The 283,854-nt window shown below is 39.8% G+C and overlaps 1 protein-coding gene across 22 annotated transcripts; it reads left to right on the top strand.

The window, feature by feature from the left end:
* Window positions 1-41,578: 41,578 nt before the first annotated feature.
* On the top strand, window positions 41,579-238,715 carry ARPP21 (cAMP regulated phosphoprotein 21). 22 transcript variants are annotated; one of them, XM_085051484.1, is made up of 23 exons: window positions 41,579-41,739; window positions 96,413-96,574; window positions 134,405-134,573; window positions 136,225-136,424; window positions 136,833-136,874; window positions 137,275-137,310; window positions 138,215-138,304; window positions 142,382-142,526; window positions 143,762-143,840; window positions 145,170-145,229; window positions 146,131-146,271; window positions 161,753-161,861; window positions 163,637-163,738; window positions 170,126-170,163; window positions 172,245-172,304; window positions 174,586-174,818; window positions 185,435-185,665; window positions 189,982-190,151; window positions 191,655-191,759; window positions 193,980-194,243; window positions 201,859-201,985; window positions 236,574-236,725; window positions 237,890-238,715. In XM_085051484.1, the coding sequence occupies exons 4-23, from the start codon at window positions 136,263-136,265 to the stop codon at window positions 238,145-238,147; spliced, it is 2,604 nt and encodes an 867-aa protein (XP_084907610.1). In that variant the 5' UTR covers window positions 41,579-41,739; window positions 96,413-96,574; window positions 134,405-134,573; window positions 136,225-136,262; the 3' UTR covers window positions 238,148-238,715. The 22 variants fall into 22 exon arrangements, with proteins under 22 accessions (XP_084907610.1, XP_084907614.1, XP_084907631.1 ...); XM_085051488.1 differs by lacking the exon at window positions 96,413-96,574; XM_085051490.1 differs by lacking the exons at window positions 41,579-41,739; window positions 96,413-96,574 and adding an exon at window positions 98,527-99,036 and having other exon boundaries at window positions 136,262-136,424.
* The last annotated feature ends 45,139 nt before the right edge of the window (window positions 238,716-283,854 follow it).

The raw sequence follows: 283,854 nt of genomic DNA, 5'->3' as shown, positions 1-283,854 counted from the left end.
TTCAGCAATGGTACCATGTAATTTTAAGTGTGCCTGAATTCTCCTTGCCCTTCATGTTTAATGTAAGTATTCCCAGGCCCTGGATGTCACCAAGCACTGATTTGGGATGTCCTGCCAGGTTGGAGGATCATAGGGAGCTTGATGGGGGAGGTAGCTCCTGAGTGCATAACTAGTTAAAGCTGGTTCTGCAACTCAGCTGGAGCTGTGTGTGTACAGATGATCTTCTACAAGAAAGGAGGAGCTGGAGGATACCTCTTGACTGAAAGCCAGGAAACCCTACAGGAATGTGAGCACCTACTCTGTGAACCTGGCAGCCAGGTAAATCCCAGGCAAAGATGCTGTACTATAACTTATTAATACATAAATATAGAGCTTAAAACTTAAAGCCTGATTAAGGTACTTGTTTCTGTTCTTCCCTGTGCTTGCCTCTTTTTGGGTGGGGTACTACTTAAAATCTGTATATGCAGTTTATGTAGTTTGAATCTTATTCTTAGATATCTAATTCAGTATGTGTGGTGAGCAAGAAGGTGGGAGAGAGCGAAAATCAAGAGTGTAAATGTAGGTGGGTTCATGGACTATCTGAAGATACCTAAAATAATGCTTTACTTAAAGTATCTTGCCTAGTACAGGTCACCTTTTATATCTACTAACTATGTATGGGTGGCCCACAATGCCTAGGGATATCTAAAATGGAGGCAGATCCTGAAATATAGACATATGGATCCCACTCTGGAGGTTTTTATCTCTGTTCTGGATTTCACTTCAACGTTCTAAAGTAACTCACTGTGGGATTGGTGAGCAACTCTGCATGCCTTTCTTCGATATCCAAGAAAGCCATTAGTGGCAAGTATTACTTCTCCTAATAAGGATAGAATATCCCTCAAGTTCATCAGGTATACTCCAGAGAAGCCCCTGTTGCTAGGAGTGATGACATTGCTCATTAAATAAAAATATACAAAAGCAGCCAACAAAGAAAAATCTGATTTCAATGTCCTGCACTACTGCCTCCAGCAGCTACTTGCTTCGTGATCTCATTTGCATCTCTAACCAACTCTCCGTATTAGAACTATTTCTGTCATGAGTTTCTAGGAGAAAAAAGGTGGTTTGGGTTTTTTCCCCATGGGAATCTTTGACCCATTAGGGCCTGATGAGTTAGGAAGAGGAATTTCTAAAAACTACCATGAGAAACACAATGACTAAGCAAGGAAAAATGCTCAACATGCTAGAGAAAGCAAAGAGAGTTCATACAAACTTCAAACTTAATAAAAAATTGGGGGATGTGATTAACTTTTATGGCTTTTTTACTTCCATATATGTCAGTATGATTTATTCAAAATTTGTTCCCTCAAACAGTTTTTTTAAAGGGTGTGTGAGTAACAAGTAAATTAGTGATGCTTATTCAAGTGAAAGTTTGTAAAGCTGCTTTATTGTGTAAATACTGCTGCATCTAAGCATTACTTTTCAATTTCATTTTAGTATAAATTAACTTATCTTCTTTCAAGTGCCTTTAAAGCTAATAATCCTAAAAGAATTAAGATTAGAAAGTAATGCTATCAGTGACAAAGCTCGTTAATGGCTTTTTATCACTGCAAACTGGTGAACCATAGCCAGGATAATTGGAGTACATGGAATATGCCTATTCTTCAGCCAGGTATCCTTTACTCTACTTTACATTAATTACTTCAAGGTTTTGTTCTGGTCAAATAAAATTTGGGTGGCTTGTCTGCTTCTTTTCTGAAAGGCTGAGCAAATGTCAGGTATGCTGCTTTGAGCAGTCAGAAAGGGTAAATCTGCAGCAGTCAAGATAAAGACAGGCAGAACAGGTAAATACAGAGACTAGAACAGTTGCCACTGATCATTTTTAGGTGGTTCAAGGGAGATTCAGGCAGGACATTTCCACAGAAAAGGGGACTTAGCTTTCTGGAAGAAAAATATGATGCTCATTTTTGAAATTATGCTCATATTTTACTAGTGGATAGCTCAGGTTTATTGGGGGAATGCAGTTGTTTTTTAGGCTTTTTAACTCTTTGTAAGAAATGTGTTACTATTTTAAAGTTGCTTTAAAGTTCTGGTCTGATCCTGACTTCTCTGAGAATGCACCTGCACAAAACAGATGCTGTTTTGATTATGGACCTTAACAATCCTTTCAAGAGGAACAGCCTTCCCTAGTAATTCCACATTCAGAAATTAAAGTCTAACATGTATCAACACGCTTTACTCCCCTTATTAAAGCCCTTCAGAGCCCCTCTCACTGGCCTGTAAGCTCTAGCTAAAGACACCTGACCTAAAGAAAAAGGAACATTCATTCAAGTAGGAGATCTCTGGTCTGTCTCTGCTGGAAAACACTGGTTTACAACCCAAAGATAGAAGCAGATTTCTGGACTGCACCCCCTGTTTTCCTGCCAGCTTCTGCTCCGTTACAGCTCAGAGAGCAGCAAACTTACATCCTGTAACAGCTGCTGCATTGTCTTTCCTTATGCTATCCATCTTCATGAGGTACAAAGAAATCATCCCTTTTCTCCAGTTAGTTGAAATGTTTGTTGTTGATATCTGGAAAACAGGGTTGCATTCAAAAGAGAGCAAATCAAAGTGTTAGAGCAACCTGTTCTTCCCTCCTCTGCCTCTCCAGTCTGGATTAGTTAAGGAAAACCACTGCCGCGTGATTTTGTGCCGCATAAGACTAGCAGGAAAGTGCTCTGGGGTTTAGGTTTTGAAGGCATGAGAATAAATGTACTTCTGCTCTCTGGCAAAAAGTAGGAGAAAGGAAATTTGAACAGTTTGAGATGCTGGTACAATGCGCTTTTCCCCCCCCGTTCCTTTTGATCCTGTACAAAAGAAAAGAAAAAATTAAGCTGTGTGAGACAGAAGGGGAAGTTCTGACAAAATTCTTCTCAAACTTAGCACAAACATCTCCTCTCTTCTTCTTCTGTTCTTCCACAGTTTATATAGGAAAAAAACCCATTTTCTGTGGCAATGGCATAGTACATTTACCTGAGTTCAGCCAGCTTTTACTTTGTGGCATTTCTGGTGGAAAGTAACTCAAAGGGTCCATTTCTTCCCTGTCCTACACCTCATTTACTGAGCAGATACTTTATCTGGCAGACAAGTCAATTGTAAAACAACATATTTTAGGGACATTTGGCGCCATGATCTGTGCATTTTTCAGCAATTGAAATGGAATTGGTTCTTTTACCTGTCCTAAAAGTTTGCTGCATTAGTACAGTTCCTCAGCCAGTACTTAGGACGTGTGCTACTAAATGGAGTGAAATAGGTACTTGAGGATTCATATAATGTATTAACCATTTTTATAACTTAATTCAGGACATGATATATACAGCTGACATCAAAAGCCTTTCATAGTGTTCTTTAATTTCAGTTTCAGTAATGAATATAGATCCAATTAGAAGGGAGCTGATACATGTTGAAAAGAATTAACAATACCCCTAATTTCCATGTTGAAGTAATGACTGCTATTATAGACTTCTTGATTTTAATCAGATATTCTCAAAAATGACAGTGGATGTGGATTCATAATGCTCAGCTGATGCTACAAGTCACACTCTCTCACGTTCTCTCTCTGTGTTAAAAAATTTACAAGTATTGAACAGAACCTCCTTCAATGCCCCTACATATCTTTTGGGGCACATGAATGTTTACCCAAGAAGCATATCACAAACAGCATGTCAGTAGTAGTGGAGGTCTGCAGTGGCTTACCCTGAGCACCAGCTATATGAGACAAACGTTAAATCAGGCTCATTGTGAGTCTGGTATGGTTTTTGAGGGCTGTGTGGCACTATCTTCAGATCAGACCTGAGGCTCTTGGATCAAAGCATTTTGTTTTCATGGTATAGAAACGAATGTAGGAGCAGCTGTCAAAACTTAATGTCATGATGATTTGTACAGTTTTATGTCACAATCTACACAGACTGTGGGGGAAAATGCCCCTTTGAATGGTCTCTTTCAGCAAGTTGGTAATGTCCCTCTGTCAGAAATACATGGTGAGTTAAACTGGATTAGGGTCTGCCAGTGATACAGAATTACTTTGTGTCCTCTATGTGAAGCTTTGTGTTAAACTTCTCTGTCTTCAGGATTGCTCTATATTCTATTGCTTGTGCCATTTTAAGAGGGAAGAAGGAAATTTGTGTACATGCAATACCCAGGGAATTAATCTATTTATGCAGGCTTTCATCTCATCCATCTATCCTAATGGTAAGATATGAGTATGCTTTTGATAATGCCTGCACTGACTGTGCTTTACCTGTGCCTTTACATAACCAGTAGGATTTGGTACTGCAGGGAAGCCACAGGAAGAATTGCATGTGTACTTCTTTTTATATGGGCAGAGTCTCAGGCAGTGATGTGAGATCTCTTCACTTTGACTTGCTTTCTTGATATTTCTGTTAGTCTGTACATCAGGCTTCAGTATGCATGGGAGCAGGTGGGATACACAGTATCTTTTGTAGAGACACTGGAGAATATTACATTTTCTGAAGCAATAAAGCCACGGAGTTTTACCAGGCAAATAAACCTATTTAGAGAAATTGAAAGTGTACTGGTTTGTTGTCACTGAAGAAAAATTCCCCAAACAGTCTCACCTTTTAATAAGAGCTTGACTGATGCATAAGCTCAAAATGGGAGCTATTGCTAGTGTCTGGCAACAACATCTATAACGCAATATAGGATAAATCTGTCCAAATCTGCTTTGAAGGATACCTTGCATGGAGTTGAGCTGCTAATCTAAGCATGTATTAGTCATAGAATTTTAATCAAGTAGCTTGAATTAGAAAATTTCATCACCAGGGACACAATCCTTAAATTGAAAGAGAAATTGCATGCTTCTGAATGGATGTATTTTTTGTGTTCAGATTTGGCTCCATTTGCAAATAGCTTTGTGATGTGCTGTGTTTATTCCAGTTATGAAGCATAACGGGGTTCTTTCTGGAATGTGCTTCCTTCCTCTCAGCAGGTGTTGTACCTTATAATTAAGACTGCCTAGCCCATTGTTAGTATTCTTGCTTTTTTCTGTTTCTGTGCTGTTGCTGGATAAACTTAGATAAAGAAGCCTCTGTTTATTATCTGAGATAGTGGAGAGATGGCCTGGCATGTGTCTTTGTCAAGAACCAGCCCTGAAACTATCTTACATGAGTAGAACAGAGGGTAGGGGACACGTGTGGATGTAGTGTCAGAAAACAAAGTTGGGAAGTGGCAGCTGCATTCTGAAGGAGTGTTAGGAAAGGAAGTATTAAAACTATCTTTCTGCTTAGTAATATTAATGCACCTCTGGTACTTAGCAGCAATGACATTTCTATATGCAATGTGTTTGCATATAGACTGTCTTGGTTTGAAAACAAACCAGTGGGAGATCACAAGTCAAGATTGAAATTAAAAAAATAAGTGAAATAATACAAGGAAAAGCACTGACAAAGTCAGATACAACCTAACACCCTGTTAGGGTGGTGGAAGCAGTCCAACTGAAGTAGTCCAGTTGAAGTGGTGATCCTGTGAAGGTCTAGTCTCCAGCTGAAGATCTAGTGGTAGCTCTGGTCCTCTGGGAACCCAGTAGACAGGGCTAGCTCAGGCAGTTCCAGAGCCAGGTTATATCCAGGTGGGAACACTTGGCTCCTCCCTCCTCGGCAGAGCATCTCACAATGGGATGAGATAAGTCCATGAGTCACACGGTGGGTCCCTGATGGCCCATTGCCTGTCATGCGGGGTGGGTCATTAGCAGCTGGTAACAGCTAACGGATGGCCCATTGCCTGTCATCCGGAGTGGGTGATAGCAGCTAATGGCCCACAGCTGGTGGTAATAGAATACTTAACTACATCAATATTGCAATCTAGGACATTATCCACCCCTTATTCTATTACCATCTACACAGTTCTCAGTTAAGATAAGGTCTCCTTGTGGGACACAATGGGTTTCTCCATCTGCCTGCATCACCCACCAAGTATAACCAGGTCCTTGGGCAAAAACCACTCTATGGATGGGTTTGCCTTTGCTTGAGGTGGGACTAATCCAAACAGTCTTTCTTAAGAAACCTCTTACGTGTATCACAGGGACTTTATCTCCATCTACTGTGTGCAAAGGTTCGGATTCGGCAGGACCGGCTCGATTGATAGAACCCCTTGTGTTAACCATCCAGGTGGCCTTTGCTAAGTTCAGTTCTCAATTTTTGAAGGTTCCCCCGCCAAGTGCCTTCAAAGTTGTCTTAAGTAGTCCATTGCATCGTTCAACTTTCCCGGCAGCTGGTGCATGATAGGGTATGTGGTATATCCATTTAATTCTATGCTCTCTAGCCCAGGTGCTTATGAGGCCATTCTTGAAATGGGTTCCATTGTCAGACTCGATTCTCTCAGGGGTACCATGTCTCCACAGGACTTGCTTTTCCAGACCCAAGATGGTGTTCCGGGCAGTAGCATGAGGCACAGGGTAGGTCTCTAACCATCCCGTGTTTGCTTCCACCATGGTCAACACGTAGCGCTTTCCTTGGCGGGTTTGGGGAAGTGTGATGTAGTCAACTTGCCATACTTCCCCATACCTGTACTTTGACCATCGTCCACCATACCACAGAGGCTTCACCCGCTTGGCCTGTTTGATTGCAGCGCAAGTCTCACAGTTGTGGATGATTTGTGAGATGTTGTCCATGGTCAAGTCCACCCCTCGGTCACGAGCCCACCTGTATGTCGCATCTCTCCCTTGATGACCAGAGGCATCATGGGCCCAACGAGCTAGAAATAATTCTCCTTTGTGCTGCTAGTCTAGATCCACCTGTGACACTTCCACCTTGGCAGCTCGGTCTACTTGCTCGTTGTTACGATGCTCTTCATTAGCCCGACTCTTAGGTACATGTGCATCCACGTGTCGAACTTTCACGGTCAGCTTTTCTGCCCGGGCGGCGATGTCCTGCCAAATCTCAGCGGCCCAGATGGGTTTTCCTCTGCGCTGCCAGTTAGCCTTTCTCCAGCGTTCTAACCATCCCCATAGTGCATTGGCTACCATCCAGGAGTCAGTGTAGAGATAGAGCCTTGGCCATTTTTCTCATTCGGCAATATCTAAAGCCAGTTGGATGGCTTTAAGCTCTGCGACTTGACTCGATCCACCTTGTCCCTCAGTAGCCTGTACAGCTTGTCGTGTGGGGCTCCATACTGCAGCTTTCCATTTCCGATCTGCGCCTACAATTCGGCAGGACCCATCGGTGAAGAGGGCATAGCGTCTTTCACTCTCCGGCAGCTCGTTATACGGGGGTGCTTCCTTGGCACGTGCTACTTTCTCCTCTGCTTCTTCTGAAGATAATTTAAAAGTCTCACCTTCAGGCCAGTTTGTTATGATTTCCAGAATCCCAGGGCGATTCGGGTTTCCAATACGGGCGCGCTGTGTGATGAGGGCAATCCATTTGCTCCATGTGGCATCAGTGGCATGGTGGGTAGAGGGAACCCTTCCCTTGAACATCCACCCCAGCACTGGCAGTCGGGGTGCAAGGAGAAGTTGTGTTTCTGTGCCAATCACCTCTGAGGCAGCTTGGACTCCTTTGTAAGCTGCCAAGATTTCTTTCTCGGTGGGAGTGTAGTTGACTTCAGACTCTCTGTAACTTCGACTCCAGAATCCCAGTGGTCGACCTCGGGTCTCACCAGGCACTTTCTGCCAAAGGCTCCAGGACAGACTATGGCTCCCGGCTGCAGAGTAAAGCACATTCTTTACCTCTGGTCCTGTCCTGACTGGGTCAAGGGCTACCGCATGAGCAATCTCCTGTTTGATCTGGGTGAAGGCTTGCTGCTGTTCAGGGCCCCAGTGGAAATCGTTCTTCTTGCGGGTTATGAGGTAGAGAGGACTCACGATCTGGCTGTACTCGGGGATGTGCATTCTCCAAAAGCCTATGGCGCCTAGGAAGGCTTGTGTCTCCTTCTTGTTGGTTGGTGGAGACATTGCGATGATCTTATTGATGACCTCAGAAGGAATCTGACGCCGTCTATCTTGCCACTTTACTCCCAGGAACTGGATCTCTCGGGCGGGTCCCTTGACTTTGCTCTTCTTGATGGCGAAACTGGCTTCCAGGAGAATTTTGATGATTTTCTCTCCTTTCTCAAATACTTCCGTTGCTGTGTCTCCCCACACAATGATGTCATCAATATACTGCAGATGTTCTGGAGCCTCACCCTTTTCTAATGCAGCCTGGATCAGTCCATGGCAGATGGTGGGACTGTGTTTCCACCCCTGGGGCAGTCGGTTCTATGTGTACTGCACACCTCTCCAGGTGAAAGCAAACTGAGGCCTGCACTCTGCTGCCAGAGGAATGGAGAAAAAGGCATTGGCAATATCAATGGTCGCATACCACTTTGCTGCCTTGGATTCCAGCTCATACTGAAGTTCCAACATGTCCGGTACAGCAGCACTCAGTGGTGGTGTGACTTCATTCAGGCCACGGTAATCCACCGTCAGTCTCCATTCTTTACTGGACTTACGCACCGGCCATATAGGGCTGTTAAAGGGTGAGTGAGCCTTGCTGACCACCCCTTGGCTCTCCAGATCCTGAATCATCTTATGGATGGGGGCCACAGAGTCTCTGTCAGTGCGGTATTGCCGGCGATGCACTGTTGCTGTAGCAATTGGTACCCGCTGTTCTTTAATTCTCAGTACTCCTACAGCAGATGGGTTGTCTGAGAGACCGGGCAGGGTATTCAGTTGTCTTATGTCTTTTGTCTCTACAGCTGCAATCTCAAAAGCCCAGCGATGTCCCTTCGGGTCCTTGAAATATCCACTCTTGAGATAATCTATGCCGAGGATGCATGGGGCGTCTGGACCAGTCACAATGGGGTGTTTCTGCCACTCATTCCCAGTTAAACTCACTTCAGCTTCCAGTACAGTCAGCTGCTGGGATCCTCCTGTCACCCCAGAAATAGAAATGGATTCGGTCCCCACATACCTGGATGGCATCAGGGTGCACTGAGCGCCGGTGTCAACCAAAGCCATGTATCTTTGTGGGTCAGACGTGCCAGGCCATCGGATTCACACAGTCCAATAGATCCGGTTGTCCCTTTCCTCTACCTGGCTAGAGGCAGGGTTCCTCTAATCCTGTTTTTGGTGCGTGGTGCTCTTCTCCCGTAAATGTGTTCTTGAGGTTCCTTCAAGAGAATCAGTCATATTATCCTTTCCATTCTGTTGGGGGTTCTGTCCACAAGAGACTGGGGCAGTGTTGTACCTAGATGAGCCTCCTGAAGTGGATGTTTCTGTTTTCAATTCACGTACCCGGGCTGCTAAGGAGGAGGTGGGTTTCCTATCCCACTTTCTCATGTCTTCCCCATGCTCCTGAAGGAAAAACCAGAGGTCACGTCGCGGGGTTTGTCTTCTTTCCCTGGCTGGGGGACGTCTGCTCCTGATGGCAGAGACTCTGGTTGGTTTCGGTGTGACATGGAAAAATCTTTCTTTGAACTCTTTCCTTAGTTTCTGGAGGCTCTCTTCAATCAAGCTCCGGACTTGCTCAGCCAGGTTTGTTTCCACTGATGAGACCTAGGTACGTAGTGGAGCGGTGACAGTGTCCTCGTAAATTCTCAGTTTGTTTGCTAACACGCCCACCTGGTCTTCGCCTTCCCTCCACTGCAGTGTTGCTAGGTAACGAGAGTATATCTCTGGTTTGAGCCGCGCGAATCTTAGCCACATTTGTGAAGTGCACTGGACATTATCTGGGCTCTTGGGGAATCTCTCGTTGTCCGAGAAAATGATCTCTAGTACGGCCAATTCCCTCAGGCATCGGATACCTTGTTCTATTGTGTTTCATTTTCTCTGGTGCATCTGGAGGTCTTCTTTGCACAGGTATCTGTCCCGTACACTCGCCAGCAATCTCCGCCAGAGGCTGAGAGTTTCCTGGGTTTTCCCAATCCCCTGGTCAATAACCACATCCTGGGACAGGGATTCCAGTTGTCTGGCCTCACTTCCGTCCAGAATGGTGTCATTAGCAGCGGCATCCCAGATGCGGAGCAGCCAGGTTAAGATGGACTCGTTTGCCTGCCGGGTGAATTCCCTCCGTAGGTCACGCAGCTCCCCCAGGGACAGAGAGTGAGTGATGATCTCCGGCTCTGTGTCTTCTGCTGGGTGAGATGGTCCTGCTGCATCCTCATCAGTCGCTATGCGGACTGATTTGCTCTTTGATTTCTTTTTCTGGACAGGGGCAACTGCTATGGGCTTCGGCTGTTTTGATTTGCTTTGTTTTTCCTCCGCAAGAAGACAAAATATTTTTCTGATTTGCAGCATGAGGTACACGGTGCTGGTCAAAGAAAACAGAACTAACAAAAAGATTATGCCATCCCTAGCATCCAGAGAGAACTCAATATCCTCAAAAACGGCTGTGCCTGACCTGAAATGTTGGAAGAAACCGCTCTCGCTTCCTAGCCCCAGAGGGTGGGTGCGATTGCTGAGGAGGTCCCAGACGAAACAGCTCAGGTTAGGCCAGGCAGACAAAGTCGAGTATATATAACGAATGGTGTTCATTGCCTCACAGGTAACCATGCCATAGGCATAATAAACTAATAGAGCAATTCTCATGCCATTCCCTGGTCGCAACAGGAGCAATATGACGGGCAGATAGTATCCCATTTGAGGAAAAATATAGAGAGCGAGATACAGTACCCATATAGATAAGCTGAACATCATGGTGATAGGATTTCTGAGTTTCCCCAGGTCGTGCCCCACATTGGGCGCCAAAATATGTCTTGGTTTGAAAACAAACCAGTGGGAGATCACAAGTCAAGATTGAAATTAAAAAAATAAGTGAAATAATACAAGGAAAAGCACTGACAAAGTCAGATACAACCTAACACCCTGTTAGGGTGGTGGAAGCAGTCCAACTGAAGTAGTCCAGTTGAAGTGGTGATCCTGTGAAGGTCTAGTCTCCAGCTGAAGATCCAGTGGTAGCTCTGGTCCTCTGGGAACCCAGTAGACAGGGCTAGCTCAGGCAGTTCCAGAGCCAGGTTATATCCAGGTGGGAACACTTGGCTCCTCCCTCCTCGGCAGAGCATCTCACAATGGGATGAGATAAGTCCATGAGTCACACGGTGGGTCCCTGATGGCCCATTGCCTGTCATGCAGGGTGGGTCATTAGCAAGTGATAATAGCTAACGGATGGCCCATTGCCTGTCATCCGGAGTGGGTGATAGCAGCTAATGGCCCACAGCTGGTGGTAATAGAATACTTAACTACATCAATATTGCAACCTAGGACATAGACTTACATAACTTGATCATCTACTGTTACCTGAAATATGTATGGGAGAGAAAATATTAAGCTAAGTATTTTTGAAGAAGGGTTTAGTTGGTTTTCTTTTTCTTCTTCTTTTTTCTTTTTTTTTCATGCTAAGCAGTGTGAATATGTTTGAAAGCAAAATTTCTGAAGGAAGATAAATCCTTGATATGTGCTGATATGAGCCTGTAATGGAAACTCTTAATTCCTTAATATGCTTCCTTCCTCTCTGGCCCTTATTTCATGCTGCATTGTGCACAGCATCAATTCAACTGCATTTCAGTAAATTTCTACTTAACCACTTCTCAGCTGTTATGAATTCAAAATTTCCTCTTTTTTTCCAGGAGCTGCTCTCTAATTCAAAACTGTTTCATTGTTAGTTAAACCATTTGCCTAGAATATATGAAAATTAAATTCAGGTTGTTGAGGTTTTTTTGTCCCTAAATTCTTTGAACAAAGAATGTTTGAGTATTAATATCAATATCTTTGAGGGTTTTATCTGGCTTGCCAGCAAATTCTTTTAATTTATATTTTGCTACTCATTTTAAAACGTAAAAATCAGTGCTGGTTTCAAGATACTAAACAAATATTTGGAAGGGGTTAATAAATATTAATTCATTTTTAGATGTATGAAAATTTAATTAATTGTTGCTGTTAAAGGTCTTGTTTATAGCATGATTTATAAATGTACGTTTACCTTGTGCATTTGTGATTTGTCCCTCCTGATATTGTGGCTGTAAGGTGTGGGCAGGTCATCTATTACAACTGTACCAACTATTTAAAAACTTTCCTTCCGTGTAAGGAGAAACTCCTTAGCCATCAAGTTTTAGCAATTGTTCCTGTTCAGTACTGGTCTTTCCATCCTCACCATAATAATCTATTCAGTAACCCAAGACTGCAGGAGAAAAAAGGAGTGAATGAAAACCCCGACACCAGAGATGAAAAAGCAGCATTAAAATCTTAGCTTAGATATGAAGGCTGGGGAAGACAGACAAGCCTGGCTGTGGAACTACCAAATTGGTATATGGATAGAATTTTGAAACATTAATATCTGTTGCCAATCCATTTCATACCTAAACCTCTGGCCATTCCTTTCTTAGGCACCTCTGATAGTGTTGGGCTATGATAGGCATTGCCTGTGCATTCTGTTTCATAGTCACTGTATCTCTTGAAACAGCACTTCCTAAATTTGAGGGCCAGAACTTGTGGCCATTTCCATCAGCCTCCCTGTGGTTGCTGTCCCTGAGATACTGGCTGGGGCACAGACCCCTACAATCAGGCTTGCCAAGAGCCCAGTCCAGCACCCAGGCTTCCCAGCTGAGCCCAAGTGTCATGTCACCTGAAGCACCACCAAGGGCACAGTGTACATGGACAGAATGATTGTATTCAGCCTGCTCTTTAAGTTCACGTGGGGCAAACCCTCTTCTTGAAATAACGAGCAGAAGGAATTTTCTCAAAAAAAAAAAAAAAAAACCCACAAAAAACCCCCAAAACAAAACAACAACAAAACCCCCCAAAAAACCCCAAACAAACAAAAAAACCAGCCAATCAACCAAACAAAAAACCACCAAACCATAAAACCCAAACCCCAGATTTGGAGTAGATATAAGTAGTTAGTAATATAGGTGCACAGATTTAAATCATTGTGCTGGAAACCAGAGTTTAGAAGCTGCAAGTAGCCATTGTATGTACACAAATACTGTGATTCAGGTTAATTTTAGGGGTTTACCTTCAGGACTCATGTAAGAAGGCTCATTGGCCTGGTCTCCCTCAAAAGAAAGTGAACTGAGACAAAACAGCATGAGTGTGGACCTATCAGTTCTATTAAGTCAATCTATCCTGACCTTTTCAACTTGCAAGTATCCTGATCATTGGACTGTTAATATTTGTGCAATTTTTCTGGTGATAATGTCTTCTTTTCTTCTCAGCCAGAGAGAAAAGCAAGACCTTTGTCAGAGGAGTTTTCTGCTTTTTTTTTTTTTTTTTTTCTTTTCTCTCCTCTGCTCAGCAAATAGAGTGGAGACGGTAGATGGTATTTGTTTCAGATGTGTGCTTTCGAAATGGTGATACATGGTTTAATTTCAGTATTATGCAGTCTCATTGAATCCTGAAGAAATTACTCATGGTAGGGAAGTGCAGGCCAATAAATGCTTGCAGGATCAGGGGCTGTCTGTTCTTTAGTCTGAAGTGTTGTCATTACATTGTGTGTTACTGATAATTGGTCTGCCTCCAAAGATTTTTTTCTTTTGCTTTTTATGTATCATACTTTTATACAGGACCTATTGCTGTGCTTTTCTCTGCTGATGCATGGGAGTCCAGAACATTATGTTGTGCTAAATTAGATACTCTAACCAAGCAAATCTGCATTCTGATGGTGTTGCACAATAAGCAATTAAGCTTTGCTGCTGGGCCCAAGCAGGCAGTTCAATTCAAACTTAGCAGGTTTTGTAGTTTCCTGGATCAAGGGTTCCTTGTGAATGCTCTGGTGCGAGTTCCCCTCTTCTACCTGCTGGACTAACTATATTATTCATTAATCACTCTCAGCAGCTTTCTTGGTCTTTGGCATGTGTATTTTATCTACACATCCCATCTCTCTTGGACAGAATCACACAAGCATCTTCCGGGGGGGGGATGTTGTTCCCAAGTGGAAGCCTGTTCTCCCTTCTCAATGAAGAGATAGGAGGGTTGGCTTAATATGAGTATTAAAATGTACTTTCTCTGATTTAGTGCTGTCTTAAAAGGCAATGAAGGAAGATACGATCGGATGGTTTCTAAAGAGGGGAAATGCTGAAACTGCCAGTAGGCAAATGATGTCAAATGATGATAAGCAGCAGACTGGGAGGTAAAATGACTGATTTCTTTTGGGTATAGTAATATTAGGCATTACAGCAGCAATAAGATTTTTTTTTTCATCAAGTAATCTTAGTCTGAAATTCATTCCCTCTCTAAGTCAGCTGTGTGTAGCTGCAGATTTACTGCTTCAACACAGATCACAATAATGAGAATGCAGTTATACTGTTCTTTGTGTATTTACTTGTACTTTTGAGGGGTAAAATACTTCAGGCAACAACTAGTTCAGAGCTCTTGGATTTGGATGACTTTGTGGTTGGTTGGTTGGTTTGGGGTTTTGTAGTAGATTAGCTTTGGAATCTGCTTCCCTTACTATTAGTGGTGCTGTAACTAACAGATATATGGCACAATTATTGAAATCTCATATAGATAAAACAGAATAATTTCACAGAGCCTGGAAAGCAGTAATTGTTTATGCCGACAAATTGCGAGCTAAGAATTTATGAGTATTTTCAATTTTTAATGTCATGTAAATTATTCCTACACTAACATAAACAGGAAAGCAGGCTATGATTTTCAGAGCCTTTTGAGTAACATTTGTTCACATTTCTTTCATTCATTCTGCATTTTTATTGTACCACCCAATAACGGCTTCCCTCCCTTTCCCACCCTATTCATCCATTAACACTCAGATAATGACCTCATTGCGTTTCTGCGAAATACACTTATCGCCGGGATTCATTATTGTGTCATGACAAGGCTATTTTTAGCCCAGACTCCAGCTGGCAACTGAGAAGAAACACAGGACAGGAAATTGCCTCAGGTGATATTAGTGTTATCTAGTTGCCTGTAGTGTCTACAGTTTAATGTGAAATGTCCTGGAGTGCATGGCTCCAAAATTAATTTTTTGTTATTTCTTTAGCCTAAGAAGCAATATTCCAGTCTGTGGGGAAAGAAAATAAAAAAAGATAAAATATAAGATTGAAATGAATACGTGGCTTTGAGGGGGAGCACTTCAAAGCTGATCAATAAGGGAAGGTAGAAAACGATATAGCAGCCAGCGTTATTATGAAATTTGTTCCTTTTGCATCATTCACCTTGAGCCTTAGTTGTGCTGGGCAGAAGATCATCTCATATTGGCATGTCCAGAAGGCTCTGGATATTCATCTGGAGACTTGTGCTTGGAAGTGACAGATAAATAATATATTTTCACTTTTGCATAGCACAAAATCTTTGGGGGTTGAAGAACAAAACAAAACAAAAACAAAAAAACCAAAACCAAAAAAATATTTCTGGAGGTTTTCCTGCTGGTTTCACTGAGTTGCTAGTAATTTTAATATGCGGCCGTATTTGTGGAAAAGAGTTTGGAGAAATTTTCCAACTCCCCTGTCTCTCTAGATGTAAGGTTTCAAATGAGCCCACTGAATGTACTGTTTGCCTAACAAAAGATTTCAAGAGGTACTAACTCTTGGAGTAGAAAGCTTGAGAAGAGAGTGAAACTTGCTGTTCTATGCCTGGCAGCGTTGCCTTGGGGAATGGGAGTTTAAGGCAACAGTCCAGCTCACAGTGCACAGATTTATGCATCAAAATTTAGCAGTTTTGATATAGAAGCTAAATGAGTGTGAAACATGAATTGCACTGGAGAGATATCCCTTGGATTTAAGCAAATATTTTGGAGTGTGGATGGTCTTTCATTGCTCCAGCACCTAAATTGGCTCACCACTGTCCAGAATTCCTTCTCCTATGTGAACAGACTTGCATATTGAAGGTTTTTATTCTGATTCCATACATTGTTAAAAAGATTGATAAAATTGATTTTGAGACAAATTCAAAATCTCCATTAGAAGAAGTACCTTATTTTCCACACATCAATCTGTGTGGAAATCACAGTATCTCTGTAAAATACGAAAAATCATTCTTTTTCTACAGTCCAAATACCCTTTATAAAAGCATGCTTGAAGTGAAAAATATGTGGGTTGGAAGCCTTCATAGTAAGACTGTGCCTATCAAAAATAATCTCCCTTTTAGCCTCACTAGAGCTTGAGGTGTAACAACCCCACCCTGATCTTCCTTGATACCAGACTGAGATAGTGAGTACTCCCCTTGAAAACCCATAAAAGTGCAGTAAGTCTTCATGGAAAGAAAACTGTTTGATTAGCTGTTTAGCTGTTTGATTCTGGATGAAATTCACCTCTAGATCTTTTCTTTTAGCATTAACAGCTATTGTGCCTCTGTGATCCACATGACTAACTCAATAGATGCGGCTACAACCTGTGATGGGAGTTACATGCCTCTGGGAACTTTGTGCTAACATGAAATGATCTCAAGGCATGCTGTTTAATAAAGGAGAAAGATAAGCTCTTACAAAATGCAACTTTATGCTGCTGAGAGGCATGGCACCCAAGAAATTAAAAACTATAGCTACTGGGTTGGAGGGGAGAAGAAGGGAACAGCAAGTTATTTCTGAAAACTGGGAGAGCAATGGGGTCCATTTTTAATGGCCATTGCCAACACTTCTATGTTTAGCTGAGTTAAACAGAACTCCATGCTTGGCCTCAGGCATCATTACTTCCAAATGATTCTAAAATGACTATAATATTCTCCATTATATCCTTAATTAAGCGTCACAGGACAAAGAAGCTTTGCAAACAAAGAACGTTTCTGTGCGAATTGTTGTGAGGAGGGAATTGTTGTGCATGGCATCTCTTCATTGTTCTGGTAAAGCATGATGGAAAAAAACCCTTTTGTAATTTTTGTAATATGTTTAATCAAATTATGTGTTATGAACCTGTGACTGGATAATGGCTTTACAGTGACTGTTGAATGCTAACGTGATAATGAAAATAAGTTTAAGGAGATAAATATAAAGCAACTACTATATGTGTAAATCTATTATCATTGTTCTAGGAATACTAAATAATTGGATTTAAACAATAGACAGTAAAGTACTGCTGAAACAACAACCCTTTTCTGGATTTTAAAGCCAAATCTCATTTAGCAGCAGTTGAAGTGGGGGACAAACGAATTTTAAAATTTAGAACATTTAAGAATCACAAAATATTAACTCAGCAAAGAAAGCATGAATTAACATGATGAATAGAAATAGTCTGACTGGCTTGGAAAATAATCCTTTTCTTTCAGACACTTGGAAACTAGCATATTCAGTTAACAAAAAAATCCAATTAAACTAAAAATACATTGGTTTCTAAGTAGCTGAAATGCCACCGAATCTCTGTGCCCTTAAAAAGTTCTCCTATAAATGACTGGCTGCACTTCTGCATCCATGTCCATTTGGGTGGTGTCCATGGCAGTAACACCTAGAGATGCCAGCTGAGTTGATTCTTTGGAATCAGGCAAGAGGTTCATGCCTGAAATGTGAGGCCACCTGTGCTGAAGAGCTTGTGGAGTAATGGGAGAGGAGAGGCAAAGGACTGAGAAACATGTATGAATGTATAAGAGAGCACAAAGGTAAAGAGGAAATAACAGCAGTTATCAACCTGGAATGGATGAAACTCCTCTGAAAATGGAAAAAAAATCTCACTTTGCAGCTGTAATCATGTGGTCCAAAGGACTCTTGACATGGGGTGTTTCTAGAGTGACTCACGAGCTGGCTAAAGAAATAGAAGCAGCTAAAAACCAGCAGAAATTCAGCAAACCCCACAGCAATTACTCCTTCATTTGGAGTTCAAATATTTTTTAGAAACTTAAATAGGAGGGAGAAAAACAGCTGCACTGTGCTTCAGGGATTAAATGCTAGTCATTAAGAAAAAATTCAGTGGCCTTTGCTAATTCAGAGCAGAGTTCTACTATTGCAAAAACATGACAGCCACTCCCGCCACACACAGTTGCAGCTAATAAGCACATTTACCTAGTAGATTTTTACTAGATGAGTGGAATATTACCAATGAAAACCCAACATTTCCAAGTGCTTTGTTTTTCTGAAGGAGGGTTAGAGATGCTCTACGCTATGTCTTTGGTTTAAAGCAGGTGAATGGAGGTATTTGAAGACTGTGTGCATGTAAACACTTGAGGTGAAGGCTGTGTAGCCTTGGGGAACAGCTGGTGAGAGGGCTGTGGTGCAGGGTACCTGTATTCATCCCAGGCTGCAGAACGACTTAAGGGCTCTTCTAAGACCTTGATGGAGGGAAAAACAAGTTGGTTTAATTCATGAAAACTGTGAAGAGTTTAAGCTATGTATGTATATTGCAAAGTCCAGTCTCATTGCAGATACTGAGATGGAATTAATGATACAAGATCAATTTTCACTGACTATACCTTCCTGTTTTGATCCAAGAATTAAATTGGGAATGGCTGTAGCTCACTGATGGTTTTCTAGCTCATTTTTGCATGGCTTTACAATTAGGATGATTTTTTTTTTCTGAAACGCTTTTTAATTTTCACTACATTTAATAAATATATCAATGTCTCAAAAATATAGTTTCCTATGTATTGATGCTTCCTATTTCTTGATGCTAAGAAAAGAGAAGAGGTCTTATTAATGCCTAAAAAAAGGGAAAAAAACCCTAAACCATTATGTCTGCCATACACAAGCAAAGTCTGAATCTGTTCGTATCATTATATATTGAAGCATAATCATTAGCTGAGTGATGTAGGAGAGATCTGGGGAGCAACACAGGGTGTAGATGACATGCAGGAGGGAAAGGAGGAATGGATAGCCATGGAGCCGGAGACATGGAAGACAGGTTTCAACTGTTAAAGTAAGTACAGAGCAGCATCTCAAATACATGGCACAAACCTGTAAGAAAATAAGCAGCCTTAATTCTGAGGTGTGTGGAATAACTTGTCCTGCATCTCATTTCTAGTGTTAGCAGCTGGTATCTTTATGGCAAAGGAGGTCTTTCACACTGCAATAATCTGCAATTTATATTATGTTGGTTGCCTCTGACTGGACTTGTGCATCATGTGTTGTTTTTTCTGTCTCAAAATGGATGAAAATAACTGTGACTGTTTGTGAGCTTGTCCCAGAATGAGTTTCCTGTGGTGCCTGCTTAAATGCATCCCATTTGAGTTTTCCTTAGTGTTTGTTTGTTTAAAATGATTAGCTAGCAAGTTTTAAGAATTAATATATCTTCCGGCATCACTGAGAAAAATGAATGCAACATGCAGTTTGAATAAACTGCCTCTCTTACTTCAGTGACTGCTCTGTGCATACATATTTTTTTCCAAATATTCAGGGTGCATAATGTAGCTATTGTGGTTGTTTAATTTCATCACCTAGCAGTTTGTACAGCATGATAATATATCAGGAAACCAGTAACTCGCATCACAAAGAATAAATATAATTTTTTTCTTGCTCCATTTTTCAGTTTCCTCCAGTTGATTGAAAATACCCTGTATGTGAATCTCCCTGGTTCTTCCTCATTGCAGCACACATCAGATGAGCAAATAATTGTCTGGTTTTCTTTCCTGGCATTTCTAGAATTTCCTTCCTTTCCTCTGTTCTGAATGATATCCTGAGGTGTTACAACTGAATTTTTAATATCTAATAATTTGCTTTGAAAAGTTGTCCACAGCAACCTTTATTGATTTTGGCATATATTTAGGCCATTATATTTGAGGGCAGGCTAGGACTAGGGCGTCAGAGTGGAGCAAAAGTCATGCTGCAGAGAGATCTTGTAATTTCAAATAATTTGCAGTATACTTCAGTGTAGTTCAGAAGTCTTCTCCCCTTAATAAACCTTATGCTCTTTTTTTTTTTTTTTTTTAAATCTTTCCATTGCTTTTCAAATTTGCCTGAATTGAAATGCTGATGCAGCATTTACTGGAGGGGTGGGATTTTTTTATGTTTTGGGGTTGTGGTTTTTTGGTTTTTTTGGGTTTTTTTTCTTAAAGGGTTATCATATTTGAAAGTACTACCAAAAATAAAATAATTTTTAAAAAAGAAAGAAAATACGTATCCTCATATTATTAAATTTTGCAAATTTTAGTGATAAGTAAGGTTACTTATTGTTGTATGTGACTGTGGGATGAGAAGAACTGTCATATCAGTGCCTAATGTACTGAATAATGGGCCTTCTGCATAAAGTGCATTTGCTTTGTTCCTATAGTGACAGATGCAAGGAATTAATTGCTCTTAGCAAGAAATGTTCATTGAAGATAAGGCCTGAAATGAACACTGACACACAACTGTGAAACACCCTGAAACTCTTTCCTGGTGACAAATTACTGCTGAGGTATATAGACCCTTCCACAAAAGTGACACCTATTGAATTTATTAGACAGATTATATAGAGAGGACTGAATCATTTTTTGTCCTGTTTGTAGAGCTGACATTTACCAGCTTCTTCTAATGAATTGGCGGTAGGCTACTGAAAACAAAAGTCAGATGGTTATGAAATCTCTTGCACTGACTGCCATGGATCATGCAGCCACCGACAATGTTCGTGCAGTAGCATTTTTTGTGTGGAGGTGGACAGACCCTGAGCTTCAGGCTTAGGCAATTCTTCTTTTCCTGGGAAATTGTGCAAGAGTTGCAATCAGAGCTGTGAAGCCTCAATGAACACAGTGAGGCAGGCAAACAGTTTGTACATTGCACAGACTAACGCTGGATGTGATGATCAGCTTGTGGCAAAGAAGGAACCTGAAGGGCTGAAAGTCATGCAGTGGAACTAGTGTCAAAAATCAAATTTCGCAAGTGAAGGAGCCGTGCAGTCAGTGAGGTGTAAGCAAGCATTTCAAAGTCAGCTTTTTGTAGGGGAATATATGCTGCAGTAAATTTATTTTGTGGATATTTATCTTTGGAGACTTTTGTTAAAATACTGTATTAGGTCACCAATCAGCCTGAATATGGGCTAATCTTAAATTGTATTTCTTATTTACATGTAGCCAGAGAAGATTTTACATGGCATTTCTTATCTGTATTTTGCAAGATAAATTAATATCATAAGTTGTGATTTACAGAGAGTGAAACAGAGATGCAGCAAAGTGACTGAGTTAGTAATTGCCCATACTCCCCAACCTATTGACAGAACCAGTAACAAAACCAAATCTGCTGATCACAACCCCGTGTTGCTTTCTGCAGTCCAGCTGACGTAACTACAGGTCATTTTAGTCCCCTAATTTTGTTATTTTGGGTTTTGAGTCCAGGTTGCTGTAGTATGGGGAGCAAAGGCATTACCTCCTGTATCAGCAGGTCATCAGTCACTCAAGAATCCAGGAGTGTGGTAGTCCATGGGGCTCAGTGTGCAAAGGCACCAGTTCACTGAGTTGGTGTGCATTTAATCCTGTACTTAAAATGCAAGTGATGTAATTAAATGCAAGCTTGTAATTAAAGGCTTCTTTATAATTTGCAAAAGCAGAACCGTAAAGAATTTCCCTGTTGCACCTCCATCCAAATTATTATCAATGATCTCTTAAGAGCTAAACAGAGAAGTAATCCTTCCTCAAGGTATTCTGGAGGAGAAGAGAATAAAGTATTCTTCAGCAGCTTAGGATCAAAGCATCCATGAGACAACTTTGGAAAAATAGGCCATGCTACTGAACATTTACTACAGGTGAGCATCACATGACAAGGCTCATGGTAGTAGTTTCACAAGGGTTAAATCAACCCTTGCCCAGAATGCTGTATAAACACAATGCACTGCTTTGATCCTGCTCTCTTCCCTGGTTTGCTGGATGCCAATCCACGGCTGACTTTGCCCTAACACAGCACACAAAAATACAGTGAAAAAACATTACAAAGAAGTATAAACCAGCACTTTCTTTCCTTTTACCCACTGTAGGGCTACCTCTGCAAATAAATGATCCACTGACTTTAGTTCAGCTTTCAAGCATGGAAAGTTTTGTCTCACTTTCAGGCTTCTTAATGAGTTCTCTACAAATGTGTGAATGGAGAAAATATATTTGAGTAGCAGATCCTGGCTCTGTTTGCCCTGATGTATGTGAAGACAATCCAAGGCTATTCTGTTTCTGTGGAGAAACGTTAAAAGAAATTCTCCATCATGTTAGCCAAAAAAAGGAAACAAAAAGGAAAATTCCCATCCTTGTTTTATTCCCTTCAATCCTCCCTTCTCTAAAATCAGGGCTCAGCTAGATATTTAACTCTCTGCTAGTCTTTTCTTTCTTTTTGCCAACTCCAAAATATCACCTGCATCAGGGAGCAGCAGAAGTCTTTCTCTTTCTCCATACAACTTTAAAGCTTTCTGAACCCCAGGCCTCTCTATCTCAGAGGAGCTATGGGGCTGCTCTAGCCAATGAATTCTGCACCATTGCCCTTGAGCAAGACTGTGCACATACAAAGTGATGTGAAAAAGGGAATTTCAGCCTAGCAATGACAGCCCATAAGTGCTTTGGATCTTGGGAAAGATTGTTTTGATATTCTGCTATATGTGTAATTTTAGTATTTTTTTTCCCCAGTGATTTAAATTAATTTGAATCAAATCATTAGGTCCCAGACTGGTACTGAGCATAATGAGTCATCCCTAAATTAATATTGTCTATCCTGAAGAACGCCTGTCTAAATGACTGGAAGATTCATGCTCCTCACAAACCCAGCTACGTTCAAATGAATTCTGCAACAATTCATTAGATAATGGTGTAATTTATATGTCTGGATCAGCAAGTGTTTTCTGCTTTGACTTAAAATGGACAAAGAGCAAGTAACTAAACAGGTGTTCTGCAAATTTTTTCTATTTCTCTGAGTGGGGAAAAAGAGGTGCAAAAAAAAAAAAGAATAGCAAGAAGAGCTTGAACCAGGACAAAATGCAATGTACACTGCAGCAGGTATTTCCAGTTCTAGCCTCACTTCTTCCTTGTGCAGAGTGGCATTATAAAATAAACCTGCCTGCCTTTCAACAAATTCTGTTCTAAATTATGTGCTTGACACCAACACTTGAAAGGTTCAATGCTAAAGGGATCTGTTAGTATGAAGAATAAATGCACATAATTAGTCTGAGTTCAGTGGTAGGTGAAACCTCTGTATAACTGAAGTCAGTCATTCCAGATGCTTGCTGTATGTTGTACCTCCTGCCTCACTGCATCACCATGCCAAGTACTGTATTTCAGTCTTGGGAGGAGAGACTGGCAACAGCACAGCAAGAGCCTCCTACAAATGCTTTTCTGTGGCTGCAGAGCCCACATGCTAAATGATCTGCAAGCTATATGTAAGGCAATTTATCTTCTGAAGGACTTAAATAGCATAGTCTCAATGAAACAAATGGAGAATTATTATTATTAACTTTTTATCAACCGAGCACCAAACCTTGGCTGTTGGTTTTTGTGTTGTTTTTTTTACTGATTATCAACTTTGGGCAGTGACTATTTTCATGTATTACCCAGCCTGCCAGTAAATGAGCTTCTTTCCTATACACCTGTGTTGACAGGGTATGGCATTTCAGATTTAGGTAATCTTGGCCTCCTTAGGGGAAGAATCTGTCAGTTGTTCTCTGCAATGAATGATGGGTTTATGGTATGAGGCACTGCCTGTAGTATTAGTGGCAAAGAGTGCCTGCTGTCCTAGATTGTATAGTGCTGGTTTCTGGTTATGGTAGCTGCAGTAATGAATGGCTAAATGATATGAGTTGACAACTGCTCTGCTTTATAAAACATAACACTATTTTTGCTTAATTTCTGTTACCATGAACAGCAAGAACTCCATATTTTCCTCCCACAAATAAGAGAGAAGAAGTTGTGATAGAAAACGAAATAATTATTTCCTTCTCTCTTCCCTTTGCTGGCACAAGGTGATTATCTAGCTATTGAATCCTTTAGCATGAGTCTCTTTCAAAGCAATCTTGTGGTGAATTTATATGACTGACCTTGCTGGCGTCAGTTAGTTTTGTAACCTGAATACTCTGGATGCAGCACATTTATTTCATTGTGTTGTTGGGCTCAGAGGAAGTGAAGGAATAATGCTAAAAATGAGTGACCGAGCTCACAGAAATGACATTTGAGACGGAAGTTTGGAGGGGCTTGGAAAAATTCAAGTATAATGGGTGTGAATCATACCCATATCAGCAGATTTGATATCTGGAAGGCAGTTTACCGAAACTCTTTATCGAGTTGTGTCTCTGTAGCTTCTGGGTTGTTGGTGATTGCTCAGTCCCCAGGGTGTCTGGGGATGAGCTTACAGACTGCTTTTCATCTGGCTGCTCCGCTCTAACTGCTTGCCATCAGTCGTCCCATCTTGCTGCCATTCTTTTCAGGGAATCGAAGCTTAGAAATTTCTGCTGTACCAAGGCACAGTCCTGGGGCTATTAGTAACAGTCATTTTTATAATAGGTGGAATCTGTAAGGATCCCAAATCCTTCAAAAATATTCAAAGTAGTTTTTACACTTTCCGTTCTGCTTTTTGCTAAGGTTCCTAAATTTCCTTCTTGTGTCTGGTCTTGTGCTTGTATTTTTTTTTTTTTCCCAGAACAAATGTATTATAGAACTCAAAACTATCAGGAAAAAAGTTAAAATAACATTTTAAAATATGCAGGAAAAGGTTACTTTGTGTATTAGGCCTAGAAAGTGAACAATTATTACTTTCTTCCATTTGTTTTTAACAGGAATTCCTAAACTATACGTGGTTGGACAAATAGTTTGGTATAGCACAATAAAGTCAACAATTAAATTTTAAAGCAAAACACTGAACAAATTCATTAGTTAAATATTTAACTTTGATTCTATAAAAGCTGTTGTTCAATCGTGTAATTTTCTCCTTTGGCAGATTTTCAAAGTTTTCAAAATATCGATTGTTCCATAATTTTAGTCCCCACAGCTGTGGCATAGACTTAATTTCCTTACTAGAGAAGCCAATCTGCATAATCAAGATCTGAAACAATGGTATGTTTTCTGCTTTTCCTGCTGAGTGTTTGCCTAAAGTAATTCTTGTCCTGTCGTAAACTACTTTCAGGGATACAGAGCATAATATGTAACACAGAAGTTTCACATAAAAAATAATGCAGCAAATGATTTAATGTTCCTGCAAGCTGATTGTACACATAAATGTATGTACTTCTAGTGCCATTGGAAGAATAGTTTCTAGCCTTCTCACTTCCTGGAGCATTGCTCTTTTCACATACACTTCTCTTCTGCTTGAAAACCCATGCACCCTTCATTTCCCACAGATGGCCCCGGGAAGACTCCCATTTTCCCAGAGGTGTGAAAGAATTATATTTATCCAGATGCCCACATAAAGTCTCTCTTAGAACATGTCAAAACAATGACAGGTTAGAGGGCTGACAGGTGCATGCTGCAGTGAGCCTCTGAGAGGTCTCAAACACTTCAGCTGATGAAAGAAAAGTAGTAACAGGGCGAGAAAAAGCAGGGGCAATAAAAGAACTTGGATAATAAATATTCCTGCACGTGTGAGTTGCTGTGCAACATCAGCGGAGACTAGAAAGATGCAAGGGGTTGAAAAATAAGAGTGAGTTTCCGCAGTGCTGCTGATTGCTGGGCAGTCTCTTGCAACATAGGTCCAGGCTTCTCATGCTTAAATCAGTGTGTTTTGCAGACTTAAACATTTCATGCTGAAGCTGTTGTTCTGTTGCAGGCACCCAGTCAGCTCCATCCAAGGAGATCACCACCAGTTCAGGGTAGATTCCTTCCCAGGGTGAAGAGAGAGGATACTGTACAGATTGACCTTTTGTTTGCCACTTACCTCGTGGTTGAAATTGAGATCTGTGCCTGTGAGAGGCATTGAACTTGGGACCATTTTAAGACATCTCTTATGCCTTAAAAAATAGACGACTAAGCTTTGTCTGGACTATGTGTCTGTCTACTGTCACACACCCAACGACATGTGCAAGGATGATGGGAGTTCCTCAGCTGTGTTCTCAATCACCGCTTTAAACAACTTCTCTGTTTTGCCTTTAACCAGAGATACCAGAGAGCATTGCAAGTTGTGATAAGCCATGTGACGGAGCTGCATTTTGATTCCTCAACAAGCTGCAGCAGTCAAACCACTGTGTTCAAAACTGTGGTTTAGAGGAGTAAAATGAATTTAATTTGCACTGCACATGGAAAGCTAAACATACAAAGCAGAAGAGGACCAAAGCACTGATATTTACAAGGGAAAGACACTGGCTCTTTCAGTGGGAAGAAAAAAAATTGGTTGAAAAATATGAGTAATCTCTGTTCAAGAAATATGAGTTGGAGGGAGCTTGCACACTGATTACCTGAGCAGAGGGTGCTTGCAAACTGAATGGAAGCTCACACTTCTCTTTCAGAGTCCAGTTCTGTACACTTCCACACACCTACAGCTTCCACTTTGGATACCAGAAGCTATTTGGGTTTAGAAAGTGCTGAGCTTGACATTAAAATATGCCTTTGTAAGCCTGAACACTTTACAGAATCAAAGTTCTATCTTTCCTACTGTACAGCTGGGGAAACTGAGTCACAATGACTGTGTCCTATTTAAGGTCTGATGGAGAGTGTGTGATAAAACCAAGAGCACAATTCAGTTCCTGCCTTATCATGATCGAGGGTCTATAGCACAAGTCTGGTGAGGAGTGGCTGAGTGAGCTGGGGTTGTTTATTCTGGAGAAAAGGAGGTTGAAGTGGGACCTTGTCGCTCTGTACAGCTTCCTCAAAGGAGGTTGTAGTGAGGTGGGGGTTGTTCTCCCAGGTAACAAGTGAACGAATGAGAGGAAATGGCCTTAAGTTATTTCAGGGAAGGTTTGGATTAGATATTAGGAAAATTTTCCTCACTGAAAGAGTGGTCAAACATTGGAACAAGTTACCCAGGGAAGTGGTGGAATAGTAATCCCTGGAAGTGTTCAAAAGGTGTGTGGATGCAGAATTTGGGGATATAGTTTAGTGGCGAACAGGGTGCTGCTGGGTTAATGGTTGGACTCAATGATCTTGGAGATCTTTTCCAATCTTCAGGATTCTATGTTTCTGTGATGCTTTACACTCTGGATTATTGCTTCTTCCCAAAATGCCTCTGGTTCAGAGTCACCCTGAAACCCCAGCCTAGTTTTTTCTATTTGTTATTAATTGTTGAGTTATTTTAACTAGGGGACAGTCTTGTTTCAATTTGGCTTTTCTTTCGCAAGGATTGAGACATGTTTATTTAATTGAAGAAACCAAGCAAAACAGCCTTCTAACTATTGTTGCCTTTTTAAATAGGCATTAAATCCAAGGATCTCTTTTCAGGTTTTAACTGTTTGTGTTTTCCTTAGTTTAACTTCATGACTGAATGTTCTATTTACTTTTATCTTTTGCTTGATGAAGGTATGAAGCTGTGCTGCTTGTCTTTCAAGTTATTTTAATATATTATTTTAATTGCCCTAAATAATTAAACTGTTTTGCACACAGAAATACCATTTAATTGGTTAATTTCTGTGCAGATTTTGGGAAAATTTCTGTGATAACTAAGATGCAGACAAAACAGTGTTAGTTACAGATGATAAAAGTCAAAGTCTGTATCTTTTTTCCAAGCCTAATGTGGTTTGAGCATTACTCATTAATGTCAGATTTCTGATGAATTTAAATATTGAGTGTCATTATTTTAACCATGTCTCCTGCTGCTCTCTGCTGTTTCATTTCTTGAGCAACAGGGATCAGATAGTGCCACTATCTTCAGGGACAAAATGTATTTCAGCCAAGTGAGACACCTTAGCTGTTCCTGTGAACAAACAAGCAAACTAATATAGCTAAACGACTTGGGAATGACTGCCTTCCAGGAGAACATTCTCTGTCCTGCTTACACTATTTTTTCAAGGCTGTAACTCTCAATGGTCTTTCAAGGTTCTTTTATCACCACTTTGTGATTATACGGACTGTACCTGTCGTTCACAGGCAACTCTGAAGTTGCTGAAGTCTCTTAGCATCTCCTGAGAGGCCAGGCAACCTTCTGGAGGCTTTTATCCTCATACAGAGTTGATGTCAAAATACAGTGCTTGGAAAAGAAAACAAATCCCATTTTGCTGCAAGAGCACTGCTGTCTACACTTTTTTGGTAAGAAATGGCATTTGCTGAGTTCAGGTGAAAATTCCTGCCTGCTGTGCCAACTCTCCAACACCGGCACTGGAGTCACATAACACTGTCTTTACCTCACCCTCAGAAAACTATGCCTTCACTGAATGTGTGTATATCTCCTGGTCTTTAGATGTGGTGTCTCAGCTTGGGTCTGCATGAGGAAAGGTTCATGATATATACAGGCATATTACATTATATTACATTGACACCTAAGGGTGGATTTTTGAAGTCTGAGTGTGTGTGGTGTGTAAGACTGTGAGGATACGGGGGAGTGACATGGGCCTCTGTTGATGTCACTGAGAAGTTTTGGCATAAGGAAAGGAAGCAGGGTGTATTGAGACCCATTGGGTCAAACACAGAGACTGAGCTAAGCTGTGATTCTTATACTGATATCCCTGGGTTTTAGATGCTAAACAGATTTGCTGCTGCACAGGGCATCACTGATTTAAAAGAAGAGTATGACAAAGCTTGAGATGTACCCACCAATAGCTTCACACTGAGCATTGTTTCTTGGCTTTTTGGAAGTGAGGGGCTTCAGACATCACTGGTGATTTTGCACATCTAAGGAGAGTGCACCAGAATTGGACATCTGCCCTGTCAGCGTTGGAGCAGGGTTTTATCTTCGAGTATAACCCTGGAAACTGTGGAGGATCTTGGACTACAGAAATTATACAAACACCTGGTGAATGAGCCCTGTATTTGCTTGTGGTGCCACATTCATATCTCTATCCACGAGTCCCTGCATGCAGTTTCACAGCTCAGGAGCTCCTTCCTTGTGAAAGAACCAACCCTTGTGCCCATCTAGTCACAGAACCTCCTCCTCCAGCTCCCCCTGGCCCTGGCCACACGAGGCAGCCTGAGCAGGAGACACCAAGCACCACAAGCCCTGCTTTCACTTACTTGTCACCCCCTCTTCCAGCACAGCACCGCTGGTCAGCGTCCTCCAACTCCCTGAAGATGAGCATGGGACATGCCAGGGTGTTCTCTCACCATCATCCAGATGGGTCCTTGCTATTTTTCAACACTACATTCTTTCTCTTTCCTCATTAGTTCTTTAGTTGCTGGTTTTGCCAAGCCTTTTCTTATTCCATGAGGGCTTAGGGGCTGGTTAGGAGGGATTAAGACCCTTGAAGGCACATGGTAAATGATCTGTGCAGTTTGCAAGCATAAAGCTTTTAGTCTCATTAAAATCACAGCTAAATCACAGGTGTACTTTCTGTGAGAGAATGAATTTTCCTTCTTCTCTCCTTTCCCAGCTGTGACAATGGGTGCACTACTCCTGCTTTTCAGTGCCACTGTAGGATTTTTTTCTTATTCATAACATTCCCCCTACCTCATTCCACACATCCCAGGGAGCGTCAGACCACTGCTATACCACTGCAGCTTCGAGTCCTGCTGTTGCCTTCATCCTCCGCTGCCTGCCTGGCTGTGAAGGCATCCTAACAACTCCCACAGCCTCTGAGTGCAGCAGGATGGGCAGAGCTGCTGGCGGAGCGTGCTTTCAGCTCTCAGCGCTGAAGTGGTTGACAGATGTTCGGAGGATTTCTTGTCTCTGGACCAGCACTTCATCTGTTCCAAGTTATTCAAAACACAAATAGTGGGTTGGCAGGAGTGAAATATGCTCAGAACCAGGATGTCAAAACAGAAATATATTTTTAAAAGACAAGTGTCAAGAAAAAAAAAAAAAGGAAGGTGTTCATGCAGTTTATAGGAAGATGTACTTAAATAGTTGAGATTTTCTTCTTTTAACCCCTTGGGGTACCATCTGACATGCTGTTCCACTATGTCTATAGTGTTTTTCTTGCTTAAATGTTAACAAGGGCATTTTGGGTCCTGGGTCCCTGATCTACTGGTGGATGGATATGCCACATTTGCGAGGTGTTTGGACTACCAGCTAGCAACATAATTAGGGACTCTCCTGTTAAGTGTACTGTTGTAAAACTGTAGTGAGATCCTGCAAATGCGTTGAGTGATACTGTTGAACAGAGTGGTGGAGGAGACATTTAGTGAGAAAGAAAATTATTCAAAAAAATAGAGAGGAGTAGAGCAGAGATAGGGAGGAGAGCATGGCAGAGGTAAAAGATGGCTTGAATTTAGAGGAGAATAGAGGCAGCTCTGCTTATTTCTACTCATAGTCAGTATAGAAATAAGAGTTTCAGGGTCCTGTAGCAGATACAGCTTGCCTGCAGCCTCCTTTGGCTGCATGTGCATAGTAAGGCAGGGGTGGTAGCTGACAGCAAAATGAATCAGCAGCAGAGCCCTCTGAAAAGGGTTGTGCTGCTTTGGCTGAATTACTGCCAACAGGATGTTAGTAACTCCAGTTGCAGGTAAAAAAGGATTCCTCTGCAAAAACAATTCTAATAAAATTTGAGAGGAAAAAATAGGAGGCAAGTGTTTAAATAGACAATGGAAACAAAGTCCAAAAACAGAAGACAAAAATGAAATTATTTCAATTATGCTTTCTCTTTTTTTTATTTATTGTGATGATTATTTCAGCAAAAGAGAGAGAAAAAAGTAATATAAAAAACCAACAGTTCAAGAATGTTGAAAGTTGCCATGTCCTATCAAAATGCATTTTAGTCAGCATAAGAGCTGTCATTATTACAATAAAGGTGTCATAGAATAAGGATATAATCCCATAATTGCCCTGCACTAATAAATCAGCAAAACACTGCTTTGCTGGCTTTCCCCAGTTGAAGAAATAATTCTTTCTTCAACTGATGATGCTGTTCATGTGGGTATCATCCACATAATTTTCTGTTCCAGTTGTAATCCTTGTCATCAGGACAGAGTCACGCAGTAACATTACCCAATCTAATGATGATCTTTGACCTGCAAATTAATTTGTTGCTATGCTTTATTTTGAGAACACTTTTGAAGACAGTGGATTATTGCTGTCTTACTGTCACTCGTTGTCATTAAAACATGCTTGGTAGGAACACTTTGGGGTTTTTAGAAGCTTTCTGTTCTCATGGCAAATAGTATTGATGCTCTGGCATTCTCCATTTCTGTTGAGATCTGATGTGAAACTGAAAGCTCCAAATGTACATGCATGGCGGATTTATGAATTCTAGTTTTGAGCTTGCAGCACTTTTATTTCCTTTATAACAGTCTGGACTGTGACTTAGTGCCTGTTCCTTTTTCTTTGCAATGATAGATGGCTGTGTGACCAGTTAAAAGTGAGGGGACTGCTTTTCTTTTTATATTTGTATAATTCTACTCATTACAGCCCAGTTGAACATGACTGATATTAACACCAATGAAGATTCGAGCAAAATCTGCTTGCTTTTAGTGGATGTTTTACACTTTTCTTCTACATCCTCTTTTTTTTTTTTTTAATGTTAATGTAAGCAGATTTTGTGAATTCTTATTCACGAAGACAGCACATAGCCGGGGAAGGTACTGCATTTTTGTCTGAAATGAAAATTATATTTACCCATGTTAGATTCATAATGAATGTCAGTTTTGATCTGCTTGTGTGCATTTGTGGGTGGACAATACTTAAACATTCATACTTAAAGCATTAAAACACTGCAAACTATTGTAGCTGAGGGCAATGCTACACCTACTTCTCTAGTGCAAGAATCATTGAGTGGGTGTGGAGAGGACAGAAAAAGATAAAAAAGCTAGCCTGGGAGATCTGTTTTTCACATAATTGAATCCAAACAATGATATGCTTTTATTCTCTCTAACTCCTGGGCTTAAGGTGTAATTGCTTTCTGTCATTGGTGGCATTTTGGCTTGGTGTGTTGTAAATCGGAGGGAGAGATGATCTGTGACTGGCTCTGTTGTCTGTCTGCTGGGTGATCCTAGAAGCATCCTGCTGCCTCCAGCTGTTCCTGCTTGTGCTGCTGGACAATTTTTGAGGCAGACCCAGCAGGCTGAATCCTTGATCTGAGTCCAAGTATAGAATATGAACCCCTAATGCTGGGCATGGACTTTTGATGTGGGAAGATAGAAGACATGTTTACTGTGCAAGGACACTTAGGAGAGCCCAGATAAAAAACCCCTGCTCTGCCATAGACTGGAAACTGGGGGTGGTTTTAATTCCTGTCTTGGTGGCCAGTAGAAAACAGCTGAAATATCACAGCCTACACTTAAAAAGTATTCTGATTTGGATCTTTTTTTTCTGTTCCCTCTTCATTCATCTTTGTTTTAGGAACACTTTATTTTAAATTGATTTTGTTATTAGTGGATCTGCTCAGAGGCAGTACACCTGTTACATATATTGAGAATCTGACTCCTGACTTTAGCTGGTGCAAGTGACAATGTTTTAAATTAAGCTGTCCTCCCTGCAACTATCCTTCTTTTCTTTATCTCCCCACCCAGACATAAATAACCAGGCAGCAGAAGACAGGTAGTGTTATAAATTGTCAGGCTACACAATTGCCTCATGTTTTGCATTCTGTTCTCTTCCCCCATTATCATCCATTTGGAACTAAAAGTTCATCCATTTGTGGTTCTGCCATGAGAGGATGTCAAACAAATTGATATTGTAGTGTTTAAAAAGTGTTAAAGAATACAAATATATATCAATACATTGATAATGTTCAGCAACCAAAACTTGAGTGCTTTGTTACAGACATTTAAAGACCAAGGGGAGTAAAGTCTAATATGGGGAAGAGTGATTGTCACTCACAGTGTCTAATTTAAAAGTTGAGTGCTGGTTTTGCTTGCCACCAGGCCCATGATCTATTAGTCCTCTGTTTCCCTTATACAGTAGGCGTTCCTCTAATGAAGAGTTCACTCTTTGCTTCTAACGCGTCACTATATCACCCATCCCAGGTCTTCACCATGGTTCTGCTAAACAGTTGCTGTCAGGAATTGTAATGAGATATGGCCCTCTCCTAAATGCTCAGCCAGAAACGCAAGGCACAGTGTCGGCCAGGCAGTCGAGGTAGCTGGCAGGGGCAGCATCCTCGGAGAGCCTGGCTACCTCTCTGTTTTGTTTTTTTATCACAGCATTTCAGGCTGCCTCACTCTGTTTTACTCCCCCTTGGCTGGTGCTTTGCTGGATTTCTACAACAAGTGTAACCTGGGTTGCGTTGCAGTTATCAGCTTAAACACGGCCCCACTGTTGTGCAGTGTACATGGATCAGGTCTGAGTTGCAGAAACATTTTTACATTGTACCTAGAGCTTGTTGCCCACACTGGGACTGTGAGGCAAGTGTGACCTCTCAGGGGCACTACCCCCACACTGCTCCAGGCTGCCACATGCACGCAAAAAGGGCTATTCCAGTTCCTCATGTCAGCCCTAAGTTTTGTCTTTGTTTATTAAAACATGTGAGGGCGTGCTTCAGTTCAGCTCATAGACTTCTCGAAAGAAAGAGGCAGAGCAATATCTACTCCTGTCCAGACTAAGACTGGCATGTTTCATTCATGTCTCAATAAGTGTAAGAAGACAAAAAGAGGGTCAAGACATGCTGTTGGCCTTAAAGGGTCTGTCTTGGTTATTTTTTTCTTTAACCACTAACAGTTTCTAAAATGTCTAGTCATGCACTAGGAAACAAAACCTTATCTGTGCTGCCAATTCCCTCATAGATTTGTCTGAATGTTTCCCATTTTGTATAACCTTCAGATGTTATGGAGAACCCCACAGGCTGTATCCTACTATCAGTTTTAGAGTTTAACTCCCCTCTCATTGCCACTGAAATTTAGATGGGGGTGGGGGGAGGTTTGCATAAAAAGCAATGACACAATATGGTCCATGATTTTGTTTTAATAAATCAGGCTGACTTGCCAGATGGATTTCTACTGTCGAGTGCAGATAATGCAACACTTGTGTCTGATTTTTGGAACTCTGGGGATAGAGAGCAAAAGTGCTGTGATTGAAAGTACTCTGGCACTGGTCAACCTCTTTTCCCTTTTCACTCTTCTGATAATCTTTAGAACTGTGTTTTTGACAGGCAGTATTAAAAAAAAAAATTGGCATCTACATACTTGAGCCAATCCTTTGGGATATTCTTTCGTGCAGTGCCAGTCTCAAAAAATTATACAGAGCTGTTGAGAAAGAAAGGTCTATAGTGCTGCTGCTCTAGAAATTATGAACATCTGAGAGAGAGCATGGTCAGTTGGGCAGTAAGACACTCTTCATGTTCCTCCTCTCTTGTGATTTCAGTGGTTAAATCTTCAGAAGGGATTTTCACAGAAATAGTCACTAAGAAAACTAGCTTCAGCAGGAGGATGACAATAGACTTTATTATATGTGTGCTGTCAGCTTCCAGGAGAGTACAGGACTATTTAAATAGATGCTCGGATTCCATGTAAGGAATCACTGGCCATGAGATATGAATACCAAAGTGACAGCAGTGATGTATTCCAGGCTGGAGACTAATCAGGAGAATAATATGTGTTTGTCCAGTTTAGTGTTAGTCTTGCAAGTTAAGCTGATTAGTGACAGATATAGATAGGGACAGGCCTATGATTTGCTAGCCACTATAACAAATCAATCTAAAAATAAACATATGACAGAATAAACACCATGAATCGGGGAAACTGATTTTTTCAGAGAGATAAGGATGTCTTATTTTATCCGAAACTGGAGGCAGTCACGCTAATGAGTGGGAGATGATTGTGATATAGCAGAAACAGGGACTGAAGTTAGTACAAATCTTTGTTTGCTCTGGTTTTTGCTTGCAAGTAGGAAGCTTTCTGAGAGGGGAGCTCAGTGGTAAAATGTGAGTTGGCCTTGGAAAGTGATGCTAAGGATGGAATTGGCAACAGAATGGGATGAGCCTCACATAATTTGGGGGTGGAAGGGGGAGCTTGAGTGAGTGAAATATAATTATGGCTTTCCTGGCTGGTAATGCTGCCTTGAAGTTGCTCTCCTCCTTGTATTGTTAAGACATTTTCAGTGCAGCTGGAAATGTGTTGCTAATCAACACGCAAATGTGAACACTACAAACAGAAAAATCATTGGTATTTTTTAAGAGAAAATATAAAGGCTCTTCATCTGGAGGATATTTGTAGTTGCTAATAGCTTCTGACAGTGATAAACTTGTGGGCAGTGTCATTTCACAAATGAGGAGTTAAAATTCTGAAGGATTCCTCCAAACATGAACCCAGGGTCTTTTTTAAGTTCCTGGCAGTGAAAAAGTCTAGCCCAGTCTGCCTTGCCATCCAAAGATGGACTTGTTAATTTCATTGCAGATCTTCCTTTTCTGCTGGTTAGAATTAAGGATTTAAAAAAAAAAAAAAAAAAAAAAAAAAGGAATATTTCAGGAAAATACATCTTTCTTATAAAGAGGAATTGCTGTACAAGCCATAATGATGCATCTAGTCAAGAATCTTAAATAAGCTTCTGATGCTCTGCTTTGTTTCTGCCAGCCAGCAGTTCAAGGCAGGCATTGGAAATTAAAGTTGTCTTTCCGAGCTGGACCTCTGAGCCAGAGATGGATGCTGTGTTCTGCCAAATGATCTGTGGTGTGCAGGGGCACCACCTCTGCAGTGGAACCATCTTCTTGCTACCCTGCTAGTCTTCAGTGTCACCTCTCCCCTTATGATTTAGAGAAACTCATTCTATGGTACCAAAACCAGAGGCTACTGCAGTATGTGGATGTCTGAAGAGCATTTGGAGATATATGTATTCCTTTTTTTAGTGTTGTGTTCCAGTCTGTGTTCTTTTAAGGTGAGAAAGAAAAGACATGACATTCCCCCAAATCATCTTTGAAACTACTCAAACATGGAGAATTAACTAGGATTGAACTAGGCTTGGTTTGAAGTATTTTTTATCTCAGTCAGAATAGCTTTTTTTGCACATTCCCTGGTGTCAAGAATAAGTAAAGCAAAATATAACTGAAAGCAAAAAAAAAGACAGATAAGTGTACTCAGATAATGATGACATAATCTTGTTTCCTACTAGGCGTGTTTCAGATGTACCTTTTCTAGCTAATCTCTAATCATTAGTGTCCCATCCTTTGACAATCTGGCTTTGCTAACAGCTTGTGTTGGTCAAGTGTTGAGGCCAGCAGCTTGCACTGAGCTTGGGTGCACACTTGTTCTCCCTGCTCCCTCTGCTCATCCCTGTCTGCTTCCTCTTCCCTTCAGATGGTGCAATTCAACACACTTCTTTCTCCTTCTGGTAGGGCTGCACCACTCACTAAATCCAAGTCCATATGGCAATCTGGGATAGCATCACAGGGCCTGTAGAGAGTTAAACCCAGTGGTCCTTCCCAAAACCGCTGCCACAGCAGGCTGCCTGTCTCCCTGTCTGCTGGGTGAGCTGCTTTGTGAATGGGCTGGTGCAGAGCAGGCAGGCTGGATGTGGGCGAGGGGTGTGTGTGCACACGGGAACATCCACTGAGGCACCTGCAAGGGGGCTTGTGTGTCCTGATCTCTGCTCATTAGCAATTTTAAATTCTGCTTCTTCCTTCAGCTAGGCTCTTGCATCATCCAGGGACATTTTTGGGTACCTGCTTAATGCCAAGCCACCATCTGATTTTTTTTTTTTTTTAAACTGCTTTTAAATCTTTTCTGTTTGGGGGAAAAACAAGCTGTGTTCGAGCACTACTTCACATCTCTAAAAATAAAAGTTGGCTTTCTAAGTGCACAGCATATTCCCCTCTCTTTCTGCCTCTCCATCTCCCCCCGCTTCCCTCTCCCTGCTTCTTTCTGCTGGAGAGACGGGGAGGGGGTCATTCTTGGCAACCACTGAAGATGGATTCTAAGTGGTGCACAAGCGCACATATAGCAATTTGGCACACAGCAGGGGCTGGGGGCGGGAGGCATTTTGGATTTGTCAGCTCATCGGCACAGCTAGGTTCTTGTCAAACAGCAGAAGTTGCACAAGTCCCTGGTGGCTGAGATGCAATTGGTGTAGCTGTGTTGGTCTGGAAAAGCAAAGATGTGAGGTCACAGGATCATTTTCCCCCTCATGCTGCAGCAGTTGACAAATCAGCTCATAATGTAGCATTACCTCCTCAACTCCCATTCCCTTTCTTGTCTTTTGTGCCTCAAATTTTATGTCAGTTCTGATTTCTATTCTCTGCCTGTGTATCTTCATTTCCCTGCCTTTATGTACCAGCAGTTTTGTTAATTTGGATTCTGTGATATGAATGGCTCGGAAATTTTAGAGACTTAGTTCTGGTCAGCATAAGCTTGTGCCCAGGGAAGATTTTGTCAAGCGCAGGGATTTCGAAAAGTGATACACATACTGAGGAAGTTACACAAGCTGCTGCAAAGCAGTACCCAATACAGGGCTGAACCAGGGATTGGCTTTGCCAATATTGCTGCTGCCATTGATGGCCTGTCAAGAAGTATATAAAAATTGAAAATGTATTACATTCCTGGTCTAGGAGTTGAATATAGTTTGCATAGCATGACACAGATTTCCTTTGACAAGATGCCTCACACTTTCCTAAACTCATTTTCTGAGTTAAATTATTTTTTTTTCACTGTATTTGCATGACTCAGAAATGCCTTTTCTATTTGTGCTTGCAAGCAAAAAGCATTGGAGCTTTTTACATCTGTGCTGTTTGGGAGACGTGCTTTCATCTGCAGGTAAATATATGGTATCGTTTTGGATATGCTTGACTTCCTTCCATGACTCTGTCAGTTGCTTCAATTCATGGTATCAGAATTTCTTTAAGATATCTCAGTGACAGGTCCATGTAACTGTGTGGATTAGGTTCCTGCCTTGACCTCGACTGCTGTAGGAGATGTTGAGTCCTAATGAAGGGAGTAGGAGGATGCTGACAGGTCCCTGCTTTTGTATGTTCACAATCCTACCCCTGGGGCAGCACTGCATTCTGATATGATGAGGGGCTGCTTCTCTGAGAGTAGGTGCAGCAAAGTTCTCAGAAGTTATTTTAGAAAACATTAAGCCAATCTGTCACATAAGACTTGGCCTGGAATTAATCTTGGCTAACCCTGATGATCAATCCACCCTTCTTCTGTGTGTAGAGACAGCATAATTACAGACTTCTGTAGGAATGGAGCTGGGATGTTCTGGAAATCTCACTTTGAGAGCAGTTCAGAGGAGCTGCTGCTCAGCCTTATCTCCCACAATGCAGCCCTGCACATCACACACACTATTCTGCACACAGGATGTGTATTGCTATTTTTCAGATGAACTGATATAGTTAAAAAACTGAAACAGAATGAAAACTTAATCAGTAATAGTAACCAAATGTAAGAGTAGATCCAGATCCAAGTGCATGAAAACATTCAAATTTTTGTTTGGATAATTAAAGGGCAGCTGACAGAGTTTAAAAATAAGCCTCTAGTCTAGTGATCAAGGCATTCTGCCAAGTTAGCCCTGTTGCAGAAATATGTGAATGTTCCCTTGTATATACAGACCTGCCGGAAACTTGCATATTGCTTTTGCTTTAGAAGAATTTATTCTACCTGTTCTTCTAAAATAGCAACAATTTTAAATTGCAGACATCTCCCTCAGATGCTTTGTAGCTTTAGCTGGGTGGATAAGGCCTTTTGTTGGGTTCAGTTTCCTATAGACAAGGAAAAAGGATATTTAAGGAATATTTAACTTTTTTTTTTTCATATATCCTGTCACGGCTCTAACCATCAGGTGTTTTGTGGGGGGGGGTTTGATTTGCTTAATCTTCAATATAAGCTACAGTCTTAACTGTTTAGTTCTTCTGTGACAAAGTACAAATGAGTAAACTCAGCAGCAGACATTTTGTACAGTTGTATTAAAAACTAGAGGCATCTCCACAAAGCAGAGGTCAAGTGTTTCTTTTCAGCATCCCACTCTTGTGATTCTAATCATACTATTTTTGTCCTCTCATATCCTTGGGAATACAGGGGTTGGAGGGGCTGGACTAAAAAAATGCTTTTCCTCTCATTATTGTAATTTTGATTCTTCTGATAGTGCACACCAAGCTAGGTCAACAACATCATGGGAGACCATACACTCACTAGAAGTTCTATGATACCATAAAACCCAAAATCAACGTATACATGAGAAAACTCGATAGTAGGGTAAAATCTCTTGTGGGATTGCATGCAAGCATGTCCAAGTCCAACACTAGCCTCCTGCCAGCGCCTGAGCAACTTATTTTGTGTGGTAAGGGCTTGCACAGTATTGAGTGACGACACCAGCTGTGCTCAGGTTCTTGAATTACAGCCCGAAGGTAGACATCAGGGGACACACCATGCCTGCAGGAATGGCTGGCTTGCTGCTAGACTGAAAAGCAGAGGGTTGGGAGCTGAGGCTGAGAAAGCAATAAGTAGTTTCCTGAGTCTCTCTGTTTTTTATTATAACTCTTTTGGAGAACATGGCTTTGCACATAAAATTTTTGTTCTGATATGCTTACCTTCTAGTCGTGTGTGCTAGAATGTTGTCCCTTATATAATGGAAGCTTAAAGCAGACAGTTACATCCCGAAACACTCAGAGGTGAGATAGTCTCCTACCTGCACTCAAGCTTTCTAGCTAGATTTGGTTTTCATTTACCTTGAATTATGTATGATGAAAATTCTAGCTGAGGACACACATTTCCTGGAATAGATATACAACACATGCCTCAGCCACAAAGATCCCTCACTAAACTGATGTCTGGTTCCTTCCTCTTTTAAAGAAAGCTGTCATTTTCTTCCATGGTAAGCTTAATGTCTTTGACAGAGACTGAACAAAGCAAAGATCTATTTAAGTAATTTGTTTATATAGGTGGCTGCACGAGGTCACTTAACAGATTGTGTCAGATAAAGACAAAGCAGACTTCCCATGTTCCAGTTTGGTATGCATTATAAGGACTGGAAGAAGTGGATCTGAATCCATATTCTTTAAGAGAAATGTTCCTTTCTCTAGCAGGCTGGATTATGTAGCTTTCATCACCTGACATCTATTCTCTGAAAGGCAAATACAAAGAAAATTTTCCAAATCTAGCAATAATGCTATTTGAAAGATAAAAATGTCTTCTTTTTTTTTTTAAGATTTAGTTTAAAGATAGATGTTCTGCTGAAGTTGGAATATTTTTAAACTGAACGACTCGAATGATTAGTCAGGGAATGCATAGACATTATTTGGCTATTGCAGTCTGGCAAGCCCATCTTGATTTGGTCAGCTAGCAGGGAACAATACAGCTACCAGGGAACAATACAGCTACCAGGGAAGGAGGAACCTGCCCAGATCTTGGCCGGGTTTATATATTACTATGAAAAGAGAGACCTTGACTGTGGAAATTAATCAAGTTTCTTTTCCTCAGGGATCAAAGAGGTTACTCAGAGGATGCAGGGGAAATGTAGGGATTCAGCTGTGTCACATTTTCTCTCTAATTGAGCTGTCTAGGGAGCCTCCCACGTTTTGCAGAAGTGGAAATATCCAGTTTCATTTTATCTTTCTCAGTCTGCAGCAGCTCTCTTCTTCAGAAGCCAAGGTCACACTACATTTACTTTTGGTGTTTGTCCCTTTAATTCTCCTACAGTTTCACAAATACTTCTGGTGTATTTTTAAATTTTAGCTTATAATCACTTTTTTTTTTTTTTTAAAGGCACCATCTGGTCCCTGACATGGTTTAAAATAACAATGTAGCCCGCACACAACCAGCAGCAAGACTTTACACCTTTCATAACCCAGTATGAGAGTTTCCCCACCTATATTTCTCCACAGACACTGTCGCCATCAGATCCCATTCCCTCCGGACAGGTCTTGCAGAAAGTAGGGTCTTGCAGCTCTTGCTTTCCATCCCTTTCATCTCGAACATAGCCATTTTATGGAAACAAAATGGATGCACTAGAGAAGCTTAAAGCTATGAATGTGGGAGGTCTGCTGTAAACAGCTCAGTCAGAGATTTTGTAGTTGGAGCTCACGTTTGCATTTAAGCTGCCCTCTGGTGCTTAGCACTTCTGCAGTGCATGCCTTCATCGTGTCCCCTGGTGCCTGGAGACATCTGCAATACCCAGGGAGAAGAGGGAATTGAGCATTGCAAAAATGCCTCTAAAACAAAAAGTGGCCCCATTCTGTGGGTGTTTTAAGTGGGACATTAACATGCTCTGTTATCATTGCAGGTTACATTGGGCAGGAAGGTTTTCTTGATTTTGATTTTTATGAGTCACTTATAGCACAGTTTATCTTCTTGCTGCATGCAACAGCACTGTCTGTCATGGTGCTTTCCCAGTAGCCACAAATCAAAGCATGCCACTAAGCAGAGTGATCGTGTGACTGTCACCCTCGGCACAGCTGAGAAACCTGGCGTTTCTCTTCTGGCTGTTGGAGGACCTGAGGTTATTAGTGCCAAGGCAGCACAGACAATAAATACAAATGCACCCTTTCCTACTTACAGCCAGCAATTTTGAAAGGACCTAAACCACTGCTGGAGACAAAACCAGGCTAATGTGATGAATGAGAAAGGACTGTGAACAGCTCTTGGACTTCTGTGTAGGTTATCTGTCTGGCGAGATAATCACTGGTCTTTTTGGTTTGTTTTCCTATTAACTAAAGGCAAAGCTGAACAATTATTTCCCTGCAAGTATCTCTGCGCCTGAGTCACGCTCCTGTCCCCCTGCACTGCCCTGGTGCTGGCCGGATGGTTAATATTAGCCCCACAGCTGATTGTCCCGCCTGGTGCCCTGCGACAGGTGCGGGACGGGACGGCTGCCGCGCTGGAATCCCGCCCGGGCCGATGCCGGTGCTGGCACAAGCCTTCCCATTATATCAGCAAGGGCCACGTCCCGTCGCCACGATGCCCCAGCACCCCGGGCTGGCCCCAGCTGTCTGCGGGACGTGGAGCAGGGCGACAAGCACCCGGGGAGGCTGCTGTGGGGAGAAGCAAACCGCGACTCCTCCGGAGCGGCAAAACAGGAGGTTTCTGGATGGGACTGCAGCTGTATGCATGGGGTAAGGAGAAGGTCTCGGCAGAGCCCCAGGCTGGTGGCTTTGAGGCATTGCTCTTCGAGGAGGGAAACACACCCAAACAAGTACTAAAAATCGAGTATCAGCACTGTGAAATGAGCAAATATGGGTTGCATTTGCTCATCGTGTTGGCCGTAGTTTCTTTACAGCGCAGTACTTTGGGTTTGCATTAATTTTAATTGGCACTCTCTAATTTTAGAATGCTCCTGTGAAAAGTTACTTTCAATTCCAGTGGTGATTAGATGGTGATGACGTGTTTTAATAATAAACATGGGAGAGATACTGAAAAAGAAATCAAATGTGCTGGGTGCACTTCTGGTGAGGGGAAGAAGTGCTATTGCTCTGCTCTAAAATTATCTGATCTGTCTGTGCTGGGATGATATCTTAAGGTCTCCCATCTCTTTATTTTACTTTCTTTCCACCTGTTTTTTCTTTTATTTTCTTAAACCATAATAACATCTTTTGGTACGAGCAACAAAATATCTAGGTGATGTTTACATAGCCTAAACGTTGGAAAGAGGAAGGGAGAGCCAAAAAACTTGTAAGGTTTCACAGGATCACTTCTAGTGTCCTGTTCCCTTAATGCGACTTCTCTCCATTGACTCTGGGAAGAAAGGCAGGGCTGCCAGGCAGATCAGAAGGGATCTGTGTGCTGCAGTGTGACTTTTGTAAGCTGCTGCTGTGCCTACGTGCATACTCAGGGACAGAGCCAGGCAGGCTTGCTTAGGGAGTTGAGCAGGCTCTGGCTGCAGTGTGGCAGTCTGCTGTCCGCTGAAAAACAGATACTGCTGCTGCTTCTAAATTAAGGAAAAAAAGAAAAAATAAAAGAGAGGCTCTTCTCTAAATTCAGCGATTTCTTCTCTGAATTGATCCACAACCCCAGGCAGTAGGTCAGCTTGAAGCAGTGGAGAGTTAGATTGATGCAAGGGAAATCAATGGGAGTGTCTCCCTTGACTGTGGTAGGGTTTGGGTCAGCACAGTCCTCACTATCTCTATTTCTATCTATGTGTAGCTGTGAAACACCTTTTTTGGGAGTTGTGGAATAAATAAGTGCTATCTGAGCCAAATAAGTACAATAGTCCAACTTCCTAAGTGTCAGGTGTCTCCATGCATAGTCTAGGTTCAAGTTCCTTCCAGGAGAGGTTTTTGATTGAAGCCATTAAAATTTGGACGTGGTTTTGATATGAAAGGGAGAAAATGCCTTTTCTGAGTGCTACTTGTGATGATTGCATGTGGGGCTGTGCCTCTAAGCGGAGACCCTTTGCTGTGGGAACTGTAGTGTCTTAGGGGATTGTGAGATCCTTCCTGGGCAGTGCCTCTGGCTGAGGACACTGCTACTGTAACACTGCCACTGTCGTGCTGCTCCTGACCTCTCCGCAGGCAGCACTACTCTGGGGGTTTGATGTGGTTGTGTGGCAATGAGGACACTATGTAAACTATGACAGTCCTGCACATCTCACAGTGCGTTGACTCATGCTTCCAGCGAAACCTTTCTCCAGCTCCCTCTCTGTTTCCCACTGTCCACCCACACTGGTTTGTAGTCCTCTTATTTCGATACGTGAAGCAGAATTTGCTGCACATCAAACTTCAGTGCTTCAGCCATGCCTGAGCAGGAGCTCCCACACAGGGATGGGCCAGCGGCGAGGGTTGGTGCTTTGCTGAAGGGACATGTGCCAAGGCAGAGGGAAAATACATGACTATCTCCCTTTGAAAGTCTTTTATTTGTGACTTTGAAAGTGCCTCTGTAAGTAGCTCACAGAGAAGCCATTTGCAAATTTGATGCCAATTTTTAAATGCAAGATGAAAGTGGATTTCACTGCCGCTAAACTCGGCAGCTGCAAGTCCCTCAGGAGAGGTGCAGCTGTCTGCGTCACTGGAGAGCCAGATCTGTTGCCTCGCAAAAGATCTTGTATCCAGGTAGGAAAGCATAAATGAACATGTGGATTTCCAGCAGTTCTGGGTACCGAACAGCACATTGCTAAAAATGTTATTTGTTTTTTAACCGTTATGATAAAATGCTGAGAGTTACAAAAGTTTGAGAAGAATAAAATGTTTGTGCCACTTTGTACACAAATTGGTGATCTTGGAGAGAAGTTAGAGGGCATATCCAAATAAGTTTTACAATTAACCTTTTATAACCAAGTGGTCATGTAGTCATTCCTGTATCTATAAATTTTTTTCATATTTTTTATTAAAATTATGCATCATTTTCATAGGCCACTGACATTATGTGTTTATGGGCTCCTGTATTACATTATGTAGTACATCATTATCATAACTTACCCTCCCATCATTCTAGTAATTTCTTGGAAGTTTAGGTTGTAATTTCGCTACAACATATTACAAGAAAATCCAGTTACATTTAGAAGCGTTATGGGAATCCTCTCTGTTACTGTAAACTCATTGCCTCATCAGATTTATTTTAATTTGCTGTTAAGGAAATAGAAGAATATACTCTAATGACGTACACATCTACGTAGTGAGAAAAACAATCCCTTTTACTTTTTCAACTATTACAAAGATCTGCCTTTTCCTGTGCCCTAGGAGTGCATATACACATACATGCATTTGAGAATATAATTTCTATAATATAAAAAACATGGGCTAACTACTCCAAATATTGACCATTAGGATTCTTACAGCACTCCTGGTGAAGCTGATGATAGCCAAGCATGCGAGCAGCAAGGCATCCTTTGGTCACAGACTGGCAATCTTGTACTTCTGTGAATTTGTAAAGGAGCACTTCCTTTTTCTTCTATCACAGAAAATGTGATGATGGCCTGTTGCTTCCTCACCAAGGTCTAGAGACAAAGAGCAAGGGAGAAAGGCTCTTTGGCAGAGAGATTGGGAAGAGAAGACTGGGAGAGATTTTCTACCCGATGCCCTCCAGAGCAAAGGCAATATGCAAACAGGTTTGCCTACAGCTATAATCATGTATTATTTAGAAAATCTCACCTCCTAAAATCAAAAGAGAGAAGGGATATTACTGGAAACAGCGAAAAAGGATGCATGAACAATCTTACTAGAGGCTGCAGCAGTACATCAGTGGAACTGATGACCCATCCCATGGGGAGGTCTGAGGAGGATATATCCCTGTAAAACTGTCTGTTGCTGTCCAGGTGCCTCCTGTTGTTGCCTCACTTGTTACTGACAAACTTCACTAGAAAACGAGGGTAATGTCAACATGTTCTCACTATACATGATTACACTTAGATGTCTTTGTCTTGAATCTAGATCTGTCTCAGATCTATCTAATTACAGTTTTCCCTTATTACTTTCCTGGCAAGTTCAGCCACTTCTCCCTTGCTGCTATGATGGCAACTGCACCCTTATTTACACCTTCATCTCTTCCCTGCAGCAATTAAGAAAGGTTAGGTAAAAATCTGTGTATCCCTAGGCTAAACACATCCATAAGTGTGCATGGAGGAGAGAGCAGGCAGGCATCACAATTATTCACAGGGTAGGAAACCTTAATCCATTCCTCCTTCAATGAAGAAGGAGGTGAGTTGTTCATGAAGCATGCAGACAGGTTGGCTTCTCTTATATTAACAGGATGTTACAGGAGAAGCTCATAAAGAAGGTGCCCACTCAGTCCTTAGCAACATGCTGGCTGCTCCAGGCAGGTCAGGTGTTAATGGAAGAATGACGAAATGGAACACAGCAGCAGTCCCGGCCCCTGGCCCCCGCAATGGTGGAACCCTGTGCAGTGCAAAGGCCCAGAGTGGGAGCAGGGCAGGTGACTACCAGTGATGGATGATGTTCAGATCTCAGAGAGAAATGATATAATAAATGGTTGGTCTGACACAGTAGGAAATGTTTGCATAGTGAAGTGACGGGTAATAAATAAGATTATGTTGCTATAGGTCCTTCAGGCAATGCTGGAGCAAAAATGCTTTCTGATTTTCTTTCTCTAAGGAAAAAAGGTAGAGAGGCAAGGACTCTTATTTGCAATAGCCAAGCATGAATAAAACCGTGTTTGCTGCATACAGTCAGTGTAATCTAAGGCTGATGCAGATCCAAGCCAAGTATTGCTGTAGCTGTAGGTTCTCAGTTGTCATAGCTAAGGTTACAAAACAACTTCCCTTGCAGCTTGTCTAATGTCACTGTCTGGAGCTGAGGCCCCACCACTGTATCCATGGTTAAAACATCGTCTTTTCTTGCACTTGTTATCAGGGCTGCCACTAAGATTGCGACATTCAGACAGTTTGCCCTAGGCATTGACTCATTATATGTGATACATGATAGTACATAGAGGGATACGGATTTAACTTGTCCCCTGAAATTTCCAGGTGTTGCAGTTTATCATTTACAATAGTTTTTTTCTGGGCGGGTTGTTGTTTGGGTTTTGTTTGGCATTTTGTTTGGGTTGGTTGGCGGGGATTTTTTTGGTATGAATTTTCCTCTCTTGTTCATTTTTATTTGAATAGCAGAAATAGACCTCTATTGCTGTTGCTGCAGTGGTCAATTATATAAGCTCTCCATGCTAGTTTTTGCTAGGTAGATAAATTCTACCTGAGCTCAGCACTGCCAATTAGTAAAGACTTTTATTATGAAATCTATTAATTGCTTTAGCTGTCTGGAAAGGATTATTCAAAAAACATCTCATGTTTAAAAAAAAAAAAAAAGGGAGTGGGGGGAGTACACTGGGTATATTTTTAACATTTCGAGCTAGCTTCAGAAGTCTTGCCCTAAACTCCCTGAAACCAATGAAACAAAGTCCCCTCTTTTATTTTTCTTCTAAGCAACTAAGGAATACATAAGAAATTTTATGTTGAACTTTTTTTTTTTTTTTTTTACTATGTGTCTGAGGGTTATTGAGGAGCAAGGGAATGAGAGTACTGAAATTATCTGCCTAGCTGTAATGTTTAAGGTCTTGTATGATGCATTTTAGAATACTTTCTGTGGGGAATTTTTCGTGGCTTTCTCCCCTTCAAGAATCCTACTTCATGCAATGACAGCTATACTGCTATCCATACTTAAAGGATAACCTTCCTTCAGGAAAAGATAAACTCACTAAAAATCCCATTTTACACCATTGAGTTCCAGTTTCCAAAGATTACACTGCTGAAACTATGAGTTTTCCTGGGCCACTGGTAATTACGATGGGTGTTGTTAGTGAATAAGGACCAGAAGAGCATTTAAAGTCCCCTCTCAGATGTAGTGCTCGTGTCTACAGTGCAACTTCTAGGACTATTCAAGAGAGTGAGGTTTTATAAAATCAGTGCTGAAGTTAAATGATGTAGTATGTATGTTTTTTTCATACATTTGTAATTTTAGAAGCTTTGTCATTTCAATGCCTTCTTGTGCACCTGATTGCATATCTCCTGTTTTTCGCATCTATGATAAGGATTTCTGGGACTGAGGACTTGGCAGAGAAGGAGAACTATTTTGGAACAGGCATTTAGTGACCTCTGATTTGACTTACAATATTAGTCAAAGACCCAACAGTTGCTATATAGACCTAGTGACTACCAGCATTTGGAAAGTGAGAACTGCAAAACAAAACAAAGCATTTTTTCCTGAACATATCCCTTAACTATGGTAACTCTAAGTGACTGGATAGATTCTTGCTCTTTTCTGGGCTTTTGCAGTACACTAAGCTCAAGCTAACTGGATTTTAGGATTACTTGCTGTTCAGTACAGCATTGACACCACAGGATTATAAGGCAGGACTTTCCAGCCACTGGAGCATACAATATTAAATCCTGCAATATAATTTCCATAGTATTGCATTACATTCTCTCTTCATTAATACAATGTTCCCTAAACCCTGTATTTTTAATGAACAAATAATTGTTCTATTACAGATAACTCTAATAGGGTTAAACCTACTTGGTAAAAAAGACTATACAGTTTTACATAGGTGAAAAATAAGGGTGGAGGAAATATGCGTGTGGGGAGTTGATAATTATATACAACAGAGATTGGTTCCAACATCATATTTATCTTAATTATAAGAATATGTTTGGGAGATGAAGTTTCCCTAGAAGACAGCTAACTAATAACAGTGGTTTTTATCTGATTTGCTACTGCTCTTTTTATTCCTAGATTTCATATGCTTTACAGAATTGTTGTCAATATGGTTATCCCCACTTTACAGATGAAGCATCTGATTTCTTGAAAATTAGAAAAAGTTAGAGGGCAGCACCAGTTGCCACCCATGCTGTCCTCTTTGACTTTCCAAAGAATATTTTTACTGCCACCCATAACACTGCTGCCCATTGCAGGCTCCAAACAGCACACGCATGTCTGGGGGTTGGATTTCAGCCCCACTGCTCTGCTTTTGCTGACACTGCAGTAACGAGCTGAAACAAGACATTATCCCAGGGCTGTGTGGACATTGCTAATGCCAATAACTAAGTAAAACTTATTTGTTGTGACAAGGTGATACTTGTGTATTATGCCAGATCTTAGGCTGTTAAACAAGAAATTCTCTACTGAATCTCATTTCACGTGGGAAATAAATACTGAAGAGGAAAAAAAATTCCATATTTTCAAGCTGGGAACGCATGATTATCAGGTTTCTGAGAGAGACTCAGGAAAAAATACAAAGTCTCACATAATTATTAAGTTTGAGGAATTTTATGTTGAAATTAGAATCCATTTCCCTTTTTACACTTCTAGACATTAGGTATATAAAAGCAATGTCAAGTCAGTAAGTTTCAGAAGGGCAGGGAGCTGAGCTTGTCATTACCTTCCCAGCTGTTTGTCAAGACCTCAACAACGCCCTGAGTTTAAAGCCCCAGTAGCTGTGTGAGAAGACAACATGTGGAGAGGCAAGAGCTGTTGCTTTGGTTGGCGTTGGTTGGTTGTGATGGTGGTGTTGGCAGGAGACAATGCCAAGAGTGTCAGGTTCCCCATCCTGCTGAGGTGAGCAAACAGACATGAATACCACCACTGGCTTCGGTGTGACCCAGGCAAATAAAAGCATAGTCTTTGGTAAGCCAGACTGCCAAAAGGTGAGAAGCATAGCTGAAGTGATTTTTTAGAGAAGGCTACATCTGAATAAGCTTACACTAGAAGTCTGCAAGGAAAGCTCCACAGAGCTTTCCTTTTTTGAGCTGTGTTTGATTACAGGAGAGAGAGGAAGTCTTGGTGTGGACCCTTCTTTTCCTTTGCTAGCCCAGGAGATGAAGAAGGGCCCTGAGAAATTGTAATCTTTCAACCATGTGCTGCTACAGCCTGAACTGAGATTCCAGGATCATGGAGCATATTTAGATTATTAATATTTCTATTACTATTTTTAGTTTTGTAGTAGTATTTTCTTTTGTAGCATTATTTACACCATATTCCTGACAAATTGCAGAAGGGATTGGTTTGCCTGTTTTACAGGCTGTGTAAAAACCTTCTCCAGGCAGGCTGATCAGTGAGGTAGTTTTGATTTGACTTCTCCTCATAAAACCTTGTTCTGCATTGCAAGGAGGCTTCAGTGAACATCACAGCTGAGACAAGGATGGCTTTGGGTGGCAGATTATGGGACAAAGTGTTCCAGCCAGAGCTTTCATGGGCAGCATGAGACAAAGTAGACATGTCCAGATTTGGCCCCCAGAAAGGGTGATAAATAAGTATTAAATGAGCGATTATATTGACAAATACCTCAGTCTGTGATGTGTGAAAGGATCTGGTGCTTTTCACTGAGTGAAAACTGATCTGTGCCATAGTAGCTAGATGACTCACCACACAGGAATCAGAAAATGCCTTGTGACAAATGGTCAAATGCAGCACAGGGCTGATCCCCTTGGTGTCCTGGGTATTCTTCTCAAGATCATTAACTGCAGCCAGGGGCATCTCTACACTGCTCAGGCTCAGAACCATCAGCTCCACAGCTCATCTCAATTTTTCTGTTTGTTATGCAGAGGAGGTGGGAGACTACATATTCATCTAGCTTTCGATCCTGCAGCCCAGCAGGGACCAAACCCTCCATTCCCTTCTACAGCCCTTTGCCTTCAGGAATTGAGAAGTTTAGGAGGTACTTCCTGAATGGTGTTGCATCCCAACCATCCTGTTTGTTAGACATGCCCCTCATGAATTTGTCTAGTCCCCGCGCAAGTTTAATTTATATTTTATGGCCTCTGCAGCATCCTGTAGCAGTGAGTCACAACTTAATTACACCTTATGTGAATAGGTTCAATGCCGCACTGGAACCAGCAATTAGTACTTGCAAAGAGATATTTTCTGTGTGAAATGTACTTTTCATCAGCGCTGCTCCATGAGAGGAGCTGCCTGTTGATGCTCGCAGGAGATAACAGTCTCAGGGGCAGAAGGGGCCAATGCCAGCTGTCATGTCACCAAGGAGCCAGAGGAGATAGTTAGGCACTGTCAGTGTGGTGTCACACACCTCACGCTACGCAGCACTGGAACAATTAAAAAACCCACATTGCTTGTTGAACCCCAACTGCTTATTTGGTTCACAGTGGCCATGGAAACATCTGACCTATTTACACCTTCAGCAGAGTGAGTGGTGGTTGGTGGAAGAGAGGTGGGAAAAGGGGTATGCTTTGAATTTGGATTTTGGAGACTTTTAATTAAGACGATGTATGTGAATGTGTGTGCCTGTGTGCTCATGAGGAGGGAGAGTCAGAGGAACATGGCCCAAGCAGGCCAGGGGTTCCTGCTCCAGTGCAGCTGTGGCATCAGCTCCTTCTCAAGCAAACGTGATTTACACAGAGCTTCTGCTTTGCTTACATGAAATAACATTCACCATTTCCAAAGGTCTCATGGAAATTCCTTCTTCTGTCACTTTGTTAGCAAAGTATATAGCAGTGTCTCTGCAGTATTCACCCCTGAAAAGGGTTCCAGTAGATGGGAATCAGCTTGTTCTACCAAGGAAGGAATGGGGAGAAGTCTCATTCTGCACAAGGCTTGCCCATGCACTTTACAACACTCATCTACTCCTTGCCTATCTCTCAGTGAAGACAGGAAGATGGGAAAGATCAACATAAAGTCATGTGGCCACATAAAGAGGAGCAGGAGATTTCATTTGACTGCAGCTGGGGCAATTACCTAGGCTGCAGATTTCCATGACAGGATAATACCATGTAAGTTACCAGACCAAGGGCACAGCACATATCAGACTTAGCTTCCAAATTCTATTCTTCTGAGGGCATGTATTAATATAAATGGACACATTAGGTTTTAGATAGCAGTTACCTGAAATGGATCCTAGCGAAAAGGAGATCTGCTGGAGAGGGGAAAATATTAAACTCTAGGCGTAGAGAAGACTTCTGCAGATACAACATAATCACAGTGAGCATTAAGAATGAAAGGAACTTCAAGACTTTAAAGATCTGTTGGGAAATCTTGAGGAAGAAAGGGCATTCCTTTTTGATATTAGTGAGAGAGAGCCTTTAATATCCCCAAAGCATCTGATTGATAACCATAGCATCAGACCTCAGGGATGCAAATTTGGTAGCTCTTTAAGATGAAAGCTCCCCCTCTGCTTGCTTCTTTTTTTTTATTCTGCACATTTCAAAACCATTCATATTCTGGCAGGTAACAGTTTTTTATCCTGAAAGTAAGGGTTGACCGAGGAACAAACTGTGCAAATTCTGTTCTCAAACACCAAAATTAGAGAGAAAATACCATCTGTTTCCTCTGCAGCCTACTTTCCCCAGTTCCAGCAATACCTTCTAGTAGAAAAACAGTCATGAAGCTACCAACAGGACACAGCAATGCACCATAACACAATGGTCTGTGTGTGTGGAGGAACCACTGTTCCTCCCTAGAGGAGGCAGCTGGAAGCCCTGTTCCCAGCTGGATGGGGAAAATGTTCATACTGCCCTGTGCTACTGGGCCCCTGCCTGGGCTTGGGGGAATTCCTTTTCCATGACAAAGGCTTTCAGGTGGCATTCCTGAGAGTTTTCTCCTCGACCTGCCAGAGCAAATTGATGGAGCTTTGACAGCAGCTGTGACTCATTTCAGGAAGAAATCCACTTGAGTGCTCATTATCACTTCAGCATCATTTGCATTTTTCCCAGTCGGGGTGAATAGTTTTTAGTGACAGGGCACAGGCTGTTTCCTTTGCCCTGGAAAGTACACACAAACAAACTTGCTATCTGGAAGCTCCTGCCAGAAGCTTTGCAGCTGAATGTCTTTTGTTTCTGATTTCTCTTTTTCCCCCCCTCCTTCTTGTCCTTTGTAGACGAGTTACACAACACTGTTTTTTCCTCCTCCAGAATCACTGAGCAAATTTCAAGGCCGCGGAGGAGGGGGAGGAGAGACTGATGCAGTGAGCCACCTTTGCCCATCCACTTGTGACTGGGGTGTAATAGGTGCAGTTGATTTGAGACTGCCAAGAGTTTGCTGCCAAATTGAATTTTTCATAAACTGATTACTGCGAAGTGCTCTTGGCAGAGGAAAGTTAACACCTTTCTAACAAGCTCAGCTCAGCACAGCTCATAAGAGGGATACTGTAATAATAATCCTGTTCTGGATCCTTGGCCAGGATTTTGGATTTTCCGAGAAACTGTTTCCACCCCCATTCCCTCACCCATGAATAAATCCACTTAAGGCTTTTTTTCATAGCTGTTGGTGAAGGCATAGGAAGACTTCTCTGCTGGTGTAAAGCAGCCAACCTCCATTGATTGCAGCGCTCTGAGTTACTTTAGTACTGTGGGGGTGATAGCATGATTCAGACATGGTTGATAAAGTTAATGGTAATCTACCCTTAATAACTTAATCTTAGCATTTTTCTCTAAAGAGAGCTCTGTAGCCAGGGAAAGGCCCTGGCTGAACTACTCAAACAATTTATCTGACAATTTCTGCCTTGTGTTCTCTGCTTGCAAAATACTCATCTAGAAAGGTTTCGGTTCGTAAGAGTTATAAAATAGGGAGGTAAACGTAACTCCTCAAGTCACGGTGTTGTCTTTTGCCAGATGACTCTCACCTTACAAGCTGAGAGAGGCCACTTCCAGGGAAGAAGGACAACCTCCTGTCTGCATGCAAGAGCACCTTTGCTCATTCAGAGACATGGGCTAAGTGGACAGAGTTGCCCAGAATTTATTTAACTTTCGTGAGCAGTTGCAAAAAGGAAAACAGATTGTAGGTGAATCAAAGCTGCTATTTGCAATTAGCCCAAATCACACTTAGAGATCAAAGAATACACACCAAGAGTATTATTTTAGACAGACTACATCCCTTTAGTTTAGCTAGTGGAGGCTGTGCCCACTCAGTCACTGTGAAGGACCTGGTTTGTGGCAGTGCCTTGATGTGAACTCCACTCAGATATTCCAGTGGGTGGGCAGGGATCCCACGGTGTGAAACATCTGCTTGGCAAAACAGATGCTGTGTGTAAGCAATGCTCGAAAATAATAATAAAAATCATCATTTCAAATCTCCCACCCCTCACCTTGCTAGCAGGTGCTCCTACCTTAAAATAAAAAGTGCCTTGGCAAAGGCAACAGGGAGAGAGCATGTCCTTGTTTATTACTCTCTTTGCTACACTTTCCCTCCACATTTATACCATTAAAACATGGCAGGGCTACACATGTGCCACTGACACAGATGCAACAGAAAGCTTTTACTGCTCCAAAGGGGAGACATTTATGGAAGTGCCAAGGAGCAGACAACAAAGGCCCGACGTGCTGCTACGTCCGTCACCAGCAAGCGCTTCTGTGGAATGATCGGTACAGAGGATGGGACACACATGGACCGTGTGGTTATGATTTAAACCCATGCCATCTGTTTAGGAGATCTGAATGGTTTTGATCTGCTTTGAAATGAACAAAAAAAAAGGAAATAGGAGTACTGGGGCTTTGATTCTCTTTGGTGGTGCAAACAGACAAGATGCTTCCAAATGTCCAAGCAGATCCTCTTTTGCTTGGCAAGAGGGGTGGCTGTGCTGGCCCATGGAGCAGGCAGGGGAAATGGGGTCACATTTACAAAATTTGCAAACTCTCAATTTACAAAAATTGAGAGTTAATTAGGGTAACGTAGATATGCTGATGTTTATGGTTCAAATTTTTTCCACTATAGATTTTTTTCCAAATATTGCATCACTTGAATAATTTTGTGGACAAAAAATCCACAAAATCTAGGCATGGGAGGGGCAAGAAACCTGTGAGAGGTCAAGTCAGGTTTTTGACCTCTTGTTTTCATTTTACTCCAGGAAAATTCCTTTTTGCTCCCCATTAGTATCCATTTTGAAATGAAAAATCATTTTTATTTGAAAAATGAACCTTAGAAATTAAAAGAGAATTTCAGCTAGACGTTTTAACTTGTGCTGAATGTTCACTGCAAATTGCCTAAACTAATGCCAAATCTTCTCAAAAAATGCTTCATTGAGTGGCTTGAGCCAGCGTGTGCCCACTCTTCTAAGCACACAGACATTATCTATAGCAGCAGGAGGTCTGGTGTTGAAACAGAAAGGGCATATAATGAAAACCCACCATTTCAGACAGATAATTCATAAATATTAAGGAAAATTGTTTGACATGATAAATGATATTGAAAATCACTATATGGTAGGAGAGAAAAAATGGCAGTTGTGAATGTGCTATAGTTAAGAGTCGAAAAAGTTTGGTGATAAAAAAAACATGTATTTGTTGTTTTTATAAGAAAAACTATGTTTTATTCTGGTTTTAACATTACAGAGATCAAATAGCATGCCAGTAAGGAAGAGTTTTAAAGAAACAAGAAAGCCAAAATATTTTTTCCTGATTTTTCTCTTTTAATCAACTAAGGAAGTGAGGGAAAGAGAAGCAGCAGTTGCAAAGTTCTAGAATGTAGTTTAAAAAAAAATTGTAAAAATTCTTTCATTTCTTCAAAAAACAGAAACTACTCCTAAAGAGCTGATCCACTCCTAATGAAGCTGATCCACAATAACCAAACCTTCTCTTGCTTCTTTGCAAAACCACTTGTATCTGCAGCACAACTTTAGTGCAGTGTGTCTGTCTATCCGCCTCTTTGAATCAGGAGTCTGTTTCTTTTGGTGAGTGCTGAGCCAAGAAGATTATGGCATGTTTTTCATCTTGTCATAGCTCCTTCCTAACTCTTGCATGATTGTGTATATATTAAATGCATTTTGATTCAGCCTTCAGAAGGAGGGTAGCTTTGTCAGGATCTGCCCTGCCTGGTACCTACATGTTATTCAGTTCTTCCACTGAAAGAGAGACTGTTGTCAAAGACTCAGATGCTCTTTCTCTTATCCACAAACCTCTGTGCAGTGGGGGCATTGCCAGGGCAGGGGACACACATTTGTGAAAGGGAATGCAACTGCATTACAGATTTCCCCAGAACCTGTTATTCATCCTCACTGCTTTCTCCCATCAGACCTGTCCCTCTACCATCCCCAGCAGGAATGGGGACACAGTGCCTCTCTGGACTCCCCCAGGCACAGGTCAGGTGGAGCAGGGACCATAATGTTTTGGGTTTTCCCACTCTGCCTCCGCTAGGTCTAGAAGAGAAGACAATGACTTGTTTCTTCAGGTTAATCCTAGTCCTTTCACCTTTGTTAACACAGATACCAGAGTCTGGGGGGGGGGGAATGGGCAGGTCAGGGGATGGGGGACAGTTCTACATTTATTTTAGACAAAAAAGCTGAAGTGTTGTTTTGATTCTGAAGTGGGAGCTAAAATGCTCTTGACTTTCTCAAGGCACAGAATTCTAAAAATTCACTTAACGTCCTATTTTACTGGCTTTTCAGTTCTGAATTTATTTTCTGTATTTTCTTCTGATATGTCAATAGTGCACAGTGCTGGTTTTCATCTTTCATTTGGTCCTTTTTGCAATAGCTGAAATACTTATTTTAATCAATTCTTTTTTTAAATCTTAAGAGCAGCTGCTACGCGGTGTTGACTAGCACATCTTAACATTGCTTGTAGATCACAGGGTTTCTTTTTCAGATTCTAGTTGAAAGTGTTTTTCACTTGGCTTAATCTTTTTTTGTAGGTATCTAGATATCATACTTTTGAATGATTTTTTTTTTAAAAAGCAGACTCTTTTTTTTAAATTTGCATGGTATTGTTATGTTAGACCATATAATCCAGCATCAAACATTTATTTAGACACATGCCTTGACTAGTTTCATTCTACTTGGAGGCATCAAGCAGAACCCTTGGGCAATTTGTTTCCAGTCGAGAGATACTAATGTTTCTGTGTGATAAAGTGTTGTTGTTTTCTTCAGTTTCATCTTTCTGTGGCATTAATACTGTAAAGGCAACAAGTGTTGATAAACAAGGTGCTCAAAGAGCCAAACAGCAAACCCACACCAGTGAAAGCAGAGTGACATGAACTAGAGGCAAGAGGCATCTTTTGATCCACTAATACATACTTTGTGTGCACATCCAGGTTGCTGTACAGTGCTGTCTCATTTACTCACTGGCTATACGACAAATGAGGTGCCCTTGTCATCTCTGACCCATGCCTAAGGAAAATGAGCTTTTAAAGCTATGATCTTGTGTATATATACTGCCTAGTTTGCTGCCAGAGAATGTTGCCTATATATATGGTATCATCATCTGGTAAACAAATTGTATTTGCAGTTTGGTCAGCATCATTAGTTAATTAGACCCTGGCTGTTTAGGCACCTGGAACAAGCAGTGGGAATTTAAATTCTTCTGATAAAAGGATTTATTTATAATGAGTCTCACCCCATAATGAGTTCCAGCCGGGGGAGACTGACCATTAGCAGATGACTCACAGCATTACCATAAAGATCAGAGTCACACATTCAATTTTATACGGCTTACACACACTCATCTAGAGCACAGGTCCTAAAAACAAGTCTTTTGGCTCCAGTTTTTCGGTCGTGTTAAATTTGATACAGTCCTCCTATGTCTGAGAGTAAACAGGCAGGATACAGCAGACTATTTATTTTATTTAATTTTTTTTATTGCTCTTCCTCTCTACAGTTTCAAGAGGAAAAGAAGCTGAGATTTTAATATTGTGAGAATGCTCAGCCCTTTTCAGCTGGGAGATGTCAGAAGCAGCTGCAGACCTAAATGAAAGGAGCTCATCTCTGAAAATTTGCTATGCTGTAATAAATGCAGGGTTCTGCTGGTGAGCTGCTGATGGCCCTTTAATGTCTTTAGCAGTACTCCAAGGCACTGCGGTTCCTCCTGCTCTCTTCTCCCCCTCCCTGCCCACCCAGGCTCAGGATTTTATCGTGTGAAGGCAAAAATTTCTCTGCAACACTTGAGGGCTACTACTGAATGTGAAGAACGGGGTCGTGCCTGGTTTTATCATCCAGCCAGCAGCTTCCCTTCAGCCCAGATTGATGTTCTTTGCTGGCATGTTCGCTTTAAACATTTGGTTCCCTGAGTCACGTTCATATAATGTGAGTTGTTGGTATGCAGCAACATGGGGGTTGTTATCTATTTATTTTATCTCAGTGACATATGCTATGCAAGGAAAAATGTGTTTTTCCAGCATCTTTGTGACATATTTTCATGATTAGTTATGAAGTACGTTCAGATGAAATCCAAGAACTACCTTCCAGCCTCCAGGTCTCTGCTCCTTTTTCATTAATCTGTGATCATGGGCATCTGCCAGTCTGGAGACTGGAAAAGTGTTAAGAACATGACAGATTCCCAAATAACGCATTTACACCTGGGAAGTGAGTAGAGCATATGTGGATCTTGGTAAAAGGATCTCAGAGTTTGAAGAAGAGTCTGGGAAACCATTTGGACACAGTGTAACCTGCAGTTTAGAAACCTCAGAAAGCCTTTTCTCCCTGAGGTTTGAGAGATGTTGAATCTAGTCATGCTGTACTTGATTACGGGATGCGCGAGGCATTTTGGGCTGGCGGGTGCAATCCTTAGGAAAGGGAGAAGTGTGACTGATGGGCAAACCAAACACTGCCTGGAGCAGCTCTGGGTAATGTGGAAGAGCTTGTGCTACCAGACATTTGTAGTGGTCAAGAGAATCACTTTGAGGCGAATAGGCACATGCAGACAGATGATAAAACCACAGGATAGTTTGGATTATTTGGAGATTATCACAGCTGAAGGGCAAGAGTACTTTCACTGCTGGGTAGAAATAGGACGAAACTCAGCATAAAACCCAAAACCTCTCTGACAGAGAAGGAAAGAGGCCAACTGCTGGGATCCTTCTCAGCCTAACGGGGACATTTCTAGGCATTGATAAACACATGGTTTGAAAAAGAGCCGTATGGGGTTTATGAGACTGTAGCGAATGTGGTGCTTGGAGCCCTGCAGGAGGCACTGAAGCTGGCAGGACTGTGACCATGAGATGTCACCATAGTCACTAAAGCTCCATGGTTAAAAGCAACAGTTCCTGCTGCAGCAGGAGGCTGGATGTTGGAAAAAGCCATGGTTTCCAGAACAGCAAAGGATATTGTGGCAAAAGCAACTGAAGATTTATAGCAGCCTCCGTAATTTGTCCTGACTCAAGAGGGCACGAGTGGGAACATGCATGGGGGGAGAGTCCCACATTAAGGAACTCCAGTTACAGTGTAAAAGCATCAGATGACCCAGTGGTGATAAATCCCACTCCCCTAAGGCAAGTGATGCTCTGGTAACCTCTAACCCTGCAATTCAGCTTATGCCTGTGTGTCAGACCAAGCCACAACTACTGAAGTCAGAAGTGATCTCTGGAGTCTGGAGGAAAGGACATCAGTGGTGAGACCACCCACACACCCATGGCCAGAAGATGTAAAGTTGTCTCTACCTCATGGAAAAAGATCTGCTGGTAAAAACCTTATAAAACATTTTGTTTTATAAGCTTAGAGTCCTAACCTGAGCTTCCCCAGCATTCAGCTGGCAGGTGTAGTGCTATAAAGAAAAGAATCAGCAATCATCATTATAATGAAACATCAGTTTTTCCATAGCTTGGAATATTGCAGTAAAATACCACCAGAAAGCAAGTTGCTCTGCGTGACATGATAAGTATTAACATTGGGAAATCATTTTTTTGTCTTAAATTTCCCTCACATTTTTTATTTCAGATGATGCTTTTACATTAGTTTGAAGTTTTTTCAGACATAAATAGTCCATTATGTAAGACTTTAGCCATCCCTTTTCATCTAAAGTTGCTCATTTGTTCTTCTATTGTAGGAAACCTGTTTGTAGCTAGGATATGCCAAGAAAATGAAAGGGTCCTTTTGCTCCTTTTTCCCAGCATGCTACCCAAAATCTCTCTGCTCTGTAATACTGAATACTTCAAGGGGGAGAGAGATAAATAGAAAGAGGCCAAAAGTACCTTTTCATGGGGCAGTTTGCCATTTGGCACAAGCATGTCTGAGTCAGAGTTTGTATTTGCTGATTATAGTTTTGGACTGGACATTTTAAACTAGATGTTATCTATTTAAAAAAAGGAGAGAGTGAAAGAGAGGAAAATTCACACTTTCAGGTGTCTGTATGCTTTTAATTTTTTTTTAATAAACAACCCAGGAAACTGAGAACATGCACATTATGTTAAATGCAAGCAGAGACTTTGGAATTCCAGTTTACCAAATATGTGCAAAATCCAGCAAATCCAGATATAATTCATCCCTGGGGCTGCAGCCAGCATGAATTTATTCCAATATCTATATAGAAACATTTAATTCCCTGGTTTTCAAAGACTGGCCATCTTATCAGCCATATTATATTAGATATTTGAAGCATTGAGGCTATGGTTACTTTTTTTGCCTAAAATTCCTCCTGTGCTCTCATCGTTGTCAAGTAATTTCAATGGCATTGCACACATGAGCAACCACATACCACAGCCATTAGCTAATAGTGACAAGTTTGAGGGGTGTTTTTTTCAGTTTGTTTTGGGGGAGGAGATTGTGCTCCCTTATCCGGTGAACCTACAATTTGAAATTCCCCTGCTAACCATATTGTGGGAACGGGATATAAGTCTGTATATTGGAAGTTGAGCTATTGAAAAATAGAAATATTTCTGGGGTGTCTTTCTCTGTATAGTTAATGAAAGGAGTAAAGCTTTACTCAACCTGTATAGAAAGCATCTTGTGAACCGCAGTGGCGTGCAGGGAGGGCAGGTGTGGAGGCTGATGCTTCCGCCTCTGCACTGCCTGGAGAGCAGGCACAGCTCTCTCAGAAGTTTGGCAGGTGAAGTGCAACTCCCAGCAGCCTAAAGATTCTTACCGGCGTGGTTCTTCTGCTCCTCCGTCAGGGGTCCCATGCAGGTGTATCACACTCGATCAGAACAAGAATCCAGCTCTCTGATGCTAAACTGTTTCCAGGTGCAGGCAACAAACTTCACATTTGGCTCCTCGTGCTCCACCTTCCCCAGAGCAGCCTGCAGCAGCTGTCAAAAAATAGTATCAGTTAAAAAAAAAAAAGCTGTCAATTTTCATATCTCATTTTCTTTTAGAATTAATGACCATTGCAAAAAAAAAAAATAAAAGGTATAAAATGCCCCCCACAAAACCAACCCTGACCACCACTGGGAATTTGGGGTGGAGTTTGGCATGGGTGTGGACAGGGATGGGGGCGGAACATCAAGCTCCGTGTTGTGTGTGTGCATTTACAAGGACAGCTTTTCCTTCTGACAGTGATTCCCCGGTTTGTTTTCTTATTTTCAAACTTAGCCTCCAAAGAAAGTAAGAGAAATGGAATGCATCACATATAAAGTGCCCAGGTGGTGTGTTGCTGGTATAGGTCTTTCATCCTTAAACTGTGAAGAACGTTGTGAGTTTCATAAAATCTGAAGGATACATCTGTGTTCTTCCGGCAGTGCAATAATAAAATCAGTGAAGGCTGATTTCCTGCGCGGCTCCATCACTCACAATAAATATTTGAAAGGCATTATGGCTCTACAGTAAATGAGGCTGTCAAAGAAGGCCACTTTCAACAGATCATACTAAATTATGGCATGTGAAAAGTACTGCAGATTAGAGGCTCCCCGTTCATTCAGTGCTTAATGGCCAGTATTAAATGGCAAGCAAGAAGAGGGAAGCTGGTGGTATTAGGTGATGCATTATCTATATCTAAATACAGGGGTGATGTCTTGAACCCCGTTCTGCTGCTGCCTGCCCTGAACCTTTTAAATGCCAGGGAGCTTCAGCCTGTCCGAGAAGGTTGGCAGCAAGTGCTTGGAGCAGACCCCTGGTGGCTGCTCCACATCATGCTATCCACCACACTCCCTCTTTGTGGAGCATTTTCCTTTTCCCTGATGTCATTGAAGCCATTAAGGCTGGAAGTGTGTTTGGCTCTCTGTGTGTCAAAGCTACAACCAGCACCAGTGTCTCCTCACTGCTGGTGGCTAGCAATAACCCCTCCTTGCCTTCCCTGCCTACCTCTGCCCCCTCCCCACTCTGCCACCAGCTCTCCTTGCAGTCTTGGTCAAGTCAGCTCCCTCCCTCTGCTTGCAGCAAGTACCAAACCGTGCTCCCAACGCTTGTTTCCATTTTTGTGTGGATCAGATGGATGAAAAGCTCAGTAGCAAGGAATTATTAGTAATTATAGAGTGAATTATTAGTATTTATTGTGCCTCTGGCAAACTCTGCCTTTTTAACGGAAGTGCCAATAATTAGTTATGGTGTTTTAATTAAAGGGAGCAATCTAAAATTAACAAAGGGATGCTGTGGTTTATTTCTGACTTCTATTATTTTTATTAATCAGCAGTACTTCACAGATGTTATATTTTGAATTGTTTGTAATCCTCTTTTGAATATTTTTTCCCACTTAAAGGTGGAATAATGGAGTGAAATATTTTTATCAGGTTTTAAGACAGTCAACCTGACAGGGAGACTCTGTTCATGTTATATTGGTGCTTGTGTCAGTGTTGTAGAAGTTGCTTCAGATGCTCTTCAGAGAATGTAAATTTAAGTTCTTGTGCTTTAAAGTGCGATGCTTTGCTTCTTTTGTGGTGTAAGTCACCTGCTGAACTTAAAGCATGTAAGCTGTATAGAAACTTAGTTTACTATGCACATTAGTGGTCATTTCTATTAACTGAGTAGTTAGGCATCATTCGGCACTATTTAGATAAAAATAACTCGTATCATTGCCCATAGAAAAAATATTTTTCAGTTCCTTTTATTTTTAAAATTTAGATGTGTGCTGAACTCAGATATTCTTCATGTCAGCAAGCTGTATATCCCAAATGGCCAGTTTGACTGTGAAATATATCTTTTTCTAGTAAATGGTTGTTCTTCATGTGGTTTTATCTTAGTCTGGATAGCTGGAATTGGTATTAAAACCTGGTAAAGACCCAGGGATGATACCTGAGCTACTTTCAAAGAGCTCATATTTTTCTATATTTTGCTTTGGAGACATATGCATTCAGTTGTAATTGTCTAGCTCAGGAAGACCATGGACATTAATTTCCTACAAGATGAGTATGACCATTCGTCAGTTTCTGTGTTCTTTACAGGCATCAAGAGGCGTAGTCTCCAGGATTGTATGCTCCTTAAATAGGTTGCTGAGCCACAAAAGCTGGCAGAAAAATTCCTGAACAGCTTCTCGCTGCTGGCATTAGCAGTTAACACCTTTCTTGTATATGACAGGCCATGTGAAAGAGGTGCATGGCCACCTAAGCTCACTGTGAAAAACAGAGTAAAATGCTTCAGAGGTGTCAGTGCTACAAGATTTATATTCGTTCCTTGCTCCTATGTCCTGCATGCACTGCATGCAACCTCTAAGCTGATAGCCCCTGGATTTTAATTTTCAGGCTAAGTCCCTTGACACTTTTGCAGTCCTCACAGCTTTGGTGGCAGAGCTGTTGCTGCAAAGTGTAGCCTGATTGAAGGGTTGCAACTGCAGATTTAGTCTGAATGTTAATGGATGTGGAACTGATGTAGGAGGGGAGGGGGAGGAAGATATTTTCTTTCCAAACAGAGATGCCTGTTGCCAGGTGAAATTGGTGTGATCCCACCAGTCTCCTGCTTGAAAGGCTCCTGCTGGGGCTGGCAGAAACAGTGATGTGACCTCTGCCTTGGAGCAAGGGACACACATACATGTGTGTGTTCATCCAGGCTTTGCAGTGGGGCAAAAAGACTTTAGCTCTTCTCCTCCTGTCTCTCCCTCCTCTTGTGTCTTTCCTCCCTCCCACAACTCTTGGTCTAGATGTAATTGCTATTGCTTGTTTTGAACAATACAAATTTAGGAACTTAAGGAAAGAAGAAGGTTAGCATATTACTATCTTGCATCAGCCTTTATTTCCTTGTTTATCCCTGAAGATATCTTTTAGAAAGAGTTGCCAGGATTTAGGATGCCCAAACTGATTATTAGCTGAATCTTCTCAGATATCCTAGTCACCTTTCCTCCTAGCTGCCCTCCTAACTAGTGATTCAAAATAGGAGGGACCTTCCTTGAGGGGAGTGCTTACCTGTGCTTAATTAAAGATTTAACTATAGCCTTAAACTCTTTCCCAAACAGGAATCATCAAGTGAATCACAGCCTTGTGAAAATCCCTGGCAGGGAAACATTAGTTCTGAGGCTTCCAGATGGTTAACCATGCCCTTGTTTTCAACTCCGCTGAATAGTGCACAAAAAGACTCACAGCTAGAAATACTAGGGCTTACATTTATTTATTTATTTTATTTTGGTTGTATTCCCATGAACACAGGTTCATGATCTTCTTGAAAGGAAAGTTAGTGAATGTTGGCATTTACTAAAAAGGAAATGTTTTCTTGTGCCAATGTGTGCATGAGCTAATGCAGTTTTCTAGGGTAGTTGAATGTCCTGAAAGTCCCTCTTCCTTCTTGTTGATGAAGGAAAGAATGGAAAGGAAGAGGGAAGAGAGCAAAAGATGGAAAGAAAGAAAAAGAGAAAGAAAGAATTAAGAAGCTAGTAACAGTGAAAGCACACTGCTCAGGATATGTCTCTTTCTGTGTTTGAATGATTTTTCTTGGTAGACAGCTTTGCATGGCACTATTTTTAGAATCGCTTTAATAATTGAGCTCTAGTGATTGTGCTCAGCAGTTAGAACAGGCAGGGAAAATAGCATCTCAAAGAAAGTGTGCACCAGGGTAATAATTTAAATCAAACCACATTAGACTGTGCTCCCCATTGTCCCCTCCCCCGGAAAGGTGAAATGCTGCAGAACACCGAGCACAGGGGAAAAATGAAAATTGGTCAAGTTTACAACATGTAATAAAATCCATCAAGAGAGTTTATGTTTTAGAGGTGGAGCGCAGGAAGAGGTGATCTGGTCAGCTGTTAATGAATTGCTGTGACTAGGTGGTTTACAGGGGGAGCGGCTCAAGTTCCCAACATCAGCAGTGAACTAGGAGAGAACAGCATGCCTCTCAGTTGCAAGGAGAGATTGTCACAGAGGAAAATAATTTGTCAAACCACACTGGAACAGGCACAAAGCAGCAGTCCAGTGAAATGCAGGAAGCTGCAGTGGCACTGTTGCTCTTTGCTATGTTTGGCTTTTGACTGTCTGCACAGTCAAGTCTGTGGCAGTCCCAGCATGGAGCTGGGTGCCCACTCTGCTCCTACTAGCTGCCTCACACAGGCAGGTTTGCCCATCCTGACTGCAAAGGATTGACCCTAACATCTCTTCCTACAAGCCGCAAACTTGGGGCTCCCCCAGGATAATGGCTGAGGTGTGGGCAGTAAATCAACAATCAATGAATCACTGCCTAACTTCTCTTGAAAATAAAGGGACAGCAGCAACTATGGCAGTTTCCACACTCTGACTTTTTTGTGAACCTTATCCATCCTAATACTGCTATTTCAAATATCATTTTATAATATTTTTGTTGATAATTATATTTTAACAATGTTTTTATTGATTATATGTCCAGGCTTGATGGCATGGTTAAGTCCTCTTTCAGAATTTCAGATATTTACTTTGCAGTTCCATGTTTGTAGCCTTGTCTTAGCTTAACATGTTTCATTACTATACAGATAGAAAACATTTTGAAACAGAAAAAGAATATAAAGTATTATGATAGCACTAAGTAGTGACTGGTTTTAAAGATACAAAAATAGAAACAATTTCTGTTGTCATCTCACATATTACAACACAGTTATAATTAGAATCAATTTTTGAATAAACCCATGGGAACTGGTAACAAATTCAGAATTTCAAAAATGAAACTACAAGATTCAAGCTTCTATTCTCTAGAATGTTTCTTTTAACACAAAGACTCTTAAGAAGACTGAAACAATGACATTGAGAGTTTCTTACCAACAAATGAGTCAGAGTGTTGACCTGTTCTGCTCTGGTTGTCTGAAAATTGCATGTAAACCTGAAAATACATAACAATCCACTGGAAGTGGCTGTAAAGCTGCTATGGATTATGACTATGGAGAAGCTGTATTTGCCTCTTAGGAAGTTTGATTTTCCTGTTACCACATTGAAGATTGTCCTCAGCATTTTTTTTATCCAAACCTTTTAAAACTACTGGAGTTTATTTAATATTTCAACTCGTGTTCTTCTTTCATATGATCTTCTTCTTCCACTTCTGTGACAGTTTGTATAAAATAATAATATTGACAGTGTTATCTGAGAAATATCCCTATGATAAGCTTGTGTCAAAGTTATTGGCTTCCCTTCAAGTTTTAACTACTTGTCTGTCAGAGTGAAAAGATGCTTTCCAAAAGCAATTATAGTAGCCTAAGTCATAAAGATCCACTAAAAATATTAGAAGTATCATGCAGGGCATTTGCCTTCTCTCCTGTTCTGACCTAATTTGGAAAGGATTCCTTTTGAAATTCAAGAAGAGTATTACAATTAATTTACTTCTCTCTGTTGTCTTCATTAGTTGGAGTTTCATTTGCTTTAAAAAAAGTTGGTTTTTTTCTTTGCTTGTAACCAGACTGATTTTTAAAGATATTTACTTGAAACTAAATTTTAAGCTCCTGAGTTTTGACCAAATTTGAGTTGTTGTATCCTAGCTCATGAATTTTACGCTGACCTGGTACCCAGAATACTTAGCTTAATCTGGGATCTGTCAAGAAAAACAAAAAATAGGGAAGTTTGTTTCTCAGGTTAAGTTAATCTCCCATAAACGTGTAGATAGATAGATCCAAGTTGTTAGCACTGAAGTGTCAATTGCCTGTCTGCAGGCAAAATAATTTTAAAATTAAAAAAGGAATGTCACATAATAAAAAAATCCTGGCATGCTTTTAGAAGTTACTGTGTCAAAAAATGGTAGTTTGAAGACTAGACTGAGTCTCTGACCGCTGGATCAACTAGTGCAGGCAGAAGTGCTTGAGGCACTCTGATGTCCCTCCCATGAACAGATCAGGGTTAGACTGTAGCACCCCCCGCCCTTGGAAAAACATGGACTAATTTCTTTCCAAGAGCACCTGTATTAATTCAAAAATAGATTGAGCATAAAGTGTTCAGTATTGCAGAAAATTCCTTAGTCCCTGAAGAGCAGAATGGCTTTTCTCTGGATTTCTTCTTTGACCCTCTGTTTACTTGCCCCGTTCCCAAAGTGCCTGCTCTGTGCTCCCTGGTGCTCCCAACACAGAGGAAAGCTATGTTTGGGGCTAGCTGAGAGTTTGCACACACAGCTTGGCCGTCTGGCCGCTACCCAAAAGAACTGGCAACAGACAACTTTAACCTGTGTTTCCCTCAACAAAAGCAGTGTCTTAGGATCTGCCTACCTGCCCTTGGCTATAAAATCTGTAGACCCTAAAAGCCCTCATGAGTGCTCTGTCCCATTGGCCAGGAGGAATTTCTTCATTTTGAGGGGGGTAAAGAGAAGAAAGGGAATGTCACTAAGCAGCATGCAGGCAATACAAGCATTTTATCAAACTGGTCTCACAAGTACACTGAAAGAGAAGTTTGGCCTTCAGTTTGAAAAGAAACTATTTTAAATTTGTTAATGTCATATATAACAGAATGTTTATAACACTGTCTAAATGCTAAACAGAGGGAAATATCATTGCTAGTCAGTGGGCTTTCATATGAATAACAGAAGAATTAAAGTTTTATTTGGACACTTAACTGATAAGAAAAAGTTACTGATGGAATAACGGAGGGGTAGAGATACGAATAGGCAATAAAAAATTAACTATATTGTTTTCATCCTCATATTTGATTTTATGCTTGCTGAATGTTGGCTGCTATTTACTGGGAAACTTAATGTTGGAGTTATATCTAAATATAAAATAGAAAATTAAAAAAAAAAAGAACCCCAGAAGCTTGAACAAAAAAAATTCCTTGGAACAAAAAATTCATTGTTTATGGTTTACAGCTTGGCTCATATGCAAAGAATATGTGTGAGTAACATATCACTGCAGAAAGGTAGGAATATACATATATCATTATACTTGCAGGCGTTCAGCAGAATGGCAATTTTCAACTTCACAGACTTTTCCAAAGCTCAGCTGCACGAGCCAGTTGGACCCATGAAATTGAAAACGAGCTCAGATTGGTTTGAAGGGATTAGAGCAACAAAGAACATCCACAGAATTGTGAACTTGGCCTCTCTGAATTATCTGAATCCAACCTCAGAAATTCTAGTTGGAAACTTCATTTGATGGAATTTGCAGTGTGCTGGAGAGCATCAAGTGGACCTGTGGTCCCAGAGATGGCTTTGTGGCTTAAATGTTGTGAGCTCTCAGCTCAAGCCTGACTCCTCTGAAGCTATTTAGTATTTGAGGGTATTTAGGTGGATTATATGTCAGCTGGAAAGCCCATGAGTCGTAGCTGTTCATGTAAGCCTGTAACTCTATTTCTGTTCCTCTTAACCTTCTTTTTTTCTGAACTATGAGTGATGGGAATTAGTGTTTAATTTAATAATTTTGCTTTCAGTGGTGGGAGAAAAAGACAAATTTAAAATTTAATTTCTCGTAACATTTTTTACAAAAGAAACACAGCTAATAGTCAAATATCTGGAAAACTCTTCATGCTTCACCTCGTTAGCATGAACACCTCGAGTGTTCTCTGTACAAATGCAAAGACAACTTTCACCATAGATTACTAAGATAATAATAATAATAATAATAACAACAACAACAATAGTTCCTGCTTTTGCTACATTCCAATGTCTCAGCATTATGGAGATTGAAATGAGGCCATATCTTCAGTAAGAGCTGTGGTGGCTGAAATACCTGTATTGGTAACAAGTAATAAAAACTACCCACTGTTGGGAAGGTGCCTGTTTCCTTTTGCTCCATGTGACATCCTCATCTCCTCAGTGTTCAGCCATTAAGGTATAATGAACTTCTTAATGTGTATTTGTTTACAGAGAGGACTGAGAAAGGGATCATTTGATTTGGTCTTCAGTTTATTTTCTCAAAAGTGAGAGCCTACCACTCCTCCTACTGAGATTGTTTCTTTGTGCAGGTAGCAAAGGATGCTGTTCTAGAGAGAAAAAGAGCTTTTACAGATTTCAGGATCACTTGACGCACTGATAGGTTTTTAAATTGTGACTGCCAGCAATTGTATCAAAGCAGAATTCTAGTCACAGACTCATTGCACCATCTGTGCATTTGATAAGAGACATGTTCATTTAAGGGTATGCTGATAGGGAGATAGATGAAGAAATTAAAGACTCCTATATTCATGGACACTAGACTGCAGTACAGTGCAAGGGTGTCTTTGAACATAATTTCTACAAAATTATAAACTCTTGTCATCAGCAGTTTTATTTTTATAACAAAGACTAAGAATTAAAAATAAAATACATAAAAACTTTTTTCACATGAAGCTAAATGTTTTCTTTCTTCAGAGACCAATGTTTTGTTATTTGCTTGTGGTTTTCTCCCCTCTGTAATCTTGAGGGAAGCTCCTGTTTTCACAATAGCAAATTCCTGTCATTGTTCTTAATCAGATTGTTCTTAGCTAGCATGCTATCGTTATCCTTTATTAAGATGCCCATTACAAAATGATCATTACTTTCTGTGTCAATCTAGAGAGACTGAAATTACTATTAGTGTTCTTTTTAGTAGTCTCATGGTAAAAAATAAACTCTTAGAAATGGGGAGTAATGGAAAGGAAATGACCATTTCATACAAGTCAGGTAGACACAGCAGAAGGTATCTGAGTAATCATTATGAAAGAAATGCAAAGTCTGTCCATTGTTATGTTATCAAAATCACTCAGAACAAGGCAACAGGCAATTGTGAGATGCTAAGTTGACTGAAGGATGCATTTCAAATTATATATTAATTTAGAAACTAACCAACAAATTTACTTGTAAACACATGGAAATATCAATTATGTTCTGAAAGTGTAAGTGCAACAATATTAAGAGGCCAAGCGCTGTCCTTCCTACATGGCAATGTAGTTAAATCTGGCTGGAAGTGCAAAAGTCAGTTCAAACTTATCAAGGGGACATACATCTCATCTATACATATCAATATATATTTTTGGATTATAATCTGGTATTTTATGCATTCATCCCTCTATTCTAAAATGTTTCTTTGAATTGAGAGTGTTTTGTTAGACTAGTAAATAATTTAGGGCTTTGTATTACATTTGGGCAAGTACGTATTTCTTACTAATTTATTTTCATTAGATACTCAGATGTATAAATGCACTTACAGCAAACTTACAAAGCCCTCAGGAAGCAAAAATTGCCTTGTGTTGAAGAAATTTTATGGTACCATTAAGGCTGACTCTAGATAACAGGTTAGGAAAGTTTTATGCTACGACTGCACCACAGAAGGTAAAGTGCTAACCCAGCATTGTTATGGCTTCTGAAGTTAAATGGAGTTTCCTGATAGGTCTGAGCAGCTATTGTACAATAGTTATTCATTAATTTGTACAGATCTTGTAAGCTTTACTATTGTTACTTCAAACAGGAACAAAAACAAGGGTTTTAAGAGCACTGTAAATATCCAGTCTTGGCATATTACAGTGCTAATACCCTGTGAGCCAAATTTTAAAAAATATTTGATGTTCAGGCTGACTTCTCAAATGAACCTAGAGTACAGTTCTGTACTTCAGTCAGACAGCAAAGTTACAGGGGAAAATATTGGTCCAGTAACTATTCTGGGGAGCAAATATGTTAGTGGGACTGGACCCAGCATCTCATCCCAGCACACTGACCAGTAGCATCACCTTCCAGGCTGGGGAGGAGTCAGGAGTGTGCAATCATGGAGCACAAGGACTACTGATGTTTCTTCATTCTGTTAAGATTAAAAACACCTGTTTCCAACCCTCAAGGCTAAAGAACAAGGCTGGATTATTAAGTTTCAAATAGCATATTAAGTATTAAGGTGCAATTGCTTTCTAATTCAGCAAATTCCGCAAGTTTGCAGAACATGAGGCTTTGGATTTCAATGGCTTTTTGAAAAATGTATCTTTAGACAGTACTTGAGATAGATCAAGAATATGGCAGGATGGAAGCAAGGCTACCAGAAAGACTTCTACATTCCTGCACTGGATTGTTGTCAATACATAAATTCATGGAATATAAAGGATTTTTATATTTGCATCATCATCTAACAACAAACAGGAAAAGATAGCAGAAATCAAACTTTTAATATCTGCAACACTTTCACTCATACAACCCTCAAAGCACCAGCCTAAAATAGCCACAGCATTTCTCCAGAAAAAAAAACCAAACATTTCTTGCATTGTGAGGAAGACAATCCTGAAAGCTAATGCATGGCCACTAGCACCTTGTTAGATGCTGCTGTAGGTGGAGCAGGTAGCACAGCCAGACAATACCCTTTAAAAAACCACAGCACCTTAATAAAACCCTCTCTTGTGTCAGTTATTTATAGATCTGCCTAATCCTCTGCCATTCTCTGGATAGAATCTTTCCAAAGTGTACACTTTGGGCTAAATATTTTTGAAATTTCATTCAGTGCCACCCAGCTGTTTCTAAGAACAAACCTAGGCAAAAGTTATGTCTGGTTTTCCCTTACTAAAGCCAAGCAAACAGAAGAACCTTTCTGACAGACTTTCTTGGAAAGCCTCATTTCCCCAAAGACTTGAATTAGATCTTTGAAAATAGCCATTGTTTTGGAGATGTGCATTTTTGTTCTTCCCATGAGCATCTACTAAAATTACATATTTTATAATTAATGTGGAGATATGTGCAGAAGAGATTTCTTTTAATTCTAGTAGCCAGTTTTCCTCATGTTTTCACAATGTTTTTAAAATCCTCTAAAAAATTTAGTTTTCTGAAGCTGCGGCTGTACAGTGAGTTTAAGCAGCCAGTCTTGGCAATGCTGTGGATCTGTTTAGGAAATACCAGTGGACTTCTGATTTTCTGCTCTTGCAGTCTTTTTTTCTATGTCATAATATGCTGCATGGAGGTTTTGGCTCACAATGTTAATATCTGAAATTATCTGACATGCACAGATCATATGTGCCTCATTTTTCATGAGGGCCTTTTACAGGTCACGCTTTTCTCAAGAACATGATACGTGTATTTTATCAGCTCTTTAGCATGTGGTGCTGCCTATAACATATTTAATTATCTACACAGATTTGCAGTTGGTCTTAATTTCATTGAAATGGTTGATCACTCATGTCACTGACAAGCAAACAGTTGTGTTTACTTCTGTTGGTACTTTGTTTGACCAATTTACTTTGATTCCTCTAACACAGAAAACGCCATTTATTCTGGTTTTTGTTCAGGAGAAAAGGACTTTGATATATACAGGCCTCTATCCTAACTAGAGCTCTACCTCTGCAGGCAATGATGAGGAAGGTGGGTTTCAGTCCCCATCCTACTAAAGGTGCTAGGGCAGCTGAATGGGATTGTCTGAATCATTAGCAGTGACAAAAGGGGAGTTGGGGGAGAACAGTCTGGATGATGAGAAATCAGTCTGCAGGCAAAGCTGAAAAAGAGATCTAGAGAAAATGGGAAAAGGCCAGGAATAACTATATAAATGATATTAGTCTGTGTACATTAAGGAGTGTCAGGATAAGCTTGCTACACTTGGGATTTGATGAACATTAGGATACTAAGGAAGAGCAATGGATCTATGATAAGTCTCAGGTTTGGAGGCTGTGATTAGCTGTGCAGGGAGAAGGATTATGGAACAAGGAGTCTAACTGGATGAGAAGGAAGTCAAGATCACAATCAGGAGCTTTCAACAAAGCATGACACTTGAATCCATGCAAATGCACTGTTTTCAGAACCTGAAGAGGCTCTTCAAGGACCTTGGATACAAGCTTTACTTTTTGAAACTTCTGTGAAGTTCCTCCCACCCCAGCAAAGTATGTGTTTAATCCCTGTAAGTGTTTTTACACCTTAATAATAGTAACCTACTAGACCTCCACTAGGAAATGACAGAATTACTTTTGCCCGTGTCACTTAAATTAGCTTCTCCCTGCTCTTCACATAAATAATTTACTCTTTGCAAAATAGACTTTAACTGCATGATGAAATTTTTCCCTCTGGACTCATGCTTCTTTCATTGCGAAGACCAGTTCTGATATAGCAACAAATTCAAACTGTGCAGTTAAGGATGTTGTATACCTACAGATGCCCTGCCTCACCAGTTGGAAAATTAGGCATTGTACAGAGGAACTGAAAATGGAGGCAGAAAATTATCATATGTGAAATTATTTCCTGAAGGCTTTTTTCCCTTGCTCCTGCCGTGTTGTTTTGATGCAATATTAAAACCAGAGAAAGGCAGTGGAGCTTTTACAAGGCCCATTTGAATGGTTCCACAAAATGTTGCACTAAATGTCCCCTAAACAGAGATTCAGTTGCTGACCATGTGCGTGTTACAGCACTGTGCCACTGGTTGCTTCTGTAAAGGATCCAAAGAACGTTTTCTACTATGCACTGAACAGGAGCTGTAATGCTCATGTGGTCACTTACTCCCTCTTGGCTGAAGATATAGTAACTTTTGTGTAAGCTGCAAGTAACTGGGAGGGGAGAGGCAGGGAGACTGTCAAATTCAACTGCAGCTGCACCTGAAGCCAGCCTTTCAACTGGGAGTGAAAGCTTCATTTCAACAGAAATTTGAGGGTCTGATCTCTGTGAGCATTTGAGGACTCAGCATCAAATGAAATCTGTGAGAGATGTGCTCTGGACATAAATGATGCCATTGAATGCTAGGTACATTTAAACTCTCTAAGCAAGTAGAATTTCTCTTTTGCCAACGCTTTTTATCAAATTTCATCCTCAATTCCTGTAATTTAAAATGGAGTTAGTATCATCTTTTAACCCCACATTTGAAAAGAAAATGTAGTATTTCCAAAACTGCTTGAATGCTTTAGGGACATGTGCCAAAATGTCTGTAAGTGAATTGTTATGTTCAGAGCAAGGAATAAAGTGTGAAGCTGAACCATTAGAACTGATGAAAAATGAAATGCTGAACAGCTTCTCATGGTGTGGGCACCATCCATCCCTGGTGCTGAAAGTTTCAAGTAATCTGCAAAGCAGTAGTATGTAACTATGTGCTTAAAAACTCCTTGCTAATGCATTCTCATCAAGGGAGTAAATTGCAGTTGCACAGGCCAAGAAAGCAGGAGCCTAGGAGTAGCCTTCAGAGTGACTTGAGCAATACGGTGGAGTTGAGCATGCTATATACACACTTTGACATTTATTGCATGGCTGTCAACATGCAAAATTTTCTGTAATTGCAGTAGAGTTTTCCATAAGAACAAGTTTCTTTCCTTATAAGAACGACCACGATTTGTCTTGTTTATTGGTTTTTGCTAATTGGGACTCTTCATGGAGAGTTTTTAATATGTGGCTCTTCTCAGCATCACTCATTTTTTCTAAATGAAATTTACTATTGTATTTGGAAGAGAAATAGTACAAATTTACCTTTCTTATAAACACGAAGACTAGAACCTGTTCCATCTCTGCTGGAGGCAGTTTTGTAATAAAGTGTTTTAATTACAAGTAGTCTTACTGTCCATGATAAAAGTGCATAATCATGCTGCACTGTGAGCTGTGACTGATACCTCTGCCTCTCCCTTTCCCTGACTTTTTCTTTCCCTGAACCGCACTTTTGGCAAAACCACAATATATACTTGCATTTAGTCACTTGGATGTGCTGATCATTTGGTGCTCATTAGAAATAGTCAAGTAATTTATCTAGGGAGTGGTTTTGTGCATTTGATTTTGGAGTTCAGCTTGTGGGGCAACACAAAGGAACATGTGGTATGTGGGGGAAGAAAAATTCATGATGTGAAATAAAAGGCAGAAAATGGAGCAGATGTGCAAAGTGGAGGTTCTCCCTTGCCTCCTGTGTTAAGTCAGAGTTAAGGAGACAGTCTTGGAGGGTCTGCTAGTGGCTGGAGAGCAGCAGAAAAGATTAGGAAATTTTTGAAGTACTTAAGCTGGGTAGAAATAATTTTCTTTACAGTAGCTAGTGTGAGGTTGTGTTTTGGATTTGTGCTGAGTACAGGGTTGATAATATAGAGAAGTTTTTGTTACTGCTGAGCAGGGCTTACACTGTGCCAAGGCCTTTTTTGATTTTTCTACTGCCACACTGGCCTGGAAGTTCGGGGTGCATTGGAGGTTGGGAGGAGACACAGCTGGGACAGGTGACCCAAACTGACCAAAGGGACACTGCAGACCATGTGACATCATGGTCAGTATATAAAGTAGCAGGAAGAAGGAGGAAGAGGGAGATGTTTGGAGTGATGCTGTTTGTCTTCCCAAGTCACTGTTATGTGTGATGGGACCCTGCTCTCCTGCGGATGGCTGAACACCTGTCTACCCAGGGGAAGGAGTGAATTTATTCCTTGTATTGCTTTGCTTGTGGGTGCAGCTTTTTCTTTCCCTATTAAATTTTCTTTATTTCAATCCAAGATTTTTCTGGCTTTTACACTTCTGATTGTCTCCCTGATCCTGTGGGTGGGTGATGGAGTGAGTGAGTGGCTGTGTGGGGCTGGCTTGCTGGCTGGGGTGAAACCATGACAGATTGTTGCCCAGTATAAGCTCAATATCTTGTTTAGCCCCTTTGAACTCTGAAGGGCCCTCTACTTTTATTAAACAACAGAAAACATATTGGTACTCAGAATGTTGCATTCTTATAACCAGATGTGTCCAGATTACTCCAGTTATTGAGTAGTCTAAAGTTTTTGTTTTTCCTAGCAAACAGTAAATCCTAACAAAATATAAATCAGAAAAAAAATTATTCTGCATTTTTACATGGAGTTTCTGAATTCTGTCTAATTTCTTTTGTGTAAATGTGTCTGAACATAATAAAAAGGCCAGTAGCATTCCAAGTTTGTTCGTGATCTGTGGAGACAAGCAAAGCAGGGGTTGATGTGTCAGCTTGTCCCTTTTAGTGAAAGAGCCTTGAGGGATATTGTCCTGCAAGTGAGATATAAATTTGATTTAATTCCTGGGCAAGATCACTTGAGTATTTTCTGCCACTGGGTCTAGTGATAACAGGGAAAAACAAACCAGTCAACAAGAAACAGTAGGAACTATATGGGTATCACTGGTAAGCCAAAGATGCCTCTAGGTGGTTTCGCCCCCCACAACTGTCTTTTCTCATGATACAGAAAGCCATCTTTGGTCTTATGAAGAATGTTTGAGAAGCCGAGCCAAAGAAAGGCAGAGCCAGGGTTTTGCAACGAATTCTTTTGACAGCTGAAAACACTTAAGAGAAAAAAGGGTTTCATGAGGAGTATATATTAAAAAAAGTACTTTTTGAAATTAAGGTGTTTTATTTTCAGTTAGTGCCTCTTCTGAGAAACTACTTCTTCACATAAGTTCTGGTAGCGTAGAAGGTGTATCATACATGCTCTCTGATGGCCTGGTATTGCCCATAGTACAATTTTTCATTAATATGGTTGCATTTTAATTATGTTTCAAAGTTCATAGTAATCACATTGTAATCACAGACTACCTCGAGTTGGAAAGGACCCATAAAGATCATTGAGTCCAACTCCCTTCTCCTCAAAGGACTACCTAAAACTAAACCATATGACAAAGAGCAACATCCAGATGCTCCTTGAAATCTGTGTTAGTGCACATTTATCTTGGGACTAAGGGAGAATGCATGTGTAAGATTTTAAAGTGACCAGTTTACAAGTTTACTTTCTAGCGTATTTTTGTATCTTAATGATATTAATATAAGTAAAATAAACACAACAAAACAAAAACAACAACAACAACAAAAAAACCCCCAAAAAACCAACAAAACCCCCCCAGTTACTTTTCCATTCTAGTTAAATCTCTGAGTAATTGAGACAAGAAGTCCTAGTTTCAGTTGACCTGAATTGTTTACAATCATAACAGGATCCAGCATTTCTCATCAGGTGGTTCCTTTCATAACCAAGCCTGGTTTGAACATGGTCTTTTAGCACTTCTCTGAGAGACTCCACATGTGATTGGAAGCAGTGTTTTTTAACAGCAGGAATCACATACTGCAAAGGATTTAATAGGATTTGGATTTTCGGTTGTATATCTTTAAAACCTGGCCTTTGGCTATGAGTCCTTATCACAGCCTCAGGACAGTCTAGGATCTCTCATTTCTCTGACTTCACAGCCATAGAGGTTGATATCAATAGCAGACCGCAAAATTTGGCTCATTCCCACTCCTTTTGAGTTGGCCAACTCTTCTCAGTCAGCCTCAGATTAGGTTTCTGTATGGCACTACTTAGGAACACCACTGGAAAATCTTGCCTGTACAGCTTTGGCTTCCCAAAGTGTGAGGCAGAGTGAGCAATTATGATCTATCTCTTTGTTTTTGTAGGCCTTGCTTGTAAACTGCAGATTGCATTTAGAAAGTCAATGGTGTTCTGCAATGCACAGGGCTAGTTTAGATCAACAATTTCTGTGAAATCACCTTTCACCCTTTATTTTGTCCCAAATCAGATAATTTGTAACTTTCTTGGACACCCTCTGACACTTGGCAGAGAAATTCATGTGTAGCAAGTTTTCCCCGTCTTCTCTGCTGGAGCAGCATTCAGGGAGTCTGTTCTGTTCCAGAGCATCTTTAAGGCTTCCTGTCCACTGGTATCAATACTCTTTTCCCTCGAGGCTTGCTTTTCTTGGCAAGACTGGTGAACTACATCAAGTAACCTTTAGATCACCACTCAAGGCACATTTTTTGCTGTTTCTGTCTTTTTCATTGGGGTTTTGAAACCAGCATACATAATTCATGTAGCAAGCGCAATTTCTCGTTGTCATTGTGCTACAATATGGCATGTAGTACCAAGCAGTAAATTAAAAAAAAAAAAAGTTACACTGGAAATTAAGAGGCCATGATGAGAAGTAAAAATATATGGATATACTTAGTTGGTGAGCTGGAAATGAAGTGCTGCAGTTGTATGTTACTACTGCCATTCACAGTGTTCTCTCTGCTTCCTTTTTCCTATGTATGATGCTTTGACGGCCACCTCCTTCAGTTACAAGTTTAATTGGAACTGGAAAGGTCATATAATGAAGTTGCAAGCTTAAGTTAGTCACAAATGAAAATACACGCTTAAAAGTAAGAACAAGAAAGTAAGAAAAAGAGTGTATCACAGCTTAAGATGCTTTTCAGTTGCTCAGGGAGGTGAAGCAGTTTTGCAGTATTAATTAACATTTTAGGGCATGCTATATCTAAATAGCAGGAGACTGTGTGTATGTATGTGTGGGAGGTGTCATTTCACCACAGAAAGAAATAAATAAGAAGAGGTCATTTTCCGGTCATATTACTTTGAAAAGTAATATTTTACTTATGTGGTACAATAGAAAGGTGAAAAACATTTTTTTACTATCAAATGAAGAATTTGGATGTTTTGGCAAATGGCATTACAAAAGCCTGTCACTAAAAAAGTTGTGGAAAATTTTGAGGTGTATGTACATTTTGTTTTCTCTCTCTGTTGTTAATCTCTGCTCTGTGTCTCTGGCAATCAATCTGTCGCTCCTCCACTTCAAATGCATGGAAGATGCCAAGAAAAGTTGCCTGGCCCTTTCCCCCTCACTCCAAAAACACAAGCACAGTGGGGCTTCTCTTTCAGCCCAGGGAGTTTAGGATTCTCAGTGAAGCCTCCCTCAGGCAGATCTTTACAGTTTTGTTCATTGCTGGTGTCTTTCACACATTGCTTCAACGTATCCCAACTGCACATCTGTGGATGACAACCCCAGCCCCTCTGAGCTGTGATTGCTCTTTCCAGTGCCTGCCCCAACATGTGGCACCCACATCACAGCTGGGTTCATACAACTGCTCCCTTCTTCCTGGTGCTTTGCTTCATAGGTCTCTTCTAGATGCAACATATATTTTCTGAAAAGGTTGTGGATAGATGAAGAGGCATATCTGTGATGGCAATATACCACGGAATCTTTAAAATGCCTGATTATTATTCAATGTAGTTACCATCTCACCACATTTATTTGCATGCATCCCTTTCTGTGCATATGTGGTTTCGAGCCTTAAACTTGCTTTTCACTATGCCAGAATAGTGATTTTCAACATAAAAAAAATATTTTGTCGATGTTCCTAATTGAGGGTGTTGATATTTTAGCATCTGGACATTTTAACAAGCCCACTTGGGCAAATAAAAAGAATTTGGCACAAAGTGAAAAAAATTGTGACTAAGAAAACATCAGTAACAAGCAATTGAAAGAAGTGGATAGTGAAGAGTTAGAAAGAAATTTGTCCTGCTGGGGGAAAAGAAACCCACACTAACTAACTAACTTTCCAGGGGGACTTAGGTAAATAATAAAACTAAATTGTGGACATAATAAGTACTGAATAAAATACCTGAAAAGAAATCCTGATATCAGCAGCAATTACACATTTTAATATGTTTTCTGTAAGGTAATGGAGATTATTAGGACAGGTGTCCAATTTTTTATTCTGTTTTAAATTAAGACTTTATTTAATATAATTTTGAAACCAGACAACAGCAGAAATTGAAGAACACAGCAGCATTTTTTTTGCAGAAGTCTATTCTTTGTGTATCTCTGTGGCCAACTGTGTATTGATGTCTACAGTTTTGTTAAAGAAATCATCAATCAGTCATTATGATACAATGCAGGATGTACTTCAGTCTTATATACCGAGTACTGCAGGCCAAAATATTGATAGATTTATTTTCTAAGGTTATGTGTTTTAGAAGTTAACTGACAGTTCAATAACTCAGCAGTATCCTTGAATATAGCTTCTGTATATTGTCTTGTTCTCATGAAGCAAAATGGAAGGGGGGAAAAACCCAGCTGAGATGCACACTTTCAGAGAGCTTTTCTATATTTTCCAGGAAACATCCCAGAGAAGTGTGTTATAAAGTTGAACAATAGAATATCTCATCAGGTTATCAATTCTTGGCTCTGCCATTTCTTGTGGCAGATTTGGGTATAAAGTAGATTTTCCAGCTTTTCACAATTCTTAAAATAAATAGTAGTTGGAATTTAGCTGAAAATGTATGCATATGACTAAATATTATAACTGCAGTGGACGTGAAAAAATCAAAGTTTCAAGTCAGATTGCATATTTTTAATTCAGAAATCTGAACACATTTTAGTTCTGGAAAGTACAGGAAATGTTTTTTACTAAAGACTGTTTAAATACGAAGCAGCTAAATTAAAAGATATGAAAAACTGTTATCATTAACATTTCTGATGTGTTGGACTTTTTACGAATGATGAAAGCTAATGCTCTTGTAAAGTTTCACAAATGGTGAATTTTTTCTTTAGAAGATAAATAATAAAAGAGGAGGCTATCAAAAAGCAGGCCCAGAAATACTTCCTATCAGCATGACTCATGCTCCTAAATCTCATTCTGTGTCTGATACATCAGAGTGTGCTACCCGACATAAGCCTGTGGCTTACTTTCTATTGAAAGAGGAAATAGGACGTTTAAGGCAGGAGATAGAAGACCAGATTTTGCGACATGTATGACAAGATCTCCGGCTGATGGTGTTAGCAGAGATTTACGGAGAGTTTAGGAGGGCTGCTGCCTGCCTGCTGGCATCACTCAGTACAGAGTGTTTGTGTCTCAGAGACATTGCACAGCCGTGTGTTGGAAGCACCAGCCATGAAAAGGAATTTTGGTTCTGTGCTTGCTGTGCTCAGGGATCCACAGAACCAGGGCTCCTTTCTGGATAGAAAAGATGACATCATTCCTGTATTCTGTGTTGTGCTGTGGTGCCAGAGGTTTGTGTGATGCCTGGAATGATATGATTAAGCAAGAAAAGGAGGGGGAGCTTTTAACTCGTGTTTGTGCCTGTGTTTGCAGGTATGCATGCACACATATGTATTTATAAGCCTTTTCAATGTGCTCCTGTGCCAATAAGCATGAAAATCAGAAAGTAAACCAAGAGCCATTCCTGTATTTAAAACGTAAGAAGGGTGTTTGAAACGCTCTTATCCTGGTGCTCTGGGCATCCTTTTAGGAGGTGTCAACATTTAGACATATCTATAAGCACTCCACTGAGTTGCTACTTGTATTGCTAACTGCCTTTGGTGAAGAATATGCTACAGTAAGTCATAAAATTGATAATATAAAGGAGTAGAGATCCATGCCAAGTTTTTCTCCTACACTGTTTCACATGTTCCTCCAGCCTTAAATGAAGGTTACCTAATACATAAATCATGATCACACATGCAAGATTTCAAAATGTCATTTAGCAAGAATTAGTTTTCACAAAACAATTGAAAGCTTACAGACTTTTCTCACTAACAGTCACTGGAGAGAATCAACTGCTTCACTAGAGCTCAGTTTTTGCTGTGAGTTCATTTTTCTTTCATCTTTTGCTTACAGAATGAAAAAAAAAATTGAAAGATATAGAAAACTGTAATGTGAAAAAGTTACAAAGTGAAGGACAGACCATACAGCCAGAATTTATAGGAAAGGGTATTGTCTTCATGTTAAGAATGTCACTGATTTCTAATTATCTAAAACAAACTGGTTTAAGAAAAGGCCACTTTGACTTTTTCACTTAAAACTGTGTTTTGTATGAAGGTTAAACTCAAATTTTACTACATTATTGACTTGCCCATATTTGATATTAATGTATATACATGGCTATATAGACATAGAAAACATTTGTTCCAAATGTTTGTGTTGAAATTACAATATATGTCCCATAATAAAATAGTAGCAGGTCCACAAAAGGAGTTGAACAACTGCTCTTGAAAAAGAAAATTGCATCTTGATCATCTGTTAGTCTTCATCACAGAAGAGAGAGGGAGAGGAAATCAGAGGGCTTTGCTAGATTCAGGCTATGATCTTCCACAAGGGAGCTACTGCTCACTGGGAGACTGTGAAGATCCCAGGGAGAGCATTCAAGCTTTTTGTGTGGCTTGTGCACACTTTCTCTCATGTCTGTTTTTCCTTCTCTTGAAATATCTGAGAACCTTGTTTTGAAGTGGAATGTTGAAATCTTGGCATTCTTTCAAAAATTGTCTCTTGTTTACTAGACAGACCTTACAGGATTTTTGCATTCACAGTAGTAAGATGGTAAAAGGAACATCAGCATGCACGTTTATTATTATTAGGCAGACAAGGTGCATTTGTGGCTAAAAATGTTAATTAGGAATGCCATGAATTAGGAGTCATCAGGAAGGTGCTCATGAACAGTAAAGACAAGTGCTGACATATTGTTATGTGACTTACAAATAAATTTTCACCCAGATTGACCTGTATAGAACTGCAGGTCACTTTATTTTAGAGAGGATTCTATGGGTTTAGAGGGTATTTCAGAAAAGAATGAGAATGAATAAAAGCATAGGAAAGCTCTGATATGAAGTGAAAAGTTATTCCCTTAGAAATAAGAAGACTCAGAATTGACATAAAAGTACAAAAAGCACTGAATGGTGGCAAACAGGTAAGCCTCTATTGCAGCCCCGGTGGAATTTAAATGGGGATATTTAACACTAGAAAATGAATACTCTTCACCATGACATCAAAATTCTGTGGGGTATTGTTAGCAAAATTCATACACTTGCATCTTGGTAATTTGTATGGATAAAGAAAAATTTCTCCAGTTTAGTGCTACGAAAGAGCTTATAAAGAGTTATTTCAGTATGCTTTTCAGTGCACTTCAGGATCAAAAGTGAGATTCTGGTAGGATCAGATCTGCTACACTGACTTTTACTCATGAATTTGTGTGCACATTTGACAAATGGCCCCACTTTACAGGAAATTCAGGTGCAGTAAAATGAAAAAAAAAAAAATTCCATTACCCCACCCCTCAACCCTGCGACAGTAAGCCCCAGGAGACACCTTATTTTTCTAGGCTTTGATCTAATGGGAGAAGAAATTTCTCAGGGAACGCATAGCTGAGCTTAGTCCTGGAGGGAAGCAGTTAATTCACTCCAGGATAAAGCCATACTTTCTTCCAACCCAGCAGAAAAAGGGTCTCCTGGTTTAATTGATAGAAAAGGAGTATGATTCCTTCTATCTCACAGTCCGTTTGGACAGAAGAATAGGAAAAAAAGCAGATGAAAGTTCATGACAGGGCTCTTGCGAAAGTGAACAGATGGGGGAAAGTTTTCTTATGGCAGCTGATATCAAACAATAACAGCAAACACTTTCAGGAAGGTCTGAGATGCATGAGGAAAATAGCTTGTATTTCTTCTCAATTAAAATGTATAGTATTATATCCCATTAATATTGTGACCCTCTTAGAATATTAGAGAGGGGAATGTGAGACACGTATGTTTCTTTTTTCTGCAGAATTACATGGAAAATGCTAGGATTTCCCACAGGTTGCAGCAATGAAAAGCATTAATTTTTTTTAATCTTTGGTACATTAATTACATGGAGTGCATGGTATGCATGAAATTCCAACATATTGCTCTTTTCTGCTCAAATTGGCTTTTTCCTCAGCAAAGCTTGGATTGACAATAGTAACTTGTCATTCACCTGAAAGTCCTTTCTAATTTCATTATTGATTTTTTTTGCCTTTGATTAAATTATATTTAAAAACATACTTTGATTTGCACTTTCTTAATTTTTCCAGCTGCCATTTCTTGTCTCAACAGCCAGCTGAGGCTATTTTTTATTGAAAATTAATTCTCTCCACACCTATCACATAGTTAAAAAGCAAAACGAAAGAGAATTTAATTCACCTGAGCAAATAATCCTGGAAGAATACTTACTGCTGAGTACAAATAATATAATAATACTTCAGAAAAAGAAAAAAAAATTAATTTCTCCACTCGGGGACTACTATTTGCAGGACATCACTGGGAGACCTGGTGCTCAAAGTTTCTGACTCCCATCAAAAACTCGGGTTTATGTGCAAAACAGACAGTACCTCTATTGCAAAAACAGTAACATCTCCTACTCTAGCTGTTGGGCACTGATCTGAAAAGAAACTGAAACATTTTTTTTCTCTCAGTCCACCTCCATGGACACAGTGTTTTATTGTTGGAACCGAGCAATTGTTTTGGCCTGTGATCCATTGCTTCTCTTTCTTTTATTTTCCCTCCCGGCTGTGAGAGAGGCCAGCAGTAACATCTGTTAGAGTTAAGATACACTGCAACAACTCCGCTGATCCGGGAGCCCTGTAGCACATTGGCTGTGCAGAAGCAAGGAGATGGGCTTTTCTGTCTATGTGATCTATAACACTGTGCAGCTAATTCAAGAAGAGTGAACTATTTTTGGAGGTTACCAAATGACTCAGAATAAAGAAGCAATTGTGTAACAGATGCAAAACTGAACATTCAGATTATCTGTCCGTTAAAAAGCTGAAAGAATGCAACCTAATTTCAGTTCAGCTGCAGGGAGTAGGCTTCTTTAACAGCACCCCCCAAGTTAATTTCAAGCACATTGCTGAATGAAGAACCTTTGCTATCATGAGCCACAGATACTTTAAAAATGAAACAACCCCTTTACCCCTTCTGATGACAAATATGAATTCTAGTGCAAGAGATTTAAGCCAGTGTTTGATGTTGACTGCATTGCACCTAGAGTTTTAAATCCCATTATAAAATGATTATCTTATTAAATGAGGAATTTAATAGCTTGCTTGGATAGTTGACAGTCAAAACAAGATCAGTAGTGTTTTCACAGAATAGGAAAAATGATAAAAATTATGATGACTGAGTAAGTACTAAGTGTCATCTCTGTCAAGATCATAGCCTTGAGATATCAGTTTTAATATAATATTTCTCAAACCCTATTGATCATCCCTACTTAAAATTCACAGTTTCCCTTCATAATGCTTCAGGAGCATTGCAAATGTCACTACAAATTCAACACCTGGAAAGTTTTGAGTTGACTGAAAGAAAAAAGAAACAACTACTGCAGTATTTACTCTTAAAAACAGAGACAACCTTAGACAGCCTTAATATTTCATTTGTTTTCTAAGGCAGTGCACTAGGTGCACTACATGAGGTTAAGATTGTACATAACAGGAAATAAGCAATTTTAAAACTTAGTAACAGTTGTATAACCCTCATACAAAGATGAGTTGGAAAAATTAGGCTCAGGTGAAACTAGTGGCATGAATTCAGCAGAGCATTGATTTCACCTCTGCTGACAAAATTCTATTGGGATTAGAAAAAAATCCCAGATCCTGGGATTAGAGGAAATATTAGTAGTGAATTGACTCTTTTTGTACTGTAACAGAAGGTAACCTGATGTGAACATGCTAAAGTGGAACCACAGGATGGAGTCTGAAGTGATTTACCTCTGCATATTGACCTTTGAGGGGGAAAAAAGCCACACACACAGAATGAATTAGAAACATGGGCTGAACAAATCAGCACTGGTTGAACAGACAGGTGGAATTTTCCCTGCTGTGTTGGATTTTTCAGGTTAATATGGTGGAACTCCTTTCTGTTTCTGTGCTGGAGGCTGGGTGTTAGAGAAAGCAAAGCTTGTGGGGCTGTGGGGAAGGGACTGCTGTGACAATCACCAGAGCCAATCTCAGAGTGTGCTTCTCATATTTGTGACACCTATGTGTGGAGAAAACTGCTGGTGAAGGGGAAACACATTCAGTTCCACTGTGATTTTTTCTACTTGGCTCTCCAACTCTAATGAATGAAAATTCAGCTGGAGAAACACTAATTGGGTTCGACACCACAAACACACAAGTAATGGGAGCAGGTTTCTCATCTAGGCAATTTGATGATCTAACAAGCTGTCTCAATGAGAATAGCTAGTTTAAGGTCTTGTGACATTATTCATTAGTTTTCTAACACCAATTTTTACAGTACACTTCCCAATTTCATGTTTTATCTCCTTCTCTAGCTATAGGCTCTGTTCTTTTATACCCAAGATAATGCTTCTTGCTAATTCATTGACAATCACCAGCAAAGAACTATCACTCCCCAGCACTTCACCCTTCTCACAGTATCTCTAAGGATGTTTGTTTCACATTGATGCCATTTTACCATCAGTGGAAAGGTGACCAGATGAGTTTATAAAGAAGGTGTCAGTAAGTATTTATAAATGGGTATCTGGGAAATTTGTCAATGCTGAAATTAGTTTTGTGCGAGAGAGCTGGTCAAATACTATTGTATTTTTAGGTATTGTCAAACTGCAGGAGTGTAATAGTTGATTGCCCAGAGGAATTATCAAAATCCTGTGATTAGCTCGTTCTTTGTTCATGCCAGTGCAGGAATTTGAAAAAGGCAAATGGGTGAGAATGTTTGTAGTTCCATGAGCATGGCAAGAAAAGCATAATAGAACTAACATATGTGTCTGTAAATCATACTGGACTGGCATCATTAGGATTGCAGCAAAGCATCCTCTGTGTCTTGTCAGACTTTAAAAGCATCTACAATTCTCCTTGTATATACTACATTCTTACTGCTTTTTGTGAGAATTCTTATCAATGTGAAAAATTCTTATTGAAAGTAAGTGTGTTGTTTTCATGTCAATCTAAAATAAAACTAATTTACTATCATAGAATAACTGCATTTAACTGAAAGGGCAAATATTAGCTTCATTTTCAGGGACCTGCGATTTGCAGAGAGAAAATGTGCTGTGCTACTCCTTAGCTCATCACAAAATTGTGGTGTGGAGGGAAAAGTATTTTGTATGCATAAGTAAATATCAGCAAACACAGTGCATCTAACTGTTTGTCTTGGAAGTTTCACATATTTCTTCTTTTATAATGAATCATAACATGAATGTAAATATCAATTGCAATCTTTCAAAAAGTAGGGAGTTTCAGCTACTTTTATTGGTCATTCACTGTGCAAATAAACACTTTGAATATCATAGGAAAATCTGCTCATACAAGAAGCATTTTTCAGTTTAGAAATACTTTGTCCTTTAGTGTTTTATTTAGGCTATACCTAGAAATAGAAATTAGCTGCTGAGAAAGGAGTTTACTGTGCTAAATCATATTGTTGTATTTTGCTACACAGCTAATCCTGGCAAGGCTAAAAAATAGTTAATAGGCAGTCTGTAAGATCTTATAAGATGACATTTGGAAATCCTGCAGTCATATTAGTCATTAGCCATGGCAATATTCTGCCATAAGGCAATGAGTCAGACGATTGATTAGAGAACCTCATCATGATATACCCTCCGGCATGAATATGGAGAGAGGGAAAGGAAAAGGAGAGAGTGCATGGGACACAGGACAGTAACATGGAGGAACAGAAGGGCAAAGAAAGTCTGAAATAGTTTATTTTTTGGAGGTAAAGGGTAATGGAGAAGAGGGAAATAGCATCAATCATGGATCTTGGTGACCCACAAGGTGTGCTACCCTTATACTTTGTGAGTGAAGTCCTGTATCACTGGAAAATCTAATTTTTCTTACACTCCTGGCATGGCACCTTGCTCTAGATATGAAGCAGCTGTTGGCTACCTTCCTTACAAATGTTCACTAAAAGTCTTGGAGAAGAGTGGCATTGAAACTCTGTCTGCTTTTAATTCTGCCCGTTTTCTCAAATGGATGTGTAGCTTTGTATAACTTTACCAGCTATCATCATTTTTGCTGAGGAGCATCAGCAAAACAAACAGTGTACAGAAGCTGACAAAAGGCCTACAGGGAACACTGGACAAATGCTCACCCTTGAAAAAAATTGCTAGGCACTGCAATTAAAAGGAAAGATCTCTGCTATTTAGGAGTTTGTGGTGCTCTTACTGGTGGCCATGCTATGACTCCCCTGCTGCTGTTTTGGAAATCAGCACACCACTTTTGGCTGTGATACTCAGGTATGCATGGCTGGGTACCTGCCCCATCCTTGCAGCCAAGCTTAAAAGCTGCCAGCTCCTGCTAGGAGAAAGGCAGATCACAGAAAATACAGTTTACTGTACCAAGTATTGTACAAACAGTGAGAATGAGAGACGCAGCTAAGTGCAGCTAGGATTTTACTGCAGCACCTATTTTTTTTTCATAATCCATGTCCCTAATGTGTGCTATTCTCCATAGCAGGGTATGATGACTTAAGGACCTTATTTGCAGTATTTCCAAATGACTGGGTCTGTATTGCTTTGTTCTAAACCAAATTCATCTAGGTCCTCAAGTGACATGCAGTTCTATCAAAAATTGGTGAGCTTTGTAATTTTACTCCTGCAGATTTAGTCCCATTTGTTCAATATACTCATGTGATGAACAGTCAGAGATGTTTGTGCCTTTAATGCAGGGTAGCTGATAGTAACGTGTTGTCTGTGAAGGTACAGTCTTTTATGGTCTTCACTGGCTTTCCTAGCTTGCAGGGCTCATCTCTGTTCTGAGGCATTTCAGGAAAGAGCTTCCCAGTTTTGTTTATGTTTTTAGAAAATATATTACACTTATAATACAGGCAAAAGCTGATTTGTTGGGGGGCTTTTGCTTATTTTCTAAGTATTCTGATTTGTATGAAAATACTCTCCCTGTGATAAACATTTACTATATCTAGTTTATAAATCAAAATGAATAATTTATTGTTTGTGCTTTTAAAAACTGTGTTAATCAATACAAAACATTTCAGAAGAATACATACAGATGATATTACTGGCAAACAAGATTGCTGCCAAGATCAATGTAAAACTCCCACCGTCTTCAATGAGAGTGTTTTCAGACTAGGATGTAGGAGGTTACATTTTTGCAGACTGCCATGACAGAAGATCATGATGATGGATAGTACTTTCCCCAGAATTACAATAGCCAGAAGAAAGATCAGAAGAAGCAGCTGTGAAGAACAAACAAAGGCACCAGGAAACTGACTGAATTTCTCAAAATGATCAATTCAATAAAGGGTAGAATCAGCATCAGAGCCCTGACATTTGAAATCAAGACCTGGCTTCTGCCTAATGATGTTGCCTCACATGCAGCTTTCTCGGGTGATGCACAGCTCATCTTTCATGAACTCATAGAGAGAGAGATCTCATGTAGCGTGCAACAACAAAATCAATTGCAAGAACAAGCTTCAGCAGATTACTTCCCATCACCACTAATTAGTTTTCATAGTGGCATCTTGCCTTTCTGTCCGCCCTATCCCCACTCTTCTGAAGCACTTCCCCTCTCTTTCACTCACTTCTATAAGCCATGAAGCTCTCCTGACTTAGGCAAAAAAGGCAAGTGGGAAGAAGGCTTCATGCCTCCCATGCTCATATAAGCAGTGAATCACAGGGCCAGGTAACAGAGTTGCAGATTAGAAAGATTTCTGTTTGCCATGCCTGTCTCACTTTCAAGTTATTTAACAAATCTTTTCTTCTTCATAAGAAATCTTGAGGGCCTATGTCTAACTCATCTTTGGGGGAACATGGTGATATAAACACATTTAATTATCTTAAACATCTAGAATTTCATTACACTAATATTACAATAAACAAAAATACTGTTGAAAGCTACACAGCATAAGGATAATGCCATATGCCATTAAAACATATTTATCTTAATTGTCATATTAATTGGTTGATCCTGTGGGCTGTAAATTTATCACAAGTCTGGTCTGCATTAAGAATGGATCATAAGATTGTAACTTCAAATCCTTGTGCTGCTTAATAGGTAAAATTAGGTGTCCCATTAGTCACAGTTGTGACTAATTTTACCTATTCTGACATTATTGTGAACATTATGCAGTTGTTTTAATATCTTTGTATAAAGATTAGCTTAGCTGCTTTATTATGTTTGTATCTTACTCTGTGATGTGTCATTTCTTTTGTGTAACTGCTATTACTAATAGTCAGTACATGAAAGAGTCCAAGGACTACACTCTTTTCTTTATAGTACAATTATTCCCAGGTAACATTGGAAAACTATGAAGGTGTCTAACAGTCTAACATAGAAAATATTTCACAGGGAAACAGGCATCAAGATTAGGAGCTACTGTGGTGCATTAACCACTAAATTTTAAGGAAAATTATCTGCAATATAAACCACTGATAAAACAGAAGTTAAGCTCCAATTTTTTTAAGAGCATATAGGACATCTCTTATGCTATTCAAAGACTTTTTGAGTTCTTTCTGAAATTTCTTTATGGGCATGTAAATGTGACTGAGGACCATAATATGGCTCTTTGTGACAGCCTCACATTCTCTGCCCAAAATATCAGGCGGCTTTGAATATAAAACACATATCCTATAGATATCTTAGTCCAGGGCCTTTGACCCCAGAGTCAGCAGAAGAAGATGAACTGCAATAGCCATAGAAAGCAGATGAATCTTGAGGAAAACGGATTTCAGGAGGACTCTATCTATTTACACAGAGCAGCTGTGTACAATTTCTGAGGATAAATGGTGACTCCCTGAGTCACATGTTGATTAAAGCTGGAATAGTTGCCTTTTTTTTCTGATTGCTAAACAAAGTAACTTAGAATCAGAAAACTAATTTTATTCTGAGACCTACTCTCTTTCTGCATCTTTGTCTCTTTCTTCCACGTCTGCTACTTGTTCAATTTCTGCCAGGAGCCTGCCTGCCCTCTAAAGCTCAGCTTCTAGCTATGGATTTAAAGAGATAATAGGACAGTTTTATACTTTTTGCTTCGTAGTGCACTCCTAATAACTTACTGTAACACACACAGCATGCAAAACAACATTAAAGAGAATGGAAGGACTGTTTTTTGATTAATCTCGGTTTGGTTTTTGTTTTTAAACTACAGAACACTATCTGATGTAAGGGAGTTTCATAATTCAAATTGCTGATGAGTAGCAGCCTTGAAATGAGAGCTTAAATGAAGGTATTAGGGTGATCATATAGCTTACTCTGTGCACATTGGATCAGGCCCTGAGAAAATTTCAAGTTATTTGCTGTGTAGTATGATACAGACCAAAGTATAGTTACCATCCATGAGAGTTTTCCCAATGCTGAAGCTACATTGTATGGTTGTGTTGTACTGAACTTCCAGGGAATTTTTTAATGCTACGCGCTTCCTGGGTTTTCCATTACTCTGGAAACTGATTAGACACTTAAAGTATACGGTATTAAAAAGAAAACAAACCAAATTTGAAAATGAAAAGGCTTTTCTCACAACAAAGCAAATTTTCTTCACTGCAGCAGATCAGCAGTAGGAGTTAATATAAAGACACCACATAGGTAAATGGCTCTGACAAATTAATCTTCATCTTTCTAGGGGTCCCATGCTGGGTTTAAATGAATATGTCATTCATAGCTCTCGATATCCATCAATTCATTCACGAAGGATTGGGCTGTTGTCCCATTTGGAACTATACTCCTTGCACATATTTGCAGATATAGATACTGACTCCTGCTTTACTAACATGGGAGAGGCATAAAAGGGAACTTCCTGGGAATGGCAGGAAATAATTTTTTTGTATGTACAGGCTCCTCCCAATCTTAAGGTCATGTTTCCTTGCCAGTAAATGGGGTAAAAGTCACCATACTTTTTAACTAACCCATTCTTTCTCCTGTGACTGTCAGTAAATTTACCTTTGGCTGCCAGAATCTAATTTCTGTTGGCAGCATAGGCATTGAGACATGTACAGCTTGTGCAGATTGCAGCCCGGATCAGTACTTAGTGAGCTCTGAATTTCATTGCTAGGCTGTTCAGTGCCCCCACAATGTCTTTCAAAGTCTTCTAGGCTGTGGTTTATTGTATTACCTTTGGCAGTCTGAAGTGCAGTAATTTATATTTGTCACAACTGCCCTTCAACTGGTGTGGTGCTGGTACAACCTTGGGCTTTTTTGTTTTGTCTTTTTTAATCAGTGAAGGAGTCCAGTATTCTGAATAATTAAAACCACATAAATAGTTGATTTTGGTGATACAGCATACCACACTAAATGTCTTATGTAAAAAACCATGTGTTTTCACTTCTACCCTCTCATTTGCTTGAACTATATTAAAAAATTCTCGTCATGAAAAATTAAAGATGATAAGAATAGCCATTATTATCCTGTTTACTACATGCCGCTGATGTAGAGATATTTAGCTTTCTCCTGAGGAATGGTTTGATGTATATTTGTTTTCAATTAAATTTGCATATGCCACTTTAAAGAGAAAGATACTTTATTTATCTCTCTATTTGCTTTCACTAAGGAGGGAATAAAAGTTCCACACTTCCCCCCTTTTCCTGCATCACTGCAGGATAGCTCTATATTGTGCATCATAAAGAGATTGGGAAGCTGGGTAATTAATCATGGGCTTTTATGTAATAGAAAGTTTAAAATTCATTAGCTTTATATCGGAGCCAGTGTTATGAGGGAGAACATGTTGTGAATGAGAGGGAGAGCCTTATAATTAAGGAAGTGTGTAAATAATAATGAAAGTCATTAGTGCCATTCAGTTTCAAAGAATGTCATAATGTAATTGGAGCATTAAAGCGAAATTTGCGATGACAAACATTAACGATACAAAAGAGAGAAAATGTGGTTATCTTTAGTTTGACAGATAATGTCAGCTTTCTTGCAAGGCCCAGATGGTGCACAGGAAAATGTTATGAACAGTTTTTGTTTTAATATTTTTGTGATGTGATATTTGGGGATACAATGTCACGAAGACACAAGGAGGTTTACATTTGTGAACCAATGGTGCCTTTGAATACAGAGTCCAGTGCTGAGCGACTGAAGCAATATATAGAGAAAGTCTTGTCACTGATGCAAGATTGTTGTTGCAATAAAGGTGAGTCGCAGTGTAGCATGTTATTATGTGGCAGTGAAGTTTGCTGTCTGTCTCTCTCTCTCTCTGGATATGCACTGTGAATCTTTCTTTCCTTTATTAAAAATAAAAAAAAAAGAAAAAGAGGGGGAGGGAGAAAATGAAGAAAATCATTTAACAATTATGCAGGAAATTATATGATGCTAAAATTGTACCATGTTCTGCTCTTTCAATGGAGGGACTTTCAACAGTTATTGCACATTGCAAAGGCTGTAATTTTAGGGCGTGAAAAAATGTAGATTCCAAACAAAGGAAAATTTAAATATGTCTACTGGATAAGGCAAGGCGAAACAAAAAGAAAGCAGCTGGAGAAAATTTGAGGGAACAGTATTATTTTAAGGGCAAGGACTTAGAAATAACTATGCTTAAAACTCCAAGACCTGAAAGGCCCAAGACCTCAAAATGCTGGAAGCTTAAACATCTGTCTTTGTGTTCTGTCCATGAAGTACAATGTTGTGGGATTTCCTACTGCTCCCATCACTTTGTGTCGAATGGACCTAATTTTTACATGAGAAGTCATTCATTCTTTATTGTCTCTTTTGTGCAGCCCAGTAGTCAACACAAAAGTTGATTTCAAATGTTGAAGATGAAACATTGCAAATCACTAAATTAAGGCTAATTAATCTAATATTTGGCTGACTGTTTTAAGAAAAAGAACACTGGTCCTAATGAGTGAAAGTGGAGAAGTGAGGGTTAATACCTCAGCAGGATTTAAACTCATAGCTCCTTGAGAAACCTCTAAGACTCCCATTTGTATGAAAAAGGCCATATTTTTTCACTACTGACAGAACTTGAGAGGCTTTTCAAATGACATAGCAAGAATTATTCTCTGCTTACTGTAGGGCCTCTTCTGCTTTTGGGATCTTTGAGTAGGATGGTTCAAAGTAGAGTCACCTTGAATAAGCCAAATTGTGGTTACAGATCTGCCTTTTCTGTCATTTTTACTGAGGATGAACAAAACTAGCATGATGATACATAAATTGTAAAAAGAGGTTGCCTCCAGTAGTTTGTAAAGGGCTGTTTTTGGGAAGTGTGTTTTAGCACTGGTTGGGATTTTCTTGTGGTTAGATTTGTTTTGTTTTAGTTTCCTTTTTCGGGTTGCTCCTATTCTTTGGCACATCTGCACAGTTTTGCACGTAAAGCACAACATGGCCTAAAAGGGGGCAAGTACTTAATTTCACAGGGATTGTGAGGGGAACTGATCTGCCAGAAAATTCTGTTACTCTCCTACCTCTCTCTATTGTGGAGTGCATCCTCACCTCCTCTTGAGCAAAGTTCATGGCCAGTGTTTGCTGTTTGCTGCTTCCCTACCTGGCTGAGTGAATAAGGGTGGCCAGTGTGAGCCTCAGAGCATACAGTGCAGTGAGGTAGGGTGGGCAGCAGGAAACCAACACATCCAGGCTACACAGATGCTGTGGCAGCAGGAAAGAAATGCATCCAGGCTACACAGATGCTGTGGCCAGGATTCCTTCTAGAGATTCCAGTGTGAGAAGTTAAATGCTATTCCTAAAAATTTTAAAGGAAAACTGAAAAAATGGTATCTGGTTGAAGAGTGTCACCATAGCACTGTAGTATCAAGTAACTTGTGAAATATATCTGCAAGGTAGGTCTAGGCCTCATGTAAATTGGGAGCCTTCTCTTAAATTCTTACATTTAAAACAGGCATTTCAAAGAAGACCAGACCTTCTAGAAGCAGAAGTTAAGAGAGCATCATGTTCAGGGGAATTTCAAATGGAATAGCTGGTAGTGTTTACTAAGAGTTACATGGGCTGATTGGCACAGCAAATCTGCCTTTTTTCACTTCCAAATTATTTGCCAACTTCATTCTCTAGGCTTTTATATCCAATCTGCAGTTGGGGTGATCGTCTTCTCTAAAATATACTTGGATTTAAGTGTTAAATCAAGCCTATAACTCCACAAACATGTTTTACTACTATTCTTAATATTGCTCTGGCAAGATTTCTATAAGGTAAGTGGGATTCCTCTCAAGATTATTTTTTTTCTTCTTTCCCCTTCTCTGTCATTTCCTGGATCCACTAGCTTATCATGGTTCCCTTCTTCCCGGACACCTTCAGGGCAGATGTAGGTCTGTGATGTTTTAGCAGTGACAGAGACACCATGTATCTGTGTTGAAAGACTGTGTTACCCACATTTTATTGTGGTAGCTGAAAACTGTCCCCAAAGCTTGTCTGCTGGCCAGGTGTGCTGGGAGGTAACCTATGCTTTTATACTTTTGCTTTAGACAAAGGGCTGCAATAAAGTCTTCTCTTGGTAAGGTCTTGATGAGAAGCTGCTTTGTGCCAGTGAAGTTGTTTGTGACTCTTATGGCTTCTATGCCAAGGGCTGTAACTACTCTGGGACAGATGCTGTGTTTGTCATATGTCTCCTTAGAGCCACTCATATTTGTGAACCAAGCAGTTCCTGGGCTCTTAGGCGACCCTGAGCCGTTGGATTATTAAAGCTCATAAATCCTATTGAAAGAGTTTGGAATTTCCTCGGCCTGATTTCTTCCCTACAGTGCTCTAATATGTGCAGGTAGTGCACATTCTTGACAATGAATCACAGATCTGAAGATAACCAACTCACTGCATTCCCTGCCTGGGACTCTCCCTCCTCCTCTTTTTCTCACCATTTTCTCTCTGGCCCATTCTATCACCACAGTTCATAACACTCTTGCTGACTGTCTCTTCTTAGTACTCTTTCTCTTACTCACCACTGCATATTTTGTAGCTTTGTCCTATCGTGCAAGCCACTCATAAATATTATAAAAAATACCACTATGCTAAGTTTCTGTATCAGAGATGTGTTTCTGTCCAGTGCAGCTGAGAGCTGCCCACCACCTGAATATCTCATGCTGTCACAGCTCTTTCAGTGTTGTCAGCAATATGATTGAGTCAGAAGGATACCAAGCTGAGCCCTTTCTGTGGTCTCTGGATTACTTTGGAACATCCTTTTTGGAGTTGCCAGGTGCCTGTCAGCCCACAAAACAGTCCACTGCCCCTCCTACACTGGGACCTGAAAGTCCCCCAGTCCTCCTGCCTGTAAACATAAATTGTGGAAAAGGCTACAACATGAGAAGCATTTGCACAAATGCTACCTGTCAAAGCCAGAGTTCAAATTCCTGCTCATCTTCTTCTGAAAGTCACAGCTGAGCAGTGCTGCAGGAGCTATGATGGGGATCAGGCAACTTTTTTTTTGTAGGGTGAGGAACTCCACACTGTAATATCCTTTTCAAGATACACAGATATGGCACATCAAACACTTTGGGATTTCTAAAAGAAACTAAGAGGGGATTTGAAATGTCAAATACAAAGAAATGATTCTTTGCTTTCAGTGGGAAAAAAAAAAGCTGCCTCAGCCCCTCTAGCAACAGATTATATTTTTAAAGGGTTGTTCATTGATCTTTCTCCAAAGAAAGAATCTGAGATTTAGGTACCTGATCTTAATCCTAATGAAATCCATTGCAAAATTCTTACTGACTTCATTGGGAAGAGCACAAAGATTCTTTTTTTTTTTTGGTCAAATCTGAGCTACCAGTACATGCTTTACACAAATTGCTTGGGTAATTTTCCTGTACTTGAGACGTTGTAGTTGGAAAAATATTTCAGCTCTTCCTGAGGAGTATTTTAAACTGGAGCAATGGGGCTATATTTACATATTGTAAAGTGCCATTTTAAACAGAAGCACGGTATTTTCAAGTCCATCTGCAAATTATGCATGATTAATTTGTTTGTAACATGTAGAACATAAAAATGGAAAGAAGTTTAAAAATAAATAAAATCCCCCAAAACTCATCTCTTTCACATAAGATTATTCTAAAATACATCATTAGTTAGCTTATCATACTGTTGTGCCTCAAACTGAATCATTCCCTAACTCCAAAACACAACAGACTTTACATATTAGGGGTTTTTTTTCACTGAGAAATGACTGGAAGCAGCAGAAATCTGCAACCAGTTGTGCAAGTTTTTCTGAATGTATTTAGTAACACTACATTCCTTCTATCCCAGGAATCTGTGATTGCAGAACTGTTCTGCAAGAAGAAGCTCTGTATGTTTGTCTGACATCTCATACTTCCAGTCTGACACCAGGTTTTGAGAGCCTAGTAAGGTTTTCTTGATTTCTAAGTGAGATTGAGATATCATAGCTAGAAAGTGTGCTCACAGTGAACAAGTAATATTATCTGTTGCCACACTTTGGACATACCTTGAGCTGAAGTGTTTGGTGTTCTCTGTAGGAATTTTGTGTATATATAGTTCCCATACACTTTACTTCTATATGGTGGTCCTATTGCACAAGGGCACTTGGCAATACCAGAGTCCTAGAAAGCATGTACTACTGGTTAATTAATTTAATGCTTTATTCAAGAAAGTATTTGGTAATATAGGTCTTCTGGGTTTTCTTTTTTCCTGACTACCCTTGAAATTTGGCCAAGCAACAGACAGACAGAAAAAGGTGTCAGAGGTCTGAAGAGTCAATAAAGTTCTGTTTCTGGTTAAACACAGAGCTTCTGCTGACTTTCGTGAAGCTTAAATGGAAAGTTATCCCTGTCCATGTTTACAAATCAGGACAGGCAGCAGCAAATCGTTGCTGTGGTTTGCCGCCTCTTCAATAGTATGATTGTGCAATGATTGTGATTTTTCTTTCTACAAAGAAAAGTCCTGATGAGAAGGGATGTAGGCTACATATTCTGTCAGATTAATATCTGAGTGAGAAGGTCTAAGGTGACTTCCTAACAAAAGAAGGCAATTTCACTTATTTCCACGTTACGTTTGATGCTACTCAACATTCTGAGTTGAAAAACTACCTTATGTGATACCAGAGTGACACTGGAGGTTTTTTCCTGATTATTTCCATTAGTGTTGCTGTAGGAGGCATCTTTTAGCATTTGGTAACTTGCTCCAGGCACATCCAGCCACACAGGAGAGGGTGAACTGCCAGACTACAGCTTGGATTAATTTTTATCTACTTTTACAGATCTGACATATAGTTTTCGCTCTTCCCACTCTGAAGACACTCCATTACCTCAACGGTGGAAGACAAGCTGTGGACAAGTGGCTCTTTTACATGTTCATTTTGTCTAGTGACTGGAGCAAGGTTCTGAAACATTCACTACTCTCATCCCCTTCCCTTCTGGAGGTGAGTTGCCAGCCATTTATTGAAGGCATGAGTGAGTACTACTTTTATGTCCTGGTGCAGTGTGCATTCTCTCCCTTATCTGAGTACCCTGCTTGGGAGAGAGGGAATGATGGGCAGCAGCCAGGTGAGGTTCACTGCATGTTCAGAATAGTTTTGATAACCATTTTGGAAAATTAACTTTGGTCTATTGTTGAGACAGCAGAAATATCAAATGGCAAAAAGCAAAGAACTGGTCCTTGCCCCATCACCAGGTGTAGCACACTAGTGCCATTTATAGCCTTTCTGCTGGTCTTTTTTGCTTTCAGATGGAACTCATAGCACTGTGTGGGAATATGTTAAAGAATGAAATTAAAAGTAGATGGAGCCACACACGACCACCCTAGGATGATGTGGATGAAGCCACATCAGGAGGTGCATTAGCAGAACAGGTTTTGGTGTGTGTGGCTGAATGCCTCTGATCACTTGAAACGTGCACCAAAGAGCCAGCTAATGCACACCCTGTTGTGGTTCATCACTCACTGTATTCTTCCAGTCTGATTCCATTCAGCAGTCCCCGGTAAAAGCAGGTGTTTGCTTCTGAGGGAAAGAGGGATTCCAGGGGTGCAAGGATAATACCTACTAAAGCAAATATTTCCCCCAACTCTTCCCCGGCCTTCTGCATATTTGTCCATATTTACTGGTACATGAGTTCTACTACATTCATTAATCATGGCAAACTGTCTTCTCTAACTAGGGCTTTCTGAAAACACAACATGATAGGCGTGCATTTTTAACTGCGTATTTTAAATAAGAATTGTCTGTCTGTGGGAGTTGGGTTATTTGTATCACCGTAGACAGAAATGATCACTATATTTCATGGGACCTTGCTGCTTTGTACTTACTGACTGTTTATTTTTCATCCATAGGATTACTAATTGCAGCTAGTACCAGACGCTTCTGTCTCCTTTCAGGTTATTGTAGTGGAGGGCATTGTACCAGATGCATGGTTATTCACAGACATGCATTTCCAGCAGCTGAATTGCTGGATCTGCTCTAAATGATCTATGGCAATTACATTTGGCGTTGTACAGCTATAATTTTACTGCATATTAATAGCCACCTAGCAAAGAGGTAAATGCCCTTTTCTCAGCTGGGTGCAGAATGAATGCCTGGATGTATTCAATTGGGTAAAACGAGGCTCGGGTTTTAAATGCATAGCAGCGGTTTTATGTATCGGAAATGCATGTGCTGGTGAATTGCCTGTTTCCCTGTGCCTTGATGGTGTGCAGCAAGGCTCCGAGGGAAATATCATCAAGCCAGATCCTAGATAGAGACATGCTGGGCAGGGGAGGGGGAAGGGGATCATGTGCCCCATTTTTAGTGGCTCATCTGCTACCACCCAAAATCTGCTGCAGTCTTTTTTTTTTTTTTTTCTCTCTCTTTACCCCTTTCAGCAGCTCGGCTGATCAGCCTGAAGGCTGTCAGGTTTCACCCGCAAAAATAATAATTAAAACCACTCTCCCTAGACCTTCACTAAAGCTGTCCTCTGGAGTCAAGGGCCCATTTCCTTCCCTCCTTTTTCTTTTTCCTGGGACGTGCGTGTGTCGGGGGCGACAGGGAGTGGGTGGGAGCAAATAACAAGGAATCGGAGGGGATTAACGAGCTTTCTCCTTATTAGCCCCGCTCGGGTGCTTTGTCTGTGCTCCTGGTTGCGGATGGGCTGACGGGGAGGGCTCGGAGGGGGGAAGCAGTGTGACTGGAGGGGCCGGCGTGCGGGAGGCCACACGCACACACCGGCGGGCGGGCGGGCGGTCAGACAGGCAGAGCCACCCCACACACAGACAGACACCGACCCGGCCGGGCAGCTCCGGGCCCTTGGCGGGGCTGGGCGGGGTGAGGGCGGGCAGCGCAATGGCGCCGCGGCCAGCGGGTGCTGTGCGGCAACCGGGGGACAGGCAGCCGGAGCGGCGGCGCTGAGCGCAGCGAGCGCGGAGCCGGCGAGCAGTGGAGCCGGAGCGCGGCGCTGCCTGCGGTCCGGGGCGCACCACGCTGCGTGGGCGGGGAGAGAGAGAAAGGCAGAGGGAGAGACTCGTAGACAGACAGTAGAGCCCGCGAGCGCGGCACATAAAGGACGGAGGACAGGGAGAGAGGAGCGAGCCAGAAGGGGATCCAGGCGGGCGCCGAGAGCGGACAGGCAGAGGCGGGCGGAGCGGCGGACCGGGCCGGGACAGGACAGGAGGCGGCCGGCGGGTCGGGCGGTGCCGCCGCGGCCACCGCGCCCGGCCAGCACCGCGGCGCGGCGGCGGATCTCCTCCCGCGGCGGAGGCGGAGGAAGAGACCATGTCTTTCAGGAAGACAGTCACTGTACCGTAACAGCAGCGTATCCGCAGCAAAATAAACAAACCGGCCAACCAAAAATACCAAACAAACAAAAATAGCCCGAGCCGCCAAGACGCTGGGGGCAGATCCCGTTTGCAGGCAAGGTAAAAAAAAAAAAAAAGAAAAAAGAAAAAAAAAAAGGAACGAAAAAATCCAAAAACAAAACCCAAGGAAGCCAAAACAGAATCTGTCGACATTTGTGTGGCGTGATGTTCTTTGTTGTCGCGATTTTTTTTTTTTTTTTTTTTTTAGTGTCTGTATTCTTTTTCTTCCAGCATGTGTTTTCTGTCATTTCGTTGGAGTCATTCGCCCCATCCCCCCCACCCCTCCCCGTGATCTTTTAATTTTTGAGGTCAGGGCGGCTGGAGCATGTGGAGCGGAGGGAGAGGGAAACAGGAGCTGTGTATGGAATTGGGGCTTGCCTTAATTGCGTGCGATGGGCAATTATTAATAGCGGCTGCAGGATTCCGGCTCTAAGATGTGGTATTTACTAGAGGGGGAGGGAAAAGGAAAGGAAGAAAGGGTGTCGCTCGTAGTGCGGCGGGGCAGGATGCTATCGGTGCTGGAGCCGGCGCCTCGCACGGGACTGCGGAGCGGCAGCGTAGCGGTGCTGACAGCCAGGTAGGGCGGCAAGGGCTCCACTCGCCGCGGCTCTCGGCGTCGTCGCGGGGCCGCCTGCCCGGCGGAGGGCGGCGGCTTCCCAAAGTTTCGGCTGCCCGGCGGTCATCGCCAGAGGCGCTGCTGGCGGGAGCAGAGGCGGGTCGGGGTCGGGCGCGGAGGTGAGGTGGCCGGGAAGCGGGCTGGGGCGGGGGAGACGGGCGCCAGGGAAAGGGTCTGCGGGGGGAGAGCTCCCTTCTCCGAACCGTCATTATAGATAAAATGGATCAAACTCTAAGGAAATCTCAACTTTTACTCGCTGATTTGTGAACAGCATAGCGGGATCCGCTTTCAAAGCCGTGTTTGTTGGAGGGCAAGCCTGGGCTGCTTGGACTGGCATTGTTCTTAAGGGTGGCGGATGTGAGGGCAGCAGATTTACTTGATGCTTCCTTAGCATCTCTTTTTGCATGCAGTGGAGGAGGAGTATCGCAGTCCGGGAGTTACAGCTGTATTGTTCGGTGTCCTGTTTCACAAAAAGCAGTTCGTGTTGCTCCGCTTGGTGTGTTCTGCCTACTTGTCTGTGCTTCTCGAACGATATCGCTTGTGAATCTAACCCCGACGTGCCCATCCAGCGCAGCCATTGCGCAGCCTTGTTTAATTGCTGTTATTTATTTTGCGTTCATTTACCGTGTCAGCCAGCGGGGGGGACACGCTCAGATTCCGGGTGCATTTTTACGTGCTAGGTGTGTCTCTGCGCTTCCAGGTGTGTGCGGTTTTGCTTAAAACTCATCCCGCCGCCGTGTGACATCGCTGTAAATGTGCCGGGAGGGGAAACAAAAGCATTAGAGAGCGACACAAGTGTCTGTGCATCACCTTTTTGACTTCTCTGCCATTGCAATGCTGAGCCAGATGCATGCCCGGTGCGCGTTCTTCTAAATGGCACATGTACATTTTAGGCAAGTACAAAGCAATTGAAGCTGAGGGTGCTGGGGAAGGGGTAAAAAAAAAACCAAACCAAAAAAACCCAAACCAAAACCGTACTGTAAACTGATCTGCAACTTTTCGGTCGCATAATTTAACTGCACGCTGATTTTGTTTTAGCAGTCTTCGTCACGGATCGAGGCAAGTTTGTGTGCACAATTGGGCTTGCAAATTGCTAATCTCGCACTGACTTTGCCTCTCAGTTCCCAGCTGGGCATGGTTACCTTGAGAGCTGTGGTATCAGCACTGTCAGAGCATGCTCCGGTGGGGAGATCGGGTGTGTTCTATTTTTAATACTATTTAATGAAGATGCTTCTCACTCTGCAATATACGAAGCATAATGGAAGAGCAGAGCGATGATTGGTTATGGATACTGGAAAAGGAAAAATGCAAAGGTAAAAACGGAAATCACTCAAATATTTCTATTACATTAATGAAAGAAAATGCAACTGTGCATTGTGAAAAAAAATGATTGATTAGCAGATTTTAAGTTGAAGAGGTTTGTGATGTCTAGGGTGATTAAAAAAAAAAAAGTTCTTTTAAAAAGTTGCATGAAGCAAACTGTAGATAGTTTATTGTGTACCGTTGGTAAATCTGATTCTATGTGGGCATGCTTAAGTTGAAGTATATACCATTTTATTTATTTATTTTTTAATAGTGAAGTATCTGACAGTGGAGTAGCACTGAGAAGCATCTTAAAAATATTTTTTTTGTTTTTTCTGATAACCAGTTTTAATGATTAACTGTATTTACATGCTTATTGGTAGCCTCCTAAAGCGGGAGTTTTGAGTTTTTATTCCTTGCAGTTAATTCAGTTGATATTAAAAATTGTTGTTGCATGCAATGCTCACAGAATACAAGCGGCTGTAAATCTCTTGCAAAGTCTGAAGGAAAACACAATGACTACAGTGTATGCCACTTGGTGAGATGCATTGAGATACTTTTGAAAACTGCTCTCTTTAGCTTAGTGTACTTGTAGTCAGAAATGTGTTTATTAGCTATTTGCAAGAATCTGTGCACTTAGACTCTTGTAGAGAAACTCACCTCCATTAAAAATGTCTTCTGTAAAACCACTGTATTTTCTCTCTGTCTGCAGTTTTACAGGATGGTGGTCTAAGAAACAACTGAGTACCCCTCCTGCAAAATCCTTTTTCAAGCGTTTATTTCTTTCTGCTATGTGCTAGTCCTTTTGACTGCCCCAGGGCTAAGTGTGCAAGTGAGGATTGCTCAGACGTGTGTTGCACCACATCGTACTCATGGAGGAAAACTTACATAAGGGCGATAGCAGAAATGCAAAGAGATTTTTAACACGGGTGTAATTGTAGTTCTCAGAGAGGGAGAAAACAGTGCAAAAGTAGCTTTGAAAACTTCCTCCATTTGGTGTAAAACTGTGGTCCAAATCATGTTTTCCTGATGCTGTGCTTTTCCTGTAGGCTTTACTGGGGTTATTTGCATGATTAAAGTAACTGGACTTGGCCTGATAAATCACTGTTATTAAACAGAATTTCTGGGAGTACATAAAAGAAAGCTAAGAAGTTTTAAAATCCGCTGCGCTCTTGAGTTTCTCCCAGGTTATGGTTTTGAATAACTAGCTTTAAACTTGGAATGAATAAGGGGAAGTGTACTAACTCTAGGATGGCTTACTTACAGTCTGTCTTGCCTCCTGTAGGCATTGGTCTCACTGCAGTCAGTGGAGCTTTAAAATTGGCTCCATGGTTTTATGAGTGCTAAAGACAGACACAGGGACAAATTTTAGCAGCTGTAAATTGATGTAGTTTCACTGGTCTTAAGAACAGGATAGACTTATACCAGCTGATAATAACACCTCTCTGCTTATAATATAAAAAATCTGTAATGTGCATTGAATGGTATTACCAATTTTGTTGGCATTAATTTCAGAGTAGGAAATTATTTTGGCAGACTGGCAAATCCTTGTTTGTAGGGACTGCTCACAAATGAGCGGCTTGATCCAGTGAGTGCTCCCAGCTTAATTTCCTTGATGAGTTTTAAAGACAGTTTGTAAGGTACATCGTTATTTAAAGGAAACGCTATTCATGTTAAGTAATCTCTTTTCAAAAATACCATTAAAGATTGGCCAGTTGAGATGTAACTACCATGCAATAAACTTGCAAAATCCATTTGTCCCCTGTTTATTCATTTATTAGATTTGAAGTTCTGTATTAATGTTCTTAGCAGGTAGTAAGTCAAGCAAATGGGTCCCTTTTTCTTCTAGAAGATTGGAACATTCATCAAACAAGTAATACATGGCAAAGATACTGTACGTTCCAATGGAGAGCACTTGATTCTGAAGATTTAAAATACTGTGTATGAATGTCTCTGTATCTGTGTGGTAACGTGCATTTCTAGGACACATTCTATTTTGATGACAAACTGCAATCCAGGTAAGTTAGATTTTCCCCAATTATGGCTGGGTAAATTGAAGTGCGGATGAATTATGCAAACCATGTGAGGTCATGCATCTGGTTTTTGACAGTCATCAAGTGAGACCTATTCTGGTCTCCAGGCTTATAAGTGGGTCACTCCTGGATGATAAGTCTCCCTGATTAATTGCTTTTGTTTGTTTTGTTTTCAGATTTTTCCATTTGATACATGAAATGCTGACTTCCAGAAACATGTAGATGTAAATAAATTTACATGTTTGTTTATAACTATTAAAGCATTTTATTTTTGTGTAGTAATTTAATAGTAAGCCCTTCTAGCAAAGAAGTAACTTTAGAACAAGTACAAATAATGACTCATGTCTGGTTTGTTTTTGGTTTTTTTTTAAAAAATAAATTAAAGCTGCCTATAAACTCACGTAGACATACTGCTTACTCTTCATGGACAGCATATGTTTTTCTTGGGGTCTTTCTTGACAAGAAGGCTTAGACCCAAGTCAGAGTAACAGCCACTGTGGCTTGCATGAGTATGCTGGTGTACACACACACACACAGAGTTTATTTGAGAAACAGAAAAGACATTACACGATAAAACTGCAATACTTCCAGTTTTAATTAAAACTATATTTTTTTAAAGAAATAACATCTATGATGGGTTCTTGCCAAGTACTTCCTCATATGTCGCTGAAGGTCCAAACTACATAATTGTAGGACTTTGCTGCTGCTTAGATATTTGAAGTAACTCTAGTTTTAGACTTTGTGTTTTCTCATATGTTGGTTTTACAGTAGGCAGGCTGGATGATGTGTTGCCGATGAGCCTGTGTAAGAGTGCTCTCTGCATGCATTTATGTTTTTCCTTAGCTCATCTTCATTTATGAGAGCACATAAATAATCTATGTTAACAATGTGTGACACAGGCAGTCCAAAGCTACGAGTTGCGTTAATTCCAGGGGAAGAGCGCTAGAGCTCTCTGTCCTCTTTAGGGAAAACGCCTCAAGCAAACACTTCCCTAATGTCCTGCCACGGCTGCCTTCTTCCGCCTGGTAATAATGTTGCCAATATTTACTACTTCTTCCTTTTCCACTGTTGTAGTTTCCAGGATTTCAGGTAATCCACCATCAGTACACATCTTTTTGGTTCCTTGGAAAAAGTTGTTGCGGAAAAGATCTCCTTTCATTCAAATGTACTATTTTTTAGTCATATTGTGGGATATTTAAACCATGCTCTATCATTCTAGAGTCCTAAATAGGTAATGAGGTGTTATATGAAAATGATACATGGCTTATTTTTGTCCTTTTTTTTTCCCGGCTATTACACCTAAACTCCCTGTTACTGAGAGGAAAAAGCAGACTAAATACAGAGGCAAATAAAGAAAAAAGGAGTAAGCAAAATTGCTTTTTACAAGAGTGAGTTCATGGCGACTGTTTGGATGAACTAGTTGCTGCTGTGGTAAACATGGTCAAAACCTAAATAGGTTGTTTGATTAGTGCTGAAGGAAGATACAAAGTGTGAGAGGGCAATAATGTCATATATCATGACTAAGCTGAAATGCAGAAGGCATAGCTAGGCAGTGACAGCTGGGAATTTGAAATTTATGATTTGGATATCCAATGACTTTATGAAGCAGGGGGTTTAGAGTACTTTCTAGTTACTGGCAATGTATGGAGGCAGTAACCATGTAAGGCTGTTTTTAGGGCAGATATTCACATAGCATATGCTGAAGTATGTAAGGTGAGAAGTGCAGTTTTGTAAGTGAAAGAAAATTTTCGCAGGGAAATTGGGACACTTACAGATCAGATCAGATGTCTGATCTTGATCTTTTAAGGCCAAGAGCCACAGTTAACAAAGAGTAGTACCATGAGAAAGCAAAGTCCTATAAAAGTGTTTTTGTAATTTAACGCTTTCTGCTATATTCATAATTTTGTCATAGACAATACTGTGACTCATTTATAAGCTGTTTATACATTGTCTGTATTAAAATTCTGGAAGCTTAGTAACAATTTCTAACTGATAAAACTGCCTTTTTTCAAAATTGGATGCCTTCAAGTCAAAGGAAAGCCTAAATTGTCAGCAGGATGGTGTTACAAAGAAAATAGTGATTAAGAAAAGCTCCAGCGAATGGTCCAACACCCCTTCCCCCACAATTAAATGCTCTGTTATTTTATTTCTCAAAGTTTTTGTTGTCTGTTTGCAATCTATGCTAAAACATAAAAATAAATATGTACAAATCACCTACTTTCAAGCTTCTGTTTATTCAGATTTTTACAGCTATGCAGCAGTGATTTTTACTGGATTCATAAAATCATCAGAGCCAGTTTTATGTTCTAGGATTTGAATTCTGTCATCAAAAGCATGCCTGAACAGCTAATAATTTCGTCAGTAATGAATTCTGTTGCAGTATTTGTATTTTTATTGCCTCATGAGTTGAAGTCTTCCTGTGCCTTCAATACAGAAAGCATTCTGTAAACTTTCTTTATTGAATACCAGAGACAGATTGTGCTTCTTTTCTTCACAGGGAGTGCATGCATCTTGGGCTTGGTGACCCGCAGAGCTGCTCATGGTGTAATGCTTTTTTTTACTTCAAAAAAAGTTATCCTAATTTGTTCCTGTGTAAAGAGGGATAGCAAAGCTTCTCAGTAGAATGAAGCTAATGAAGATAAACTGCAGTGCTTAGAAGCGTTTTATAAATACAAATAAACTGTTATTAATTAGCATGAAATGTCTAACTATGTTCAATTCAATGGGAAGTTTTAGTGGGGAGCAAACTTTAGTGGTGTTGATGCTCTCATGTGAAATAGGTACAGCATGATGTTCTTCTGAAGAATATGCTTACTTTGTGCTTTTTGGGTGTTTGTGCCATTGAAATTTATTTGAAATGCACAAAAGTAAATCATAAATAGAGGTGGTTCAAACTATACCTTGAGGTTTCTCCATTTTCAAGTGACTATTTAATTTCTAAATACATTGCCAGTGGCATAACATTTAGAACAGTTTCAATGAGGCTGCTTAATGCATTATAAAATATTTGTCATGGAGTCAGAAATGTTTATGATGTCATAAAAGCTTTAAGAGAAACACATCAAATAAATTGGTCCACTCTAAAGGCTCGCTACAGATTTTAATGTAAGCCTGGGAAATGTCTGATAGTTTTATAATTTGTCTACTTTATAAACCATGAAATCTGAAGTGAGAAGGTCTGACTTTCGTGCTTTCAGGTTTTGTTCCTTTAGGAAAAATTCAGAGCTTTCTTCTACAAAACAAAAGAAAGGAAAATTCTTAAAATAGATCTAGAAGGAGAGCCTAATGAGTGACTTAGGGCATCTTAAAGTGCCTTATTTCATAATGCATACTACTGTTAGCGTCAGGAAATGCTAACAAAACTATGTTTAAGTCAGGTATAATTTTTGGGAAGCTTTAACTCATCAAAAACAAACATAAGTTGGAAAACATAATGTATTTACCAGCTTTTTGTGTCTCAATATGCTTCTCCACTGCGGTGTAGCTGCTCTGTTCTGCAACTGAGCAGCAAAATGGGGTGAATTCTGGTGACAAGGGCTATGGCAAGTTGCATAAAAATCCTGTTAGATACAGAAGACAATGAATTATTACTGAGGGATAATGCAACTTTTGTTTAATCTGTGTACTGTTGAAAATGACTGCATTTGAAAGAAGTCCTTGAATGACCTGTTTCTTAAAGTAACCCTCTCAAAATTGGAGGCGGAGATAAGGGAGTGGTGGGGTAAGGGCGTAGTGGAGGATTAGTGCCAGTAATACTGCTTGTGATGTGAGATCAGGTTAAGGAGCATCAGAAGTAGTAGGACAGCAAAGGGAAGTAGGACTTTCAGGAGATATTCCCTGAAGATTAAGTAACTGGAATTTTGGATAATGCAGAGGAAATATGTAGATGTATAGCCTCTTTTCAGTATAATTTGTTTTCTGATAAAAAAAAGAAAATTCCTTATGCATGTGTTGTGATGCATATCTTTGCCTGGGGGATCAGTACAAAATGACTACTCTTCTGCAATCATGCTTAATCTCACCAAATATGAGGATACTGGGGTTGTGAATGGTCTGCATCTCCTGACTTCTGCTGTTGCAGAATTGCTCCTCTCTGCCACCTATCTGGCAGGAGAGAAAGGAAGACCAGCAAAATTGTTGCCAAGGTCTGAGGGCATCTCCACGGCAGTGTGGGCTAGGATGGGACTTTTTAGCCTGGCTTAACGTCAGTGTAGGAAGCTGGTGGGTGAGTCTTGGGGAAGCATGCAAGATCCTGGATTCTCTGGCATGTAGCCAGTTCTTCTGTGAGAGTAAATTGATTTCTGTCCTTGGCAGCTCTTCGCTTGGCATGTCAGCGCCTCATAAGTTAGTTTGGTATTTACTGGACTAGTGTAATGTGCCCTGTGGCTACCTAAATCCCCACCTTTCCGTAAAGGGCTTTCCATTAATGGAGAAGGGCTGGTAGGAAAGAGCAAATTGAGACACAAATCATCATGCAGCATTTTAGCTGCCTGTGGTTGTGCTGCTGGTAACCCTACAGGCATTGTCATGGGGCTGTGGTTCCACAGACACCCCTGTCCACTCGTTCTTTTGTCGCGATGGTTTCCGCAATGCGGGAGCAAGATGCGGCAAGCACCTGCCTCTTTCAAAGCCCACGTATTTCTTTGATGTGTTTGTTACTCCTCAGGGTTTTTTTTTTCCAGGAAGTAGAACAGAGAACATAATTCATACTCATGAAGGCTAATTACAATTTTTCCTCTACAAATAATTTCTTAGAGAGCTGTGTGTTCAAAGAACTGCTGTGAACTATTTTCTGTGCTACAGTTATGCTCAATGTCCAGGCAATGAGTGTCAAAATGTAGATTCTTTGGCACCTATTCCTGTTTGTGTTTGTTTGATAACATACACTTGTGTCACGCCTTCATTAATGTTGTCAGGCACGTCAAAGCCGTGTGTAATAAAACTGCATCAATATAAGAGCATGTCAGAAAACGTGACAGTGAAATATCGGCACTTCTTAACAAAACATCTTATTGATTAAACAGCACAATTTCAATATGTGGAAAAATGAAATCAGTTCTAATTATTTCAGTACTTTGAGAGCAACTCCAGTAACATCTGAATTTTTGACTTGCCTATAAAATGACAGCAGACTGAGCAATTCAGTTGTGTATAATGATAAAATTTTATGGCATGGCAATGTGTTTGCTAGGATTGCATTGACAGATCATAATGAAAGAGGAGCATAAGTAACCCACATACTTCTGGTGCACAGTTGAATATTCTCCTGAAATCTGTCATTTATTACCTATACTCAGTAGTTGGAATGAGGCTGGCACATGAAGTTGTAACATAACAGTGGTCCTCAGAACATAAGCTGCATGTACAACCAATTTCAATGTCTATTCACTGCCAGACAGATGATTTTAATAAAAGGAATTCAAGTGCTCTGTTCTTGACCTAAGATGGTTTATTTTGGGGCCAGTAACCTTAGGTATTCTTGTGTTACAAAACTGGGAAAATGGAGATAATTTCAAGTAGCTTTGCAACCTCAGCAGACAAAAAATATGGAGTGGAGCTGATGTTATATTCTTTTGTCAAAGCTGAGTGTGTGAAATAAGGCATAACGAAGTTAGGAGATTTACTACATCCTCAGGTATAACATAAACAAGGGATTTTCCTAAAAATCAGTCCATAGCCCTGAATTGAAACTTGGTGAAAGTGCATGAAGATAAATTTGGAGGAATTCACCACAGTCCCAATATAAACTCTTTTCTTGTTTTGCTTCTTGATACATGCGTTTCAAGCAGTCACTATCATGGACGTCTCTGCCTCTTTTCTGGCTGTTCCCACACTTGTATCAGTTCTCTCTATTGTGCTCCATATATTGCCTGGCTATTCTTCATACTAAGCCTTTGTTTTTTTTCTAAGTTGTGCCCGTTATGCAAACTTCACTTTGTTAAACTGACCTTTCTGGCTTTTCTTGGGTTTTTATCATTTTCTCACATTTTCCAGCTTTTTCTTCTTGCCTTTTTCTATGTCAGTTATTTGCCTCTGTTTGAAAGAGTTGAAACCTTCGATTTATTTTTCATATAGTACTGCAATTTTTAAAATAGCCTATCTTGGTAGATTTTTGGACAGCCAGTTTATAATAAACATGTTACATAAAGCATATTATCATTATTCAGAATATGCCAGTTCCCAGGACTCTTGGACTTTTTTTTTTTTTTTTTTTGTATTTCTTAAGGAGGGAGTGCCAGCAGGTCTAATTGCATCTTTGAAACAAAAAGTTTTGTGGTGAAATCCAGAAGACGCTGTGCTTTTGAACTTCATGTATGCAGCTTGTACTGGTATATCTGGTCCCTTTGGGGCCTCCATCCAAATTAAGTAGCTCCACAGAATTGTGTGTATGTTTGATGCTCCTGGAAGATGTTGTGTCCTGTACTCTCCATCTTCTTATTTAGATTATTTGGTTTTTATGGGGTTAGTAGTATTTTCAATAAATTTTTGTCAGTTGCCTAGAAAATAAAGTGTAATGGAAATGACCCAAACGAAATACCTTTGACTGTGTTTGTTGTCAAAGTCTTTCAATATGTTGGCTTTTTGGCCTTTTAGATGGACTTCTGTCTATGTTGTGAGCACTGTAGCACCCAAAACGTTGGATGCAGTTTACTGTGTTACTGGATTATACAAGGAAAAGGAAGAGAAATGGCTGGAGTTCTTATATGGAGAATATTTTGTATTTCATGTCAATACACTAGTTGAATAAGCTTGGAAACTGCACCAAAAGCTGAAGGCTATATATTCTTCTTGTACCTCTGATTATCATGATGGCATAGCCACAGATCCTGGTCAAAACCAGAGGAAACTCACTGATTGCTAAGAATGTTACCAGCTGAGATCTAGCTGTCCACATTTGAGGACCTATACTAAATACACAATTGATTTTTGTGAAATGTATATATAGAAGCTCCTTGTAAAGACAGAAGTAAAGGAGCTATTGGCTGAAATTTCTCACTGTTGTGTTTGAAGGAGCATGGTTTGCTGCCATCATCTGAAAGCTGAAATTTATTTTTCCTATATGCTGTTACTTCTTTTTTTCTTGTTGCTGCGATACAGCAGGAGAATTGCCTGTATTCAGCTGCCAATTACGGATTTAATTCAGTTATTTGTTTTTCAGTAATCTGATTGCCATTAGTGCCTAGTTCAGTAATTGCTCACTGTACTCAGTTTATTATGAAAGTAACATTCTGAAAGGAAACCTAATAAAGAAATGATGGCAGCCATCTGAACAGATGATGTATAATAGTTATGAACTGATTTTTTTGGTTTTTTTAATGGGTTAATTTCCCGACTGGTGGACAGTCAGCTCAGTTATCTCTCAAGTAGCATGAACTGAAGAAATCTCTTACCATTTAAAGACAAAATTCTGTTGTGTGGAGTCATTACGTGTTTGAGAGGGATGTCATGTTAACAAGCTGTTTATTCCACAAATAATGGGGTCTATGCTTTTCTCAATGTCCTTGGTGATAATTTAATTCTTGAATTCAATTGTTTGCCAAGGAGATGATTTGTGATTTTTAAAAGCATGAGTGTAAATGTCTGTAGTACCACTGACTTGGGATGCAGTGAGAGGGACTATTTTTTTCACATAGCCTAGGTTTAAGTTGACTGAAAGACCTTGTTTTTATTGACTTAATTATCTAATCTTAATCCTTGCAAATAAAGGCATTAAAATATTAGTCCATATAACCCTACTGCTGTAAATAAGAGAATTATGCAGCATGATCCTGTTTCTGTAGCAGGAAGCTGGTATGGCAGAAGACCCTTCCAAAATGTGCATCCACATATTTTGTGGACTCAGAGGTTCAAGATCTGGCCTTTGTATTTCTGAGCAAACTGAGTTGGAATTTCTCCCAAATGACTGCATTATCAGTCTGCTGTTCAACTGCTTTTCCAATGCAGTGGATAGGAAACAACTGGATTTGATTTGCAAGACAGAGAGAGGCATAACACTTGTTTTCATTTTTCTGCTAAATTCAGACACTAAAACGAGTGTACTCCTCATATGTGGTAGAAGAAGTTGCTATAAAAGTAATGTTAATTGTGTTATAGTTACATTCTTCAGCCTAGTAGAATGACTGTAGATGCAAAAAGCAGACTTAACCATCCCCATGCTTGTGCTCACTAGTGTCAGCTAAATGAAGCAGAACTTCATTGTTGAAAATTTCTTCTTTTGCTGGCATTTTTGTAAAAGCAAGATGTGGGAAAAACCACCAAGTAAGTTCCCAAGCTTAAGATGAGGAGGATGACACTGGTCTACTACTGATGCCTGGCTGTGAAGTGTGTGCATGTGGAAATGGCCTGGGAGTGGTTGTGGGCCACTGGAGACCTGTTCCTCTCAGCCCTGCATGGGTTGTGGGTGATGGGTGTGATGGTCATAAAATGTGTGCTTACTTCAAGGAGCAGAATGAGACCCTTTTATAAATTGGCTCATTAGTCTGCCAAGAGGATGTGTTCACTGAGTCACGAGTGGAAAAACAGGGCTGCTGCCTTTTGAAGTATTTTGTGGTAGTGTCAGTGAAATACTATGACATGTTTGGTGGGGTTTTTTTGGATTGTATTTCAGGAAGGGATAGATTTTCAGTACTTCCAAATGCCTGTCTGAGGTTATATGGGTAATTTGGGGTTATTCTTTTTCAGAGAAGGCTTTTATTAATCTTTATGTCTTTAAAAGGGGCCTTTCTGATAATGGGAATAGCTACAAATTCAAGTGTTACAGATAGTAATGTTGAAGAGTTGTGGGGCATACTAATGTCCTCACAAAAAACACCAGCTTTCCCCCAAAATACATTTTCCAATAGGAAAAGCAGATAAATTGGGAGTGTTGTGAGTGAGCAGCATGAAGTTTTTCAAGAGGAAAATGGTCTACCATGAGACAGTAAAATGGAGAAAGATACGATAACAATAAAAATTCCCATTGTTGAAGTTTTTCTTTTTTTTTTTTTTTTTTTGGTTTTCTTCCAAACATAATCCAGTGTTGAATTTCCCTTGCTCACGTTCACCTTTAAAAAGGATGGATGTCCCTCTGGAAGGAGAACAGGCAGCCAGCCATCTCTCGTCACTGTGAAACTTTGTAAGAAAGATTAATTCGGGGAGTGAATAGAAGAAGAAAACAATACTAAAGGAACTGCTTTTAAACAAAAGATACACTTTTGTCATCATTTGCACCGCTGAATGAAAAGTAAGCTGTCCAGTCTTTAACTGTGGTGACCCAAAATATGCCAGTACAGTTTGCTGGCAGCTGTATAACATGGCAGGCAGTGAGGATAAAACCCATGGCTTTGGAAAGCACTGGGAATGAATTCTAAGTTGGGTAATGAAAGCAGACTTGAAGTGAAATTGAACTGATTGCCCTTCCTGATTGCCGTGTTCAGGTTGCATTGATACCCCATAACGTCCTGCAGTGGCTGATGTACTCGAGCCTCAAAATACCCCAGAGAGATGCTCCTCCTTGTGAGTGAGATATGAAGAGATGGTTTGAGGAGTTAGTCACTGCTAATCAGGTCAGTGAAAGCAATGTGAAGAAGTGCAGTCCACTTTCCATACTACATTTGTTGCAAATAACTAAAATGCCATCACTTTACTATTTAGATGCTGATGTGGTTACCTATTTTTCCCCATCTTTATTGTCAGTTTTGTGATGCAGGCTTGCACGCTGCTTCTTTCTTTGTTCATTTCTCTTAGGAGGTAGTGAATCTGAGTCATTATTATAAATTACTTGCAAGTGCTGTTTCAGCTTAGTTAGATTTATAACAAAATGGATCCTGTAGACAGAGCTTTGCATAAATAAAAACATTTGTCTTGATCTTTCACTTTCCTTCCTACTATCTTGTAGTAGTACTTTCTGAAACAATTTCATCTGGAGGCTGCAGTTAATTGTAATATGCTTCAGGAGGCCATATGAAAGAAGTATAGAAAGTTTTTCCTGGTTGTTATTACTACTGTTAAAAATGCTGAAACTCTAAGTTTCTTGTTGTGTGCCCTGCATCTTCATGTATATGGGCAAAATATGTTTTTAAATATCCTTCAGTTTTGTTAGTGGCTCATTTTCATACACAAGCATTCACTGCTTGCCACAGAAATGTCTGTTATAAAGGGGGCACTGGAGAATGGAAGGTGCTGGAGAATGATCTGGCTATATATCTGGGAAAGGGGGTGCTGGTTAGCCATCTAGCTCTTGTTTTGACCAACTTCATTGCTCATTTAACCTCTGTATTCCTCAGTGTTCTTACCTGGATGGAAATACTCGCTTTTTACTTACTCACTTTGTACCCTGAACGTGGGTTTTTTTTTCCCCCTTAGTTAGAGATGGTAGAATTTTAGAGTCTTTTATTATAAAGAGGCACAGTAGGAGTATTCACTTTGCTCTGCTTGGCTTATATTGGCATATACAATCAAGTTATGATACTTTCACAAGTTAGTTCAGTCAGTTATTTGTGTGCGGTCCTGCAGTCTGCAGCAAATTGAAAGACTCTCACTTTCCTGTTGCTGCAGTTACTCTCTGCTGTCCCTGTTGGGTATTACAGCCATTATTTACTGCTTCTTTTCCAGACAAATAAGGTGATAGCATGTTTCTTTTTCAGCAGGTGATAATGTTGAAGAATTTGAACAGGTGCAAATAAATATAATTTGAAAAGTAAAGTCACAATCATCTGAAAATTTAAGAGTTTTAGTGCTTGAGACAGAACTTGAAAGAATTAATAGATTTCTTTGAGCTGGTTTATTTTATACTGTAAGTCTAGAAACATGCTAATATGTGGCATATATTCAGGGTTAGCTTTAGCCAGGATAGATTTAAAAAACAAAACAACAAAAACCCCCCCACCATTGTTTGAACCTGATGATAAGTACAAGTAATTAGAACACTGGTCCAAAAATGCCAGATTTAAGAGTTGCAGACAGCGGTCACGAATGTAGGCAGCTTTTTATTTTGAAAGTCAAAGTTTAATAGACAAAACATTTTCAGGGGGAAGCTTTTGAAAAAGTTACCAAGTAGACATGACCTGTTTTGTTCTCAGCATGTGAATCCCCCTCTTGTGCCTTTATTTTTATTTTGTGTATAATGTTTGTAAAAGGTCATCCCCTTTCAGTAAGCAATATTAATTTATAATCCCCTATGCTAAGTTCCATTCAATCTTTAAAAACCACTAGCTCTCCTGAGACAGCTGTGATTCTAAAATAATCAATATTGAAATTTGAGTCTTTATTTTTGGAATGCAAATATTTTTCACAACAGCTTTTTCAGTATATCATGAAGTATATATTATACTGATTGTGTAGCTATGTTTATTAATTTATTTGCCTTCTACATCTGTGTGTGGACTTTGTAACTTTTATTTTGAGACTATTAATTTGCATTAGGAACTGTTATTTTTCATTTGACAGGGTTTTTCAGGAGGCTGGGATGCAGAAGTGACTTAAAACCAGGTGTTGTCTGGTTTGCTGGGCTCTGTATGTGTCAGAGGTCCTGGCCTCTACCTTTAAAACTTTCACTGGCTTTCACTATGGTATCATAGTTTCACTCTTGGATGTGGCCTGGACATCACAAGTTTGTAACTGAGACAACTAGTTTTTCATGTCGCTGACTTACTTTGTATCTTTTGCTTAAATCAGTGGCTTTTAAATTTAAATTTTGCTTCTTCCTTACTAAAGTTTTTCTATATTGCTATAAGCAGTTTTTCTATAACTGCTGCATGCCATAAGTTTCAGGCTTTTTTATAATCTTTCTCAGTGCTGCTCTAGGTTCATTTTGAGGAGTAGCTGTAGAACAGGTGCCCTCCTCTGTGCCAGAGTTTGCATCCTGTTTCCTTCCCTATCCAAGGAGGTACCAGCTATGGATGAATGGCTGGGACATGTGTGTTAATTGTTTTTCCAATTCTGTGCTCAGCATAAAAGAAGGGTTTAATTTAAAACAGCAGTTGTCCTTTTTCTTTTCCAGTTACCCTGGAGCATCGTGCTTCTCTGATCTCCAAGTTTTCTCATACTACTGGAAACTTTACCATTTTCTTCTTGATGCAGCTAGCTCCATCCAGTCTTTCCCTTTTTTTGTTTTCAGTAATGACCCGCTCCTCTGTTCTTGAATCCGTTTGAATTTTCTTATACTTTTGATATCATGACATTACCCATTTCTCCCACCTTTGTGAGCCAGGGAGTATCCCTATGCCTGTTCTATCTTCCTTGTCGGCACAGGAGCAGCTTTCTGGTTATACAGAATTCTTTGTTCGCATCGTTAGTAGTTTCTTATGTTGTCGAAAACATGTAATTCATTTTGAATTTGGAAAAAAACAGACGGCCAGAGGCATAAATTTCAAAGGTAGATTTGTTAATAAAATAAGCCTATGGCAGCAGTAAAGTATTAATGTATTTAGCGTTAATTTGCTCTTTGAGAGGCAAGAATGCCTGATAAAACCTAATTCACCAGCCAGAAGAGCTAAAAGACAATTTTTTTTTTTACTATGGTGAGGTATAGATTGAGCTATAGACTGTCGTGTTGGTTTTCTGACTGTCTGATGAGACCATATATCCATTGTCTGAGCAATTAAAAGTAAATGCACTTTCAGTAAATTTATACATAGAGTGTATTAGAAGCACAAATAGTCTTCCATGTGTGACACTATTCAGTCAGCAAGTGTTTCTTAAGGACTTCATGCTGCAAAAAAATTTAGCTCTGGTCTGTTAAAACAGTTGTGAATGTTTTAGTGTTAAAATACATGTGTTTGTCAGTGCCTACAGGATGTCACTACCCATTTGCCCAAGCAGGATGATACTCAGCTTGCCTTAGCTTCCACAACATAATGTGCAAATAGATGAAATTACAGTTTAAGAAAAAAAAAAAAAGTTGTTTTGCCTTGTTTTACTCATACCCAGGTTTCTTGTATGGATACACAAGTATGTTTATACAAGTAAGCTTAGCTGTACTTTCCTGCAATTAAAGTTTTGCATTTGCTGTGGTCATGAGCAGAAAAATAGTGAAGCCAGAAGGAAACCATAAAAATGATAAGGTTAAATATAACCAAGTAAAATAATGTCATTTCTGTCTCTTAAAAATTATGCGTATGCACCAGTTGCACACATGTAATATTGGTCTTTACTAAAAAAACCGACCCCCCAGAAAATCAGTACTGAAATACCATTTTTAATTTAAAAAGGAAGGGCCCCATAGGTTCTTTGTTTCATTATTTTCTTTTAGTCAAAGGCTCCAAATTATCAGGTAAACATTCATTGATTTCATAAAGCTGGGGCAGTAAGAAGTGTCCTCACACATTTTTGGAGAGAAAGAGATCTGTAAGTTTTATGGGACATCTTTGAGATCGGGCTTCCCCAAGAGACAGTCTGTAGATGAAAAACAAATTGACTCCCTTCAGCTCCTATAGAATCTCCTAAAGGACCAAGAAAACAAAAATGTGGTGGTTGTAAGGCTTTTTACCATACCCAGTTCACATCTGGAACCAATAATCTATAATATAGGAGCAAACCCAGAAACAATGAAAGAGAGCTCCAACCTGAGATACTCTCCTGGGAGGTAATTTTGAGTTTGGAACATGCTCAGAGAAGTGCTTGGCAGAAGAACTAAAGACTATTGAAAGAAGTTTTATGTTGTGTCTCTTGAAAGAGAAATAAATTTAATGTGCTTAAATTATCCCTTCAGACCTCAAGGTCTGTATTACTATGTAATTATTTTCTCTCTCTCTCTCTTTCTTTTTTTTTTTTTTTTTTTTTTCCCTTTTCTCCCTGTTGTGCATTGCCAGAGATTTCAACTACGTATATGAAATTTGTTCTTGTACTGGTTCACGTACTTGGACTGATACAAATATTTAGCATATGAAGTCAACGAGCTCTTCTTGTAAGGGATGGCAAAAACTGAAGAAGTGGATGTAAAGGACAATTATGTAGACATTTTGACTTGGAGAGAAGCTAAAAAAGTTGTTAAAATGCTTTGTTATCTTTTAGTTAGTTTTATCAGGTCACACATGCAAACTCTCCAATGTCTGTATTTAAATGACAAGAGGTTTGATTTCAGTAGAAAAATGCAGAGCATTTTCAGAACAGAAGGAGGTAAGCCGATCTCGAGGCCCCTAATATGATGTGTATAATACATGGGTGGAATTACAACCTGCAGCCACACAGGACTGTGGAGTGGGAGGGTTGCATCAGTAGCTTTGCCAATCACAACTTCAGCTGGAATACTGTTAATTCTGCTGTGGCAAGGAGTCTGATATTTGAATCGATTGTTACAAGATACTAAATGTTCGCATACTGAGAAAATTACTTCCACTGAAATTGAAACAGGTTTCTCCTATTGCATTTGAACCCTTGGCAATTCCCAAAAAAGTGGCTAGCCAGAAGTTAAACACTTGGGATATCTTTTTTACAGTTCAGAGGATAATAGTGAGGCATGTTGATAATGAATAGAAGGGAAAGAATATCCTCTAGAGGAGGTCTTCTAGCAGCGTGTGCACTACCAATGGCATGCAAGTAATTTTGCAGTGCTCTGTGAACAATGCTTGGACAGCTGAGTGTATTGTCATTTTCCAGGGATTAGCCTATTAGTTGTTACGATGCTAGTGGTGGAACCCGCCAAAAATAGGGGAACTGACTCTCTTATTTATCCCTGCTCTTTGACTTCATGCTTCAGAAGTTTTTATGCTGAAAAGCCCCTTGAGGAAGAAAAAAAGTGTTACAAATTATTTTAAAAGACTGATTCTAGCCTCCCTTATGAAATATCCACAAGAGCTATATTTTGCAGTTGTGAGTTCACACCAAGACCCAACTCTTCCCTTTTTGGTCTCACAAAGTGAAAAAAAAGGGTCCTTTACATTGAACAATCATAGATGGGAGGAAAATTCAAAAAGAGAGGCAGAGATCCACATTCATCCAGCCAAACAGAGCATGGGAGACATGCATTTGTATGATCAGGGTTGTATTTTTTCAAGAAGGTAAGTCCCATTCTTCCTAACAGTGAGTGAGAAAGCATTTCTCACCAAATGTATGCCTTCCGTTTATTATGATATTGATACTTTTGTTACGATATTGATAAACCTAAACATAGTTCATTGATTTTTGGAAAGTTACGGGATTAAGAATCCTTTTAAATGCCTGTTTTACTTTGTGTTTTTCCTTCCTGGTTTGTGTTTTTAATGCTGCCCAGTATCCTTGCCAATACTGTTAGTTCTCTATATCGTAAGAGTATTTTTAGGCGGCTGTGTAAATCACAAACTAATGTGTCCTGTTTATGCATGTGCAATGTACTGAAATGTCAAGATATTTAGTTTCTTAGGCTGTCCTAAGTATGAAAATGTCTATATGCCATAGCCTTTGAAACAGTAATACCCTTGTCATGCTCTGATTGTTGCCAGAACATGAGATTAAAGATTTTTGGGTAGCCAACAATCAGGCCAGCCCTGATATGAATGAAAATTTTTCATTGTGACCTTCTGGTCTCAACAACTTGAAGGACTGCAGATCAGAATTGCACACAGCCAACAGGATATTTACAGGTATTGGGCTTCTCCTTCCCTGTTGTTTTTAATGCCGTCATTGAAAAGATCCATCATTGCCTTTCTTCTGCCACAGCTATTCTTTCTTTCATTTTATAGAATTGTTGACAAGTCACTTGCCGTGAATGAAGCTTGATTCTGTAAACATTTTTGGTTTGGTTGGTAAATATTTTGGGCCATGCTGATTTTCTGGAAGTAGAGGTTTTATTAGTCAAAGGAAGTATGTTTCAGGGAGATGGTGTTTTTGGTAGAGTAGTATGACTGGAACAGATTTCACTCAGCTGGCTCTCAAGTCCTGCCTCATTGTTCCTCTCTGAGTTGTCAGGCCACCAGTATGAGTGCTGGAGGCTGCTTGTCTGTCTCTGTATCTTTCTATTCTGTCAGAGCCTTGGTATTTTGATTTTTTGAGGTCTAAATATTTCCCAGAATGAAGTTTTCCAAGAAAGAAGAAAGACCCTTTGTTGAATCTACCAGCTGAAATTTGGGCAGTTCTATCAGATAATACCATTAATGGTCTCCTAAATCTTTCAAATTCTAACCATTGGTTGAATAACAAAAAAATGCAGCATTAGGCATAAGGTAATATGTGAGCAATTACAGTTGGCAGCCTTTTCACCTGCCTTTGGCCACAGTCATACACAAATGTAAAGAGCCTCAGATTTTTTATTCCTAGGTATCCAGTTATACTAGAAGCTGGCTAAAATTTGCCTGACTTTAAGATGGTGATGGTTCAGGAAAGGATTGAGAAAAGCCAGATGAAGCAAAAAAAAAAAAAAAGAAATACAGTAAACTCCCTCTCTATTCCTTGTTCTGCAAATACATTTCTAAAAGAAAATCAGGGATTTTTTTTTTATCCTCTTGTGGCTTTGAAATGTGAATTTTCAGAAGCAGTAGTGCGTTTGGATACTTTTATAGGAGAAAACAGACAAAGACTTGTCCAGCGGCAGGAATTTTTTGCTCTTTAATAGTTGGTCTGTGTCTAAATGGGTGGGAAACTCAAGGTTGGGGGATGAAATTAAAGATGTAAATACAAACCTCTTCGAACAAGAAGTATATGGGGGGAGGTGGAGTTGGGGGTTTTACTTGCTTTTTTAATGAGAATGATCTCCAGAGCAAGAAGTTACAATGATTAGTATTCAGTAGTACTTACAGGGTTGGTCGAGTCCTACTGGTTTAACTGTTGGGCAGTTTCATAGGCTTTGTCTATATTGAGATGAAATGGGGATGGGAAAGTAATAAACATGCAAACTGAAAAAATAACACACAGCAGCAAATGTCATACAATTTACAAGATAATGTTTTTTCACGTCTTAGGAAGGTGGGTCAAGCCATAGACCTCCTATCGCTCTCCTGGGAATAAGGAAAGAGGGAACATTACTTCCCTTTATATTGAATTTCACAGAATCACAGAATAAGCTGAGTTAGAAGTGATCCACAAGGATCATTAAGCCCAACTCCTGGCTGTGTGCAGGACTTGTCCATCTTCAGAGCCCATTGTCACTTGGTATTTTTTTGGTATCATACTGTTACAGACTGAAGAATTTCCTTCTGACTAGAGAAGATCTGGCTGCTGTTAATGGAAAATGTAAGGTCTTTCAGTTGTCCAAGAGACACAGGCCTTTTCTTGGCTGGCTGCATTTTTAACTGGGGTCATGATAAAGGGGATGTAATGGTGTTGGTGTTAGTGCCCATAGCAGAGCAACACATTCCAGGGATGACAGGTTTGCCTGCATGGTGTTTTAAAAGTGAATTAGTGTAAGTACTTGTTTTCCTAATAGTTCATGCTCTCACCTCTTTTTAAATACCAAATTCACCATGGACTTAAATAATTAGAGCACAGAGAAATGGCAATATTCTTCCTTCTTTTTCTTGTGCTATTTCCTTGTGTCTTTTCCTCTCTTTTCCTCCCTCATTTTTGAAACAAACAAGGAAATTAGGTACCAAAACTCCATTAGTGCAACATTGCAGTTGAGAATGAAATTGTCAGGATGGCTGCTTATGGTTCCCACAACCATAATAACTAGGCTAAATTCCATAAAACATAGAATATAGCAATGTGGAATATTCCTTATGACATATTATGTATGCTGTGGGAGCCATCACTTTGAAAATCTTGACTTCTGTGTTTTAAAAATGTCTTTTGAAATGTAACATTAGTGTATTTTTTTCCTTTTGTATGAAAAGTTTTTCTGTGCCCACTGGTGATGAAAACCAGGTCATGAATGCCATTCTGATATCCCTGTGAAATATGCATAGCAACCAGTCCTTCTCTTTTGTTTCATGAAAATTGTTACAAGAAGAAATAAATTACAGTATTCAGTGAAATGAAAATGCTAAAACAGTGAGCTCGATTACAGCCACGTTGCATCTCAGCATATTCTTCTAAATGATCGTGGATAAATGTTTTGGAAAAACAGGTTGAAATATTACTTCCTTGGCTTACAGACTACTAAAGGGATACTTAAATTACAGTTGTATTCTGCTGACTCTTAAGTATCATACCATTTTGCAATCTATCAGTCCTTGGTTTTTGCACTGCTATACACAGTTCCTGCAAGTTCCTGCAAGCCAAGGCTGCACCATGTAGATACCAGGAATGTGACTAAAGCCCAGACCTAAGCGGAAGTAAACTCACAATGATTGCAGAAGCTAACCTCTGCAAGCTGCTGTGGCAGCACAGCAAGTCTTGCTCTGTTCACTAGTCCAGTGGTGGGACTCCTGAGCTGTGATGATGTCCTTTTAGTGTGCTTTCAGTCTCATTCTTCTTTTAATCTGTTTTATTTGGTTCTAATGTTTGAATGTTTTAGCTGTCAGACAATGAAGACTTTCATATGTAACTTGCAGGATGCAGAAGAATGATCCAAGACTGGCCATGCAAGAGTCTCGTTATTTCTGTTTAGTTGAAGAAGATAGCTTCATTTTCAGTGTCAGCATTACTGTCATTCTTCAGATTTCCTACCATCATCCTCCTTTTATGACTCCCATTTAAATCAAGAGGAGTTTGTGTGGAGCAGCAGGGTAGTTTATAATCAACGGCAGGGTATTGCGTTGATTTTGTTGATTTTGTTTAACTTGCTGTAATTGGAGTTCAAGTGCAGAAATTCTGTTTGGTTTTATCCTATTATGATAAGAAACTGGAATTTTCATAATTGTCTGTGATGTTTTAGTGTCCAGCTGTCCTTGGAGATTAATGAATGTTTAAGTGTCTTTATTCTATATTTGTCGTTATTCTTTATTCTATATTCTGAATGATGATAGGTATTTTATATTTTTAGTAGAGAGTTGACTTTGTCCCTAAATGTACTTGCCACATTCTTGTCTCATTTTGGAGGGCTTGCTTCCCATATTGTGATAGCTCCGAGCAGCTCCTGTCAAAATGTGGAGGATTCCGGATTATCACAGGTTAAAAAGTATTTCCTTCATCAAACAGGATGCAGTCTATTTAATTTGTTAATTCTAGTTAAAATGGCAGATTAGACTTTAGGAGCACAGTACTATCTGAAATGCTTTAAAACCAGCTAAGAGCTTTGCATGGCTTCACAGGTGTTACCTTTGCTGCTGCTGATAATCTTGAATTGGTGCTGAAAGGTGTGAGAGTAGCTCTGACAGGTACAGCTTCAAGATTTCTTGTTTATAGGTCAAGATGAGGTTTGCTGTTAATAAACCCAACTATTTTTATGGCCCTGTACTGGCATGGAAATACTAACTCGTACCTTTGTTTTCCATGATCTGGCTGTCTAACTCAGAAGCTCTTTTAGGGGAACTGAGATTCAGAAGAGGGGTAGAAAGAAGAGAGAAATATGGAGGGGGTTTATCCCTGGGGGTTTATCCATTTCATTTTTCTCTGATGCAGGAGGTATCCCTCAGATGTAACAATGACATCATGGGCTTGAGGTGGATTCAGATCTCCATGCATGCAGGAGCTTCTGAGGATCAGGGCTTTTCTGGCCCAGTTCTCAACCTGAATCAAAACTAGCTTTACTGGTGCTGCTGAGCCTTTATTGGACTGCATGGTGTAGTTACAGGGGTTGCTGGTGGACCTGTGCTTGGTCCTTCCTAAATAATGGATATTATCTAAAGATGTTACTTTGCTATATAGAGGACAACCTACAGTGTGCCCGCATGTTCTCTGACTAGAGACAGCTACGGTTCTTATGAAAAGTAGATTCCAGAACTGAACTTACTGCTAGGTACTTTATTTTTTGAGGTATGCAACAGTTTTACTGACTTTCTTTTCTGTTGGATTTCTGAGGGATTGAAATGAAACTTGTCAGATTATTATGTATATATACTACATGCATATAAAAGCCAATGCTTACTTGTAAGAGCCCTGAAAAAATCACCTGTGTAGCATAGAAGCCTAGGCAATAGCAAAAGGAAAAAACTTCAGCCCAGGTAATCCTGATCAGCATACAGAAACTCAGCTGACAGTCTGAAAGTGTGAGGTTTTAAGGACAAGAGAGAGAGCATTGCTCAGGGGTACACCTATTTTAACTGAATTATTTTGAAAAATAGCTGAAGTCACTAGGAGCTAAAGTTAATAGCAAATATATTTTGTTGTAAAATTAGTTTTTTCAAGTCCTCTCTTAAGTTTTTTTACAATATGGCCATAACTTACACTGTTAGGAGATTACTCATTTAGTCACAAAGAAATATTTCTTATGGTAATAAAAGTTTTGGGATTTTAGATTGGGATTTTTTCATTTCCACAATGGAGTGAAAATTTTCACTCAATCATACGGATTTTTTTGAAAGTCATGCATTATGGAAAGTTCAGTGTTTCTCTAGCAGAATCACTAGTGTGTGGTCATTTACACTTGCTTCTGACGGTAGCTGCTAAAACTTGGAATGTTGGTAAGCTCGCTTATACTAAGCACCTATACATAACAAGCCCCTGGGTGTTTTAACCCCATTTTGAAACAGAGATTTACTAGGGATTTGGGACGGAAGGGGAGGGGGAAGGTGAAGGAGCATTTGATTATTTATTTATTTATTGAAATTAATACTTACAAGCAGAATGTCGTGATTGCGTGGTTTTGAGATACTGTAACACTTACAATACTGTTTGTGGAGTAGTTTATTTGCGTAATTCTTCCGTATGAAACTGCAGTCCTCTTTCCCTCTTCTCAGTGTCTCCAATTGTACACCAGAGAAAGGTTTTTAACCAGTATTTAATCAGAAGATTGTTATGCTGTAGAGTGTATCATAAGTTAAGCAAAGCATACAGTAAATTACTTATATTGTGTTTGCATAAAGTTCTCAGGCACATAATTTTTGACATCAGAAGAAAAAGTCATAAATTCTTGCCATTGCACTTTGACATGTTACAATAAAACATGCAAAGGATAAGGTCTATTTTTTTTTTTAGGAAGGGTGATTTGCAAGAAGGATCACAATTTTGAGGAGAACTGAGTTCACAGTGACAGAAGTGTCGCTGTTGAGCAGCTAGCAGAGTAATGAATGCATCAGTTCTCAGTGGCAAGAAGGAATGACCTTTATTGTTTTGATTTCATCACATATATAGAGTTCTCAAAAGTCACCCAGATTGGTCAGTCAGAAGCCTTCCCCCAGGCCTGATTGGCCAGGCCTGCACTGCCCAAGTTCTGGGACACTGTTCCAACAACATCCAAACTTTATCTTTATTTACAAAACACAAGAAAACTTCTCATGGGAAAAACCTGTGCTAGCCACACAGAAGTGGTTACTGACTTGCCCTTTCTCATAGTTGTGTCATGTTCCATCAGCCTCTGATAATCTTGGAGGTATCAAAATAAATCCTGAGGCTCAAATAACATAGCATTACACATGAAGGAGTAATTAACCAAACAGAATTTGTGTTTTACACAATAGGATCGATTCAGTCCTTGGAAGGGAAAGGTCAGCCTAGACTCCAAATAGGGGTAAACAGGTGAAAAATACTTAATTCACAGGTGGACATTGTAAAATGTTTAGAGAGAGAAAAAAGAGAGTCCCTGGATTATGTGGTTGAATACCACTAAAATACACATAAAAAGCCAATATAAAATTTTAGTTAGGTAATTTAGTGCAACTGAAGTTCCAAAGTACTCATTAAATTCTGAAATCTTAGAGATATGTTCTTGAATTGTTATGAAAGTCTTTTGTTTTTCAAAAAAACTTTTAAGTGACAGTCCCATTTAGCAATCTCATTTAAGGGCAACACTGGAACTCAAGGCTGGAAATCTTTACTTTAAAGACTTTGTAGCATAGAGCTGTCTCTAATATATATGACATAGTCAGTAAAGTCCTACCACCTATATTTTTCTCCTTCAAATTTCATGCAGTGTATTCTCCTCTGCGATTTTGGTGTTGTGCTTGATAATCAGATTTTTGTTTTCCCTGGTACTGAGCACAGCAATGAAAAAAATGTGATGATATGGTCATCCTGCAGTGGAAATCAAATGTATTGCAGGCTGTAGAGTTTCTGTCCCACACCTCTCTCCTGTAATTTAAATCTCAGTATTTTTAGATCATTGATGTAGTTAGTGGTTTCTAGTGCCAAGTAAGACAGATTGTTTCACTGCAGGTAAACACAATTTTTGGTATTATAGGAGTTTTTTTTTAAATCATATTTGAACTTCTGGAGGCTTCAATCTGTATAACAAGATTTAAAGTACTGAAAAAGCTCACTGTTTTTCTGATTGTTTTTTGAATGTCCTTTTGGATTAAATATAGGTTTTTTCCCTAGTTTAAATTTAATAGAATGTATTCCTTGGAGACATTGGCTTGAATATTTGATTTCTTCTGTGTATTCATTGCTCTTTTATTAGTTTGTGTGTCATGAAGCTTTCTGGCTGGGTGTATGTGGGGTAGCCAATTACATTTTTAACAAAACTGCTTCTCTCTCTCTCATAAATATGTCATAATTTCTTCCCTGAAAAACACAATCAGACATTGAAACACTTTTTCTGCCTTTTCTTTTGTTCACAATATCACAGGGAGCCTGGAATTACCCACTGGAAAAGGCAAACATAATGTTGAAACCACAGGGTTTCTGGCAAGATCTTTTGAGAAGCCAAAGCTGCAAATCTGTGAACTGGCTTTGCCTGTTCTGCAAACCTGAGCTTCTGCCTTTTCTCTCTTGACTATTTTAACTGTTTCTGAAGGTGATTTCTTCTTCTCACTGGCCATTAGGGTGACAGTGTAAATACCTGACTGTTATTTCATAGTTGAGTGTCTTTCTTTGTTTCTTCAGAGGTTGATTGCAATGTGTAATATATTGTCCTGATGCTGCTGAGGAGGAAATGTGGTATGTCAGTGCATATCTTAGGATGGCTTTTAATCTCTGCTTTGTCACATGACAAGGGATGCGACGAAAGTTATAAGGCTTGATTTATTTGTAATTTCTACAAGTGAGCATAATTTGGCACTCTAGTGCATGGAGCATTGTGCAAAAATATGTAATGATTTCGTTGGCATTTATAGCATACATGTAATCATTAGGCCTTTTGACTTCTAATTTATACTTATAATTGGCATTTTTCTTAATTTCCTTTTGAAACCATGGCAACATAGAGTATTGAATACAATCCATAACATACTTAAGACTTCTTTTTGTGATCTGGGGTATTTATTACTTAACTGTATTGCCTGAGAACAGACAAAAGAGCAACCAACAAAATGGAATTAATATATTTTCATAAAGTACAAATATGCATATATTAAAATTTAAATAGATATAGATTAAATGCATAAATATATATTTTTATATACATACTTATATCAATTATATGTGTTTATAGTTTCTCTGTAGTATTAGGGCAGAAAGATAATGACTCTGGCTTAATTTTCTTTTTCTTCAGAAGGGCTTCCCACAATGAGAAAAAGGGCATGTGGATCTGACATGAAAAAACAGCCATTCTTTAGAGTCGAAGTTAAAAACAGGCTATCTCCACACTTGATTGAAAACTGTGAAAATCTTGTCATTAGGTCTTACACGATTTTAGACAGAAGAGCAGTTTAAATCAGGAGTGTACTTGAGGAGACTTAGTCTACGTAAGCTGTTCTCACTGGATGTTGCTCTCATAAGTTTTGTAATGCACAAAAGAAGTAATCAACAAAGCATTGTATTCCAGTATATTTTCTAATAGACACAATCAAATTTTAGGGATGTTGCATTGTTGATAAAGAAAAATTAGTAAAACTATATAAAAAAGCATTAAATCATCTGGTACTGGGAACTCTCAAAGGGTGTATCTAACCTTTGTTGGTCTTGCTAGAGAAGACTTGGCTGGATAGGAGCTTAGAAAACTTATTCGGCATTAAAACAAGCTTGCTATGAATTGTCTTTGAATTTGGAAAATATAATTGCACTTTCTGAGCAGCAGAGTTTGGGGGTTGGTGTATCTCCTAGTGTATAATGGTGTTTTTTTGATTTAGTTTTTTAATCTTTATTGCTTTTGTTTGTTGTTTGGTTTTTTTTCTGGACTGAAGAATTTTACTTCAGCTTCAGGCTGGTTTTGTTTCAGAAAATAGCCTTAGGAAAGCAGGAATAGCTGCTATATTTAATTCTGGTAATCAAAAGAGACTTCTGGAGGAAAATAAAGTATTTTTTTTTCCTTTCAATTCTTATATGAAAGCTTTCTGCTGTTTTGCAGTCAGTATTTGTCTGCTAAGTCAATTCTAGTTGTTAAGCTCAGGTCTGTTTCATCAGTGTAATGCTGCTTTGCTCTTAGCAATTATTTTCTTTCAGGATTTGCCAATTAAGCTAGTGCTAGTGAAACTGCACCTAATTTGTCAAGAAATGGCAGGATGAAATATAGGGGCTATTATAGAAATTGGGAAAGAAAAAAATTAGGACAAGCAATGTGAGACTCAATGATACTTGGTCAGTTCCTGATATATTTTCATTCTGTTTATGCCTCCATCCCCTGATGGTGTTGGAAGAAGTGTAAAGCAATTGCTCGTAAGTTATGAGCCATCCATTTCCTGAGTGTTATGTATTTTAAAATAATGTACTAATAGTGTACAAAATTGTTTTGTTTCTTTTGCTTAGGGATGTTGGGGGCATTTTTCCCCCCTTGGATTTGACTTTGGTTATTAGTGAATTATGAAAGATGGCTTAGCTGGCTGCTCATTTATTACCTGCAGTCTGCTTAGGCCAAATTCTTCAAAGGCATATATGCTCAAAAAGCAGATGCACAGTGGTTGGGTTTTCTAGTCAAGTCCTTAAGCTTTAGGAGGAATCGAGTAAAGAAATAAGTTTATCTTGTAGTTCTGTGTGTAAAGCAAAATGGACATCATCTGTAGCTACCTGAGAGAAATGACAAAGAGAAGGCTTTGAAGGAAGAAAGAGTAGGGATAGCTTGACACAGAGAAACAAAAAAATGTTTTGAGAACTTCTGCATTAAACTCAATTGTATGCGTATATTCTATTAAAATTAAAATTCATGTAAACTGCATCTTCTCCCAGATTTCATTATGCATAGAAGTGTATCATGACATTACAAAAGCAGATTTAATTATCTCATTGAGCTTGTGCTGGGTATCTGTGGCCCCACCCGTTCAGTCTGTGGTGGCTCCCAGACGCTGGCTTTCTGCAGTAGCTCTGATTTGCCCTCAGCACTGCTGAGACCCCTCTGTGGGAAACCCTTGTTCATTTATGCCGTGCTGTTGATCAGTGTTTCATACTGAAATGATAGCGTTCCTTCTGGGATGTCCTTGTGTTATTCATTGTCCTTAAACTAGCTTTAGAGTTTGGGGAAATGGAGCTACTCTAGTGCGTTCCTCTACTACATGTGTGAAGGAACATCTGTGTCCAGAGTGTGTGAGATGTGAGGAAATGATGAAGCAGACTGTCAATTGACAAAAAAAAAAATGTATAGTCTAGAGGTAGGTAGTAATGGAAATAGTGCAGACCTCTTTAAATGTCCACTAAAAGGAATGGACTTCTTTAAACCCAACAGCCAGTGATGAGGTGATATACAGTTATTTCCCACGGGAATACAAAACTATTCTGAAATCAAGAAAGCTAATTAAACTGGAGAACAACTATTGGCACAGTAAGAAAAATGTACAAAGTATTTGATGTGTACAATGGGGTAATGGAGATAATGTCCTGGCAAGGCAGTGAGATTCTTGGACATCCTTACAGCAAAATTACTAAAGTATCCTCCCTAGACCTCCTCTAGTCATAAAATAAAACTATTGGTCTCTGAAGACAACTTTGTGATATAATTATCTTCAGTAGCTGAGAAATAGACCTGATTATCTGGGAAGATCTGTGTCAGTCCCTCTTTCCTTTTGAATTGTGTATTTGCCTATGCTGGCTATTGTTTTCATTATGGGGTTTAAGGAAAATGACTTTCGTGTATTGCAAGGACATGTATGTGCATTAAAAGGATGGCTAGGAACTTCACTGTCTCTCTCTTTGGAGTCACGAGTGCTGTGCTGTTTTCCACCAGCTGACAGTGAGACCAATTAATTTAGCGACTTTGATTTTAGGGAAATTTGTCAGGTTTTGTCTGGGAATGAGTTAAAATTTGGCGTATGTGTTTGAAATGCATGAGGTGGTTTTGAAGGCTGTTCTAAAGCAAACAACTCATTCCAGGAGCGCTGATTTGTACATCTGATTAGCTTGTTAAAAGTTTGGGTGTTACTCAGTTCCTACTAAACTTGCGTGATTGACATTTATTAGCCAGATCACTCAGCCTCATATCTTTTCATGCTGATCCTGGAAGACTTCAAATGATCATTGTGACAGATAAAAGAGCATTTTTTTTCAAGCCTTTTTAAAAGTATTAAAACAAAGCAGACTCTCCCTATAGGCCAGCTATATTTATTTTCCTGGGTAAAGCTTGTATCTTTGCAGAAGTATAACAAGCTGGAGGGAACATCATTATTACTTGGCTGAAGATGATGACATTGACATGAGGTCATCTGACAGGGGATTAAAATGGAAAAATATTGGTGGCAATCTGTTAAGAGCAGGAAGATCCCTTTGAAAAAAGGAATCAGGTGTGAACCACAAAAAGTTGATTTGCTTCTGGATTTTTTCTTTGGTTGTTAAACTGTTCTCAAGAATCCTTGCTATAATTTGTAAATACTGGGTTTCACTTGCAGATTGGTATGAAAGGCAGTGCCATTCCAGGATAGATGTTTCAGCTGGGAGACTATTCCATATCATCTAGTTGCCTCTTGGACAACTGGTTTTTGTATAGGATTTAAAATCTAGTTCAGTGTGTTTCAATCTGCCCTGTTTTCATCAAATTTGGCTGCCATTGGTGGTTGATTTCTGGCCTGCTTAAGCTGAGTCAGGGGCCTCTGCACTGTTGCTTGTATGCAGATGCTCATGTTTTTGTAATTCTTGGGAAAAAACAGTGTCTGCTGACAGTCTCTGGTAAAGTGCCATCAGTAAATGAGTCTAAATAACCTTTTATTTGCAAAGGTCTGTGGCACGTAGGAGCAGAAAATGTAGGCAATCACACTATTTGGTTTTTTTGTGATGATGAAGAGAGGACAATGTGAGGAGGAGGTGGGAAATAAAATAAGACATCAAACACTTCCATTAAAATATTTTTGCACTTGTTTTTTAAGATTTAGTCTTCAGTCTTTTAACAAACAATGAACTTACAGGATTCTGTGTATTTCACAGCCTTAACGTTTTGTGGTTTTTTTCATACTAAAGCATTTTGATATGAGAGCTGGTTCGGATTATTACCCTGCTATGCTAAAACACTACAGCAAGCTTGGCTTCCCAAGTGCATTTGTGCATTTCTTTGGGAAACGTGGGAAAACTGAAAATGAGAACCCAGTACCACCTGTCTAATGGTGTAAAGACTAGGACTAGTCCTAAAGACCAGAGGACTGACAACTGACTAGTCATGTGTTTGATCTAAAACCGTAGGATTTATTTTACTTGCTTTTTTTGTGATTGGTGGTGGACTTGTTAGGGGTCTTTTGTTGGTTTTGTTGGGGATTTTTTTTTTAAACAATATGTTTTATATCATGAAGGTTTTCTTTGAAGACACCAAAGAGCAGAAACTTTTGTTTTCATTATGAAGCCTGACATTTTCTTTGGTTTGCTTAATGGTAGAAACTGGAATATATAATTAAGTGTCAAATAACAGGAAGTTTATGGTTTAAGCCATTAGAATTTGGCAAAATTGAGGGTTGTGTCTACTGATAATCTTAAGATAATGCTGCAGTCCATTTCCAGTGGCTTCCAGGAGTCTGATGAGTGAGTTAGCAATAATGCGTCAAACCCCTCTTGATAAGTATAGATGAGGATTATATCGCATCTATCGTGGAAATCCCAACTGGCAACTCTGCTTCCAGCTCATGGAGCCATACCTGCAAACCATTCAAGAGAGTGGAGAATCACAATGGGATGAGAAGGATCCTGGTGTCTAGATATGGCCAGTATCAGCAAGTTTTCAGCAGCAGGATCTGTTCCACCTTGGGAATGACTTCCACCTCTATGCTTGCCAGATTTATTTGAAGAAAAGCCCTTGGATTTCACTCTGTCAGAGTTCAGTACTGCTTGCTACTTGGTCTCAGTTAAGAGTCTGCTTTTTGGCCTTATAGCCTGCTCATCTCCTCTCTGAAAGAGGGCCTGTGTGATATTGGAGAATGATGATCTTGAAATGCCTGCTTCAGCTTGTGTACCTATGAGGCCATCAAAGCATCTCATCCATAATACAGAAAGGGCTTGCTCACCTGTAGTGGCCTCTAAGCATTTTGTCAGATGTCTCTCTTGAAATTCAGTTGATTGTAAGCTGTCAGGTGCTCATTGCTTAGGGATTTCTAACATCTTTGCTTGCTTTTCTGTTCTTTGTTTTTTTGACAGTTCTTCTGGGTATAGTTTTTAAACTCTTGCATTAAATTAAGTGTATTCCTTCCCACAGACTTTTCTTGGAATCTGCGTGGTATGTGTTGTATGAATGTATGTGACCATCCACGCCTTCTTCCATCCCTTTCTCTTCAAGCTCTGACTGTCGTTGTTCAAGCTCAGTAGTACCTTCAGCTGCTAAAATGAAAATCCTGTTAAACAGAAAGGAATTTAAGAAAAAACCTCGGCATTTCCATCCCACAGTGTATGCTGAGCAGCTGGTGCTTATAAATCCTATACAAACAGATTATATTTCCATTAAAGTGGATTTACAAGTGACTTGGTGGGTCCCTGTATTTTCTGTTGTATTGCTGTGTGCAATACTGAAGTTGCTTTAAGGAATTAGGGCCTGAGATTTTGCTGCAACCTCCCGTAGACTGCTAAGATCCCAAACCCCCATGAAATTTTGCTCACTTGCATATCAAGAAGGTGGTTTTTGCCTAGCAACAAGCTTTGTGGTTTCTACCTGAGGATCAAAAACAGAAGTGCATTTGTTCAGCCTTTTGCGTCACATTGGTACTGAAGGTTTTGACAGTCAAATCATCCCTGACATTTCTGTTGATGTGCAAGAAAGAGAATAATCCAGTATGTTTTTCCATAGCAGTGCTGTCACTGCAGCACTGACAATAGTAAGAAGTACATTCATCATTGAATAACAAGATATCCTGGAATCATATGAGAAAGAGGGACGTATTTCCAACAAAAATATCTCACTTTTAATGGCTATTTTCTGACTGATTCCTTTTTTTGCTATTTATACTCTCCCTGAAATAGTTTATGGAAACCTGAATCCCTGTGAAAACTCACACAAAAAACTAGAAGTGTATTTTACGTGTTGTAGTATGTAAATGATTAGTCATCACTTCTAAATTGCTTAATGAAGAAGAAGGAAATCTATCTTAAGGGAAGGTGAAGAGCTTGATTTGATTGCTATATATGTCAGTTCTTCTTGCGTTCTTTTTGTTTCCTACAAAATATTTATGAAGATCTTTTTAAACAGTCATCCTAAGAGACATTATTATTCTGGGTTTGAGAGTGGTAGCTGTACGTTGTAAGATTATTTTCCACTTGCTTCCCCTTTCTTGGGGAAATTTATGGAGAGCTTTTGTTGTTTTAATTTAAGATTCTGTGGTCTTCTTGTACTTTGCCAGTAAAAAATGTTGTCTTCAGAGATCTTAAGTGTAACAATACGGGGAACTCATTTTATGAAGAAATATGTCTTGGGTAAAGCATGATAAGATGATGTTGAGCATCTGTGGCACAAGACCAAGTATTGGCGCATCTCTTCACTTGCTTGCTCCTTTGTTTGTTTGGTTTGTTGTCTGGTTTTTGTTTTGTTCTGTTTGTTTGTTTTATGAATGTTTAATTCACAAATGGTCACGCTGGAGAATTCTGAAATAAATTTTGTGTGTGTTCTGATTTTGGTACAGATATTTGTGTCTCTGTTAGTTTTGGAGGGTTTTGATGACAACAGTCTATTTTTCTGGATGGCAGTTTTCCAGATGAAACATTAATGCGTAGTACTTCCTTGGGATTTTTGGTTTGTGATTGATTTTGGTTGATTCCCTCTCCTTCCCCCTCCCTCCATCTCTCTTTTGGAAGTGTGAGGGAGACAGTTAATGGAAGATGGTTATGAGGAAAGGATTTTTAAGTCAATGGTTTATTAAATCTTTGCTCTCTGAGTACAGGCTTCGTGAGATACTTTTACATGTGCTTGAGTACTTAGGCATTGTTTTCTATGACGTTCTTCTACTCCCATTGTGTGAGCCTATGTTTGTAATGAGCTAGAATTTCAAAAAATATCCTGCAGGAAATACCAAAAAGCTTGTGGGAAGACTTATTTTGTATTACTCTCTACAAATTGTTGGACAGTTTGAGGAAAAGAAATAGTTATGTATACAAATTTGCAGGATGGCAGTGATAGTTTACAGAACTGTGTGCTGGTCTCCTCTGTGCCAGAGTTCCTGGAGAGAGCAGGACTGGAATATTGTGAAAGGCTAAACTCCACTTCTGGTGCATCAAATTCAGCTCTTTTCACATGGCAAGGTCTGTGTGCTGACACGTGCTGTATGGCAATTGCAGCCATGCACAATGTAAAATGAACCGCAGAAAAAAGAAATCTCAAAATGGGAGATGATTTTAGTTTTTTTTTATTTTATTGTTGCTTGGCTTCCTCCCCCCTCCCCAGCAGAATTATATGTGCTTTCCATTTGCTGCTTTTGTGTGTCTGCACTGACTGCTTCAACCATGACTCACGTGCAGGTCTTGAGAAGAGCTGCCTGTTGAATCAAGACAGTTCAGCACATGGCCGTGGCTTGTAAATCAGTCAGACTCATCCTAAAATGCTCATTTTCTGTTAAATCAGCTGGCAAACACAATCCTGATTAACAGCAAAAATTGCATTGCTGAGGCAACTCTCTTTCAAACTCTTTCGAACCATAACCTGGAAATCTCATTTTTCCTCCTCATACAGCGCTTCAAGAAATTTTTTTGCTGGCTGTTGTTCAGGGAATAGGATTTCTTCCTCCTCCTCCTCCTCCTCCTCCCATTCTGGATCATTTCAGCTTTTATTCAGCTTATTAAATGAACATCTCAATTCACTACTCTGGTGAAGCAGGTCACTTTCTAAAAGCACCCACCTAGCTATTTTTTCAGTAGTGTTTGACTATTGAAATTTTAATTGGAGCAGAAGCCATAGTTAAAAAGCAGGCAAATCTTGTTTCCTCATACCCTCATTGATTTCTGTTGAAGCAAACAGATGAGCTTATATATAAATATGTATATATGCATTTTTTTTAATGAAAAGTGCTGGAATTCGCTAAAAAAGGTTAAAATTGAAATGAGTAATCTTCAGTGCATAATGCAATTGTTAATTTTAGCTCCTTGCGTAGGAGCTGTTATGACTTGAACAGCCGGCTCTAGCCTTCATTAGAGAAGAAGCAGGCAGTTTTGAGACAGGTGGAGCTGGATCAAGCTGTGAAAGTGACTTGCTTGAAACTGGTCATTAGTGTTAGAAATCTGGTCCTATCCATTGCATCCTTGTCTCGTGCCATGATCATTGCCAGTGTTACTTACTTTTCGTCTTTTCCAGGTTGACTATGATGCGTCAAGCTCTCTGAAGGACCAGCATGGAGATTGGCACTCTGAACTGTTGATGGGGACATGGGACTCACGTTGCCGTTGATCATTTGTGTGGACTTAACCAGCAAAGACCAACAGAAGACTCTAGAAAGGCAGTTGGAATTATAGCAGTTTTTCAGGTAAACGGCTTCTTTGGTGCAGCTGATCCGAGCGTAATTGTTTTTGTGAGCGCTGTGTAAGCATGTAGATAAGCTGCAGGTTGATCTGCTCATGAGGAGCTTGTGTGTGCATGTGTGTTTCTTGATGAAAATCCCTATCAAATTAAGGGTTATTTAACAGACCAGTTAAAGGTTTTGCCACTTATCATGTTTTCAATTTTCATCAAAGCGATTCAAGTTTCAGTGGTAACTGCAGAATAGCCAAAATCATCTCTTCTTGGGGAGAGCGGAGGGAGGAAGGAGAATCACAAATTTGCTCACAGTAAGGCAAGTCAAGCTTCAGGTTAGTTTCATATTCCATTCAGTTAGTTTATGAACTGTATAGCTTGATTTCTTGTGAAGTTCACAGTCCTTCTCAAACAGGAAGATTATATAGGAAATTTTATTTGTTTAAGTGTGAAAACAAAAGCAAAAACTGGAAGAAGTAAGTGTTTAAAACTCAGTATGAGTTAGATGTTTTTCACTTAAAACATGGCTTAAAAAAATAAAGGTAAGTTACACTAGTTCTGTGGAATGTTTAATTTCACACTGTAAAAAGAAAAAGATAGAAAAGTATTGTTTTGCTTCATAGCTGCTGTCTCATTGTTCATGAGAAGTGGCAATGTGTTGCAAAAGACCCTTCCTGAAATCACTCCCTATTTAAAATGCAGTTTTTTTTTTCTTGAAGGTGCTTCTTAAGCCAAATGGATGGGGAAAGAAAAGTTAAATTATTCATGAGTCTTATTTGACAATTGATCAGTGGGGGAGTCTTCAGGAGGGAGCTGGGGGCAGAGAAAGAGAGAAAATAATAATAGGCTTTAACTCTGAAAAGCCTTTAAAGCTTCTGTACAACAACCCCATTGTAAGCTGAGAGTAAATGCAGTTCAGTTAAGATTTCTTCATTAGAAGTACCTGCCAAGGACTTCCTATAAAATTTTCTTAGTACTGAAGAGTGACATGGGGTTTGGGAAGAGGCTTAGAATTTTAATAATGGAGCTGTTGGTTTGATCCCTGAAAATGTTAACCATGAGAGCTTTATTGCCAAATTTTGAGTTCATACTTATCTTGAATTATTACCTCTTAAAAAAAAAAGTTGTATTTATAGTGGTAGTTAGCACCATGGCTTCTATATAAAACCCACAACTGAATACTAGAAGCAGTGTTGTTGCTCATGTTTGGTTTTATTTCTGTTTGTTTGGCTGTGATCTTTTATTTAAAAAAAACAAAAAAAAGAGAGAATTAGAGGAGGGGAACACCGAGATGGAAGAGACCTAGAATGGGTCGTTTTTGACTGGTGCTGCTGAGCTTTGTGGTAGAGACTCCCTTGCTGTCCCTGCCTACACCTTGGCAGTCCTGGGGCTGGGCTGGGTAGTCACAGCACCTTACCTAAATCTGCTCTCCACAAAGACTAGTCAGATCGGAGCTCTGCTTGCTTAGCCTGACACAATTCTGTTACCAAATAGTGTTGATTCAGTACATCTCTTCAGCTGGGACTTACATAGTTTTCCATTCCTGAGCTGCACATTTTGGTTTGTTTATGAAAGGAACTGAAATTGGGAATTAAAAGAAAAAATAAATTTCACCCCAATTTTTTTTTTATGTGTGTTTCTGTCGTGGTATCTTGACCTTTCAGGTCACCAAATCTTGTTATTTTAATTTCTGTCTGGAAGAATGTCTGAGCAAGGTAAATTGAGCCAGGAGACAGCAGAGGAAGCTGTAACAGAGCAGGAGACTGCCATCTCTGAAGCCAACCCGGACAACTGTGTTCTTAATAAATCTGAAAGCTCAGAAGTAGAGGAGGAGAAGCTCAGTGATTCCAAGACAGATCTGCAGGTAAGACAGGAATTGTGAATGAGTTCATTAAATATCAATGTGTTGCCATTGCTTTTCCATTTCTGTGGGTTCTTTCATTGCTTACACTTCCCCTATTTTTTCTTATAATTTTGAGACTGTTTCTGTTTTTTCCTTTCTAAAATATTTATTTGTTTATTTATTTATTTATTTTGGGTTCTTTTATTTCATTATAAAATAAATGCTGTTATTTGTTATACCTTTCAAGCTCTTTAGGCTGCTGTCCATGTTATTACTTTTTCTGAGAAGTTAATTTCTAGACATCTGTGTTAAAGCTTGGTAAGATATTTGACTGTTTTCCCTCTTTGGGGATATAGAAAACTACCTTGATCTCATGAATTTACAGGTAATACTAATGAATAATTACTTAATGTGTGGTTTGGTTTGTAGGTGTTACTGCCAACAAAAAGTTGTTATGCAAAGCCTAAGAAGGTAATTTGATAAGAAGACTTTATCGGATGAGGGGTTTTTAATCCTTTTTGCTCAATCGAATATAAAAAAAAAGGGGGAGACCACAATTTAAGAGGAATTTGGAGAGGGGGATCATTTACTTAAGTATACCTTTTCTTACATTTTTATTATATGCAAAATTACAGAACACTGTATGGTGTTTTTTCTTGTTTATACCTGTTTGTAAAATGAATGAAAATGAGCAGAGATTATTCTTGGTTTTCCATGCTTTCCAAACTGGGTTTGGGGAACTTGCTTTTGCAGTCAGCAACTGATTTAAAACATCAGTTAGAAGTGATTTAGTCTATTTATTGGTAATGCTTGGGTCATGCCCACTGTCCACTGAAGTGATACCTGCTTCTCTTTTTTTTCCTATACCCAGAAACGTGGAGCAAATCAGCAGAAAAAGAGATCCAAGGTAAGGGTCCATCTCTGTTTGGAATTCCATGCCACAATAGGATGAAGAATTTCAGTTAAATGTCTGTCTACAATCGAAATGGCATTCTTTCATCCCTGATGTGGTTGAGTATTTTGTTTGTGTTGTGGGGTTTTTTTCCTGCCCCCTACCCCATAGTCTTGTTACACAAAGGCAGAGAACTGCCTCCAGATATAATGTGTCAGGCTTCCCTTTATCCATCATACTTGTATGCTGCTGGGCTTGCTGTGTCCTTGTGTTAAGACGGCATGCATGCTTCTGTGCACCACTGGAGAAGGAAAAGGTTCACTCCTTTTGCTTTAGTAATTAATGCTTCTGTTGGAATTTTATTTTAGTGGAATAATCTTGACATAAAGAAGCAGAGGTTGACTAGCTCCCTAAGTGGGGAATGGGTGTAGGCAGGTGTGGGAAGGTGCTTTTAGAAAGAAATAAAACCCTAAAAAACTTCTTTTAATTTTTCCATGCATACATAATACCTGCACATTTTATTGTCCATGTTTCTTGGATATAATACTACTAGAGAAAGGGGAGGCCCTCCCAAAACAAACAAAAAACCCCCAAACCAAATGAGAAAAGGGACCTTTGAGTCAATATTAAATTACTTTCAATATTGGACTATCTGTTCTTTGCTGTTACAGTTTTTGGTGGAAGTGAGTGAAGTGTAGATGAAATTATAAAAGCAAAAAGAAACCTACTATCTTCCCTGTGTGACAAATATCTTGCTGCTTAGAATCCTTTTTTTGTCCACGTCAAAGGCAGATGCGTTTTTGCAGATTGAGTGGGTGATAGTTATTTGGGATACTAAGGAGCAGCTGATGTGGGCAGCTTACGTGGCTTGGGATCAGTAGTAGTGTTTTCTGTTTTGTTTTCTCTCTCTCTTATTCAGTCAGGAGCTAAAGGAAAACTGGTGCGGAGTCTTGCTGTGTGTGAAGAGTCATCCCCTCGGCCGGGAGCGGAAAATCTTCATGACAATCAGGTACACTTGCAGTCATTGCTGTTAGCTGCATGGTTGACCTCCATCTTCAGTTGCATGATTGTGTTACTTAATTGGGCATTTTACAATGTCTTTCTTGGGGGAAAAGTTACATCCGACAATAACAATGTTTTTATGGAGTTATCTGGTTTAGCGTGAACTTTAATTTGAACTATTAGCTTTATACTATATCACAGGGTGTTGTTTGCTTTTTTTTCCAGACCCCCTGAAAATTTCAGCAAATGGAAAAGAATTCAAAAGAATTCAGATTTTTAAAATTTCAAAAAATAGTAACAATCAAAAAGAATATTAATATGTTCTTTTCTCTAAGGCTATCTCTTTCGAGGCTGCACCAAACACAGTTATGAATATGCTCTGATTTGTGGTTTCTCTAAGACTTCATATCAGTGTCCCCCTTCACATAAAATTCAAAGGTCCTTCGCTCTCTAAAATACCTTGGTAGAGCCCAGGATGCCTCCTACTGAGTGGCATTCGTTTTTTAAAATTCTTGGTGTAAATTATCCTATATCAAAAAGCGTGTATTCGAGTTTATCTGTACTGGTAGTGTTGTATTCCCAGCAGCTGGTAGAGTTCTGTCCTCTGCACTCCTCTCCTTGGACAAGAATGCTGGTGGCAGTCTTTGTAGACTAACTTCAAAAAGTACTCCAAAAAGCAAAAGTTAAGCCTCAGTTACTCCTCTTTGCTTGCCTAGTGAGAGCAAGGCTGAAAAAGCCCCAACTAAAACCCAGAATATGATGAACGCTGCCTATAATTTATGAGATGTTTATGTACAATTGAAATCAGCCATTGAGAGAGCTTGAGCAAGTGGCTTCTTGTGAGCTTAGCACAAAAATACAACATGACATTTAAGTGTACTTTCTCACTGTTTCCTCTATTGACTTGAAATGAAACAAATCTGTCTCTCCTCTTGGCTTGTAAGCAAGGAGAGGTTTTTCTATTTTTTTAATTTTATTGAAAGACCAAAAACCAAGTTGTTTAGCAGCAGGACGTCTCCATGTTCTACTGCTCTACAATGACGCTTATGCAGTAGATGGGCAGGTCATTTTATCAGTTGTTCTGTTGTAGGTAGATGCTTTCTGCTTGACTTGCATTACTCAAAATACGTGGCTTTTGTTCTGATTTTGTTTGTATTTTCTATTGTTTAATGGAGAATGAAAAGGAGGACAATATAAAGAGATTGTACTATCGCTGGTAGTTTATAATGTACTGCACAGGACCTGTACTAAACTACAGAGAGACTGGCAGGTGTTGAGGCAAAATCCCTGTCCTTACACCAGGCAGAGGAGGGGTTCCTGTTACACACAGGCTTTGGTCTTACCTGACTGACCAGCCTCAGCAAAGATTTCTTTGACTGTCTTAAAGTGTTTGTGGGAGATGAAGTGCCTCCCTTGACCCCAGCATCTGTTTTATAAAGAAACAATTGGCTTGGTGTAATTAATTTGATAGGAACTGCCCTTTTGCTCTTGCTGACCTTTTACTAATAAATGTGGCTCAACTTTGCCATGGAAAGCTAGACCTGCAGGCTCCTCCTTGGCTGGCTGAAGGATATAGAAAGTTTTGTGCCAACCAAATTGTTTTGCTTTCACTTTAGAGGAGAAATAGCTTATTTTTGGTTTGGAATTATTTTTAAATAATTTTTACTTTATCTTAATGGTTTACAAACCACAGGGAATTAATTATCAGAGAATGTATGGTACCTTGCCAGAACTACTGAGTATGGATTGTACTGCAGACTTGATGTTTGTATTTATATTTGAATACTTGCCTTCAATTTCCTGTACAAGGAAAAAACTTGTTTACCTGTATTACTTGATCTTGAGTGCTTATCCAATGGTTCACAATGTCCTTACTTAAAAGAAATGTTGCCTTTAATGTTATACTATAGACCAAGAAGTGTATTATTGCAATTTGAAAATCTATTTTGTTGTTCACTATACTTGTATCAATGTATTTATTAACATTGTATTTTATTATTGAGAAAAATCAATAAAAATCTAAGAAAATACACAGTAGCTTGCTTTCACGACTCTACAGCCCTTTTGTGTGTTTTTTTTCTAGTGCAAATACATCAGTATTGCGTTACATGTAAAACAGTATTTACTGTATGTTCATATATGTGCTTTTCCGTAAAGTCTGTCATTTTCATAAGTGCATTTTTAAGAACTAATGTGAAGTTTAGGATTAATATCCTGGGAACAAGGTGGCCAGTTACATTTTTCTCCTGTTGAAAAGCTAACAGCACAGTCGCTCTGCTCTTGGCAGTGCAGGGAATCAAGTTATCCTTTGGGGTCATTTGGCAGTGGTTGAGCCAAAGTTTGTTGTTTGAATGAGAAATCAAACAGCCATTTGAAGTGAAAGAAAGCGGGCACAGCATTCTCTGAGCACATCTGAGCTGGTTAGGAAACATTTTTCAATGTATCCTTACCTCAAATGACCAGGAATTCCCACTCTTTCCCTCTGTAGGCTCAGATTTTGGCTAGTACCCTCAGCCAAAACTTATAGAAGTAGGGATAAAAGGTGGTAGGTCAGATTAAATTTTGGGTCCAGGTCTTTGTTTCTCTTTTACAATGCTTTTCATCTCAAGTCTTTTGTGCCACATTCAAACTTCACAAAAAGTCAATAGTTATTAAGCTGAGGAGTTACCAATTTCTGTCTTACTGTGGCATGTTTATGCTGATACCTTGTTTTGTTAGGATCTTGTCTTACATGTGTTGTGATGGCTGATTTGTAGTTCTTTAAAGAAGTCAAAAACCTAAAATTACTGGAAGCATCTTTTGAATTCATAATGGTTGCTTAAAAACACATCCTTACTTAAAAGTTTCCTATTGATCTTTTGGTATGCTAGTATTCTTTGAAAAATAGCAAAGAAAGGGAATTTACTAGCATTCAAAAAACTCCAATTTTCACCAGTATTGGTGAATTAGGTTTTTGTTAACATGATGTCAAAAAATTATCAAGCATGAAAGACTCTCTTCTATTAAAGTAAACTGCTTTACCAGGGAGTTTTGTGACAGCTTTCTTTAAATATGCTTTTTTACACTACTTCAGCATGTAGTATTTTTTTGGGCATTTTTTTTCTTTAAAAGAATAAAACACAGAAGTAGGTTTCCCTCAATTTTGTCCAACCAGATTAGGATTTCTTGAAATACATAAATTATGCCATGGTAACTTAAAAAGAACACAATTTGGGTTTTGTTAAAACAAAGCCAGTCTAAAGTAATGTTGTGAGCAGGGAAAAACAAGTTCTTTAAAGAAAATCAGAGAATTCAAACCAGCTTGAATTCTCAGTTTTCATTAACTTTTTTTAAGCTGAAGCATGTTTCAAGGGGACTCACAGTCTCTGGAATACTGAATTTTTGAGGGTAAAATTTGTGATGCCTTAGAGAAGTTCACTTACTACAACGTCCTTGAAAAATCACGTGGCACATTTCCCCCCCTTCTGCGAAAGGCACATCTGCATAAGTCTTTAAATATAAAGTACCTGGCAAGTTAGTAAGCTCTCTTGTATACAACTGAGTATAAAATTTGCTGGCACTCTACTATTAGAGCCAGAGAACTCCCATCTAGATAATACTGCACTTACAGGTGCCAAACAATTAATATCAACCTGCAGATTTTCTAGTGAAGGGAAAAAAGTTTTATTTTTCAGATATCTATCCATTGATCATCACTTAAGATAGATAGTATTAAATTATAGAATTAATTAAGAAAGGCCATATGAAATGTATTTCATTATTCTGAAAAGTCTTAAGGGAGAATTACTGAAGTGTAGAATAATATAGTCTGTAATAGAGGTAGACTAAATTTTATTCAAAATATTCAGAAAATATCAGAATATTCAAAACATTAAAGGAGAAATACCTACCTACCACCAGAATTTGTCCCCTAAGGTGTCATTTTTCTCACGGCTAAAAAATACCATTTTTCAAATAGGAAAGAAATGTATCTGGCTTCAACTTTTCTAGCTATACATAGTTTAATGCCAATATCTGCAGGTTGGAAGCCATGGGAAGCTTACTGAATTTGGCCCGTAATTTATCTATCTTTTTTCCCCAACAGGAATCAATCCAACTACAGCTTTCAAGTTTTCCTAGCTTGCAAGAAGAAGATAAATCTAGTAAAGATGACTCCGAGAAAGAAAAAGAGAAGGATAAAAATAAAGATAAAAACAGTGAAAAAAGCAAGATCAGAATGTTATCAAAAGGTGAACTTAAAAATATTTAAATTATTATAATTACCATTGTAGAAGCAATCATATGTTTTTACAAGAATGTATTTCTTTATTTGCTTATATATACACAGTAGAAGTGTTTTCATACACAGAAAACTCAGAACCTGAAATATGTATGCATAAGGGTGTTTTTCATACAAACATCAGGCTTTAAAAGTGAAGAAGCCTGAACTGCAGTCAGTTATTAGATGTTATTAGTTTTCTTTAATGTAAAATCGATCTTTTGAACACTTAACTGTGTTGGTATAAACACATAAATATATATGTGTGATTACATAAGAAGTGTATATAGTGTATAAGACACTAATACTCTTTTATCCAGATTAATGATAATATGTTAGCATATAACTTGTGCAGTGTAGGCAGTAGAGAGTAATCCTCTTCACTGTTGCTCCTCTTTCACGGAGAATTTATCTTAAATGCCATAAGGAAATTAATCCATGACATTCAACCTTCATTACAATCTATTATTATCACCTACTAAGACTTCTTCAGGAAATATCTTTTATCTAAATTTGGCATTGTTTTTTTAAATCTTTTTATTAATCCATGGTATAAATTTGCAGTGTTACCTCTCAAAAATAATCATTGCCTACCTGGGCATGGATCTGCAGCTGGTGTGAATTGTCATTTGGCTTCAATGGAGCTCTCACAGTTCACGCCAACTTGAGGATCTGTGTGTACATTTGAGTCAGGAGATAATGCTGAAAAATTAATTCTGACTACTGTCACGCATCCCTATTACCTGCCTACTCCCAGGTGTCATTGGATTTCAGTCTTTTAATGCAAATAGAGTTCCCACAGGCATGATTCCTCATTTGCTGTGTGTACAGCATTTATTAAGTGACGCAAAGAGACATTGATGAATAAAACTTTTTTTCCTTATTTTTAAATTTTTTTTTAATGGTTTAAAGGAAGAATTTGGCAGGGTCTTGAATGATGTTGAAGGTTTCCTGTGTTTTTCAAATGACCAGCATTTTCTGTCAATGTTCAGTTTTGGTGCTGTGTTCTCAGTGGAGAGGAACCATGAATGTCCACCTGATGCATCAGAACATAGATCTATCTTGGCTGAATTCCAAATGTACATTTGCTTTCAGAGCATATGCTTTCAGATTGCTGCTGGAAAATGGATTTTGATTTATAGCGTAGTTAATCGGAACTGTTGAAATGAAATAAATGAGTGGAGGCTGTTTGTTTTTATTTTTCAGATTGCAGTCAAGAGTATACAGACTCAACAGGCATAGATTTGCATGAGTTTCTCATTAACACATTAAAGAATAACCCCAGGTAGGTATTTCCTGCATTAGAGCTGACATTCCTGAAATTACAGCTGGCAGTCTTTGACTTCCCGTAACTGTACACTGTGTTTTATTTTATTTGTTCTGGAGATGGTTATGAGGGAAAATGTAAAGGAGGTAGGCTGTTAACTGAGAAAAATGCTATAAAAAGTCATCAACTTCTACTCCCCCATCCAGTCACCCATTGCTTAATTTCACTTTCAGTAACATCTGGTCTTTGTCCTTACATTCTTGTATACAGCTCTATGTGGTGATTGCAATAATATATTATAACTATTGTGGTTGGAGATTTGTATATGAATATGAAGTAGCTTTCTTTTAGCAGTGCTGCACACAATTAAAATCCTGTGCTCAGTGCCAAATTCTGCTCTCAGTATTCCCATAGTTTTCATTTGGAGCTACAAGCCCATCTCATTAAATTTGCCTCTAAATATCCAAGGAAAGATCAGTAATATTTTTATACATTGTAGTTTTCAATGTTCATTTCAGTTGCATCTGTTAAATAGGTACCGTGTAATTCTGCAATTATTCCCAGGAGAACAGGGAATTACTGGGTACCTAACAGCTTGTATAACCTCTTGTATAGGTGATGGAAGGTCCTTCAATTGCTTTATCTGTGCAAAATGAGAAAGTTCAAAAGAGCTAAGGAATGATGGGACTCTGTCAAGCTTGGAAATGTGTGGAAATATGCCGGGGGATCTTCCAAATGTTTTTGACAAGAAAGGAGGGGGAAAAGGAACGTCTGGGACCTTCCAGTTGAAAGCAGAGCATTTTGCCTGAGAACTACTGTGGCATTGCCTCCTGAGAGCCATAGTTCAAAGGTGGTGTTTCGCATTGTGCTCCCTAACTAGATTAGATGTGTCCACCTTTCTTGCAGCAAATCAATGCCTTGTGGAAGAGATGTCTCAGGAAAAACGCTAAAAATTTCTGTGGGTAGCAGCTCTTCTTGCGAAAGATCTAGCTTAGCTGGACATCTCATTTTCCATCAAAAAGGGGTGAAAAAAAACCAAAGCTATCCATAGCAGTGAGAGTCTTTCTATGCAATGCATTGATTGCAGCCTGTTGTGGCTGGAAGTGCTTTCAGAACATAGTTGAGCTCACAGAAGAGTGGAATCTCTCATGTATGTCAGTGAAGGTGCAGCAAAGCAGGCTGTACTCTTTTGCAGATGAGCCAGGGTAAAAAAATCATGTTTCCTTTTTAATGCAGGTGACTGACAATGCTTGCAAAATAGCCTTACAAACATTGATATATAAATATTTTCCTCTAAAATGTCTATTCATAGTTTATGATACAAATCCTTACATTTCTTTTTGACAGGGACAGAATGATACTTTTGAAAATGGAACAGGAAATTATTGATTTCATTAGTGACAACAAGTAAGTTGAGTTCCACACTTGGTTTATTAAGTCACGTGCATGTGTTGCAGTGTGGGTTGTGCGAGAGATACACTCATATGGACCACAGTGCTCCTGAGGGCTGTTATTGGCACGCTGCAAGAGCAGGCTTTTATTTCCTGACATGTGGTGGGAGTGCTTAAAATACAGTAGATGTAAATGAAAACGTTTTGCTTTTCATTGTGTTGGAATTGCACTGCCTTTGCTCATTTAGATCCAAAAATATAATTAAATCTTTTAGTGTAGAGGATAAGCAAAATTGTTATCTCATGGCTTTTCCTTTGTGCTATGTTATTCCAATGTGTTGGAAAATAAAACTGAACTTAGGTGGAGGGATTCTTGCTACTATGTTCTCTTTATCATAAAATATTCCTGCAGCTTTAAAAGTAGAGTCAGAATAGCAGCAGAGGAAAAAAATATGCTGACGAGAAATAAGCATTCTGTTAGTAATAGAGAAAAAAGGAGTGTTTGCCGACCTAGATCTTTCCAGAATTGCCCTGCATCTGACCTTTGAGAGAAAGGCAGAAAGCTGTTGCCAGTGTCTCAGCAAATCTGTAGGATTGGCTGTTCAGGGAGCGTGAGTGCATGTGGGGGACTGGGGGATGAGTTCTTCCCAACACACAGAATACTGACTAGGTACCGTGAAGCATGAGCTTTGTTTTCCCAGTGTTGCACATGGAAATGTGCTTATTAGAAATTTTAAAATTAATTCCTTTTTTTTTTCCCTTTCAGCCTTTCTGTAGAAAACATACGTAAATGCACAATGGAGAAGTTTTCAGTTAGATTTCTGTCCACAGAATTATCAAATGTATTGCTGTTTTCATTTATTTATAGCTTAGAGGGAAATGTAATTATCGATGCTATTTGTTTCCTTTGTTTCTAGTAATCACTATAAAAAGTTCCCTCAGATGTCATCGTATCAGAGGATGCTAGTGCACAGAGTGGCAGCTTATTTTGGAATGGATCACAACGTGGATCAGACTGGAAAATCTGTAATTATCAACAAGACCAGCAATACAAGAATGTAAGTAACAACACTGTTGTGTTTTTCCTTGTTCCTTTCTCAAGACAAGAGCTGGTTTGTACCATGACTACGTGGTGTAATTTTTTAATATATTTTTTTATTTATTTTTATAGCAGGAGTGAGTGCTGTTTGTTTTTTCTAGGTTGGGAAGGGAGAGCAGGGCTCTCATGGTGAGGTTATCTAAGGCTATAAAGAGACATAAGGAGAAGTCAACCTAACTGGTCTTGGAATGTTACTTTTCCTGATTCCTTAGTGTCACTACTTGGCTAGTGAAATAAGTTCATTGTTTTGCAAGTCATACAGCTATATTCTTAATAACCCAAAGATATTTGGAAGATTACCTCTTTCCTTGTTGTGGCTCTCCCTGCTTCAAGAGTAATTTTCTGCCCAGCCTGATTATTTAGGGTTTGGTTCCCCTCCACCACTTGCCACCATTCATTCCCTTTTCTTCTCCTCCCATTCTGGTTCCACTTTATTTTCCCTTCAAATCTCACTGTTTGACTACAGTGTTTCTGTGAAATTCAAATTCCTTCTGATAGTCCAAATGCATTTCAAAATTCCTGGCAGGTTAAATGTGTGCTGGCATGAGTTCTGTGCTCCTCCGTGAACCTGTATGAAGCTAACCAAAACTTGATATGAGCTGCAGTAATGTGTCCATGCCTAATCACCATCCCTTCTTCTGCCAAGTGCCACATGTGTACTAAACATAGCCTTGCTCTCCCTCTCCACCTATATAATGAAGAGGAAGTAATTACAACTGGGTAATGAAGTTTTGGTATCTGGTATTGGAACAGGAAAGCCCTGTTTGAAAATTGTGTGCTTCCTGTATTCAATTAGTAGGAGAAATATAAACATTTATTTCCTTTATATATACAGTAGTTAGGGATTTATTTATATCCAGTTGCCGAGTGTATTTTTTAAAATGCTATTAGCTTCTCCTGTAGAAGGGTGGAAGGACTTGGGAATGACGCTGTGCAGGGCTGGGAGTTAGACTTAGTGATCCTCACAAGTCCCTTTCAACTCAGCTTGTTTTTTGATTCTGTGACTACCTAATTTTGCAAGGTCAAAATCTGAGCCAAACACATTGGTATTTGCTATTTCACCAAGCCTAAAAATCTTCCATGTGAATGTAGTAGATTTAGGATAATGGACAATTTATTTCAGATCCTTTTCCTGGGCTGTCCCTGAGAAACTTGGACATCTGTGAAACAGCACTTGGGCATTAATGTTTTTAAGGGTTTGAATAAAATTGTTGTGCACTAACAGTTTGACTTTCAGAAGTCAAAAGAATTGCAGTAGCTCAATAAAACACTCAGGCTGCAAAGGCTTAGCCTCAGAGTCTGGTAATACCTGCCCCACTGCAAGGGCTATCTTTGGTTGTGAATAAGAAAAAGCTGGGTATGCAGCAATCTGGTGTTCAGTTTTGAGCTGAAAATTAGTTCCCTCTTAAACATAACACAATCAATCATATTTGAATGCTTTTTGAGCATTCCTCTCTCTTTATAGTCCTCCCTTTTCCCTTCACATCTGTGTCACTACCGTAGTGCACCAACTGCTGCAGGTCTTTCCTCACAGCATTGCCTTCTCCTGGTTGACTTGATAATAGAATAACACTAACACATTAATATCTGTAAATGCCTTGCTCTGTTGTGTGGCTGTCATCTCACAGATGGGTAGCACTGGAAGCACTGTTAAAAATGTGCTTCTGGAGAGGATACTGGAGCCTTCTTCAGCAGTCAAAGCTTCATCTGAGTGCTCTGTTGAAGCTGTGGCTTCATGCATGGTGGGAGGGAGCAAGGAAGGCTGTTTGCTAGGTATGAAGTGTCATCCTTGCAAGCTCAGCAGGCAGGATGTTGTAGGGATATAACAGATCAAATGGCCCTTTCAGCTGTGGTTCTTGCAAATGGGAGGTGAAGCCAGAAAAAATTGGTGCTGACACCATTCCTGTCAAGATATTCCAGAAGTAAACACAGGGCTTTGCCCCTCTGTTGACTGTAAGCATGGCTGTTTTGTAAGCACCACACAAGCTGCAGATTTCTTTCCTCTTCAGTGAGTTGGTGGTAGGTAACTGGATTATATGATGCTCATATTGCCTTGTGGTGCTTCCAGTGTGTTATTTACATTATTTTGATACTACCATAAAATAAAGCTTTTGAGAAGTGGCTGTTTCTTTTCATAACTGGAGGAGATTGCATGTTTTTTTTCAAATGTCCCTGGCTCTGAAAGAAAATAGTTTGTTATTATCTAGAGTGAATAAGGGCTGATGAGATTTTATTATCCGCAGCAAATACTGTGTAAGTTCCACATCTCAAAATGTCCAATGTGATTTCATATGTTCTGCATTTCTCTACTCTCAGAGGAGAGAGTTTTGTGCAGTTCCAAATCAACACCAAATACTGGGAATGTGTTGACTCTATTAATTACTACTTGGACAGTATCCAGAATACCGGAGAATCTGAAGAGCGTCTGAAACGCTGTTCAACGTGGTTATGCTGTGCTGTAAGCCTGAGCCTTGATAGCTTTATGTGAATTTATGGAGAGGCCCCACAGACAGATGTTCTGACGATTTGCATTTTGGCAATAAATTATCTCTTTATGGCGTGTGGTTTCCAAACTACTCTAGCTACTGTGGAGAGAGAAGAATATTCTTGCATACTCAAGAATTCATAAATTCTGCGCTGGCTGTGACTTCTGTGTACGTGTGCCTGTTTGAGAAGAGCATATGACTCTGCAGTGCGCCCTGTGGGCTTGAATAAGCACCTTGTGCACCTTTCTTTGGCTGAGTGAGGGTTTGTGTCACATCTCTGCTCCTGCTTGCAGGCGATGAGTTCTTCCCTGGCTCCAGGTGGTGAGGGGCATTTATCCTGTTCAGCAGAGATCTCCCGTGCTCACTGCCTGCAGGTGCTTGGAGGTACAAGTGTCAAAAGAGTTAATGGTTTTGAGATGAAAGGGCTGGCTGGAAAACTCTGGTACCAACGTTACCTTACGGGTGCCTCGGAAAGAACTTGTGTGTGTCAGTCAGGGAATGAGCATATGAATGGAGCAGATCAGGGCATTTCAGTGCTTTCATCAATTGGCTGTCTTAGGGCAATGTGCACCCACTTTTATGTGTCTATGCCTGTAAAGTACGTACTTTACGGAGGTTTGGAATATGGGAAGATGTTTATTGAAGAAGTTGCAGCTGGAAGGAGGGCTGCGACTTCTCTGTTCATCCGTGCTGCTTTACGTAGAGGGAAAAATGATGGTAAAAAATTCATTAGAATTTGAACCTCTGGTAGTGCAATCCTGCAGCTTTCATGAACTCTCAGTGAAGTCTCTCTTAAAAATACAGTCAGACAATAAAGGCAGTTTTTCAGTCTGAAGAATATTTCTAATGAAGACCTTAATCTTAGAATCTAAGATGCCTTTTTTTCCTTTAATTTTATTGGAATGTGAAGAAGTCATGCTGTTTTCAAAGCTTTGTTTTAAGAAATGAAATTTTAAGACAGTGGTGACCTCAACTATCCAAGTGTTTGTTGACCTTAATAAAGTTATGTCTCTGTACTCTAGATCTCATTACAGAAGAGTGGATTCTAAAACCAAATTTTCTTTTCATAAAATTTTTGAAATTTAAAGTAGGTAAAAAAAGGAGAACAACTTCAAAAAATATATACATTTTCAAGATCTCATGTCTTACAAAGTCCTGCCTAACTAAATCATCCAATTCTTGAAATCTTATTCTCATCAGTATGCATGAGAAAAATTGATTAGAAAAGGAAGGAGGATTTTGTTGTTATTTTGTTTTTATAGGCAAGCTCAAATACTACTGAAAATGGGAAGTCTGCTTTGCTCAGTGTGAAACTGCTCTTGCGTCACCATTCTAATGTATATTTGTCTGTCATCTGTGTCTGCCTGTCATCTATCTAAAGATACACAGAAATGTATGGGCAACTTAAGGCAGTGAAATATGATATGAAGAGAAGTTTGGAATTGAGGCAATATGTTAGATGGGGCATCCCTATTTGGAGCCAAAAAATGTGTACGTGCCACCTTCTGTTCTGCATATTCACTGATAATTCCTATCAAACAACTGGAAGTACTTCAGAGTTTTTTGCAGAACTGTTCACATTGTTAGATGTATCAGTTCAATCAGATTCATTCATTTGATTATCTGTAGATAGGTGGAGAAGTGTAGGGGAAACGTGCTTGGTGTGCTTGGTAAATTGAAAGGGTTTTCATTTGGTTGAGATCATCAGCCATGTGACAGGCATGTCTGTACCACAGCCCACACATGCATTCATGTACTTTTTTGTGTGTGAGTGGCAGGGCTCATCAGAACCAAGAAGGTAGGATGCTTATGATATATAATGCTGTGTTTAGACATTTTCATACATTCTGAGGGTGTAACATATCTATTATGAATTTCATACCAATTCTCACATCCTCGGTTCTGACTACTTTATTTTTCAAGAGCATTGTGAGTTACGATCCTTGTGATGCATGGGTTTTTTCCTACTCTTAATATTATGCTGGCTCAGTTGGAATGTGTTTTGGTGCCTTTGAGATGCTTCAAAAACTTGAGGCAGTATTAAGCTGTTATGTGCTTTACAAGGGTTCCTTATAATCTAGAAATGAACTGTATCAGCAGAAGGAGACATAATGTTCAAGCTCTATTTTGAATAACCTGCAAGACTTTTGTAGTTTGACATACAATCTGCGTTATTTTGCCTCCTCTGTGTAAAAGCAGTTTGAATTGAAAGCAAAGAAGAAAAGTTCTTGTTGGGTTTCTATTGTGTATTCACTGAATGATCTTGCTGTAGATAACATCTATACTAGTAAAGTGCACTGTGACAATATTACCATCTTCAGAGTCTGAACTTTTGTACAGGATCCTACAGGCACTTCAGTAAAATGGCATTCACTGAACATGGCAATTTCAATGAAGAATAGTTTCTAGAAATTTTTTTTTACCCTAGGCTGAAGTGCCAAGAAGACTTTCTTGAGATTCCAAGTGTTAAAGCCTTTGGAGCATGCATAAAAGTATGCCTTTCCATTTGACTGAATAAGGTATTCAGTGTAAATTACTTTAATTTCTTTAAGCAGTTTTTTGCTGATGGGAAAGATGGGACATTTTAGTGATACGGGAGTAGTGACAAATCTATATCTGAATGCAAATACCTTTTTTGTAAAAACTCAGTCTAAGCAATTCAATACTTGCCAGAGCATTTGAAGAACAGTTTTGTTACCCTCCCTGTTGTAAACCAGAATAGTTATCTTGCAAAGGGTTTACTGCATGGTGTTATTCCATCTGGGTTTAAGCATCTTATGCTGTTCTTAATTATCATGTACACACAGAGAGCAATGATCTCACGTGAGCAAAATTGCTTTTATGAGCCACATGATGCATGGAAATGTACATGAACCCCCCTTATTTCTGCTCTTATTATTTTCACTGGAGTCTGGCATTATATTTTTTTCTTCAAGGGACTATGAAGTCAGAGGACCTCTGTTCACTACAGAACAGTTCCTCCTTGGCTACCAAGAAATAAACAGAAACTGGAGATTTCCAGACTTTCCCTCTGGTTCACAATTGCTCACTTGATGTTACAACATTGTGTGCTACAAATGTGTAGAGAAATAAAATGGTGCATAGTAGAAGTATGCAACTAAAATTAAGAAACTGAATAACTGAGAAATAATACTGTAATTAGCTGAGACATTTTGGTTTCAGATGAAAAAATACATTATGTGACTAATAATTTGGTAAGGACACAATAAAAGAATAATGTATAATAAAAACTATGAGGTTATGTAGCTACATTGTAATATATGTAACATTGTAATATCAAGTAACATTAAATTGGTTTTGAATTAGATTGGTTTTAAATTAGATTAAATTGGTTTTCATAGATTTTAGGTTTTTTCATACAAAAATAAGCTGTTTCTTTCAGTCTGGCATTAAATTAGAAAAAAGTTTGTTTTGTTAATGATAATTTATTTAGGACAGCCTTTAGTTTTCAGCAAGCATTCTGTCATTTTAGTCATATATCTCTTTTACATGAAAGATACAGATGAAAAAACAGTACACTTGAATTTGAGTTGAATTTGACCCTTAAATACTGGCTTTGTTCTTACTTCAGTGTAAATTGTATACTGGACCCATAGAAATTACTTATTCTGTGAATGAGATGTTAGGGTTAATGAACCAGTTCTAATAGCTCCCATATTAAATTTTCATCTAATGTAATTTATTAAAATCAAATTGTTTATAATGGTGGACATGTGCTTTTTACAGCTGTTCTATAGTGTGATGAAATACTAGTTAAGTGTTAATCAGAAGATTACTATGGTAATTCTTCTATTTTTTTTTCTTTTTAATCTTTATAATCACACCACTTAATAGTATGAGTTTTATTAAACCTAGAAGGTTACTGTCACCTGCTCTGTGTGGGTAGATGGAAGGTTGCCCAGGAAGAGAGTGCTGTGGAATAGCAAGTAGGTAATTTGGTTGAAGGAAGCTCTTTCTTGCATGAGTAATTAATCCTTGTGCTCGTTCAAGCTGTAGTAAGAAAGTGCTCATTAATCAAGATGCTGTTTGGTCACTTATACTTTCAAATCACTGGAGAGAGATCTGGAAATCTGAGATGGCCCCATCTGAGATGGCTTTCCTCAGAGGTAACTGTGCATCAGCAGTAGGTGAAGTAATGTATTTATTCCTGAGCATTTCAGAAATAAGGTGTTGATATTTGAGCAGGTAAATTTTAGAGGTGGTTCAGATTGGTTATAAAATTGCCTTTTGCTCTTCTGTAGCCTGCCTCATTTTTCAGGTAGGAAATAGGACTCACTGAAATGTAAAAAGTATTAGGAGTTTCGAGAAACCTTTGTCCATTGTTTTGGCTTGCTGCTTCCAAGGTGGCCTTGTGAGGCTGTCTCTGGCAGTTTATTAAAAACAGACCCTCTTATTTGGGCCAGGGATTGTTCAGAATAGGAATTCTGATCCATGAGTCTTCCTGCTAGAGATGACAGAAATGTTCATGGCATGAAGTAGAAGTCAGAACAAGAATTTGTTATGGTATTGTTATGGTAATATGTAGACATGGGGCATTTAAAGAGGACTGAAAGTTTCTTCATTAGCGTGCTGGTTTTTGGTGAACCATCTTCAAATCTTCAGTGGTCTTCAACTCTTGGATTTGCTTCCTTTTTCTCTCTCTCTTCCTTGTTAATTTTTGAACTTCTGAAATAGAAAAGTGTAATTTTAAATAGATCACAGCAGTTATGCAACACAGTAATTTTCAGCCACTTACAGAATATGCCACATCCTTAAAATCAGATATTAATGAATTCCATAATAAACTATGCTACCACTTTTGAGCCTTTATTAGCTGGAAATAAATTGGCACTGTGCAAGATGTTCAGTCTCAATAGACACCCTGAATATCAAGAATTAAACCCAGTTGGGGAGAGAGAGCAGCAGAAGCAGGTCCCTCAGTAAAGAAAATAATCTTACTTTGATCACAGGAGGACAGCAGAGCATTTTGAAGCTCCTAGAATGGTCCTTGCCTGAGAGAGGATATCGTGCTTCTTGCCCCATCTATAAGAAGAGCTGGTATTTGGTTGTGCCCTTGGCCTGCAGGCTTCTCTCCTGTGTTCGAAACTCATGTTCTGGGCAAAAAAATATTAAGGTTTGTACTCAAGCAGATACTCAGGGAGCCAAGAGGGACTGTTTTTGCATCCATATCTTAAAACAGGATGATTTTCTGGGAATAAGTTTCAGGAAAGCTTGTGAGAGTCATGAGTTGTGTGATGATATCTCAACGTTAGATTGGGTTTTATATGTACTGCATCTTTGAAATCCCTCAGGATCTGGCCCTCTGCTTGGTCCCCGCACAGGATAATTTGGCATGAAAAGGATTCCTGCAGCATCGTGACGGATGGGTGAGGGTGACATAATAAAACCTCATAGTCACTAAAGGATAAATGCTTCCTTGAAGCATTCCTGCCTCTTTTATTTTTTCAGTCCTGCCAGACTTATTTGCAACCCCAATTAGAGGAGAAGAATGCCTGTGAAAATAACTTGTGAGTTTCCACATCCCTGTTTAATAATAACTGCAGAACATGTTCAGAGGCCAGCTGCTGTTCTGCAAGAATAATACAGAATATATGATCTTATACTGGCAAAAATGTAGCATTTGGTTTTTGCAGATTTTTTCCCCCTGTGCTGCAGAGAAGGCAGCACCTTGAAGAACTGTCTTGTACAGGATTGAGGTTTTTTTATAGCTTTTAATGTGCTTTTACCATCATAACAGAAGTTCTTAGTGACTCATATGATAAAAGCAGCAATCTGTTAATGAGGCATTTAGCTTCAAATGCTTGCAATGCCATCTTGAGTGGTTTTGAGTATTAAGTTGTGATAATGTAACTGCGCTGTACTTTAACAATTATCTATATTTAAATTCCCACTCTGGATTTTTGAAACCATGTTTTAGCATCCATCAGCCACTAAATACATAAAACCTATTTGAAGGGTGTCATTTCGGGGCCTCATTCTTGAAAAATGTTGTTCTGATAGAATTTAATCCACTAATTTAAATTATAGGGCAGGAATTCTGCTTTTTTCGTCAAGCTGGGGCCTCTTGACAGTGATGATATTTTCTTCCAGGTTCTGTAAATTCTTAAACTCTCAGAATATGTTCCTGTGCCTCCATGATCAAAACAGACATCTGTACTGCAGATAATACAGTTTTGCCCTTTCAGGTGTAAAGCAATGAGACAGTAATGCTTATATCATTCTTCTAGGGTAGTAAAGTGGAACCCCAGGAGAGCCTTCAGCCTAAAACCAAAAAAAACACACAGCAGGCAGATATAGTAGATATTCACAGATAGTCACAACAGGAAAGGCCACCATACTGTGTCACAGCATGCCTTCAAAATAGAGGCCAACGTGATGTTGGACTGAGCAATCAGTTTAATTAAAGACAAGTGTAAATAACAAGAAAACACTGTTAAACCATCAGAGCACCTGCATAAGAATGCCCTAGATTTTCACAACTTTTCTGAGTCCTGTCCGCAGCAGCGGTTCTCCCCAGCTCTTGCTATTCCATTGCTCTCCTCATGGCATCCTTGTGTAAGATCTTTTTTGTCAGTCATTTATTTTGTTTGCCAGATGATGATCTTGAGAATACCCCAGGTGGTGTTTTTCCCATTCCTAGCCCCATTACCCTTCCTATTTTTCACTTCTTGTTGCCATTCATTCAAGAGAGGAATATTAACAAGCTGTCCCATGTAATATGCATCAAATGAACATTGCATTGCAAATACAAAATTCAATTTTTTTGGCTCCTGCCCACCCCAGCTATCTCCCCTTTTAAACTTGCATTCCTATGTGGGGTTCTTTCAGACAGCTGCTTGGGTGTTACCTGTGAGGCTTTTGCAGATGACATGCACTACAATGCTTGCTAGATTTTTTAACTGCATCAGGCACTGTAATGGCAAACCCATCTTTTCCACACATGATGAGGTTGTTGCTTCTTTTGAAAGGCATCTTGCAACAGCCTGTGTGCTTTGGAGCTGTCAGAACCATATGCCTCATAATAAAGATTTATGTGCTGTATAGAAGTCAACCCTGACAATACCAGACTGTTTGTGTTCTCTGCTAATGCAGTGACTAAGTCTTCAGAACTGTGACATTCAAAGCTCATGCTTGTCTCTTTCCATTTGTCCTTTTGGTGTGGAGTGTGTGCTTCGTGATTCTTAGACAGTTATTTCAGAGCTAATTAACTTATTTTTAAATGAGTGTGGATTTCCTCCCCGCCCCCCCCCAGTATTTCTTGTCTTATCTCCTGTGCAAATAGAGGTCTATGAAACTGCATTAGTTTGCTTGGCAGACTCAAGGAAATGCCCTGTTCCTTCCTTAGTCTGTGTATCCTAATAGCTATTACCATTCTGCAATATGTTTTTAAAATCTGTAATTTGATTAAATAGTGAATACCTGGTTAAGGTAGTTAAGGCTTGGGGTTTTTTCATTACTACTTACAAGGGGTGACTCAGAATCAAAAGCATTAAATGAGCGTGTAATGGAGAATTCTCCTTAAAGAGTCCATGTAAAAAAATATGCCTGGAGGATGAACTCTGTTTTCTGTCATCCAGAGATAAATTGAGAGGAACAATACTGAAGTGAATGGAAATAGCTCACATTAAAATCACCATAATGATAGGGGAAAAAATCATCTAATGATATCAAAAACCTTTTTTTTTTTCTTTTCCTTCTGGCACACAGAAATATTTTGCTGCTTACTCCAGCTTTACAATTTCCAAAATACAAACGTCATTGTAAGGAATGAGTCCAGAAAAGTGCCTTTGGGGCCTTGCTGAAGTAAGGACAGCAGATAGCTTTTAAGAAACTGTAAAATCAAAAAGGTAAATGGCCAACTTGCAAAAGAAAGAACAGACACAAAAACCATCTAAAAGATAGTGGTGGAGTTTTGTTCCGCTATGAATTTGTTACTCTATAACTGACTTGGTGTTTCACAAAATGACAGCATGGTTAAAGTTGGAAGGATTGTGGAAGACATCTTGTCCAATTTCTGCTCAAGCAGCACCACCTGGAACCAGTTGCTCAAGACCATGTCTAGGACCATCCCTCAGATGGAGACTCCACCACCTGTCTGGGCAACCTGTGTCAGTGCTTGGTCACCCTTACAATGAAATTGTTCGAAGTACGGAAATAAGAAACTTCACCCATATCTTGAAATGACTTTTGCAGTATTCTGCCGACACAAAAGTGGGGCTGAAAGAGTTGAAATGATCATTGGCTGCCTGGGAAGGAGCACAGCCACAAGAAATGGGGACACAGTATTGCCCTGATATTTTACCTGGGTACTCTCCCCAAGTCTGGACCTGATACTGCGCCGAAGTATGTAGAGGTGCTCCTGAGCCAGGGAAAAACACTGGATAGTAGGGTTGATGATGCCTGTCATGTATTGTGTCTGGTCATTGGTTAAACTGATCAGTTGACACAGTGATCTCTTTTTACTGTGTGGGAAAAAAAAGAAGATTAGGAAACGGTTTAAAGTGATGGGAGCAGACTTTGCAGAAGTTTGCACGTGCTCAGAGAGTTTTGGGAAGCTTTACTGGCAAAATGTTTGGGTGCTGCAGGACACCTACTGAAGTTGGCTTCCTGGAGGTATCCTGATGGCACCAACATGAATATCATGGTGCTACCTTTCAGGCAGCATGGGGAGGAGAGGCTCCCTTGGCTGCTCAAAGGGCCTGTGCTTTCTGGCAGATCTGGGAGTGAGAAGGGGATTGCGCACCTGGCTGAGGATGCACTAACTTACTCTCAGGCCCAATCTCTGTTAAACATTTGTAGTGCTTGATCAAAAGCGTTACAGGGAAGGAGGAAATATGCTCTGTATTTGGTTCGGAACCACGTTGCCGGAAAGGTGACTGACTGAGCTACCTGACAGCTGTTAGGAAATATGAAATGAGTTCATATGCAATTGTGCTTTTGTGAAGTTGCATTTCCAGGGCACAGATGTTTTGTTTCCACCCATACTGTCAAGTGATAAAAATTTGGATGATCTAAAGGTTATATTAGATAAAACCAAAACAAAGAAAGAAACACACCAGACTACATCTTTTTAGCCTATGTGCTTTCCCCCTCCCTTTGTGTTGATTTCTGAGCCTTTAAGGTATAACTGGGTCATACTTTTTGGTTTTCTCAGTAGAGAGCCCCCAAATTACAAAAATCCTATTGACTTAAAAGGTATTTCCTCCTTAAACTTCTTTTTTCTGGAGTAGTAGGCTTTGAGATCCTCAAGTGATGCACTAATTCCAGACACGGGGGTTAAATGAAATACTGAATGGGCTAAATGAAGTCCTGTCCTACAGCAGTGCTTGTAGGCAAATATTTGCATATCTTTTTCCTTGCACATGGCTCTTACTAAGTAGATGGATGTACTGTCACCCAGGGTCTGCCCACCAGTATAGTACAGGTCTTGTAGGTTGTTTTGTTTCTGAATTCTATTTTTTTTTTTTTTGGGATATTCCTAAATAGTGACGAGTACCTGAGTTATTGATAAGGCCTTCAGAAGTTCTCGTCACTTAAAAAAAGGCTGTGCGAGTCCCATTTTTAAAATTAAAGTTTTTTTAGTATTTGAAAATGTAATTTAGTATCCAGTGTGATAATAGTGAATAAGTTCCTGATTTTTTTTATGGGTTCTCTAGTAATAATAATTGTAAACCTTGCTTTTACTTCAGTAAGAACTTAATGTATGCCATATTGAAAATAATCTTGATAAATTCAGTCCATTACATGCATGAACACGGTCTGATATATTGTGCTGACTACTAGTGGCAGTATCAGCTAAAAAAAGCTCAAAAGAGTAAATGTGATTGTTACTAATCTAGGACTCACATGAGATTAATTCACTGTATCTGCTGTATTAGTGTAATTATATACTATGCTAGTATATTAACACTACACTACGTCTTACACAAAATTGCACATTTTTCTCTTCATTTTTAAGCAGTTGATTCACCTGCAAATTCATAAACTAATGTTACAGATTTCCCCAGGACAACTGCAATGTCTCTGCTTCCTTACAGCAAATGCATTATACAGTTACAGGGAACTTTAAAGCTGGGACTGTGGAGTTTACATGGACTTCCATCAGTGGAACAGACCCAAAACCTTGCAGAGTCGACCTGTTCTCTACCCAAGTGATTTAGAACATTTGGTTCCACTTACTGGTTTTAAACATTGTTTGCCATCTATATCCTACTAATAATTTATTTTTGCAATGGATGTTAAAAAAGAAAACACAGTACACAGTATTGAAGAGAAAAACACAAGTACATAAGTGAATATCACCAGACCTTGCTATCTTCTTTAAAATAGTTAAAATTATTTTCAGTGTTTGAGGGAAGCCTGCAGGTTGGTATGCCTGAAGATATTTGTTGCTGTGGTATCCTAAATCTCACTTGACAGACTTTCTTCAGGCTTTTCATCCCTATTAACTGAGCTGGTTGTGCTCTTTGCGACCTCCCTGGTGTCAGTGGCCCAGAGCTGCAGTGGTGACTGAGAGGGGTGCACCTTCTCATGGTTCTGAAGGTACCCTGGCACTCTCTAGTACTCTGCACATTTGCAGAGTCTCTCTGCCCAAGCAAATTTCTCTGCCCAAGCAGATTTCACAACTGCAGATTAATCACCTACTGAGCTTGTAGATGAATTTTATTAACAGGCATATACTGAATCATTAATTTTGACTTGTGCCTTGATCTTACACTTTTCCTATTTTCTTATGAAAAACAGAAACATTTTATAAATAGTAAAAAAAGTGAAAATAGGATTTAAAATAATTCTAGGAAGTATGAAAATCATGTTATTGTTTAAATAAGTTCGTAATTGGAGGAGACATTTTTTCAAATTTTTTTCCAGCTTTTCTTGTCCCTAATTTTTTTCTCTCTAATTACTTTTTTTCCTGAATTTAAAATCTACTTAATTTTTTGGGGTTTTTTTTTTTTTTTTTTTTGCTTTGTAGATAGTTTATTAGATAGTTTACAGCCCTAAATTTTACAGTGATGGTACAACTTCAGAAATTTTATTTGTGCTTTAGGATGTAAAACCAGAAAAATAACAGTTCTCAGTCCCGTCAAAGCAGAATATTTGAGTGAATGAATCTTCATGTCTGGCTGTGCAGACGTAGCGCTCATTAATGGGAGCCAAGGCACAACAGCCCACCTAGCAATCCATTAATGGGGCTTTGTAGCCTTTCTGTTTGTGAGGAAACATAATGAATGACCCATTCCGTTATGAAACTACTATGCAGAGAGCCATGGTCCTCCAGGCTTTCCCGAAAGAAGGCTAGTAGGGCATCCAGAGAATCTAGTGACTTGGGCCCTGTATCTAAAAGCTACAAGCCCTGTATCTGTAGCTGTATCTGTTGGTGCTAGCAGCTATGGATGGTGGACAGAGATTTCCTGAGTTGTTGAAATCTGTGGAAATCAGGACAGTGTGTTTTGTTGCTTCATCACAAAAATGCAAATTGTGAGCAGAAGTGGAAGTCCTCAAAATTCACACAGAAAGAGAAGCAGGATAGCTGGCGTGCCTTACTATTGAATTTCTTACAGTTTATTACAAGTGGTTCCTGTATATCTAACAATTAATTGTTATGGACTGCAATTATGGTGTGAATATGTGCTGTATTTTTATTTGAAATCCGTAAGGCTAAAACAACAAAATGGTTGCTGATTGATGCATCTCGTTTGATTTTCTGTTGTGAAATAAGATAAAGCTGAGGGTTTTTTTTGAAGTTTGTAGAGGACTTTTGGTTGCAAAACCACTGACTTCTTTAAACTCTACCTTTTGGTTTCTTCACCATTGCTTCAGTTGATGTCAGTGGAAGCTTCATGTCTTCTTTGTGAAGATATGTAGGCATGAGCATCTCCTACCACCACTGCTGTTGGCAGCTCTTTCAGCACTGAGCACAAAGCTTGTGTTCCGTGATAGACATTCCACGGTGTATAACTGCTTTTAAAACACCGTTTGTGCATTAATAGCGCCTCAGTTGGGTGATAACTGCACGTGAATGTGAGCTCAGTTCCTGAGGCCATTGGTCACCCTGTTGTTGTGGTTGCGCTTAAGACACTGCAGGTTTGAACACTGCAGGTTTAAAACTTTACCACTCTGGGAGTGGTGCAGGCTGGAGCCTTATTTATTGATGGCTACGAGGCATTGGCAGTGACCAACTTGGCCGCAAAAGTTGCTTCTTAAAATTCTCTTTTTGCACAAGGTGAGGTGACATAAGATACTGGGTTTTTTGCACAAAGTGAGAACATGGCATGGTATCATAACAGCTTACAATCCTGAAAATGTTGAGCCAAAGGCAGTGGGGTTTGGCTTTTAAAATAAATAAATGTATGAGTTTAAATCAAGGACCTAATTGATACTGTATGATTTTTCTGGAGTATTTTTCTCACTTAATGGTGATGAGATAAAATTCTGTTTAAGCAAAACATCATCAGTCCCTCCCTTTACTGGTTTTGTTTACTAGGAATGAGGAAACTCTTGGGTGTTTAGTTTTGGTTTCATTTTGTGTTGTGTTTTTTAAGATTTCTACCAGTTTTTCCTTGCTTTTCAAGATGGATAGACTTAACTAAGCAGCAGTGTTGCTGGAGGTCCCAGCTACTGAAGAAAGCAAATTAACATACAGTATGGTAATTTGTTTTCCCTGTCCTTCAGTCACAGTGAGGAGAGTCTAAATATTTCAGTGACTGAGACTTTGGATTCCCATTCCTTGCTACACAACAACAACAAAAGCTATTTATAGCAATAACAGTTAGCAGAGATACAGCAGCCTCAGACAGCTATAGGCAGCATCTCACAAATGTTAACTGCTTTTGCACTGAATGCCTCTGTGAAAACAAAGAGCACTGAGAAATAAAGATCAAAGCAAAACCAAAAGAAAGATTTTTTTATTGCTATGTTTTACTTTGCTGGCAGACCAGAGCAAAGGTTTTCTGAACATTTAAAAGATGAAAAAGGTGAAGAATCCCAGAAGCGATTTATCTTGAAGCGAGATAACTCTAGTATTGATAAAGAAGACAATCAGGTTGGTTCTCGGTTCGAGAGTTGCTGAAATTTGTTCTGTTTTTGAAGGTGGGCTGACTGATGTTATTGTTGTTCTTTTGTTGTTGCTCTCCTCCTCCCCTGCCCTCCTGCCCCTGCCCAGCTCCTTTGGCATACGTACACCGTGGGTGGCATCGAGCCCCAGCGTGGCCGCTTCAGCCGTGGCAGTGTGTGGGTTTGCATGGGTGGTTTGCTTGGCGCAGGACTTGCTGCATGACACGGGAGGGGGAATGCCAGTGGCTCCGGGCTGCGTGGAAGGCTGTGTCAGTTGCATTCCTCAATGTCTTGCCTAACTATGGCAGTTGTTACGCTCCCTGTAGCTTCCTTCTTCCATTGTACCCATTCAGAGTTGGATTTTGGTATGGACCAATGATGAACTGATATAGCCCAAAAAGGAGAGAGGGAAAAAAAAACCCCAAAACCAAAAAAGCCCCAAGTATGTGATGGTGAGGCCAGGTTGAACTGTTTTTTTAAAGATCCTAAATTTTCACCAAAAATAAATGAGGTTCATCTTTTAGTTCCCTTCCTCCTCCTGTGCCCTCACCACCTTTTACTGTCTGTGTAACTTACTTGCTTGTGCATGTACTGTGGCAGACGTTCCCCCTCTGTGTTGCCTGTGCCATAACACTACCTTACCTTAGGAAAGCTTGATGAGTAGGGGAGCGCCAGGGAAATGTGTGTGTTTGTGCTGCCTTTAAAAATGGGTGTTGTGCTGTTTCAATCCAGTGCAAGCTGTGTATGTGGAATAGATTAACAAAAAAAAAAATCTGAAATGGTTCTGATGTGATTTGCATTTATGAGAAAGTTCTCACAGGTAAGAAGACAGCATATGCTTTCTTTGCTAGGGTTATATTGGTGGAGGAACCATCCAGTGAGTCTCTTGTTGCCACTTTCCTTCATGTTTTCAGTAAAGGACTGATTTTTTCTTCTTTCGTTTTTTCACCCATTTTTTCCTTGACTTTCAGTTTTACATGGCAGCCTTGCCAGTTCTGCTGCATCCAAGTTGTCTTTGAAAACAAGCCCTGAGCAATTTCAGGGTGTGGTGACTGTGGGGATCAATCAAAGGAAAGGAGCATGACCTATCTCACCCGGTGCTGGGGTGCAGGGGGAGAAGGAGCAGTCCTTGAAACCCACTTGCCAATGAAGCATTTCCCAATGGGGGTTGTCTTCTCCTCTCCTCTTTCCCATGGCGCAGCCATTTCCCACACTGTGGTTTACCAAGAAGCAAAAATGGCCCTTCTTTTCCCAGCAAAACTTCAGTGGAGGTGTGAAAATGGTTAAAACTTGTGCCAAATATCTGGGACTTCTTCTTGCACAGATAGACTTTGTGGGTTTCTTCTAGGGTTTACAGTTTAGCTCTTGCAGCCTAGTTACCCTCTTTCTTCCTCAATTTCTTAGGTAGCACACCACTGCCTGCCCTCCTGCTCCTCACAGCTGGTAGGAGAACTGAGAAATGTTAGCAGTTGAGAACAATGGCACTCAGACCTGGGGTGAGAACCCCCAGTTTTAGGATGGCAGGTCCATGAAAGCTGTGCAGAAAGCCTCCTTTTGGCCACCTGCTCTATGAACCTATGTGCAGTATCTAACTGGAAATCCTCGAGCACCTGGTCCTGCAGGGTGCTTTGTGCAGGAACGACAGCTATCATTTTCGTGCTTCATTTGTTTAAGTGAACATTTATTATTCTCAGCTGACAGTTACTTAATGGCAGTTTTTAACAGCTCAACTTATATAACCCTCCTGGTTTTCTTTCTGCTCAGCAAAACAGAATTCTTCCATTTAGAGATGACAGACGAAGTAAATCAATTGAAGAGAGAGAAGAGGAGTATCAGAGAGTGAGGGAGAGAATATTTGCACAAGATGTGAGTAGTTATTTTAATTGCCTCTTTAGTGCCATTCCTTCGCCGGTAGTCAGACAGTCTTGCCCCCTCCTTCAACAACACTGCAGCTGGAATTGCCCTGTGGAGCTGGAGATGACAGGGAAAGCAGATTGGCACAGAAGGTCCCAGAAGAGCTTTAGAGGAGTGGAGGTTGACTTCTGGAGAGTGAGGTGATGAGAGTTGCAGGGAGAAGGGTAGAGGAGAAATCAGGCCCAGCATGTTGTCTGGGGAGTGGTTATCCTGTTTCTTTGAATGTTCATGTTCTCGTGGCCTGGGTTTACTTCTTTTTTCCTTCTCTTTTGGCAGCTGAAGAGTAGTGATTTAAGGGGACACTCTCAATAATTTCAAATAGCTGTGTTATTTTATATTTCTTTCAGGCTGGATCAAATCTTATAAGTGCCCTTCTGCAGAGACTCCTCTGCAGGTTTTTGTTTCTTTGGGCCAGTGCTGTAGCATCAAGACACTGAGAGCAAAGAAAGGGCAGAAGTTAAACATGGAGTTGCATAATTTTTTTTTAATTACTGATTAAAGAACTGCCATCAGAAAGAGTCAGTCATGCTGTTGATGATTATATTCTGAAAGGAATAAAAAGAAGCAGACATTATAATTCTAACCCTTACCAAAAAATCAGAACTTGCACAAGGTATATTGCTAGAGGAAAACATTTAAATCTGAAACATCTGTGAGCAATACCTGATGTTCCTGAAAAAAAAGAACACACAATTTGCTATGATACAGTAATGATGAGGGGAAAAAAGGAAAAAATAAAAAAGGTCAGCATTTTAATGTTTTATCTCTCATCTCAGTGGCAGTTCTGCCATTTAGAGGAATATGGGAATAAATCCAATTAAAACTGGTTCTGAAAATCATATTGAGCAGTGTCCTTTTAAATTAAAACTGTTTGTATGTTGCAGGGCTAATAGTATTATTATCTGGTTTGGGAGTTGCATATGTCTAGGTTGGGTTTTTTTGGCAGAATACACTGTATAGTTTTCAGGTGTGTGTTGTCTCAATTGCTTCTCAGTAAATAGCTAGCTACATCTAAATGTTTTTAGCCTCATTCTTTTTTCTTGGCTGAGATGATGCCAGTAAAAGCAGAGGCCCTTCAGTTTATGTTTTGCTTTCAGCATGTGGGTCTGATGTAAATACAGTCACAGTCTATATGTGATAGAGTTGCCAAGTTCAAGAGCTGCAAAATCCTCTTTGCAACAAGTTTCTATAGAAAATATGCAGGTTTGGGCATATTACAAAGAAACTTGAGCAAAACCAAAAAAATCTTCGGGTTTTGAAACAGAATTCAGATGAGGCAAAATGTTAAAAACTACCAAATGGAAAGTCATTACCAAAATAGTCCAGTTTCTATCACAAGTGGCAGCTAGAAATGCCAGGCTGGGAAACAGAGGTGGCTGGAAAAGTGTGCTGAAAGTGGCTCCATAATGTATTGGCTGCTGTTACATTTAGATATTTGAGTTCTAAAAGCAGCCAAGTGGTGAGCATTTGAATAGCCCACAGCAGGAGGTGGTTGTGGTCCATTGGGTTAGCATTTTTGAGTGGCAGGACCTAAGTAACAGTGTGGTTTGTGGCAGGCATTTTAAATGGAATCAGGAGGGAGCATTTTTAAAGATCAGCAATGTTAGATTATCTCTCCCTCTCTCTCTCATATCCACTCCTTTGCTCTCTCTCTCTCTCTGCTATTACAGGTGTTAGTGAGCATCATAGTGCAGTGAATTTCAGCAAGCTGTGTGTTTGATGTTAACAGCCAATATATGTCTTAGCTGAGCTTTTTTTGGATGGAGCAGTCCTTGCAGACACAAGGTGTTTTTAGGATGATACCAATGGTTGTGGTGGTGGACGACAACGTATTTTTTTCAGTTTTAGGAAAGAGAGAAATGGCTTCGTATTGTAGATAGTCACTTACTGCATGTAAGACTTTGAAGTTTTAAGGCCCTCTGCAGTCATTAATTAATCCAGTTCTCCCCAGGTTTATGTGAGGTAGGTACCTAAGCCTTGTTCCTCTGCAAATTACAGATGTAGAAAGAGAATCACAGATGGATTAATCATGTGGTATTTTAATCACCTCTGTAGTGTTTACACTGCAGAAGTCAAGCCTTTATCAGTTCCTTGCTTATTAATCTTAGAAAATGGATCATAGATACATCACTTCTAATTAGAGTATGCATGAAAAGAGCGTGCATGAGAGGCCTTCAAAGGGCAGCCATGAAGGTCAAGAGTACTGCTGTAACTTATTGCATCCAGCAACATTCCCCCCCACCCCCCCAAACACGTTTGAGGAACCCAAAACCCTTTGGATAACATATTACCCAAGAGTCAGAACTTCATAAACAAAATTAATGACGAAAAGGAAATCTGTTTACAGGGCAAAAAATTCTATGCCTGTTTCAGGTGGTGTGAAAAATGTCTTAACCTGGACTGCACATACCAACAGAAAGCTTGCCTGTCCTTCATTAGATCTTGCAGTGCTCTAGTGTACCAGGTCTCTTCATTTCCAAGTGGGAAGGTTTAAACAAAATAAGTATGTTCATGAGTAATGCCATCATTATGATAGTCCTTATGATGATTAGTCTGATATTAGTCAGTTTAAATTACACTTTCTGGCAAGTTTTCCATCTGCTGTGTTGGCTATCATAAATTTTGACAAGGAGAGCTGGAAATTTTAATGACTCCTGTATAAGCAAGTGGCAGGGATTTGGAAGCATGTTAGTTTGATATCCTAATAAAATGATTGGTGAAGAAATAAATAGTTAATAAACATGATCATTCCAGCTCACTGAAATAAGAACTGCAAAGTGCACCTCAAATTTTTCAGGCTGCTAGCAGTAAAAAGTGCGGACTGAGCTCTGTTATGCCTAAAACTATTTTGAACGTTATTTTTAAATTGCAAAACCTACAACCTTCCTTTTCAAAACATGTTTTTACTGGAAACTTAGTTTTAAAACAATTTGTGAATTTCACAGCCCTGGAGAAGAGGACCTGGACTGTCTGGGTCTTGCAGGGAAGTTCCTTGTTTGAACTGGTTTAGTTTCCTTTGCGAAGTTGAAAAGTAATTGTCCAAGAAAGACAAAGAACAACATACAGAAATTAAAAAAGTTCTTATTTCCCTGTGTGTGGATTTAACAGAGAATCCCAAATGCGTGCCTAAATGATACATGATGTTTGGCTTTTAAGCATGCAGAAAATTGATTCTAAAGACTAGCAATCAAATTACATGGGGGGAATTTCATTCTTCAGGGTTAACGCAATATATAACCTCATGAGCCAGAGTCACGCTAGGACCATTCAGTGTTCATAAATGTATTCTCTGGGAAACATTCTGTATTCACTGCAAAATGTAGATGTTTTCTTACTTACACAAGCACTAGAATTGCCCGTGGTACACATGGAACTTATTAAAGGAAATACACCATGCTTTTTATTTTCTCCTGTCAACTGTAGTGGCTATTTTTGACTAAGGAGTGTATTTTGAAGAACTAGATCCCTTAGCTACAGTAAGTCATGATTCCTCTAGTTAAGAAAACTCAGAGAATCTTGATCACTCTCTGATTAAAGAGAGAAATGAAAGAAATATTTGAAAATGTGGCCTCAGGGTGAAAAGACTAGGAAGAAGAGGGCTTAATATTTATTAAAAAAAAAAAAAATCAAAGGCACACCTCATGTTGGCTACCATAAACCTGTAGATACTAAAACTCCTGCTCTTCTGTACAAAGACTTTCTTTGTGACTGCAGTTGAAATAATAGGCATTAGTTGGAAGCCTGAGATCTATCACATCTTGTTAACTGACATGAAAATTATTACCTTATGGTATCCACTACAGGATATTGCTGCATGTTAATAGTTATCTGTGCTGGCTAATGTAATTAAAAACAAGAGCAGCAACTCCCAGTATACCTAGTGCACAGGCAGAACTGATGCACGTTTTCCAGTTGAGACCTTAAAAGGTTCATGGAAATTGGAAAAGTGAAATACTCATTTCATAAATAACAATTAGTCATATGGAGCACCCTAATGGAAACCTTGCACGCAGAGATCTCCAAGGACACTAACTTGTAGGTAATCTTACAGAATATTTTGATCTGATAGGTTTGTTGTCAGTGTGTATGAAGCATATACGAGAGCCAAGTGTATTAAGGACTTTTTTTACAACAGCTATGCTGGGTGTTTAAGCTTTCCTGGTGCTTTAAATTGAGCATTGTAGATGCTATAGATCAGGAAAGTGAGTCCTGACCTTGTAGTAACTAAATTTCTATCCAGAGCTGCGTAGCCATCTGATTTTTAGTAGTAAGAATAACATAATAAAAAAGTGCCTGTCTTCTCTACCTCTCAGCCTCACACCTGTACTGAAGAATAATTTCCAGGGATTGTGTGGCACTGTCCCAGCATCATCAGCCAAGAAGACAAATGGAGTTAATATGGACTCCGTTTAAAGTCTGTAGTACACTTAATAGTGGTTCCCATCAAGACACTGAAAAGGAAGCAGACTTTTCTGTTTGCTTGATAACATATAAATCCCAGATATTTATTCTGCTTTATGTCACAGTCTCTTAAAAAAATTTAAAAAAAACAAAGTAAATTTGCTTTTGTACCTTTGTGGGTACACAGACCAGTACTCTGGTCTTAGCAAAAGTTTTTCTGTAAGAATAGCTGTAATTCTGTGTCTTGGAATGTGTCTGCACAGAAGTCAATGCACAAATGTCCCTCATGAATCTCAAGATGAAAATATGGCCCCACAGTCTAGGCTGTAAAAGCCCATGGGGTGATTTCACTATGCTTTTGTGGGGCTTTTTGCTTCAGCATAGTTAGACTCTGCTGATGTCTGAACAGCCACAATTGTTAAATATGAAACCTGGTAGCTGAGTGAGGGACATAAAATGAGAGAAGACACAGTGTTGTAGTTGTACAAAGGATCCCAGTGATTTTGGGTGAAATAGTATCTTCTCTCCACCTGGGATGAAACCCTAGGTCTGCTGTAGGTTGTGGGAATTTGGTTCCTGGCAATGGAGAGCTTGCTTCTGATGTCCTGAGGCTTCACACTAAGGAGAAATGTGCTTGGCCCTGATGCAGCCCAGAGCCTTGCAAATTTAGCAGGAGTGCAGGGTGGGAGCTTTCCTGGGAAGCCCACAGAACTGTCAGATGTTCCCCAATGTGGCTTCTGAGTGGGTGAATTACATTCTAATGACAAATTGCATTGCCATCTCACGGATAAATTTCTTCCTTTTGTAAATTGATGGGACAGCACTGGCTTTGGTGCCAAGGGAAAACTTTGCCCAGGCAACAGCTGGAGCTTTAGGAATGAGCAGGGTGTTGCTTCTGATGTTGGTCAGCACTCTTTTGAGTGGGTCATTAGCTCACCCTTTTCAAAACAGAAATATCCAAAATCTGTGCCTACCCCATACTGTTAAAATTTAACAAAGTTAATGATGGCATTTCATTATTCTTTGAGCTGAGTCCTCTTGTCACAGAAGTAATGGGCATGATCTCTGGTGCCCTGCTCCTTTTGCCTGCCTTTTGTTCAAATTCCATGCAAGTACTGCCTATTCTTTCTTCTGTACCTCCTCGAGATATAATCCAGTGACAGCTACGAGGCATTTTGTGCAGCAAACATGAAATAGGAGGGAAATTAAAAAATCAAAGAGGGAGAATTATTCATGGGAAATTGAGCACAGCTTCATTTCTCTGCATAAAAAATTAAGTAATTCTGAAAGAATGATACACTTGCCCATAGGATTTATTTCTTCTGAGCCCTTCACCTTTTTTGGGATCTAAGTCCTCCAGCAGAGAGCCTTCTTGCTATGATTGTTGTTAATATTATTATTAAGAAGGTTATTATCATTTTATATCTCAATGTTCCCTCTCCAACTGTAAAATGTGAAGTTACACGCTATTTCTAAGTACTGCAGTATCTTCTCTCCCTTTGAGGGACGTTGTCAATTCTGCATGCTTTCCTTCTGTTTGTCCTTCCTACCTGCAGCTCTGTGCTATCCTGCAATCTGATTTAGAGGTGGTAGGCCAGACCAGTGGAACCTTTTATGATGCAGGAAAGGCATTTTCCCCCTTCAAATTGCCAGTATTTTGCACATACTGCCTTCTTCAGATCTCTCGACTGAGAAGTTTCAGTTTGTTACCAAACTGAGACACCTCATTGGCAATGTGTTGTAATGCATGGAATTTATTTTACTGGCCTGACCTTATTCTTGACCTTTTTCCCCCTCTTGTCTACTGCAAATGCAAATGATGCATGAATTGAAATCCCCTTAAGCCTGAGCAGGGGAGGCAATTCTAAAATCAAGGAAGAAATTGGAACAGCAGAGCATATCTAGAACGTCTGATACAATGCCTTTTTTATTTTTCAGTCAGTTTGCTCCCAGGAAAACCTTTTTGTGGAAAACAGGTAAAAATAGCTTTATTTTGTGTGTGTGTGTTAAACTTACATGTTTCTCTTATTATTTTGTCTATCTATAGTTCTATAGTCATTTATCTTAATGTGAAGGCTGTTTAGCAAATTTGTAATCCATATTATCTGCAGTGATTCTGTGCTTTAAGAGGCGGTAATAGAGCTTGCCTTGCAGTATGGTATCTGAGCAGATACAGTATTACTGCTGCTTTCCTGAGGCTTTGCATTTCAGTTTGAAAAGCAGATTGTGGGAGAAAGGGGGAGCCATCTAAGCTTTTGTTTTAAATGACTATTCTGTCTCTGGAGTGCCTTTAGAATTTAACTTATTGATCTTTAAAAAGCACTCTAGCAGTGGCTGGATGATGGTATTTCTGAAACACCAGACTTGGGTTTCTGTTGTTTAACCTACTCTCCTGGGGGACTGGGCAGCAGCATTGACATCCCTTGTTGCTTGTGAAAGCTCACAAGTTCCACACAAGTTCCTGCTTTACTGCTGCAGCGTAGTAATGAGATGGTGACATTTGAGCTCACTGTTACTTTGCATTACCGTGTGATACTTCCTGTGAATGTTATTTTTGTTGTGTTAAATCCACTCAAACCAAATGGAAGAGGAAACAGTGTTTAAGATCTACAAAATATTAAGTGTTGGCTCCATAACATCCGTAAATTTGCTTAACTGTGTTGAAAATCTTGAAAATTGTGCACCTTTATGGCAGATAAGGATTTTAACCAAAAGTAGCGATTTCACTGCTGAGTGTTTGAGCAGTGCTCACCCAAGTCTGTTCTGCACAGGTTTTAAAACTGTTTATCACCCCCTTGGATAAGGGGAGGCTATTTCTTACAGTATTTTGTTCTCTGTCCATCCTTACATCTGTCAGATGGATTTAGGGGTGAAGCTGTTCCCATAGAAAATGGCTCCACAGTAATGGTACAAACCAGCTTTTCCGATGGACACTTCTGTAAGTTGAATGAGGGAAGGCCCTCAGGAGATCATGGCCACAGTCATCTAACCACCTTACATTCTGAGGGCCAAGGGTATTTCCTCAGCTGCTTCTTCTGTGTTGTGACTATGGAGATCCGTTTTATCAAAATAAATCAAAATTGCAACAGAGGAATCCGCAAAGCAAAATGCAGATGCTCCCATAAACCTATTTTTCCGTCTCAGGAGAGATTGGGACAACAAACATGACACAATTGTTCACATTTCCAAATCAGCATGGAAAGCACTCAGGCTGCGCTGCCAAGGGTAGGGTGGGTACCTTTATGGGATAAACCATGAACTCCACAGCCAGGCCTCCCCTGGTTCATGCATTAAATCCCACACCCTTGTGAAGGAGAATGTGGTCAGTTCTGGTATTTGCACATGCTTTCTGTGCTCAAACCCATGAGCTGACTGACCAGCTTCCCTGGGTGAGAATGCATACCCAAGCAGAGACCAGGAAAAGGCCAGGCTGGGAATTGTGTTGCCCGCACTGTTGCTGTCCTGAGGGAGACTTCAGCTGCATTCTGCAGAACACTGCTTTTTCTTGCTGCATGCCCTACAGCCTTTGATCAGGTGAAGCACTTAAACTTGTACTTAGCTCTGTGCACATGAGCAATCCTGTTGATTTGCTGCATTGAAAGTTAGGTATGTGTTTAAGTGCTTTGCCTTTCTTTTTTGTCAGAGGATCTGAGCATTTCTCTGAGCTGCAAAGACTTCCAAGCAAGTTAGCAAGTACTTAAAATTACATATGCAGTATTTTGCTGGCTTGTATTTTTTATGTTTGTATTAGGTGATATTTTTATGAATTTTCCTTTGGATGTAGATGTATGGTTCCTCAGCTTCTGAGAATTACCTTGCCTAGTAACAAGAAATGCTAAATGGCCTTCAGCCTCCCTGGCTGATGTTTCTTATGTTCAGTTGACTGTGCACAGCCACGGGAGAGGGAGGAGGGGACAATTTTAGCCTTGTTTTTTTAAACTGAATCTAGCACAAATTTAAAGATGTATCTAAAAATCAAATACAGCTTTACAGATCATATAAATTTGATGTTTAAATTTAAATGTTTGTTAGCATAATCTTTCTTTTCACTTTTCAGTAGGCTGTTGGAAGACAGTAGCATATGCAATGATACGCATAAGAAAAGACAGCTGTTTAGGTTTGTATGAATTTTATTTAATATATATTTCCCAGTGCATCTCACTCATGATTCTATCTGTATCCTTGCCAAGGGAGACCTTGACATGTGTGGGTGTGTCAGTTTGCTGATTAGAAAGGAGCATGGAGAACAAGAGTTCTACCCCATTCTTTCCATGTTCTCTGAATGCAGAGGTAACACCAGGACCCTTTCTTTGGTTTTATGGATCACTGCCTCAGAAACCCCATGAGATTTTCAGCTGCCTGGCTGCTCAGACTGTGACTGTTTGGGAGAGACTGGTGGTAGCTCATTTTTGCTGGAGCATATATGACAGGCACGTTTCATAGACTAGTGCCCAGACTGACCTTTTTTCCTTTTGTTGGTTTGTTAAAAGCTAAAGTACATTCCGTCAAGACTGATTGAAGTTCCCTTATCTGAAGTATCTATGTTTTGAAACTTTTTTTCTGTGAACTTTGTCTTCCCAACTCCAACTCCTTCTGCACAGAAAACATTCAGATGCATCCTGTTAAGATCATCTGTTAAGGCACATGGACAGCTAGGCAGAAATCACTAGATGTCTGTGTCCATTGTGGTTTGCATACTTCACTTCAAACCTATATCATTTATAGTATATATTTTTTCACTATGAGGACAAAAGGATGTGTGAGGAGAAAATTTGATGTGTGGTTGCTGAGTCTGCATGACATCACAGCAGCCACAGAGGAGATGGAGAGATTGTGCCAGATAAGGAAAAGTGCTGGAGCATCTGCTTCTGCACCCCATGACCACAGGCAGCAGGCAAAAAAGCTTTACTCCTTGCTTTGGGTTAGCCTTGATGATCTGAGAGTCCTGGGTTGGGCATCCAAGAGTTAGGAGGGTTCTACACACACACTCTTAAAAGCTAATGTCTGTTTGAGTTTGGGAAACTGAAAGAAAATTTTTGTAACCCAAAGCCACAGAAAATGGGGATACAATAGCATTCTGTTTCTCTCCTTCTTTTTCACTAAAATATAAATATAATTATAAGAGAATTGTTAGTTTTTAAGCATGAGAATCCAAAAGAGTCTGTAAATAATATACCTTGGGGTTTTTTTTCTTTCTGATTAAATCTTAAAGGATAATTTTGTTTTAAAATCTTTTTCCTTTTTTTTGTGTTGTTGCTTCTGTGCTGTGTCTCTTCATCCTTTCCCACTGTCTGGGTCTAGCAAAGGTCAACAGGTTTATACTGCTGATCACATCTGAGAGAGGCTCTGTTACAGGCAAGGAATACAACAGCCTGATCCTGTCTTTGACACACTGCCTCCTTCATGTCCCAAGTGACACAGCTCAGCAGGTTCTCCTAGTAAAAAGCAGGAACCAAGTTCACAAGGAAAAAGGGGCCCAAAAAAATTAAACAGATACAGTCACATTCTTTTGAGTTGTAGAAAGAGCGTTGAGCCTGCAAGGCATTATGCTGTAATATAAGACAGAGGAGTAGGAAAAAAGTCTTCTAAAATCCTTCCAAATACAGTGTTAAGAGCATCACTTGGGATAACAGTCAAGGTGCACTAAGCCATGATATGCATTCTGGTTTTGTCATTTTAGCAGTGCAGTGTAAGTAGTTCACCATAAATAAGCCAAACTCTCCTCCAAATTCTGGTCACAGTTTACTGTATTATTACTCACAGTGCACTGGGTGCTCTGCAACTGTTCAGGGACAGGCAGCCTCTACCCAGAGAATTTCACCATTGTTGTATGCAGGGGGAAAATAAAATTAACCAACTCCTGGGTCTCTAAGTAAAGCATCAGCATTGAAGAGATTGGGGTCACTGAGAGGACAATTTTAGGGAAGGCTTTGGATAACTTCACAAAGCTGCTAATGGCTGGGAGCGAGGTGCAATACAAATAAGGATATGAAGACAAAGGTAGAGCACAGGTAAAGCTGGTGAAAAAAACATCACGAAGTATGGACAGCAAAGTGAAAACTAGTGAGGGGCTTGCTGAGGGAAGGGAGCACTCAACAGGCAACAGAAATGCTACGTCAGTGCTGGGTAATACTGCTATGTCAGCCCCATCTGGTGAAGTGCTCTGAGGAGATATCCAGAAGGGGAGGGTGGTAAGTGCTGTGCATGTAAAAAGGTTATAGCAGTCTTTACATGCCAAAGGCAGATAAGTATGGGGGTCAAATCCCTTTTCAAACATGCTTTTGTAAAGGCAGAGATTTTCCCTTTTTTTGTTAGGGTCACTGCAGGGTACCCAGAGATAGACTCTGCCTTGACATGGTTTTATTTGTGTATAAATCTTTGTTTCATTATGTCTGTAGGGGTAACAGAGACAGCATCAGCAAGACATCTGGCAGTCGACAGAGCAGTACAGAGAACGAATTAAAGTGGACAGACCACCAGAGGCCATGGAGCAGCACAGACTCGGACAGCTCAAATCGAAATTTGAAGCCAGCCATAACAAAGACAGCCAGTTTTGGTGGGATAACTGTCCTGACAAGAGGTGACAGCTCATCAAGTAACAGAAGTACCGGCAAACTGTCTAAAACAGGTAGCTAGTACTGTATTGGGTCCACAGTGCTTTTTGTTGTGTGGTGATAGAGGGCTGTACTGGTGCTTGTCTGAGTATGATCTGTCACAGAAAGGCTTGGGTTGGAAGGGACCTTCAGAGAACATGTATTCTGACCCTCATGGTTGGACTAGATGGCAAAATACATAAACAGTTGTGTTTCCTGTGCACAGGAGATGTGTACGTCACTCTGTGGGTGCTAGTGTCTGCATACCTGCTTCTGAGCTTTTAGGAGCCAAGAAAAACACAGTGCCTGAGGTTTGCAAATCATAGGAGGGGTAGGCTTTCCATGGAGTATAGTATGTGCACACCCTATTTGAACACCATCTGCACTTGTAGCCTGGAAAGGTGGTACTGCTTACAGAGAAAGCACAGATTTTACGTTTTTGCTAATCTTAATATAGTGGAGCTGTGAATAATTAAATGTCAGATATCTGAGGAGAAATCCAAGAACATTTTGTCATTGCTAAAATGCAAACCATCTGTATTTTGGAGTACAGCCTCTGCCTTGGTGCTGGCAGATGAGGCTGTGGTGGAAGCAGGCAGACATGGTGGATTCCCAGAGGTCTGACAATCTCTCAGTTTTCTAGTTTAGCTCCCATTAAATGAAAGCACCATTTAAGGAGTCTATGAACCTGGTGGGAATTCTGCATTTATTTGCATTAACTTTACGAGTACACTAACATATGAGTGAGTCACAGGGTCCAGATCTAAGTAATTTCAAGCTGTGCCATTAAGCTATTCTATTATACTTCAGGTTAAAAGTGCATAATAAATAATGAGGCCATCAGATGATTCCATCAGATTGGTTCATTTGATATATATAGTACAGGACAAATGGTAATCAATACTTAGCACTTAGTGCTCTTTCAGCTTGAGGCTGTTTTATGGATGGTACTTAATTTACACCCAGTTTATCATACCTAGGTTGGTCAGATTTCACTCCTATCCCCCAAATTTTACGGTAGCTTTTGTGTGATTCAGGATGCTGGAGAATGGAGTGTTCAGAATAAATAAATAAAGCCTTTGACACAGTAATTACACTCTGGATCTCTAGATGTTGGATGTAGTTTAAAATTTTAGACAATCAGAAAGCCACTTGAATTGGAAAGACTTAAGGTCACCAAGTCCAACTGTTAACATAACATGGTCAAGTGCACCCCTAAACCATGCTCCCAAGGGTCACATTTACATGTGTTTTAAATAACCTCTGGGGATGTTGACTCAGTCACTTCCCTGGATAGTCTGTTACAATGCTTGATGATTTTTTCAGTGAAGACATTTCTTCCTAATATCCAACCTAAACCTCCCCTCATGAAACTTCATCCTGGCACTCTCATCCTGTCACTTGTTACCTGGGAGAGTTACTTTGCTACAACTCCCTTTCAGATAGTTGTAGAGAGCAAAAAAAAACCTCTGAGCCTGAGCCTAAACAACACCAGATCTCTTAGCCACTCCTTAAAAGACTTGTGTTCCAGACCCATCACCAGCTCTGCTGCCGTTCTCTGGACACACTGCAGCATCTCAATGTCCTTGTAGTGAGGGGCCAAGAACTGAACACAGGATTTGAGGGGCAGCCTCACCAGTGCTGAGTACAGGGGGACAATCACTGCCCTGGTGCTGCTGGCCACACTATTGCTGATACAGGCCAGGATGCCATTGGCTTTCTTGGCTACCTGGGAACACTGCTGGCTCATATCCAGCTGGCTGTTGACCAACACCCTTAAGTCCTTTTCCACTGGCCATTCTGTATGGGGTTATTGTGACCCAAGGGCAGGATCTGGCACTTTATCTCATTGAATGTCATAAAATTAGCCTCAGCCAATTGATCCAGCCTATCCAGATCCCTCTGTAAAGCCTTTTTACCTTCCAGCAGATCAGCACTCCCTCCCAGCTTGCTATCATCTGCAAACTTCCTGAGGGTGCACTTGATCCTGTTGTCCAGATTATGGATAAAGGCATTGAACAGGACTGGCCATAATACTGAGCCCGGGGGGATACCACTTGTGATCAGCTTCCAACTGTGTGTAGTTCCATTCACCCCAACTCTGGACTTGGCCATCAGGCAGGGTGAACTGTACACCCATCCGGGCCATGAGCAGCCAGATTTTCCAGGAGAGTATTGTGAAAAACAGTGTTGAAGGCTTTACTGAAGTCCAGGTTGACAGCATCTGTAGCCTTTCCCTCATCCACTAAGTGGGTCACCATGTCATAGGAGATCAGGTTGGTTAAGTAGGACCTGCCTTTCATAACCTCATGTTGACTGGGCCCTATTGCCTGGTTGTACTGTATGTGCTATGTAATGGCACTGAAGATGATCTGCTCTGTAAGTTTTCTCACACCAAGGTCAGACTGAAAGGCCTTTAGTTCCCCAGATTTTCCTTTCTTGTAGGTGGGCATCACATTTGCTAACTTCCACTCAACTGGGACATCCCACTGGAACTGCTGATAGGTGATGAAAAGTGGCTTGCTGAGCACTTCCACGCTGTCCCTCGGAACCCTTGGGTGGATCCCATTTGACCTCACAGACTTATGTGTTTCTAAGTGGTGTAGCACATCAATAACTTTCCCCTTGGATTATGGGGGCTTCGTTCTGCCCCCTGGCTCTGTCTTCCAGCTCTGGGAACTGGGTACCCAGAGAACAGGTCTGGCTGTTAAAGACAGGCAGAGAAGGCATTAAGTACCTCAGACTTTTTCTCAACCTTTGTCACTGTGTTTCCCCCTGCAACTAATGAAGGGTGGAGATCCTATTTGGCCTTGCTGTTGTTGCTAATGGATTTATAAAAACATTTTTGTCGTCTTTCACGGCAGTAGCCAGATTAAGTTTGAGCTGGGCTTTGGCCTTTCTAATTTTCTCCCTGCATAACCCTTTTTTTCCAGAGCCAGGCTGGCTGCGTTCCATGCTGGCTTGTCATTTAGCACGATTACAACATGCTCCTATGCCTTTAAGATGTCCTTGCAGAATGTCCAGCCTTTCTGGACCCCTTTGTCCTTCAGGACTGCCTCCCAAGGACTCTGTCAGCCAGTTTCCTAAACAGGCCAAAATCTCCCTCTGGAAGTCCAAGGCAGCCAATCTGCAGACCTCTCTCCTTACTTCTGTGAGTTGAAAACTGTCTTTTCATAATCACTGTGCCCAGTGCAGCCTCCACCCATCGCATCACCCGCAAGTCCTTCTCTGGTCACAAAAAACAGGCCCAGTGGGGCACTTTCCCTAGTTGGGTCCCTCAGCAGCTGTGCTAGGAAGTTATCTTCCACACATTCCAGGAACCTCCTAGACTGTTTCCTCACTGCTGTGTCATATTTCCAGCAGTTACCTGGTAAGTTGAAGTCGTGCACAAGAACAAGAGCCAGTGATTGTGAGACTTCTCCCAGCTGCTTATAGAATATTTAATCTGCTTCTTCATCCTGCTTTGGTGGTCTATAACAAACTCCCACCATGACATCTGCTTTGTTGGCCTTTTCTCTGATTTCTACCCATAAATAGTCAAGCCTTTCATCACCACTGTCAAGCTCTAGACAGTCAAAACACTCTCTAACATACAAGGCATATCCCACAACCTCTTTTTCCTTGTCTATCCCTTCTGAGGCATTTACAGCCATTCCCTGCAGCACTCCACTTGTGCATGTCATCCCACCATATTTCCACTGTGTGATGGTGACTGTCATATCTTTCCTGCTGTGAAGTTACTTCCAGCTTCTCCTGTTTTGTTACCCATCGTGTGTGCATTGGTGTAGATGCACTTCAATTGGGTTGTTGATCCTGCCTCCTTTCTGTGGGATAAAGCCGTAACTCCTGCACGTTCATTCTCAGGTACTTCTGTAATTTCTAACACATCAGTAATCTTTGTGTCTCCACTGCCACACAGATCTCCATCCCCTACCTCCACTGGGATGTCAGACCAAAGAACCTCACTAGCACACCATCCCTTAAACACTGGCATGCTGCATTACATTCCTTTCTCTTTTCAAATCTAATTTAAAGACCTGATAACTCCTCTGCAAAGATCATTTTTCCCCTTTGAGATAGGTGTACCCTGTCTGTCACCAGCAGGCTTGGTGTTGTATAAACCAACCCATGATCAAAATACGAAAAATTCTGTCAATGACATCAGGCTCAGAGACTGTTCTTAATCTGCTGGCTCTTCTTTCATCAGTCTCTGCAACTGGAGGGACAGGCAAGAACACTACTTGTTGTCCTGATCCCTTAACCAATCATTCCAAGGCCTTGAAGTCTCTTGATTGCCCAAGGACTTCTTGTTGGGACTTCATTGCTGCTTACATGAAAAATAAGTAATGGATAATGATCTGAGGGCTGTATCAGGATAAAAAGTTTTATTTTCACATCTTTTTACCCCAGGCCCCGAGGAGGCAGCAGATGACCCCAAGAAGTGAGTCTGATCAGCATATTGGGCCTTCAGTTCCCTTCAGAAGGGAGTCTCCCATAACTATGACTTGTCCTTTTTTCTTAATGGAAGCAGTTCTGCTGCAGGGCATAGTCTGAATTAACCTACAGTCAAGTGAACCAACATCCTTGCTGTTGTCTGGTTCCTCTTGCAGAGCCTCACGTCTGTTCTCCCAGGGTACCTGGGATGGTGAGGTAACCATAGAGGAGACCTGCCTGCTGTGCCAGACAGGAACTTGTCATCATTGCCCCCTGTCCCTTCATCACTGTGTTCAGCCAGGTGGAGAGATGACAGAATCCTCCCTTTCATGTGTTCTGTCTGCCTATGGAAACTTCCCCAGGGGAGGCAGAGGGTAATTCCAGTGTGTATGTAGTTTTGAAATATACTCTCATGTAATTTTTATTTGAATATAGACTGAATAGGCTATACAGTGGGGCTGGAAGTAGGGAGTAGACCATGAATTTCTTTATCTCCCATGAATATTTCCATAGCATCAGAAATGAATTTGATGTTCGAGAATTAGTGAGGAGGCACAGGCTTCTGCTACACTTTCTTTTTGGTATCATTCTACCTTCAGCAGAGTGCAGGTAAATGTATTTCTCTGTAGCATTGTGTTGCAGAGGTGCAGAGCATTTAAAATGGTGTCAAGGAAATCTGGTTTGGAGGAGGCATGTAATTGCAAGGGTAATATTTTTAAGAAGCCATTTTAGTGTTAAAATCAAGCATAGTGAAAAGTGTGCACTTAGGAAATGTATTAAAGAAGAGACTTGTGAAGCATGCCAATACTTGTAAATGCATCTGCACTCTCTAGGCACCAAACCCCAAATTGCTTTCAAATGAAAGCTCTTATAATACATTTTTAAAACATCAGTGATATTAAAATTCCATGTTCTTTTTTAAGTGCTTTGACTTTTTGTAAAGAACATGTTTCGATTAGAAAGCTAGTCAAGGCACAGAAGGAGTAAAAGAGAAACAAAAGGAAGAGGTGGGGAAAAAGAGCAGGACAGGATGTCAAAACAAATGTACACCTTCAAAGCCAGGACACAAAGTCAAACAGTCAGCCTGAGAAAAGTAATAAGAACTAATATCCTAATCACTATTTCTATCCTTCTCTCTAAAATGCTATTGAATTGCTTTAAAGTAGAAAAGACTAGTGATTCAAAAAACAATGGGGAAATATGTCTTGATCAAGTGTTTTCCCTTCACAAAGAAAAAAAGAATTCTAAGGGCATTCATACAGTAGTCAAAGCCCCCATGTGCTATTTGCATTTTCTAAGGTGCATTAGGTACCAAGTGATACTTGATTGTGCATGTTTTGTATTATATCTTCATTACTCTGTGCTCTGTCCATAGGTAGCCCTAGTGTTTCATGGCTCAGTAGATGTTTAAAGGTTGATCATGTTTTTATTTTGGGTGATTTTGATTTTTAATATTATTCCCTTTACTACAGTTGTTGAAAATGAATTGCAAATGTATTGCTATAGGTTAGGCATGTTGCCCTGGTAGTGTGGCAGAGCCGGCTAGGCACCAATTCTGTCCCAGTTCTCCTACAGAAGGTACTAGACTTTTCTCTGGAGAGCTTTATGGTTCACAGTAATAAATTTAAAATATTTTTGTCTTGCATATAATTTGTACGAAATCAGTATGAAGTCACTAGTTAGTCAAAATGTTCCTCATTGGCTAAATGATGTAAAATATATATGGTGTCTTTAAATGTAACAAATATTATATATATATATGGCAGTCATCCAGAAGCATTGTTAAATACTCTTCTGGAATATAGGACTATTAAAATTTTCAGGATTTTCACAGAAGGCTCGCAGCTGCCTTTGACAATGTATACAGTGATGCAATATTAACATTGTAGCCTTTCTGGATCACTTTTAATATTGTCACCAAAATTAAATGTTCTGCCCCCTAACCTATGATAAATCAGTAATTAATGACACATAGCAAACAAGCAGGAACTGAAACACAGAAAGATGTTAGCTTCCCTTTAGGCAAGAGATCACAGAACATGCTCTGCAGTAGAGTCCAGTAGTGTCAATTAGTCTTAAACTTTAATTGCATTCAGCTGCACAGGAATGGGAGTTTAGCAAAGGAATTATGTTACTTCATTTTTGCAAATTTCACAAAAGGGGCTGTTTGAAACCCATTACACGGTTATCTTATTGGTTCTGATGGTTATTTTCATGCACCTGTTAGTAGTTTAGACAACCCTGTTCTACTGAAAAGCACAGATTGTACACTGCAAATAAAATTTCCTTCTCTGTTATTCTGTAGCTCAGTAGGTACACAGAGATGTGCTGAGCTATAATTCGGCATCCAGTGGGGAGTTAATAATTCAACAAACTTCGATCAGAATGCATTCCTACTACTTAGGACATCATACAAAATGTTGGTTGGTTTAGCTTTCTGGTAATATAGTAGACTTTCCAGGGTTGACTAAGAGTGGTGAGGGAAATAGCTATCCCTGTAGGGGCACAATGATGTACCTGCTCAGTCTATAACACCCAAGCTAAGAAAATCTAGCTCATCAGCTACCATGTGATCGTCACTGACACATTGCAACAGGTTTTAACATCATGAGGGAAGACAAGATGTGTTTCAAAGAAATTTTCTATGTGTATCTAACTATCTAGTTAAATAATTGTTGGAAGGCTTAAAAGTTGTAACTATTGCACCTTTGGCTTCTCTTCATGCATTTTCCATTGAGTGGAATGCACATCTGTCAGAGCATATTTCTTTCCCCCTTAGTTGCAAAAAGCTGGCTGCACTGGGGTATTAGCTATGTTGATACAGATCTGTAGGGATCATTAGCTTCCTTGGCAGGGCTCCAAGTAATTGGAGACACAGGCTAATCTCTCCTGTTAGGTGCTCATTCCTACTCCTGTTGGGAAAGGCATTTCAGTACATTACTGCAGGCATTTTAATACATTAACCTTCCTTTGCTGGTTTGTTTCTTTGCTTGGTTTGTTGTTTAGGTTTAGGGTTTTTTTCTTAATAAAGTGTCCTATGTATTATATTTTTTCTCTGAGGTTTTGAACGGGATTTCTCCTTCTTTATAATTCTCTTGAATCAGGCATTAGCGTGATGAATCTTGTAAGTCCAACAGAAGCTGTCAGAATATTGATGTATGGGCAGTAAGTCATGAGCCAACTGCTTCCAGTCATAATCCTCCCACCAACTGACTGTGCTGAAACATCACTTTTATTTTTAGAAGTGCAGCTTAGAGAAAAACAGTCATGTTCCCATGAGCACATACCAGTTTCATAAAAACCTCTAAATATGTTGTCATAGAGAGAGGCAAGTGACTTACAGAAGTAACAAAGAAATATTTATAATCCAAGTAACTATAACCAAGACAAAAATACTTCCAGTGTTCTATTGTTCTGAAAAATTGATAGTCTAGAGTAAGCAGTGGTAGCGGATAGATCTTGAGTGTGGAGTTGATAGGAAAGGAAAAATTTGCCTCAGAATTGGAAGGTGAGATGAGCAGAGATGTTCAAAGTCATCAGATACTGAATGCTGATACTAGGAAAATAGAGCAGGACATGTTGCATCATTCACCAGTGCCTAGAATATTGGAAAATTAATGGTACTTCCATGCTCTCCCTCTGCAAACCCTCTAAGCTATTAAGCATTTGTGGTGGTTTTTCTGTCTCTTTTTCTTTATAACTCTTTGCACTTCTGGATCTCTCAAAATACGTAAAAAATATATTAATGGAAAGTGATGAGAAAGTGAAGGTTATTATTATCTTGACTGTGAAGCAGCAAGGAAATTGCAGAATAATCTAGGAGTATCCGTCATTACATACTGAAAAAAAGAGGATAGATTTTGTAATGGGGGCAAAAATCTCATTTAGTCAAGTTCCTTTCAGAAATATTTGGCAAGACATCTCTTAATATGAATCTGAATAAAGTCAGATAGTTTTTTTCCTTTTCTACAGTACTGAATTAATTATACAGTGATTTCTTATCCAAATTTAGACAGCGTGAAAACAGCTAATCAGAGCTACAAAGACAAGATTAATTGGTGTTAATTTCCAAACATTAGTGTTGGAATTTACTTGGCTTAATAGGTCTGGACTTAAAATTACAGGAAATAAGTTACAATAATGGAATAAAATAAAGTAGATCATTCTTATACAGTATAAATGGGGGCAAAGTCAGTAAAGCAGTGATTTCTGGATTTTTTTTTAAGTTCAGAAAATAGTGATAGGTTTTGTGACTTATTTGTGTTATTTCAAAATCACTAACTTGATCTACTGACATGGAAGAGGAGATCTCAGAACTTTTAAGGCGAATATTTCAAAGCTATCAGCTTGACCGATGTGAGGTGATAGCTTCAAAGTGTTTTCCACTACATCCATTTGATGAGTACACCTGGATTCATTGCAGTCCTCTGGCTTTTATCATTCTGGTGTAGACCAATACATGATTCTGCCATAAAAACAGCAGAAAGGGGGGAAAGAAAAGAAAACAATTGAATATCAGAGCTGCAATCTGCTTTTATGCCAATAGTGTTTCATTGGAATAGCACAAAAAGTGGAGAGAGTCTGAACTCGGGCTCAATACTACTTACACGCTTAGAAATAATGGAAGGTTTAAGAAATCTCATTCCCACTACCATCTCCAAGTAGCTTTCTGACCCATTGAATTCAAAAGGTGTAGGAAAAGAGGAGAAAGTAAAGCGGGAACACAAAGAGGCACCATGAAGTGCATGCAGAAAAGCCAGAGAAATACGTCAAAGGACCTTGTAACTGATGTGGAAGGAAAATTCAACTCCAGCAGTTGCATTTACAATTGCAAGGAAGATGGCAAACACTACTTGCAGCCTTATGAGGATGACCTCCAGGAATAATTCTGCAATTTGTAGAAACACAAAAATTGAAATTATCCAATAAATAAAACTTCAGGGATATTTCTTCAGGAATAATATTTCTAAATTTTTAACCTCAGTCTACAAGGAGGGAAAAATATAGCAACTAATAGAACTTTGAAGTGTATTTATAGAAATTAAAAATGTATTTGGAACTCTCTGTTACTTTCTTGATTAGATACTAGAGAGGCAGATTTAGGGTCCTGCTGATGGCAAACAGTGTGCAGCTCATAGAGCGAACTGTGTCTCTAGTAGTTGCTGCATGAATACAAAGTTTGAAGAAGATGGATTAAAAATGTGTCTCAGCAACCTGCAGTAATCTGTGGAAAGACTCTCTGTTAAGTAACAGGATGCTGGTGTGATTTCTCCAGAAGAAACTTCTAATTTCTCTAAATATGAGAAAATAAATGAATTTCAATATGGATTTGACTGAAAATGAATTTGAGGCTCTAAGCAGTCTACTACAGGGTCCACCTACAGCATCCCATATCTGAAAGGATATAATTTGTCTTGAAGGTTGCTAAACTGAAGTCTGAATTCTGTCCTTGCTTTTAGTCTATACCTGCAGGTGTACACTGTGGAGATTAGATGCGTAGACAATGCACTCAAATAAAATGAAAGATGTTGCAATTAAAATGTACTTTGCTCTGGGGAGGAAGCATCCATACCATCCTGCTTTAAGGGAGCTGATCACCTGAGCCTCATGCTCTCAGAGATTCTTGTCTTTGCTATGTGAAGCAAATTAAAATCTAATCAAGTAATATCACAGAAGTTCGGAAATTATATTTGGGGTTTAAAAATGTGCCTTCCCATCCTTCCAGGCACAAACATGGTTTAGCAAGGTTGATTTTTCTTGATTGATCAATTTTTATATGTTTGGAGCTGAAAAACCAAAGTGGCAAAAGCTTTAGGTAGCATCTTAGGTAGCTTTAAGTTAATATGTATATTGCACAGCTACCTTGTTACTAGAGTGATAACTCAGTTGTTGTTGGTTTTTACTTACTGAGAACGTTTGGTGATTTTTTGTGTTACATTTTTGTTTGGTTTTTTTCTTTTTTGTCATTTATAAGCCCTATGTTTAGTTTTTATACCTTATGAGCTGATACTTCGGCATTATAAATACATGCTGAGGATTTTGTGTTCTTCCTTGGTAAATCTGTTTACTGGCTGGGGGAGGAAGATGTTGCATGAGGAAGGTGGCCTTTTGGAGTGGTGCTTGCTTTGCAGTCTGTGAAGGCTGTACTGGTGTATGTGCCCTATCTGATGGGGACTCCTGTGTAACCCCACTTCCTGCTGTGCTTGTGTCTCCCTGCTAGGCTCAGAGTCTTCCAGCAGTGCTGGCTCCTCAGGATCACTGTCACGAATACATCAGCCTCTCCAAAGTGCATCTCTTGTCCCTGGGGTAGCAGCCAGTTCTTCAGGCAGCGTGTCCTACCCTGAGAATGGGATGAGTGGCCAGGTGGCCCCCAGCAACACCAGCTATATCATTCTTCCACTTGAAGCTGCAGGGATACCGCCTGGCAGTATCCTTCTCAATCCACACACAGGTCAGTACAGTTCCCTTCTGCCTGATTCTGCCCCTTGGTGTTTCTGATGTCAGCTGAGGAAGCGGTGAATTTCTTGTTTCTAGAGGTATTTTTCTGGAGGCACTTTATGAGCAAATATACATTGAAATGACATTTGGCAAGTTGTTGTTTTCAAATGTGCAGGCAAAGCGAGATTCAATTTCTGAGGCTGTTGTGGCGTAGCTGGTGGGAAGTGATACAAAACGCACTTGCTCCATCCCAGACAGGAAATTCATCATTCAAAAGTCCCAGCACTCCCTGGCTCTCAGTGAATCCTCTGAGATCCTGTTAGCATCAATAAGGACAGATGCTCTTCTATATCAAGCATGCTGAGATACAGTGCAACCAAAATATAATGTGACATTCTTAGAGATTGTGCTAAGCAGCAGAATTTCAAAAGTCTTAAAGAACACCTTTGAATTTGCACTTCAGAATTAATTTTATGTGAGCTATGTGATTAGCAATTGTATTTAAATGGCGAGGTTTGTGATAAGAGAACGATGTAACTCTTCAATTCCAGATAGTTTTCCACACTGCAGCTCAAAAACGAGGCACTTGTAGGCACCCAAGTGCTGTAGGCACTTCAGAAATTCTTCTGTTTGAACTTGAGTGCTTGCTGAAAGCTTAAGGCAATTTGTTACCTCCTTGGTCAGGATGAATTCTAGATCATGTTATGCTATTATTCCCCACCCTATTGTACTGTCAGTATTAAAAAGGTTCAGGGAGTTTGAGACTGTGGTGCTTCTTCAGTAATTTGGCCTATTCCAGTGACCATGATTAGTTGTGCTGTCAACCTTTGCTGAGTTATGTTGGGTTTAAAACAACAAAGCCTGTAGTGAATGTATCTTCTGTTTTACTGAGAGCTGAGGGTTGAACTCCAGAATACTTTTTCAAAGTCCTCAATAGAGAATTAAGGATCTTTTTCTTAGGGGATTTTTGTTTATAATTTGTATTTTATGTGTATTACATCTCTGTGTTCCAGTATTTCAGTGGAAATGCTTAAAGCTTATTTGTGAATCCACTACTAAGAATAATTTTTTTGATCATAGTTCCGTCAAGAAAGTTGCAGCATTTAAGAAAAATACAGCCTTGGTCAACTATTAAGCCAGTCTTTCCACAGATATTTATAGATGGTAGTATTTGGGGCTGATCAATATATATCAGCATATTTAAAATCAAGGAGTTCTTGGTTGTTTAGATTTGAATGTGTTCTTTCCAGAGAGGTGCCTTAGTAACTTGCACAAACCTCTGCTCTTCTAAAGCCGTTACTATTTAAATGTACTTTCTTCCAAGCTATTGCATTATTGACATGAGAGCCTAATACTGTTAGCAAGAAAAAGATCCATCATTATATTAATCTGCTCATTTCTGTTCTGGTAGATGACAGTTCTGTCTGCAACACTGAAATTTCTTGGTCAATACAGAAGATAACATTTTGTGTTCCACTATATGGTCCATTTCCATACAAAACGCAGCACACCTAGGCAGGAGTCATCCTTAATTCAGGTGGCAGGACTGGGAAACAAATGAAAAGAATTGATGCTGCTTGGAGCCCACAAACATCTGAGAGATTTAGCTTGTTCCTGGTTAGGCTTGTTCCTTGGCTTGTTCCTGGCAAGGACAGAGACTGGAGTTCACCACATTTGAAAGCGAGAAGAGCTGTGTAAGAGGAACATCTCCAGCATCTGTCTTGTCAATTTAGCAAATTGCAGCAGCAGCTAGTTCAAATTTTTACCAGGTACCTAGGGAGCCTTTTTTTTTCTGCTAGAGGTGTAATGCCTTTCAATGCTGTCACCAGACCAGAACACCTCATCTTCCCTCCCAGTGGGCCTCATTGTTTCCAGATGAATCATTGGGAGACCCATGTATGTTTGTATGTTTAACATTCAGGGAGTGAGTATTTTTGTGTGTATATTATTTTAATCTTTCAAACCTTGTGTTTGGTTTCTGTGGCTCCCGTGTAAATTTATATACAATAAAGAAAATGGAGGGAGCAGATTCTTTAAAAGCCTAAAATCCTTGTCTCACACTTCATGCTGCTACCTGTGCTGGAAATCAGACTGTACCTTGGCATCAACTATGTTTTTCACATGCTGCAAAATTCTCATTCTTTGGGCTCAGAATCTTTGCATCTTATTAGGGAAACATTACAAAAGAAGCTCCATGGGGAGGAGATTTAGATTGCTGGATGCTGTGATTGACTATCAAAGTGATGGATGCTGTCAGAAACAGAGATGAAGAGAAGACAGTTGAAAGAAAAGGAAAAAGGATCTTTGTTTCCTGTAATGAATAGATTTTCTTTCCCTATGTAACACCATTCTTTAGCTCTTTCATCTCCTCTTCCAGAGTGGCTACTTCCAGTCTTTTTCTTTCTTTTGATCATAACACTGTGCCCTTTAAAGATCTTTCCTTCCTTTCCCACTACATAGTCACTGACTGTGCAAGCCTCTAATGGCATCCAGAGATGCTGTCAATATCTTCCTGCTCTGATTATAACTCTCTGCTCCTTCCCAGATGTTGGGAATCCACACCTTTTTCTCCATAACTGCAGTTTCCTTTATTTTCTCTCCTCTGCTTTACCCTTCTCCTTCCCCAGATAGACAAGCTCCTTACTCGCTTTTGTAAGGAACCATTCATGTGGCTGTGTTCTCCATTTCACTTATTTCATCAGCCTGTTTTACCCTTTAAAGGAATCCTCTTGACGCGATCTTCTTTAACCCCTCTGACAATTTAAGAGCATTTACTTTTCATTTGTACTCCTTGAAATGACGTTGCAGTCTTTGCCCTTCTATCACGGTCACAGTTCATACTTGCAAATGTCTTCCCTGTTACCGTCTGATCTCTCCTTTTCATTTCTTATTTCAAGATTTCTCCATGAGATCTTCTCTTTTTTTATCTTTCAAAGTGTTGCTGGGACTTTATACTTTCAGTTCTGTCATCTTTCACTAAGCCACAGGAAATGCTCTTTATTGGCTTCCCTTGAGCATCTGACACAGGCTTTGGGAGTTGGTTACCCTACTCACTCAGGTCTCCTAAAGTACTTCTGGAGCTTGAGATTCCTAAAGCTTGGGAGTCCATGCCATAGTCGCCCCGTGAGTTCACAGCAAGAATCAGGGAATCAGTAGATAAAACTGCCCCATGCTTCTTTTCCACTTGCTCATGACATTTCTCAGTGTGAATGTGGCATTGAGTTCATCCAGAAAGTCTTGATGCTTCAGAGAGAGAGAAGGCAAGGTTCTTTAGCCAGTGCTCCTCATGCATTTCTGACCATGATTCATTGGAGAGAGGAACTGAAAGGCTGAGGAGTAGATAGAACAGGGAGAGTTGCTGTGGAGGGTACAAATCAGAAGCTCATTATTTCACTGTTGCTCTAAGTCATCAAACTCCTCCAGATCTCCCTTTTTATCTCAGATATTCATGCTTTAGTTACCTACTTTAGAGGTTATCACATCGCTGGTGAACATGCATCTTTTTTTCTCATGGAAGTATTTGTAATTCCTTTGATTTACAGATTTATGATGGAAGTGAAAAGAGAACTGAGGTAATGAAAATAATTTTTCCTACAGAGAAATACAATTTCTTTTCTGTTTTCAAGACAATGACTAGGGTAATTTTTTTTATTTTAAACAAACATTGGCTTTTCAAGGTTATTTCTCCCAGCTAAAATATCTGAATTAAAATGAGTTCAAAAACTTAGTAGAACTCTGAACAGAATTTGCCTTGTATATAAGAGATTTTTAAATACCTTAAGTGTTGATTCCTTGAAAATTGGAGTGCTAGCTCCTCTAAGTACATAGGGAACAGCTCTCACAAGTACAGCACTGTGTTATTAGAATGTGTAAGTAAATTACTAACAAGTGTGGGTTTGTTTTTTTCCCCTTTCCTCCAAACTGTATTGTTTCAGAAGTAGTTGTGTACATTTGACTGCTCTTGTGTGAGAGGAAAATGGAAGGGAACATTCTCTACCTTCAGTGTTTGCTTCAAAGTTCAATTTTAATGTTAATTGATTCATCATTGAGTGATTTCAAGTAACCATAGCATCTGAATCATCTTACAGCCATGGTAACTTTCCACCCTTTCCTTGGAAAATCATAGTCCCAAAACAAGTATATGCTGTCTTGCCTGGAAAAAAAATCTCTGATACTGTAATTATTGTAATAAGGCATTGAGAGTGATGAACAGTTACACTTGTAGCAGGTCAGCTAAAGCGCAATCAGTTAAAGCAAAATCGTTTGCTTTCACACCAAAACCAGTATGTTCTTAAAAGCCTTCAGCAAGACCCTGGTGTTTTGTTTCAGGCCAACCATTTGTAAATCCTGACGGGACACCGGCAATATACAATCCTCCCAGTGGCCAGCAGACAATGAGGAGCCAGATGGTGGGACAGTCTCAGCAGCAGCCTTCACCCCAGCAGCCTCAGCAGGTTCAGCAGCCACAGCAGCAAATGGCAAGTCACCTTGTCACACAGGTAGGTGTGGTGTCATTGGAAAAAAAGAAGGAGCTCCCGGGGATATGAAGTATAATCTAGATGGTAGGAGGGATGAATGCAGCTAGACCAAATATCAGGATGTTCTTTTCAACATGAATAAAACAGATAGAGAGGGAAGATTACCTCTTCAATTCTGTCTAAAGGATGATTTCATTTTCAAAAGTACTCTTAAGTGAGTTGGTGTATGTCTTCATAAAATTATTTTGCAAAAGTCACCCATTATTGGAAGCTGAAGCATTCATTCTCAAACCAGTGCAGTCTGTAATTCTCTCCACAGAGCCAGGGACCATTCCCTTTTGACAGCACGGGGTTTGAGTGAAAGAATTAAGTACAACAAGGGCTCTACGAACTCTTTCATGTCCAGTTGTATTTGGCCAAATTTATGGGTGCTCTCCAAGTACCTCTGCCCCAGACTGGTGGTTTTCTGACTGCACCCCAAGTTCTGTCCATGATCCTGCTCTGAGCTAGAAGTTCTGGAGCTACAGCAGGAAGAGCAACATTGTTTGAGCACAGTGCCATGTTATGTTGGCTCCTTGGGCTGGCTGTGGTGCACGGCCAGGAATGGATGAGCATGGGCAGCAGGGTTTGGGTCTGGTTCAAACTTAATTTTGTGGATTGCATGCCTGTTCTTCCAGAGCAGAGAAGGTGGAGGGAACTACTCAAGCAAGAATCCTATATCCTGCTTAGAGCAGCCAAGATCTACTGTGGTTCTTGTGCAGCTTTATAATTTGGCACAGTTTCATCCCAGGTCAGGCAGAAATGCAATGTTTAAATTCAGTGAAGTTGCTTTGATTTTACTGGGTTTGGACTTGTGTGGTTTTGGCCCTTATTTCTTGACCTGGTCTTCACAGTTTTAGAAGATAGTACCAATCCTGGTTAAGACATTATATGAGAGGTTAAAATGAAAGGAATACTAAAGCTATTCCAAGGTAATAGTGCTGTGGAAAATTGTTCTTTTCACTTAGATAAATATCTGCTCCAAGCTGATGGCCTGTCTGTTGGTAATTCACAGCCTGTTCTTTGTGTCATTTTTTGAAACTCTTGTGTTCTCCCAAAGCAGCTTTACAATCATTATTCCTTTGCCTATGACACACTCAGAATTAAATAAGTCACTAACAGAAAAATTCAAATATGCACTTATACTGCTTTCCATTTTTATCTCTGTAAATTAAATGTAGAATCATAATTTGGCTTTGTCTCACGTTATGAGTAAGACAGTATAGCTGTGGCTTTATTTAAACTTAACAGCCATAAAATCCATGAAAAGAGGCAGAAATATCAGTAATATGTATTTGTTTGTCATAAGGCTAAAATGAAGACTAAAATCACAATACCTGACCTCTTGTACTAAGGCTGGTGATGAGTCACCTGTATTTTCAGAGCTGTGTTTGAGATCTTTGTTCTCAATAATAATGGTGGTGGTGGTTGTTACCTTTCTCTAAATGGTGGAATTTATTGTCTTTCCCTGTGCTTGTTTTGCAGCCTGTTCAGACAATGCAGCCATCTTCTCAGTCAGTCCAATATCCAGCAGTTTCTTATCCTCCCCAGCATCTCCTGCCAGTCTCTCCAACGCAGCAGTTTTCCGTGGTACTAAAGATTTTACTTTTTTGCTTTCCTTGAAGCTGAGGGTGGGAGCATGAGTGTGTCCAAGAGCCTCTGGGGAGCACTGTGACAAGTGTCCCACATGAGAACCCTGTCTAAATATCGCATGTCTCCTCAATTAATGCCAAGGGACCTTAAATTGATGATTTAAATAGTTGAGATTTGGGTTATCTCTCTTTCATGTCCACAGAGACAGGAGAAGATACCTCTAGAAATCATTCTTTTTGTTTTATATTTTTTTATCCATATACTAAATCCACTGCCGGGATTTATTCCTTGGTGATATCAGGGCACTTGGGAAGGAGAGTAGCAGTGAACCAGCTGCAGAGGGTGTGGTGTGCTGTACATCATGACAGTGCACCAATGGATGTGTATAATGAAAACAAATAGAGCTTTTCTGGAGTCTGCTTCTGGCTTGGTGCTTACAGGGCTAAGATTATACTATTCTGAAATGAAGCTGACATCTTAAAGAGGAACTATGAGATTTTTTTTCTGTTGTTTTTCTCTCTTGCTCTAGTAATCTTATTTATGACTGATTTCTTTTTCCCCCAGTGTCACATAGTTGTAGTAAGATATGGAAACAAAACTGAATGGATCCTTGCAGATAAAATAATGTTATTAATGGCTGGTAGATGAGTGATACCATTTAAAGAACAATAACAAATATTCCATGCTGAACAAAAGCTGCATATCTCAATGCTAATTGTTTTGAAAAGTCTGTTGCAGGAATATCAGGTTGCCCTAGTAATAGTCACAAGAAGGCTAATATTTTTATTGGCTAATTTAACAGTGAGACTTCATCTGAATTAATATCTTCAATATACATTACATTATACAAACGCTACATAGATTATAGGTGTTTGAAGAATTTTTTCTCTTTTGTGAAAATATAGAGGCATTCCTTGCTCAGTGAAGTTTCTTGTAGAATCTGTTTACAGTCATTTGCCATTTAGGCAATGAATATCCTAGCTTTTTAAAGGAACAACTTCCCAGAGACAGCTCATGTATCTAAATATGAATGTAGGTTGATGGTGAAGTTAATAGCATTACTTCCATGTACCATCTGATGATCTGTCAGGAGTGTTTAAAACATTGATCCCTGACATCTGCTCTCAGTTGTGAGTCTCTGTAGAGTCCTCAGCAGTGCTTTCCACAAGCAAACTTCTCATTTTGTTATGTTTTTAACACATTTTGAAGTTTTCTGCCATTAAATGCATTGTGCAGGATGGTTTTGGAGAATGAATACCACAGGCCTGCAAACAATATTGAAGAGGCTCTTTTAAAAAGATAGTGTAGATGTTCTGAGCAAAAAGCATTTTTATAGTGTTTATTTCCTATCTGTAAATCAATACACAATGGAGTTTTGAGTATTCAAAAGTCTTTTGATATGAGCACAAATGAAGATGCCTAGAACCACATTTGTAAATCTTTGACCTTCACAGAATAAACCTGAGAACATTGAATAGTATAAATCTTTTTGCAAGAATGAACAGATACAGTTCAGAATGTCTGTATTATTACTAGCATGTAATGAACCTTAGGTCCATTGACTTTATGTTGTACGTTTATCCTACTACAGACTTACTTTCTTCCCCCCTTCAGTCCAATACAGAACTTGTTTCTTTCCACTACAGAATAAAAAGCCTTGAATTAGCAATATAGGACTCAGCTTTTTTTTTTTTTTTTACTTTCTCCGTGTTTACAACATTGGATTTTCAAAACAGTCCAAAAAGGGAAAGGTATGCACCTGAATCCTCCTGAGTTCCTCTTGGGGTCAATTTGAAACACAGGTGAAATTACCAGCATGTGTTTGGCTGACAAATTCTGTGTTTGGGGATAGAGGTATTCATGGTTTTATTTTCATGCCCTTTACATTTAAAATGTCTTCTTTTGAACACTGAAAGTTCATTTGTCATTTTGGAATTAAAGGTGAGGGTGGCAGGGTAATAGCCAAAATAATTGGCCTTTTTGCCAAATGATGCCATTCACCTTGCAGTCTGGAAGTCTTTGTCAAAGCATTTGTAATGATACTCATTTTAATTGCCTCCATTTTTGTAGATACCCATGTAAAATTTGGCATGGTCTGGAGTGATTCCTTTCGCCCTCATACTCTAAGCCCATTTTGTCTTGCTAATTCCCGTGCCTGCTGCAGGCAGGCATATCCACATATATCCACATGGCTTTCTCCCACCTTTTGCCCCACAGCGAGACGACATGACAGCGCAGTTTAACCAGATGAGCTTGAGTCGTCAGTCATCAGGAGACAACCCCGAGTCGCCTTCTGGCCCTGTGTACCCCTCACCCATCCTGCAGCAGCCTGCCCAGCAGACAGGGTACATCATGGCCTCCCCAAGCCAGCAGCTTCCCCCTGGAGGCTTCACGGGTTCAGGTCCACCAGTGTCCCAGCAAGTGCTGCAGCCACCACCGCCGCCCCAGGGCTTCGTGCAACAGCCGCCGGCACCTGCTCAGGTGGGCAAAACCTTCGCTGCCACTTTGGCTCTTTGCTGCTCTTCGTAACGTCAGAAAGGGAATTGAAACATTCCAGATATTTATTTTTTTCCCACTGGTAAAAGTTTAGCAGATCTTTAGGCAGCAGGAGACTTGCAAAGCCTCTATTGTTTCCTGGGTTTTCATCAATTCCTTCCCTCTCCTCAAAGCATTTTCTGAACATAAGTTGGTACTCCATGACACATCTGCGCATGAATATGAAGGAGGAGGGTGAGTAAATGCCCACACCCCTTTTTCCCTGTACATATACCAAGAGAGCAACATGCACATCAGCCCAGGTAGTCATTAATCATATTTAATTGACTTGAACATGTGAGGTGTCACAGATCAGTAATTTTAACTGTCTTCCTGAAGACTGATTATGTTTTACTCTTCACTACCAAACATCTCTGCTTGTCTCCTGGGTACCTTTACGGAATATTGAAAGTGATTACTGTCAAGAAGTAAAATGCGCAGATGACTTTCTGGCCAATTTTCAAGACATACACATTAAAAAGACAAATTTCTTTATACATTTATAGGTAACCTCATTTAAATTCTACTTTAAATGGTATTAATAGCATTTCTCTTGTTTTTGTTTTATCCTTTGCAAGAAAAATATGAGAATAAAGTAAAAAACTTCACAATTTCTTTTACAGTAACTTTACTGTAAACCCTACTGGAAGGGGTGTTTGGTTGGTTGGTTGTTTTTTGTTTCGTGGGTTGCTTCTTGTTTTTTTGTTTGTTTTTTTTTTTGTTTATTGAGTCTTACTAAAAATCTCCAGTTGTGTTTATTAATAGAATTCTGTATTGCCACAGGAACGAAGAATTTTTACTGTTACAATGTTTTAAGTGGGACAAAGATCTACTTAATTAGATCACTAATTAACTATAAAGAAATCTGAGGACCACTGGATGTTGAAATTCCATAGAGGACTGTGCAATCCATAATTTCTGTGGTTGAAAAATGTGCAGCCATTTTTTCTGAGAGAACACTTGCCAAAAACAATTTTTAAGGAGCTGAAGTTCAATGTAATGTGATTTCTTTTATAAAAAAATTGAAAATAAGAGCAAAATTCCCTGATGAATCCATCTTCCCATCTAGATTGTGCCTCCTAAGTGAGTAACTAGAGGCTGTCCAGGCTTTAGTCCTCGTGTACAACCCTGAGGTGCCCTCAGTGTTTTCAAACACTGTTTAATCAAACCTCACAACACTTGTGGTGAAGCAAGGAAATGTGAGCACCTCCATTTTGCAGGCTGCCATTGCAGCAGGCGGTGATGTGTTTTCCAGCTCTGCTGGCCAAGGTTTGCTGTGGGAGCTGAGGAGGCTGCAGGATGGCTCTGCCTCTCGTGACAGGGAGCCCATGCCACCTCCTCAGCCCCTTGGATGAGACCAGATGTGCAGCTCACCCTGGGATCTCTGCTAGACCCCCCTCGGTTGACTTTGCATAGGCTGCTTTGGATGGGTTTGCCCGCAGCTCCTGCCCCTGGCTGAGCCTTGCTGTGGGAGTGCTGGATTTCACCCTTGTATGTGCAGCAGGGTGCAGGGTTTTCCCTCAGCATGGCATGGTGTTACTTGGCAAAGCTGTTTTCCAAGTTAATCCTTGCCCTGGTGCTACTGAGAGGCAGATTAATGTCTTCACAGGACAAGTGATGAGGAGGTGCCTTTTTATGTACAGGCTGCTGTAGAACCAGTACAGTAGTGGTGCATCTGATGGCCACTGCACCTCTGGCCATACCCCAACTGTCTTCCTCCTATGTTGTAACAAAGTGGAAAGTTACTGACAGCAGAAAAAGATCTTTGGCTTTGTAACATCTTCAGTTATTTTACTGAGGAATGTTTTGTCCTCTGGGGGGGATGTGGAAAGGTGAGAAATTCAGTGCTGTCAGCTTCTTTCGCCTCTGCAGACATCATCCATCTCCAGCTTGTTGCTATTCCAAAAAATCCTTGTCAGATACCTGTGGAAGAGGCAGGGTTTAGTGTCTGCTGCCCATGCCTCCATAATGAAAACACGGTGCCCTTGGTCAGCCAGAAGAGAAAGAAGGCAGCCATTCTCTGTGTCTGTATGCACAGATGGGAGCTTCTGATTGACATTTCAAGTTTTAATTCCTTCACTTCAGTCCTAGAATATGGCACAGTGGTTTGGATACTACATGCAGCACGTGTATGGCAAATAGGGGATCCCTCTTATAAAAAGATAAGAGTGAATCCTTGGGAAATAGTAGTTCTTCTGCCCTGAGAGCACAGCTTTAAGTACGTGACAGGTAGATCACAGCTCCTTGTGCTGCCCATGGCACAGCTTCACTGTGGCAGTGGCTGCTGTCAGTCTGAGTCAGCTGCTGTTACTCTTTGGGGCTCAGATGTAACAGTAAGGCTGCTCTCAGACACCAAAGCAGGTGGTCTGAGGCAGGCTCTGGGAAAAAAGGAAAGTAATAAAGATTGTAATGGGAGCAAAACATTATGTGATGCATTAATCAATGCAATGCAATCAATGTAAAAGCACTTTTATATTTTAAATGTTGCTATTGAATTTATACCAGTATAAAAGAGGCATGATTTTAATGGCTAATTAGTTCCTGTAAATGCATTGCTGATAAGGTTGTCTGTGATACCCTGTATGATGTTGGAAAATAGCAGAGAAAACTTGGGTGGAGATCCTGTGAGTATGATCATTTCCTTTGGGAGCTGAAAAGAGGAGAAAGAAAGACTCCGAGCCTACACACCCAATGGGATTGCATTTAAATTACTGGCTTTTCTATTAAAGTTCATTTAAACATGGCTCTACAGCTGCTCCCCGAGATTCCTTCTCCCATTCAGTATTAAAGCAGAAGCAGACTGAGTTTGAAATGACATGCCTAAGAAGTGGTAAGAGAACCCTTTAGGTTTCTTTTTTCTTCTTTCATCACAGGTTTTCCCCAGTTTGACAACATTCATGATTTAATAGACTGAAAATAAGAATTTCTCTTTGTTCAGCCAATTGGAAAAAAATACAAACAAACAAACAAACTCAAAACCCAACTATTACTCTGGGTTTGCTGAAAGGGACTTTTAGCAGAAAATGCTTGTTTAATTTCTATTGTGAATATCAAACATATACATCTTTGCTTCATTTTCAGCTCTCTTCTCTTTCTGATGGTTCTTCTGTAGCACTTACAGGCCCAACACTTTAACAAGAGTCCATATTCTGCTTTGTAGTTCTCTATCAATGGTACCTGTCTTTGCCTCTGCAAATGAAGAAGTGGAAAAAGTGTGAATATTATGTCAATGGGAAAGGATATCCTCCCTTAAAAGTTATTTTCACTTCTGACTCATTGTTTCTGAAAGATATACTGGCGAAATGATATCCAAAAGTGAGATGGTGTGAATTCTTGGAGAAGTCTGGAGAAGTAATAAACATGTTGAGGGATTTTTCACCTGAATTAATTTTGTGTCATCATTAAATTTAGCTTTCTCTTTGCAGAAGCCGGCTCCTTGAGAGTCCATAGCGACCCTAGGACAAAATCTTTATTCACAGCATGTCTTCTCTAGGAAACTTGTTATGAAGAAGACTGGGGAGTCACTGCAAATGAGCAGGGCTTTCCTTGATGATCTTTGAAAGTTACATTGGAGGACATTTTACAAGCCATTATTTTTTGTTACCTGTTACTGTAATTGTTATGGAGGAGGCAGGGAGGAAGAGAAAAAGCGTTGAAGAATGACTAATCCCTGTCAGTTAGATATTGGGAAGACATGGTACCTTCTTCCTGTGTCCATGCATCACTGTGGTTTCTCTTGTCTTCACTCCCATTTAGGTGACTATAGCAGTTGCATTAACAATGGTGTCAGCATCTGGATGAAGGTGTTAGTCCAAACCTTACTGAATATCAGCAGTGTTAAGAGAAGGTAGAATACCAGCCTGATGGCTGAATTAAAATGGAAGCCAGTAGGGAGGCAGTTCATGAAAGTAAAATCATCCTGAAATATGTGTGGACTCCTGATCCAACCACAAGAAAATAAACAACATGGCAGTGAACACTGTGGGTGCTGCTAGAGAGCAGCCAAAGAGACACCCAGCCTCATCATGGGTGCCAGGCTATATGTGGAGAGAACAAAGCAGAAAGCCAATGTTGTACTGAGTCTCTGCATATCATCTAGGGACAAAGCACATTAGCAAGAGGAAAAATTAATGTCTGTCTGTGCCATTTCATGAGTGGCTCAGAAGTGACATGCCCAGTCTAGTTACAATTTAAGTTAAAGTCTTGTGTAGGAGAGAAGAAGTAGAACGCAGCGCAATTGTCAGCCTAAACCCAAGATAATTATTAAACATCATATTAAAAAATTATTTTTCCCAGTGTCAGGGATTAAGATCAAAAAACTATACTTTTAGACTAAAGAAGGTAGCATTTATTTATATAACGTCTTAGAAGTGCATTTTTTTGGTAAATTTATTTTATTTCTAGGGTAACCCTATAGCTGCATTAGCATGCCCATTAGTGCCATGGACACTTTCTAGTTCCGTAAATAAAAGGTTTTACAGAAAAAAGGTCACAGGTTAGATGGTGCATTTCACATGGGAATGCAACTGAAGTATAATTTGGCATGTTGGTAGGCCGCTACAGAAATGTAACGTTTTTTGTTGAAGGGCGCATAAGGAAAGGTGTTAGTAACCCTGATATGAGGAGAAACTAAAACATTCAAGAGGATCAGAGTAGGTGATGTAAGTGATACTTCTTATCTCTGATCCCTCTAATTCCACTGTTCACCAAAGTAGAATCAGAAGGGAAAAATGTTTCAATCGCTGACACAGAGATGTACTCAAGATAAATGAGAATGGATCCTTCCAAGCCCCTCAAGCATAAAAGACCTGTTCTAGACCATGTCTATATTTTACACCAAGCCTTTCTTTTAATGTCTAAGCTCTTAAAAAAAACAGAAAAACCCCATCACTACCACCAAACCAAAAATAAATAAACAAAACCACCACCACCAACAACAAAACATACACAAGAAACCAAAACAACAAAACCTACGAAAAGCCAAACCTTCTCATGTCATGTGTGCATGACTACTGGCTAATTCATCCATTAGTCTTTATAAGTGAAATATTTTTTTTTACCCTTCTACTACTAACAGTTTTTCATGCTGATAGATTGCACTCTCATAAGCTTTTAAGTGTGTTGCATAACAAATGTACTCCAGTGAACTGAGAAAATGAGAGAAAGGGAGACAACCTTTTGACTAACTCTGAGGTTTTATATGTGTGGTAAAAATAAATGTGTGCTTCAGTGTACATTTTTTTTTTTGTCCTCAGCATGTTCAACTATAAACTTCACTTCAAAACCTAGATTCTTCAGGTTATGTTTTAAGGTTGATACCTACAGAATTAATTCCCCAAGAGATAATTCTCATTGTTGTCAAATGCTCATGTATTTTTAAATACCTAGGGGCTTGTCTGCACCAGGAAAATGAGGAAGTTGAGGGTAAATCACAGAAATCCTTTAAGTGAGATTAAGCTGTTGGCAGGAAAAGTGAGAGAATTTCCACTATTTCCTAAGTATTTAGTTTGTAGAATATGGTAATAGAAAATAAAGAGTATTTGAAAGGATGTCTATTCTGATCCCCTGCTCCAAGGCAGGATCAACTGTTTGCATTGACTTGACTTAGAGTGGGTGTCCTCATTTCTTTCAAGCCTCCTGTAGTAGAGTGTCGCTGAGAGCATTCAGCTGCCCACAAGATGAGTTTATCCCACTAAACTTGCCTGATCCACAATTTACACTGCTGTGATGCTTAAAGAATGATTTTGTGCCTTAAATGTTTGGGTCCATTTTCCTTATTCCTTGTGACATGCTTTTGCAGGAAAACAAATTCATAATGGGGCTGTCCAGTCTACAAAGGCATTTTGGTTTTGTTGCTTTAGTCACTAACAAAACTAATGGTTTGGGGGCAGGCTGTAGCTATTAGGTGTCACTTGGTATTGTTTGGAGGGAGAATAGTTTACAACATTTCCCAGTTGAAACCTTGTTTTTCTCGTACTTGTTTGAATCAGGCTGATACTAGCAGAGAAAAAAAAATCAATTGCTTAAAAAGAAAATTAATAGACTTTGAAGAATGGTTGGGTATTCGGCCTATTGATTGACAGATGCTACTGATTGTCAGTTGGTCTGCGGGATTAACTTCACCAACACTGCCCAGTCCAGTTTTGTTAATCCTAATCCTTCTCCCACCACGGTTACCCATTCAGTGGGCTTCTACTTGCCCGAGTAGCTGTCCATAGCCTTTTCTTGCTTAGTCTTTTGTGTCTATGGCAGTTTTTTCTCATCTGAAATGGAAAAATTTCCAAGAGAAATTTCTGAACTTTCTTATGATGTCCTAACAGTACACAAAAAGATGTAGTTACCTTTACTAACTTTATGGGTGATCAAGTTGAATGATCTGTATCAGGAAAATTTCTTCCATGCAAATAAAAGTGGCAACAAATAATAATTGGTTTTGCATGAAAAAAATAAAAGCATTTGTTCTGATTCTGTGCATATGTCCAAGTAGGATAAATGCTACACACAAAGTGAGGAAAAAAATTGCACTATTTATTAAGAAATGCTGACAGCTGTGGCAGAAGTTGTGAGAGAGGCAGTGTTCTCCCAAGCCTGTATCCCTCTGCAGTCTGTTCATACCATACACTGCCACACTCTATCAGATGCCTACAGCATCCCTGACAGCTGAAAATGAAAAATTTTGAGTGCTTTGAACTTGTGAAGAGTCAATTGAAAACTGTTTAGCTCAAATGTCTCAGTAAAACTGGTGTAGCATGTATAGGAAAAATCTTTAGCTCCAGTCACCCTCAAATTTTCATGTTTACGTGTGTGATAAGGAGGTGTAGTACATGTTTCTCTGTAATGACAATAATAATAGAAAAAAAGAAGTCCATCTAGCAGAGCTCTCTGACTGAATGCCTACCTTCAGCTCCTGCAAGAAAACAACTATGATTGTTTTATGAATTGTAATTGTTTTCACACCAAGTGCGAGAAAGGGTTTAGAGGGACATTTTCATGTAAGGAAGGATGTAGCTGTTAAACAGAAACATCAATTTGGTAATTGTTTCTTACAAGTGTTAGGGGTGCACACACTCCATCTTGCTCTCCATCTTGCTTCTACATATTTGTACTCCGGGCCATTCCATGCTTTGAATGAACCCTTTTCTCCAGAGTTCATTTAATGGTCCAACATGCTGTCTATATGTGTTATGTTGATATGGAAAATGTTGTTTGCATTCATTTTTCTGCAGCTTTTGATATTTTACTGTGATAAAATATTACTGTGATATTTTTTCTTTGGTATATGCATGTAGCTTTTTATGAGTCCTGTATGTTTTTGTCTCTTTCAATTAATAATCTTTTTTCTTTCTGTGTTTCTTAAAGTATCTAAAAAGAAATGGGGGCACTGATAGCCCTTTTCCTAGCACAGCTGAAAGCAAGCAGCAATTCTTGAAGAGACAGGAGGCAAAGCTCTTCTCTTGATTACTGTTACCACTAATATTCTTGAACTCTTGCTCCCCCTTCCTAATTTGTTCTATTTTATGAGTCTTTGATCTCTAGAGTTTACTGTTCTCTTTCTTTGCAGATGCCAGTGTATTATTACCCATCTGGTCAGTACCCTACCTCAGCAACTCAGCAGTACAGACCCATTGCCTCAGTTCAGTACAACGCACAGCGGAGTCAACAGATGCCCCAGACTGCCCAGCAAGCAGGTATGTGCATCTGGTATTCATTGCTTCTGCTGCTTGCAGCGCCTTTGCAGGCGAAACCTGTTGGTTGTGCTTTAATTGAACAACAGAGGAGAAAGCTGCTTGCTGTTTTGTTTGAAAATACAGTGAAAATTACAAATTGAGAAACCTTTTGCTTGGACATCCCAAGCAATGAAAGGGCAGAGTTTGCATCCTCCACTCCTGCTGTCCTGCATGCAGAGTTGTGTCCTCAGTGTCCATGCTCCATGTGGCTGGGCACAGGGAGAGAGCTGAGAGGGAAATGGTGTGAGCAGTCACACTGCACGTTCAAGCCAACCATTGTGGTTGCCCTTCATCATGGAAACCCCTCAAGTGTTTGTGTCACCCTACATAACAGACCCTACATAACAGACGCAGAAGGGGCTGGTTGTGCTCCATCCACCACCTTCTGCTGTCGCTGAGCGCGAGGAGCAGCGAGGCTGGGTGTGGTTGGTGCCCATCGGGAGCAGCTCCCCGCAGGATATGCGGCTGGAAGGGGGGCCGTTACACTGTAAGAGAGTGAGTAGCAGGTCTCACAGTGAACCGGTCTCTTTTCCTGCTGTGTCATGCCACTCCGGATGACTCCAGAATAACAGGGACAGAGGGAGAGCTGGGCTGGTGTGTGCTGGGGCAGAGCAGGGAGTTGTGGTTGTGAAGCTGTTGCCGCATTTCAGGGGAATAAAAAATTCTGGGGTTTGAGTTTTTTTATTTTTTAGTTTAAATTGCTGTCTGTTTCTTTAGTGCATACTTTCCCTCATAGGGTGTCTCAAACAGTAACTTCAGGTGTAGTGGGAGGAGGTGGAGGGGAGGGTTTTGTTTTTCCAGACGTGCCAGGTAGGACAAAGCATTCATAATTTGATCGCAGTTTGGCAGAAATCCTTTAGAATACCAAAGCAGATTCCCTGCAAAAGCCTTGATGTGAAAGTCATTTAAGATGCAAGTCAAGAGCCCAGACATGAGATGTGAACAAGACTTATGGGGTCATCCAGCTTGTCAGCCTATCTCCGTAATGTGACTGCTGGCAATTTTGTTCCACTCTCTCAGGTACTCAGGGAGACAAAGACACAGCAAACACAGCTATAACTAAGCAATTCATTACTTTTTTTTTTTTTTATGCTGTTCTGTGTTCTAATAAAATTGGTGACATTTTGGTTGGTGTCAGTGGTGACTGACTGTGTCTGCTTTCATACCTTCATATTATACATTCCTGAGAGAGAAGAGGGTGAAGTATTGCACAAAGGTCATCTGTCTCTTCTAGTTTCTTCTGCCTGACAGTCTGGTACCATATTTATTACCTCTGTATTGTGGATCTTTGAAACAAAGTGCAAATCAACTTAGATTCCATTATCTGGATCTACTGTGTTGTTATAAAACCATATTTATCAGTTTAATACTGCATCCATAGCCTAGTGGAGATGATGGTAAGTGATATGTACAAGAAATGGTCTGGAGTACATGAGTGATGTTCTGGAGAAGATCCAGCTGTGTGATCATCATAAATTCCTAGTTTTAAAGATATATTGTAGCATAACAGGAGCTGTTATGTTTGAGTACAGACAATGCAGAGATGCAAATGCTAATTTTGTTTCAGTGTTTACTGCATCGTTTTCCTTACATGTTTGGAAAACATGAGTCAAGGAGTTTGTGTAAAATCTCTAACGCATCAGTCTTTTCCTGCAATTTGCTCTTTCAGCTGCCTGTTCAGTTGGAAGCATTATTTTTATCTCTTGTTTAAAAATGAAAACATTGTGTCTACAGTTGAGACTCCCTGCTGTGGCAATGATTTTAAGCATTTAGCTATTCTCAGATCTTGAGACATGACTGAGAACAGTTCTGCAAGCTGGTTCATCCCTCTGGCCTCTGATACATCCTTTTCCCTAGGCCTTGTGCCAGCATGTGATAGGTGTGACAGGAAGCAGCTTGAAGTTTCCTACAGATCTTGGTTTGGAGGTGATGTAAGGATCATTCAGATTTACATTCCACTGCATCTCTTGGTATTTGGAAAACAAATAGCTGTGTTAGACCAGAAAATAGCAATCCACAAGCATTTCAGGCTTCTCACACAGACTGAGCTTTAGATCAGCACCTGAGGAGCCAGAGATAACAAGGGACTGGAAAAAGGAGATATGAAGGACCATAGTGTTGGCGAAACAGAGTGCGGGACAGGAATACTGGGGATGGGAAAGGTGAACAGATGGGAAGGAAGCAGATGAAAAGATGATTTCTGAAATGGTTTCCCCAAAGACCTCACGTCACTTGCTGCTGCTTTGGAGAGAGGACGGCTGCGGTGCAGGCAGGCCCGTGGGAGCCCAGCTGGCTGCCTGGATCTGCTGGCTGATTCTACAGCAGGGTGAGCAAGGAGGCAGCCTCAGCCTGGCAGATCAGGAAATATTTTATGAAAATAAAAAGTTTGCCTGCTTGGAGTAGCTTTTGGAACTTTCAAAGCAACAACAAGGAGTTCAGATCTTACTTTCCCCACTTTGGGATGCAGAGGTCAAAGTTTGATCTAATGTCAGCCATTTGTTTTCATTTTTGTTAGAAAAGGTCTCTTCAGGAGTGAAGCAGTATTGATGACTTTTACAGCAAACAGCTAAAGTAAAATGTCAGCACAGCGTCTGTGGTGGCTGAGGGAGCCTGTGCTCTCTCGTGGCTCTGGAAGGAGAGCAATATTGAGTTAAAATGGCTCCAGGGCAGAAAAAACGATGAGCTCACCTAAAATTAGGTTAGAGCTCTGGCAGCAATAAATCATTTGGAGAGAAGGCTGAAAATATTTTGTGTGTTTATTTACCTTTTTTATTTTTGTTTGCTTGAGTGCTGGCTTATGTGAGAACTGAAGTGACCTGTTTCTGGCAGAAGCCTAGTACAAACTGGCATCCATGAAGATTTTGTACAAACCCCTACCATCTGAATTATGTACATTTCTGTTCAAGCCAAAATGTGGTATCATTGTAAACAGAAATACTTTTGTTTCACACATGCCATTGCTGCTCTTCTTCATTGTGCTTCTTCTGCAGCATTTTCATGTTCAGAGCTGCTCAGTGCAAAGTTTTTTAAAGTGTTGCCTTTGGATGGGGCCAGGGTGTAGCTGGTGTTTGTCACACCATGGCATGCGTAGGACATCGTAGGTAGATTCTTAAGGGATGTACAGGCAGGTATTCTCAAAAACAGTATGCTCATTTTTCAAACCGTTTGGCTATGTTGCTGTTACTCATTTCTGCACTCTGTAACAGGTGATACTGTGAAGTGCCCAGTTTTGTAGGCACATGGAAGAACATTTGCATCTAGCATCTCTGTAAATTGCATGTCTAGCATCATCAGTATTTCATTCTTCAGTAATTATCTCTGTTTTGATAGACTGATCCTTGTTACTGTCTGAGTAGAAAAATAGAGATGTATTGATGAGTAATCAGTAATTGTTTCTATTTTCTCACGACAGAAGAAATCAGCAATGTGCTATTTTATATCTTTGTCTCTATTTTCTTCCATTTTAGCAAATGCTGTGCACTTTGAGGATCTTTCTTCTCTGAAGTGCTTCATAAATATGAGCTGGATAAATATATGAGTATTATCTCGGGATGTGCAACTCTTTTTATTGCTGTTCACAAATGAACAAGCTGCAACAAATTACAAGATTTTTTTTCCTTTTCTGGTTCATTGTTGTATGTTTGCCTCATATTCCAGATAATGTTAGAGTGCAACAGAAATTTTATGGATAAAATAATATTTATCTTCTTGCTTGGGCCTAGTTCTAAAAGCCTGTTAGCTTGATTTATCACCTAGTTGTAAGGTAAAAGTCTGTGGAGTGTGTTTTGCATCAGCAATGAAATAATCTTTTGAGGAGATTATAGCTAAGATCTATAGTAGCTTGATAGTAAGTTTTCCTGCCAAAAGTTTATACTATAATATTTCCAGACAAAATAAGATGCTATTTGACATAATTTGTTGTTCTGTAATTCTGGCAATTAATGTAATGATTTTAGGATTTCTCATACATTGAAAAATCAACAAATATTGCCATTCTAACCTGTTTCAGTGCCCAGGTATCATGAGAAGACTCAGAGAGCACAGGAAATCTCTCTATTTTTTCCTAAAAGCGATATATTTGTTTGTGTACAGTAGGCAAAGGAAGTCCTTATGTAAGGAAAGTATGTATCTGAACACTGTATGGATGTACAATCCTTTCTTAATCAGTATTCATGGATCTTCTGTACACAGCGTTTGTCTTGAAGGAAAGGTTCCTGATGGAGTACAGTGTTGTAGGCATTTGCAGCTTCCAGTAAGGCAGAAGAGGTAATTGTCTCTTTAATGCATCTCTGAAACAAATTTTAAGTGAAGACAAAATGTACCTAACAGAGTTCATAAATTTATTTCGGCAGAAATCAGAGTCAAATAGACAATGAAATACTGAATTTTTGCTTAATTTAATCATTTCAGTGTCAGCATAATTGAAGAGTATTAATTTCAAGTCTCTTTCATCCTCTTTGTCTTCTGAAAGCATTTGTCACTATAAACTGGTACTTACTGAAAAAAAAAATGGGGGAAGGGAGATGTGCAGCACTAAAAAAAAATTGGTTTGTTATCATGGTCATTAGAGAACCTTATAAAGAAAGATTGCTGCTTTCTACCTTCATTAGCAACCTGACAGGAGCTCATAGTCCATGATGGATTTGTTTGCATAATTCTGTCTATAATTTCTCTGCTTATATAAACATAAACAACTTCAATTTTTAAGTGTCTAATTATCTGAAGAAACTATTTCTCTAACAGTAATTGCTTACTGCGCTATTGAAACAGATTTCTGTGGAAGGTGTCCATTTGTGTCGAATGCTATTTTTTTCAGCAGATGCTGCTGCTCCTAAAAAGCGTTGCAAGGGGGGTGCGTCTCATTTTTACAGAGGCTTGACAGAAATTGGAAGGACAGAGCCCTACTCTTCTAGACACTTAAGTGTAGTCCTATGCTCACTATGTGGATGGAAGGCTTTGAAATTTAAAAGTATTTTGTGAAATAGTAGGACCAGATCAAGAAGGAGTTTGCAACAATGTCAGTTGGAAGTTCAAAATTGTGATCTTGAAGTGATCCACACCATATTAGTTTCTGTTCAAGTATGTTATGGTTAAATTGCCCAGAAACTTAGAGCTTTACCTACAAGCACGCTTCCATTTAGACAGGATGTCTCAGCCAAAGCTACCTGAAGCTTTGTGCTCTGGATTTCATTTCTCCTACTGCCAGAAGAGGATTCTGTGACTGAATGTTTAATTCAAGATTTTTTGAGAAGCTTCCTGAAGAAGTCAGGACTGGGGCTTAAATGTTTTTCAGTTTCTAGTCTTAAAAACACTAAATCCTTTTGTCCTGACATTATGCGATAGTGCTGCACCAGTACTGAACCAGCATTCAGCTTTACAGAATATCTATAATTTGAATTAATAGAAGAATTAATACTATCACACTTCCTACACCATACCTGACTCTGAAAATTAAAAGTTGAAATCACTTTTGTCAAGAAGGTTTGTTCTTCCTCAAATGACTTGTTTAATTATTCAGCATCCACACCAGGAGAGAACAAATATTGAGGGAAGAGAGCGCTGGTAGGTTCAGCAGCCGGAATAGTCTTAATACAGCCACTTATTTCAGGTTTTCTTTCAAGGCTTCACAAGTTTTATTCAACTTCTCTAATACTAAAATTTAAGCCATTTCTGACAGTGTCTCTAGATTTTCACAGTAAAATACAAATTTTTTAAATTTTAATTCTGTTTTAGAGAATGTGTTAGTCTCAGTTAATGTACAGGAACAACAGAGAAAGAAAATATTTTTAACAGTGTTGTACAGTAGATAGAACTTCCAAATAGCCTCTGTAGAAATTGTAGTGGCCACACTAAAATGTGGGTAACACTCTAAGGTATTCAACAATGTCTACAAAGAATCTTTGTATTTCTGTCTTTTCTTTGCCAAAAAGAGTCATACATCATCTCTATTCGTAATTCTATGTTGGATCAATGTGCAGCGCTCCCACTTCTTGCAATGGAATTTTCCAGCACTGAATAATTGAGAGGTTTATATTGTAGTCCTTGAGAGCAAATGCAGATTTTTTTTTCTTTTTTTTTTTTCTTTTTTCTTTTCTGATACTATCCTACCATTGGTAGAACTAGCAGGGCAGAAATGCTAGAAGTCCTCTTTGGAGGGGCAGAGGCCATCTCCAGCTCTGCTTCAGGCACACTGCTCACAGTAGGTCTTTAGGTTTTGGGGCTCAGTTTTCTGTAACTATTCTGCAGATGAAAGCATGCAGCCGGACGGAGAAGTGGAGGGCTTTTGGGTGTCAGCTAATAATGGAAAAAATGTTTTGCAGGTACACCAGAGATGTGCACTGCAGGAAGGAGGAGTTGGGGGGCAGTTTTTGCCTCACAGTTGCTATTGACTGAGGATTTAAGAAGCGAAGCACACTTTGCAGTTGCAAAGCTCAATAGAACAGGACACTCTTTTAGATTGGGATGCAGTAGAGGAGTGTGAGTATGCTGGAGGAAGGGCCCACAGCATGTGTTCAGTGTTAGGGCAGAGGAGCTCAAGAACGATGTCACAATAACTGAAGCAGTGTTCTGCTGTCCAGCCCTGATATGTTTAAAAATCCCAGTGTCTTTACCTGAATTTTATTCAGCCTTTGTCACAGACTCTTACTGTTTGCCTAAACTACCCACAAGAGCAGCATCCCTGTGCAACTGTAAGGTTGTTTTTATTTTGACTCACCAACAAATAAAGTTATATAGAATGTGTGAATTTATATAGCAAGTGAACAGTCTTTTAAAGTTCTTTGTTTGCAAGTGAAATAATGCTGATAGTATGGGTGTGTGAAGGAGGCAGCCCTTGAGTCTTCCCAAAGAAAGCAGCTGGTTTCCTTAGCAACTGGCAAGGATATGTGATACCTCTCCAAATAGTTCTTCACCTCTTCCCCAGGTCCTGCTCTGTGTTGCAGCTCACTCATTATGCGCCAGAGCAGAAAGCATTCCTGCAGCATGAGCTAATTGTAATGCGTGATGGCTGGTAGCTGTCACTGATATTGAACAGAAAATAAAAAAAAAATTGAATTTTCTGTCTGAGTGCCTGGTTCTAACAACAGCTTGATTATTTCTGTTATTACTAGTGATACATAGTCCCTGCTGAGATTTCACTTCCAGTGGGTATCTCTGGCATTTATCATTATGAATGATAAGGATAAACACAGGTTTTCTTGCTGCAGATGCTGGTGAGGGTTCTTTAATGCCTGATAGGATGTAGATGGAGAATGGAAAGAGGTGTTTCTTTACTTGGCCTTCGTTGCCAATTTAAAGACTTAGCTATAAATGCAAGTAATTTTATGTTAATTCACTCCAGAAATGACAAAGAGAGCTGCTGTTCCTGCTTCTGTTTATGTGTTGGTGGCCAGACATGACTCTATCCTGATCAGGAATATTATTTTCAGGATGGAGTGACAAACAAGCCCACTACTGAATATGCTGAACTGAAGTTTCATGTTATGCAGTGCCTATGTTATGTTATGCAGAAGTCTGAATCCCTAGTGCAGCGATTAATGGGAAGTTAGATAAGCTTTTACCCCAGTTTGTCTGGAACGAGATGAGATTAGAAGTACTTCAACATGGATTTTCATTCTGAATTTTTACATATTTAATTTAACTTTCATTTTCAATGCAGTTCCCATGGTTCCTGGTGTGTTGGTTACAAATATGGTCTTTTGATTACAAATAGTCTTTTGACTACTGTCATGTAAATGCTTAAGGACAAGAAAAGGAAAATAAGCCAACCTGTGCAATAATGATTTTTGTGCCACAGTCATACCAAGGATCTACAGCTAGTCTAAAGACACATCTTTGCTGAGAACTGTGTATATATATGAAGAAATTTTCTTTTTCATTCCTGGGACCAAGTAGAGAGGTTACATCCAGGGCTAAAATAATGTTAGGGCAGGAACTATGGTGGCCATCCAGTTCAGGGCTATTGTTCACCTCTAGCAAAGTTCCTTAGCTTAGGTAACTCAGAAAAAGACAGAAAAATATTTTACTGTGGCAGCTGTTTATTCATTCACACTTGTAAAAAGTTGGACACCCAAAGCTCCCACTGAATGCTGAAAACAGTAAGCACATTTTTGGGACTGTGTGTGTAGGATCCCTAAATGTGTTTTCCTAAATGTTACTGTTTGGAATAATTTGTGGATTTGCAACTGTTTGAATTTCTCATTGTCTTCATTGTCTTGGTGTTCCTTGTATTTGGTTATATGATGAAAACCCACAGCCATCATGAGAAGTGAGTAGTGGACATCACCTGTAAATAGCAGCAGTCTTCTTCTTATTGCAAATAATCTCTTTCTGAAAGACCTTAGCCCTGTGGCATTGCTTAAGGAAAAAAAAATGAAAAAAAAACTCCAAAATGAGCCATTTCTGAGCAAGCAAACATTTAGGCTATATATATATATGTATCCTTGCTCTTTTTGTCACTCACTGTTATCAAAACAATTTGTTATGTGCTTCAGCACTGTCCTCAGGGCTTCCAAGCAGCATGCTGGTAAAATAGAACATCTTCAATAGCATCTGCTCAACAATGCTGCATTTCCAGCTTTCTCTTTGTTGAGAGCTACCTTTCATCAGGTACCAAGTCTGCAGGAGTGCAAAAGACTGGATTTTTACAGGTCCTAGAGAGTAACCTCCACAAATTGAATTTTTAAGGTTGCCAAGTGCTACTTTATAGAATAAGAAAAAGAGGGGAAATGTATTAAATTATAAGAAGCAATGTGCTACTTCAAAATGATTGCTGGATTAATAGTTTGTATCAAACGGCAATTTTAATTCTCTCTCTATTGAAGAAATAGAAAGCAATTAATCTTCAGTAGCACATTGTGAAAAATAAGGGCTTATACAGGATCTCAGTGAAGCTGTTCCTTCACTTAACCTTGAGCTGGGTAATAAATAATTATAAATGCAGCTACATCTCAAGGCAAAAGTAATTTGGTGAAATAGAATTATCATCTAATGCAGGAATTAGAAATTTGAATTAGGTTTCCTGATGTTCTTTGTTCCAGAAAAGTATAAATTTGATTGTGATTTGTGCATTAAAGATTGGGGCTGGGTTTTACAAAGTGGATTTTATAACCAAACTATCACTAGATTATTTGTATTGCAGTGTTGACATAGGCAAATGCTTTTAGGCTCTCTCAGCTATAACTCACAAAGAGCCTCTGATGAGAGGACTTGTTTTACAGAGGTAGCAAATGATGTCCAAGGTGCACAGGTCCATTAACATTGGTCAAATAATTTCCTGCTCTTCACTTAGGACACCGTATCATCAGTACTGCCTTCCACAAAATTTTCAGTGTATCCATCATAAAAAGTTTCTGTTCCACTGTGATGTGCTGCTGAGGAAACTAAGGATACAACTGAGAGCTGCGTCATCTGAGCTTCTCTCTCCCGCCCACTTGGCTTCACAGGACTTCAGCCTTTCCCCTCAGTGCCACAGTGCCATTCCTTACAGCTCCCATGCATGCCTTGCAGATCCCAAAGCCATGTTGTTAACCTCACTTCACCTTGGGACTTTTCAGCCAGCTCAGTGGAAAGTGGTCAGTGAAAGGATCAATGGAGCATGTATGATATGGGTCATCAGTTCATATCATGGAGCAGTGCGCAGGATGTTCTGATAAGGAGAGGTAAAGGATGTGAGAAAAAATGCAGGAGTGAAAAGAGCTGATTTTTTTTGCTGCAGAGCCATGCCTCAGCTAGAGCAATAGGCAGGTGCTGTTCAAGCTCCAGGCTAGCTCCATAAAAATGGGATGCCATGAGTTTTTTATGTCAGTTCCTGTTCAGGAAGAAAACATTCCTAAGTATAATAAAGTAAACATTATTCTGCTTTTCTTTGAATTGCTCGTCTCTGTTTCTCCAAAATCTGTCCTTGCAATAGAAGGAACAAGAAATTTGTTCCTAGGAAGCACAGCTAGCCATGATAGTGGGTTTGCAGGACGTTGTTGAGTCTGCACACTGAATTCAAGGAGATAACGTATGTGTGCAGTGAGCCATATTTACACTTCCATGGTGGAAACTTCACAGTAATAAAGACTCATCTGCTTTTATCCACTTTGTCTAAGTGTTGATAGTGTGCTGCGGAGTGTTTACAAACTAAATTGAAGAAGATTTCTTTCTTTTATGAAGTTTAAATGAATGTAATGTGCAGTTGCCCATACACCCTTCAATTTGAGACTAACCGGCTGGCTACAAAGGCTGGCATGATACGTCAAAAGTTACAGAACTAAAGAAGTTATGGGACAGAAGTTACGGAACTAAAGTTTGTACCTTTTTTCCTCCCTTTGATGTGTGTATTTGTTCCATTATAAGGGAGAGTGTGGAAGTGCAGAGCTAGTAAGTTTTTATTAAGATTTTTAGTCAGTTAGGCTATGTGTGGTCTTTTTAGTCTTTAAACAAATCCATTTTCTGACGAGTTTGAAGTCTGGAGGAGGGCAGATTTAGCTCAATTTCTGTCTGCTCAATCTACTTGGTCCTGATTAATGCATTGCGTAAGTTCACAGTAGTGTTTGGAATGCATTAGACTGCCATTTTTGCTATAATGTGGCCCACTGTGTATCTAGAAAGATGTGATTTATTGGAGAAACGGGTGTGGGCACATGGAAAAACAATTTGTCTTAGAGAATTATTTCTAGATGACTAGTAAAATGTTGGTTCCAAGCAGGCCGTAATTAATCAGCAAGGACTCTTTTCCTGAGTTTCCTCCTGTAGGAAAACAGACTCAGGACATCCATCAAATGGAAACTGAGAGAATGAGGGGGGAACTGCCTGAGTCCCCAGTTAGCAAAGCAGTTGTATTTCTGTGAAGCAATCCCAGCAGGGTGCTTTGCTGAATAATTGCAATGTTGGCTTTGAAAACAAATCCTGAATTTCTTATTTCTTGTAGTTTTCTTAAATTTTTAATATACTTCTGGTGGCTTCTGTGTGCCAAGAAGGTGAGCAATGGCACAAAAAATGGGCTGGTAAACCAAAGTCTTTCTCTGATGTCCTCTCAAATGGCCTCACACCTTTTCTTTCATCTTCTTTTCATTATGTTGTGGTGTGCAAGTACATCACCAGTTACTTAGTGAGCTCTAGTTGTGCTGAGCTCACTAAGCACAAAAATACATTTCAAAAACTTGCGTTGATGATCTGTTTCAGAGCAGCTTTGTCACAGTGCTTTCAAAAGCTTTAGGTCTTGAGATGTTTGGTTTGGAGAGGAAACAAGTGGTAGCCCAATTTTTATACTATACTGTAGTAATTTTAAAATCTCAGTAAGTTTTGTTAACAAGAAATGTGATTTCAGGTGATTTACATCTGTTTTATGTTGTGGGAGATCTATTATGCTAAGAGGTAGGACTTTACAGTGCACACTATGCTGGTGATTCAGCAGGGGCAGATATTGGTGGATCTGCTGTGCAGGTGGTTCATTTCTGAGTTTGCTTTAGTGGATGCAAGAATATGTCATTTATATTTTTGTTCAGCAATTTGGGAATGAGATTTGCATTTTAATATCTAAAAGTCAAAGAACTCTCAGGTAGCCTTTGTTTTGAGCAAGGTCCATAGATTTTAGTGATTAGAGAAAGATATTTGCAGGGAAGGTGGGGCTTTCTGGATGTGGAAAAGGGGGAAAAGACTGAGTGTCCATTACAGGAATCAGCAAACCCTCAGAAGACCGCCTGCTTAATTTGCAAGAGTTGACTCCTTTTCAAAAATCTGAAGAACTAGCTTGCTGGAATGAATCCCAGTAGTGTAACAGTTGGGTGAGGTCATGTGTGGAGTTTCACAGTTGGGTTGTACTGTAAATGATCAAAAGCCATAATGTTCAAAATTGTTGTTCAATTCCTTCGGTAAAGGTCATGTGTCATATCTTTCCAGTGGTTTTAAAACTAGGGATAACTTTGGATTAATTTTTAAAAAATGCCTATGAATTGCTTAAGAAACTGCCTTAGTCTTGGTGCACAATGAACATAATAAAAGCACTGTTTAGGATTCAGTATATGAGCTCCAAAATTGGCTATTCAAGCATTTTCTATTGCTTTCTGGTGTCTAAAGAAGGACAGAACTAAGATACTGAATCTGTCTTTTAAAAACCTAATTTATCTGAACGCCTGTAATTTCTACTACTCATTGCATCTGTCCAGCTAGAAACACAACCTACGAACTGCTGGTGTCCTTGAGAAGAATTGTATTGAGCCCAAGAACTGTCCTTTGCATGAATGTTGGGGTCTTCCTAGGCAGACCTGAGCGATTTGCTTCTGTAGGAACAGCGAATTCTGCTTGGATCCCAATAGGCCAGCAGCTGATTTTTTAACACCTTCAATATCAATGCTTTGGGATGACCTCAAGACAAGTTTTTGTGGAAGTTTTTTTTTCCATTTTTTTTCCCAGTGTGCTTTGTATCCATCTGTTTTTTTCCAAAGATGAACCTCTTTTTATAAATCACAAAAGCCCTACATGTGTGCCTTCTGAGTATGAGGAAAATGTGCTTAGGAACGTCTGTTCTCCCCCAGGTGATTAAACAAGGAGGAAAGAAAACTTGTGGCATTAAGCACCAGTTCTCCCCAGGGCAGGAGGTTAACATTTGACAAGATGACTGCCCTTTTGAAGAGTCCCAGCAAAAGCAGATGCAGATTTCATCGAGGCTTGATCTTTTGAAATTCACTTTGCCTACTCAGCCTGCTTCTCACAGGATTTTTCCCACAGCTCACAAAGGATCCATCTGGAGAAAATCGCTAAGCAATATTTACCAATCCATCTGTGCTCTTGAATGTCTAGACCTGTGTAAGGGCTGAGGTAAAGTCTTTATAAGCTGTCATGCTGAAAACCATTTTGAAGTCCTTCTGTGGTTTGCAACATAGGAACTCTAAAGATTAGAAATTCTGCTGAGGAATTTTTCAGATTCATTCCAATTCTTCAGCAATTTGTAGAGCAAATTCTGTTGTGGTATATATGATTATTAGGTAATTAAATACTGCATCTCATTCCTATGTCCCTCAGTCACAGGAATTAAGGTTGTAGGGACTACTTTTGCACTGCCTTTTTTCTGACTACTGAATATTTAACCCTGCCCCTTGACGCTCTCTGAGGCTGTACAGACGCAAGGGCATCAACCTGTATTCCCATTTTTGAAAGCTGGAAATATGACCCCTAAAGGGAATGCAGCTATAGCCAAGCAAGGACAAATTTCTCCCAGTTTTCAGTGCTTGATTTTTATTTCAGGGATCTGCTTGTCTCTGTACAGTTGTCTATGTGTGGTTTGCTGCAGATTTATTTATCAATCTTTTTCTTATGGTTCATGCATCCCTAGCTTTAGGAATAATGCTGTTCCCTGCTGAAGTGTCCTTCAGCAGTGAAGCTGCTGTGATCACACTGTGGAAGAGCAGAGCTGGCATGAAGGGAATCTTGGGGACTAAGAGATTTCTCTTTACTTTGGGCCTTAACCTTTGGTTGCCAGTGTGAACTGACATTTGGACAGGTGCATCTGTAGGACAGACCATCCTGCACCATTAGAATTCTTGCTTGCTTGCAGGGCTTGGGAGAGAATGGTGCTGCATACTAAAATATATGTAGATTTTTCATCCTGGCTTCTTCAACCTTTGGTTTTGAAAAGCAGATTATTATCTATTGAATTAGAATTGTAATTGTATTTTGGCTGGATGTTAAAATGGAGCCTTAGCAAAGAGACACCAGTTGCCCTTGCTTGAGAAATAATATTGACTCCAAGATGAAGAAGCTTTTGTCTTCTTGTTACAAAAGATTGTAATATTGAAATAACAGAAACTGAAAAATTGAATATAATGTAGGGGGGAATTTTCCTTCCATTTGAAGACCTGCACTGCAGAAAGATGCTTTACAATTGCTAGTCTGTAAAAGCATGTGGCAAAATACTCTTAGCATTTATACCATATTTGCCTTTTAAGACAGCTTTCCAGGGTCACTGTCTTAGGCCTGAGAATCCTGCTACAATTTTCTTTGGAGACCTAGGGAACCTGACATGTATGGAGCATTTCCAGTTTTTGTGATAACTTACTTGTATTGCTGAGCCCACGAGTAAAGCTGTGGCTAAGTATTATTGAATGCCTAGTGAAAAAGAAGGGGGTAGTGGAGACAATATACCTCAGCAAGTTTCAGAGACCACCTTCTCTCCCCTCCTTTTGATGGTGCTTTCTGTGTAATCTTTTCTTGCAAAGAGAATCATGAAATCTTAAGTCCATCCCACTGTGTTACAAGGTGCTAGGGTTTGTTCTGTAATGAGCTCTCAGAGGCCCAGGACACCACTCCTGTTCTCACTTTGGAAGAAAAATGAACTGCAGCTGCAGCAGCTAGGCTGGCTGCTGTGGCCAGAGAGGCTGGGAAGCTGTCAGAGGACTTGGAGACAGAGCAATAGGTTTCCAGTAAATTTGGCTCTTTAGACAAAATAACATCTGTGCCCACGCAGAGAAGTTACCCTTCCAGGAAAGTATCCTGAAAGACATTTCAAAGGCTGCAACATAGAAATGGGTGTTTGGGAAGAAGGTAGATTTGCAACCTATTTAATAGTGAAATCTTCTGGGGAACAGGGGATAAAGTGAATGTTTTGTGGGTTAGATTATGTGGGAGGAATATAAATAGACATTTTCTGGTCACTTTTACTGTGACTACTGGAATGCTGTGAGGGTTGTTTGTTTGCTTCAGGACAAGAAGTCACAAGCAGGTGATGGGACAGGGAAGGGTATTTCTTGTCTTTGAAATAAAGACAAGGGGCTATGGCAATGAACTGCTCCCTCCTGCCCAGTTTGCAGTTGAGGAGGAGAATCCCTCCCCTTCAGGGGGAGGTAGCAGAGAGTTACTCAGAGGTAAAGTTTAGCAGAATATTTCTGGCCTTTTCGTAATGTAGAATTTGAGGAATGCTGCAAACATTCCTTTATCTAAAGTGACAAATGTGAATTGGAAAGGTATAGACAAGAAAAAGAAAGGGGAGGAGTGAATTTCTGGTTACATTTTTGATATCAAAGTTGTTGTTATTGAAGAAACAAAAATGCCCTCATTCTTCTCCCTTGCTTGAAGTAATCTATTTCTGCCTTGTATTTCTATGAAGTGCTGTAGAAAAAAAATCATAATTACAGTGTGCTAAACTAATTCTTCTACACAGCATTAAGTTTAAAATAATGTTGAATCCATATTTCCATTAGCAAGCAATGAAAAAGCTATTAAGGCTAAGACTTAACACACAATCAGTTCAATTCCTGCAAATGTTTCTACAGAAGCGTGGTGCTGCAGAGCCATAAATAAATGAAAATGATAGCCAGAAATGTGCTGTAGTATCTGCACTACCCAAAATTTCAATTCAAGAAAAAAAAAGTTATTTCTTCTAACTATTAGATCAGAACTACAAAGGGGGCAGGTTCAAAGAGGTACTGAGCTCTTTCCTATATGCTTTAGGGAAATTAAGAAAATCAGTTTTATCACTTTTGCATTTGCTCCAAGCCCCCATCTGTAGGGAAAGTGTTTAGCTCACTTACTTTTAAAGTATCAATCTGTGTATAGGTGCTTTATACCATTTCAGTTATGGTGTCACTGGGCCATTTTTCATCTGGAGCCTGTAAATACAGAAACACAATTCTCAGGCATTTACTGGCATAAACTCCAGAAATGGTGAGCTTCCTCTAAAAGGTTACACAGACTCATTCTGTGAGTGTGCCATATGCCTGAGGTCCTCAGGTTATACAGTAATGGGTATCGTAGAAATAGGATAAATATTCATTATCACTTCCTAAGGGAGTGTTTGGGATTAAATAAGTTAAAAATTCCCACCAGACAGAAAGTCTTTGTTAAATGTGCTTTATTTTTTTTTGCAGATGAGCTCATTACAGTGTAACTGCTGATAAACCTCTTTTGATCCGCAGCAAGATGCAACTGCTTTGGCCTAGTCATTAATTTAGGACACAAAGATGTGCTTAGTAGTGTATCAGAATGGGACAACTGTAATAATTGGAGGCAGATACAATTTAATAAAATTTCCCTAGTAGTGTGAGAAAAGCCTGGCACATAGTTCTCCATAGCACTGTCCAGGGATGTGTTCTCTTCAGAGGACACCCCCTGAAGTACAGGTTGACTGTGAAGTCAGGCTTCATCTATGCTAGTACATCAGAGGGCAGAATGTAGCCCAAAGTGTCTTAAAATAATTGTTCAATGCTTTACATTAGTAAAACCCTGCTGTGGATTAACACTTTATCATCATGCTTTTTCTGTGCTCCTTTTCCAGTGCTGCTCTGAGCTGTGGGAAGAACCATGGGCTCATTCTGTGAGACTGAGCTGGTGTGATCAGTGAACAAGTGTGCCCAGCAACCCGATTCCCTTGCAGAAGGGGTGTTGAAGGTGGTGACTGCCATGTGGCCAAGTCCCCATCCCATCCTGGGTGTTAGCAGAGCTGGACCACAGCAGCCCTTGGGTCACTTTGCCCACTGTGCTGGAGCCATGCAGCAGGCGTGCTCTTGGTCTGCAGCCTGAGGTTTGCTCCTACAAGTCTACAACCTGGAAGCAGGAGGCAGTTATTTTCCAGCTTCCAACTAAGAGGTGGCATCCCAACTGTGACCTTCTGTGCCAAACTTTGTTCCAGAGCCAATTTGTAAATGCTTTGTATGTCAACTTTAGCTGGGAAGTCCCAACCACTCTCTCACCATCTTTAACATTATCTTCCAAAGAGCCAACGAAAATATAGCTTTGATGTGTTTCTTTTGGTGCTCAGATGCCATTGCATGTGAGGTATTATCATGAAAACCACATTATCACAGTAACTCAGGGCCTTCGGGCATCTGATGCTGCCAATTGCCTTCACTTCTTGCTGGTATGTAATTTATCACTGGCGTGGCCTACCCTGCTAATATGCGCCCTTTGTGGGCAGAGGCGAAGCTAATATACTTTCAAAGTGTATTTGAATTGCTTCCATAAATCACAGCTGTCACTGTGAGCGGTTTTATCACTTGCCAGAGCAATATGTTATGCTCATGTTTTATAGTCTTGGTACTATTCTGAACTTTTATTTGTGTAAGTTGTAATGCATCATAACTTATTTTATCAAACAAATTTGAGCAGCCCCGGGTTTTTTATTATTGTTTTATTTTTACATGGAAACTTTGCCTAGCTCTGTAAAGAAGAGCGTTTTTATGGATTATGCTTTATAGTTGTAATTATTATTTTTTATTAGTAATTAGCCCTAAGAACACTTGCAGTTTGCTTTCTGTTTGTTAATTTTCATTCTTCTAAGAAGTTCATGCAGCTGGGGTAGCTTTGTTTTTGTAGCTCATTTTGTCTCCTACTCTGCTGTGTAGCAGGAAGAGCAGCTATGCGCCAGTCCTGGGCTGTGGAGTTGGAGATGGGGAGGAGGAGCCTCCTTGCCTCATAGATTTTATTTGCTGTCTGTGCAGAATATCCACCAAATCAATCAATTGTGTGAATTTAAAATATAAAGCCTTGTGAAATCCAGAAAGCACTTTCAGGCGAGCTGTCCTACCTGAGAACTCAAGGGTGGTGTAGCAGGGCAGTCACAAGTAGTAATTTGTGCCTAAGGCATAATTAATCCCTTCATCTGGGAATGCTTCCCCTGAATCCTAGAAAGCAGCTGGGAGCATGAACAGCACAGATGCTCAGAGCTGTGCTCTGGTGCCCTGGCTCAGGCAGGGGTTGGGGAGGGGGACAGTTGTGTCTCAGCAGCCAGAGCCGCTCACCTGGGCAAGGAGCAGCTGTGCCCACACTGCCTGCCCGCCCTGTCCCTGTCCCAGGCGTGCTGAGCTGCTGTTCCCATCTGCCAGCTCAGCCTCCCCACCAGGCAGGGTCCTGGTAACAGCACTGAAAACTCTGCTCAGACACAAGCTCATCCATCATATTTTCCTTCTCCTGCTGCTGTGGTAGATCTGTTTATGAGTGTGACCTGTGACTGGTTTAGGACTTCACTGCAACAAGAGACTCTCCTCAGCTCTTCTTTTTCAGGGATGCTCTGACATTAAATGCACTGTTTTTTTTATTTACTGAACAGTCAGTAAAATGTCCCCTTTTTATAGCCATGCCTAAAATACCAGAGAATATTTATGAACCAATTTGCCATGGCTTTCCCTGTGATGGGAAAAAAAAAGTTGTTTTTTTGAGTTTTTTTAATTGATGCAATTGTTCATTCCAGAATAAGAGAACAAGGTCTATAAAGTAGTCAATGTTATAATTAGAAAATTATTTATTTGCAGCAGATACATTTGCTAAAATGTGAAGATTGTATTCCTCTGTCTTCCTCTGTAAAGAAGATATGCTAATTGTTTAAAATTGAACACTGGCTCTAATGGAAATTTTTTAGGTGTAGATCAAGTTCCTTGTGATAAGGAGTAGTCTAGAGGTATGACTTAGGTTTGTCCTTTTATAGAAGTTAGTGTTTATTCTCAAGGTTTGTACTCAGAATGAGCAGTAGTTGCTAAAGAATGTTCTGCAGATGTGTTTGCAGATCCTGTGATTTTCTCTTTTCAAAAATTTTAGCTTCACAGACATTTTCATCAGATTGGCTAGGCACATCAGCTACCACTTCAGAAATGCATGTTGTAAATTTTACATGAAGAGACATTTTTGGCAGCTGCTTTGCAGTTTGACTTTGAGCAGCCCCAGAAAGGGTATGTGAAATCAGTTACCCCATCCAGACCACGTAAGCAAGAAACAAGTATTTTAGCCTAAGGATGACTTGGCTGATGGTACTGCATTAAACTGAATGATTGCACATAGAGGAATTCATATATACTTCTACCCGCATACACAGATCGTTTCATAGGATCAGAGGAACTAAGGATGGAGGATACTCCTGATTCTGTGAAAAAAACCCCAAAAAACACTAAGAAACCAGTTTTTACCACTGAAGACATCTCTCCCACCTCAGCTGAGCCTGGGGAGCTGGCAGGTGCCTTTCAGCATACAAATGAAGCATTCATTTGTACTGCTTTGCTGACAAAGCTCTGATTCTCAGCGACCTGTAGTTAAGATTTTGCTCTGGCAAATGACTCTTACTATGCCCTCTTCCTCACCTTTCTACCAATATTCACAAACTTAGGGCTCTGGGAATCTGGCCCTACCCTTGCAGGCACTGCCAGAAAAAAGAAAAACAAACCCAGACATATATTTTTTTGCATCAAAGTAGCGTTCTTTATCTCATTGAAAATTCTGCAAAGCTCTGTATGTAACTCTTAGCAAATTCAGTGCTTAAAGGTCTCTTCTTATTATAGATTATATTGAAGATCAGATGATTTTCCATTGCTTTATCAATTGAATATACAGCACTTCTCAGCACTGCTGGACTTGAAAATGTTTTATGAAGATGCCATCCCTCAAAATGTTATTTTACAGATGAGAAAACTAATAAGCAGAAAGAAGTAATGCAGTCAGAGTGTACTAGGTCCCAGGCAAGCAAAAAGCTATCAAAATTTATGATGTATGCAAGGAAAAAGTTCTGCTGCTGGCTCTCAAATCTACCTTGACGACACACCCGGGTTGATCTTCAGTATTTATGCTGAATTGAAGACTCCATATGTTTATGGTCTTTATTGTGCATTTTCCATCACTCTGAATGCTTAGCTGGCATCCATCAGGAATTCAGACTTTGCAAATACTTTTGGCCGTGAAGATTGTAAACACAGCTTTGCTGGGGTTGCAAAATATTAAGTGTTCTGTGTGACAGCAAATGCTGTGTGGCAGCTCTGCCCCAGTGATTTCTGAGAGCAGACATCGCCCTGGAGAGACCCACAGCAGACAAAGCACAAATACTCAGAAGACCTTTCTACATTTAAATTTGTGCTATGCTTTGGGTTTCTTTGCTAATGAAAGTAAATTTTGCATCATTTACAGTTGCACAGTTGCAGGTACTTTGAGGGGAGATAAGGGGATCTGGACTGATCCTGTGGGTTTTGCAGAACAAGTCTGCATAAAATGCTTTTGCATTGCAGATCAGCCTTCTCAACCGGTTGCACTGAATGAGTTAATCAACATTCTCTTTTGCAGTGATAACACTGGACCAGCAAGAGTGGGAGTTCTCCAGCTAACATGCAGTGCAAAGAAAGTTGGGGATGAGCAAGGGCATGGAGAGGTTTTCTTTCATGTAGCTGAATTAAACCATGTTCTGGCTGAACATTTTGACATCTGTTGACCATGGGCCTGCTTCCAGGCTTTCTCAAGCCTGCAGAAAGACTGTGCCTAGCATGAGTGAGGCTGGGACTGGGTGACTGATGTCTGCCTGTTTCCCATGCACTGCTGTCAGCCTGTTTTCCAGCTTGGTAGAGACTTGGGAATCAATAGAAAATAAATGGTGTCTTCTGAAGCCAGCTTCATCCTCCCTCTCCTTTTCTCTTTCTTTGGTTCTCTGGGCCAAGATTTCTTGGCACAGATGTTCAGCAAAGCTTGCTGCTGAGTGTCATTTCTATTAATTTCTTCGGTGAATACACAAGGAATGTGTGACTCCAGGTGTTAGTCCTCTTGTTTTCAAAAGTGACACTAAACCCTTGTTAGAAAAGGCAGAGGTGAAAGTTTACATCCACAATGCATTCCCTTTTTCATTTTTTTTTCTTTTTTCTTCTTTTTTTTTTTATGCTCATATTATTCTACATGAGTTGAAAATACATTTGCCTGTGATGTGGAGATAGGTAGGCTTTGTAGATTTAGCTGCCCGATTCATCAAAAGAGTTTGTAAAACTGTATTAATGAGTTACTTTGCACATTCCTTGGCCAATTGAAATAAAAACTCAAATTCCTGTGAAATGAGACTCATAACCCACACACCCCCTACACCCTAGGCAAAATAAAATATAAACCAAAAGCTTTTAATTGCCTACAGATAGTAAATCAAACAAAAAAAAAAGTTTTGGAAATTGGTAGTGATCGAATTGGGATGTCAAAGGGGAATTCTTTTACTTTTTCTGACATTTTTTTGCTTTTATTCCTTCTTTGTACGATGCACAGTTTGGCCATAGGGGAAACTAACTGGTCACTGGGATGACCACACCTGTAGATTCCTTTGCCTCCTTCCAAGAAAAAGCTTTAGATGGAAGTGACAGCCCAGCTCTAGTGCATTAATTGAATTTATTGCTTTTGTACTTATGTCAGAATTGCAATTAGAATTTACATTTCTGCAGTGATATGGAATGGAGCGAATGCCCAGAACTGAAACTGATAAAAAGTACTTAGAGGTACTTTACAGGTCTTTTGCCTCGTACTTCAAGGGCTAAAGGAAAGGGAGGGTCTCAGTGATAACAGTTGCTTTAACAAAGGCTTAGCCAAATTTCATTAAGGCATTTCTAATTACGAAAGACAAGAAATGTAAACTAGGGTCTGTGGTAAACTAGAAGAGTTGGTAATTGCAAGGCAAACATGAGTGGGAGCTCCCTATGTTTGTGCCATGGAAGTGAAATAGGGTAGGCTCACCCCTGATTGCCATTTGGTTGGTTTTTTGCCAGTATCTCTTGGTACATAGCCACTGCTTAGTCTAATGGCTCTTTCAGATTGGCACATACAAGTGCAAGGGCCATGCATGAATGCAGGCTCAGTCCCACCTTGCCCCATTTTTCCTCTTGTGGGTTAAGCAGTGGTTGTGCAGAAGGATTTGAAAAAATGAATTTGTTACATATATTGTAGAACTGACTTTTATTGGAACGGGGCCTCTCTTTCCTTAATCTGATTGCTACCTGCCTGGTCAAGTTTCTCTGAAGCCTTTTAAAGGGATGCTAAAATACAGTGTGAATAAATGTGCTTGTATCTTTCTCACTGGAGGTCCTCTGCTTCAAGGGGTTGAGTACCCTGGCCTCAGTCCAGAAGTGTATTCAAGCCTGCAAATCATTGCTCTGGAATCAAGAAATTAGCTTATGTGTTTAAAAGTTAAACGAATTCTCAAGGGCTCTGGTGTATAGGGGCTGGAGTAATCACTGTGTTGCAGGCGAGTGCTTCTAATATGGTACAGAGCTGGTTAAGGTCGACTGCTAACCCCAATAGTCTGTGGATTGCATTCTGCATGGGTGCACTTGGAAAAGATGAGATTGTTGCAGTTGGACCCATATGGGCAAACATATGCTCCTTCAAAGTCCTGCTGGCATCAGTATTGTCCCTGCGCCTGTTTGCATCTAGCTGGGGGCTGTAGCCCATAACTTGCTGTGTCCTTATGTTATAGGTAAACAAAGTCAAGGCTCTTTTGGTACCTGCAAGTGTATGCAGAAGCAGTGGGGAGGAAGAGTGCCATCAGGCAGTGGATGTGTCTTTGTTGGAGGCAGTATTTACAGCTGATGGCTGTGTTTCATGAAAACTCTTCATGCAGCTGAGACACAAAACAAAGCCCAGCTTGTGAAGTGAAAAAGCAGGGTTTGTTAGTGATACAGTTGTTCACCCCAATCTGCCCACAGTAAAATGCAACACTGTACAGTGAACTGTATCACCAAAACACTGCAGTCTTCTTCCAATAGACAGGATATGGGCAGAGCAGGAGCCTGTAGCTGGAGCTGTGTGGAAAAAAACAGCCTGGCAGAAGCAGCGAGAGCCCAGGAACCATCAGTCTCCACAACTGCTGGTGAGCAGCAGCCTGCTTGAGCAGTCCCTGCTCAGATTAGGGGTCAAAGCACTCAGCACACATATTTTGGTGTACCTTCCAGAAAAGTATTGTGCAGTTCTGCTTCTTTCCTCTGGGCAAATTATTTCCCTTAGGTGTTTATTTTACTACCTCAAGTTGTCTTGTCTATTCAGGAATGCATCATCTTCAGTGCAGGGACTGCAGCTATTCCTTGAAATTTGCACAATATCTGGCATGGAGGTTCACTCTGAGCTTGTGCTTGTAGATATTTCATCAGAATCAAGAGCTGCTGCCAAGACGTCAAGCTGATATCAAAAGCAAAGTTAGAGATGGATCAATACACAGGGGCTCAACAATTCGTTTGCTCAGACTTTCCATTATTTATTAGGGATCAGTCCAGAAAATGAAACCAGAAGAAATGAATCTGCTGAAATTCAGTGAATCTGTGTTTTGCAGCTTGCATGGAAAATTTCATCCTGCTAGTTTTGTATTTGTGCTTTTTTGACTCACACTAAATTTTGTTTTGGTGTTTAGCTGTTCCATTGCACAGTTCTTAGGGATTTACTAACAAAATCAATAGATACTGCATATAATAATTATGCTATGGCTGTGAACTGCTTTATGTAACACAATGCAAACACAGACACAGGTACATATGGAGAGTATTGCACCTGCTGTTCATCTAATGATCACATCATGTGCCAAAGGAGTCTTATTATCAATACTAATGGGTTGTCACATTGGTGTTTTAGTTGTACATTAGCTATTCAAAAAGCTTATAAAGAGGAATTGCAGCAATATAACAGTCTATGGCCACAGTAAGGGCTACTACTAGATTTGCATCTGTTTGGTCTTTAAGCAGTAAATCTCCCTTAAGTGCATCTTACAAATTCTCCAAGTGTATCTATTGGCCTGCCCATGGGTCTGTGTTAACTCTCTTTAATGTTGTTGGGAAGGTGGGCAGGGGCTGAGAGCAGAAGGATTATACCTGGATGTTCCTTAGCACTATTTTGACCTCCCTGTTGTTGTGTGAACTGTGCACCAGCTTGCAATATGTGCCTTCAATGGCTCAGCTCTTGTGGGATGAGAAGGCTTCACCCCTCTTGCAATAACATTTTCCAGGTCCTGTAGTACCCTCCCTGCAGGGCACCTCAGCTGGCTTTGGGCATCTGCAACCCTCCAGTGTAAACCCTTGCTCATGGTACTGGCCAAAGGGAAACGCTGTCCGAAGCTCATTTCCCCAAAGCTGTTGAGCCTGTTCATGTGGCTCCATGGATTAACTTAGTTCAAAAGCATAAAATACTTCCTTCTCTCTTTATTTCACCTATGTCGTGTGTTGGCTGGGTGGCTTCCCCCTCCTTGGTCTCCAATAAAATGCAGAAGCCTCAGATTACAAAAACAGCTGCACATGCTTTGGGTTAATGCATTTAAGTCAGGCTCCAGGGTCTGGGCAAGTGCCAAGATCCTGGATCAGCTGCTTTACCGGAATTAGGCTGCTGTAATGGAGCCCTGCATTATTGTGTTGCAATTATTTTGGATTGCAGCTGGCTGTTCCCTCTATTTTTTTTTACTGAAGTGAGATAAAAGGATTTTGTCTTAAAAATAGAATTTTCTTTTCAGAATCTTACAGAAGCTTTGAGTTACATACCATGTCTGTAAGAGGTGCCCATCTGTTTATCTTCAGATTTATCTTCGAGGAGAAGTGCAAGAAATATTTGTCATAGTTTTTGAAGAGCAGGAACAGTGCTAAAAGGTCTCAAAACATAAAATAAATGTGTATTGGAAAGGAAATAAAATAAGTTATTAAAGTGTCATATAATCACATGGTTTTAGATTCTCAGCAAGAACAGGCTTATTTTCAGCATCAAGCCACTTACTAGTAGCAAGTTCTTCTTAAAGCTGTCCCTATAATTTGGAAACCCTTTGTGTAGAAAAGTAAAGGAATGGATACAGATTTTAAACTGAAAAAACCCATTTCCCCACCCTTGAGTCTCCTGTATTCGTATCCATTCAAACTCTTTTTAATGCCTGTTTATATACATTCCTTGTCAAATAACAGCTCTCTCAGGTTCTCCAATTGATAGCAAAAAGTAAACTGAATGCAATCATTTATCTTTGAACTGTTCAACTGTGCCCTTCTTCATGTTCTTGTTAATAATACTAGGTCTCCCAGGAGCACTCTCATGCAATTTCACCACATAAGCTTTTTGTTTGACCTTACCTGCTGTTCCCCTGGAACATGAGGGGGGTGAAAAAAGCCAAAATGCCAGTCTGCCTTAATTAAAATTTCAGTCTCAGAAGATGCTACAGTATGTGATTTCATTAGGTATATAATGAAAGTATTTAATCATACCCCTTACTTGTCTGGGCTCTTTTACTCACTAGTGAAGTCACTGAGTTTTAAACCAACTCTGTTCAGGTGTGGAAAAGTAACTGAGGGGTGGATATTTGCATCCTTAAGTGATTCATAAATTCATTTTACCCAGGATTTTGCATGTTTGCCCTGAAGGTAGTTGCTAGGATGATGAAGTAGAAGGCACTAAAGAAGTGTTCAGCACCCTGCAAAAACATTTTTCCCTCATGGGACAGCAAGCATGCATATAAATGTTTTTTAAAAGATAATGCTATTCCTCATCTCCAGGGTGAAACTTGGAATCATAGAGAAAAGGTAAGAGAATGGGTTAAAGGGTAAAACATAATGGATATTTCTTTGACATATAAGAAGCTCTAAATCTTACATTGTGATATGTGGTGTTACTTTCATCATTTCTCATTGCCATAATCTAAATCACCACAATAGGCAGCTTTCTACCTCCCAGGTGAACCCATTTGTTTTATGCAGTGACTGTTCTTGAGGAAAATTCTGTGCACAAAGCAATCTATCTTGGCTTTTGTAAAAAATATACCTTATTTGAGATTATATAGAAAAAGCAGAGTTAAAAAAATATATTTTTGAGGCTCTGCTCCTGCACATCTTTTGAACCAGGAGGGTTTGCTTCACTAGCGAAGTTGTGTTATTCCTCTAACTTTTTTTTCCGTTTTATTAGCAGTGGAGAAGTGCCCCCAGTTGGCAGCATTGTCTTGAGTAGCACATGAAACTATCTGTGCTTCAGGTGCTCTGTGTTTTGGGTTCTTTCCAGCCCCTGAGGCTGCAAAACAAGTAAAATCAGGATTTAATATAGCCTTTTGAGGATGAATAAAGCAAAAGGACAAGGAGAGGCAGTTCACCTGGGTAAGATAGATACTGTTCTAGTACTCTAGAACTCGCCACATGGGCGATTTCAGAGTTGTTGTCTAAAAAAAATTCTAGCATAGCAGAGGATTTTCATCAGCAGTTTTTACTAAATCCAACAAATAAGTTGCTCTGGAATAATTAAAAATTGTAGGAAATTTCCCAAGTTATTTCTTCTTCTTCTGAAGCTGGATGAAGACATTTTTGCACTATCACGTTTGCGGGATTTGTGGCTTTGTAAATCAGAAAGAGAAAGAGGGGTGGGGAAGACAGGCCAACTTCTTTTATCCATTTTTATTCTTTTTTTTTTTTTGTGATAATAAATCTTACTGGCTCATCTCTCTGATGCACATACATCTTGTTGAGTTTTCTAATGCAGCTGAATATGGCTCTGTCTGTGAGTTTGACAACAAATGTGGCTGTTGGTCTGTTAACAGGTTTGGGAAGCATGAATGTGTGTTTTTCAAAGTTACGGCCATTTTAGGGCCTGGGAGCTATGGTTCTGGCAGCAGTTATGTTTCAAGACTCAAAGTTCAACATCCTGCAGTTTTATAACCCCAGCTCTGCAGAGAATTATTCGAGTCACTGTCATTGTAATCACTTTAGGAATACATTTGCTGCGTTATGTGTAACCAGTGGATGTAGCTGGAGTGCCATTAGCTAAAAATTGTTTTGATCTTGCACAACTTGAAAGAATCGATGCCATTAGTTTAAAATTTTGAAAACGAAACTAACATAATAGCCCATGGTTTCTCCTGTAAGCTGTACTGCTGGAGTGAGATGTGCTTTTACCTGAAATGAAAGAAGCCAAACTGTGAGTCACTTCTGTTAAAAGGCTGCTCTTGTTTTTTGAGGGTCTGAACTTGCAGAGTGCTGTTGGGGAAATGAGTCTGTGTGCTGCTGTGGTTTTTGACAAGTGCTGTTTTATGTGCTACCTCATGCCTCCATACCTTTTCTGTTGCTTCTTAAGACTCCCTTATTTAAGGCACAGGTATTCTTTTTTGGTTTTTTTCCCTTTTCATGTGTGTGAAAACTAAATAAATTAATTGCACGGTCTTATGATTTGAGGGGAAAGGGATTGGATTTTAGCATTCAGCTATTCTATGTATTTGTCCTTCTAGCTTACATGGTGTCCAGTTTACAACCATAAATTATCTGTGCTGTCTTCAAGTAGAATATAAAACTCAAATGTCTTACTAGGTTAAGACATTTTCATGTGTATTGCAGAGATATTCCAGCTGCACAAGATTAAATTTAAATTTTCAGACTCACACAGAAAATATCACCAAGAGTGAGACATTAATTAATGTGTCTTCTGTGGGAGTCTTCCAAGCTGCAGATACTTTGGGGTGAGGCTAAAATCAAAATTAGCTTAAATTTTGATCAATTTTGTGTTTTCCAGGAGACTTTAGTCCATCATTTGCAGTGAAACTTGTCAGGTAATGGTCAGATGCATAATGAAAAAAAAACCCACCAAACATTTTCCTCAGGGGACTGAGCACCCAATTCTGACACATAACACCTGAACATGAGAACCCAGCAAGAACACAGTGCCTTGGAGCAGCTCTCCTCTAGAGAAAGCAGTGCATAGGGATGGTGTTACAATGGCCCCATGGGAGGTGGAACACCTGGTTGCAGTCCAGTACTTGAGTATGTCACGGAAAGTCAGGACGCACTGATGGACTTGTGGATCAAGAAGGACTTTGTTCTGGTTGCCAGGAAACTCTTGCCTTGAATTCCTACTCTCACTTGTGCTGGGAATGGATATCGTTATGTGGCTCCCACAACTTGGCCAACTGTCCTATGCATTTTTCCCCAATTAGGTTGGCTTTCCTCCTGTTTTACAGATAACATTTAGGGTCTGTTTGAGAATCAAAAGGTTCTTCGGAATGCTTAGGAATGTGGTTTAGTGGTGGACTTGGCAGTGTTAGGGCAATGGTTGGACTTGATGAGTTTAGAGGTCTTTTCCATCCTAAGCAATTCTGTGATTCCATTTTGTGATTCTAAGACAATGTTTGATCTTGCTGAACAGCTTGCTTCAGTTTTTTTCTTCTTTCCAGTTTTGCAAATACTCTGGGATGGGCCAGTTCACAGCTTACAGTAAAAAAGCAAGCTGTCAAAAACTTTACCAAATGTACTGATATGTCTATGAGTGAACTGTAGTTCTACGATGACATTTTTTCTTCTCTGATTATAACTAAATCATGGCATTATAAATTTAAATGCTTATAAGGTAAAAGCTACATCCATCCTTTTTAATACTTTGCCCATAGCTTATTTTAAAAAGTAAAGGAGAACGTAGCCTAGTAAAATTGTGGGAATAGATACCAACCATATTCTTCAGTCTACAAAATCTACTGAGCACTACTCCAGCCAGGGCAAAGTAAACTAAAATAGGCCAGAAATATCCCTTAGAATATCCAGTGTAAAAAGGTGATCTCTGCTTGTGGAGTGAACTGGGTGGCCTTGCCAGCATGTGATCAAAGGGAGGAGAGACTGGGGAGAGGATCCTGTCTGATAAGGAAAAGATTAGTCCTCTTTTCCTTGGGAGACAGCAAAAGTGTTAAGAGGCAGCTGGCTAACATTTTCCTAAGTATTTCAAATCTGGAATTTGTAATTTAATGGTCTGACTAATGCTGGACAACGAGCACATTATAATCATATCTTTATTACCAGAACTTCTTATTAAATGGATTAATATCTTCTAGCAAGATGTCCATCCTCATTTTAGAGGTTTTAAATGATGCAAATGTCCTTCCACTCTAGGTAAATTGCCTCCTTGTTAATTATAGGATCCGTCAAAACTTTGAATTTTATTTCTAATCTGAAAAGTTCTAGGTTTATCTTCCAGCCACTAATTTTATTATACCATTTTCTGGTCTGTTCAAGAACTATTGTTGTGGTTTAACCCCAGTCAACAGCTCAGCCCCATGCAGCTGCTTACTCGCTCTCCCCAGTGGCACAGAGAAGAGAATAAGAAAATTAAAAATGAGAAAACTCACATGTTGAGGTAAAGACAGTTTAATAGGGAAAGCAAAAGCTGTGGGTGCAAGCAAAGCAGAACAAAGAATCCATTCACCACTTCCCATGGGCAGGCAGCTGTTCAGCTATACCCAGGAAAGCAGGGCTCCTTCACACCTAGGAGTTACTTGGGAAGACAAAAGCCCACTCTGAACATTTCCCACTTCCTCCTTCCCTGAGCTTTATATGCCAAGCATGTTATCATATGGTCTGGGATATCCCTTTGTTCAGCTGGAGTAACCTGTCCTGGATGTGTCTCCTCCCAAATTCTTTGTTTACTCCCAGCCTCCTTGCTGGTGGAGTGGTGTGAGAAACAGAAAGCACTGCTCAGCAGTAACTAAAACATCCCTGAATTATCAACACCGTTTTCAGCACAAATCAAAAATTAAATCCCTTACTAGCTACTAGAAAGACAATTAATTCTAACCTGGCCAAAACCAGCTCTATCTATTTGCAGATACTTCTTTGTCTTTTTAATAAGTTGTGCAGAGTGAACTCATTAAGTCTTTCAGGAAGAGGTGCACTTCCTAATGTTGGGTCATGGTTTTAGCTTGCTTCTCAGCTCTACTAAGTTTTGGGGAGTCTTTTGCAAATGTAAGCACCTTCTGTGTAGAGAATTTGCTGTTAGAATGTTTTCAAGGACTTTGCAGGGTATTCCTTTGTGTCCACTCTAAGAGCTGGTGCTTGTACCCCTTCTCTTTTCCATGTGAGCTCAAATTAAATTTCTTCCCAGTGCTTCTGGCAGCTGCAACAGAGGCTGAGCTGGTCTATACTGGGAGAGGGAGTGGGGCGGAAAGGCAGTGTGGCATAGGCACTGCAGTGGTTGCAGAGCAGGCGGGAGCACAACCAAATCTGTTTAGTATTCCAAACAGCCCAGTTACCTCTGCTTGAGGTTTCCCTTTTGACTTTCTTTTGGACTTTGCTTGCCTAAGCCACTTCAGTGTGTTTCCAAGGTACCTGAATTTTAGGTTGCACTGCACTGAGTAAAGCACAAAGGGAGCAGGTGAACTCTCAAATTATGTTACATCAAAACCACTATGAGAGTCTGTGTTTGCATTGGATGGGCTTGGATTCAAGGACTCTGTTCAAGTGGTAAGACTAAAACAAGATTTGCAGTTCAGGGACTCTCCTGCACTTGTCAGACACTCTTTACCAGCAGTGCTGATACACATGTTCCAAAGGTGTCTTGCTAACACATGCCTCAAATCTAAAATGAGCAGTGAAACAGTCCCTGCCAACATGGATGTGCCATTCATGAAGGATGGATGCTGAGGCAAGAAGAGCACCAAACATGCTTCAGTTACAGCTCTGGGTGTAGCTACTGGCAGAGGTGTAAAACTGCTGCATTTTGTCTTTTGAGCTGCATAGCTTCATTAGGAAATTAAAACATTTGTGGGTCTTTCACGCAGTCTTTCTCCCCAGGGATGTTTAAGTTAGATGACTTTCAGCATGGTGATGCAGGCTGTAAAGGTTCAGAGAATTACCTTGATGGTATGACGGCCTCTTCCATTTCATCCGGAATCCAAGGCTCATCTTTCCTCTGAGGCATTCATTGAAATTCTGTGCACGATTTGTTCCTCTGGTTGTTTAACAATGTCTCTCATGTTTGCCCTGATTTAAAAAATCCTCCTTTGTAGCAGAGATAACATAGAGCAGGATGATATAATTGCAGTAAAGAGGCCCTGGAGCTTCCAGTAATAGGATGGTTCATCTGATGTGTACTGCCATTAGAAAATAACCCACGTATGTATGTTCTCAGGGGACAGTAAAGAGGCTTTTAAGGATTACTCTTTATGTAGAATGAAAGCTAATGAGCAAAAGAGCAAGTGCAAAGACAACTATTGCTGCATAAGCATGTTGCCACTTCCTGTTTTCACTTGTTTCTTACACGTGTAGCTCCAAAACATCCACCTCTGCCCAGTAATGCCTGCTTTTTCATGCACTGCAGTCAGTTTTCAAGACTTTCCAAGACAGTATTATTTCCATGTCACTGAAAAGTAAATAGCACGTGAAAAGCATGGTATAGTTGAGGACTGTGCTGTGTGTGGACAAATTAAGTAATTTTGGTGGAATGGTGCTCTCTGATAGTCTGTGCCTGAGGAAAAAGAAAAAAAAAGAAAAGAGAAAAAAAAAGAAATATTTTGCTAGAATTATATAATTTCACAAACATTGCTGAAAGGTTGATATTAGTCTCAATTCTCCTACCTCCAATCTTTTTTCTGATATCTTTACAAAGGTATCAACATACAGTAAACACTGGAAAACCTATTTCAAAAGATGCGTGAAGAATTTGGGCTGCAGCGATGGGAAATTCAGAGCAGCTGTTTTCTGATATTAACAACTTCTTGTCCAAATGGATTGCCATGTAGAGAGCCAATTGTTCTACTTGCATTTGTGCTGAAACAGAAGCCATTTAGCAGAACAGACATTGGCTTTTTTGTTTTGTCACAGCATTTTTTTCTTGCTTATAAAGCTTGTTGTAGATCAAAAAAATTAATTCACTTTTTAATATTCTGTACCCCCTCTACAATGTTGGAATATACTTTTGTATCTTGTCATGTTTTTATGTTCAATAGAATGGATGAACTTGCATCTTTCTTCATGTATTTAACATAACGAAGGTTCAGACTTTGCTACCAGGTAAAATGAAGTGGCTTTACTTGAGATGCAGAACTCTGAAGATGCTGGATTTTGACTAAATGCTGTACTGGGTTTTATAGTGAGGTCTGATATCCATAACTCCATTTAATTCCAGAGGGTACTGATCATAAAAAAAAGTCCATGAATATTAAGTAAGGAAGAGAGGACAGCCAGCATCCTTGCAAAGATACACACAGGCCAGTAAACTTCTTAAACATCCCCATTTCTACTCGTGTGTCAGGGGAGTAAATATTCTAGAGTACCTCCTGGACCAAAGTAACTTCCTTTCCCTTAAAGTCTAAGAGGGCTCAGGATACAATCTCTCTGCTCCCATCTAATCAGACTGGAAGTATGTTAGAGTGCATGTGAAGTATTTATCTGCTTGTATTGAGGCTTTTCTTTGTGGTCAGAGCATTGCAAAGGGCTAAAATAAGGAGTAGGAAAATAAGGGCTAAAATAAGGAGTCTTATTCTCACTTTCAGGGATCTAATCTGTACTCTGCTGGTTAAGACAGGGGTGAGGGGTGCACATGTACTATGGGAAGGAGAAATTGCTAAAGTCCTTGAAGAGTTATAAGACTGTTAAAATATTAATCCGTAGCCTAGTAGACTTCAGCTCTTCAGCCTGTCTCCTTTTCATATTCCTGCCCCTAAAACCTGGAGTGTTTATGTCACGCACTAAGCAGTGCTTGCTAGTGGAGAGATTTTCAGGGTGGGGGTGTTTGTGTGTGCATTTGTCACTGGAACTAGATGGCCTTGAAGGTCCCTTCCAACCAAAGCCATTTTATGACTCCATGTTTTTGTATTACCCCTAGGAGATCATGCCTATATGTTCATCATAAGGGTAGCTACTTCAACTTTTCCATAATTTTTTGTTTCACTTGGATAATCATGTCTGCACTGAGTAATAAATTTGTCATATTTGGAGAGTATGGAACACAAAGCTGAATTGAAGAGAGAACTGTGTATTCAAACATATAGCAGGGCATTAGCAGTAGTCTGACTAAAGTAATGTTAATGCAATCATATTTACCAGAGATAACAGAAGGGCTGCTTTCTACCTGACCCCAGTGGTGTCTGTCTGTCTCTGCAGAGCACCAGTCTGCCATCCTGTGCCAATGCATCACAGTCCAATTCGGTGAACCCAAATCCAATGTTTGATTACTTTCCCCAAACGTGTCACTTGATCCCTGGTCCATCATCCAGCTATCATTCTTTACATATCTGGGATTTACTTTAACAATCCCAGGTGACATGAGATGAATTTTGTGTTTTTGCTTCTCCTTTCAGTTGACTCCCCTGTACTTAAACTTCCATTCCTGCAAATACCAGAATAGTAATGCTAAATCTTTTATTTCTATCCTTTAGCCCTTCCCCCCCATAATTGGTGTGCTGGAGCAGAAGAGGACTAGCAATTTTATTATTGCTGTATAAGCCTTCTGTAAACTCAGTTACAGCAGTTCTGATGTTGGTAATTTTTATGACTAAAAAATATGCTGACACAATGTTTGCGCATAGGAAAAGAGTAAATCTGAATGTATAATAATCTGGTGAGTTTAGGAAATGTTTAATGCTATATCCCAGCCAAGTTAATCACTCATGGAATTATCTTTTTTTTTTTTATTTTGTTCACTTGACTGGAGACATTAATCTCATATCTGTGGAACGGCATCTTTAATGCCAAAAACTTGACCAGATATCCCAACATTTCCTTGGCCTCAGAACAGATTTTGAAGGAAAGCTATCAGTTGACAATAGACCAGCAGAAACAGAGACATTTGTTACTTTATTTTTCTTACACAGTGAAGAAATATCCAGATGATTGTTTTTACTTCATGAAGTATATTGAACCATGTACTGTATTCATGAATATAAATTGAGCAGACGTGACACAAATTTTTCTTATAAAGATGCCAGAGTTGCTCCTTCTGGTAGTTCTTTTTTGTCTGAAATATGCTTATTGTAAGGACCTCACTACAGAGTTAATAGTGTACTGCATAACTGCACGTTAAAAATATGAGTGCTAAAGAACACAGAATGTGTTAAGGAGAAATTATTCATAGATTTATTAAACCTATGTCTGGTCACATTTTTCAAGGACAGTATCTTTCTGCATCTTCCTTTCCTGCTTCTTCTGCAAAGCTCTTAATTGCTAAATATTAGCATTACCCAGCCAGCCCAGTTCCATCTGTCTAGGCTCATTCCCAGGCGAAATCGCATTGCTGCCGAGCAGTGCACCATTTGTGCTTGCCTTCCCATCCACACTGCTGCCTCATTAGCAGCTTGGCTCTCTAGATCATCCACTCTTTGCCCATTTCTCTGTGAGTCCTAGAGGAGACGTCCCAGCAGAAAACCTGCTGTAGTGGCGTGACTTTGAACATGAAGTTAGTGACAGATTAAAACAGAAGCATCAGCCTCTCATCCTTGTGCAGGCACTGGTGTGTTAGCCGCGTTCCTGCCCAGTCATGGGGACGACACTCCCTAATTTATGATGTTCCTCTTTTGACAAACACGAAACCAGTAGGGTGGAATATGACCCTTAATATGCTCTAATTACATAAAAAAAACCTTGCAAGTGAGAACCAGTGTGCATAGAGATGTTTTTCTTGATTAAAATAAAGGCTTCTCTGTTTACATCATGCCAGGGAGCTGCATTACAAGGAAGGTAAGAGGATAAGGTAAGAAATGCGACATGAAAGAAACTGTCAGGTTAGACCGTGAAGGCCAAATGCTGGTGTCCTTGAAGTTGTGGGAGTTTTGCTTCTGAGGAAATAGCCAAAAGACAGTTGCACCCTGTGTCTCTTTAGGGCTTTACAGTCCTGTGCTGCAGTCAGACATTCCTCCAGGTGGTCTCTGCCACAGTGTTAAAAAGTGTAACAAAAGTGTGCTGCCCACTCAGGTCAGCCTTCCAGGGCTCCCAGCTCAAGGCATTTGTCTGTTGCACTTCAGTTTTCATTTCCAGTAACGCTTCTGTGGGAATGAATAACCTTCTAATGCGGGGATAAATGATGGGATCATTTGCTGTACCTTAAAAGAGTTGTAATTTTGCCCCGGCAAGCAACAGCATATTTGAAGACATCTTTCTTCTTCCAGGTTACCAGCCTGTCCTGCCGAACCAGCAGCAGGGGTTCCAGGGTCTCATGGGAATGCAGCAGCCGCCCCAAAGCCAGAACCTGATGAATAATCAACAGGGAAATCAGGTGCAAGGCATGATGGTGCAGTATCCAGCCATGTCGTCTTATCAGGTATTTAGGAGCTGTAAGGAAAGACTGCTTTTCTTGGGGAATGCTTAATTGAATTAAGTTTTTGCATTACACAGTGCTCTTATAACTTCATTTGGACAGTGTATGGCAGGAAGCCTTCTGATGAATGTGCTCCTAAGTCAAATCAGTTTCTTTGCTTCTTGTTTACATGGTCTTAGTACTACTGATTTTCATTCTGATTTTGGAATGCTTGAAATGAACTATTTTTTACAGCCTGCAGTGAGGGTAAAATGTCACAAAGAACAAAGAACGAAGGAACTAGACTTCTTCCTGTGAAGAAAATTAATTTAAAAAAATATAAGAACATTGTTCATTTCTTCTTTTTTTTGCCAGTGCAGTACTGTTTCCTGTAATGAAGTTGAGGGCTTTGCCTGATCCAGTTAAAAATTACTCATCTGTGGAGACTCCTGCCAAGGATCTCACCATGTCTTCTATAACAAGCTGTAGCCAGATGGATTATTGTTTATTGGGTTCTGGGGAGAGGGAAGGCAGTGGCTTGATTTTTACCAAGTCCGTAAGTTACCCAGACTTATTTCCCCACCTTTATACCTAGTTTCTGTGAGTTATGCCAAGAGCATGTGAGAGGTGGCCTGTACTTACGTTTCCTGCTGGTCCCTCTGGAAACTTAAGAAACTAAGTGACATCTAATTCATTTTAATAGATTGCACTGATTGAGCAGCCATTCCCCTTTTCCCTCAGCTTCTTTGAAAATGCTGCAGCGACACAGATGGAAATGGGGGAATTGCTTGTGGGTAATATTTTCCCCTTACATCTTCAGAATTACTATACTGAAAACGTGTTTTAAAGGTTAATGATCAAGTTAAAGGTTTAGACCTTTTAGATGGCCTAGATATACCAGGGTCGAGTCTTCTGTTTGTACTGATCCCAGTAATTCATATTCTACTAGGTCACAACAGAGGCACTTTCTAGACCTAAAAGCAGAGCGAATTCTCTTCAAAATCTTCTCTAACAAAAAAAGTCCTCAGAGATGAGAACAATTCTGAGCAGCAGAAAATAGCACATTTTGGCAGAACAGACAGTATACTCAAATTCAGCTAGAAGGAATATCAGGATGCTGGGAACTTACTTTAACTTGCTTAGTAATTGCTTTTTTTTTTTCCTACGTCTTTCCATATTCCTGCCTAGGTGCCAATGACCCAGGGTTCTCAAGGATTGCCACAACAATCATATCAACAACCAATCATGCTACCTAATCAATCAGGTCAAGGAACACTTACAGCCACTGGAATGCCTGTCTACTGTAATGTCATACCTCCTGCCCCACAGAACAACCTCCGGCTGATTGCCCCACACTGCCCCTCCAATAACGTTCCAGTTATTTCTGCCAGCTGCAGGACAAACTGTGCGAGTATCAACAATGCAGGGTGGCAGGTCAAGTACTGACACTGTGGCTTAGATATATGAGGATAGCGGTGCATTATTTGACAAATAAATTATGGCCTTCAGATGAAGAGGAACACAACAGACTAATCGGTTGAGGACATAAGTACTGACTATGCTCAAGTGATTTTGCTGCTGGAAAAACCTGTAAAAAAAAAAAAAAGGAGTAAAATAAATTTTGAAAAAAAAATGTTTGCTGGTTAATGGTGCATATTTTTGTCATGTCTGCTAGGTATGCCTTTATAGCTTAGCTAGTGACATGAATTCATTGAGGTAAGATTTTTTCCTACCACTGAACACCACTGTGTAGATTGTAATATCCCCGATTCGGATTAGTTTTGTACTTTGTGTTGAGTTTGTGGAGCTAAAAGTATTTAAAAATATAATAAAATCACATTGTACCAAAGCTGTAATGGAAATGAAAAAAAAAAAAACTGAAAACAAAAAGAGAATTACTGAATGGAAGGAATAATTTATATACACTATAGAGTTTTTTTATGGATATATACTGTATTGTAGTGCTTAATCACAATAAAGCTATTTGACCTCATGAAGGAAGGTCATGTTTCTACCACCTGCTTGGTCTCCTCTCTTTCTGAGTGAATTTCCTTTTGTTTCTGCATTGTCTTGTTTCAGGTGAAGCTAATGGGGGAATGGTGCTTAATGAGCTTAGAGGAGTTTGATGAGAAGACAAGATAGCTGTGTATCATAACATGTGTATGCAGTACCATAACATCTAAGACTGCTTTGGAATTGTAGTGTAGTCACACAGAAGGTGTTCACTGAATGTTCTACCTCTTCCCCTTAAACTGAGTTTGCTCTTTTCCAATCCCTAGGACCAGTAATGTCACAAACACAATTCATCATTGATGCAAACCTCTGCTAAGTCACACCTCTTCAAGAGACCATACAACAGTTGTTCATGAGAAGGTGTAGTTGTCCCATGATATTCCATCCACTGGATGGAAGATCAGTTAATCCTATTATAGCAACCACAGTACCCAGCAATTCTGCTGCATAGAGATGCTCTACCCAATTATTGGTCCAGCTATAAAGCCATTTTGACACAAGAAGATGACCCAAGAATCAGGTCCGTCATTTTCAAGTAAGTGGGGACAAACAGTATATTTGGCTTTTAGAACACAGTGGTTCGCCAGAAAGTTTTAGAACTTCTTTTAGTTCCTGTGGTGTTTTTTATTATTATGTCAATCTTCACTCAAATTTCCAGCTTGTTCTGATAAATTGTTCATGATTCATAAATGCTGAAAGAAGTTCCTCATTTACCTTCAATGATGACAACATTTGAGACAAAAGTCTGAGTAATTTTTCATTCAAACTTCATTTTTGATCAATTTTGAACACCTTTACAAAAGTTAGGAGTTGAACACTCCACATAATGTATGCATACACATTATGAAAAAAACCTGAGGTCCTTCTGTGTGTAAAATCTGTATGTGACATGATATGATTTTAGGAGCCCAAGATTACAGCAGCCTACATGCCCTTGACCAATGTTAATCTGAATGTGAAACAGCTTTTATTTTACCCTTAGCATAGGCGGCCTTTCCTTTACTTCTACTTCAGCTGTGAAAACGGGGACTGGAGTGGCTACAATCTATATTTGAAAGAAACATTATTCTTTTCTATACAATAAACAGATATCTTTCACAGTTCAGTCCTTTTTTTACATGCGTGTTGTAAAGTGTGGAATTCAGTCCTATGGGATCATAAGAAAGCCAAACACTGAATTTTATGTAGTGTAATCATGATTCATTTGCTGAGAGACAGTCAAGAGCATGAGCAGTTAAGTAAACACAATTCACTCTTCAATTAGAGGTGAAATGCCTTGGGAGAGCCTGCTCATTGATTTTTTTTTTCTTTTTTTAAATCAAGATACTGCGTTTGAATTTTACTTGTGACCCTGAGCTCTCATGTCAGATTCCCTGGATTGTATGCCTTATTTCCTTGAAGTGTTTCATATACAACAGAGATTTTTGTCCTAGCATGGCTATAATTACACATAATTGTGTTTGCTGCTGCAGCGGGACAGACAGCTGAACAAATGGGTGTCCTTCTCTGACTGGCTCCACAGTCCAGCAGGAAGAACCTACCTGCAGGTGACTTTGTGCAGGACAGGTTGTGTGTATAGGCTGAATGGGAGGGGAGAGAGGGGGAATCTCTGTGCACCCAGTGTCTGGAACGAAGAGACCCTTTGGTCATCATTATATTTAAGTCCCATTTCTTCTCTGAAGCACTAGTTACCTTATTAATCTTCCTTCTTGTCAGGGAACAATGAATGAATTGCCTGGTAAAATCTGCACTCAGCGTCATAGATCGATGGCAAGCTGGGCTGTAAATGCTCTCAGTAGAGATGGGGAAGGGAGTCAAAAAAGAAAGCCTAGGAATCTTGCTTCTGTAGACAGTATTTACTCATGTCCTTAGGCCACTCTACATCACGCCCCCTTGGCAAACAGCATATCCCATGCCTGGCCATGGCCATGCTTTCCCATGATTTACCTGTCTGCTGTCAAAATGACCAGCTGGTAGAAAACACCTACTTAGCTGTGTGAGCAGGGATCCCACTGACTGACTTCTCTCAGCCTTGGGGCAGCTGCCCCTACTTGCCCACCAATGTACCTTCCAGTCTATATGAAACTTCAATTTTTTACGTAAAATTGAGCAGTTTCAGTAGGTGGTCACAGCCACCTACCCCAAAATGGCCTACATCCTCTGATTGTCTCGCTCTCCAAAGAGTTTGAATCTCCTTAGGCATATGAAGAAACTGAATCTGTTCTCCCTCAGCTATGGAGAATGCCCTAATTATTACAGTGTCGTGTACGTGGGGGAGCCATCTCATGCGGTGGTGCATGTATTTGTTTTATGCTGGAAGAATTTGTATTTGAATACAATTAAGTAATTTTTCTGTATCAAATGAAGCACAAAAAATATTCTCTAATTTTTTTTTTTAATCATACCATACTTTCAAGTTTTATCCTATTTTTTTTCATTAGTAAAAATATTCTGAGCTGGATTGCTTAGTACCCTTCTGCTTTTAAAACAGGTGTTCAAGCATTATCAGAAGGGGAGGGAATGAGGAGGAAAAAAGAAGTGTTGCAAATGCATGTAACAGAAATGGGCAGGTGAAGCTCAGTGCTTTTTCCTCAGTCGTTTAGAATATTTGTAGGTAATCTCTGTAAGGGGAATGCTGTTAGATTCACATGGCCAGACTTAGCAACTCAGTAACTGGTCACCATGAGTTCAGAGTCCAGCTTATAGCACTGAAATGATTTACAGGACATTTGCCTCTCCTGTAGGGATGCTCTGTCACTGTGGGCTTCATTTTCTCTCGTCTTCTCTTGGAATTTGGCAGATTCAGGCAGCTGCTCTGTGCAGCCCTGTTGCGGTGCTAGAGTCTGTTTGTTGCTTTTCCCTTTGCCTACTGCATACTTGCCTTGTTAATTGTGTATTGCTTTCTCCTCCTTTTTTGTATTCTATAGCTGATGGAAAGTTCTGCCAAGGCCCCATACATATTTAATTTGCCACTTTTTTTTCTAATTTGTATTGCACTGAGAAACCAAAGAGGCATATCCTGAATTAAGCTGACTCCATCAGATGACTCTGATCAGCCTTTTGGATGGCTCTTACTCATTTGGGCTGTAATTTGCAGAGGCTGTATGTCCTAACAGAAGCCAGATGCCATTTGGTATTGTTTTGCCTTTTGTGCTGCCCAAGAAGTCAGTGATTTTCTTCTAAAACTATTCCCTTTCTGTTTCTGTTTAACTCTATGTGGAAAGCTTCCTGAAAGGAAGACTGGGCAAATTATTCCAACAGCAAGGAATGGGAATGTGCAGGGAGGCTGTAGAATAGCCAGAACATCTTGTTGTCCCTCTTACCTGCTGTGTAGAATGAGGACCTTCCCTGGCATCGCCACTGAATGCTTCAGTATGATTGAAATGGGACTGGAATGTGCACAGGTCAGTGTCCTTTCAGCCCCTCTCACTAGACTGTTGATTTGTGGCCTGTGCTGCCCCTTTGGGCCAGCTGCAGAGAAACCAGTTTCCTCCCTTAATGCTCAGTGGAGAGGCTCTGACAGAGGGTGATGCCCAGCCTAGACTTGGAATTTTGGCATGTTGTCCCTCAGAGCTCCTCTTGACTGGTAAGGGAGAGGGAGACTAGTCTTTGGTCTTTACAAGTATACAAGCCCTGAGATCACGCTTCAGAAATGCTCACAGCTTCAGCACTTGCTTGGCTTATGCTGTCTATGTGGTTACATTTCTGGTGTAGGATATCACCATCGCTTTGGGCAGTGGCCATCTTAGGGCAAACATCGAGGGAAACTCAGACTGGTGTTACCATAGCAATCCTACAACCTTCAAGGAGGTTGTAGTGAGACAGGGGTTAATCTCTTTTCCAGGGTAAAAATCTCTAGGACTAGAGGAAAGGGCCTCAAATTGCACCAACGTTCAGACTGGATATCAGGAGAAATTTATTCACTGAAAGGGTAGTCAGGCATTAGAATGGGCTACCAAAGGAAGTGGGGGAATTGCCATCCCTGAAAGTATTCAAAAGGCATATGGGTGTGTCACTTAGGAATACGGTTTAGTGGTGAATACAGTGCTACTAGATTAATGGTTGGACTCAATGATCATAAAGATTTTTCCAGCCTTGATCCTCTCATTCATATCTGTGCAGCAGGATATGGAGATGCCTTGAGTGTTTTGGAGGAGGAGAAACTTCACTGAATGCACATTGCTGCACCTGTGACAGTACAGGTGATGCAGCAGTTTGGGGGCTGCCTGCTCCCAAATCAGGACGAAAGAAGACAGTTTCCAATTGGATTTCTGCCCCTAGTGTGCTGTAGGAATTGACTGTCTTCCTGCTGGTTCCTTTCATTCTTTACAAACGTGCTTATAATGAGCCTTTGAGGCAGTGGATTCATGGTTAAATATTTAATGCCATGGAGTGTTTCTGAGGACAGTTGGCAGGGCATTCAGTAAGGGACATGAACTATTGCTGTACTGCTGTACATTTTGCAGACCCTGGCTTACATGCTCCTGAAAATAGAGCTTTCCAGTGCACATCAGAAGGGAGAATTGACCCCCAATCTTCTGCCTCTTTTTACAATATCCCACCAGCTGTGGAAGGGGATGACTCCTCATTATGGCTCCTGACATAAGGACAAGGGGACATTAGAAAAATTTTGCCTATTAAACCAGCACTCTCCAAACAAAGGAAATATGAATAGAGCTCTTTATTTCCCCTGAGACAATATATAGGCAAACTGTGGCATTCCTTGCAGCAGGATGCTAGGTGCCATTGCAGAGATGGGTGGATATGGTCAGAGAAGAATGTTGCACTGAAGGCTGCTAAATACAGCCAGACAGTGTTCAGTCCACAGAGGCAGATAACAGCCTGATGAAAAGTTGCCTTATTGTTGTCCCATCCATAAAGCCTTTCCCCAGGGACTATCAGATAAGAGTATTGGAATGGGAATGAACCTTTGACCTGATGGAATGTGCAGTTCCATGAAACAACATTTGTTACATGATAATAATAATAATAATATTAGTTGGTATCACCTGACAGAGTCCATCCTGTAACAAAACTAAGGATCATAAGGAGGTGGTGAGGCTAATCTTGGGTTAATTTTCTTCTGGTTTAGTGTCATATGCCCCTGTCTGCATGAGTGACTGTGACTGGCCTTACACAGCTGCTTGTTCTGCTATTCACAGTAGGATGTATTACCACACTAAAAGTGAAATAAAGCTTACAGGGGAAGCACTTTATGGTCTTTTTCTCATCTTTCATTTCTTCTTTGTAGCATATACTTGTTCATTATTGTTGTAAAGGTTAATTATTCACAAGCAATTCTTTTGTGCTAAGAGTGGTTTGCTTCACTTGATAAAAATTGAATTATTTTTAGGTGGCTTTTGGTACATAATCTTATTTCATGTCAAAAGTCCTAGCTTTTCTGATCATCAGGTGTAATTGCTACTAACAATGGGTTTTCAGTGTTTTTTCATTGACTTAAGAGGGGTCAATTGATGTAGGAATTACAGGAAAAAAAACTGGAAGAGAGGAACTGTGATTAGCTTTCAAGCTGGTGAATAACAGGTGTTCGGGGTAAACTTATGGATAGCTTGTTGAAAAGTGATATTAAATTCTTCATTGGTTTTTACTTGGACAGATCAGCTGCAAACCTACACTTAATGAAATACTATATTCCAGCTCATCCTTGTGTTTTTAAGAAATATTTTTGGAAAATAAATCAGAAACATTTTGCCTTTTACGCAGCAGGTACGGTTTTACAAAAGACATTTGTGAAAGGGAAATATAAGACAATGTATAGCATTGTATACCCATTGAACTCTACTAAATATATCCCTAAAGAAATGTTTTAAAAAGATCCCCTCAAAGAGTGCTGTGTATCTTCAGATAAAAAGGAGGCTTCACAGATCCCAAGGCTACATGGTTTTTTAAACCCTAAGGATAAATCATATGGGTATGAATCAAGGCACTTGCCATAGCCAGGCTTTGCCTGCAAATTTATGCCAGATCATCTCTGTCACCAGGAAAAACTGCTTTTATCTGCATGGAAACCAGATGTACATGAAGTCCTTTGGTAATTTTTTTTCTTAGGCAGTGTCTTCTTAATGTGATAGGAACAAGTGAATTGATAGCAGACAAAACTGGAAATTTTCTGCTTAGTTCCCATTAACTTTGATCTCACCAGGATCACATCCTATGCCAGGTGGAGCACATAGGGGATAAGGGGCTCTGTGCATGTGTGTGCATGTGAGTAAAAATTTTTGTGATTAGGAAAAATGAGTTCTTTGGATTTTTCTAAAGCTTTTCAATTGAAACAGGATTTTACAAAATTTCTAATGAACTGTGCTCCTGTCTTCCAAGCTAAGTGTTAGTGATTTTTTGAGGGCATGATATAGACGTGGGACACAATGTCTGGAGGTGGGTGGTTACGGTACCACCCACCGTATATGCAACATTTTGTGCATTTTACTTGCAGGAAAATTATCTTATCTAGGAACCAAGGAGGAAACAAATTGACGTTGAGATCAAACCTTAACTGGAAAACCTGGACAACTTCTGCCCTTGAGATAAAAACTTCTCAAATACATTAGAATGTTTCCACAGGGAAAAAAAATACATTCAACATGTCAATGGCTTTTGTAAAGGCCAGGAGGTCAGACCTTAAAGCAAAGTGATGGACATTTGTAAGTTTCCTATGAATTACAGTTTAGTGCAATTCACACATACATGCTCATCTAATCTCATTAACAGTAAGTAAAATGGAGGCCAGCAAGCATCCAGAATCTCCCTGGCCCAAATATTCAGTGAGGGTCAAGTCTTGGCAATGCTTAAGCTTGAGGCAAGGTTTCTTTCATGGGGAGCAAGCAGAGTTGCATTTGCATGAGGCTCATGTGTGGTGCTTGAACCGAGCTCCTGTGTGTGTTAATGGCCACCCTTTCATTTTGTTTCATCTCTATAGATGAAACACTGAGACAGGCAGCATGCTGTAATTCAGAACTGCTTCAGGCATCCACACTCCTGCTTCCTACTGGGTGTGTGAGCCTGTTGGGCAACAAACTCCCATGACTATGGGCTGTGCACAGCTTGGTGCTTCTTTTATTGGTGTGGATATCAGAAAACCACATGTCGTGGGGTTTGCTGTCATCTGCCACTAGGCTGAAATTATCAGGGTGTGTTTCAGAAAATACAAAAGGGTCCAGATTATATGGAAGACACTTGGGTAAATCTGGATGCACAGATAAATCTGGATCCTTCCTGCTGTCCTGGAGATAGAGAGGAGGATAAAAAAGACTGGTTTAAGTATTTCTTGAACATATTATATCTTCCCAGTCCACTGGGACTTGAAGATTATATGTAGCTGGCATGTGGTGGAAGGAGTTACTGCTGATGTGTGAATAAAGATGTTGCAGACATCAGAGCTGTCACACAGCTGTGGAATGAGATCTGGACATGACACATTCATACAGTACAGACAAAATTTTGATCTGAGTGTTGTTCTATTATTTATTCATATGCTTTTATGCTCCCCTGGATTGGGGCTGTATTTTTTTAGAAAGCTGTCTGGCACTGCAGCAGATGTTCTATGGTGCAGGGCTAGAAGCATTGCCTCTCTTTGCTTAAGAAAAAATTGGTGTTTGAATCTATTTTTTTATTTTTGTGTGCTTTTTATTTGCTTGTTTTATTTTTTGTTTTGTTTTGTTTCATTTTTTAATGGAAAGGTGAATTTTCTGAACAGATGTAAGTATCTCTTTAGCAAAAAATGTCTGTTAGTTAGAGTAACTAGCATTGTCCAAGTACAGGTGTGTAAGGAGAAGCTGCAATTTTTTAAAACCACTCATCCAATACAGAACCCTCCTGGTATAACATTCTTCTCATCTATAAAGCATAGGGTTTTTGTAAAACAGGGGGTGGTGTTTAACTACAAAGGTACCACTGGTTTGTAAAACATTTTTTGTGCAATTAAATAAGTTTTGAGGATAATTTCTTCTGCATTGAAAAGCATCAGAAACATCTGAGAGCAAGCTGCAGTGGCAGGGCCGTTTTACTCAGCTCTGTGTGATGAGCTCTTTAGATGCTGTAAGACAGGTACCACTCTCTAAAAGAGAATTTTTACTGCATTTTTTTCTCCCTTTTCCTTTTTTTCTGGCCAGTTTTATTCTGGGTAAATAAGCTTATACTACTGGGAGATGGGTGTAGTCTCTGAAACATCTTGCACAGGAAAAGAATGGCTTGCAGATTTGGTGACAGAGGTGTGATGGCAGCTGTTTTTTGGGAGCACATGAGGAGGTTCAGAGCAGATAAAATTCTGCTGTGTGCTTCAGGAATATGAGCTGAGGCCCTGGAGCTTAGCATGGTGAAGTCCCTGAAGCTGCTGGCCAAAATGAGGAACCTGCACACGTGATGGTTTGTGAAGATGCATCAGCACCAGTGTGAGACATATGAGACCTGATGCTAGTGTGGCTTGCAAATGAAGTCATACCATGGATGCCTGTTCCCTGTGCATATTATGGACAGTGTGATTGTAGTCTTTGAACAACAGAAGCATGAAAAAGCCAGCTGTGGCCATACGCAAGGTGCCAGGGAAGGCATTTCTATCAGCAATGTGTATAATATCAGCAGAAAAAGGATGCCCAATACTCTGGCACCCTTGAGATCCAGAAGGAGATGAAACAGATGCAAATAAGCACACTGCAGGACTGGTTCTGTGGGAGAGGACTGATCTTTTGAGCTCACAGTGAAACATAGGCAGAAAAGGCACCATTTGAGATTCTCATCCTGTGCTAGCAACAAAGAATATTCCCTTTTGTTGATGCTGCTTTCATCTAAAAGAAGAGCTATAATCCTCAGTTTTTCATGATAAAGACATATCCTTTACAGAGATTTGTGAGGATGCAATATTCTAGGGTGGCATGAATCGCTCCGTGCAAGTCCCCATTCCTCTCTCTAGGGGAGCCAAGGTAATTAGTGCAGCTTGACATCTAACTTCTAGACAGCAAGATGTAAGAAAAATGATACCCATGGCACAGAAATCATTCCAGGTACACGAATGGCAACTACTGGATTACCAACGCCCTGTGGTGACTGTCCTTGGAACACACACTTCTACCGCCAACTGGAGCACAATCTTTCTAAAATGAATCAGTAAAATGTGTGTCATGGGTAGTAGCTGGAGAAAAGGCCTGAAGGTATGGGATAATCTCTCACAGAATGACTTATTTCTGCAAAAATAGTAACATCTTGAGCTGCGGTAATACCAAGGGGAAGTGCTGGGGTGTGATCTTTGCTGCTGACAGATAATGGAGCAAGGGCTTTCAATTCAGTGCTATGTGTGTGTGAGTCCCATAAAACCAAGGGTCACAACTCTTCTGTCTCTCAGCCTATTACCCACTGTTTTTCTTCATAACAGTCATTTATCTGTGTCTAGCTTCTCAGCTGGTGCATTTGAGAGTGAAATGGTGGCTGTCAGCTTGTGAGAGAAACAGGGTCCTGCAGGAGTTAAAACCCTGACAGCAGAGATCCACATTGTTGGTGGCTTTCAGATAACAACTAATATCATCTGCTGGCCCAACTGCCTCAACAGATGCACATTCCTGTCAGTCAGCTTTGGTTCACATTCACATTTAGCTTGCAAACACTGCCTAATGCCAATGGCCCCAGACATGCAACTATGTGACCTCCTGGCCATTTGTGTGGACCAAGTCATCCTGGTATCTGTGAAGCTCAGAGTCACGATAAAGCAGGCACCCCACTCAGTAATCTGCTGCCATGCTTAATCCTGCATTTGTCTCTTGCTTACTTACAGCAGCCAAAGTGGCATTAAGAGCTCCCCGTGTCAGTGGCACTAGAATCTGGAGCTGGGCTTCGGCAGTGCTGCCTCCTCCCAGCCAGCACTCAGAGCTGCTGGGCAAAGTCCAGCACTGAAGTGAGCACATTTGACCAGTATAAATATTGCACATGCTCAGCTTTCAGGAGAGGCAGAGCACTCCAGGGAATGGACAGAACAACTTTGCCAGCGTTATTTTTCCAATCTCAGAGTAGATGCATTCTCCCTAAAAATGCGGGCTGTCCTGGAAACTGGAGCAGTGTCCTGATGTGTAGGTGGTGGGGCAGGCCTGATAATCTCCTGCACAGCACACTGCTGGAGTCCAGTCTTGCCTCTCTTTGCTCTTAAACATAAGCTCAGTCCACCTTTCATAGAACACAGACTTCAGCTCCCCTCAGAAATGTTAAACTGTGAGTTAAGGGAGTAAGAGTGGTGCTAGTACACACTTGTGTTTGATGCACTGGATGCCACTCTGTGAGGCCGCAGAATTTTTTCATCCTTGCCATTTCCATTGTGAGTCTATAGAAAGAGGTAGGACACATATGGAAGTTGTTTTATGCCAACATTAAGTACTTCTGAAAACCTAGCTAATTAAAATTGTGTTGTGTTCCAGTTTTGATATGTCTCTGCTACCACATGAGATAGTGGCAAACACCAAAAGCAACAAGGACAAGTATAATTAATTAGCTAATTTAGTGGTGTACTTGAATGTTTTTTATTTATTCACTCATTTTATTTGCTCCTTTAGAGTGCTTTTACTGTTGTGTGCGCTTCTTAAAATGCCATTCATCATTGCACATCAATTAGAAGAGAAGGGTGGAGTTATTTTTTTAAGCATTGACACCATCTCTGAACTTTTTGAATTTTGTATATTTTAGATTCACAGTATCTTAAACTTACTTATTTTTTCTTTAAGACACTCTTCATAGCTACAAAATGCTCTTAGAAACAGAAGATGGCATTAAGAGTACAGAAACAGCCAATACACTGGAAAATATATTTTCCTATAAAATAGGTTATCTTACCTGCTGTTGTCACTCAGGCTAGCTTTTGGCTAAAATACACAAGATACCAAATGTGACTTTAACTGGCACATCTCTTTGAAAGAGCATTCTGGTTGAAAGGGTGCAGTGGAGCTGTCCTTTACAAAACAGAGGTGGACAGGAAAACTGCCATCTCAGGGACTAGATTTGCAAAGTCCTTAAAATTCTCTGTTTTACCCAAGGTAGTACCAGTGCAAGCCAGAGCCATGAACTTGCACTGAGGTGTCACTGGTTTGCACTTCTGTCACTATCCATATGCACAGATTCAAATTCTAGTGCATGCTGGTATCTAAAAGTAGCAGTAGTGGCATTGATGTACAGGAAAATGAGGATAGTTTCAGATGTTGATAATGAGGAGCTTCTTGACTGAAATATGCTTTTGCCTCTTCTCTTTCATTAAAAGTCCTGACATTTCTACCCTCTTTCAAGGAGAGTTCTGATCCTATACGAAACCCTTTCCAATAGTACCAAACTCTTGATAATAATTTCCCCCAGATGTTTCATTAAATACTCCCTGTGTAAGGAGACTAGCCTCACCATTTCTTAGAAGATGGAGCAACTTGGGTGAAGGGGTTTGACCAAGATCATGCAGAAAGTTAGCAGACAGCAAAAGAAAAAACAACCAGAAAATAAAGAGTGCAAGAATTCAAGAGAATCACAAAGTTCCTCCATGTAGCTGATGTTAAAACTAGGAGACATCAGCATGGTAATGCTCAAGGCTGTAATGAATTCCTCATCCCCTGTGTTGCAAAGCAAGGTGCAGGATGAATCCCAGAGGTAGGATTCATGCTTTGCTCATTCAGAGCAGCTTAACTTCAAACACAAGGAGTAAAACCTCTGTGGTTCCACCCCTGCCTTCTTCTACTGTACTTTCTTGCTCAATTCATTTTTTCTCCTAAGAGGTGGATAACAAGAAGTTGATATATTGGCAACAGGAGAAATCCAACTCGGGCAGATTATAGAATTATAGAACCTGACTTCTCAAGGTGTCAGACGCTTATATATATATATATATATATATAAATAATTTCCTTTGGTTATCACTGAAATAAAGTTGTCCAAAGTTGGGAGTGTAGTAGTGCTTGAGAGACCTGACAAATCTCAAAAAAGATGGACAGATCTGATTTTTTTTTTAACTACCACATCTCTAGTGAAACAAATCAAATACAGCTTTAAAACTTCCCTGCTTGAACTTCTCCTCTTCCCCTTCCCTCTCCCTGGGGTTTCTGTTTTAGAGCTCTTGAACTGATTTGTTGAGACAGATCAAAGTATAAAGTATTTCTCAGCTGGTCTTATTTTTCTCACTGGATTGTAGTGGCAGGAGACAGGCAGCTCATTACAACTGGGAGAGTGCTCCTCTGAAACCAGCTTCATTACAGCTGGTTAAAAAAAAAGATCCTGCTGAAGCCATAGCTCAGTCTCACCCTCACAGAAATAAATTGTTTTAGAATGAATAAATAATGCCACCCTGCATCTCATTACAGTATAAGGCTGAGTAGTAACATGATGTTAAATACTTCTGAACTGTACTGCTTCTGTCTGGCATTGTGAAGGCTTTGAAGTACATCTTGGCTTTGTCCAATTTTAAGCATGTTTGCCCTATCCTTGTTAAATATCCTTCCTCTTCAACAATGCTTCAGTGAATGGCAAAGATGGGAGGGGGTTATGTGCCTCAACAGCCTGTCAGCCTTCTCCAGCTGCTGACTGTATTTAGTAAGGCACCAGAAAGTATTGGGTTGGGGTATGTTTTCAGGGTGAATGGACATAGTTATCTACACCCAGCTGTGGCTCCTTAATTTTTCCAAGAGTGCATCATGTATAAATCATGTAGTGCAGGCCTGTTGCCAGTTTGAGAGCAGCTCAGAGCAGGCAGGTTAGGAGGCTTCTTCTTTCTGCAGACTATATATGTGAATTGTCTTTTCATAAGATCCTGTCAGTCAAGGGGCCGGACAAGCTTTTCACCTTTTTCCCTCTGCTCTTGTTGCTGTTTCTCGCAGCACACCCTCTTGCTGGCTCCCAGCACTATCCCTTAGCAGTCACAAAACTAGAAAAAGGCCTCACATTCTTTTGACCAGGGTCCATGCCATGGTTTGCTCATAGATATGCGGATTTTTTGGGTAAGGCAAGGGAGAATGATGGCTCCATTCAGCAGCAGAGCAGGTTTGTGAAATTATTCCTCAAAAGGATTTTAATCTTAGAAAGAAATGGAAAGAGTAAAAGGAAGAGAAATTACCCACTGAAGGCTATGGTTCAGTGGCAGGGATAGGAGCAGATTTTAGGTCTCCTGATTCCCATGAAATCACAGGAATTCTGAACAGATTAAATTCTGAAATACACTTGAGGTGCACATGGCTTTGCAAATAAGTTGAGACACAACATGCAGAAAGCAGAATGGAAGTGCCTTTCATTGGAAAGGGACTCTCCTCCTGAGGATTTGTGCTCTTGTTTCTACTTAAATGCAGCATGGTACATGTTCTGGGCTCTTTTGCCTTCCTTTCCCTTCACATAAGACAAAGGGGTTTGCTTGCTAAATGAAAAGGTTGAGTGTGGACAAGAGGCAGTATAGTTCTAAGACAGATTTCCAAAGCAGGATTTGCTGTTCCTTGTATGGCTGCTGGGGAATGGGACAAGAAGAGATAGTGCATCCAGGTCCATGACTCAATAACTTTTTCTCTGTATGTCCCAGTGCTCATCTCAGCAGCAGCAGCTGCCTTGTCTCCTAGATTTGTGGTGTAGAAAAAGCAGACAATCACTTAACAGGACTGAACATGAAACATGGCTTCCTACTTTATCTGTACTGCATGCAGAGATTTTAATAGGTGTACTATAAATGGGGCAATTTTTGGCCTGGTTTTTGCAAGACGTAGTAAAATAAGTCTGTGTTTTATGAGCCTAGATGTAGTGCATTCCACTCTAGAAAGAAAGGGCCAACAAATATGTGACATAAATGTACACTCCTGAGGAAAGGACGAAAACCTCAGGTTCCCTCCCCACCCCTGTCTGCATCAGACCTACCGTGAAATTAAATTTCCTCAACAAGGCAAGGTTTGAAGAACACAAAGCACATGAAGTCTCCTGGGGAGGCTGTCTTTGAAAACTGTGTCCCCAGTTTGGTATAGTTTAACAGCATGAGAGTGAGCTCATTGGGATTTGCTGTATGCTAATGTCCGTCGTTGATAGCTCATTCATCTCACCTTTCCATGGTGCTCCCGCATGGACACACACATTCAGTGTCTCTGTGGGGCCTGTGACCAAAGTCAATCTCCTTGTGGGACATTTTAAGCATGTGGAATAGCTAAGCATCATGATGTGTCAGTGTTTTCTTGCATAAAAACAAACCTAAGCATGAAAACAGAGGAAATATAGCCCAAAAGAGACCTTCCATGTCAAGGAACTGTGTCCAAAGCACTGTATCAGCCTGCTGCTTTCATTTATGGATGGCTATAAAACTATATAGAAATCTTGGCCCTCTGTCCATGTGTGTGTGGTTTGGAGCCATGCCCATCAAGGGCTTTGAGACCTCCTGTTCTCCAAACATCTGGCAAGATTTTCTGAGGCGACTATCATAGAGACATTTGGGTTGGTATTAAACACAGGTGGTGGGCCCCTGTAGCAAATGGGATTGATCCGATCTCTGTTTTTCTATTTCATAGCTGGTGTTTCAGTTACTTAGAGAACACCATTTTACGTAACTGAGCTGGCAAGTTTGAGGCTTGAAAAGTTGTCAGGAGCTTGTACCTATTTCATGTGGTTTCATTTGTCCAAATCCATTTTGTTTGGTCTTTCCACAAGTCACAACCCCTTTCCCAAGCTGAGAGTTGACCTCTATGCAGCACCCTGTTGCTTCCTGAATGATTTCTGCTCCACGCACACTTCTACAGGATGCTGAGGAAGGGAACAAAGATTTAGCTGGCAGCAAATGCTTCAGTGTGCCTACACACTCTCAGTCCAGTCCTAAAGGAATGCTTCAAAATAAGAAAGAGATGGACAAATGTCTTATTCTATTGTCATGCTTTTGGTTATTAACTAAAACTTTGATCAGATATACTTTACAGATAAACTCTAACAAACAAAGAAAAACTTTGTATTCCACACACATCCTTAAAAGTTTTGCTATAAATTCAAGAGGGCTGGGGCTTGATACTCTCTGATTAAGTGTTGACTTTGCTAAAAACCAGCTGTGAACTACTTACAGTCATTGGTGGTGGTGCTTGGGCAGCTGAGTATAATTGATCTTCCTGATGTCTTACATTCCTTCCTTTGGAAGGAAGAAAAAGGGTGGGCAGAGAAGAGCTGGGACTCAGTACTGGTGAGTTCTAATCCTAGTTGCTACTGCATTATGTAGTTCTGGTTGTGATTAAAACTGAAACGTTGTGATTGTTTTGGATTGGTTTCCACGTTGCTGAACAGAGATGAGCATTTCCTACTGTAATGACCAGGGGAACTGCATAAATCAATTTGTTAATATTGTGACATGCTTTGAAGGACAAAACGTGTGCTGAGGCGACCAAAGTGTGAGCAGTAGTGGTACAAAGTTCCTGCGTGTTGCAGAGCTCTTCTATGCATCTCCCCAAAGTTGTGCCCCTGCCTTTTTCTTCTAGTTCCCCAGTCCTCCTAGTACAGCTTTTATGACACCTCAATATAGAGGTTCTAATCTTACTGCTCTGTAGTCTGACTCTCAGGTCAGCCCCTTTTACTAAGGCCTTGAGCTGTGATATATGGAAGTTCTTGCCTCATACACACCCTACCTGTTTGTTCCTGTTTATTTTGCCCCAGTCCAGCTGCTGGGCAGAGGAACCCACTGCAGAAGGCTGATAATATCAGCACAGATGCTAAACACGCTGCAGCTGTGAGGGACTTGGCAGCAAAAATTTATTAATATTTCCTTCACATTGTTTCTTCAACAAGATCTCTTAAAGGTAACGTTAGCTTAGGCAAGTGTTGCTTCCCTTAAGAGCAGCATGGGAAGGAAGCAATATTTTTCTGAAGTGAAGGAAAGTACTGCTTGTGCATTCACCCTGCTGCTAGAGATGGCTCAGTGAATGCCACAGTGGCTGCATGCCAGTTGTACAACCTGCACATTACAATCTGATAGGAGAATGTTGGAAAGATTATGTGGGTCAAATAAGCCTTGTGGGTTTGTTTTCTCTCTTCAGTGTTGTCCATGACAAAAGAGTTTGCTTCCACTGGAAAGCAGGATGTTCTTCAGCAGCACCCCTCCTTCTGTTATTGATAAAGACCTCGCAGCAATTGTGCTCTTTGGCATAACAAGTGCTGTCCTGTCACCTATGCCCTCCTAGCCCATGTGCCTTTGCTTTAGGAGAATCACAGCTTTTTGTGATGGGCACAAACTTCTGTAGTGAAGCAGAGCAAAAAGAATGTCAGAGATGACAGCTCACCTAGGAACAGCAGAAATAGTGTTGCTTGAGATTTCTGGCTCCTTCCTGTGTACATTAGGTTGCATGAAGAGTTGCAGGATTGAGACTAAAAATCTATATTCACTTATTTCTTGCACATGTGCTATTGTGGCATGGGCTGGCACGTTCTGCTGCCATGGATCTATGGAGTGATTATGCAAGTCCTGCATGTTTCGTTGTGTCTCCCAGGCAAGTACCTGTAAAAGGTATCAAGTATCCATAAACAGGAGGTGTTTTGGCAATGTTTTGGCTAATACTGTCTTTTCTTTCTAATATTGCACTTAGTAATTTCTTTGCACAGTAGAAAATGCTATATCTCAATTATGTAGTGAAAGTTTTGGGTTTTTTTATCATATGATTATCATATGATTTTAAACTCTGGGTTTCAATGCTGCCATTGATGACCACAATTTATAGGTAAACTTCTGGAAGAAAAATTTGATAATATTTGGCCAAAGGCATTGTCTCTGGTTTGACAATTTCCCTGAGCCTTAGATCCTGAGAGACTTGAAGAGTATCACGGGGAAGGAACAGGATATGTTTTCCCTGTCTTAGAGTCTTCCAAAAATATTTCCTTTTGGTCTCAGTCAGAGACAGAACTAAGTGTGGACTGACTTTGTTCTGATTCACTATAGCCTATTTTCTCCTTTGGTCTCTGCAGATTATTGTTTAACTGTCAGTAAGATCTCTGTTCTAGGTTTATAAAATTATATGAATCTTGATATGTTCCTATTTCTGCTAATGTATAGTTTTAGGACTTTATTAATGTTATCTTCTGTGCCTGTAGGACACATAGTAAAAAGATATGAAACCCCTTTTCTGACTAGGTCCTTTCAAAATGTTTGTTTACAAGTCCATGAATCAGAAAATTATTCTCCCTAAAATATGGAATATTTAGTTAAATAAAATAACCATAGGGATGGTTAATAACTTCACACATCCAGACCGATTAAGGCAGCAGCTGCTAAAACAGGACTTGACTTATTTCAGACCTCATTGTATTTTTTGCCCTGGGTATCAAGCAAAAGTAATTTAGTTTAAATTCATATTGCTTTTTTTTTTTTTTTAACTTCACTCCTAGCCCTTATGTTCTACGCAAATCAATAACAGGGAGAGTCACTAAACAAGATCCTGTTAAAACAGTGACCTTATTGAAGTCAGTGCTATTCAGATGGGTTTAATAAGTCAAGCAATTGTTTCTCTGAGGTGTTTTGGCCCTGTGCTCGCAACAGGCAGATGGAATACATACCAGGAGCAATCTGAAGAGTCACCCTTATACAAGTTTGTACTGGATGACACTAATATACAGGATCTTTGTCATTTTTCAGACTTGTTTTAAAGCACCTGACCTGTTGTAAACTACTTCCTAAAGTAATAGTGAACTTCAGCTGTGAAAAGGCCTCAAGTAAAAGATGCGTAGACATGGCATTGAGGGATGTGGTTTGGTGGTAGACTTGGCAGTGTTAGGTTAATGGTTGAACCTGATGACCTTTAAAGACCTTTTCCAACTGAAATAATTTTATGAAGTCTGTCCAGTCAGAAATTTCCCAACAGACTGCTCTGTCATTCAAAAATACCAATTAATCAGAGGTTGAACCAAGCCCTAGTTTGAGCTGGATCAATAATACCCCCAAAACATACACCACAACCATCCTTCCAAAGCCTGAACAGTGCCCTGTGGAAAAAGGAGTAAAGAATACACTTAGAAATTTGTCTTCAGATGTATGTGGCCTGAAACTTTCAAATTATGGGCTTTGATTGAGGAAGGGGAAATCCCAATGTTGTACTTTGCTATTTTGAACTGAATGGTTTGGTCTGGACCTTTTATGATGAGGTGGTTGGGTCTTTTGGTTATTACTAATTTTATTACTTTTTTGGTTTTGCTACTTGTGTAGACCTCTTCGGGGGTGGGTTTTGGTTTTTTCCCTCCTAATTTAAATCAGAGGGCTTTTGTGAAGGAGAGACAAAATGCAGATTCTGGAGCTCTTTGAGTAACGTAGACCTGTATTTCTGCCCAGGTGAGAAGAATAGCTATCTAGGACACCAAAGAGAGGATGTCACCAAAATGAAGGGCCTTCTGCTAGCCTTTCTACAAAAACAAGGTTTCCTTGTGCAAGCAAAGCGCTGAAGCAGGGACAGATATAGTTGAGATGGGTGGGAACAAAGAGTGGAAAACATGGAGTTTGTAGCTGAGCAGGATATTATTGTATCCCAACTTTCTTTCTTAACCAGGAAATCTGTATCTGGGTGATGAAATTCAAGGACAAACTCCTCAATGTAGACTCACCTTTGCTGTTTTTCTTTCACAAGGCTACCCCATGGTCCTTCTGGTTGTACCTTTGCATGCCAGGTGAGAACTGGAGCTCCCTGTCATACATGTGTCTTATAAGAACTATTGTGTTCTGTAAATCTCCCATGTTATGACCTTAGGTATTCTATATAGCAGTCATAAAGCAGAAAATTATAGTCTATTTCTTATCCAACTGTCTGCCTTATAGAAAATGAGTGTCTGTAATTGGGCATGAAGTATTTTAAATTGGGCCATCAACCAAACTGCATCTGTTGTTCTCTTTATTATTATTCATTACACATCACAGACACTGATGTTGTGTTTTCATTAATTTTTCTATTAACTTTTCCCCATCAATGTGATTAAAGATTCATTATTCTGAAGCAGAGTAAAACAACCTGCCACCACCTCCCAGACCTGAGATCAAATCAAAACCATCCTGCATATGACATTAGACAAAAACTGATTCAGCCTTATAAAAATGAGTTCATATCTCTGAGAACAGATATGTAAGCAAAGGATTAGCTGTTCAAATGGTCAAGTCAAACAAGGTGTAATCAGGGATAACTTTACAGCTCCTCCTCATTTCACTTCTCCCATCTGTGATTTCACAATCCTTTAGATGAGAATTTAACTTAGTACCAATTATCTTGTACCAATTATCTATGTATTTAATTTGGCCATGTAATTGGCAGACATTTCCAACTTAGCTAGTTTTTATGTGCTGTGTACTTAATGGAGCTGAAGGATTTTTTAATTCCCTCTTGTTATGCTCTTTTAAGAAATATGAGTTCTTCTGCCTCCTTTCTCTTTCTGACTGTTATGAGCAATATTGCCTTTAAGTCTGAAAAGTGCCCTTTCTAGAAGCTTAAAGAATGGGAAAATGATGTAAATAGAAGTTAGATTGTCCTTAGATGTGGTGCATTTGTGTGGACTAGCAAATATAAAGTTTAGAAACCCATTGATGACTGTAGTTTCATCACTGTTATTCTGTAACATTAAAAAAATGCAGGCATCAGTATTTCCTCAATATAAGCTCTTCATTTCCCCCCCATAAACTGCTAGTGACTACCTTAATGATGCCCACGTTTTGGAAAAGCACATAAAACTTGTGGCTTAAATGGCTTGCTCCAACTTGCATGAAACTTGTGTGGGTGTGTACAGGTTGTCCTTCATTTTGAGACCCATGAGGAGTGCAATGCTTTCTGCAGTTCTCTTTTCCTGGAAGCATGTGAGAAATGGGGCCATAAACTTAAAACATTAATCTGAAGTGGAAATGTGGTGGGGAGAAGAAAGCTTTTGTTTGGGCCATGGCTGTACAAGAAAGCCAAAAGGATGAAGCTCTCCCAGGTTGCACTGAATCAGGGAATTAGTCCATCTAGGCATTGTGTAGCACCTGTGGCCCACTCAAATACTTTGCATGTGTGTGGTGGTAACTGATAGGCTTTCAGGGAAAAAAAAATCTAGCCAGATCTTACTGCAGATGTGCTTCTCTCAGAGCTCCCTGTCTTTACCAAGTCAGCTTCTGAAGCCAGTGAGAAAAAAGCATTTTTGAAAGCAATATCTTCTGCAAGTTATCCTTGGTCTCACCCAATCTCTCTGCTTGGGATCCATGTTACTTGCAAAACTACAGATATTGTTTTAGATAATGTTTTCAGTGACCATGTTTGGGGAGAAGTCTCTGCTGTTTTCTCCTTGGAGAGGCCTTCAGCTTTCAGAGTTTGTAATTCATAAAGGCAATATTTAATTAAGGCATCAGGAGGAGGTAAGTGAGGAAACTTCTTGTTTCTTGAACTTTTTTGTCCCCAGGTGTGCTTCTTGTCCCTGCTTAATTTTGAAAGAAGAAAAAAATGCTGTTGTCCTCCAGACATAGCTGTATAGGGCCATCTTCTGGTCAGGCAATAAATAAAACTTTATTGAGTGTTAATGCAGCCCAGTGACTGGCTAAGCAGTAACTTGGCAGTAAACAGTGTTTTATAACGACAAATAAATGAGACCAGTGCATGCTCCAAGTTCCTCTCAAGATGGAATACGATAGGTAGTCTACAGGTGCAAAGTGAACAGATTCTGCATGAGAAAATTCTTTATGGGGATCTTAGATCATATTTATATATGCTTCAAGTGAGGTCCAGGGTTGCATTTTTATACAAGCATTTTTCATTCCAATTTTTTGAGACAAGCATGAGATGCATGTACTGGAAGTACTCAACTGAAATTTATTCAGTCTACTTGAGTGAGTCAAGCACAGTAGACCAGGAGGAAAGACGGACCTGAGGGAATGGCCTAAAACTGTGTCAGGGGAGGTTTAGGTTGGATATTAGAAAAAGGGTTTTTACTCAGAGGGTGGTTGGGCACTGGAACAGGCTCCCCAGGGAAGTGGTCACAGTACTAAGCCTGACAGAGTTCAAGAAGTGTTTGGACAATGCTCTCAAGCACATGGTGTGATTGTTGGGGTGTCCTGTGAAGGGGCAGGAGCGGGAATTCAATGATCCTTATGGGTCCCCTCCAACTCAGAATTTTCTGTGATTCTGTGATAGTTTTATCTGAATTTACTCTACTGTTAATGATGAAGGAAGAGAATTGTCTGGAAATTTCTCAATTTCATCATAATTGAGTACTGGAGAAAAGTCTGTGTGCACTAGCTCTGGTCAAGTGGAAATGGCAGAGAAGTTGATTTTTATATATATATATATACATTTTTAAGGTTTTAGTTGATCTGATGCCTGTGGGTACATTTGGCACACAAATAGAACATTTTAAAGTGATGTGATGTGCTGTTAAACGGGAAAGAATAATAATTTAAGATAGAATTGAAGAGTTGAGATGCAAGCAAAATTGTTTACAACTCTAAGAAAACATCTAGCACTTGGATGATGAAAAGCTAAATCACAAATTTTAGGAGGAAATATTGCAGTCAAGAGAGATATTGTTTCCCCTGGAGACAAGCCAGTAGGAATTACCTGTACTGCTCTTCAGAGATGATGTCTTTTTATTCTCTTGCTCTTTGTGAGGAAAATGCACTGCCTGAAAATGACATGTCCAACTGTGACCCTTTTAACATGACTAATTGCCAGAAATTATGTGCTCTCTAAACCCCAACTGTACCATTTGTGTCTCATGCTTATTGTAACTATGTGAATGCTATGTGGTACGAGATGGGTGCATTGGAGTTTGATACACAGCCATATAGGGAAGGAGCCCATCTCCCGGAGCAAGGAGACAGGGGTGGCAGAGCAGGCACTGCAAGAGGTATGTTGATAAAGGGTGAGGTGCAAGGTGAAGCCTGAAAGTTCACACTGGCTAGGAATGGTGTTGTCTTCAAGTTAAAGGGGTTTGAATTCAGTATCCTACTGTTGGTGTGTATGACTTTGCTTGGATTTGTTGTTGGTTTTTTTTTTAATGTGGAGCTACAAATGTAAAAAAAAAAAATATTGGTGCCTGACTTATTGCAGTGTTTTAACCGACAGTAAAAGGCAACTTGGAAAACATTGCATCTTTTATGTCCATAAACTCACCTCCACTTCATGCTTCTCCACCTCCCTTCTTAGTGCTTTAGCAATCTAGTATCAAAACAATTCTGTAACTTGTAAGTGCATCATAGATTATCTATTTTACAGCTTATAAAGAGGAACACAGAAGGACTCATGAATTCACAAAGATTATTTTTGTATTTTCATCAATTGAAAGCAAATTGATGAAACAGCTTATCCAACTCATTAAGTGAACTGACCCCTGAAGGTTAATATAGAGTTTCGGAAAGTGCCCAAGCGATTAAGTGAGAGCAGTATCAGAATGACTTTAGTATGTGCAACAATTTATTTTGTCTGTGCAGAGAGGACTGTGGGGTGGGATTCAGTGGAATGACTTCTTGGTTTTGCCTAACTTTCTGAATAGCAGAATAGCCTGTGCTCCAAAATATGCCCCTGGTGGTAGTAGGCAGCATCTCCCATGTATTCTCCAAAAAGCCACAAGTCTGAAACCTGATGAGTTATACCCATCACAGGGAAATGCATAATTTGTTGAACATGGAAGAAAAAAGCACACCACGTGTGAAATAATCATGTAAACATAGAATGGTTTGGGTTGGAAGGGACCTTAAAGATCATCTGGTTCCACCCCCCTGCCATGAGCAGGGACATCTTCCAATAGACCAGATTGCTCAAAGCCCCATCCAGCCTGGCCTTGAACACTCCCAGGATGAAGTTGTCTGACTTGTCTGACATGAGGAAACAATAATCATCTCCCATTCATCTGGGATGTCTGTTGGTAGATATGTCCACAACCCACTTACTCTTCTAGCCATGGTATCTCTAAAAATAGTTCTGAATTTTCCACATTTGAGAAAGAAAGAGGTAGAGAAAGTGTTAACGGTTCAGATCCAGCACCTACTTAAAAGGTTGCTGCCTCAATTCAGTTTGCAGAAAGCTGGGGGTGGTGTGGGAGCAGGAAGGATGGGATGTCTCCAGCTGTTTGAAGAATTTCTGCCATTAGGCATATACCTGAGGTCTGAAGATAAACTTTGTAAAGTGCACTTCATGTTGATCTCTATTTCACTTAGGCTGATATTCAATGCTGACAACAAGCTGTTCTGTAGTAGCTCTTGTTATTTTCTCAGACAGCACCCTTAGGACTGTATAAATGGCAGCCACAGGAAAAAAATATTGAGAACATCATTATTCTCTAAGTGAGTTTCTATTGTTGTTACAGAACTTGGAGAGTCAGGAGCACTGAGACTCATAAAAGTGTCTTTGATTATTAGTTCTTATGATTCCATCTTTTTTTTTTCCTATGTTGTAAATGAGCTGGGATCCTGAATGAAACATGCATTTAAAATGATGGTGTTTCCTGGAATTTATGGAACATATGCTACAGCATGATGAATTGTTATGTTTATCTCGAGTGTTTATCAGATACAAATACTTATTTCACACTTACATAAAGAAAATTAGAGCTAGTTTAGAACTACATCTAATGCCTGGGAAAAAAAAAGAAAAAAATCTTACAGGACACAAAGTAAGGAAAAATGTTGAAGGGCCTTTTTTTTTTTTTTCCTTAAAACCAGTGAAATATCATGGTACACTGTTTCAGCTTTTTCCACACAGATTTAGAAATGTGTTAATATTCCTTTGTGTCAAATCCAAATGTAAGGAATACTTGGTAATGCATCTACCTGCTTGTGTTTCCAAGTGTCACAGCTATAGTTTAAGCTAGCTTATGATTATGCACATATTGGCCAATATTACTGATGGCATCAGCACAACTGGCTTGAGAATTTAATTTTCTGCTTGCAAAGGATTTAGGTAAGGCTTGTAATGCTAAGCAAGACACCAAATCTGTTCCTGAATACAGAAAGCTGGGGTTTTTGGTTTTGTGGTTTTTGTGGGGTGGTTTTTTTGTGTTTTTTGTTGGGTTTTTTTTGTTGTTTGTTTTTTGCTTTGCTTTTTTTTGTTTTTTAAACTTAATTGCCTGGAGATGGAGTGAGTTCTAAGGGGTGAAGGAACTGCCCTTTATATTAAGGGACTTGCAATGCTCAGGGGCACCTCACACTGTCCATAACACCTCGATACCAGATGACATCTGGGCTCTAGCTAAACATTTGGTGGGTACAGCAGGAGTTATAACTGGGCTGCAAGTCTCTGTACATGCACTCCTGGTCACCAGGAAATGTGAGGTAATTTACTATTGCCTAACTTACAAAGGAAGAATATAGTTGAGCTGTATTACCTTGCTTTTCCTGTGGGCTAATAGCACACATGGAGCTTATCAGATCTTGGTAAGAAAGAGATTTTTCACTTCGTAAGAATTATCTAGGCCCTTTTTAATGAAAAACAGAAAAAGGTGTCTTGACATTTTCCTATTCTCCTCCCAGGTCTTAGAGCACCAAAGCACTTGATTATGCTTTTGCAGGTTTATTGATGTCATACTTAGGGATGTAGTTAAATAATTATACAAACTCTTCCTTAGGTAAAATTAGAGACTTGTTGGGTTTGACAGAGGCTCCTAGGCTCTTTCTGCATGAGGAGTTTTGGGTAGGCAAGTGTTTTGCTCCATGTTATTTCCATATGAAATGCAGCTCTGTATGTGCTGCTGTCCCTCTCACAGGAATTTGCACAGAAAAACACCTAGATCCAGAACATGCTACTGCAGTCCAGTCATAGGAGCTGCCTGCTCCTTTCTATCTTATGGACAACTGACTGAACTGACAGTGTGAAGCTTCTAATACTGGGTTATAACCAACCTGATACTTCACTGATCTCAATCTCTTCTTGCATATTAAATTTCTTCAGAAAAAGTGTTGGCTTATCTGCATAATTATTTTCAGGCTCATCTTGCCAATTATTCAGGCTTTGTCATTAAAATACTGTCTGTAACTAGAAAAAGTCCTGGGGACAAATCTCTTCAGGGCTTGCTTATGCAGTGGAAAGCAGTTGAGAGACTGTTGGCCTTGTACCAAAAGGGATGGATTTGAAACCAAAACTGGCTCAAGTACACCCCTAACAGACAGTTAATTGTTTAGGGTACAGAATGTCTGCTGTGCTTCTGAGATGCATATGGTTGTCTGCAGAGCAGCAGTTAGGCTCGTGAGAGGGTCTGGAGAGTTTTTGTGATGTGTCACAGATGAATCTCTAAAGGTAGTTCCATCACCCCATCAGAAGAACAAGTTGCTGGTCAAAAGCTGAACCTGAAGAAACATGATCATTGAAATTTGGGGTTGTACCAGAAGTTATTTCCCCATAAGTTTGGTGTAAAGTTGTAAAACTTAGTTACTCTCTGTCACCATAGATTGCTGAACTGGCTGTTTTCCTTTAGGATGATTGCATAAAGGGTACTGATCAAGCAAGACCACCTCAATCTGTATGTTTACTTGTGGCTTATATGTCTTAGACTCCTGTAGTCCCTGCAATATTTCCTTGCAAACAAGCTCCAAATGATAAACAGTGAGTTATTGCAGGAGGGATTCAGAACCATACACTTATAGCTCCATGCTATAAGTGTAACGGATGTTGCAGTGAGTCCCCTATTGCAGCAAGATACCCAGCAAAAGGAATTCTATTGACATCCTGTACTGGGGAATATATTAATCATGATGACATAGGAAAAGTAGCCATCTGTTAGCAAATATCATTGCAAAGTAGAGTGATTGCTGTTTCTGTAGGTGTATAGAAAGAATGCTGCAGTGCTGTGAGTGACTAGTTCACATGCTGTTACGTACTCCATGTTTAAATGGACATCCAGGAGATACTAGTTTTTTTTATTATTTCCCTTGGTCAAAACATAATTTTGTTGTCTACTGTAAAGGAAATAGGTGGATAAGATATTGTAAAGTCTGTGCAGGAGTTGCATTTCATGATGAGGTTTCAGCTGAAGGTCAAGGCAATATATCTACAGGAGTTCATTAGGTACGGTGGTTAGTAAGATGATGCTTCTCAAAGAAACTCCTCTAGCTGGGAAAGACCAGTTGACAGGGGAGGGATACAGTGGATATACGTGGTTATATGTTTGGGAGGAGAAACTACACAATTGGAATTTGTCAGGAAAGGGAAATTAGAGCTACAGTGTTAAAGAAATGGCTGAGCCAGACTCTAGCATCTGCTGCTGGCTTGTTCCTTGAGGAAGTATCAAGGGCGCTAAGAAAATAACTGTTAAGCAAAAGCAAAGTTTACAAAGCAAACTTTCTTGACAGACAAGTACTAACCTGATTATAGCAAATGTTGTTTTAGAACAACATATGTTCTGACTATATGAGATGTGGCTGTAGAACTCCAGAAAATTGTCCCACGTGGCTTAGGGTAACAAGGTGGCTGCCGTGGGAATGTCTGTTTGAGTAGCTGCCCTCTTGGCCTAGTGTTCTTTTGAAACTGTAATATAAGAACTAGATCATGTCACCAGTGAGGGCAGGATGAAATGCTCCAATGTGGTACCAGGTGGGTTTCAGGCTCAGAGTGAAGAAAGTACTGTGGTAGCATTTTCACCTGGAAAACTCTGGGAGGATGTGATGTGCTAGACCAGACAAAATGAAGTGGAACCAGCTCCCTGACTTGCAGGGGATTTAGTGTGTCTGGCAATGCTTGGTGAGCCTGGTTCATATCTGTAGCCTACCACAAAAAGCCACTCAGGTGGTGGCAGAAGGGTTTGTGTAGTCTTTTGCTGCCATCTTTGAGTTTCCAGCTACTGCTTGACCTCATGTGTTTTAAGTGCTCTGCTGCAATCCTGGTGGGTGGAAATCAGACTGTGCTGGGGGGGCAAATAATTTTTTGGAGTAGCTCTGCATGAAAAGCCTTTGTACAAACAATATACTGAATCTTTGCTAAATTGAAACTTGCAACTTTCCATTTGAAGAGAAACTGAATAAGAATTGGGTTCTGTGAAAGTCTTTTCCTTGTCTTAAATTTTTTTAACCTTGTTTTTCCATCAAGCTACAAAGAAGTATGTGGACAGGGTAGATTACTTATGTCTGCCCTTCGTTTTCTAATTAGAAGATGTAAGATCAGAAATCTGATCATTAATTCTTTTGTCCTCTTATCAACACTTCTTTTGCATAGACTATGATTACAATATTAGCGTTTCCCATTACACTCCAGAAACAAATTAGCAGTTTGCCGAAAGTTTGGGAAATCTGAGTTCTCTCTCTCAGTACTGACCTCAAGTCCAAAATCTTCTTATAACTCTGTACTATGAAGAAAGCTTGAAGTTTTCTGGTTACTTTATCATTCTGCTGTGCAATGACAGATAGTTAACCATTTGCTAATTAAAGGGGCAACATCCTTCACTCATATTTTGTTTGCTTTCAAAGACTGGGTCTCATCCATCTTCACCTTGATACATCAAGATAGTAACTGCAGCTCAGAAAGCTACTAACACAGGGGATAAAGGGCTGCCTCTTTCCTGGCTGTAATAGTCTGCAAAGTGGTGTATGTCGCTTCCAATTTTACACCAGCTGAAAATCTTTGGTGTTTTGTGTCTTCCATTTATTCCCAGGGTGAGAATACTCCTTCCCACATATTTGTGTCTTGATTGGTAGTGGGAGAGGTTGGCTGCTTTGTTGCGGGTGAGCAAATGAGGATAAGAACGCAATCATTACTAAACAAGGCTCAACACCTTCGCTTCCAGGCCTTTTGATGTGCTTCTTTCCTCCTTATATTACAATTCCTGCACTTGACCACATTAATTGTTTCACTGGGGACTTTTTGTTGGTGTTTTTTTTTTTAACCTGGTGACTGATTTATTGACATTACAATCAAATAATCTCCAGGAGAATAACTGTGGTGTACTTCACCAGAAACAGTATTTGTCAGTTTTTATTAAACAAGAGTGATTATGTAGTTAAATACTTGAGTGAAGAATTCCAGGTTAAACTGAGCCCAGTGTGCTTTCCTAGAAACCCTACTAGTACCCTAATGAATGGACTGAAAAGTTTAAAGTGAGTATAAAAATGGGAACAATCTCTTCCTGCCAAGAAGGAAGAAGAGTCAGTATAGAGAGAGTGTCCTGTAAGCAAGTCTCCTTGGGTGCCTATAAAGTAAAGTTCATGCAGTACATGATCTTGTACTAGCTCTGTGCACAGGCTGAAATTGAAATCTCTACCAAGAGCAGCACCTAAAGAGGCACACAAAACAAGTGGGAGGAACCAGAGACAGCATTATAAGAAATAGAATAAAAGGGTTTGGTGTGATAACTTCCAACAAAACTGACAAAGTCATGTAGTTCAGCCTCGAGTTCTCAATCAACCTTTGTAAGAAACTCTTGGTCTCTATGCATGGTAGTAGGAATATAGACAATCAGAAGAATGATGATGATGACTATTATTTTCCCTTCCCAACATTGGGAAACTGCAAGAAGATGAAACTGGGATTACCCCATCACAACAAAAGTTTTAAAGAATATTTCCACTGGCAGCACACTAAAAGAAAATGGGGAGAAAAAAAAAGATAAAAAGGCATTTTTAATATCTGTATACAACTATGAAATCAAACTTATTACTAATGTCTGGCAGGCTCCATGCTTGCTGGATTTCTGCACCTCCACAGAAGCATACTGAGATTCAGATGTGGCTACATGCATTGTTTACATGCATAGAAGCTTCTTTGCTATGCATCCTTATGCCTGGGATGAACACCATCACAAGCCAGATCTAGTCAACTAAAGGTCAGGAATTTGGATGGTGAGGCCCAGAAGACCCAGCCAATCTGACACTTTAAGCCACTGGATCATACTCTCTGTCAAATGAAAGATAGCTTCTAATTTTCATAGCAATGGTGGTGTATTATACATAAAACACTGAAGAAAAGCATAAAACACCCAAATTTTGTACCATCACTTTTGAGCTCATAGATAGTCAAGATGCAGCGAGTTTTTGATCACTTTTTTCCTGTTAAAGCAAAATGTTCTCTTTAAGAACATTTAAGGTAGCCAGGTAGAGTCAGGGTTTAGCACTTCCCTTTTTACTAAGAGTGATGATAATCTCTCTGAGATTTCCTTCACTAAGGCTCCTCTTTCTAGGATGGATGGTAGCATGTGGTGTTTCTGTGCACAGTAATCAATGCTGAACTGGGGTTCTTTGCAGCATCACTTCTGGGAATCCCATGGCTGCTACAACAACTCTAGCTATTGAACCAGTCTCTCAGGTAATCAGACTCTCCCTTATATCATGTGCAGGGTTTCTTTTTAATTAGAAAAAAATGCTGTTTCTTACAAGCAAAAGGCTTCTGTCATTAGCAGTGTGTGTCTGTCTGGGCATTTGGTCCCAGATTAATTTAGAAGCTGAAGCAGGAGCAGTCTCCTGAGTGAATTGAGGTTTTTCCCCTGTCATCATGAAAGATCAGTACTGCTCTAAAACACTTTCAGGAAGGTCCCACTTTGAAATGGCCTTTAATACCAGTGATTTCTAATGGGATGCTGAAATATGACAACAGGAATGTGTGCAATGAGTTCCATAAGTCTAATGGCAGTCTAACATTTATCTTTTGTGTTGCTAATCTCTCTGCTGCCAGCTGAATAATTTTAGGCAGGTTGAAATAAAAGCCCATTCACCCTTTCAAGGTCCCAGTGCTGTATAATTGGAACGTAGGTTCTGCATGCTCTTTTTTTCCTCTGGATACCTTTCTATGTATTTTTTTTTTTCTTTTTGCGCTGTTTTTCTACCATCTTTTTCCCCTGCTATCTCTTTGACATGGAAAATCACTATGAATCAAACTCAACTTGCCACTTGCCAATTTCCAGCTTGTTTTGATATTTCCGGTTTACACTTGGACCAGTTTCTGCATGGCTGCACCTTTCTATGGCAAAATATACTCCATCCACCAGCTCTTCTGTGCTGACCACCAGCAGACACCCTCTAAGCAGAATTTGGCCCAAAACTCACTCTAAATATGCTCCAAATATTGCATCAGTATACGTGAGGAATGTGGCCTTTTGCTCTTTGCTGATCTGACCACATTTGTGTCTTCTTGCCTCTCAAGGAATTCAAATGGAAAGAGGTGAAATGGCAGCTACAATGGGATTATTGCCTTTTCTTCAGAAAACTGGTTTACAAACCTGTGCTAGGGAATGATTAAAATGACATTATTACTTGGCTGAGGAGACTAACAACAAAGTGCTTTGCATGCAGCTCATATTCTTCAGAATGTTCTCCATTTAGGTTTTTCCTGCAATATTGTCTTCAGATGTTTGGTTTCATTTGTGTCACTTGGCAGAGATTAATGACACTGCAGCTCTGAATAATTTCATTACCTACTACTGTGTATTGATGCTAATGAATTATGTTATTTCTGCACCATTATGTGTTATCATCCTTCAGTACAATTGAGACACAATGTATCAGTACTTGAAAGATGTCCTGCCACTTCTTATGACTTGAACTGTATTTTATTTCTGTGGGTTCAGATCTTAAACTTTCCTTGATTTATATGGCTCATCTGATGGTACATTTTGAAGTCCCTGAATGACTGCCCAGAAACTATTTCTTTCAGAAAAAATACAGATGATGAAACATTTAAGATCATGTCCAGACTTCCCCTATGTATTTTCATCAACCCAGTGGTGAGGAAATATCTTCTTTCTCAGAAATAGTTTTGTGGAATTATTCACTAGATATATTTGGAGTCATATACTAGAGACAGTGTGCAAGGTTATGTGTTTTAGGTACCACAAATTCAATTGAATTAATCGTTTTGAAGATCTTTGGGGCTTGTCTAGGTATTTAAAAACCTAAGAATTAACCAAATTATTTCACCTCAAGTGTGACCTTGTTTTCCATTATAGATGCCCTTGTACTTTTGCTTGCTGTTTGTTGTGGAATACGCTAACAGCTTTTGCCTGTTTAGTAAACTGGAACTTAAGCATCAGTTATCTGGCACATTTTGTCATGTATGACCCTTCTTATACTGTGAACCACACTCTGTTCATGGTCTATATTTATAACAAAAGTTTCTATTATGCATTTACACTGGCATGAAAAAATGGAATTAATCAATTAGCATATATAATCACTTAACATCTGCAGTCATACCGGTCTGTACCAAAAATAATGTTATGTTTACTGGGGAAGTGGGGAGAACTATAAATAAATTACACTGCTGCTGTAATAACTGTCTTGATTTGTTTTGTTGTTGTTTAGTGTCCTTCAGAACCACATCATTTGAGCAGTACTGCTAGTAAGAAATCAATTTGCTCAGACAATTACAAAAATAGGGCACTCCTGTAAGATATGTTGTGTTGGTAGTCATAAATAGAATGTAACATTGTCTCTAAAGGCAATAAAACACTGCCATGAAAAGCCTGGCTAATTATGTTTTCCTGCAATTTCAGCTGATAAATACCTCAACAGGTATTAAACTTCAGTGTGATTAAAGCAATTTGGGCAAGGGATATTAAATCAGCAGCATTTACTAGGTTGCAAGGTCATATAGGGATAGTACTAATTTTAGGTAAGGACTGCTGTTACATGGAGGTGACCAATATAGGTTTGCTTAGGTGAAATGCAAATGTCTTGTTCAACATGACAACATTTTTATTAAAAAAGGTGAGCCAGGTAAATCACCAGTTCAAACTGTCAGACTTCCATAAATGCATTCCTGCTTCTGATCCTAGACTCTGCTAGTAATGAAGTTTTATTTTTAGGATAGGTGAAATTTTAATTCTAGGTGTTTGTATTATGTTTGAAGTGTTGGGTTTCTTTCTACAACCAAGTAAATGTTGGGTACTAGGGAAGGGATCTGGGAGATAAATTGTGGACTGTGTTTCTTAGCTGCCTGTACCCTTCTAGCTGGGTCTGCAAAGAGCTTTTCCTCAGAACTTGTCATTTACAGCATCAAGCTTCCCTGCAAATTTTCAGCTGATCAAGATGCATGTGCTGATTCCCAACACTTTCAAACATGCCTGACCTTGGAGTAGTGTACCTGCATACTATTTCTACTCTTTATCTCTGAGGAAGTATCAGGCAGTCTCACCTAAACTCTTGTAGTCTTCTGTAAGTTATTTTTACTGTGTGTACTCCTGAACACAGAGCTGGAGAAAACCTTATGAATTGAATAAAACCATCCAGAATTAACCTCTCCTAAAACTGTAATCAGCATGTTAAAGCCAGATTTCTGAGTTTGTCTCATACCTTCCCTTTGTGGTTTTTTTTGACATTTAGGAAGAGCTAGGTGCTGCCTCAGGAAGCTTTAGCATCTTTTTAATCTGTAAGCCTTTGAACTCTACAGCATAAGGAAGCCTTCATGAGCTAGATAACTAATGCAACCTTTAACTGAATAAGGTGGTTTTTGTTTTTTTGGGTTTTTTTTTTAATTGTCTTGATGATGCACATGCTTCTTATTTTCACGCATCAGTATTCAAAGTTATTTAACAAGTTGTCTATGTGAGCATATGCCAACCTGTGAGGTGTTTCTGCTACTGCATTTACGATGAGATTTTCATGGTGAGCAAGAGGTTATGTACTGAGTGAATTTCCTGGCTGCTGCACCCCAGCCAACACAATGTATTATTGTTTCAATGTAATTTCCCATTTGCCTGGACAGTTACGATACTTTATCTATGGTTGTTCCTAAAGATGAAATCCACCAGAGAGTAGTAAATACCAAATACATGGAGAGGGAAGTTCTAGCCAGTACCTCTTCCACCAGTAAGTATTCACAAACATTAGACTGTGCAGAATTTCCTAGAAGCAGTGACATATAGGGATATGTAGGTATTTAATAAAATAGCTGGATATTAAAGCCTTTAAGCCACAAGTCAGAACTTCACAGATGACCACATAAAATGAAGAGGATTTAGAGCTAAAAATGGGATTAAATGCTAAGACTTGGAGAAGAACAAAGAGCAGATAGACTAAAAGAGCTAATCAGAAGAGAAAGAGGTGTTCAGAGGAAAGAGAGACCAATTACAAGAATAAGGACTTTTAATACTTTTATTTTCATAAATAATAGTTCATGTAAAACCCATCCTCGTGCAACCACACACATATATAACATATAATTTACTCCAACCACTTCCAGGATCTCTTTTGTAATTTAATTTTGCTGCTTCATTTCATCTCTAGCCAGCACTCTTCTAGGTTCATGGATATTTTATCCATTCATGTCCTCCACATCCACTCATTATGGTCTCCTCAAGCTCCTTTTTAAACTGGTTTTTTTGATGTTATCTTTCTCTTTACAAACATCCATCCACCCATCCATTTCACCCCTTCTAAATGCCTCTCTTCTCTCTCCTCTCCTCCCATTTTTCCACTTCTTTCCATGTGACTGCTTTTGGTGATATCTTTCATAGCTTCCATCTTTCCCTGCTGCTTTTTTATCTTACCATTGCAATTTTTTGCCCTACAGTAGTGTCTATCCCTCCTATAGCAAATGGATTGAGTGATGCAGAAAAGATATAGTATTTCTTTAATCCCTCTCCAGGAACAGTCTAATTTCCCCACCTGATTCACAGCATGACCCCATAAACCATGGCATCAGTAGAGCTGAGGGGTTGGAAATGCAATTCAAAGGCTTGGACTTTGCCATTGTCAATTATGTTGCGGCTGGAATTATTTCTCTCCACCACCCCTGCCTTCCAGAATCAGCCTCCCTGACTCACATGGAAGACATCATTGCAGGTTTTTCTGTTGCTTTTAGTAGCAATAGAGTACAGACCCTTTTAAACAGAAGCCATAAATGTCTAACCCCCTAGCTAACTTGATGATCCATCCAGCCAGGTCAGTACACTATAATGCCAGGCAAGGCTTTTAAAAACAAGAGTTTGATAATGTGTCTCTATCTAGACATTCCATTACAATGATATTTAACCACCTCTCTATTTTACATTCACATGTCTTTCCAACAGGAAGCTACTTCTGATGCACATCCTAGAAATTCTCTTAAAAGCATTTCCCTAGTGTATATAATTAATCAACTCTTCTTGCTTTCTCATTCCGTGCATTTGTAGATCCAGAATCAAGCCTATTTCTTCATCCCCCTAAAACTCTACCTCAACAGATAATGCTCAAAAAAGAGCAGCAGTACCACTCTGTCAATAGAACTTTTCCTTGGCAGACAGGGTGCATTGAAAGGAATTGCACTGAAACATCAGACACTAGAAATTGAATTCAAACTTTACCTTCATTGCTACTGTACTTACAACAGTAAAATAAAAAGACCAAGCACATAATACTGAACTATTGAAAAGGGACTGGAATCACAACAAACATCTGATGTCTCTGGAAGAAGGAAATTCAGCGTAGTCCATGCTCATGCCCTGAGAAACCAGAGCAGAGTCAAGAAGAAAAACAAAACAAGAGCATAACTAAGTGCAGTTATTAAAGTGCTGCAGTATTCCACTGATTTATGTAATCCTGACACTAAGTAATTCACTGCAGATTTCCTTAGTCTTGCATTTAGGATTAAACTATGTAATAACCATTTGCAGTAAAAATTAGAAGTTCACTAAATCTGATCTACTGTACAGTTTGCTTGATGCTTTAAGAGATTTAAAAAAAACTTCATGAGCTCACAGCTGTGAATATAGCACCCATTTTAGCATGATGGTCTTTCAGTAGTAAGTCTTTTTTAGAGACTGCTATAATGTTTTGTAATCATCATAGATTATAGAAGTACAGAAAAGCCAAGGGGATAATTTGTTTATGTTTATTCCTCCTCCCTCTTCCACCTCCTCCATTTCATTTTTCCTTATATCACATGCATGGGAATGTGATATAAGTTTTAAAGAATCATGCTGCTGTGTGAAGCCAGTTGAAAACCAGTAGAGGTGAAGCTAGAAAGATAAGTAAATATGATCAAATAGTTGAAGCATATCTTGTGAAGTGATGACAAATGAGAGGTTCTATGATTAAAAAGTACAGGCTGAACTTGGCCCTCTTGGCTTCTCTGTATGCTTTTCTACTCTCAAAGGCCACACATAATCAACTTGTATCCAAAGCAAGCCTACTATTTTCCAAGTTCTCCATAGACTGGACACACCTAAATAATATGTATTTTTGGAGAATGGCTCTTTGCTTCATAGAGAAGGATGCTACAAAGGGTCTCAAGATACTTTTCTTCTAACATCTCCTTTGAGGCTAGAGAAAGATAATGCATTGCATTTTAAACAGGAGACTTCAATCTTGGGTAAAACATGGCATTTTTTTCCCAGCTGTTCCTGTTTCTATGTGTATGTAATTTTCTTATTTTTCCTGTTTTTTGTTTTTTCCCCACTTGTAGGCATCCTCTTCCTTCAACATCTTCCTTTGGGTATAATTTCATTTCAGTGTACACATACATATTTATAGTAATAGCAATTTCCATTGTGCTTTCTACGTTTTAGATGATTTTGAGATGGTGTCTGTTTTCCAACAGCAACAAGAAGTCTGACTACCTCAGGTGCTGGGAGCTTTGGGAAGTTGGGGTTTTTTGATGCTTTTTCTTTTTTAGCAGTGGTAGTACCAGTCATTTCATGTGGCTTTGATGGACACCACGGGTGAATGTAAAGATGCTGTCAAAGCACTGTAATCACAGATTTAATGGCCACCTGTGAAAACCTACATGCTTAGAAAATCTGCCGTTTGATAGAAAGCTTCTCTAGACCAGACAACAATTCTTTTGTGACCTCCATCTTCAAGCACCCATTGCAGCATCTGGAGACTTGTGTCATGCACCTCTGGCATTCCCAGATGTGTCAAACCTGTGTTGTCCAGGTGACAAGTCCTCAGCAAGCTGTGGACAATGGCACCTCCTCCAGGCTCACAGGGCTGTATCTCTCACTTTCCCCCCCTGCTCTGCCAGGCACTTCACTACCAACATCCAGTACAGCTCCAAAAGTGTCCTGTACTGATCTCCTGTAGTAATTTCTCTGTGCTAGTGCGTTCTGTGTCAGCTGCAAACTGCAACATGAGAGACTGAAGAAAGCAAGATGTGAGTTCCCAGCCCAGGCAGGAAGCCTGTTGCTGTCTCCTCCTTGTCCTTTTTTCTTGCTTCCCCTTGTTTATCTTTCCTCCTCCACACCCTTGCAGCACTGCTGCATGACAGTGACACAGCTGCCCAGACAAAAGCAGTCTTACCTGCAACACTTCCTCAATTTTCTTTGGGAGATGGCTTCTAAGTAACCTGCCTCATCAGCTTCTTTGCCTTCCACACTTTAATAAATAATTTTTCTGCGAGTTGCTGCACATTATTTGTAATTATTCTGTTTGGTAGCACTGGATATTATTTTTTAATCTTAACAAGGTTGCTCAAAGCATTTAAAAGAGTTCCTGTGGCAAGTAGCAGAGAAAGTCATCACAACTATAGGTTTTACACACCTAATATTACAGAAACTTAGTTTCCTAGATTTTCCAAATACATATATAATTCCATAGTTAACAATAAACTCAAAGGATTTAAAATACAAATAAAAGGAAGCCAGACTAATGAACTTGGAATCAAATAGGACCAGAAGGTCATTTGATCTGGTGACACATGTGTTCAACAGTGAGGGTGTTCTGGGCCATTTAGATATCTGCTGATGCCTGGCAACTGAGAAAAAGACTGGGCTGAACAGCTCCTAATGAGTATGACTATATTGTTTGATATGGTGCTATGATGAGGCTGTAATTTGGGTTCCCCAGCTGAAACTGCTCCAAAAAATTGTTGCTGTTGATCTGGTCTGAGCGATCAAGTTTGTGGGTGAACCGACTGTCATTAATATTTCTTGTCATCACCATTAGGGATCATCATTGATAGTGAGTTGCAGAGTTCATTTTATGCTTGGTCTGATAAGTTCTTCTGACAGTTTTGCAAGGTTAATTCAGGCCTGTAGCTGCAGTGAATGCAGCAGTGCAGGAAATGACCCTTCTCTCTCTGAAGTGTCTCTTCTATTGGGTTGACTTGTTATCTCTGCCAGCAGGTGTTTTTTGTCTCTGATGTAACACAACTTTGACAGCTGAATCTTTGACCACAGAATGCATCCCAAAACCAAATGTTGTTTCTCCACAGCAAAGGGATGATAGAGGTGGTCATTTTCTCTTGTAGAGAATATAAGTGTAAATAGCTGGAATAGCATGTGCTTCCTCAACAGACTGAACCCTGGTTTCTTAGAGACATGGCGAATACTCTGCTGATGTCAAGTATTACATTTTTATAACCTAAATGTAATTGTGATGTTGCAGCAGGTGCCCATAGTTAGAGTTCTTCTTGACTCTGTCTGTGAAACAAAATACAAATTTTGAATCTTGGAATCTTTCTTCCTGCCTCAGGAGTTTAAAATATGGCATTTGTCTTAGATTAACCTAATCAGAATGAAATATCTTGAATTCTCTCAATCATATTGCATAGAGAATATGTACACAAGCAGAAGGGCAATGCAGGGTTAGCCATCGGCTACTTGATGTTTATAAAGCAATAACAACTGTTGCTTCCTGACAGCTAAAGAGGACTTGGTTTCCATGTTTTTATAACCATGCAGTTCCATTAACCTCACTGTGGGGAGTGGAGGTAGGAAAACACAGAGATCCAACCACCAAGGAGAGCATGCATCATACTACTCCGTGGCAACAAAACCCCCTTCTCCTTCCCAGCTGTGAACATATGAGGTCAACTCAGATTCAGGTCTGTCACAAATTGGGGTAATTGGTAGTTTTGTGAGCAGTGGTGTTCAAGGCCAGCAAATATCACCTAGCTTGTATTCATCTATGTATCTGCAGGAATATATCATCCGAGGCAGACAGTGTGCTACAGCCCTTGTCCAAGCAACAGAATTTGGTTAAATTGATAATTTGGTCACAGCAGCATTACACTGTCTTTCATTGGCATCTGTCTCAGGTGTACACAGTGGTAGATGTAGCTGAATTTTACTCTGTGCAGCAGAGTATGCATTCAAAATGGTAGTGGGCAAATGCTTACCTTGTATAAATTGATGTGGCTTCATTAACTTCAGTGAGACCATGCTGATTTAGAGTCACAGAGGAGCTGGCTCTGTGAAGCAGTCAAATTTATAAATGAGTGCATAATCTACTAGGAAGTCAAGTCAGGCCAACCTCTGTGCTATGACATTTCCACTGAAATTCACTTTAATAAGGTAATATTTTCTTCCAGTTCCATAAATGCAAATCAGCTGAACAGCACTTCACATACTTTCTCGTTTAATTAGAAACTCCTAGTCCAACTATATTGCAAAAGCAGGTGAAAGTGAATTATTCTAACAATTTTTCATTTTAATTATCTTGATTAACTTTTTCTTCTCTGCAATTTTATTATATTTCATTTCAGAAATGTCCTTTAATTTAAGTCAATAAATTTTTATTTAGCAAGCTGGGGAAACTGGAGGATATGATGCAAAGAGGATTTAACTCATTAAGCATTAATGTTACTAATATTCTTCCACTAATTATTCATCAAGTTGATAGTCTTAGCAGAAAACTAGGCTTGGCTTCTCTTGTGGATCACCACATTTTATTTCCATATGACAAAAAAAAGGTAGAAATAGCAAAGCTTACTAAAGTTTATGCTAAAATACTTCAGAGGACATAACACACAAAATGAATTTCTCATCACTAGATGTATTTAAGAGTTCCCATTTGATTTTTAGCTAGAAAGTCCTTTCGCATACTTTTAGAGGTAGCGGTATCTATTCCTTCATGGTTTCTTTGTTTTTGACCAAAAAAAAAAAAAGAGATATACAAGGGAAGGAAAAGGTCACCAAAAACACATGCAGTCTCCCTTTCCAGCCTCCTGAAAATTCTGCTATAAACACAATTACTACTAAAAACACAAAACAAAACAAAAACCTGACCAAAAAACTGGAGGATGTCCACTAAGGATTTTGTTGCTATGTATTTTACAGAGGAACCTAGTGTTCCTCTCTTTTCCTGGCAAGTTCACATATTTTGAATTTCAAAGACAGCCTCAAGAATGGAGCATGGGAAAGAAGACAAAACTGAATTCAGCCTCTTTATGTAATCCAAGAGAAAAGTTAAGGGATGACTTGATTGTGGAACCTGTAAAGTCTCTAGCTACTAAAATGCCTGATATAGCATGCATGTGGAATTCAGATCTCTGCATCTAAACCTGTACTCTTGTAAACCCTCTTCCCTGCTGTAGTGTCTGGAGATGCCTGTGTTTCACAGATATTTACTCTGTTTGGCTTCTAAACTCTCCTCAGAATTACAGACCCGAATTGTCTCTCTCTTGGCAAGGGAATGGTGTCTAGCCTGTGTCTTGGTCTGACTTACATTCTCAACATCTGATCCCCTCCCTATCTGGCCCCAGAGGTATCACTGGTGAGAGCTGGAAGAATGATGGATGTAATACCCAGTATTGGGCTCCATGTTAAATGCAGAGAAGTTTGTGTTAGTGTAACTTCCCACTAAGCTGTGCACTTGCCTGGGAAGTGCAGGACTGAAGCTCACCAGGATTTCGTTTCCTAAAACAGTGCCATAATTACAAGACCATCTTGAGAAGTTTCTGGTGATGGGAAGCACTTTTTGTCTAGTGTCTCAAAATGTGCCACTCTGCAGGAAACAATTCAAGAATTGAGAGGCTAGGGAGTGAGAAAACAAAATGGAATACAGGTCTCCATGTATACCAGTGTTGGGCACATATATACCAGTGTTGGGCACATATTTTAAGGATGAAAATGTTGCTGTGAATGTGAACTTCCCTCTGTTGCCTACTCCATGGATGGATTTAAACTTGAGTTTTCAGATTCCCATGTGAGCTCTGTTAGTGAGCTGATTTCAAAGCCAGTCATCACTACTCTTGCATTCATTTTAGAACAAGGCTGAATCCTCCATAGCTCTTCCACAGGAAAAACAATGACTTTTACCTTTAGGGGGATGATTATCTTGTGATAAATGTGGAGTTAAGGATTCTCAAAAGCCAGAGGTGACTAATTCCCAGATATCAGAGACACAGGTGTGGCTCTGTACTAGATATTTCCTCCTGACTAGCCTTCTGTTGCATACCAGTGGTATGTAACACTGGCACAAGAGACTACCCCTATCTATTGTGTAGGGAAGCTCATGTATTTTACTACCAGTTATGGATTTCACTCTGGGAAGAATTAAGTTTTGCAACCTTTTCATGGTTTGACCCACAACAGATTAAACAAGAAAAGGTTTTTTGAAAGATAAGCCGAAGACTGAAATCTGAAATTATTCAATATCAGTAACAAATAATGGCACACCTGTTTCTGTTAAAGCATGTAACTGTAGGAACAATTTGGGATGCTGTAGCAGGATGTCTGTGATAGAAGGTCTTTAATGATTGGGAGCCTTCCTATGTGATCTATTTGAGACAATATGCTGTGAGTGACAAATTCTTGGCCTCTGATAAAACCTCAAATCAGAACCGCTCTGGATGTGTTTATTGGTTTCTGCACAATTTTGTGTGCTCAGGCTTTTGAAATTGAGGTTCCTGGCCCTCAACAGACAAAGGGTGAAGCAGAATTATATTCTCATGCAGTGTTGTGTAAGGTCATATTCATGTGATGCTGCTTAATGTGTCAGGGAAACAGCTGAAATCAAATAAAAATGACTGCCTTCTACTCTTTGAATAAGTTTTCCATTCTATTTTTGTAGTGATGGACTCTTTTACAATTTCAGAAACTGTTGTCTGAACTACAATACAAGGTCTGGATAATCTGGCAAAAAAATCAAAACTCTAAGCTGGCTATGGTGGATGTGCATCAAGAGAGACTCTGATGTCCCATTCTAGCAACAAGGCATATTAGGCTCTTGGGATCTCATCTCATTTCCCTCTTGAGATGGTCAAGATGCAGTAGGAGAGCCTGATTCAGTCTGTCTTGGAGGAATATATTTCTAAGAGCTGTTTTTGAAGATCAGGAGAGACTTCAGAAAACTGTCTTGATGAAAAAAAAGAATCTTTGGCTCAGTTTAAGACTGGGAAAGAAATGCACTGACATTCACAGGGGAAGAGTTTCTTTTCAGTAGATGATGCTTGCCATCACTTCTAACTTTGACTCAGTGTGACTTTGTCCACAGTGCCAAAGTTTCTGCACATGTCTAAAATCAACATTTCGAAAAATGCTTTTCAATAATTTTTTACTTCTGTAAAACAAGGTAAACTGAAAATTTGATAATGAATAAAGCTTATACTTTGACACACCATTTTCTAACAGTAAAAATTAAATTTGCTTTTTACACCAAATCTTTCAACCCTTCTGAATATCCAACGCTCACAAAATCCTGCCACAGATTGGCATGCTTCTTTCTCAAATCAACTCTGTTTAATCAGGCTTTTACCTTTTCTCCCAGCTTCTGCTATTTGCTACTCCTGGAAACACTCCCAGACTCCTAGTTAGTCTTTTCTTTGGTCTCTGTGAGACAGTTTGTTTTCCCAGCTGTTGTTGGAAGTACTGCACACAAGGTCATTCAATATTTCAAATACCTGTCCTGTCTATAGGAAAGGTACATGGAACTGACCTGGTACCTTGTCTCTGTTATTTGAGTAAGGATTTATTGAGTAAAATAAGTTTTCACAGTGACAATATTTTTGTGCTTGTACTTCAACCCAAAGCTCATAAGGCAAGTTTGAGTTAAGCAGTTAAGAATCCATGATTACAGGCAGTCTTCCATTGTGTTTCCATAAAACTTCACATTTTCAAATAGAAGAGTCTTGAAACCATTAAGTATAAATACATATGAAGCAGAAATAAGATTTCAAAGGGATAGTAACAAGGAATAGTGAAAATGAGTTAAACTAATGTACACTAGTGTAAGCAAAAACTATTCTCTACTGCAAATCATTTTTCTCCTGTCTTAGAATAAATCAGCTTTCAGAAACTAAAATTTCTAAGAAAAGCTTGGCTTCCAGTACCATTGAAGGTGGTAGGAAATTTGTTAAGATGTTCTTGTAGTGGATGGCCCTCACTTTCTTAGGAGCTCTGAGCATGACTGGCCCTGGCCTCTGAGGAGGTTGCCCAAAGACATCCATTGTAGAGATGTGTCCCATGTTGCTTTTGTCTTTGAACTCAAATAATGCATACCTGAAAGAGCTTTTAAAAAACAAACAGGCCTTGGTTTCTGTGGAAGGATGGAGAGAACAGGTAACAGTCCTATTTGGAAATATTAATTGCTGGCTTATATAGTTTTAACTTCTGAACTTGTCTTTGCTTTGTCTTAGTTCTCTCCCTTTAGCCCTTGATACTGATGCTTTTTATTCATCCACTTGCTTTATAGCTTTCATCACCGGTGGAAGAGGATCGGTAACCCCATTTTTCTTTAACATTCTTCACCCTCATTTCATCTGTTCATGTTTAGAACTAATTGCCCACTGACAAGGTGAGAGCAGGGCTCAGGAGAAGCACATTCCTCACACAGATTTGTTCACTGAGAGGTAGCTCTCTTTTCATTTTCATATTTGACCTGGTTTTATATCATGAATTATTTCTAGAGCCATGAGGCAGCAGTTTTAGCTGGTTTTACAGTCACTAAGGATTCCACTGCACTAGGAGTTTTAACAGTAATTTATTTCACTTAAATATCTGCTATATTAATTTCACAGAATTGTATTAAATAGAGGTTTCAGTGCTTAGTACTCCTTGTGGTTCCCTGCAATGCTTCTTTTAAAGCTTTTGATAAACCTAGGCTTTACTTTTCTTGAAGAAAAGACCAGAAATATCTGTGTCATGGGTGTCTTTTGTTCTATATGTGCAGGAAATCTCTCTTCTGTGGTTCCTGTGGGATTAGATCTGTGTTGGGGCACCTCAGCCTGACATTAACTTTTACTGACTGGAAAAAAAAAATAGCTTCAGATGTACAGTTGCTTTCAGGAAGTCCATATCTGACAGGTTGGATCCATCCAGTTATAAATATTAGCAGCTGCCAAATGACAGGTTTGGAGTTGTGCTGCGGAGCTGGCCAAGGCAGCAATTACTTGAATTTTAGGTAGTGCTGTACACTGACTGTGGATACATTAGCTTTAGTGGAGATTATTTAGAGGCTCAGTGGCTTAAAAGCATAAATCACTTACACTCATATTGGATATTATTACAGATTCAGGAGAGTTGGCCATAAAACCACTTAGCTTCCTGTAACAAAAGGACTCCTAGCCAAGCAAGTAAAATGTTAATGAGACAGCGAGCACTCATTTTCGTGTCTGTAGCCTTTCCCTCCAAGGTTTTGCTGCTTCATACCGAGGTTCATTAGAGTGGAAATGGTTGACTTTAAAAAAGAAACACCAGCTAAATTGCTAGGGTGTAGAATTTCCTTTCAGATCATAATTATACGTGATCAACGGAGTGTGTAATTAGTAAGTTGGGTGAAGGATATTTCCAGAACAATCAGCAGCAATTTCCTCTCTGCTATTCCTTTCTCTGCTCTGAGGACCTTTTGTCTGCTTTGGTAGCTGTGGCTTTATTTTAAGCCCAGAAAACACAAAAATAAAAACTTTATGTCAGGTAACAATGACACAATAAATCATAATAAAATAAAAATGCCCCTGCAACAGGATATTTTGTCTTTATTGTAACAGACATTACTGATTGTCGCTATGCTTCCAGCACTTGAGCACAGGGGAAAAGAGACAGGCTCATTTCTGGCCTCCCTTGACAAACCTGTGAGACTCTTGCTGGAGCTTGGATTTGCAGTTGCACAGCAAAAATGTGAGAAGCTGTCATTGTCTTCAAATATCATAGGAATGCCCAGGCTATTTCTTGGTGCCATGAATAATTCATGGAATAATTCAGTGAATCTGTCCAGTATGGCTAAAAATAGCTGAGTAAACTGAGTGCTGCTTTTGACCTTAAGAAACAAAATCCATTTCAAATTTAAAATAAATAAATGAAAAGCCATTAAAAAATCATATGGAAGCAAAGATGTGAGTCTGTAAAGATATGGTTTGGTATTGTACCCTGAAATGAAATATCACATCTTTTCTATCTTAAAAAGAGTCTTTCATCAACTCCACACAGCCGCTTGGTTAGAAGAAGGAACATTTCCCATGACTAGGGCGGGTTGAAACTTTTGCTCATCTCTCCTTGTCCCTGCAGTTAACAGGCACACTGGCAGGGCATGGCTTTGCTGTGTCCCTGGCTCAGAGCTGTCCCCTCCTCCCCTGTTCATCCTCAGCGGACGAGTGATGCAGGAATGATGGCAGTGAAAAGGTCAGGGATGGCATCCAGAGCGGAGATCTCTGCTGCAGCCTGAGCAGTTCCCGCCTATGATGTGGAGCTCAAGGCTGAGGGCAGGGCTGTGGATCCACTCAACCTGCCCCTGCTTCTGACAGCAAGCACTGTGCCTTCCCTGCAGGCAGCTCTAGTGATCCTTCTGCCGGCAGGGATGTCCTGCTACTCATGCACTGAGAGGGGTGCTCCTCTTTCAGTTCCACCAGTTTTATTTTAGAAGCTGTGGGTGTGCCTGCTCCTGAGAGATGAGTGCTGTTTTGCACAGATGCAAACTGTTTTGGCGCTCTCCATGGTATGTAGCAAGGCCACAAATTAGTTTGATTGTGGTAATAATAATGATAATAGTACCTCCTTAAGTGAAACTTTCAGTCCTTTCATCAAGCGACACCACTAAGTGGCCTTTCATGGCCCCTCCTACTTCTTTTGTAACGTGGGAATATCTTTCCTCGACAAATAGAGCTGGGCCTCAGTTTGGGCATTGTATTCAATCAGTCTCTATGCTTCTAATCAGAATATATCTTAAGCTACTATAGAGTTTTGCCAGACTAGCATAACAAGCTCTTGCAAAGCCTCTGGATTGTGGAAACTGAGTACCGTGTTCTTCACTAATCTGGTTTGTGAGGTGCACAGAAACAGACAGCCAGTTTGAAAACTACCCTGGACTCGCTATGGGAGGGCCAGGCTGGTGTCCAGAACTAAACTGTGCAACATCTTCAAATAACCAGTTTAAAACTTCGTTTATGAGGGAAAATCTCAACCTTAATTATCAGGTTGTTTATGTCCTCTGTATGAGAATACATTCCCTTAAAAATATTTTTCTGTCTATATAAATATGGGCATAACTTTTGGAAATGGTATTTTGCTCTTCTAATCAGTGTGGAATGGTAATTCATGGTCAAAAGTGAGGTTAAACACAAAGACTCTAGATTTTGCATTTCTATATTGCTACAATGGTCAGATTAAGTTTTTGTACCAGCTGATACAGGGAGCAGAAA

Source organism: Lichenostomus cassidix, chromosome 2 (genome assembly GCF_008360975.1).
Source record: "Lichenostomus cassidix isolate B80296 chromosome 2, HeHo_3.0, whole genome shotgun sequence".
Lineage (NCBI taxonomy): Eukaryota > Metazoa > Chordata > Aves > Passeriformes > Meliphagidae > Lichenostomus > Lichenostomus cassidix.
Note: the sequence above shows the minus strand (reverse complement) of the source record. Positions and strands in the feature narration are given on the sequence as shown.

Coding starts and splice junctions, on each gene's coding strand:
- ARPP21 (XM_085051488.1), top strand. CDS start 136,263: ATGTCTGAGCAAGGTAAATTGAGCCAGGAGACAGCAGAGGAAGCTGTA. Junction 190,152..191,654: donor CAAGTCACCTTGTCACACAG/GTAGGTGTGGTG, acceptor CTTGTTTTGCAG/CCTGTTCAGACAATGCAGCC. Junction 191,760..193,979: donor CAACGCAGCAGTTTTCCGTG/GTACTAAAGATT, acceptor TTTGCCCCACAG/CGAGACGACATGACAGCGCA.